This window comes from Anastrepha ludens, chromosome 2 (assembly GCF_028408465.1).
Source record: "Anastrepha ludens isolate Willacy chromosome 2, idAnaLude1.1, whole genome shotgun sequence".
NCBI lineage: Eukaryota > Metazoa > Arthropoda > Insecta > Diptera > Tephritidae > Anastrepha > Anastrepha ludens.
In genome coordinates, this window is record NC_071498.1 from 122,211,394 (window position 1) to 122,499,751 (window position 288,358).

General features: G+C 37.7%; 2 protein-coding genes and 1 non-coding gene across 6 annotated transcripts; 1 reads left to right on the top strand and 2 right to left on the bottom strand.

The window, feature by feature from the left end:
* Window positions 1–12,068: 12,068 nt before the first annotated feature.
* On the bottom strand, window positions 12,069–38,137 carry LOC128855243 (serine/threonine-protein phosphatase 2A regulatory subunit B'' subunit gamma-like). 4 transcript variants are annotated; one of them, XR_008453704.1, is made up of 4 exons: window positions 37,557–38,137; window positions 36,672–37,470; window positions 36,037–36,482; window positions 12,069–12,141 (listed from the first exon to the last, which is right to left on the bottom strand). XR_008453704.1 is itself a non-coding variant. In XM_054089969.1 (3 exons), the coding sequence occupies exons 1-3, from the start codon at window positions 37,993–37,995 to the stop codon at window positions 36,392–36,394; spliced, it is 1,329 nt and encodes a 442-aa protein (XP_053945944.1). In that variant the 5' UTR covers window positions 37,996–38,137; the 3' UTR covers window positions 36,021–36,391. The 4 variants fall into 4 exon arrangements, 2 of the variants coding, with proteins under 2 accessions (XP_053945944.1, XP_053945945.1); XR_008453703.1 differs by lacking the exon at window positions 12,069–12,141 and adding an exon at window positions 35,558–35,936; XM_054089969.1 differs by lacking the exon at window positions 12,069–12,141 and having other exon boundaries at window positions 36,021–36,482.
* A 3,635-nt stretch (window positions 38,138–41,772) lies between these two features.
* LOC128854753 (uncharacterized) lies at window positions 41,773–238,000 on the top strand (the record flags this gene model as incomplete). Its single annotated transcript, XM_054089118.1, has 18 exons — window positions 41,773–41,899; window positions 72,013–72,183; window positions 83,203–83,350; window positions 93,907–94,034; window positions 99,559–100,327; window positions 110,621–110,733; window positions 147,304–147,627; window positions 176,646–176,701; window positions 177,266–177,450; window positions 179,113–179,286; window positions 205,381–205,586; window positions 205,750–205,979; window positions 211,135–211,753; window positions 225,939–226,003; window positions 226,610–226,832; window positions 233,516–233,643; window positions 236,309–236,419; window positions 236,577–238,000. Coding segments are annotated over 18 exons (4,059 nt in total), but the record flags the coding sequence as incomplete, so codon positions are not given.
* LOC128856153 (U2 spliceosomal RNA) lies at window positions 85,364–85,558 on the bottom strand. Its single transcript, XR_008453814.1, has one exon. It is a non-coding gene; the product is annotated as a U2 spliceosomal RNA (small nuclear RNA).
* Window positions 238,001–288,358: the final 50,358 nt, after the last annotated feature.

Consider the following 288,358-nt stretch of genomic DNA (forward strand, 5'->3'; position numbering starts at 1 on the left):
AAATATTTTAATTGTTGTGTTGGTCCAATAATTCTGATTAATTTCTCCTCTTTTGCGCTTGCAACATTGCAACTTTGTGTTAAATGAAAACTTCAAATCTCAAATGTCTCGCCTGTGCCTTAAACCCTTCTCAATCAGGCCTCACAATTAAATGCTTAGGTCACGCGAAAAAAACCAATAAAAGTACAGGCATTAGACCAAATTGTGAAGGACGAAGAAAAGTGTCCAAAGTAAGCGTCACCTCTCGCACAAAACAAGCAACAACACAAATCTGCTGGTGGAGTTGGATCGTAAGCAGAAAGAGATTCTACTTCACCTGCGCATTGGTGTTTATTGTAACAAATTCATTCATTTATTCTGCTCGCGCGCACAAACTTTTTTCGACATCCTCCTTTTCTTAGTTCCTTTTCTACTTGCTTTGCTTATAAAACTTTCTTATATTTATTTAACTATTTCCTTTTTGTTGCTGTCACTCGCTGTCTTGACGTTTATCTTGAGGTGTGATAGCGGCACGTGTGACTACCTGGTTGACTGTCGCTTGGAAAGAATGACTAACTTAGCTAATCAGTTGTGATTTCCGCTTGAGTTTGATGCCACCGAGATTTATGACGGCATTTTGTCGTTGCCACTTTGTAAGCTATGTACATATGTATGTGTGTTCGTACATAGATGGATATCATTTCATTTATTTACACTTTTATTTTTTTATTTGCCGGATTCAGTTTTTTCTTGCTTGTAGGACTTTGCGCTTTCTTTTTCACCTCTAGTTTTTTCCTCTTAATTTATAAGTGTCATAAATTTTCTCCCATTATCTCCTTAAGAGCCGCTACCAACTTTGTTGTATATGTGCGGTATACGCAAGCAATTTGTTTCACACAAATGCAAACATTCAACACAAATGCAAAAACAAATACAATTTGCATTGGTACTGGCGGCGTAAATTGAATTGAGTGCGGTAAAAACTAGCACACCCGGGCGTATGAGTGATACGTTGCCCTGTGGGCAATGCCGAGGCCGCACACTGGGGATTTTGCGGAAAAAAGTCAAATTTCCAACATACCACCTACGCAATGTTTAATGGTATTTCTAAATTCCAGAATAGAACCAACAATAAAATCAAAAAGAATTACTAAATTCCGACTTACATTTTTTTTTTTATAATATAGATATGTGAAAAGTATAATTGTTTTATAGTATTGAACTGACTAAGAAAAAACTTCAAAGCCCAAGGTGGTTTTTTTTCCTTTTGCTTGAGCCGACTTCGAATTTTTTATTTTTTATTTTTCATTTAGGGTACGATATTTTTATATATTTTAGCCGGAAGAACAAAGGCTGTGAAGCATTTGATTATCTATTTATAATTAATTTTACAAAAACAAAAAAAAAAATCATATTCCTTCATATTCTTGGATCTGCAAGTTGAGCTACATTTACCTACGGTCAGAAACTAGTATCAACGTGTTCCTTAATAGCGTCTCTTTCAGTTTTAATCAATTGCAGGTGCCACCAGGCGCCACTGCCTTTTTTTGGCAATGATAACACAGGGCAACAAAAAAAAAAAAAAAATCTGCGGCAATAATTTTGTTAATGGTTTTCATTAGCACTATTAGCATCATTATATATATTGAGTATGAAATTACATTTTTTGAATTGACTCTGGTTCTTGAGATAAACGCAAAATTAAAAATTACTAAACAAATTTAAAGTGCCCTCCTACAGTTGCACTAATTTGATTAAACCTAACTACGGTTTCGTTATCTGTTTGCATATTTAGGTAAAACACTTTCTGCTGTTAGACTCAGAAGTTATCAGTTAGTGTCATTTACAAATTACAAGCGAAAATCTCACGTTATACTCTAAATGGGGTTCTGATGGAGCCTCGGGACAAAGTGAATATCTCCAAAGTTTTTCAACGGAAGAAGTGTCTGACTCTCATTTATATATGACATCTGTAGTACCACTAAAATTATCACGAAGTGACAACATAAATCAATCAGTGTGGATTAATGATAAAGCTTCCTCCACACAGTATTGTAGAACATTACAGTTTTCATATGTTAAAGAGACTTCTGAAGTTATACGAAACGAAAAGAGAAAAGTAGATGAGGAAATATCGAAGCTCAGAGAAACCGAAGTCACAGTAAATAATCGTGAATTTAAAGTAAAACATCAATTATATTTTTCGATGAGCGACGGTAAAACAGCGCAGTTTGTGACAGAAACATTAGCAGCATCTTCTTGTTTTATTTGTGGAGCAACAACCTCAAAAATGAATAAAATTGAAGAAGTTCAATCCAGGCCCGTAAATGAAGAAGCACTGAAATTCGGCATGTCACCTCTCCATGCTCGTATCAAGCTGATGGAGTGTCTTCTGCATGTAGCCTATAATATGGAATTTAAACGAGGACGAGTCGACTCACATGCTCGCCCAATAAAAGAAGCCAGAAAACAATTGATAAAACGAGAGCTAAAAGATAAAATTGGGATACAGGTTGATACTGTCAAGCAAAGATCCGGCACAACAAATTCCGGAAACACGTCACGAAGATTCTTTGCTAATCCAACCTTAGTTTCTGAAATAACAGGTTTGGACGAAGATTTAATTAAAAGATTTGCTGTTATTCTTGAAGCCATAACCATACGTGAGCCAGTGAACCCAACAAAATTTGGAGATTTTTGTATGGAGACAGCAAAAAAGTTTGTTACTTTGTATGAATGGTACAATATGCCAACTACTCTCCATAAAATTCTCATACACGGTAAGGATATAATGGAAAATTGTATTTTCCCTGTGGGTATATTGTCTGAAGAGGCTCAGGAATGTCGAAACAAAGACTACAAAAAGTATAGACTCAGACACTCCAGAAAATGCAGCAGAATTGCCACGAATCAAGACATCATGCACCGAATGATGGTGACATCAGACCCGTTGATATCACATTTGACACCTTCTTTCAATAAGAAAAAGCACAGTGATTTAAGCAAGGAAGTAATTGCGCTTTTACAAGAATAAAATTTGCAAAAAAATATGTTTTATATGAATATGTAATGTGTATAATTTGTGTATGTATGATATCATTAAAAATAAATATCTGTTCATTATTTATTCACTTGTCGGCAGTCCATATAAAAATTTTCATATTTTTACAAATAACGCAGTAGTATATATTTCTATATGGAAAAAACATTGATTTTCAACATTTTTTTAAAACAGTTTTTAAACATTGTTTTAAATCATGTTCTTTCCATATATTTTTAAAAATAAAATTTATGAATTTTAAAAAACATTATTTTTAAAAATTTTTTTTTAAAAATGTTTTTAAACATGTTCTTTTCATACACAAATATATACAACTTCGTTAGTAGTAAAAATGTAAATATTTTTTGGTATGTATACTTTTTTCCGCATCTCAGTACAAAAATCCCCAGTGTGGGCCGTGCGAATGATTTTAATTAAAAGCGTATCTGTTTGATTGTAAAATTGCAAGTAACAGGAAAAAGTGAGGAAGTGAAAGAGCCTGAAGGACGAAACATCGATGGAGGATACAAATGGCAAATTTTATTTTGACTCCGAATTATTGTTTTGACACCAATAATTTGATGAGTGTGCGCCTTAAAAAGTATAGATTTACAAGATATGGCGTAAATTATGCTCCAAACCATGCTTCGATTACATGCAAGGCAATATTTAATGTTACAGCTTTAGTTATTTGAGTGTGTAAACTCACACAAGTGAAAAGATTATAAGTTTTTTTTGTAATTATATTAAATAAATCAGCATACCTTTAAAAAAATACTTATTGCACTTTTGGTCTGCAATTCAGAAAAAGTGCTGCCAAAAGTCAACTAAACGTTCTTAAAAATATGCGGGCTCTGAGGAGTAGGACTTATTGACCTTGATTGATTGGAATCCCAATGAATCCACCGGTGTGAAAGACCAACGAACACCTGATGGCTGCTGGAGTCAGAAAACTGTGCCATCTGCCTTAGCTGGAATGAAGTTAAGGGCTTGGCGCAAAACAGATCCGAATGCAAGAAATTAGTTGTGGCCCTATGCTCTAATTTGGAACTCTAAGAATTAATGATAATGACTAACATTAATATCATAGTTTCGGACGCAAGTTCACATTCCAAATCCATGACGCACAAAATATCTTAGATAAAACAATATCAACTCTCCCAAGGGCAATTTATCAGATTTCTTTGAACTGTACATCGATTTGTGAAGTTTATAGGATTGCTGAATACAAATATGAGATTCTTCTTCTTCCTGATTGGCGCGATAACCGTTTAAGCGATTTCGGCCGAGTTTAACGAAGCACGCCAGTCGTTTGTTGTCATCTGCTGGAAACACCAAGTGAAACCAAGCCCTTCGCCACCTGATATTTCCAACTCAGCCTATCTCTTTCTCTGCTAGCACCAACTGGTACTGCATCGAATACTTTCAGAGCCAGAGCGTTTGTATCAATTCGGCAGACATGACCTAGCCAACGAAGCCGTTGGATATTTATTCGCTGCACTATGTACATATATATAGGCGGCCGCCGTAGCCGAATGGGTTGGTGCGTGACTACCAATCGGAAATCACAGAGAGAACGTCGGTTCGAATCTCGGTGAAAACACCAAAATTACGAAAAACAATTTTCTAATAGTGGTCGCCCCTCGGCAGGCAATGGCAAATCTCCGAGTGTATTTCTGCCATGAAAAAAGCTTATCATAAAAATATCTGCCGTTCGGAGTCGGCTTGAAACCATAGGTCCCTCCATTTGTGGAACAACATCAAGATGCACGCCGCAAATAGGAGGAGGAGCTCGACCAAACACCCAAAAAGGGTGTACGCGCCAATTATATATATATATACTATGTATATGTCGTTGTAAAGCTTATACAGTTCAAACTTAAGATTCACATCGCGAACTTTAAAATGTCGGATCCAATGCAACGGACATAAATCATTTATGTGGAACAATCGAAACGAATATTGGGTCCAAAGGGTTTTAGGCATCACTGGTCGTTGATCGGTGATCTGAAATTCAACTTAAAAATTCCAAAATAACGAATCCAGCTTTTTTTTAGAATTAGAAAGTCCCGTGAAACATTAAAAAGTGGAGTTATTTTGAAGGAAATGAAATAGATTTGGAAGAATTTATAAATTTTTAAACTTTATAAAGAACTTTACACTTGAATTTAAAATTAAATCAAAATAGTAAATTGTGTATAAGGCAATTAATATTGAAAAACCGAAATATTAAAAAAATAGGAGGTTGAATTAGTTTTAAAGGTTTTTTTCGAAGATTTGGGGCTTTATTGTGAAAAAACGGTACAAAATATTTTATTCGAAGTATTGGCCATCGCTAGCTACAACTTTCGCCCATCTTTCGGGCAATTTCCGGATGCCGTTTCTCCAAAATTCTGGCCGCTGCTTGGCTATCTATGACTCAACCCATATTTTGGTAGCCTCGTACGAGGAGAACCGCTGGTCCGCCAAATCGAGACTCATATGCCGGAACAAATGATAATCGGAGGGAGCTATGTCTGGACTATACGGTGGGTGGGGTAACACTTCCCAGCCAAGCGTTCCAAGGTATTTTTTGACAGGTTGAGCAACATGCGGCCGAGCGTTGTCATGTTGCAAAATAACCTTGTCGGGCCTTTTTACCGTTTCCGGCCGTTTTTCTTTCAATGCCCGGCTTAAACGCATCAATTGCAGTCGGTAACGATCCCCCGTGATTGTTTCGCCCGGTTGGAGCAGCTCAAAATATACGACGCCGACCTGATCCCACCAAATGCAGAGCATGATTTTCTTGCCGTGAATATTCTGCTTGGCCGTCGATGTTGATGCGTGGCCGGGCAAACCCCATGATTTTTTGCGTTTTGGGTTATCGTAGTGGATCCATTTTTCGTCGCCAGTCACCACCCGATGCAAAAAACCCTTCCGATTTTGTCGCTCGATCAGCAATTCACACGTAAAAAGTCGCCGTTCGACGTCGCGCAACTTCAACTCGTACGGGACCCAATGTCCTTGCTTTTGGATCATTCCCATCGCTTTTAGACGCTTGCAAACGGTTGATTTATCAACGCCCAATGATTCAGCAAGCTCTTCTTGGGTTTGGCACGAGTCCTCGTTTACCAATTCCCCCAATTCCGCGTCCTCGAACTTTTTGGGCTGGCCAAGACGCTCCTTCTCTTCGGTGTGAAAATCACCACTTTTGAATCGTCGAAACCAGTACTCACATGTTGAAATCGACGGAGTATGGTCTGGGTAGCCCTCCTGCAGCAATTCACGGGCTTGGGCTGTATTTTTTTTTCAAATTGAAGCAGAAAAGCAAAGCTTCCCGCAAATTGCGTTTCGACGGCACGAAAGTTGACATACTCGGAGCACAAAAACACTGCGTTGTTTATACTTCAGCGAAATGACAGATACTGATAAACAAAGCCTAGGGATGAGGCTTTGTCATGAATATATATTCAGTATTGCCAACGCGATAAAATGATAAATAGCGCCATCTGTGTGTCACCTTTAAAACTAATTCAACCTCCAGTATAAACTTTTTATTTTCACCCTCCTAAGTTGCTTATTTGTACGGCTACTTTATCAAATTTCTACCTGAAATAATTCTTTCAATTGAAGCAATTAAACCAATTTTTTCATCTGCACATTTTTTCAATATTTCAAGGCACATAACTTTCTCGACTAATCTGCGCAAGTCGCTCCGACAGCTAGCATTTTAATTGCCCTCTAAGCGGCTAATACTCACATTTGCATATTTCTCATATCACCAATACCAGTTAAGAGTCTTAGTCGAGCTACTACCTCAGTTAGCATAAACCACAAAACGATATGCCCAGGCTTATTGCTAACCACAGCGTGAAACTGTTTCATTTTTCACGCAGGCAGCACAAAAAACAAAACCGTTTTGGTGAAGAAAAAGCTTCAGGAAAAAATATGACTTATGGTCTTGAAGTTTCACCAGCAAAGACACCCACCACTCGTATACGCATACATGTATGTATGTACTCGTATGCGGTACCTATCCTCTGACACAAATTCACGTGAGTTGTACTGCAAGGTGCAAATGAATTGCATACAAGCACAAAAGCAAAGGTAAATTCACACGAGCAATGCTTGCAATGCATATATGTATGCGTAAATATAATATATAAAGTAAATATGTATATATGCAAGCACATGTACCGCCAACGTCACTGTGGTCTTGCGCCATTCAGCCATAGGCCAAGCTTAGCGTGGCTAAAGTATATCCTGTGGCAAGCATTGAATTAAAAATATAAAAAGAAATGTGAAAATGAAATAAACCAAATATAGTTTCCGGTTAAGTTTTCACCCAAACTTCAATGGCTACCATTTCGCTGTCTGGCGATTCCACAGGCCATTCGCGCCTACCTTTCGCATGGTTTGAATTTGTACATGCATGGGTGGCTTTGACTACTTATGTCCGTGTGTGTGAATATGTGTAGTCATACTAAATTTTTGTATATATGTATGTATGTATGTGTAAGTGTCAGAAGGTTCACAAAATTGGAGAGTTTGAGTGCTATGCGGAAGTTTGTTTTTACTTCTACTATTTGGCGACTCAATACAATTATAAATACGAATGTTTCTACGTATGCAAGTATTGAAATTGGCAAGCAAAAGCAAAACTAAATATTCGTAATTGAAAATTAAGTTATTGTTTTCCAAAATATAATCATTGATTCAAACATTAATCACTGTATAACAACATTTTTGGCGGCGCAATAATTTCAACGCTGGATGGAAAATCTAGACCTCTATAGTAAAACCTCACAATCGTTTTGCATTCTTTGGTCAGAAATTTCTTTGCTACGACCTTTTTAAATTTACAATCTTTTTCTAAACTTTTTTTTAAATAAATGAAAGAAGAGTTGAAATGTATATTGGCAAGAAATGTGTCGTCAAGATGCATATAGTAAAATTATACGAAGTATAATTATGTAGCAAAATTTAATCCATTAGTTTTCTCACGAAAGGGTCGTTTTGGTCACTAGATGGTTAAAATGCTATAGAAAATTACCATAAAATTTCTGAAGGGGTTTCCTCAGATGAAATCTGTATACAATGAATATCTAAGTGCATGACTCATGACTTATAATATCAGTTAATGCACAGAATTTAGACCATCGTCGCGAAATTTATCTGTAGGGAAGTGATAATCAACAAAACGCAGTAACTTGAGAGGTTGCTTTATCAACAGTAGTTAAGGTAGTAGTCTGGTAACTTACACGTTTTTTGAGGCCATGTTTGGGACATTTTTTGGAAGGGAAAATAAAATTCAATCGGTTTGATTTTCTGATATGTTATTAAAGGTATCAGAAGGTGTACAAAAAAAAATTTTTTTTTTTTTAATGTTTTGATACTATTTTTGTACACTGCAGCAAGCGGCAAAAAAAGAGGTACAGTGGCTGGCCGGCGTGATTTCGTCACTTGTGGTCATCTAAAACAGAAAAAACAAATTGCTTAGTGTGCTTGTCATTCTGGCGGGTAGTAAGATCAAATGATTTTGACAAAAAATAACAAAATGGCGGACTTCGTAAGAAAAATGTCTTTTTTTAAAGTGGAAATCGGACTAAAAAATGGAAAGTTAGGGACGAAATAAATTAAATCTACTACCCGCCAGAACTATTGATGTGTAGAAAAACATATCTAAATTTCAGCTCAATCCGTTAGATAGAAAATTTTTTTTCACGACGGCCATCCGGAAAAAAATTGTTTTGAGAAAAACGTGTTTAAAGTTTTAGCGGCCTAGCGCGCGCAAGTACGAGCCACTCTCATGTATGTGCTATAATTTCGTCAATATTTCGAATTTCGGTCTCAAATTTGTACAGTGTATTACCAATGTATCGCACTTTCAAAATATGTAAAAAATCTAAATTCGAAATTTTCAAAATAAGTTACCAGACTACTACCTTAAAGCGTAAATTTATCAAACAAAACAACAAAATCATCACAACAAAAGTCATAGGAAATCAAAACACAAAACTGCTTGCAACATAATTTTTTACTATGATGAATGTTTCAAGTACTTGTGAATAGCATAAATACTTAGCATTCGTAGGCAAAATAGTATGAGTAGAATTACTATTAAAATTGCCAAATTTTACGATGGTATTGGCAAATTTAACATTTTCCCACCATATCTCATTTCCACCTACTAAATTTCGGTAATAGCGGAAAGAACACATCAGCAATAGAGAAAATTTCTTGCCATGGTTAAGTTATTCACTAAGCGAAGAAAACCACCACAAATCATAATGAAAGAAATGTCATGCGTTTACGAGGAAAAAGTGATGATTTATTAGTGGCATGGCGTAGTGGCATAAGGTCGAATGTCAATTGTGGGCGATTAGCCCTTCGACCGGCCGATCGAGGCGGCTTTCCAGTGTCTAAATGTTGTGCTCGAAGCTCCACCTTTAAAATTTAATAGTGACCAAAACGCGTCAATGACTGGAGTATCGTTTGTGACCATTTCAAACATCATCCAAGCATTCTTTAGTATGGATATGCGAGACCAAGTTGATTAAGTAATCGAGAGAATCGCCTTCATAGCAAAAGTACAATCCAGCCATCAAATGACTCGGTGCCTGATTATACGATAGAAATGTTTTTCGATTGTTTCGATTCGAGTGGCTTATCATCGACCACGTCATGTGAACTCAATCGATAGCTAATGTTAAGCACGACTGGCAAGAAACGTTGCCAAGTATGTCGAAAGAAAACCATCGATATGTTTTTACAATCGCTGACCAGAAGCGAGTGAGAGTGTTTTGGTCGATTGTTTCGATTGTTAGCTAATGTTTACTTTTGGCTTCTTACCGTAGCGTTTCGGATCGGATCGGATCCTACTCACTGAAATTCCAGTCAATAATGAAATAGTTTTTTTGGTTTGGCAAAATCTGACTACCTTTGGAGAAATCTATATCCAATTATGATAGCCAAGCGAGATTAAATCTCTTGGTGGCGTTGTCACTAATTCCATCATTTCTCGCAAATGCCGGGCATTTCTTAAAGAGATGGCCGGATATTTTTGTATCCATCATATATTCAGCCTGCACGAGATGAGTGGATAGTCTGGTATGTAATTCTACAAATAGTATGTGGCCAAAATTTACATCAAGTGCTCAAAAGTTCTACTTAATCGGTCAAGGAAAGACATCTCTATGTTAGTTGCTTTGATCCCAGGCTACTGTCTCCTAAGTCCACATGCTCAAATATTAAACGTACCTGATTTCGACTATTACAGAAGCTCCAAGAATGAGGAGGAGAAAGACATCTTCTCGATAACTGTCCTCCGTGGCATGCCACTAGGTTGGCTCATCGCTCTTAAATGATACTGATGACCTTAGGGATATAAGTGCGAGCCAGATCAATGGGTTTACATTTAAAACAAAATGATTTAACGATGAGGAGCAGGTAAACTGTTACTTTGGTATCGCAATGGACTAAGTGAGCTGATTTAAAAACCGAATGCCAGTTCTACCTACCTACCAAGCTAATGTTACTTTAACTGGAGTATGTCTATTCGCGAGAGCCAATTCATCACAAATGAGAGATAAAATGAGAGAAAACATCGAGAGCCATTAAGATGCTGGAACAGTTAAGACAATGAAATAAAACATTTCGCAGTCGCCCACCAGCACCTCTTGATATGTCTACGATTTGAAGTGGAAGTGGAAGATTGTAAAAAATATATATTATTAACGCTTATACCTTTTATGGGGTGCTTGGTCGAGCTTCTCCTCCTATTTGTGGTGTTTTGCTCCACAAATGGAGGGACCTACAGTTGTATGCCGCCTCCGAATGGCAGATGGACTTTTATGAGGAGTTTTTTCATAGCAAAAATACACTCGGGGGTGTTTCCATTGTCTGCCGGGGGTCGATCTATCATTTGGTGTCTCATGCCCCGGGATTCGAAGCCGTGTACTATCGAATGGTAATAACACAGCAACACATTCAGCTACGACGGTTGCCAAGCGCAAGATTGGTGGCAAAAGTTCTCACACCTCTCAGAAGCAACAGCGCGTCGGGTGTCTCCTCAAGTATTTAAATTTGTGTGTGGCGAAAATCGGAATAAATTTATGAACCACATTTTTACTGGATACGAAACTCGCACTCATCACTCTGAAGCCAATATGAATAACGCGATAGTACCTGAAAAGCAAAAAATATTTCCTATTTCGCACACCTTCCTTATCATACCGCGAACTTTTTGACCTTCCATCGCATGCAAATAAAGATATATACCTATAACATATATGTATGTATGTATGAATCTATGAATATGTAATGCTCTGGCCACGTACCTTCATTTATCCTTGGCACTCATGAATACTGTATGGTTGGCTTATGTTAAGCCTATACCATTGAAAATAAAGCCAGGTGATTTTGCTCAGACACAGCCAGTCAACAAAATAAAAATAAATAAAAAAACGATGGAAAAAATTGCAACAAAAATATGTGAATAGTAATTCATGTTGACACAATTGGAAAATCCAGTTAAACATGCAAATAAATTATTTCGCATACAAAAAATAACTTTACAATCTGTTGCTATGAAAATAGATTTATAAGCCAATATTTTCGACGAGATTGAAGCTCAGTGTCATATTTTAACTGACGGTGGTATAAAACGAAATATGGAAGATTTTTAGTAAATGCATTGTTTTTTATTTCATTTTAAGGGCGAGACTTAAATATTTTATATGGAACTCAGAGTTCTTAAGGTATATTTTTCGAAAATATTTTGACCGTAAATTATCAATTTAGCCTGGTGGACTTTTATTTAGGAAAAGAAAAACGCTTTGAGATCATTCGAGGCAAGATAGGCTAAAATACCACAGATTAGTTTAGGTCAGGTGAGGTCAATTGAGCTAGAGCTGAGGGGTAGTCGGAGGCCCGAAAAAATAATGATTTTCAATAATTTTTTTTTTTGGTACTCAATTGCTTTATTTTACAAAAATAAAAACATACCATTTATACGACTTGACTTTAGCAAAATTTCAAAAACAAAAAAAAAATCAATAATTGTAAAAATGATTGCTGTTTGTGTGGAGCCCTTTCCTCCACAAGTCCCTTGCAGTGATCATCACAAGTCCTTGGAGATTAATCTGAAATCAATAGAACAAGAGAAATTAGTCTTATTAATAGACAATCCTGTGCCTGATCGAGGCTTTTATTTTTTTAAATTAACAATATGGCGGCCTCAGGAAATATTTTTCAGATTTTCGATAATAAATTGTTTAAAAAAATTTTTGAAAAAAATCCTTCGATCAGGCACGAGTTTTTTATATTTTTTAAATGCAGTATACATTTTACTGAAATCTACCAAGCGGTTTTTAAGTTACAAAGATCAAGAGTTCAAAAAACATAGTTGTGAGAAAAACGCATTTAAAGTTTTGCTATCGATTCCGGAACGCCCGAGCGCCCTATGTTAATTGTTGAATAACTCGAAAAGTATTTGTTGGATTACCTTAAAAGTTACTTAAGTAAAATATTTAATAAAATTCAATTTTTTGAAAATTCTAACTACCCCTAATCTCACGCTAACCAGGCTAGGAGCAGAGTTTATACCTATTAAAATATTTTAATTTATTTAGCCGAATATCCAAAGGCCGTGCAGTGTTTGGCATGTTGGACAAGGTCATCACATGTGCACATTTAAACGCACGAAACTCAGAATATTCGAGCTTCCGCAGGATCATTGGCCCAACACTTTATCCAACAACAACAAGGAAATGAATTGGCCTCAGAGGCTTACTACCCGGTCATTGGCATCCCCTTGACAGTTGTTAAAGGGAAATTGAACAAGTTATTTCTGATAAAAGCGCAGAAAAGATGGAGATCCATTTCTTCATGTGGTGTTTCGTAAACCCTTTGGAACCAGTACAATAGACGAAGGACTCAGAAAGTCCTGGGGACTCCACGCCATTTAATTTCCAAACTCATAGCTGTGTGTACTGGTCATTGGACGATCAGCACACGCACCGAAGCTAGGCTTACCATTTAATCTCCATTGCAGAAGTCGTGGGAACATTTCAGAGAAAGCGACTGTTCAGGACTTTCTCCGTAAATGCGCAGGTTTTGCAGCTAGCCGATAAGATCACTGGGTGTTCCTTTAATCGACAGCCTGGTGCAGTGGAAATGGATTGGCCCAATAGCAGCTTTAGACTGGAATGTGCAAGTCGCAGATGTGGCAGCCCTTGGAAGCGACTAGTCGAAGCAGAAGCGCTACAAGCAGGCCGCTCTTGGCGGAACTAAATTCATATCTTTAAACAAATCGTATTTTAAATTGTTATTGAGACCCTATGCTCTACCTAGAGCGACCTCGGTAGTGTAGCTTAAGCGCACTAGCCTGCCATCCCGGAGGTTGTGGGTTCGAATTCCACATAAAGCACGGTCCTCGCTCTTTTCCAAATTTACCTACTTTCTCTGTTTCTAAGAAAAAAATCTCATTCCTCAAACCCAAAAACGTATCCTTTTCCATCCTTTACATCCTTACTCCCACACAATAGTCAGCACATTACTTGTATTGGGGCTGCAAAAACATGCAAACAAAAAGAAAAGCATACAGTTACACATTGCATCAAAGGGCGCCTGAAAGAGGAAGCGGACAGCCGCGCTAATAGCGCAGACACACCACTTTAGCGAAGTCTTCAATCATCTGTGCGATCCTTCTGCCAGAAAAATGTGATACAAAGATGGCGCTCCAAGCAGTAAGAAGGCGTTGTTCCTAAGCAACGACAGATGGGCATTCCCACTTCTTAGGACTGATCTAATCTCCTACCCTGTCAGAAATCCAATAGATTAACGAAACCAATGCAAGACAAGTCTTGTCGAAACCCTATGCTCCCGAGAGGAGTTAATAAGGAAAGAAATGTTCTACCTAAGAACGGCAAGAAGATATATATCTAAAACTATATGTCTAAATATTGTAGTTTGTGAAAAAGTGCTGTCAAAAAAAGTAAAAAATAACTCAAAGTATTGCTCGAGTTACCAAAACAAACTCGATATACTCGAGCTCATACTCGAAAATTTTCACCTAATGAGTTTGGAACAGGTACGCGAGTATTCATTGCGAAGAAAATAGGGAGTTCTAGTATACACTTCTAGAATAAATATACATAGATATGTAATACGTTTATAAGTGAAAAAAATAACAAATTCAAGTCAAACCACCAAAAAAAAAATCTGGGACGTAAGGGTTAATTACTGCCTGTGTATGGCTTGGCGTAACATTTGACTGCTCACCGAATAATCGTTACATAAATAGCAGTTTTTCCGTACATTTACTTATGGTAACTATTTATTTGATTGCTATTTTTAGTTGTTGCTTTTATTTTCATGACTACGCGAACACTTAATCCCCATGTTATCTTGCCACTATCAACAAACACCACCACCATGAATAAAACTCATGCACATTACAATGTTACCAAGCTGTCATTTTGTAGCGCAAGCCAAAAATTTTTAACAAATGTAAAATATTTTATTTGTGCTTGTACATTTCGGTACATGCATACATATATATATATACATACATGCATACATATATATATACATATGTATTTGCCTTGTGATGGCGCTACTTCACCGCTTCACCACTCTCGCACCGCCACCGCTACCACCTCTGCCGCTGATGCCGCTGTTGTGGAATGTGCAAAATAAACTATAATAATTGAAGTGAAAAAGCGAGCATCCGGAATATTTTGCAAAAATTTCACGAAAATCGCAAGCGAGTTGTGGCGCGCTGCTGCCTTTGCGGCGTAGTGCAAATTGTCTGGTAAACCGAAAATTCTAGTTTTGTTCATTTTCACTTAATGTTGCTTTTTCTGTTTTTTGTGTTTTGTATTTGTTTAATTTTTTCATTATCCTTTTTCCGCTAATACGCCCTGACGTGCTCGCCACGGCCATAGCCAACGTCATGTGCCGTTTGGGTTGTGAGGAAGTGCATCAATTTATGCTCGCTCGCTTGGTTTCTCTTGCCGAAATAATACACGCGAATGACACTACCAAAATAAGCGTGTGTGTTATGTATGTGTGGATGTATGTGTTTGTGTGTCGCTTCACTCCACTACACTTTATTTCTCGTTCTGGTGCACGCTGTCTGCTTTGTTGGTTGACTGGTTGGGCATAGCGGTAGCGCCAGCGGAAGTTGTAAAGCTGCCATTTTGTCTGTTGCTATAACGGATGCTCTTACTAGCACCCCTCTATACCGCCCTGCCTCCCTCTTAGCCCTCCAGCAATTTGTTCTCGTAATGTGGTCGTCTTTTCTACTGCTACCAATTTTCGAGCAATAATTCGCCTCGGTTTAACTTTTCACCCAAGCTTTGGCCAACTAGTGGCACTGCTGCCCAACGACAAAGCCAACACCATACGCCACACTTCATTTCGTTAGTTGTAAGCATAAAGTAAGGAAGGGCATTCAAATTGCCATTAGTGTTGTTGGTTTTGCGCCGCTTTCATTTTCGCACCGAAGGCGATCGATCGAGTTGGCTGACAGCTGGAGAAGGCGGAGGGTAAATGTGAGAGTAGAGAATAAGGTTGCGCGAGAAGGCTAAAATTCGCTTTTTACTGAGGCAATAATTTATTAAAGCATTTTTCCTTCCGCTAATAAAGGGAAACGATACAAGTATTGTACAATAATAATAAAAAAAAACCGATAAAAAACAAAAAAACCGAACCCAGCGAAAGGAAAAGGGAAAGCAATAAAAAGGTCCAAACGCGTGCCGAGCAATGAGAGAAGTAAAGCAGCTTGCGAAAACCCAAGCGTAGAATTTATAAAAAACTGGTAAGAGGCAAACGTAATGGTAATCGAAACGAAATTGTAACCGAAATGCAAATCCGTAGTAGCGAATTACGAAATACAGTGAGACCAGAAATACGGAGTACCCGCAAGTGGTGGAGTTAGCAGCACGAATAAAGTGATAAAAAAATGTGTAATGAGTGCTGCTATAGCACGACCCATTTAGTTCATGCAAGCCTGCCTGCTCATCGCCTCGGGGAGCTTAATTCGTTGGATGAATCGGAAGGTCAACATTTTCTTTTTTTTGTTTTTTTTTTTTTGAAGCCGCGCGTGTTGGTTGATAAACTTTGTGCAAATAATTCATAAAATATGTTGTACAAAATTTTCGCAAATTTCATTGTGTCAAACACGCAATAAGCACACACACATGTATATAAATAGGTATATACCCATATCCTGCTTACATTATTAATGCGAGAGTTTGTATGTGTGCGTTTGTGAGTTTGAATGTTTGTGACTCAATCACGCGTAAACGACTGAATGGATTTGCATGAAATTGTGCACAACGATAGTTTATGGCCTACGTCCAAGGTGGATTTAATGAGGTGACAGCATTCACCCAGCTGAATTTTTCGCCGTAGGTATGGCTTACGTCAAAATGATATGCTTTGTTTGTATGTATTGGTATGTTTACATTCGTATGTTTACATTTGCTTGCTGATTTTGACATGATGCTTGCACCAAACGCAACAACAAATACATGTAGGGTTTTACTTATATGTGTTTGCTGTCACCTGTAATAAATTCGCCTTGCCTACGTCGAAGCATAGGCTACTTTCTTGCGAGAGTTGCCAGCTGCTAAAAAAGTTAGATGAATAATTTCAATCGAATATTAAAATGCATGTTTCAAATGAAAAAAAAATGTATGAGAGCTTAGTTTCGAAAATATTTTTGAGAAATTAAATTCAAATAAAATTAATTAGATAAATGAAATATAACAATGTAAGTATCAAAGAAAAAGGGTTAAAAAATCTTAATTTCGAATATATTTTTGATTATGGTTGCCACCTATTTAAAAAAATCTTGGAAATAAATCACTAAAAATAGGTAATTATATTACATTTTGTATGTCAAGAAGAAAAAATTTAAAAAACCTTATTTTAGAAAATATTTTTGGAGACGGTTGCCAACCGTTTGAATTAACGTTTTGTAATTTATAAAATGAGTTAGGCCAAATACTATTATATGAGTGTCAAATGAAAGAGCTATAAAAAATCTGTATTTTGAAAATATATTGGAATGAGGTTGCCACCTTTTTAAATAAAATATGTTTATTAAATTGCTAAAAATAAGTAATTACAATAATACATTGTGTAAGTCAAGAAGAAGAAATTTAAGAAACTTTATTTTAGAAAATATTTTGGAGATGACTGCCACCTGGTTGAACTAACGATTTTGAATTTAATAAATAAGTTAACCAAAATACTACTATATGAGTGTCAAATGAAAGAAGTTGTGAATAAGGCTGCCACCTGCTTAAAAAAAGAAATTAAATAAACGAGATAATTACTAATAAATAATCAATATCAAATCGTATTTTAGAATTTTTTTTTGAAGATGGCTGCCACCTGTTTAAAATACCCCTATTGAATTTATTAAATAAATTAACTGAAATACTGATATATGGGTGTGAAACGAAAGATATATGAAAATCTTTATTTGAAATATATTTTAGCCACCTGTTTAAAGAAGTTCTGCGAATTAAATCAATAAAAATAAATAATTAAAATAATACATCCATACTGCACGAAATTTAACAAATCTTTTTTTAGAAAAAATGTTTGAAAATGGCTGTCACCTGTTTGAATTACCCTTTTAACCTAAATACTACTGCTCTCTAAGGGTGTCAAACGAAAGAGGTATGAAAATCTTTATTTTGAATATATTTTTGAATAGGGTTGCCCCCAACAGGTAAGGCGAGCAAAATAAGTTCAGCGACAGCGCAATCGGAGAGCTACCAAAACACCAGAGCAGCATCGTCAGCAGCAGTTTCTGAATATATGACAGAGACTGTGTTGAAGCAGATTATCGGAGACAGGGTGTTTTTTGCAGGAAGCGTGGAAATTAATGTTTAATTGGTTCATAAGTTTAAAGTCAGAGTCAGTTGAACTAAACAACTCAGATACTCTGATGGAAATATTTTATCGCTTGACTTCAGCTGTCAATATGGGCCAATCAAGGACCTGCGTCTACTATATTGGGGCCAAAGGGTTTTCGAAATAGCACGCATGCGCTTTCTTGAAAAATAAGTTCCCCTTTAACAACAGTCAGGGCGGAGCCGATGACCGGGTAGGAGATCTCTGGGACCAAATCATTCGACTCCTTCCTGGCAAACTCATCAGCAATTTAATTTCCCTCTACGTTCCTATGCCCTGAAATCTAGATGAGAGAAATGTTACCTGCACACCCAAGAGATTTGATCTCCTCCTTACAGTAATTGACTAATTCGGATATTCACCATGGCGGGAATCTTAAGGAAATAGATAAATTGGTCGATTTAGAGAAACCCCTGCTCCAACAACCGGTTCCATCTTAAAGCAGTCTTTACATTCTCTGCAATTTAGTGATATTACAGCCGTTCCGAAGATCATCCTACCAATTCATGCATCCGTACGTTAAAATTGGCAGAACCACTTTGTTGTACATCCAGAGAACGATCTGTGCCTTGAATCCCCGTTTTTTACCGAGCATAGATTTGCAGGCGTAGAAAGCTATACTGGTTCGTGTAAGCGGTTATCGCGCCAATTAAGAAAAAGAAGAAGAAGAAAACTATAGTGGCCTTTTTTTATCCGATTTTCAATGTGGAGCTTCTCATGGAGTTCGATTCAAGTATCACTCCTAGAAACTTAACTTTCTCTGAAAGCGGGAGCGGCATTTCGCACTATAGTCGTATGCTTACAGCTTCAACTTCTTATCGACTATGCAGCGTAGTTTGTGCTTTTCTTTTTCTTTTCTACTTTCCTTTGTCGTGATATTTCTAATGCTCAATACGTTCTTGTTGGTCCAGTGTCGCCACCTTTAATGAAAACGCCTGGAATATTTCTTAACTTTGAATAAGCAGGAAACAACCCATTTGCTAAATGCCTAACCATAAACTAAGCTTGTGACTTATCAATGATATTCTCATAGCTGTAAAAGTAAAAAAATCAATAGTTCAACTTCCACACGGACACAGTCCTTCAATTTGGAATTTTTTTATAGATTCACCTTAACTGTTTATTAGCATATACGAGTATGCAAAAAATATGCTCTTAAAGGATGTTGAAGCATATTAACCTATATATTTCAAAGCGTATTTATCACATTAACCCTAATCTCCTAAAGTGAGCCTTTCAGTCTCACTTTGAGATTTAAGTATTGATTATTCCCGCACCAAATAAAATTTTGATTTGAAATTTTGGGTATTCCTCCAACTGATTATAATTGTTATGATTGTATATGTATGTATTTATAATTATAATATGATATGATTTATGATATGTATTTATAATTTTTTGAATTGTGTAGTATTTTTACCATTTTTTTGCAATCCTACAAAATTGTAACGTAAATCCTAAAGTGACCCTGGGGGACTCTTCGCATAGTAGGCCTAGCATTTTTAAATAACATTAAAATTTGATTTAATGAATGAAGAAAGTTATAGTAGGCAATGCATTTTTGAACTGTTGCAAAATTTGAATCCATTGAATGCAAAAAGTCGTAGTACGCACTATATTTTTGAACAGATGAAGAAATATACATATTCAAATTCTTTATAGTTTTGCTGATTATGCTCACGTGTATACTTGTAGTCTGTTATTTCTCTTTTGCATAAAAACATACGTTTTTATATAACTGTGCCAAACTCTTATTTGAATGATTTGGAGTTGGATGATAGTTTGGAACATTGGGAAGCGGAAGATGAGTCTGATGGTGAAGTCCGTGACAACAATGATGATATTTATAATAATTCCGAATTGGACCAGATGACTGAAGCATCTGAAGAAAAAGATGAGATTTCGGATGAAAACGAAAATGCAAATATGGAAGACAATGAAGCCAACTTCTACGTAGGTAAAGATTCTACTATTTGGAACAAGTCTCCACCACCTTCATCTAAAATTAAATCAACGAATATCCTCAAAGGAAAGGTTGATGCAGTTGTTTTACCTCCAGGTAAGTAATAATTATAACAGCACAAAATGGATTTTACTCATACAGGTGCAGCTTTATCAGACGTACTTGATTGCTTTAAACTCTTCATAAACGATGATGAAATATATGGTATACGAATGAAGAAGGATCTGCAGTGTAGTCAAAATTAGGAAAATTGTGGCACGTGGTCGACAAAGATGAACTCCTCGCTTTTATAGGACTTTTAATCATAGTTAGCCATATGAAATAAAATAATCAAAGCTATAATTTATTCTGGGACAAGTTGTATGGAATATCGATTTTTAAAGCCACTAAGAGCGCTAAACGGAACTTTTAAGATTTTTACGCTTTGACAATAAGTCTACCCGAAGTATCCGCCCTCAAACGGATAAGTTAGCACCTATACGCTCTGTTTGGGATAAAGTTAATCACAACTTTGGAAAGTATTATATGCCCACGGAGAACATTGTTGTTGACGAACAGTTGCTATCTTGCCGTATTAGATGTCACTTTATTCAGTATATGCCATCTAAACCGGATAAATATGTAAATAAGATTTGGTGGTTATGCGACAGTGCTAATGCATATCCTCTTCGCGGCATTCCATATACGGGTAAAGATGGGAATCAATGGGCTGTTGGTCTTGCCCAAAAAGTTGGTGAGGAGCTATGGGAACCTTACCCTGGTACTAACCGTAATGTAACTATGGACAATTACTTCACAAGTAAGGAATTAGCTGAGAGTCTATTGAGTAAAGGCTTAACATTTGTGGGGACGCTAAGAAAAAACAAAACATGTATTCCTCTAGAATTTTTGCCGAACAAGTCTCGAGAGATCAACTCAACAATCTTCGGGTTTCAAAAACATAGACCGAATGCTTCTCATGTTCCCAAAGCAAGAAAAGCAGCTATTTTCATGTCAACTGTGCATTGTGATGATAACGTCTTTGAAGAAAAAGGAAAACAAATTTCAGAGAACAATAAATTTTATAATAAAACCAAAGGGGGCGTAGACACATTTGACCAATTAATTCACGAATATATGATCAAACACAAGTGCAATAGATGGCCTCTTGCTTTTTTTATGAACTTAATTGATGCTGCAGGTATTGCTTTCCACATTATTTTGATAAAAACTCATCCTGAGTGGCACGACAAAAAGAAAAACAAAAGATATTGGTTTTTGCGGGAATTAGGAGAAAGCCTTGTGGAGTCACAAATACAGAGAAGACGGTCTACCAAATATATGCGAACAGAAACACAAGCAGCCATAAAAGCAGTATTACCACCAGCTGTTGATTCGCAACCCTGTACTCCCGCCACCCTGAAACGAAAGTGCTGTCATCTTTGTCCGACGAAAATATCTAAAATGCAAAAACAAATTTGTAACAAATGCAAAAAAAAATATCTGTAACCAGCATTCTACAACTACGAAAATTTGTGAAAAGTGTAATTACTTTATAAACAAAATTTGTTTAATGCTATGTATTTAAAAATTAAAAACAAATGAAATAAATATGCTTGGAAACGTTTTGGAATTCGTTACTTCATCTGTTAATATAAAATAAATTACCAAAATTATGTTTTTCAGCACTTTTCTCGACATGAGCTTCGGAGCCTCACTTTAGGATCTGTGTAGGTTTTTAAAATTAGGAGATTGGAGTTAAAAAAAAATATATATAGGGAAAGCACATTTTAAGATTTCTATTTAATTTCCCATTTTTCCTTCATTACATTCTAATATCACAGTCATATCGATTTCCTCATGCGTAACTTGGTGGCATGCGATTGCAGTAATTGGTTCATTTTGACTATTTAAAAATTTATACAATATATTAAGTTTTCTGCATTTCTGTAGAATTTGAAGAAAAACGAAGAAATATATTTAAAGCGGCCTCGGTAGGCAGAACTTCTGCGTAATTTTTAATGAAAAGAAAAATTTAGATATTGAAATTTTGCCGACTCGGATATTCCTTTCATACTTGCATACTCAGAATTCCTTTTATACTTTGTAAACATAAGAGGAAAGTAAATATTTTATGTGAATTTTAATTCATCGGCTTGTTAACTACTCAACGCTTCTTATTTTATCGCTACATTTTTGCTCATAAAAGTAGCAGCGACGCGGGACAAAATCTAGTATTACATAAAACACTTGTCAAATACAGTCCAGTTCACTTGATAAGAGGCAGTCATTTTATTGGAAAAAAATGGTTATTAAAGCAACCGTACTTGATCTAGTGAGACTAAGGTTTCTGATAATTCAACTGAAGGCTGAACTTTGCTCAAAAATAAACATGTCCCAACAGCATTTCGCAGCAGTAAAACTTCAGCACTTGAATAGAGGCGCTCAGTTGGCTTACATTTTTGGGGCATTAAAGCTGTTAAAAAGGGATCGCGTTTTTAAGCATTCATTCTGTTTGGTCGAAAACTTCTTAATTCTAGTTGAAGGAGTTGAAAGGAAGAAAGGTTTAACAGATCGCGAAAGAAGACAAATCGTTTTCTTGACCTCAGAGGAAATTTCAAATCCTAAAATTGCCAAAAAGATTAGTCGAAGGCCAACTGTTGTGGATCTTTACGTAAAATAAGGTGCCTCCTATGGTAAGAACTACAAAATTACTGCCTCGAATCAAATGAACTGGACTTTAAATTGTGTAGATGCGTGCGTGTGCTGGTGGTGTAACTAAAAGTTTAATAAGACTCTGTATTGGAAAAGTTGATAAGCAGAAAAAAATGATGTGCTGCCTTATTCCTATTTTTTTGTTTTTTGCATTGATAATCCACTGCTATTATTGTGAACAACACTATATTGTATATATGTATGTGTGTATACAAATAATTGCACTTGACTTTTTACGCAAATGTGCATTTCCCACCTTCCTTTCCTCCTCCCAGTTCCTTTCTTCGTCCACCCATCAAAAACACACCCGCACCTTTGCGACTCGTGCCGCAATACTGCTTACAAATTTTATTCATGCATTCATTTCAGCACACAAATTTCCAACTACTCCACATTTTACCAACACTTGGAGCTATTAAATCCTGGCATAATGCTTAACAAGTCAAATTACAGTACTTTCGCTTAATGCCAGACCAGCCCACAAACAGTCCGGGCAACGAGCAGCACAAAGTGTGGAAAGGGTAAACAAAAGCTAGAGAAGTGCACAAAAACAAACAAACAAGAGCAATAACAACAAAAACAACAATATTGTTGCTTAAACGCAACTGTTGTGCAACCACAATAATAACGACTTTAACATTCACAAATGCATTGCATTGTTGTTGGATCCGCAGCTAAGCCAGCACACCCACGCAGCGGCGCATACATACAACTGGCTTCCACCTTCCACCTTTCTTCGCTCATCCTCTCTGTCTCGTGTGAATTTGTAGTCTTCTTAACAACCGGCAACAAGAATAACTAACCGAGAGAACAAAACCGCATGCCACAACACAACCGACTAGAGATGGGAGCGGTCGAAAAACATACGAAAAAATCCCGTGCAACCCGAAGAAATATTTGTTAGTCTTAAAGCCGCACATCCCGAAATGTTTTAAATGTATGGCGGGAGTCGTAGTGCATTTCTGGTATTTTGTTTAGCTCCTCATTCCTATTTTATTAGCATACAGTTGTGAACAGAATATTATAAGCAGGAAATAAATGCAGCTTTTGCTGGATTACCGTTTAGCGAGTACCTGCGAATGTTTTGATTAGTTTGTTACTTTCTGGGCGCAAATAAAACATGCAGCGGAGAAATCCTCTGAAATGGCATCCCTACTCAGTAGACTGACAAACAAACCCAAAGAAAACGGAAAATAATGATGACTATCACGCTCTCCGTTCTCTTAAAACTGTGGACAAATGCGCTAAAGGCGAGTCACTGGTGTGGGCTTCTAGCATCGGTACAACGAACGGCGGCTCTGAGAGTTGTGTCTGTTTACAGTACAGTAACAGGACGAGCTGTTCCGATTTGCGAACCTCTGAAGGGAAAGAGTTCTGGGCATTAAAGAACGAGAGGATGGAAGAGGAAGTAAGCAAACTTGCGGCGCGCTTAATAAAGAACGAAATGATTAGGCTATGGCGGGACCGCTGGAGAAACGAAATACGCGGCAGATGGTCGACCAGGCTAACAAAAGACATAACTAAATAGTATAGCAGGAACTAAATTTGAAGTACATTTTTATATGATACAACCCAAATGCTTTCGGAGCACGGGATTTCCAGAAATACTTGTGCAAAATAAGGAAATGCGAATACTCCATATGTACTCGTATATAAGGTGACGCAACTGAACACCATTGCTGCGACGGCAAATTTGATGACGGCATTAGGCCTTTTAAGCCCCATCGCCCACAAAAACAAAAAATTTTAAGGTGCATAGTGAGACTAAGTTCCCAAGCTTAACTCAACTACTCTCAACACAGCTCCTCTGAATCAGGGGCTTCAGAATCATGGGATTACAGAATTTATTATAAAGCGTTTTTTCAAAACTGAACCCTAGATGTCATCAGTAAATAATTCTTAGACGGCATTCTTTTGGATGTCATTTTCGACATTTGTCAAGCAGGCAGTTGTACAATTTTACTCCATAGAACAACATTGAATTTTTTTTAAAGTTATTATGAAAATGGTTTATCATTGAAAGCAACATATCGCAAAATTCGTGACTTTTTGGGGAAAATAATCGTTCGAATGAGTCGACAATTCAACGGTTGGTGAAAAAATTTCAAGAATTCTGCCGAGGTTAGAAAACTAGCAGGACTAGCATACCAAAGAACAAGACTGGTCTTTCTCTTGAGAATTTTGGTGCTGTATCGCAAAGTGCTGATGAACAACCTTCAACATCGATATCGCGACGTTCTCAACAATTAGGCATTCATGAATCGACTGTTTGGCGGATATTACCTATAGATGTGCTTATGATGTCCGGGTAAATGATGTAATTTTTCTTTTCAGAAAGCAAAAATACAAACCAAAGTGCATGATTTGTTTTAACATAGTAAATTTTACAAACGATTTTTGTTCCTTCGCGTTTCTAGTTGATACACTGGCTGCACGAGGAGTCCCCTGGATAAGCTACGGGTATCCGTCCCTAGTGAACTAATGTTTACAGCGAGTCTCTCGCCTTAAACGTTTTTCGTCGAACCTGAGACGCGCCATGTAAAAACCACTCCAATAAGAGATCCAAAGGAGACTCGCACAAATCACTCTTTTGATGACGAGATGAGGAAGTGTAAAGCCACATCTTCGCTGGAAGGACCAAGTGCTGCTGGATTCGGCTAAAACCGACACACGATTGTAGCGCCACATAAGCAAGAAAGCAAGCAAAATTTGTATATATATGTAGTTATAATTATTAATAGCCGGCGGCCTCTGTAGTCGAATGGGTTGGTGCGTGGCTATCATTCGGAATTCAGAGAGAACATAGGCTCGAATCGAAACAGCAAAATGAAGAAAAAAAATGTCGAATAGCGGTCGCCACTCGGCAGGCAATGACAAACCTGTGAGTGTATTTCTGCCATGAAAAAGCTTCTCATAAAAAATATCTGCCATTCGGAGTTGGCTTGAAACTGTAGGTCCTCCATTTAAGGAACATCATGAAGACGCACACCAGAAATAGGAGGAGGAGCTCGGCAAAACAACCAAAAAGAGTGAAATCTGAAAGTGTCTAAATATTTTAATGTTTTATTTTAAAACTTATTACGTCTAATCGAAAATTGATAGGAAAAGAAAATATACTAAACGGTTTTCCAATAACAGGTGTTATTTTGAAATGGATGGCGCTATCGAGAGATGATTAACGATTTTTTATGACCGGAATTGGATGGTATTGATCTGCACAACGCTTATTTTCAGCAAGACGGCGCTACGTGCCACGAAAACATTGATTTTTTACGGGAAAAGTTTCCGGTCGTGTTATCTCTCGAAGAGGTGATCGCAATTGGCCACCGAGGTCTTGTGATTTAACACCTTGTGACTTTTGTCTTTGGGGCCACGTGAAAGAGAAGGTCTACGCCAACAGCCCAGGGTCGATTCAAGACCTCAAAGATGGAATTTGTCAGGTTATCGAGGACATAGGGCAGCCACTTTGCAATTCGGTTATGGAAAATTTCATGAAAAAGATATTGTCCTGTAAGCGTGGTCGTGGTGGACATTTGCCTGATGTTATTTTCCACTATTAGCGGCATACCATCCTCTTTATAATGAAATAAACATCCGAACATCCGAAATAAACATAAAAAATATCATTTTTCTTTGAATATCAAAGTAGCACCTCTTATTGGAAAATCCTTTATTTGGAAGTGAGTAAAAAAGTTAGAAGTGATAAGTCCGTTGACAGATATGTATTTCTTGAGCAATTATAAGAAAATTAGGTGCATGAAGAGAAGAATGGGTTTAGCATACATCGAAAAGACGAACCCGAAGAGGGTAAAATATCTAAATTCAAAACTGTCGGAGACATTAGAAGACAGTTCATAGCTGACGACGTGAAAGGAATTTGTACAGGAACAAAATTGCTAAGGCTCTCAAATGGCTTTCAAAAATATTTCAGGCATTCACCGAGCTGAAATTATTAGTTCGTTGTTTTAAATTCATACATAGAATCATGGAAGGGGTGGTAGTTTCATAATAGTACCACGATGTCTTTCTGAATATGCCAAAGAAAAACTTCAAACTAAGCAAGCCGCGTGCCACATCTATTTTGACAGAGTTAAGGCAGTTTCACCGTTCTTACCCGAAAAACATTTTATTAACACTCATAAATTTTTTAGATGCTGCGCTGAACGGTTCATCCTTCAGTTCGGCACATTTCTTCTGAAGTCAGCTGGCATTGGAACTGCCAGCAACAGACCAGAGCTATTTTTCGACAAACAAAAGCCATGTTTTACAAATCTCCACTCATGCCCGTCCTCATATTAGGTGCAAGGGCCACGAGTACCGAGGAAATTGAATGAGCTTTATAAAAAAATGGGCATAATTAGACTGCGTTGGCTTCTACTCTTATGAAAAAATCCATCAAGACGGAATCCACTGGTTGACAATGAAGGCAGCGATTTCCGCAAACACAAAAAGAGTGCCCGGCTCAGAAGCTTCTGCCGTCTCTCTCGAGGATAGTTAAAACTGTCCAAGTTACTTGCTTACGGTCTAAATCGACAAACGATTGTGCAGCTACGTGATGATGTTTATCTTCGTACTTTAACGTCTAAATATGCCTAACTACTTTCATAATTGAGTTTAGATTTTTTGGTATACCACAGCTGCGATCCTTTGCCGGTTATTGTCGCTACAGTCCTTTCTGCAACTAAGGCGTTTTTCAATAGGTGCGCTGTCATTTGTAAACTTCATTAGTATACATTTCATTATGGAACGCTACACACTTGAGCAACGATTGCAAATCGTGCAAATTTTTTATGAAAATAATCGTTCTGTTGCTGCTACTTTAAATCCAAATAATTCCAAAAAATCATCTTCAGTGATGAAGCTCACTTTTGGCTCAATGGCTTTGTCAACAAGCAAAATATGCGTTACTGGGCAGAAAGCAATCCACACGTGATTCATGAGGCACCGTTGCATCCCGAAAAAATCACTGTTTGGTGCGGTTTACATGCCGGCGGCGTAATTGGCCCATTATTTGACGAAAAACAATCGCCGAGTTACTGTGAATGGAAACCGATACCGCGACATGATAAACGATTATTTTTGGCCGCAATTGAATGGTATGGACTTAGACGACATGTGGTTTCAACAGGACGGGGCCACAAGCCACACAGCACACGCTACAATTGATTTGTTGAAGAGTAAGTTCGATGAGCGCATTATTTCCAGAAATGGACCGGTCGAATGGCCGCCGCGCTCGTGTGATTTGACGCCTCTAGACTATTTTCTTTGGGGTTATGTGAAGTCATTGGTCTACAGTAACAAGCCGGCGACGATTTGTGAGCTCAGAGCCAATATTGAACGTGAAATTGCTGGAATTTCGGCCGATTTATGCAAAAGAGTGGTCGAAAATTGGGTTGAACGATTGGACTTCGTAAAACGTGCACGTGGCGGCCATGCAAAAGAAATCGAATTTTATACTTAAATGTATATGTTCAAACTCGATAATAAAAAAAAAGTTAGTTAAAAAAGTCAAACCGTTTGTGTTTTATTCAAAAAAAAAGTTGAAGCGCTCTTACTGAAAAACGCTTTATACATTTCGGAAATAACTTTGTGAAGCTTATTGTAGAATAATTTTGGTGGCATGACTCAGGTAGCGCCTGAAGATTAAGAGTATCTTCGCAAACTTGCAAGTCCAAGCCCTTTAAAAATATGCACTGTGTATGCCGTAGATACCATGAATTCATGTCCATCTCTAGCACAAAGCCCAAAGCTATTAGAAAAGGGCTCGACTCTGCGCAAAGTTACAGCGCAATTCGCCAAAACTTTTGCCCGCGGCTCACTTCTCGCAGTAAGCAAACGGTCATTTCGATAATGAGCGCACCAAAAAAACTTCAAAGTATCCGGGGAATTGTAACGCCGCATAAAGCAGGATATGGTAAAAAATTTGAAAAGTGAATTGCAAAGTCGAAATGTGTGTACGCGAATATGCAACACTTTATGCAATAGCGGAAATCCTTGAGGATTTCAAAAGTTCGACTGCGTTTTCACTGGGGTAAGTGCATCTGCCGGGTTCTCATTTTCCGCTGCGAATGAAAGTTTGAACACAAAAATATTTGGGGGATCTATGCGCACATACTTACATATGTACATATTCGAATGGAATGCGCGAGAAATGGCGGGAGCATAAACTCAGCTACGGCTGTTTGTGCGCAGACAAATGTCAACTGACGACACAGACGAGATAACCAGTTAGACAGGCAGGCAGTTAGCCAACCATCAACCAACCCTTTGAGTTAACCAATGCGACCAAGCGAGCGGTGAAGGAGAAAATGAACTGTATGTCAAATGTGCGGTCGAATACCGAAACGAAATGAAAGGCAGACAGTTAAAGATAGACGGAGTGGACAGTGAATCGCGGACAGTTGATTTGCATACCTTTTCCACGTTGGTATACGTAAATGGGTATTAGAGTGCGCAAAAATAATGAAACGCAAATGAATGTTTTATAAATCTTTACGAGTGATGGATTGTTATGGGTGTGACTCACCCACAGTGCTTATTTACGGGTGGACTCGCTTAAGCCGCTTTTTGCATTTTGTGCGGTAATCAAGATACACATACATACAAACACCAACATGTATTATGGGCTCATCTCTACCCCTTATAAAATGAAGTACCGAAATATGTAAGCTAATAACTATGCACAAAATGCTCCGATTTTCACGAGGTTGCTTGCATTTTGAAGCTAATATCTACTGAAAGGTTCTTCTTGGCATAAATTGCATAAACTTACAGGATGGGAGCGTCTATAATCCGAAGTGTGCTAAAAAGTCATAAAATAAGTCTTCAAATTGCAACAAATCAAAAATTATTCAACGATTGGGCTATTATTTTTGAGCCATAAAACTTTGGAATGTTTACTATCACTCTGCATTAGTGAAATTTATGAATACATTCTGTCAAAAAAGTACCGAGAATTATTCAATAAAACGGAAATAATTGTTTAATCATCAAAACTTCTTTTGTCGTCTTCAAAATAGGCTCCATTCGAAGCAATTCACATATACCAATGATTAGTCCTGTCATCAAAGCTATTTCTATACGCGTTTGAAGAGATCTTCTTCAGCTCCTTTAGCGAATTGTCCTTATCGACTAAGGTTTGGGAAGAGGATAAAGTCACAGAGGGCTAAATCCGGTGAATAGGGTGGTTTTTTTTCTTTTTTTCCGGGATGACGTCCGTGAAGAGGAAACTCTCATGAATACTGCTATACCAGCATAGCAGCATGCACAACTTGTAGCCTCACAGCTACACCTACGTACTAAACAACTCTCCACAATCTACCACGCTCTCCGCGAAACTGCCATCAAGGTATTATCTCACGGGGCTGGTTAGCTCATAGGCTGCTAGCTATTTCGTCTACGATGGGTGATTGTGCGATGATATTTGTCGAGTTTTTGGTCAAAAAAGTGCTCTCAATATGCGCCTTGTTAGACGGTGCGCTATCATGGTGCAAGATCCATGAGTTTTCGCTCCAAAAATGGTCACATTCTCTTTCAAACATCGCATAACTTCCAAATAATACTCTTTATTTACCGTAGAACCATTTGGAATGAATTCCGAGTGCATACCACCATGATAATCAAAGAAAAGGAGTAGCATGACCTTTTGACCGTGGTTTTTTGGATTTCGGTTCATGTGGATAGCGCCATTCAGCCGCCAGCTGTTGACTGGCTTGTATGTGAAGCTCATATACCCACGTCTCATCACCTGTTATGATGCGCTGGTTTCGAACTCACATGCTCAAGCATGTCTTCAGCCAACTTCTTCTGATAAATTTTTTGAAAGAAATTCAACTCTCTTGGAACGAATCGAGCAGCCACGCATCTCATGCCCAATTGAGACCTCCCTCAAACTTAAATGATGGTTTTCCAGTACCATTTTCTTGACTTTGTCGACGTTTTCATCCGTTGAAGATGGGCGTTGATGGGCGACGAGATAAGGGCAAATCATCCACGACTTCTCGGCCCTCTGTAAAAGCCTTATACCACTAGTAGACCCATTTTTTTGATAAAGCACACTCGACATGGGCTTTCTGCAACATTTTCAACGATTCGGCATACGAAATCCCGCTCAAAACACAAAATATAAGACAAATTCTGTGTTCGATATTTTTATCCATAGTGAAAATTGCAGAGCACAGCTGCGTTTGACTGATATAATTAAATGCCAAAAACAAGCTAATTGGCAGATCGCGCTCAAACTCTGCGACACTATAGAGGACATTCCAATAAAAAAAATGTTTGGCCTTCAAGTATGTGTAACGCGCGCTTTTTAAGTGAACAATTCCTGATATTTTTTTGACAGAATGTAATTTCCGATTACTATTGAAAATTGTAAAACAAAAGGAAAATTAAAAAAAAAATCATTCCTGTTTATTTGTATGTTCACTGTGCGCCAAGCTCCACTAAACGGGATAAGCGAAAATTAACAGGAATGGCAAGGAAAAAAATTCTCTCTAATTTCCACAACTGTCGATTTGTTTTTGTGTTGCTCACTGCTCTTTCGTACATACTTTGCCCGAACTGCAGAACAGCACAAGCCGGGTATTTGCCATATATTTACATATACAGTGCATACAAAAAATAAAGCATCGTACAATGATTAAGTATACTTTTTTTACTTCTACCTTCAATGACTCTAAATTAGGCGGACAAAGTTTATTTTTGATCGAAATTAAAAATTCATAATCAAAGTTTAAATGAGCACAAATGAAATAAAATAATGGAATATAAGGAAAGAGGCAGATTAAAATGCAAATGGGTTAAGATTTGCATTTTTGACTAACTTTTAACGAAATCCTTTGAATAGAGCTCGTTGTCCCCGTAAATTCGTTATTCATCATTTATAAGCGTAACGGTGTAGTGGGTTTAAGTTTGGAGTTGCGCTAGTGTGCGAAGATCCTTGGCTGAATATTCCCCATGCACGCTGACGTATAAGTACAAAGGCTTACAGCTTGCATTCTTTCGAATCCTGTGATAGGTGAAAATTTTAAGGCCTTTAACAAATTTTGATAAGCTGTAGAAAAAATGCTTTAATAAAAGTGAACCCAAATTTTATAATGGATGCAAAAACAGTTGAACTCGGCTGGCCATGAAGTTAGTTTAGATGAGTTGTGTGAGAGAATTGGGAGAAAAATGTTAAAATGCAAACTTTTGTAAACATAAATGAAAAGTTAGGTTAGGCTGATGTTAACCCGGTATTTCCCTGAACTTTTTTTCGTCTTACATTTTATTGAAAATACGTATACGTATATATTTTCACTTCCTGAGCATGAAAATGCAGTCAATTTTTAAATACACTGTGACTCTTTCCTTTACAAAGGCGCAAAATTAACGTTACCATATAGAACGCCTGGGTCGCTTAGAGTACAGTTTTCTTATGAAAGAGAAGATAATTTTGGGCATAGGTTAAGTTAGGTTAGTTAGGTTGCTGGTCTAAAACAAGACAGTCGATGGCTCTAAGGCCCATTTTGATACATGCATTTAGTTTCCATCCCCTAACTAAGTTGCTTAAACCACTTAGATCTCTTTAAGAAGGGAACTAATCACTCCAGTGACACACTTTGCAAATTTCCCAGGTCCCCAAACAAATAATCGCCAAAATATTTGGCACGGCTTCTTTAAAATGGCGAGGCACTCACAGAAGAGGTGTTCTACGGATTCAATTTCTTTTTCATCTGCATAACTCCTGCAAAAGTCATTATGAGTTACACCGATTCCATTGGCTAGTGTGCCAATAGTGCAGTGGCCCGTTATAACACTTGTTAGGATGCTGGTAGTTGACCTGTTGAATCGAAGTAGACATTTTGTCCTTTTAAGATTCAGTTTTGGCCATAGCACTTTGGAGACCCTGCAGTTAGTAGTCAAATACCATCTTTTTTTGGTTTCCGCGATTATGCTCAAGTCAATCGCAGTAAACAGTTCGTTTAGAAGGAATCGAGTCAGTTCATCGGGGAATGCTTATGTCCTCTACCACTCGCAGAAGCTCAAGCGCAGAGCCTTTCCTTGCACACTCATCCGCTCCACTCCGGAGTGGCCAGGGACTCGACAACATTTGGTGGTGTGTTGTTGGATAAGAGAGAGCGACCTCCTGCGTTCTTTAACACATCTTGAATCCTTTATCGCTGCTTGAGCTTCAACAAAACTGGTAAGGTTTGCTGGAGGTAAGCCCATTAGTCTTATCGTTTTTGCTGATTTGTCTATAGCGTAGATCTCAGTTTGGAAGACGCTACACCAGTCTGAGGGTCTTAAGGAGCAATTTAGGGATAATTTTTCCGAGTACACTCGCAATCCAGTGCCATTGTACATCTTTGAGTCGTCAGTATAGATATGGTGACCCCTATCATCTGATATGTCTCTGGTCTGCCAACACATTCTGTTGGGTATTCATATTTTATAATATTTGTTCAGATCTATCTTGGGTTCCCAGATAGTCTGTTCTCGATGCGTATTGCAAGTGTCCCGAGATACTAGAACTGATGTATGACCGTGCGTGTTTTATTTTAGCATACCTGCTCCTTTAATCCTGGAAGCAGATTTGCCCGCTATCCCTTTTAACATTTATATCGATGGGTGGAACATGTAGGATCACTTCATGCGCCGCCTGAGGCGTCGATAGAAGCGCACCTGTTATTCTAACGCAAGCTTATCTTTGTAATTTTATGAGATTCTTTAGGTAGGATTGTGTATACACCTCCTCCCACCACACGAACGCTCCATAAGTGAAAATGGGTCTGATGATCGCATTGTATGTCCAGTGGTTAATATACAGTTTCCCACCCCATTTGTTGCTAAATCTCCTCTTACAGATAAATAGGGCATTACGAGCTTTCTTCATCCTTTCCTCAGTGTTAGTTTTCTAAGAAGGTTCTGCATCCAGAATTATGCCAAAATACTTGGCTTAGTTCGATAAGGTTAGTGTTGCTCCATCTATAGCCGGTAATTGAAAACTCGGTATCATATCTTGTGGTGAACAGAACTAGTTCGGTCCTAGCAGAGTACATCACTAAACCATTTGGAGTTGTTGTAGCAGTTAACTTTGCCCTGTCTGATTAGCGTAATCACTGGTCGTCTTCGTCTACATAGCTCATCTAAGGGTAGGCCCAGGAAACTTGCTGTTTCGACAAGTTGGGTCCAGAGAGACAGGGGTTTTAGATGAGTGGGTTTGATGGGGCATGTGAAAAGATGGTTAGTGTCGTGCGGGGTGCCTTCACATATATTGAGTATGTCGGGGTCGGTTCTGAATAAGTAGGAGTTTAACCTGATGCAGCATCCAGAACGTAGTTGTACCAAGGTTGCGCCGGACTCTCGGGGAAGTTGGAGCTCTTCGTCTGTAATAGGTAATTGTTAGACTCCGATGACGGCATTCGGGGGTCGGGAACTTAAGAAGGGGGTAAGAGTCTTCCGATGAATGTCGATAATTGTCTGTCTGTACACTGTGGGATCCAGTAATTGCCGGTTTGTTTTGTCCTGGATCTCGCGTAATTGGGGAGGTGCGTCCTGACGTGCCTAGGAGGCGGCTCAGGCTCAAGCAGGCTTTTGCGTGGGTGAAGCCTGCGTTAACAACCTAACAGGATCTAGTTGCTGAGCAATTTATTATGCTCCATTACAGGGAGCATAAGGGCCTCGTCGTGTAGATGTTGAAGTGGGGGCATCAAAAGACATCCTGTCGCAGTCCTAATGGCAGTGTTTTGGCAGGTCTGGAGCTTCATCCACTGCAAATCCCTGGTTCCAGGCAAAGGAGACAGGCGCAATATAGTTTAAAACCGCCCGGCTTATTACCTTAAATGTGGTTAGCAACATTTCTTTGTCTTTGCCCCACGTGCTGCCGGAAAGTGATTTGAGGACCTTGTTACGATTTTCGACTTTAGTGGCAATAGCGAAGAAGCGAAAAAGGGCAGGCGAGGTAGTCGTTTACTTTGGCGCACAAGCCACCAATGTCATTGCCCGACGCCACTATCGGGCAGCCGTCGGCGTAGGAGACCAAGGAGGCTCCCTCTGGTAGCTGGGTGAGTTTCGAAATATAGAAGTTGAAAAGCAATGCCTTATTTTCCTCTATTTAGAAATTTGTTCTCGAAATAGCACCGACGAATGGCGACTACTCAAGTAGTCCCTGGTCCACCTCTTCAGCTCTGGCGGGATTATCGACTGTAAAATATCATTTAGTAGCGTGGCATGGCTGACAGTGTCGAAAGCTTTTTTTTTAGGTCCAACGTTACTAGGACAGTCCTCTAGCAGGGAGGTTGAGCGCGCTGTTTATCTGAGTGTTTATGACGGTAGGTGCTGTGGTGGTACTGTGCACTCTTCGGAAGCTACGCTGGTGTGAGGCTGCAGTCAAGTGTTTCGTGTAGAGTGGAAATAGAAGGGCTTCAAGAGTCTTCACTACAGGGGAAAGGAGAGCTATCGGCCGATAAGAATCCCCTTGGTTGGCGGCTTGCCCAGGTTTCAGTAGTAGGACCACTATCCCTGATTTGCACTTGTCAGAAATTATGAGAGTAGCCATGGACATATTGAAAACCCTTGTGAGCTACTCTACTCCCAATGGACCCAGCTTTTTCAACATCTGACGTCGCCCACTTAGAGAGTATCCTTAATGCTGATTGCATGAGCCTACTGATAGTCGAGAGAAACTACATCGTCCGCATAAGCAACTATCTTGATCATTGATTTACACCCTCTTTGGGTGTTTGACCGAGCACTTCCTTCAATTTGTGGCATGCATCTCGATGTTGTTTTTCAAATGTCAGGGAACTACAGTTTTAGGCCAACTCCACATGGCAGCTTTTTTTTTTTTTTTTTGTTTTGATCAGCGTTTTCAAGGCAGAAATACACTCGGAAGTTTGCCATTGCCTGCCGAGCGGGGGTTCCTCTGGTTGAGTTGCTGCTGTATAAAACCAAAATTAAAACTTTCAATTATTTTTTACTGTATGGAGAACTTTGAATGATGTTTCATTAAGGAGTTTAAATTGGCAAAGTTGGCCTTTTAAATTTAAATTTAATACGAGTTTAAAATTTAATTACAATAATTTGAAAATTTGCACTAAAAGTTTAATACTTATGTTTTAGTTGCCTATAATTCTTAACGTACCATAACTTATGTAAACAGGCCTGTACTATCATTATAAATGTACCCATATCAGCCTCGCATTGTTTTATTATTAAGTACATTATGTATATATGTATATATGTATATATGCCGTATACGTAAACTAATTTAAAAATTAATTAAGACAGCTTGTAATTAGAAAATCAAAAAAACACAATAATTATTTCAACTTTTTTAAATGCGCTTAAGTGGAAATATTAAATCTAAGAAAGAAAAAAAGAATGATTACGGCTGTTTGTATAGCACAAAGGCAATGCCCAACATTATCTTTAAAATCTAATTTGAAAATGATTCTCTCCTTACCTAGCGTGCCTAGTTATGCCCAGAGCAGATGTAACGCAGTCGTCATCGCATCTGCAATATCAACAAGCCGTACTTCTATACTTATAAATACTCGTGCACATAATTATGCCGTATCGCTAAGCTGGAATGTGTGTTGTTGTTAGTGTGAACGTAAACAAAAGTACTTAAATTTAAACGTCGCATTTTGAACAATCTTCACCCTTTTAGGTACTTATGGCATAATAGCATAAAAATGGCAGCGTTGTTAAACGTTTATAGTTTGTTAGTCCAGTCGGTACACCTGCACACATCTCGATGCTGCTGTCTTTAACTTGGCTACAATTTCTATCGTTCAATTTAATTTTCGTGTGCAAAATTAAACATTATGTGAGCCATCCTCACGATTCTCGTACGCCCAGAATTTGTGAAATTCTATTAAGATGGAGACAACAGTTTCTGCTTGCCCACTGCAATGCCAATGAAAATGCCAGTGAATGCGCGCACAAAGCAACATTAAAGTTTAATTAGTACATAAGGAGGCTACGTTGCCTGCTCAAACCAGAGTGTAATTAAAATATTCAGTTTGAGCAAACAGCTTTCACACCCAATTTATATACATATTTAATACGTATATATGTATGTATGTATGTGCATACCAATTGATTAAATCCTGCAGCGTGATTTTGAATGGGTCCTTCGACTTGACCATGTCGAAAATTTCGTCTTTTAAGTCTTCAAAATTCACTGCCTCCGCATTGACGGCACTTATTTGCTCTTGTATGCCTTTGAAGAAGTAGTGCAATGTCTGTGCCGTTAGGTAGCCCTTATGTTGCACGTCCAGTATACGAAAGAGATAGTGCAGCGATTGGGGCTCGTGTCGGTTATCTAGCGCCAAAACGAAATCTAGAAATGTTTTGTAGTCCATTTCGCCATCAAAAGTGCGACACTCATCGAACACGCGATCAAGGAAAACCGAAGTCAATGTGCCCGTCCCATAGCCGGCCAATTCTTGCTTACTCAGCATGCCATTGTGATCTTTATCTAAATTTAGATAATTGCCATACACAGTGAGCACCGAAGGCATGGAGAACCAATTGAGTTCTTGTGTCTCTTTAGGCGCTTCCTCATCGCGCAACTCCAGCAGCTCGGTCAACAGACCAGATGCCAGTATGTCACGTATGCGTATGCGACCCGTATGTAAGGGATCCAGGAAGAAGAAAAACTTTTTCACCACCGTGCATACGTAGAAACTTTGAAAGGAAGGTTGCACGCAACTGCTTATCTGCGCTAGCGTCGGTATGATGTCGATGATATAGTTTTCCATGTCGATTTCGCGCAGATAGCCTTGGCCAATTTCATCGTAAAACGACAAACCGATACGCCCCTGCGTCAGCCACACTTTGCGCATTGTGTAATTGAAGATAGATGCGATCTCTACTTTGCCTGCAAAATTCGCTATTCCAAAGGTTTTTTGTAATAAATGTGAAAGAAAATATACAAACGCACACACATCAACAACAGCGTTGTGCGCTCTCACCCACCTGGATACATGGAATGGCACAGCAGTTTGGCGTAGAGACGCGCAGTTACATATTTTTTACATTTTGCACTCACGGCTTCTAGCAGCTTTAAGTAATCATCGTAGTCGATAAGTTGTTGTCCCAGCGGCGTTACTTGTGTGCAATGTTTCTCCAACAGCGTCCACAAAGCGCCCAGTTCGTCATTATCCAGCAGTTCTTGTGAACGTTTTTGTAGAAAAAGCGAGTGCGCTTCTTTGCGGAGATTTTGTCGCAACGTGTTGTGCGCTGGCGGTGGCGCATGGAAAAACTTCGGTATCGTTGAATAAGTGTGATGTTGCAATTGTGGCGTTGCCTTGAGCGGCGCCTCTTCGTCGAACGAGCACAACTCCTCTTCACTTGGCTTCTCTGTGGCCACTTCAAGATTCTCAAATTCTTTCACAATATCCGGGTCGAGTTCCATTCTAAGCGTATGTTAATACTTTTCAACACAAAATTATAGAAAAAAACTTCGATGTAAAAGTAACTTTTATCAGTGAATAAAAGTAAATAAGTACAGCTGATTGAGATAGCTGTCAATGAGCATAGCAGCCGTGTGTTGCCCAACTGCGCAGCAAACTGATCGTGATGGCAGCGCGTAAGGTTCGAAACATAGCTAACAGGGTGTAGGTGATGAAAAATTACTGAAATCAAGTATGCAAATATGTGAAAATGGTAAAATTATATTATACAATGCATTGGTTCAGAGAGCATAAATAAATCGAAAAGATTCAGTCCTGGCCCGTTCCTCATTTTGGGCTCTAACAAAACAAGGGTAAGAAATTCAACTCAGAAATTAGTTCCCCACAAGTTAACAGTAGGAAATTAATTAATATGGCTGCCGGAGAGAAATGAGTGTGAGAGAGTGACACGCAGGGGTCAAAAAATTTAGTTTATATTAGTTTACATCACAAATTGCTAATGGAATGAGAAGTCGCAATTGTTAAATAACTTTTTTTCGAGTACTAAATTGAAGATTCGTTGTAAGGGATTTCAGATTTTTACTTACCACACTCGGAGAGGATTTCAAATTTTTACCTCACTTGTACAGGATTTCAGTGAGAAGTCATGTTCACAGCGAATAGAATAAATGAACGATTTAGAAAAGTGAAAATCAGTTAGGCATTAGCGCAAACATGAAAGACAAATCATCAACGCACGTGGCCATTCCGTATTTGACTCAGGTTCAAGTCCTGTACAAATTTTTGTTTGATCCTTTTTTTTATTTTTTTTTTGTTGTAATTCTGTTGACTACTCTCCGCTGTATTAACTCTCTTATGTTGACTTTTCTAAGGCAGTTGTGAAATATTAAAAATTGTTTAGCCGCGTTTGCTTATTTAATTTGTCATAATAAAAAACACCATCGATATACATTTGCGCGATCAAAATTGTTCTTCTTTAAAAGGTTACATACGTGCAGAATTTTCAAAAACTTGAAACTTCTTAGGCGTCAATAGACGAGCGAGAATAGACAGTAACATTTCAAGGCCATGCAACGTTTTGGGCATTTTCGTTCCGCGAGAGAGAAAAAATATATAACCTAGAGTAAAAGGAGGGAGAGAGAGCTATAACTTATACATATCTTAGATACATTTAGGCTATTCACGTATTCACTCCGTTTTGTGCGCTCCCTCGTTTTTTCGCCCGCTCCTACGCTAAGGCTCTAGTCTAATACTGAAAACAGCGACCGACGTACGTAGTCCCTTACCGCAGCCCCTAACGAGCACAAAACTGAGCAAAACTCATCCCGTAGAGAACAACTACGTTCTTTTAGTTACATATTTACCGAATACATCGGTTTGTGTGTGTATGTGTTTGGTTGTATCTACACAATGTTGTCATTGATATTTTTGCTTACACACTTTTTCACACATTCGCGTTATCAGTTACAATTTTTCATTGCTTAATAAACCCAAGCCAAAAACCAACAAATGCAAATAGTTCATTTATCTATAATGAACAATATTCAACAGTGTTTTTAAGTTTTTTTAATAAGAATTATAATTTTTCTTAGTTTATTTTGTACATAACTTCGAAATGTACTGCTGGGCTGTGTGGTGAGAGAGCAATCAGCTGACAGGGTTCTACGGGAATTTTCAAAAATCGTGAAATAAAATCTACGATACGGAAGGAAGTTTTCATTTACGTGGGGTTCTCATTAGTTTGATCTTAACAGCTGACAGCTGACTGCGTTTACGTCGTTCACTGTTCTAAGCATAAGTCGTACGACGTTACTCGTATTGTAGGAGCAAGAGAAAACCACGTATGCATTATATACACGGCGTTAGAATATAACAGAGAGAGAAAGAGAGTGACGCGTAAACGTACAGCACTAATGCCATATTACTATACTAGAGAGCAACTTATTATTAGAATAGGATAAATTCTGTCGAGCCGGATTTTTGTTATTTTTATTAAAAAAATTTTAAACACAATGTGCGTTTTTTTTAAATGCTGTAAATTTCAAAATTTTCAGAAATTCGAAAATCCGTCTCGAGGGACCATAAATACAACTTTATTTTACAAGCTTTTTTTTCTTTTTACTGATCCATCAACATTTCAAGGAGAAATGATGCAGACCGTGAAGCAACTTTTTTTCATTGCACTTTGGGTCACGTGATTTTTTATATACTAATTTTCGTAAAGAAAAATTTAAATAAATTTTTTTATAAAGTTTAAGTACTAATAAACGATGCATAACATTTTTTTAAATTGTATTTATTTCCATTATATAACAGTTGTCATTTTGGCCGCAAAAGTAGACAGTTGCCAATTTTTGTGCGTTCCGGCATGGCGTAAGGCTCGTATGTGACGCCTTCGACTCAAATACACATAGTCTATTTTGCTGCCAGTCAATACTTTTTTTTTTTTTTTTGAAAATGCGCCGAGATACCATTTTTTCTATGGTTTTTGATAGGCAAGATAGAAGGGAAATAGGCCTTATTTGTTTCTGTTCTTTTGAATAACTTTTTTACTTAATAAAAAAAAAATATGTGAGGTGGAAATCTTAATTTTGACTTTTATGCGCTCCGTTGCTTGTCTGTTTGTAAACTGTAGCTGTATAGTTCTTCTTCTTTCTCAGCATGACAGTCCTGAGTGTACCACTGACCCCGCTTTGTTGCGGTTTCGCGACAATTAGTTTCGTGTAGGAGGTTGTCGACTTCGAGAACCTAATCTTGCTTTATTTGTCCCCTTACTCTTCAATGGGATTTTCCATGCAATGATGGTCAACCCAGTCCCGCGTAAAGGTTAACAGCAGCACCAATGTGAAGGAAAGGCAAGAAGATTGATAGGCAGAGGTGAGAAGCATCATTTCGTAGGATCAGCTATTAAGTCGCACATCACTACCCTTTTGTGGGGCCTAGTTTACAAGTGTCAAATATAATTGACGTATGGTGCCTTTCGCAAAAATTGTGTATCTTCTGATAGAGAAATTACTTGTGCCTTATAAACCCGGTGTTTTTTTTTTAATTTCGTTAAATATTCTTTGATCACGCGCAATGATTATAGAGAATATTTTTTCGCCGCACCAATTTATTTTGTGCTTGTGTAAGCACAACGTTATAATCCGCGTTTTTCTTCTACTATTCAGTTGTTTGACCAGAGAACGTAAATTGATATGAATTGATATGAATTTACGTTCTCTGGTTTGACTATTGGCAAGGCGAATCCATTAAAAGTGGTATCGGCAAATCAGCTAATTTGGTTTTCTTCTTTCGCCGTGTCCATGTGGCTGTCAGTCCAGAATGAAACAAGGCGAATTCATGTTTTGTTTTCTACTTTTCCAGTACTTTGTTTTGACAATCAAACGCACAAAACATTGTTGTTGGTCTAGTGCCACCACCTTTAATGAATGCGCCTTGGCTATTTGCTATAATTCGATTTTTTCCTTTCCGGTAAGGTGATAATTAAGATTTAAATATTGCACAATTAAGTGTAAAAAACCTTCTACTTCTTCAAACATATTTTCATATATCTGTGATTTATATATATTTTTTATTATATTTTTTTAAAGCTGTGCACCAGCTGTGTTTAATTTATTGAAGGATGTCGCCTCAAGTTGTGGTATGCAAAACAAATGCCCAGCCTTGGCTTTCACAATTTTTTATCTCCCCACGAATTTACTCTAATATACAATAATATTTAAAGAACAGTTTTTTTTAAATCCATTGTTAGCTAATTATAATTTTCCTTACTTCTTTCAGGTTCAAACATAAAGGTTGCGTCCGCGATACTCAATTGTATTTTGGCGCGGCAGTTATGTTTCGAAGATCCATCGTGTTCGGCTATCTTAGAAATAATACCCAGAGTATGTGGGCCTATACCAGGTATGTGGAAAAATAAACCAAATCCTCATATAATATTTTGACTGAAATAATATGCAGAGCTTAGATACCATTTGATTCTCACAGAGGTCCACATAAACATCTTGAACAAACTGAAATTAAAGCAGCTGGAAATTGCAAAATTCTACCAAATTTTAAGATTTCCTTTAAGAAGAAGAAGAAGTAGTTAAAAATAGAATAAAATTCTGCTCGTTTTTATTGATATCGCCTTATATGTGAAAATTCGCTAATCTAAATTGACAAGGGTTCGAAAATTACGTTGAACGTGTGTAGTGTTTTTTTTATATCCATTACTGCATGCCTCAACAATTAGGTTAATTGAAAGCGAGACTAGACTAAGTGAAGTACCCAAATTAAATAAGAGTCATTAATTTAAGGGTTTTGCTGTGTTTTCGGGTTAATGAATTAATGAGGTTTGACGTGCGTTAATTGGGTCGACATGTCACAATGTATCGAAATGTATCATAATTAATTGGAATGCAGTTAGAACGTAAACCGTGTAGGGTCCCTCCCTAAACATGAGTGGAGTAAGTTTCCGGTTTGTGCCAAGTACAAATTTGGTAAAACTGAACGAGTTCGCAACTGACTGGATCTGTCTCAGTTCAAAAGAAAATTAAGTGTGGTAAGAAAATGGTTATTAAAGCAACTGTATTTTATCTAGTAACACAAGGTTTTCTGATAATTCATGTGAAGACTGTACTTTGCTCGTGCATCAAATATTATTTATTCCATGTAACAGTATTTCGCAGCAGTAAAACTTTAGCAGGTCGACTTCAAAGCTGCATTCGACAGTACGGAAAGGAGTTACCTGTATACCGCGATGTCTGAATTTGGTATCCCCGCAAAACTAATACGGCTATGTAAGATGACGTTGCTCAACACCAGCAGCGCCGTCAGAATTGGGAAGGTCCTCTCCGAGCCGTTTGATACTAAACGAGGTTTCAGACAGGGTGACTCGCTGTCGTGTGACTTCTTTAACCTGATGTTGGAGAGCAGCATACGAGCCGCAGAACTTAATCGCTCAGGCACAATTTTTTATAAGAGCGAACAATTGTTGGCGTATGCCGAAGATATTGACATCACCGGCCTTAACAACCGCGCTGTTAGTTCTGGCTTCTCCAAACTGGATAAAGAGGCAAAGCGAATGGGTTTGGTGGTGAACGAGAAGAAAACGAAGTACCTCCTGTCATCAAAGAAACTGTCGATGCACTCGCGTTTCGGTCACACGTCACAGTTGACAGTTATAATTTCCAGGTTGTGAAAGACTTCGTTTATTTAGGAACGAGCATTAAGACCGATAACAATGCCAGTTTGGAAATCCAGCGTATAATCTCTCTTGCCAACAAGTGCTAATTTGGACTAAGTAGGCAACTGAGCAGTAAAGTCCTCTCTCGACGAACAAAACTAACACTCTACAAGACTCTCATCATGCCCGTCGTAACGTATGGCGCAGAAGCTTGGACGATGACAACATCCCATGAAAGGACGCTCGGAGTATTTGAGAGAAAGATTCTGCGTAAGATTTTTGGAGTTTTGCACGTTGGCAACGGCGAATATCGCAGGCGATGGAACGATGAGCTGTATAAGCTTTACGATGTCATAGACATAGCGCAGCGAATAAAGATCCAGCGGCTACGTTGGCTGGGTCATGTCGTCCGAATGGATACAAGCGCTCCTGCTCTGAAAGTATTCGACGCAGTACAGCTGGTGGTAGCAGAGGAAGAGGAAAACCTCCTCTACATTGGAAAAATAAGGTGAAGAAGGACTTGACTTCACTTGGCGTGTCCAATTGGCGCCGGTTAGCACGAGAAAGAAACGACTGGCGCGCTTTGTTAAACTCGGGCAAAATCGCGTAAGCGGTTATCGCGCCAATTAAGAAGAAGAAGAAATCCCGGCACTAATTCTGAAATACCGGATAGTAATATCAGGGCTACGAGAATCTCGTCAATGTAAAAATCGAAAAAAAATTAACATCCCTACTACACACAAACTTCTCATCGCCTCTCTTATGCCAGAGGAGTGAATGTGCATATTTTGCAATTTTCTCTGAATGGTCTGACTTTATTAACCTTTCGATGCTATCTTATACCAAAACCCAGAATGCCGTGCGTACAAGAAAACCACAAATAATTTTTCATATCGGAAACTGAACATTTTAATTCTATGAGAGCAATCAACTTTCAAGCTTGATTTTCCAAAATTTTAGTTTTTTTTTTATTGTACACCTTCACGTTTCTGGCATGTCGTCCCCAAGTAATATACGAACTACTTGTATGCAATTCTGACTCTACGGGAAAGACGAACATTGCAAGAGATAACCCTTTGCGTTTGTATGTGGATGTATGGTTGTTTCGAATTGCTCCTCAAATATAACTTTTTAGGTGTAAATATACTATAAATGTATCTACATATAAGCACATATACCTAAGTATATAAATAAACACAGAAAGAGCAAATTTCCATTCTCACAAAATTTTTTCTTTTATCGTAAATAAGTAATAAAGGAGCGAATGAATTCAAATCCCAAATGTAAGTCCCATTTCAGTTTTCATTTTGTAGTTGTTGCCATGGCTTTGTTAAGTAGGTAAAAAATTACTAAAACGAAAAACATTGTACAATTGCTGCTTTGGTAGAGACACTAACAATTGCAAACATAGGCTGCTATTTGAGGAAAATTGCAACAAAGCCTTAATTGGTAGGAGTTGTAGCGCAAAAGCAAAGGAATAGGAAGAAAGCTCGAATATATTATATTATGCGATACAATTTTTACCTTTATAATATACTTCACTTACATATATACTCGTAAGTATGTATGCACTCGCAGATATGCCGAAAGCTGGCCCGAAGTTTGTTTGTTGCTCATAAATTCCTAGTAAGTTCTTGTGAGCGGCCCACTAAGCGGTGTTAGGACCGAATATTTCACTAAAAAAAAATGAAAAAGGCACGCTAGACGGCAAAAGAAACCGGACATCATTGCAATTAGGAGCACCTTGAGGTGATTAAATTCTTTGCGAAAAAGAGAAATATGACCAAACAAATGTTTAAAGAAATATCACCGGTTATTTAAGACTCTGAGCCGTCATATAGCGCTCTGCTATTCTAACAAGCCAGAGATCTTTGAATACGAACCCACCCGGCTCGCCTAGCCTCTGTAGTAACTGAATAGCTGTTTGTCAATAGATGCCGCCAGCAGTGTGCGCTGGTCGATTCTAACACAACCTAAACGTAATAAACCAAGCTTAGAAATATGGTAAACAAACTGTTTCGACCCATTAGTGATTTTGTTTTGGTATCATATATTTTTGGTTTTGTGAAAATGTCTGATTTTGTGCCGAATAATTACCATTGGCGGGAAGTATTGATTTTCCTCTTTCATTCGAAAAAAAAGGCGGCTGAAGCGCATCGAGAGGTACAAAAAGTTTATGGAGATGCTTCTTTAAGTGAAACAACGTGCCGAGATTGGTTCCGTCGCTTTAAAGACGGTGATTTTAATGTTGACGACCGTCCGCGTGAAGGAAGGCCAGAAACCTTCGAAGACGCTGAATTGGAGACATTGCTCAATGAGGATCCGTGTCAAACGCCAGAAGAGCTTGCTTCAGTATTAGGAGTTACCCGCCAATCCATTTCCAAGCGATTGCATGCTTTGGGAATGATTCAGAAGCAGGGGACTTGGGTTCCTTATGAATTAAAACCAAGGGATGTTGAGCGTTGTTTTTTCGCCTGTGAACAACTGCTCCAGCGGCAAAAAGGAAGGGGTTTCTTCATCGCATCGTGACGGGTGATGAAAAATGGATTCATTGCAGCAATTCAAAGAAAAGAAAGTCATGGGACTGCCCGGTCGTGCTTCTACATCGTCGCAACTGCTGAATATTCACGCTGCGAAGGTTATGCCATGTATTTGGTGGGACCAAGTTGGCGTTATTTATTATAACCTGTTAAAACCAAGCGAAACTATCACTGGGGATCAGTAGCGACTTCAATTGGTGCGAGTGAGCCGAGCACTGCGCGAGAAGCGGCCGCAATACGCGGAGAGGTATGAAAAAGTGATTCTACAGCACGCCAAACCCGTTAAAACCTACCTGGAAACACTGAAATGGGAAATCCTACACCACCCGCCATATTCTCCAAATATTGCGCCGTCCGATTATCACCTGTTCCGAACGATGGCACATGGTCTAGCTGACCAGCAGTTCCATTCATATGAAGACATCAAAAATTGGCTTGATCCGTGGAGAGCCTCAAAAGATGAACAGTTTTACCGCGACGGTATACAAGATCTACCAGAAAGATATAAAAAGTAGTATAGTAGCCAGCGATGGGCAATACTTTCAATGATTCACTTGTAACCATTTTTTCAGAATAAAGTTGTATTTTCATCAAAAAAAAAACAGCGAGACTTTAGTTGCGCACCTAATAGTAGTGGACCAGATTAAAGGACCAAATTGCGCAGATATCAGAAGAACTTCAGGTTATTAAACATTAAATTAGAGTTCAAACAAGAATCGGTGAAGTCGATAAAATAGTAGACGTCCAGGATGGCTACCGCTTAATTGTGGTTTTGAATCTTAGTGGTAATTGCGGTTGTATGCGCTGAAAAAGAGAGCAAACTGTCGAAGGAACCATTCAGAATTTCGGGGTTGTTGACGGTCATTATTAGTGTGTCATCGACTTTCATCTTTAACTTTCTCCTCCTTGGTCCAGGTGATAAAGAGGGTTGTAATGGACTTAGGGTGGAAAAGCGAGAGATTGCTCGTAGCCGAAAAGCAAGAAAGGCTTGCGAGATAAACATTCACTTTGGAGCATAGATCATCGATGTCATTGCCGGATGCCATTATCGAACAATCGTCGGCATAGGAGATCAATGAAACTCCCTCTGGTGATTGGGAGAAGCTGAAATGCAAGGGTGAAAGAAGACCTCCCTGCCGCGCTCCTTGCTTTATACTCCTCTATTTTTAACTCTGATCTCGAAAGGTGACAGACGATTACCGACCGATCGCGGCCCATCTCTTCAGGCCCGGTGCGAGGATCGACTTTTAGATATCGTCTGGTAACAAATTTTGAAGTCATCATGACGTTACTAGTTATCGGATCTTCTGACAGTACGGCTAATTCGCGCCTGCTCGGTGCAAATTGTGCTCATATAAAAATACCTGGCATTCAGCCTAGCTTAAAGCAATAGAAGAACTTTAGGTATCAACCCTGATTGGTCAGAAATTGCGTTAGTTGGAAGTTAACCTCGCCATTGCTTCGGCTTAAAAATATTCCGATGCTTAGGACTGTATATAAATCCACCTTCCTTTTGTCGAGTTTTCCTAATGCACCTATCATTTTTGGAAGGACGTAGCCATCTCTTTTTCTATAACTGCTGCTCCCTTAGTATTGCATTACTTCCTCTGCTTGTACACTCTAATTCATTCTTGCGCCAATATATCGTTAGGCGTTTGATCTGCGATCACTAGTATCGTCCGAAGTGGTTTTAAATGCGCTTCCTTTTCTTAGTGGACAAAGTCTGTACAAGACCTTGCCTTCTATGTACATGATTTCACACACTAAAGATTTCATACATACTGGAGCTGCATACAGAGTCGAGGTGATGCCGCTGGTTAACAGCCAGCGTTCGCCACTTCTCGAGCCATCTACATTCGGGAGCATCCCAGAGAGCTCACATCCCATTTTTGATGCTTTTTGGCTTATACATTCAGCATGTGGTCCAAAACTCAGTCGGTGCAAAGATATTTTAGTTGAAGTGACGATTAAAATTATGTTTGCCTGTGATGAAAGAGGCTACCTCGGGTTTCTTGTGGGTGCATATAATAACCGCTTCCGTTTGCTCCGCTAAAATGTATAATCGTGCGATGTTTGCAGCCAGTTTGTTACTGTTGAAATTGCAGTGTTTGCTTTGAATTTAATATCGGACACCAGTTTGGCTACAATTACCAGAGCTATGCCATCCTCAAAGCCGATGATGTGTACATCGAAGGAGAATGTGTGGTGAATAACTTCATCGTACATAATGTTCCACAGCGTAGGGCGTAGCACTGAGCACGACCAGGGTCTACGTGATATGAGCAACTCACAAATGCATTTAACTGTGGAAAGCGGCGAACGAAAACACATTTATTGTTTGTTGTAATATTGCACCCAACTGGGTTCACACATTGTCGCTCAACTTGCTTGGCTCTGTACTTAAGGTGGAAGAACATTCACAAGCACCTTAAGCGATGAGTGCTTGCCCGGTGCTGGCCTTGTGCCACTGCGCTGAAGATAATAAAATTAATATTCTTACTTTAATTTCCCCATGCAAGCATATTGCTTTTTCGTTTGCAGCCACTGTTGTTCTTGTTTTTGTTGGTGTTGTTGTTTTCTTTGTTAGCTTGTCTGTTGGTCATTCAAAGCAATTGCTACCTCTGTATAGAGGGTGGTCCATATAGTGCTTTTTAATCAGATGATATTTTGACAGTGACAGCTTCTTCCTACTGGAAATCCTGGCCACGGATCCAATGAATCGCTAAACAATGTCTTTCCGGACGAAGCTCATATTTATCACGGCGGTTATGTTAACCAGCAAAAGCACCGCAGCTGGGGATCAGAAAACTCGTACTCGCACTCTCAGAAAGTGACAGTTTGGTGCGAATTTTGGAGCGGTACCTTCATTGCCCCATTCTCCTTTAAAACAAACGGCTGGAAACGCCATTTTGGTCAATGGTGCGCGCTACGGGGGCATGATAAACGATTTTTATGATCAGAAATTGAAGATATGGACTTGAACGATCTTTTGTTTCATCAGCATAGCGCTCCATGTCAAACAATCTTCGCCAGAATCGGTATTTCGCGCGCCAAATTCGGTATTCGTGTTACAGTCTGTGTCAGAAGAAAAGAACCGGTTTTTTTCTTGTAACTTCAAGATATTTATATTTCGTTCTGCTTTTTGCTGCGTAATAGTCCCACTCAAGGGCTACGACGCCAGTGCTAACTCAGGTTAGTGCCGTTCGAAACTTTCCCGTAAACGCAACCAAACAAAAATGAGTGAGAAGTACGCGAAGAGTTTTGAGGGGGTATTTTTATGAACGCATTCGAAAGGGCCGATATTATCTTACGCCGCGGCTGTAAAAGTGATTAGAAAACCAAAAAAGTTTGTGGTGATGTAGAATCAGCGGTATAAGGTGTACAAAATTGTTGATGATTTTTCCGAGCGCGACTTGAAGCGAGTGACGACAAAAAAGCAGGATAAAGTGATCGCCCAACTTTTTAAGCGGGACTCTTCTTTGCGACTACGCCAAGCACGCACAATTCTTGCTAAAAAGGGAATAGATGCGAGTATCAACACCATCGAACGTCGACTTAAGGAGGCGAACATATTCTACCGTCCCACATCATCAAAAACACTGCTCTCAGAAAAACACATTGAGAAACAACAAAATAAGCAAATGGCGTCACAGTAGTGGACGGGCCTTCCCAGTCCCCAGACACCAACCCTATTGAAAATGTGTGGGAATTTATTAAAATTCCTCTTGTCGGAAGGCCAGTCCTTGATTTAAAGCAACTCGTGCGTCAAGCTCGCAAAATCTGGTCCTCTTTGTCGACGAGCTACGCAGAAAAGCTGGTTCGAAGCCTGCCAAGAAAATGTCAGGCTATACTTGACAACGATGGAGACTACACGGCTTATTGAGTAATTGCGACTCGTAGTTTTGTACATACTTTCATGCAAAAAAAGATTTAAATATATATATAATATTTTATACTTCATGAATAATCGCGGTTCCTTTTTTCTGACACAGACTGTATTAGCCGTCTCGACGATGTAAATTGATCACACTAGAGTTGCCTTTTGACGCCGTTAAGATTTTTGTTGTGGTTCACAGTGCGCCGTTGTCGTGCGAACAAGTTATTAGCAATTCATGCGCCCAAGTCAAATATCCAGCAATCCGTTCATGAGACTGAACCAGAAAAAGCTGGGCTCAATATTTTACTAAAAGTTTTTCTTTCAAATAGTATCAGTAAATTCACGTCGTTAGCTTAAAGGATCCATACTTCACAACCGCAGGTTTGGATGGGTCTTATGATAATTTTGTACATCTGCAGTTTTTGCTCCTTTGATACCAATGAAGATTTCATTTTCCTCATTCATTTCAACAATGAAGATTTCATAAGTTTAATATGCTCAAAATATCTCTTTACCGTACAGTTTTACCTTGCCTTTATATATTTCATTGATTGCTGAATGTAGTGTTAAACTAAATAAAAGCGTAGACAGTGACAGCCTTGTCTTATTCCGGATTTCATTTCAAATCCGTCTGATATTCATTATTACTTTTGCGTTTGAGTAGATGGGAGTCGTCAGTAAGCCAATAATATGCCGATAAAATTGATTATTGCTAATTTTTTTGAATTATTAAAAAGAAACCATTATAGGAACCACCCTGCACATATGCATGCATTCATGCCCTGCACTGAACCCAATTAAATGTTTGCGATCATAAAGGCTGAGTGTAAATGTACAAATAGAAGCTGACTGAGTTCCCCATTAAGGGTTGACGTGCATACCCCGTAGTAAAGCGGTCTATCCCAGAGCTTGTTGTGATGACATTGCGCAGTTGCTAATTGCTGTTGTTGTAATAATTCTCATATCCCATTAGTGTCGGTGAGACTGTCGAAGGTTTACCCTGAGGGAACATAATTTGAAAGTTTGAGAGGAAAATGTAGAAATACTTGTGCCTGTACCATTATCCTGAGGCACATCGATAGCACAAACAGGAACTGCCTCTACACCGCTATATCTGACTTTCTTATCGCACCAAAACTTATACGGCTGTGTAAAATAACGTTGAGCGCTTCGGAAGCTTCGTCAGCATCGGAAAAGATTTCTCCGAGCCGTTCGATAACAAGCGACGTTTCAGACAAGGCGATCCCTTTTCTTGTGATTTCTTTCATCTTCTACTGGAAAAAAATATCCGTGTTGCTAAGTTGAACCGCTTTGGCACTGTCTACTACAAAAGTGGCATGCCATTGGCATAAGCAGACGATATCAACATCGGCCTGAACAACCGCGCCGTATGTTCAGCGCACTCTAGTCTGGAGGGTTAAGCAGAAGAAATGGATCTTGCGGTAAACGAGAGTAAATCAAAGTAGCTGCTGTCAACATGCAAAGAGCCCTCGCGTCTTGCACAACACATCGCTATTGGCAACCGCGACTTTGAAGCTTGGTGAAGAGCTTTGTTCATCTAGGTACCGGTGTTTACAGCCAAAAAGACGTCAGCCTTTAGATCAAACGAAGCACAACTCTTCCCAACAGGTGTTACTTTGCGCTCAGTAGAATTGAGAAGTAGAACCCTTTCTGGAAAAAGAAAAACCACGCTGTACAAAAGCCTAATCAGCCCCGTTCTTGTGTGCGGCTCAGATGCTTGAACGATAACGACAACTAATGGGAGAGCACTGGGAGCGTTCGAGAGAAAAATCTCCGAAGCAACTTTGGTCCTCCTCTTTGATGAGTTCTGTGTCCGATGGAACAGCGAGCTGTATGAGCTATACTTAGATGTGGACATAGTGAAGCGTATGGAAATACAGCGACTACGCTGTCTTGGCTATGTCTCGAGGATGAATGAAAGTGCTCCGGCATTGGTGCACGACGAGGAAGAGCAACACCTAGCCAATGTTGTGGAGACCAAATGAGGCATAACCTGGCAGCACTCGGTGTCACCAAGTGGCGCCAGCAAGCAGTGCAGCAAATAAAATATTATTCTAAATGCAAACGGAAGTGTTTCTGAATTGATTTTTAACCTAGAAGAGGCTAGTGTGGGAGCATCAGAATGTAGTAATTAAGCTTTCGCACGAAAGCCATTACAATAAAAAACAATGAAAATAATTGAACTAATATATTATTTGAAGTAATGGCCTCAGAAACGCAGAGGCGTTGAGCTGAATGAAACAGGCACTTTAACTAGCAACTAAAAATCGTAGCTGGCCTAAACCCTGTACCCTTTTTGAGCCAGTTTGAACACAGTCAGGGAGTGCGTTTCATAATGCCACGATTAGCTTTAAGGTGACCCAATTTTGATTCTGTGGTGCTTATCTGCATACTCATATTTGCGATTGTGTTTTCGTAATCAGTTTCTGTGTGTGCGTAAGTACGAGTAGCAAGAGTACCTATAAACTTAACCTGTTGTATTACTTTATAGGTATGCATCCACAAGCATAGCATATAAGCAGGCGCAGACAGACACATACTCACTTATGGGTGTTGTAGTTGCGTGTGGGTACTTGGAATGAAGTAGTAAAGAAAAATAAAATAAAATTATACAATCAATATTGAAATTGCTGTACTACTTACTTCATAAGTATCATCCATAAAATGAGTGTGTATGGGCAGGTGTGTGTGTGTGTGTGTTCGAGTACATGACTGCATAAGTGTGTACATTTTTATTGAACTCTTTGTTGGTCGGTCAACTTGTTGTTGACATTGTTTACTTGCATACATATTTGGCATTTCTCTGCGAGAATAATCAGTGGAGGAAAAGGAAGATTGTATAATAATTTTTAGTTAAAATCGAAATTTAATCAACAAATGGGTTTCAAAGGTGTTCGCATTGGAAGTGAAAATTAAATACGTAATCTTACTGAATTAATAAATGAGCGTACAAAGGTATATGAATTGCCTTATAAGTATTTATGTTGAAACAACTGGCCAAGTAGGTGCTTGCTTTTCTATAAATCAAACATTTGCTTTCTTTCATTCCACCTCTGTTGAATGCTTTCAGTGAAATTAATCACTTTACTCTAAACAATTGCAGGACAATTCAATGTCTGCCTGCAACTGACATCGTAAAACAGATTACAAAAGGGGCATTCCACAGCAAAGCCTCTTTATTGGTAAATAATATATTTAAGGGTTTCAAAATATGGACATAAATGTACTACTGTGGGCAAAAAGTAAGGTGAATTTATTTGTCAAACTTCGCGGGATTAAAATTTCGCTCTAGTTATTTTTTTCATGAGTTGACAGCACTGTTAATAACATCTGGGCCAACTTTCATGTGAATGTCATTATCAGTAATATATTTACGCTTGTGTTTACCAAACGACCAAGAGTGCATTTTTCGATTTTTACAATGTCTGATTTGATTGAGCAGAGAAGTGCCATCAAATTTTGTTTGCGGAATGAAATTTCGGCTGCGGAAACGTTTAGCATGTTACAAAAGGCATTTGGTGATTCGACCATGTCGTAGAAAAATGTTTATAAGTGGTACAAAGACTTCAAAGAGGGTCGAGAACGTGTTGATGACTTAGAGCGCTCCGGACGACCATCGACGCCAACAGATGACCAACACGTCAATAAAGTGAAGGAGTTAGAGCTCAAAAATCGTCGGTTGACTGTTAAAGATCTCACTGATATGATCGGAAAATCTGTGAAAACCATTTTGAAAGACCATTTGGGCCTACGAAAAGTCAAATCTCGTTTGGTACCGAAAACTCTCTATTTCTTGGAAAAAAGTCGTCGCGTTGATGTGTGTGAAACAATGCTTTCAGACTATCAGGACAAGCTCAAATGCATCATTACGGGAGATGAGACTTGGATTTATGCTTACGACCCTGAAACAACCGACCAATCAAGCAAATATCGTGCTAAAGGCGAGGCCAGACCGAAAAGAGCACGGCAAAGTCGTTCAAAAATAAAGGTCATGATGACAGTTTTTTTCGATTTTCGGGGTGGCCAAACTGTTAATAAGGAATATTATTTGAGCGTTATGCTTCGTTTACGTGACGCAATTCGTCTAAAAAGACCAGAATTATGGACCAACAACTCTTGGTTTTTGCATCACGATAATGCACCGTCTCACACTGCACTCGTTCTTCGTGACCATTTCGCCAAAAGTTCCACGCATATCGTTCCGCAACCACCGTATTCGCCTGATTTGGCTCCGTGTGACTTCTGGCTATTCCCAAAACTCAAGAGACCACTCCGGGGAACGCCTTTCGAGTCGATTGAGGAGATAAAAGCTGAATCGAAGAGAGTGCTGATGGCTATACCGGAAATGGACTATTTGGCATGTTTCGGGGATTGGAAAAATCGTAGGCATAAGTGTATTTCAACGAGAGGGGATTATTTTGAAGGGGATGAAATTGATTTACAAGAATAAATAAAGATTTTTCATTTTACAACCAAATTCACCATACTTTTTGCCCACGGAGTTATAAGCAAACAACAAAAATAAGGCGTCTAACCAACTTCTTTTGAAATTTAAATTCATTTTAGCATATCTCCCTTTGTTTGGCGGTGGGCGTGGTTACGGCTGGATATGGATGGTTCCTTTTAAGAATAAACCTGAAAAAAATAATATGCCTTGAATATTCCCGCTCCCTAAATATATATATTCCAAGTCTTATTCAGAGACCTCATTTCCATCTCTCTTGAATGGCACCATTTCATGGTGTTTGTTGGGGGGCGTTCCATGTCTAAGGGCTTCGATCTTCATGCATGATCTCACGGCCTACTTAAATTTATCCATCCATTCGTCCATTTGTTACATGGATAAAGACAGTGTTTTCCACCACCGATAATAATGTCACAGAGAATCTCTCTTAACAACAAATGTTACTTTGCACTAAGTAGGTTGTAATTTCCTACCTTCCAGTCTTGTCTCGACGAATAAAATAAATAAAGATTCTGCGAAAGATTTTTGGACAACAATTAGCTTTACAACGTCATAGACAGAGTACAGCGAATGAAGATCCAGCTGCTTGGATGACTGGATCTTGTCGTCAGAATGGATACAAACGTTCCGGCTCTTAAAGTACTCGATGCGGTACCACCTGGTGGTAGTAGAGGAAGAGGATGGCCTCCCTCTCCATTGCGTTGGAAAGATCAGATGGGGAAGGACTTGGCTTCACTTGTTGTGACCAACTGGCGCCGATTAGCATGAGAAAAAAATGACTAGCCCACCTTGTTGCACTCGGCCAAAATCGCTTATGCTTAAGAAAATAATTGGCAAGGACAGCACCAAGCTTGATTTAATCTGATCGCATAAGTTTCCTGATTAGAATACCCGGTAGTAATGAGAGGTGAGGTTTTGTAACCCCAGAGGATCCTTCGACATATGCTTGTTTATTTACAAAAAAAATTGTATAGGAAAAATAGTTTTTTTAATAAGAGATTTCCAAATTTTCCAAAAATGTTCGAATAGTTTTTTAAAATTTTTCAAAAAAAAACAACTTTTCTTTGTTTCCAGGAAAAACCTGGAATGTTTAGAAAACTTCCAGAAAATTTACTTTTTGGAAAATGTCAGACTCTCTGGTGATCAATTTGCATATTTATGTTCTCGTATGTGTGCATGTATGTATGTGTAAATATTTGTTGTAAATATTTCATCTGCGGTCATACACATAGACGAAAATGGACCTCCTACCATAGAATACGCCATTGTTATGGTTTATTTATGTGTCCAGCAACACAAATATCCAATTCATTTCCTTCGATTTTCAACGCGTATACTCGTGAAACGAAACCTCCCTTCGGCAGCGATACGGTAGTGACAGCCTTATTTATGATAATTGCAAATTTCGTATTCGCCTCTACCAGCTCCTTTATCATTCGCCTTTACGTAGCTGCTGTTGACATCGTAATACATACGAAGTGTATGAGAGAGAGATTTGCACAAGAGGTGCCGCGAAAAACACCAATTGCCAGCAACAGCACGCTACTTCTACTGCGCTGCTTCCAGCACTGCCCATTCACTATTGATGACACAGTGCGTCACATAAAATATTGACTACGTTTCGACGATTTCAGTTTCTGAAAGTTTTTATAGAAGTAAACAAATCCCTATTTGGGGATTTTTAGTTTAAATCCAATACAGGATTTATCGACTCATGCTCGGCTCCAGCTGAGGCAAAAATGGTAAAAAAGTGGAAAAAAGAAGGTTTCTCGACATTTTTCCGATTTTGAGGCATTACATGTTGCATGGAGTTTTTGCAAACCTCTTTGCTACACATTCTTCTAATTTATAAATGGTTAAATTTCAAGAGCCGATGTTGAATGTGAACCACACCGAAACGTCAAGTTTTTTTCTACATTTGATTTGACATTTTTCAATTTTAGACTTAACTCAATTCGAACCATGGAAAGATACGAATCGAGCAACGTGTTAAAGTTATTCAGGCTTATGATGAAAACGGGCGTTCAAATCAAAATGCATATCGCGCACTTCGTGAGGTACATTTTCACCTCAGTGGAGCAGGATTAAGCAGAATTGCCGCATTTGGGCGAATGATAATCCAAGAGTGAGTGCCAGAAAACCAATGCACCCACAAAGAGTGACTGTTTGGTGCGGTTTATGGGCCGGCGGCATCATTGGGCCGTATTTTTTCCAAAATTAGGCCGGTCAGGCAGTTACTGTAAATAGTGTTCGCTATCGTGAGATTATTGGAATTGGAAGATATGGATGTGGACGATATTTGGTTTCAACAGGACGGTGCCACTTTTCACACAGCTAACGAAACAATGGCTCTTTTGCGCGAAAAATATGATGGTCAAATAATCTCACGACGCGGCGATGTCAATTGGCCGCCAAGATCATGTGATTTGACACCGTTGAACTTCTTTCTTTGGGATTATTTGAAAGAAAAGGTGTACGTCGATAAGCCAGCAACAATTCAAGAGCTAAAGGATGAGATAATTCGGCACATTAACGGCATAGAACCTGAATTATGCCTAAGCGTCATCGAAAATTTGGACCATCGGATGGAGGTGTGCCACGGCGGCTATTTGGCCGATGTTTTGTTCCATACGTAATTGAGCCATACCAATATTATCATAATAAAGAGAAATGATAATAGTTTCCTAAAAAAATGGTAGTTTCTTCAAAATCAACACCGGCCCTTGAAACTTAACCACCCTTTACATACAATTATGCTAAAAATAGGAGTATAAAATTCTTTTGAAAAAAGTAACTGAAATAAATTTTCATGGAACTACGAAATCTGTATGGAAGCTAAGCTAGAAAACCTCAACTGAGGTTTTGCTCAACTCTATAATTACTGAGTTCGATGAGTTCGAAAATGTTGTACTGTGTAATGATTCACGCCGTTATATAGTCGGCATTTCGCATGTCTCTCTCACTGTTGCATAATTTTGTGCACACAAAAAACAACCGCTCTCTTATTGCAACAGATGGACTTCACTTGTTGGCAATTCAGATTCGAGGTTTTTATTTTTGTGCATATCTGTTCTGAAGAACTCAGACAAATAAGTCAGTGGGATATGAGTTAAAAATATCCTGAGAATTTCGAGTATATTTCGCCCATAAGAATTTGTTGGAGCAACAACGCTGCAGTGCTGATATATACCTACATGCATAGACCTATATGCGTATATGCCTGTGTGTATGTGCATAGATTTGTTGTTGAAGACTGCAAATGAGTTGATGTTGTGTTCCTTTTATGCCGGCGAGTGTGCATGCGAATATTTGTAGTGAGAGAAAGTAAAGTGCACAAAGAGAGTGCCGTGAATTTGTTGCATTTACAAAGTAGAATTAATTATCTGTTTGGCTTACCAAACCGTAATGTAATTAAATAAATTGCGAATGCAAACAAACGAAAGAATAAAAGAATAACAGTTTGGGTGAGATTATTTTCTTTTTTTGTCTTTTTTGGCAGATTAAAAGATTGGTATGTAGCTTTATCTGAGAAACTGAATTGCACCGGGCAAAACTAAACTGGTATAATCGCCATAGAATTAAAACACTTGGACGCTCTCTAAAGAATGTTAGCAATAAAAATAAGAATAGTATAACTTACATACAGTAGTATAACTATACAGTTACTCGCTAAACGACGACAAATTCGATCAAGAGAGAGAGAATATTTTACTGAGGCGTAAGAAGATCTAACGTCAGCTATTTTAAAGTTTTTACCATACATTAGATAGATATTTCCTGAAATACTTTTTACGTTTTCCGAGCACATCATACAGGATGTCTGGCGGCAAAATTAGGAAAAAGTGATCCAAGTATTTTGGTTAATGCTGTTAATTCTTTCAAAATTTTTGGATATTTGTAGGCTGAGAATAATAAGAAGTAAATTGAAAAAATGAAAAACATGTAATCATTTTGAAACTTATTTAATATTAAAAGTGGTTTAGAGTTTTTTGAAGTGAAGTTAATTCGGTTCTTTACCACATTAAGTACAACAATAAAAATGATTTGAGAAAAAAATTGTAAAATCAAAATTTTTGGGAAAAGTTTGTTTTGTCATTTTTGATGAAAACTCCCTAAAAAGGGTCTCTTATGATATATAGTATTAACACATGGGCGGAAAAGTCCCGGGCCAAACAAAGAAAACATGATTTTTTTTGTTCAAAATTCGCTCCGCCACAATAACTCATGAACTAATGAATAGAATAGTATGACATTTAAACATGTGTTAGGCGATTTTGATTCCCAAAAAATATGGTTCTTTTATTGCCCATTATTCATTTCATGTTGGATTCTTATGTTTCTCCGGTGAGAAATCTAAATATTCGATTCTAAAAATACCACACTCGACGAAGGCCGAGAGGCAAATCTTCTCCCTTTAGAAATTTTTTATTGGAAATCAGCTGACTACTTAAATAAGAAATGCGTGTATCAGTCAAAGATAGATACATACGCGCAGTGTTCTACTTTCTTTTTTGATTGGTCAAAAAACTACTCCTTTGAAAGGATTGACTGTAACTTTGAATAATTTGCACACCGTCGACTTTTTTCGTAGAAACGAAAGCGCCATTTGACTATGCTCAGTATTTAATCTCTGCAAGTTTCCTAATGGGATTCCGATAAGTTTAAGCAATTGATAAAATAGATATAAAAAAATCCGAAAACCAAAAATGACCGAACAAATGTTTTCCCCAAAAAATGTTAACAAAAAATTAAATTTTTTTCTTAAAAATTTTTTTCTAAATATATCTTAAGCTCCAAAAACTAAATTAAAAAAAAATTTGCCAAAAAAGCTTAAAAAGAACCAAGGCGTATCTATTAAAGGCGGTATCGGTAAGGCTGGCCACAAACATGGTACAATTCCCAGCGATTATGGCAGCTCGGAGAAAATCCAACGAGTACGGCGAAGTGCGGGCACAAATCACATGCAATTAGAAATTTTCATTTACCTGAGATTTGTTGCTAGTTTGTGGCGCAGTTTGTGGATTTTCTCATTTTTAACTGACCGTCGCCGAGATAATAGTAAGCGAAAACTGACAAGTTTTAATAAAAAAAATCTATAATTCGTTGGAGCACTCATTCCCATATTTCCTAACAACTTAATATGTGAACGATTCTTTCTATTTTGCAAACAGTTTTTCATCCATACCTGTTTTTTTCTTTTTTTCGTTTTTTTCCCTTAATGCACATGTAAATAACTGCAAGAGCAATCGCGCCATCCGCTTTTCTTATTCTGCATGGTAACAGTACGGCGATCGCTACGGACGGCGATGTGTGTGCTACGGACTAGGCACAAATCGCTGGGAATTGTGCCATCTATGTGGCCAGCTTAAATCAGCTGATTTGTTTTTTTTTTTCCTTCGCCTCGTCCACGTGGCTGTCCGCACAGAATGAAATAAGGCGAATTCATACAATGCTTTCTGCCTTGCCCATACCTTGAAGCGACAATCAAACATTCAAAACATTGTTGTTGGTCTAGTACTACCACATTTAATGAAAAGGCCTTAAAGAGAACTGCAGTAATTTATTTCATAGAACTCTATGCCATAATTTTCAACATTAAAAAAAACTCAAAATTATTAAATTTTTTCCGAAATTTTTTCAGTTTAGTTCTAACTTAGTGGAGTGGTAGGATTCCCAATTTCAAATTTGCCCGTTTATGATGTGCCTACTTATTAGATCTTAGTTAGATAGATAATCTACTGGGTAAATTGAGTGCGAAGGGGAGTTGTGACCTGGAAGATATTTTGTATACAAATATCATTTTTAAAACAGTACCCCAGGCATCTTTAGAGCCTTTAATAAATAATATTATCATCTACACATTTCTTGAAGAAAATCAATGTAAATTCAGCCGGACATTCACATGCAATTTGTTAGGACGTCCCGTGATTCTCCAGACATAAGATGGAATTCGTAGTTGATTATGACCGTTGGTGTAAACTAACAGCAGTCCTTAGTCGGTTTCGCCTAATCGGGTTACACCGGTTCTACACATCGATATCTAAAAAGCTTTGCTGGTCTACAGTACAAACTCTTGAGTAAGGAGGCACTAACTGGTTGACTGACGAACGACACTCTCGAACTGAGGTAACGCTTTCAGGGATATGAGGCGAGAGCAAGCCGATACTAGCGAATTTTTTATTACATTTTTCCGATGTTCGCTTTGCTTCAAAACTCGGAGAAATGCAGACTATCGGTGGCACAAAATCGCCATATTTTAAAAGTAGACGATTCTGTACGCAGGAACCAATTGTGGTCAATAGATACAAACGTAGCACAGATAGAGACATATGAAGAGGAGCCATAGCATGAACCTGGCTGCAAATATGGTGAGCCCAGGTGTGGGTGAATAGAACTGGTCCACATCATGGATGCCGTTCCGGACCCTCCCGAAGTAATGCAGAAAGTAGTTCCGGGAAGCGGGTCTCCCCAGAAGAGGAGGAGGAATTGTTTTAATGGCCACACCACTCAACTCAATAGACGATAGTTGTTGTAAGTGCGAAGCTATTTTTAAACCTACCTCACTCACCCTATCCCTGTTCCTAATTTATTCTTAATACAAATATTTTGCAGTTACGATATTGGCTTTTGTTTTGATTTTACTTGAGCTCTACTCTTTCTATCATTTCTAAAATTTTCAATTAAGTACCCAGGTACGTACTAAATTACATGGTGCTAGCGCGCCAGTAAGCTCCAATAAACCTAAAAGAAATGCATGTTTACAGAAGTCCTTCCCAGCTAGCATTCTTTGGCTCTTTATTTCTAGAAAGGAGTAATCACTCAAATATCATCAATAAAATCGTCCTCATCGTTTTACTTTTACGGCGACTATTACCCATGAAATACTCGTACAATAAAACATAATCGAAAAGCGATATCAACAACACTAATAAACGTTAAACCATTAATTTTGCATATGTATGTGTTCGTATGTGTGTGAAGCAGAGATGATGCGAATATTCGTATTCGCAAACACATTCGCATTAGCCAGTGCGGTGTTTCTGCGAATGTTGTGCAAATCGTGACTCGACAAAAATTCGGAGCCACTACTTAACGAACAACAATTTGACTGAAAGATAATGGTACTTACATACACACATCTAAAACACGGGAAACGTCTCTTCCACCTATCGCAACAAGAACGCTATGGTTTCACAATTTTCGATCAACAGACAGCCACGCAGCTTCGGGAATTTCTTTCGTACTGGAATTTTGTGCTCCACACTATTATATTTCGGATCCTGGCGCAGTGTATAAGCATGGATTGAGATCTATTATCGGATGTTTTGTGCAGTCAGAATTTTCCGACTTTGAGACCAAAAATCCCTGCCCTTACCTCTCTTGTCGGAGGCAGCGCTCACAGGAAACTTCCAGACGTTCCATAGAAACAGTTTTCGGTCCCATCGTCCTCTTTTCTAATGGGAAGTGCGCTAAAATGAACGAGATGTTGAATAATCTCACTTTCATGCAGATTACTGCGAGACTCCACCGCAGTAAATGAAAGTACCTGGCGGCGAAGTCTCTCTCCCACTACAAACCCAACACCAAATTTGCGCTCCTTTACAGGGCAGCTGAAGTAGATATCACATAGCTCGATGGTTTTATAGCCTTACCCCATTCATCACATCTCTTAAATGGTGGTGACAACAGGCTTTACTCTTACAAGAAAACAAATCAGGCGGGCAGAGACACTTTCTCTATTACAGGACGGGACATTTTAGGTGCATGCCCTCAAATAATATTACTTAATTTGTTTGCCGTTGTCGTCATCAGAGTAAGGAGTTTTCATTCGAGGTTTTGTTTGAGCTTTCATTGCAGGATTTTTAGCTGGTGGGATCCAAACCTAGCGTAAAATCAGATATCCTGGGCTGTGTCGCATTCTCACATTAGCTCGATCCCAAACGGTTATTTGGAAGCTACGCAGAGAATACTTGGGAGAATCTGGGAAGTTGTGAGTTACTTCAATCATATGCAGAGGAATTGCCTTGGCCACTCCCAAGTGAATGGCGATCAAACAAATAGTCGGCGCGCTCACGGTCGGCACCTACGTCATTGTGGACACGTTTGAGGCATGAAAATGAGGAATTCTTCCGAAAACGTTCATCTAGGAACCAGCATTAACCCCGAGCCTTGAAATCCAGCAGCGAATCCCTCTTGCCAACAAGTGCTCCTTTGGACTAAGTAGGAAATGGACACTCTACAAGCCTCCCATTTGCTGGTCCTAAAATATTGCGCAGAAGGCGCCTTGAGGCATGCCGTGGAGTGTTTGAGAGAAAGATTCTGCGGACTAAAAATGCGGCGGTTCTGAAAGTATTCGATGCGGTATGCGCTGGTGGTAGCACAGAAAGAGAAAGGACTTTCTGCGTTGGAAAGATCAGATGGAGAAGGACTTGGCCACACTTGTGTCTCCACTTGTCGCGTTTGGTGCGCTTTGTTAAACTCTGCAAAATTTCTTAATCGATTACCGTGTCAATCAAGAGAAATAAGAATTAACCAATGGAAAATTTCATTTCAATTCTTGATTCACTCGGAAGTCACACGTTACTTCGCATCATCCTTGAAATATTTAGACTATCGCTATAAAACCCCATTTTCCAACCAATAACAGCAGAAGGGATTTAAAATTAATAAAAACTAAAACCTACACACAAAAAACGAAAAACTCTGACGACGTTAGAGGCTCTCAACATTCCTAAACAGCCAAAGGCATGAAAATGAGGAGTTCTTCGGAAAAGGATTTAAATAAATTTCAGCAGCCAGGAAGAGGTATTTAAAGAGCGATCTTGCCATTATTCCCTATTCTTGAAATGAAAAGGAAATCAGAAGCACACATGCAACATTAGCAGCCACGATGTTATTTTCAAAAAAGAGTTATTTTTGTACCCCAGTAAAATATTAATAAATATAATGCAAGTCCTGTCAATCGAAATGAATTTAAAATATTGTTAAGTTTCGGAGGCTGATATTTGACGCCTTCACTAACAAATGTAACAAGCGAGCAGTGATTTAATGTAGCAGCTTTGATTCACGATCCTTTGAGAGACCAGCTAGAACCTGAAAAGGCAGCAACGCCACTTTTTATTCAATGAAACACTTAAATTTAAGTACTAAATGGCATGAACATTATTATTGTAAAATTACTAGCTTTTCCAGTTTTACATTTTCCTGAATTGTTCCTTAAAACTATTTAACAGCCGCATCCGCATTCGCCGATGTCTAAAACTAAAACATTCGCAACATCCCTAATCTGAAGAGAGGCGAACTGAAGCTTAAAACAAAGTCGAAACGAATGTGGTGATGCTAGTGGTGATTTGAAGGATGTTGTGTGCGATTATTCCGCATATTCATAGCAATAAAAGACGGACATCAAACATTGCTGGCGTTTACCCGTAAAAAATAGCTTTTTCCTATTTTTTTATACCCCAGTTTACTACGGCTACGCGACAAATGTAGATACATAACAAATGTTACTGCCACTGGGCTTCGTGCACGTAGGTTTATTTCAAAACAAAATGTTTTGGGCACAAGCAGGAAGCACACACACATACATGAGTGCAAATACACATAAAAAAGTAAGTGCACGTTTATATTTTATGTCAAAAGTAATGGAAGGCGGACTATGGCTCTGGCGGGTCAATAAAGTGGATATTTGAAGGTCTGTGAAAAATGTCACTTGTTGCTTCGGAGGGATGTATTTATTTGTAAGGATGGATTTTTATTCCCTTTAAGATTTGGAGAGGAAAATGGGGTTGGATTGGCCTTGTCCTTCGTAGACGACTTAACGAGAGCGATTATTGAGTGAAATCCCCAAGGCAGTCATAGCCGAGGAGACGAACACGAGACGAACACTTGGAGACGAATGTTGGATAAGGAATCGCGCGCCGTGAGTTGAACCTGGAATGAAGCTAAGACACTGTCGCAGAACAAATCGGAATGAAAGGAGTTTGTTGTGGCCGTTTGTGTCTCCTTGTCACCGGAGTCTCCAGCCTTCACGAATGTGTATCTAAAGCGCAAAGAAGGATGCGACATTTCGGTCGGATTTGGTCAGAAGAAAGGCACATACGCTCAGCCCAGCTCTACAGGGTGGGCCATATAGAGTTTGCTTTTTAAACCACCTATTTTTTTGAGAATGGTAACACAAATGACATGTCAAATGTGTTCATAATTTACTTAAAGGTTTGACATTTACGAAATGGGACGCTATACGCTTGAACAAATTGGGAAATATTGAAAACCTATTTCCATAGTGGTGAGTCTTCTTCTTCTTTTCTGATTTTCACATCGGTGGCTACGTCAATAAGCAAAATTGTCGGATTTGGGGCTCAGAAAATCCACACGTTACTGTGGAGAAGCAAATGCATCCACAACGAGTCACTGTTTGATGCGGTTTTTGGTCTGGCGGCATCATCGGGCCATTTTTTTTCGAAAATGAGCGAGGAGCCGCGCTACCGCTTGAAAACCGAATAATCAGCCGAAATTCCGATATCAATTGGTCGCCTCGGAGCTGTGATTTAAGCCCGTTGGACTATTTTTTATGGGGAAACGTTAAGGGCAAATGCTATGCGAACCATCCAGAGACGATTGATGCTTTAAAACACGAAATCAAAGTTGCCATTTATGAAATTGGAGTCCAAACAATCGAAAATGTGCTTAAAAATTGGGTTGATCGAATGGTCTACTGTAAAGCCAGTCGTGGCAGTCATTTGAACGATATTATTTTTCAGTCATAAATGACAATATTCAATCTTCTAAATAAAAAAAAAAGTTTGAAAAAATATTGATTACTTTTTTTTTATAGCCGATTCAAAAAGCAAATTTTTCATGGTCCACCCTATTTTATAGGTTTACTAAGGGATTTGAGTTTGGATGAGGTTCTGTGATCAGGACCACGAGGCTGAAGTGCAGACCTCATTTTTCATTCACTCATTTATTCATTCTTTCCTATACTTCGAATCGGCGGCCGGCGTAGTAGAGTTGGTTTGAATGGGTCTCCTCCATTCGTCATTCGCAGGGTCTCCATTGGTCACTCGAAAAAGTGAATCATTCAAAGTAACAGTGTTCGCTTTCCGCTAGAAATGGAAAGCTAAGAAAAAAATACAAAAAATATTTATATTCATGCCGACTTTTTAGTCGATGAAAACTTGCACCTCTTTTTTTTAATTTTGTGTAAACGTTTAAAGTTTCATCATGTGGTTTGGGTTAAGATGTGAACAATATTTAAAAAACAAATACCAAAAATGCCAAAAAAGAAAACAACAAAATTTGGTCCCAATACAAGGTGAAACTCACCGCTGAATGTTTCGAATTGAAAGGCATAATAGAGGATCCCTACATGCTTACATTTGGCGCGGCTTAAGACGAGTATACACACAGCTCAAATGGATTACGGCATTTGTGTAGGCTACTTGATGTTATGACGAAAAACATGGAGCATCGACCATGTGGTCCTACAAATTCACAATCCCCTTGCAATATTGTTCTTTATTTAGCGTAATAACTGCCTAAGCGACCTGGCCGTCCTCAAGGTGCTAACAACTGCCAATTAGAAATCTGAAGTTAATCTTCTCCATTTTGTACTTTCAATGCAGTTCCCTGTCAGTACGGTGTAGTCAGCGATAGTCTTCGTCTATCTCATTTAACGGGAGACCCAAAACAAGCGCAGTTACGACGGTTTGGGTACAAAGGGGGAGCCGTTCTAGGTGAGTGTGCTTAAGGAGGCATGGTGGAATAGGCGATGTGTATCGTGCGGGGAACCTTCACATGTCGGACATATATTGAGTATGTCTGGGTCGATTCTGAATAGGTAGAAGTTTAACCTGCTATAATATTCAGAAGGTAATTCCAGCAAAGTATCGTGGCATTGAGGTCTCCCGTTTCGCTTGCTGCTACCCTCGCCGATCGTATCAAATACTTCCAGAGCCGCAGCGTTTGTGTTCATTCGTAAGATATGACCTACTCAGCGGAGCCCCTGAGCTTTGGTCAGATCTTTAGGATTTTGGACGAATCTATTGATCAAATTTTTTCTTGAGCTCACCCTCGTGTATTTCTTCCTCTTTTCGCCAGTCTTTTTAATTCCTCTGGTCTAATATTTGTTTGGTTTAAGTCACTGAATACAAATAAAGGGGAAATTATTATTATATTTGGGAGAACGCAAAATGTCTTTACATTTTTTCATTTCTGAGCCAACTGGAAAGTTTATAAACTCGGAAGTTCATTGAAAGCCGCGAAATTCTGACGGCGGTGTCTAAATTTGTTGTATGAAAAAAACTTTAAATGAAACGAGTAGCTCCGATTCGTTTGGTTTCTTCAATCAGCTGCTGGAAGCGCCATTTCTTGGTCAAGCACTACTTGACACCAACCACTCAAACTATCGCACTTTTTAGTTCTGCCTTTTCTAAACCCGATAAGAAAAGCGAATGGATCTGGAGATGAATGAGGTAAAACGAAATCCCTGGTTTCATCATAAAACAGTGCTGGCTCGCATTTCGGTAACCACACGACTATATCACAAAATTAGATCGATCAAATCTGAAATAGGATTTCTTGGTAGGGTGAACACCGAGCTATTAAGGTAAGCACGACCAAATTTTGTAGTCCGACCTCGTCGAAACAGTACGTTTTCTGATTCAACCATTAAACGAACCCGTTGGCAGCAATTAGCGAACACCAACCTTGACAGGGCTTATTACTTTCAAAGGTGTGAGTTTGTTCGAGAAATTGAAACTGAGAAATAGTTAAGCAGGTAGGTGGAGGAGTTTACTTTGAAAGACTTGGCGCTAGTACATCGTTCGCTTGCCTAATCACTGCACTACGAGGGAAGTATATGTCTACCCGAGTCAGGCTCTGCTCTGAAAACTTTACCTTCTGTGTACATGCAATGCTCTATACAGAAAAAAACTTTGCCTGCTTGGATTCGCCTTTCTAGACTGTCTTGAAGAGGTCTCTCGAATAGAACTGCCGATATTAATAAACAAATCATTAAATCAACAAATGAGCTAAAGTCAATTGACAACGAGATGAATCCTAAAAAAACACCTGGGTAGGATCAAATATCTCCTAAAATGATAGGAGAGACTGCAAACTGCACTGTTAGATTTCTCAGTGTGCTTTTTAATGCAATTCTTCAAGTTTGCCACTTTCCTTCTCAATGGAAAAAATCGACCATTATAATGATGCCGCAACCAGTAAAAAATAAAGCCAAGACAGCTTTACACAGACTTATAAGGCAGCTGCCATCTCTCTCCAAACCATTTGAAAAGTTACTAAAACGAAAATTGACGCCGCATCTGTAGCAAAACAACATTGCTCCAGCCAATCAGTTCGGTTTTCGTGAGAAACACGGTACAAAATCCAACGCATACTGCCACAAAGCTTACACAAAATATTAGAATCTTATCTTACTAATCGGGTGTTTATGGTAAGATATAAAAATTAACTAGCTGATGAAGTCGATATTAAGGCCGGCGTACCACAAGGCAGTGTACTGGGACCTTCCCACAAACCTGCAAATATTTACATCCACGTTTGCTGACGACACTGAAATCCTTTGTCGCTCCGAGTGTCCAATAAAAGCGTCGGGTGAACTCAACAGAACTACAAAAAAACTAAATATAAAATATAATATAAAAATATTTTTTCAAACTTGTTTTTTTTTATTTTGAAGATTGAACATTGTCATTTATGAATTAAATAATGAGATAATATCGTTCAAATGACTGCCACGACAGGCTTTACAGTAGGCCATTCGATCAACCCAATTTTTAAGCACTTTTTCGATTGTTTGGGCTCCAATTTCATGAATGGCAACTTCGTATTTGGTGTTTTAAAGCATCAACCGTCTCTGGATGGTTCGGATAGCATTTGTCCTTAACAGCTCTCCACAAAAAATAGTCCAACAGGCTTAAATCACAGCTCCGAGGCGGCCAATTGATATCGGAATTCAAAAACGGTAGTTAAAAGTTCGAGTGTAACTTCGGCAGTGTGACAAGTTGCACCGTCCTGTTGAAACCAAATGTCGTCCATGTCATCCTCTTCAATTTTTGGAAACAAAAACTCGTTGAGCATGTCACGGTAACGCTCGCCATTTACTGTAACCGCGGCTCCTCGCTCATTTTCGAAAAAAAATGGCCCGATGATGCCGCCAGACCAAAAACCGCATCAAACAGTGACTCGTTGTGGATGCATTTGCTTCTCCACAGTAACGTGTGGATTTTCTGAGCCCCAAATCCGACAATTTTGCTTATTGACGTAGCCACCGATGTGAAAATCAGAAAAGAAGAAGAAGACTCACCACTATGGAAATAGGTTTTCAATATTTCCCAATTTGTTCAAGCGTATAGTGTCCCATTTCGTAAATGTCAAACCTTTAAGTAAATTACGAACACATTTGACATGTCATTTAAGTTACCATTCTCAAAAAAATAGGTGGTTCAAAAAGCAAACGCTGTATGGCCCACCCTGTACATAGTAAAGTGGTTGGCAGACTAGCGCATCAAAGTGAATGAGCAAAAGTGTAAGCATGGGACTTGTACGATAAATAAAAGCGACTGCTCCAGTTTATATCTAAACTCCACACTTATACCACATTCTAAAGAAGTTACATACCTTGATGTTTGTATGGACAGGCGCCTGACATGGAAAGGGCACATTGGGCCAAAAGTGGACAGATTAGACAGATGAACTTAAAACCCAAAGATCTTTGCTGGCTCATCAATTCCCGTTCCGGGCTTAACCTTGGTCACATAGTCCTTCTCTACAATAAAATCATCAAGCCAATCTGGACGTTCGAGTCACAACGGTGGCGTAATGCAAGTACCAGCAATATTGCAATTATACAACGAAGGCAATCTAAGATAGTAAGAATGGTTACTGGAGCGTCGTGGTACATAAACAATGAAAATATCCATCAAGACCTAAATGGTTCATTAGTGGCAGCAGAAATAGCAGTAATCCAGCAAAACTACTACCAAAGTCTGAGACACCACCCAAATCCATTGGCTCGTACGTTGATGCATACCGTCAATTCGTCATGTCTCAGACCAATTGATATTCCAACCATGTAACGCATATTTGAGGCGCCCATAACAACCTTAACCTTCTTCAAGAAGCTGTAGGTACTATAATTTAGGTTAAGAGTCGAAACCTTATTGTTAGTATTAAGATTAATTAATAGATTCAATAAATAATAATAATAGTACAATATAAAAAAATAAACAAATCAACAAATTGGTTCAGAGAAAACTTAGGAATGTATAGAACGAGCTGCAGCGGTTTATGGTAACAATCCTAGCCTAACTATGCATGCATACGAGTACATTCATAAATGAGGAGGAGAATTATTGTGTGCCCTTAATTTCACGAGAGATTCATAACTCACTATTATCTTTCCTATTAAGGATATACAAATAAAAAAATCTATTTATAGCCAATAGCAACTTATTTTCATTTCAACTGGCCATCAATGCTGTCCTCTGTGACTCCTCGTATATTTTCATATGCTGTATGCCCTTTTGAACATTTTGTTCTCTTATTTTCTTTATTTACACACATTACGAGTATGTGAAAACTTATATTGAGTTATGGGTTACTTTTATGAGTTCAGTGTATTATTACAATCGAATAAGCGTAAATAAGCATTTATTGTGGCAGCTTAGCAGTGACACTTAGGCTCAAAAGGTTCTTATGAGTAATTGCTGGGGAGGAATGGCATCGACTCTCGGTGGCAATTGTATTCGGATATCCGCATGAGCATATGAATGTGAGTTTGCGGTATGACTACTTAGGTTTCCTGTTGGGGAAATCCGAACTAGTGAAGCAAATTTCTAATTCAGAAAGATGAGCGATGAAAGAACCGTTTTGATTAGAGCAAAACACAAGAATTTGATCAAAACACATCTTCAGCATACATTTCCGTGCCACGCCTCTTTTGTGATAGGCATCATCGCATTCAGTAACTTCATAAATTTTTAAATTTGATGTCACGCAATGGAGTAACCAGAGTGCATTACAAGAGGTTTGACAAATATTTTCTTTACCGATGGGTACAAGAATGAAATTGGACGTGGAGCCGGATGATAGATACTTAAACGAGAGTAATAGGTATCATTATGCTATAGGAAGAATGGCAACTGTTTTTCAAATGCAAATTTTTGTCATTTCGAAAGTAGCAGAATGGATAATTGAGAAGAAATGGAGCGGAAAACAGATTGGAGTATCAAGTGACAGTCAGGCTGCACTAAAAGTCCTGGAGAACGCAAAGCAAACCTCAAAGATTGTTCAAGGGAGTAAAATGAAGCTTAATTCTATTGCAAGACAGAATAAGCTCGTAATTATATGGGTTCCAAGACACTGCGGGGTTCAAGGGAATGAAATTGCCGATGAACGGACCAACTGGTGATCAGCGGACCAGAGCCAATAACCGGAATTAGTTCTGCAGGAACCAAGAAGTGGACCAGCGATTATGTATGCAATTTACATAAAGAGGCCCAGTCTTGATGGTCGGTATTTTTACAGGACACAACCCATGGGGTCAGCATATCACCACCATTGGAATCATTGAGGACCTTATTTGCCTGTATTGCTTGGAGGAGGCGGATGGCTCTGAGCATTTTCTATGTGAGTGTACCGCATTTGCTAGAGCAAGATTACGAATTTTTGGTTCTGATGTCATGAGAATGAGTAATATTCATTCTCCCAAACTGGAGGATATTTTCAGATTTGTCAAAGAATCTGGAAAATTTCACATGTTTGACCTTCTGTTACTTCTCTCCTTTCCTTCTTCTCTATCTACCTTTTCATTTTCGAGAGCTTTAAATGCCATGGGCCTTTTAGCCTAAGTGTTTTAGGAGTCACCAAATCTCTCGGTGCTTCTTGGATCGACCTTTCAAATTTCAATTTCAATTCCAATCTACATAAATGCAATTTGGTAGATGACCGAACAGTGCCTGACAGAAACTGTGTGACGTAATAGTTAGTTTCACCTTCCTTCCTTTCACCCACTTTTTTAAATCGGGTATTAGTCCATCTACCGCACTGTTCAGTGTTCCATCTTGTTTGCCAAAGTGTGAGCATCTGAATTCTAACGTCGGAGAAGCATGGAATTCCTAAGATTTTTGTCTACCATCTAATATATGTTGAAAATCTGAGCACAGGCTAATTTGGGAAATTCAATTCTGGTTCGGAAATACGATTATCTACTAAATTTAAGCTGCTGAATTTTCTACTAATTCCAGAGTATGAAAAATCGGTTGAAGTGGGACATTTGACTTCGCTAGGCATAAATCAACATTTGAGTATACAGAAAGCAAAAAGAGTTTAAGTTAGTCAGGGTTATAAATCCAATACAATATAGAAGCGCAGAAAATCTGTACTAGTGAGTTTCCCTGTAGGGAACTCGAATGTATGTGTGAGTACGAAACCCACAAAGCTCTTACACTAGGATGCTTATCCAACAATCTTAACTAAAAACGACGAATCATCTACTTTTATATTTAGTTGATAATTTCTTTACATTGTTAGAATGAATCAATAATTTTGTTAGAATTGATATGCGATTTGGAATGACTGCCAAAATAATTCATAATAAATAAAATATCATTATTATTATGAGAGGATTTAGCACTGCGACCTGAATGACCTTCGGTGTCCCTACGGGTAAAAATTAATGGAGGTCTTTTTGTTTTTCTTAGGATTTATGAATGAATGGTTGGGGTAATCTAGCCTTCAAAGATAGTTAAAATTGGATAAAAGCCCGAGCGGCTAGTTTTATAAGCCTACTACTCTTTATTCAAAAAAAGGTTGACCCTTGCGGATGTCTATTGTTGCACGATTGAAAGCATTGAATTAAACGAACAACCATGTAATTATTTTTTTACTATATTTGAATTTTTTCTTCTATTCTTCTTTCAGTTTCATGCAGTACAGTTACTGTGACAAAATGTCAAGCTGCCTTAAGGACACTACAAGCCTTTCAGTTCTTTCGTCCAACCTGCCTTTGCAAAGAACCCGGCATGGATCCGGATTGTAATCATTTTCGTGATTTCCTATTCGACCATCCATGCGGATTTGTGCTAAAGAAAGGTGAGTTTAACTGAAACCAAATATAGATTCAGTTATTTTTATTTGCGTATTATAACTATGAGTATGCGCCACAAAGGTTACATCAAAGAGAGTTTTTACCCTTTTTTAAAAAAAAAAAAAAAAATATAAAATATATTTATTCGTAATTGGTCCACATGTCTATTTAACGTTTGAATCCGTACAACCTTTCCGGCTTTAGTTGTGTGCAAGTGAATGTGGTTAAAAAATAATATTTGGCTTAGAAATCGTACGTAAGTGTATGAGTGTACACGATAGCTAGCTTCGTAAGCTATAACCAAACATTTTGAAAAGTTTAAATAGCTGACGAATGCCGCTATTGAGCCACTGGATTTCTCAGTTCGACTTCAAATAGTGCTATAAATCATAATTGGCTAACTCTCGCTGCGTTCACACATCTTCTTCTTCTTGGTGAAGCCAAGTCCCACCTGATCTTTCCAACGCAGAGGAGGCTTTTCTCTTCATCTGCTACCACCAGCTGATATCGCGTCAAATAATCCGAATAATCAGAGCCGGAGTGTTTGTATCCATTCGGACGATATGACCCAGCCAACGAAGCCGCTGGATCTTGCCGCCGTCTACCTACCTTATAAAGCAAAGCTGATAGTGACCGCTTTATTTATTAATACCTGCTATGATGCCGCATTTTATTGCGAGGCACCTCTTTCTTTTCCAATATTTATAAAATGTATGCATATAAGTAATCTTAGTGATGGACGTTTACGAGATCTCTTCAGAATTCAGGAGGTAGGGTATTAGAAATTTCAAAAAAATTTCAATTTTTTTGCTTAAGCCTGGAAATGAAATCAAAAGAAAAAGAGGTAGGACTGCACTTTGAGGTTATTTTTACTTTCCACTCATCCCAGTACCTGACACAAACCCAGCTCTCGCAATCAGCCTACGATGGCGTTGGGTTGGACTGAGCGTACGTGCCTTTGTGCATCTCGATCTTCGTGTCGTTCATATTCACGTTCAATAAGCTCTATGATGGAGCTCGGTTGGGTGGAGCGTATATGCCTCTCGGTACAACGATCTTGAGGTTGTTTATACCTTCCACTAATCACAGTACCTAATACAAACACTGCTCTGTCATTCAACTTAGGATTGAATTGGATTGGGCTGAGCGTATGTGCTTTTCTACACTTCGATCTTGAGGGATTTTATGCTTTCCACTCACCACACTACCTCATACAAGCCCAGCTCGATCAATCAGCATAAGATGGAGTTGGGTTGAGTTGCGTGTATGCACCTTCCTTCTAACCGTACCAGGTCAAGATGTCTACTCCATCTACTAGCTGTGGCATCGCATTAAATTGACCTCTGCAGATGGCTGCGTACTATGCAGTTGGCTATGAGAATGCAAGTGAGTTTTCCCAGTTTGTTCTTAAAAAGTACTTAATACTTAAAACTGACCAACTTAATGGATAAAGGTTAGATCATTTTTTAAAAAATTTTCTTTCTCTCATGCGTATGGTATCGATAACTTTAAATACGTTTTTCTGGAAACCATATTTTTCCAGAGGGTCAGATTTGGACTAAAATGGATGTATAAGATAATATCCTATATTGCAGCTACAGTTGGTGCGGCAGCGCGTTTTCAAAAAAGGCTGATCTGACCGGCTAATCTAGAAGTAATTATGTAGATTATGATACCGGCTATGTGGCTTAAATTTTTTCCATATCTCTGTAATTGCCATAAGTTATTAAGATAGATAACTATTTTCCTTTTTTTGCGCTCACTATAAATAAAATCTGATAAAGTTCCCGTAACTTATAATAAAACGATACATTTTCATAGTTGAATATGTAAGAGAGAGATATTTATATATAAGTATGTATTCCTATACCTCCGCAAGGGAGCAAAGGGCTAGAACAATCTTCCTCCACTCGACACTATCAGAAGCAGTCTTCTTCAGCCCGTTCCAGCATTGGTTGGTTTTCTTTACCTCCGTTTCTAAACTCCTTCTCCAAGTCAGCGAGGTTTTACCTCTTCGTTGGTTTCCTTGGGGATTTCAATTAATCCAAGTGCTTTTGAGGTCATCTGATTCTCTTCTAAGAATGTGCTCAAGGCAGCCCCATTTTATTTTCAGGATGTGTATTCCAACTGGCATTTTGAAAAGTGAGATCATCACTAAGAATTCGTGGGAAAAAATGTTGAGGGCAAGACTTTACTTTTATTGGCCCACCTTCTTTGACTAGCCAATTTGAGATGCAATGCTTAGTAGTTTCTCAGGAAAGCACATATCAGATGGAGCTCCATTTCTTCGTGTGCTATTTCAAAAACCCTGTGGTCTCGGTAGATATAGGACTCTGAAAGTCTTAAGAACTCTGCGCCATTCAACTTTCAAACTCGTAGCTGTGTTTACCGGCCATTGGACTATCGGCACACACACGGAAAAGCTAGATTTATCACTTAACCCCCATTGCAGAAGCTGCGGGCACCCATGTTTAGCAACTATATGATTAAGGTCACTGTGCGCTCCGTTCTTCGAAAGCCTATAAGCAATGCTCCAACCTAAGTTCCTTGAATCTTCTCCATTACATCAACAGCTCTGGCTGGCTGTAGATACTCGTGTCTGCTTGTTAGAGGTCCCATAATGCCCCTCTAAACGGCGTTTTAGTGCTACTTGGGAAATGCCAGAACGGTACTTCAACCATTTTACCTATCTACATATCTAATAATTATAAAAAGGTTCAAAAAGTTTAACTAAACTTTATACCGTAAGGGAGCTTATCGCCTATTCGGATTTTCACGTTCCTAGCGATATTCTGATTACACACAATTGAGGACTTGGGATGTTTGTATGTACGCCTTTTTGCTATGAACCAAACAAATGCCCGTTTATCCGAATCATGGCACATAAATCTTTGACCCTTCCATTCCATTCCACTAGCGAACCGCTCTTACGTTATGTATTTAAATGTCCTTATTATAAATATTTGATTAACTTAAATTAAGATGTTTAAGCACAATTAATTCAACGCCTCATTACATGCACACTAACCGGCACACTCGCAGCCACATATATACCCACAGATAAACACCACCCAATTCACTCAGTCGCAAGCTGAATCACAACACACTTGAGTAGCCGCGCAGGGTGCAATAAATTTTCATGGCAATTCTTTGTTTCCGTCTCCTAACAACTAACAGCAATACAAACAACAGTAGAATAGAGCAGGAAGTGCGGCCTCGCAACCACAACGCGGCTTTAGAAGACATGTGTAGCCGTATCTGCGAAAGTTGCGAAGATTTATTGTTATTACAAAGTGAAGCAGCGCACTTCAATCATGCGGTGAATTACGCAGCAACAAATTGTAATTTATAAAGTGGAAACTCCTGAGGATTCCGCCACTTTGCGGCAATGAGCTGCAACTACATATAAATAAAGGAAGCAGAAAGTACAAGACTGGTAGCGCTGCATTACACGTTCTACACACACACGCGCATATCCATTCACATACTCGGCTATAAGCGTAAATGAGTGGTGAGGAAGACGAGGAAATTGAGCAACTCTTAGAGTGCACTTAACCTTTTATTATTTGTTGTTTTACTTCAAGTGCAATCTTTCTGTTGCATATTTACCTGCGCATTCATGCTTTTTTGGGTGTGCATATGTATGCGTGCGGTTGGTGGAATAAAGCTAAGCTTAAAATTACAATATTACTTGGCAAGTAGAATAGACAAATCACTGACGTGCCACACACGCACACTCGGAAATGCATCTGCATATGTGTGTGTATATTCATACAGTAAATATCTAACACCATTCATAAAGTAGGCGAGTATACAGTACTTGGCCATTGAATTATGACCGATGGCATTTTTTCTGAAAACTTCAAATATCTGGTAAAATTTTTTAATCTAATTTGGGCTTTTCCAAATAAAAAAGGGTATAAGGGGTTTTTAACCTATTCTTAGATGTTTTTTAAGAATTTCCGGTCAATTGGCCTGCGGCGATTAGAGAAGGATCAGTTTTTTTGTTTATGAGTTATGTTGTTTAAAAGTTAAGTGTGCAAGTGCCAGTGCGAATTAATTCGATCTTGTGTGAGGAGCATAAAAAAAGTGAAAAAATTGAATAGTGAATATTCATATATCTCAAATATAACAACAGTAAGTACAAAATATACATATCTTTTGAATTTGCCTCCTGGATAATCCTTTTTTTTCAATTTAACCAGTGTTTTTAGAAAATGGGCTGAAGGTCGGATTTGACATCGGGACAAAAGCAACCAATTGCAGTTCTTTTGGAAGCCAAGAACGTGAGCTGTGCAGACATAGCAAGAACTTTAACCAGGCAGGAACGCAAAATCGTTCAAACAGTTCTCTGGAACAGAAATGCTTCGAGTCGGATGATTTTAAGAGAGGTTCACGAATTTGGAGTAAATATTTCGGAAGGAACGTTACGCTGACGCTTATACGAAAATGGATTTTTTTGCAGACACCAGCAAAAAAGCCAAAACTGACACCCTGTATGCGAAATCGGCGGAAACTTTGGGCACAACTTCACAGAGACTTCGACGCGGAATATTGGAAAAAAGTAAGTTTAAAGAGAAATGTTTTCCTTTGTCAAATAGCAGTAGTAAGAAGATGTGAATATTCACACATTTTTGTGGTTGTGTTTTTGAAGTGAAAACTTCTTTAGAATCGTTGGGAGTGATTTGAGACTCGATGAAACGAAAAAGCGACACCAAAAAGAAGAAGAAAAAAGATATACGTATATATATGTATGTATAGGAAATGCGTCATTACCAGGCACACAGAAGGATGGCATAAGCAAATTTAAATTTGTGAATTTATATATGTATGTATATATGCGGATATATGTATATATGTTGTGTGTATGTACATATGTGCCTCGCCACAGCAAAACATACGGTAAAATTTCTCAAGAAAACCAGCGCGCATTCATAGGCACAGCATTGCATGTACAGTAGGGCGGGTCGATTTAAAAATCGGTCATTGCTCTATGAAAATCGTATTCTAGGGATCAAAATAAGAAACTTTGCCGAAGGAACCATACCTCTAAAACGAATTCTGATGTCCCCCAATTTCAAAATATCACCATTTTTGGCCTTTACATGAAAAAATCAGCTAAATGGCTATGTTTTTTCTTTATTTTTATTTATTTATAATATTATCTATTTTTTCTCTTAAGAAATTTATTTAGTCAGAACATATGTAAATGAATGAATGTGAGTTATAGAAAAGAAACTAAAAAGTTCGACCCATATTGGGGGACATCAGAAATCGTTTTAGAGGTATGGTTCCTTCGGCAAAATTTCTTATTCTGATCCCTAGAATATGATTTTCACAGAACAATGGGCGATTTTTTTGCCTTCCCACAAATCGACCAGGCCTAATGTACAGTAACCTTGAACAGGCAGCTGCGGTTGTCGAGCATTTAGAAACATATATTTACATACATATATGGGTGCAAACATATTTACGGAGCCGCGGGCACTCGACTTGACAAAAATTGAATATTGGCAAATAATTCTACGCGAAATATTCCAATATTGACTATTTTCGAATTGTCGAGAAAATTAGCATATGGGCGGCTCGTTTTATGAATGAAAGTACTTGCTCTTAGAACTATGAGCTCGAATTTATAAATCAATTTTTTGATGATGAGTTTTTGTTGCACAGTACAATAGTTGAAACTGTTCGGCGCCGCCGCGCCTGTTCAGTGCTATGGCAACTAGGATGATGGCCGCTACGCCTGCGCCTATTAATGCATTTTGTTCTTGTAGTCGCTAGGCATAAAATTTTAGCTTTGGACGACATACGCATTTACAGGAATAAAGTGAGTGGTCTGTGTGTGCGGTTGTATGTAGATGCATATGTGTATATTAATAAGCATTGTTTTGCTGGAAGTTCAGAACACAAATATGTATGTACGTACATAGGCTAGGCCATAGTATAGCATATATACATATGTATAAAAAATTCCAACCAAGCGTCCTACGAATGTTTGCGTGTATGTTAGTACGTCTGTGTATTATACGCCTTACGACGCTCATAATAGCAACCGCGTGTGCTGTATTGCTCCGTATTTTTATATTCGTAAATATTTTCATTTTTAAATATTTACCGCAATTATGCCGATATTCTTATGGCAATTTATATTTCACCGAATCAATCAATAAATAGCATCACGGAATTCATTCATGAAAATTTAATAAAGTATACATCAGAAGTATCGCGGATACTTAGAAAAGATTACGATAAAGTTCCAATGATTTTAAGTGGCGATTTTAACATAAATTTTGCATTGAGCACAGCGGTTCCTTTAATTGATTTTCTCAATACAACATACAATTTAAAAATGTGTAACAATCGAACTGAATCGACAACACGTTCAAAAACAACAATTGACGCGGTATTTCAAAGATAAGTTGACAACATCGGAACCAAAGCATTTGTATCATATTTTAGCTATCATAAGCCCCTCGTATCATTTGTTGAAATTGAAAATATTGAGGATGAATAATAATAAAATGAAGAAAATAAAATATGAACTTTATAGCAATATTATAATGAACCTATAATTATTCCGCTCCTAATGCTGCTTTCGTCTCATTCTCTCTCAGTTTGTTTTACGGAAGGTTTCACTTCTATCGCGTCTAACCGTTAGACTGGTATTTTTTCTTCTTACAGATCATCTTCAGCGATGAATGGCGATTGAAAGCGGTCACAAAAAGAGCAAATTTTGTTCGCAGAAGAGCCGAAGAACGATATTCTGAAGATTGTGTGCTTCCAAGGGTCAAACACCCCCAACTAATTGCGGCCGTCTTAGCACCAAGGAGAGGAGCCACGAAATATTAGTTTAAAATAAATATTTTTAATGCAAAAATCTGAAGAAGCTTTTAAAAAAAAACAAATATGTAAACTTTCTTAAATACTTTTAAGCCGTTTGCTTTTTATTCGCTCTCAAAGCCATAAATATGTTATTTTTATCATCGGTCATAATTCAATGACCAGGTACTGTATAGTATGTGTACATGCATACATATATTGATGTAGTAACTGTATGTGAATAAGTGTGTGTGCATCTCTAGCACCTGCAGCGTGACAATGTGTTTGTAGCGATGCCAGCATTCCTCAGCTTCCGCATATCTGTCTTTCTCTTGACTTATTTATGACTGCTACTCTAACGGCTTCAGGCATTAAACCATCTCGAATGGATGCAAAGGTAGTAGAGTGTGGCAGAAGTGGCTGAATGCCATGCTTAGATTTTCTTTCGGCTGCATCGAACTTGTGGTAGCTTTGTATGCACAAACATACCTGTACATATGTGGCATTATGAATGAATGCTATGTCATATCGATGGAAGGAAGGCAGCGGAAAAGTCGCTAAGGCACCAAGACTGCATTGACATCTGACCAACTTTTGTAGCAAAATGTGGCGCAACTACTTACATACAACTTCTTTTTCTTCATGGGGGCGATAACCGGTTAAGTGATTTTGGCCGAGTTTAACAAAGCACGCCAATAGTTTCTTTCTCGTGCTAACCGGCGCGAATTGGACACACCAAGTGAAGCCAAGTCCTTCTCCACCTGCGCTACTGGTATTGAGCCACGTCATTTTGCATAGCCGTATTAGTTTTGCGGAGATACCAAATTCAGACAGCGCGTCATACAGGTAACTTCTTTTCGTGCTGGCGCATGCAGTTTAAAAAATCATGGGTATTTTCCAAGACCTGACGTATTGTGAATATCTGATCGATTGTGGATTTTTCAGGTCTAAAGCCACACTGATAAAGTCTAATCAGTTGATTGATGGGGGGATTCAACCTTTCTCACAATACGCTCGCTAGAACCTTATAGGCTATATTTAGGAGACTAATCCCGCGATAATTGGCACAGATTGCAGTATCACCCTTCTTATGGAGGACAGAACACACTTAAATTCCAATCGACACACATGCTATCATCCAATCATATTTTGGAGGAGCTGATGCATGCACTGTAGCAGCTCCTCGCCGCCATGTTTGAATAGCTCAGCTAGCAGTCCGTCGGCGCCCGCTGCTTTGTTGTTCTTTAGCAGCGTTATCGCTATTCTCAACTCGTTAGCGGAACGACAGTTTCGTCGCCAACGATTCGGGTATGGGGATCTTCATTTTCTCTGTGATATGCGCAGCTGACACTATTTAGCGGGTTTGAGAAGTGCTTCTTTCCATAATTCAAGCACACTCTGGATCTCCGTCACCAGATCGCCGTCTTTGTTCTTATAGGAAACTGCTCTGGTTTTGAAACCTTCTGTAAGCGGCCGAACTTTCTGGTGGAATTTTCGAGTGTTTTTTCTATTTACCAGCATCTCAAGCTCGCCGCACTTAAGTATTTCGACCTCTCGTTTCTTCATTCTGATAATACGTCTCTCTTCCTTTTTCAGCTGCCGGTAGCGATCCCACATAGCGCCCGATCGCAGCGTGGCCCTATGAGCAACATTCTTTCCTTTAAGCCGAAATAATTTTATGAGCAGGTTTTCCATGGCAAAAAAACACTCAGAGGTTTGCCATTGCCTGCCGAGGGGCGACTGCAATTAGAAAAAAACTTTTTATTCATTTGGTGTTTCACGGAGTTTCAAACATACGTCTTCCGATTGGTAGTCCCGCACCAACCCATTCGGTTACGGTTGCAAGCTATACAAACAGAAATACTTTACTAAATAACTCGGCAGATTTCTTGTTCGTGAACTGGTATGAACATGGAAGAAGTCGTAAAAGTGCTTCCAGCGGAAAGTCTTCGCAGCTAACGCTGTGTTAATTTTAGTTTAGAGAACAATTTTTATAAGAAACAAAAAAAAAAAACAGATTTATAAATGTAAAGTTCCTGAGTTACTAGTTTTGAACTAGTTGCAAAATGTCTAATTAGAGCCGTAGGCAAAAACTATTCAGCAGAGTTTCTAGTTCATGAACTGGTATTTAATGAACGAAGTCGTACTAGTTTCCGAGTGACTAGTTTTGACCTAGTGGCAAAATGCCCATTTGGAGTTGTATGCAAAAACTATCCAACAGATTTTCTAGTTCGTGAACTGGTATTTAATGAACGTAGTCGAAAAGCGACTAGTTTTAAACTAGGTGCAAAACACGCAATTAGTGTTGTATGCAAGAGCTTTAATGTACGAAGTCATCTATCTAGCAGATTTTTTAGTTCAGGAACTTGTACGTAACGAACGAAGTCATACTAGTTCCAGATTGACTAGTTTTGAACTAGTTGCAAAATGCCCAATTGAAACTGTATGCAAAAACTATCCAACAGATTTTCTAGCTCATAAACACGTATTCGATGAAATAAGTCATACTAGTTCCAGGGTGACTAGTTTTGAACTAGTGGCAAAATGCCCATTAGCAGTTGTATGCAAAAACTTTCCAACAGATTTTCTAGTTCGTGAACTGGTATTTAGTGAACGTAGTCATACTAGTTCCAGACCGACTAGTTTTGAACTAGGCGCACAACGTCCAATTAGAGCTGTATGCAAAATGAATGTTTTTCTATCCTGTTTATTGTTTTTCTGTAGATATTTTTTTAAATAACTTTATTTAATTTTTAATATTTTTTTAAGTTGCTTTCATTTAGTTTTTGAATAAGAAAATTAAAAAAAAAACAAATTCTATCTGATAGAGCTGTATGCAAAAGCTTTAATGAACGAAGTCATACTATCCAGCAGATGTTTTAGTTCAAGAACTTGTATTCAATGAACGTAGTCATACTAGTTCCAGATTGACTAGTTTTGAACTAGTTGCAAAATGTCAAATTGAAGCTGTATTGAAACACTATCCAACAGATTTTTTGGTTCAAGAACACGTATTCGGTGAAATAAGTCATACTAGTTCCAGAGTGACTAGTTTTGAACTAGTTGGAAAATGCCCATTTGGAATTGTATGCAAAAACTATCCAACAGATTTTCTAGTTCGTGAACTGGTATTTAATGAACTTAGTTAGACTAGTTTCAAAGCGACTAGTTTTGAACTAGGTGCACAACGTCCAATTAGAGCTGTATGCAAAATGAGTGTTTTTCTGTTCTGTTTATTGCTTTTCTGTAGATATTTTTTTAAATAACTTTATTTAGTTTTTAATATTTTTTTAAGTTGCTTTCATTTAGTTTTTGAATAAGGAAATTAAAAAAAAACAAATTCTTTCTGAAATTTTCATGTACCAATTTTTATATAATTTTTCAACTGGTCGAAAACTGGTGATTTTCGACAAAAAGTCGGACTAGCCTCTTTTTCGCCATACTAAAATACCAGGTGCATTAAAAAAAGATGCAAGATAAACGATTTCCGCTGTAAAGCAAACTGATGTGATGTTCAGAACTTATAGAAACTTACACCTTCCATTACGACTACACTGATACTATACTATAAGAATACCATTACAACTACACACATACACTACGCATACAAGCATGAACGGTTTTCCTCGCCTAATACGTTTTGGATTCTTTCATCCTATTTTTCAAGAGCAGTATTCTCCACATACACATGCATTTACAACTGTACGCATTTATGTGTACACACCTACATATGTAGAAAAACTGAAAGCGGATCCCAAGCACCTTAAAGTAATATACATCTAATGGCTCTTCAGCTTCGCCGGTAGTGAGCTGTGTGTAACATACTGCACACATTTCTGGCTATAAAATACCAATTTTCTTCAGCAACCAATTCCTAGCTGAGAGTGTGTGCCAATGTGTGTGTAAGGTTTTTATAGAAAATAAAATCGCCCAAGGACAATCTGCATTAGATGTATACATACATAGGTATTCATGTACGCAAGTGTATTGGAATTAATGTATAAATGATTCCTCCAGCAAGAGTACTTTACATATTTAATTGATTTTAAGTTATAAAGAAAGAAAAAAAGGTGTAAAAAATTACACTCACATGAGTAATGTCGTTTTATGTATGCACGCGTGTATGTATATGTACTTAGTATGTAAATATGTATGCAACTTCAATAGCTGATGTGCACTTTCTTTCTTTTTGCCAATTACAGCCGAAAAGGATCCATATCCCATAGATGCATTGCCGACGTGCAATCACGCACTGTCTGTATGCCAGCAGGAGCGCAAATGCCTGAAGCTCTTCGAGGATTTTAAAGCGCATTGTAAAGTGAGAGACAATAAGTGCAAAATGGAGAACAGGTAATGGAGGGGAAATTTTGTAAATTAAGAAGTTATGGAAAAATGGAATTTCGTTTTTTTTGATACTTGTTTATTGTCACATTTGTACATTTTTGTATACGTAAATATTTCATATTTGAAATTTTAGTGAACCAATCCATCTTTATTTTATTCTCATATCAAATTAGTTCAAAATCTCGTCACATGGCTTCACGGGCATCAAAATGTGGTCAGCCTTTTATATTTTTTAAATAAACTATGACAAGTTTTTACTCAGAAAACTTAAGTGATTTGAAATTATGGACTCGAGTTGACACCTTTCCAAGTATTAGCTATCCCTGGTCTCTGCCTCTAATCTAATAGAGAAAGAACCAGGTGGGCCATCGGCTGGTTTATTTTAAAATCATATGCAGATAATTTTCAATACTGACAGCTTTTTCACACTCATAAAATTGACCGAAACTCATATGGGTAGCAAATGAAAGCTACTTTTGACAGCTTCATTTCAAAAATATGCATTTTTCTTCTTTTGATGAAGTACGTATTTCAAGAGCTAAAATACAAGCAAAAGAAATTATGTGAATGGTATGTGGATTCTAAATCTTTCTGCCGTCGATTTTGCTCTATAATGACGCTGGGCCCTTTGCCAAATTCAACTCGTGGGACTACGTAGTCGGACCTTCCGTTTGAATCCAGAGTGGTGCTGTTTCCAAAAAGCCTCTGTAAGAATCGTCCTGACATCTTCAGTCTTAGAGCATAGCTTTAATGGTAATGGTAATTTAATGGTCTTACCAAATTATTTATGGTAGTAGTCCGGTGTAACGACCGATTTCGACTTTTTTCATGAATCTTTTTTAAAACGAAAATAAAATGCGATCGTTTTAAAGTTTTTACATGTTTTTATTGGTGTTTTGAAGTATATAAAAAAATTGTTTAAAGTTAATTTTATATTAATTTGTTTAAAATTTTTGACGTCAAAGTGAATTCCTAAAAAAAAAGAAGAGTTGGTTCGGGGAAACACACAGCCTTCTAAAGCCATCTGAAATAAAAAATTCAGAGAGATTATTATTCTGTAGACTTTATTTTAGGTCCCGAACCTAAAATATACATAAAAATAAAAAAACCAAATCAAGTTGGCGGACTTGTGAAAAAAGTTCTCAAAATCTAATTTTTTCTCTTCATAAACTGTTTAAATTAAATAGTTTATTATTAAAAAATTAAATGTTTTAAAGATCCGGGAGCTAGATATGTGTGTCTAGAATAACGGGTTAAATTTTTAGCCAAATCGGTTGAATAGTTTTGAGTCAGTGGTTCCCCGAAATTTCAAAAACATGGTTTTGAGAAAAACGCGTTTAAAGTTTCGACAACAGCTGCTGCTGGCGTGTCACACGCTTTCACACACACTACGGCGCGCTCTCTTATTTGAGCTGTAACTTTAAAAATAATTAAAATGACTGTATGAAATTTTTATAGTATATTTTTAAGATGTTTATCTTCCGAAAAATGTAAAAAAAAAATTCGATTTTTAGAACCCGTCACACCAGGCTACTACCTTATATTGGGCACGAAGGGTCTCGTTTCGATATGTTAACGCGAAATCTTCAGGAAATTTGCATTGGTCCCAATTTTAGCTTTCCAAAAAAAAAAAAAAAATACCAGTCTAACGGTTAGACGCGATAGAAGTGAAACCTTCCGTAAGACAAACTGAGAGAGAATAAGACGAAAGCAGCATTAGGAGCGGGATAATTATAGGTTCATTATAATATTGCTCTAAAGTGTATATTTTATTTTCTTCATTTTATTATTATTCATCCTCAATGTTTTCAATTTCAACAAATGATACGAGTGGCTTATGATAGATAAAATATGATACAAATGCTTTGGTTTCGATGTTGTCAAAAAAAATACCCAAACGGACCGAAGAAACAGACTTACAAATTTCTTCCATTTTCGTCTACTTGTATTCATATAAAAATTTATGTCTCTTCCCACCAAAGCTAAATGTATTAGTATATTTCTTCTTGTATTTATTCAATAATTTGGGCCGAAATCCCGGCGGTACTGCAATACCGGGCCAACCCGTGGCAGAGGTGGAGCAAGCCCTTAAAACACTCCGCCCATTTCCAAAAATCAGTTTAACATTTGTTGTCCTCCGACGGAGGATCTATCAGATGTTAAGCTGATAAGAACAGATACCACATTCCCTAGTCAATAGATTTTCTAATAAACCTTTTGAGAATTACACGCTCACAAAAATTAATGTACGAAATATTTATACCGATTCACTTAAACTGACTTTCAGTATCTAAACCAAAAATAGAAAAGCCAAAAAACTGTTTTCAATAAATAATCAGAAATGTCCTACAATGCAAATTTCAAAAAAAATTTTTTTTCTTGTGATTCAAACCAAGAATTTTGGATCGGAAGCCCACAATGCTAGCCGCTCGGCTATCGCGCCATACTGTCGGTGCTGGCCTAAAAGTTAATATATTTAGTTCATCGCTACGTTTATATGTAATATTCGTAGCCAAGTTGGTCGCTTTTTCGTTTCACTTTTTCCCAAATCACTCCCAACGATTCTAAAGAAGTTTTCACTTCAAAAAGTTATACACAAGCGGTTTGTAATCATCTGGGGTGCTGCTAATTAATGTAATTTACTAAATAAATTTTCATTTAAATTTTCATTTAAATTTTCTGCCACATTTCTTGCAGCGCGCCATTTTCTCTCGACCAACCTTTAGCAACCCGTTGCTGACACTTATTAATTTTGCATATCGCAAAAACTCCCACCGTACAACTTTAATTTAACTGTCTGCCAGATAACAAATGTAAGCTAATGCAATAAATTCGTTTTGCTTTATCAGTGGCGCTAACTTAATTAAATCTATTGACATTCTGCGTCAACATGCCGCTGTTAATTAGCTTTTCCATCGGCGCCGCTCCATGCACATCCAATCCCCTGTCCGCAACACAACGCTCCACTGCGCCATTCCGCAAAGCAACAAGTCACTACACTACTCAACAACTATTAAAATCAATTATTATCATCGATAATGAATTTTACATAATTAATAGTCAATAGTGTGGGAGCGGCAGCCACTGCGGCACACAACCAAGTGTCACCCGAATTCCGAGCAAGTAAGCAGCTAAAAGAATAGGTGGCAACCGCAACGACAGCGTTTCTTCAGCTATACCCTTTTTCTCCTTTTTCTCGGCGCTGCACAAATGCCAAGGGGATTTGAATAGAGTGAAAATAAACTTACCGAGTTCATAACTGAGTTCACTTGCACTTTGTGGGGGTCAGAGTGTTTTCATTTTCATTTCGCCCCTTCTACTCAGCCATTCGTGCAACAGCATATTGTTGGGTGGCAGTTAGGTTAACTGAATGGTTCACTGTGGCGAAAAAGTCAATATACTAGTACTTACTTACGGATGTTCGTTTGTACGATTTTTACTTACTCATACTTCGCAAATGCGTGCACACACACATGCACACGAGTATGTGTAAACTTCTTCCAAGCGCAAGTTTTTGTATTCATTTCTAATTGAAATTTGATTGGGAAGAAAGCCGGCAACCACAAACCACAGCCCTTGGCGATTTTGTCGCAAAGCCAGTACAAAAAAGTTGAGATGATGAAAAAATAAAAATAATAATAAAAAATAAAATCTATTTGATCACAAAACTAAGAGAAGTATAGAATGTGGTGTCTAGCAAAGAAGCAAAGTCAAAGTCGCACTCTATTCGGAATTTGAAAACTTTGTATGCATGTGCACATGCTTGTATGTATGTATGTAGTGCGATTACATTGTAGTTTGCCGGTCATTGTGAAAGTTTTAATGCACTCACCCACCAGCTTTATTGTTATAACTTGAGCTCGAGTGCATTAGTTGAAATGTGAATAGTTGGACAAATTGGGGATACAAATTTTTTCACTAAAGGGCACATCCGTGCAAATTGCATCGATGTGTACTTATACTTAGATATAAATATAAAAGATAATGTAAAAGAGAGCAATTACGCTTGCCCTGGAGTGTCCAATAATTTTGCAAATAAATAGTTGTTGATTCATACGAGGCATGGAAATGGAAGAGTTGGAAAGTGATGGTAATTTACAGAGTCCGGCATTGGAAGTGTAACCAACTTCAGACCGCTCGGGCATCAGCTTCTGTTAGTTGGCCAAATGATAGCCCAGAGTTTAATTTACAAGCGCGCGGAAGCATTTGTCCGAGAGTAAATGCGAAAAAAGAAAATCTGTAATGGATTTCCCACGTGATAGTGTGAGTGCATTGTATTTGGCTGGAAAATCATAACCAGCGATTTTTCGTGAGCTGGAGAACCTCAAAGTAAATAAAGTTTTTGTTTATCGCACCATTACTGGCTACAATGATACTGGTAGCACCGCAAAACGTCATGGAAGTGGTCATCAAAAGACCGCAACGTCACGTGAAATGGTTCGAAAAGTGAAGAAGCGATTTGAGCGAAATCTCCGACGAAGTGCCAATCAAATGGCGAAAGCACTGAAAATATATGACCGTAGCAATCGCCGCGTACTGAAGAATGATCTCAAAATCAAGCCTTACAAGATCCAAATGTCACATGATCTCACACCAAAGCAGCAACAAGTCAGACTTGAGAGAGCGAAGGAGTTGCTTCACTTGGTCAATTTCCGAACATTCTCTTTTCTGACGAGATAATTTTTCAAATTGAGCAACTGGTAAACTTCCAAAACGATAGGGTTTATTTGACCGATCGTTCATACGCGAATTTGAATTATCGATTGGCCACCAGAAGACAACACCCGCCACAGGTAATGGTTTGGGCCGCTGTAACCACAGATGGGCGCTCTTCAATCGTTTTCATTGAGCAGGGCATGGCGTCTAGGTAAATGCGAAATGTTATCGTAAAAGTATTCTGGAGGTTGCTTTGAAGCCATGGGCGTGGGCAGAAAAACATTTCGGTGGCAGATCATGGACGTTTCAACAGAGCTCGGCTCCATCTCACAAAGCTCGAGTGAAACAAGAATGGCTAAAAAACAACGTTCCGAACTTGGCAACGTCCACATAATGGCTCTCAACTTCTCCATATGCGAATCCGATGGATTATTCTCTTGGAGCCATTTTGGAAAGCAAGATCCGAACTAAAAGATTTCCCAGTCTCGCGGCGCTTAAAAAAGGCTTTGTCCGCCAGTGGGTCAAGATACCTGCAAGTCACATTCGGGCAGCCTGCGATTCGTTTCTGGACCGTCTCAAGGCCATAGTCAAGGCGAAAGGTGGTCAAAATCGAGCAAAAGTAAATTGATTATTAATTTTGCATTATTTTCACACATTTTTTACTTTGAATTGAATAAAAGTAATTTTCCAAAAAAAAAAAAAAATTTCCAAACTAAATTTGTGACCTTTTTAATTGGTTACACTTCGAGTACCGGATCCTGCATATGTAAAACGCAATCAATTTAAGTTACGAACAAAATTTACTATCAGCCGTAATCAACAGGCTCTCCTTTACTCCATTTAGCGGTCACAATTGGCAACAGTCTTAGTGAACCTCTAAATTAAGAATCTTTTTTGGACATTTTTGGAGCTTCACAAGCAATTAGACCTTAAAGGGTCAAGGAATAAAATCATTGCTGGATTATCAGTGAGAAAATAAATTCAGCTAGCCTAGAAATAAATGGAATAGCGGCACTTCTAAAGGTAGAGATTAAATATCTAGGAATTATCATAAATAAAAAACTCACCTGAGAGGCCCACCTCAACTCAGTAATAGAAAAGGCAACGAAAATTCTTTGCACAACAAAAAACTTTTGGGTAAATCCTGAGGCATGAGCCCTAAAATGACCTTCTGGATCTATATCCAAATGGTAAGGCCTATTCTACTATTTGGGATATTCACATAGTTGACAAAAACCAATCAAATTTCATCAACACTGTGTAGGTTACTAAGGGGCGTAAGAGGGGCTATGAGAACCACCTCAACTGCTGGGATGAAAGCGCTTTTAAATCTACCACCACTAAACTTAACAATAAAAGAGGAAGCTGCTATGCAAGGAAGTTGCTCTACCTTCATATGAAAGAAAAATTCAAAATAGGAAATCTTACTGGACACCTCAATATCCTAAACAGGGTTGAACGTGCAACATGCATGACCTAGGGGAATGACAACACGGAATCCGTACTCAATTTTACTAAGAGATACAAGGTTAGCCCCGCGTAGGGCAGTGTGGAACATCAGCCCAACATGGCTATGTTATGACTCGCAAAAATGGTTTACAGATGGATCAAAAACGCTCCGTGGGGTGAAATTTTGAAATTCGAAAAAGGTCGAGCCAAGGAGCACCAGGAGATTTGGTGGCTCCTAAAACACTCAGGCTAAAAACCCCATTGTATGTAAAGCTCTGGAAAGAGGGTAGATAATCAAGGAGCTCCGTGGGGTAGGAGCAGGAATAGTGGAGCCTAAAGCACACGAATCTTTAACACTGAGTACAAATACTACAATTTTCCATGCGGAGCTTTTCGCCATAATAGAAACAGAAACAGTGGAAATCATTTCCAAAAGAGGGTTCGAAAAAGTAAAAATTAAAATACTTTCGAACAGTTAATCAGTCCTCAAAGCCTGAAATAACTTTACGTTAAATCCAAAAGTTCTCCCAGAGTGTAATAATGAACTAAATAAACTGGCGACTCTTAATCAGAATTTCCTGATTTGGGTACCAGGACATGAGGAACACGAAGGAAACGAGCAGGCAGACATTTATGCAAAAAAAAAAGAGGTGGTAGGGCCATTTTTTGGACCAATCTCATTTGTCGACTTTAACAGATATGAAATCTAAAACATGAAATCTAAAAATGGATTCAAATAAAACCCAAGTAATACTAGAACAGCACAAACGACCTTAATTACTCCAAAAAGTGTCCGTACTTTAATAACAACAGAGCAAAATCTGCTAGGGTTAGACAAAAATGGCCTCAGATTATACTGTGGAGCACTTACAGGCCACTTTGCCTGCAATAAACATTTCAATACAATAAGACTATCTAGCACTAGTTTATGCAGGTGCTGTTGTGATGAGGAAGAGTCCATGAAACATTTATCACTAATTGTGAGACAAAATCCTGGGCTCGTACCTACTAGAGGATGAAGTCTTACAAATGCTCCCTACTAAGGAGCAGGTTCGATTCCTCGCAATACTAAATAATTAGAAATGAGCACTTAAGGGCGCACAATAGATCAATCTGGAACAACCTACTAGGTACCAACCCGTCAGTACGAAATAAATTTTTAACTCTAGTGCTCGAAATATTGATGCCTATTGAGCTCATGTCACAGTTTGTAGGAAGCCAATCGACGTCTCCAAATCAGCTGGATGCTCGCTTACCGAATTCAGTTGCTTAACAGTTGATTCTTTAACGGGCTGTGTAATATTGTGGGTTCACCTGATGACACCCAAGATCATCCAAATTCATAGGTGTAATTTCGGTTCATCAAACAGGCTAGTGAGCATGCTTAGAATAGCTCGCGATTACTGAAATGCATTTCAACAGCTTTTCTCAGAATAAAACCAAAAAAAGCATTTGCCAATTATGCCACCGCCCCAAAATCTAACCCAAACTGCTACTAATTATGGGGTTACTCCAGATTCCCGATTACCACGAGTGTGATTTCTATTGCTTTGAAGAGTTCCAGGTTGTACAGGGTTGCCCATATTCGACGGACCCGACGGATTTCGATGACTCTTTGGGCCCATTCCAATCGACGAGGCTTGTCCGCACGCAACAATCTTTGCGTCAATTGAATCTTATACGGGAATAAATGCAAATCAATGCAGATTATTCGTTGTAAAGTGGTCCGAGTAATGCCCAACTGCTGAGAACGGCGATTTTGGGATGTCCTTGGCGACGCCTTGGTCGGCTTTGATTTGGCCTCTTTGGATTAGAAAGAGCATCACCAGTCGGAAACCTTTCGTATATACAAACGTTTAATGGTGTTCTTAGAAGGCGCACTTTTCACATTATTTAGTTTTTTATACGCACGTTGAGTTTTCACAATTGACTTCTTTTGTTGAATATAAATTTCAACAATTTGGGAGCGCTCGTGTGGCGTGTGCTGTTCCATGGTAAAAATCTGCTTAGACTGACGCCTCCAACGCGGTATGTCATTAAGCGATCTGTCGTCTCTGTCAAAAGATACAGGGTTGGCAGATGGGTCCGTCGAATGTTGGCAACCCTGTATTTGAGTTTGATAAGTAGTATCCGCCATACCCCGTCAAGAGGTTTTTGGACTTCCAGGGTTCGTAATACCTTGCGGATTCCACCATAGAGCAGCCCTGGATATTTCACCGGCATCTTTGCGCAAAGTGATGAGTAGTTCGTTAGTCGAATTAAGCAACTCCTGATTTGAAAGAAAACTAGGCCACAAGATTTTAAAAATTTTCGCCAGCAAGCGCCGACGAAGGGTAGCAGCCTTCAGATAAGCATGAACGGAAGTGACCATGATTCGTAGCTATATAATAACACCGCTTTTACGTTGGATTTAAAATTTCGTAGCATAGTTTTCACTGATATCGAATTTCAAATACATACTTTGTACCACTAGAAAAACGCTGCACGACCTTTGTTGATACGGGGCGCGATCTCTTCAATCGCTCCACTTGCTGGTACTATTTTACTCCCGATGCAGCAAAATTCCGTCTTATGACTGAGCCATATACAATAAACCGTGCGGCCTCGTTTTGCGTACAATTTGCGGCCATTTATAGGTCCAGAGGCTCTTATTCAGGAAATAGAAGTAAGACGAAGACGATCATACTATATTCGAGCTTTGAGCCATCTGTGTATGCATGGAAGGAGTCTACTTGTCTTACATCGACTCATTTCCACTCTTCTCTTGAGGATAGGAGAGTCGTGAACATTGTAATGGCTATTGTATGTGTGAGAGCATACTCCCCCTATCCGGAAAACTCCGAAATACTAGTTGAAACCTTACTGTTTGACACCCATAAACTTGCAGCGTGCAAAATATGTACCAAGCCTGTGAAGTATTCTGTCCCTTGCGAAGCACTTTTCTCGAAAGCTGGATTACACCAAAAAGAAACCACCTATTAGGCAAATATTTAAAGAAATTCCGTTTTTGTACTTCAGTGAGAACTATTTTTTTATTTAATCTGTTATGCTAAATTTGAAAATATAAATTTTTGTGCTTTTATAAATTCAAACAACCCACGAAAAAATTAATTTCCTTTTAGCACATTTTTTTAAATTGCCTGATTTTTATAATTAAGAGGTTTTACCCGATATTGAATATAGGGGATCCTTTTCACCTATATTTATTCCATATTCAATACTTTGTTCCGTTAACAGAAATAGGTAAAAGTATCGTTCTCAAGGCGGTATCGACAGTGCCAACCACCTTTTGAGGATTTCTGGCGCTATTAAGGAGTCCGGACTCTGCTCAGTCTGAACGAAACATTCTCCACTCACATTCCTTCAAAAGAAGAGTGGGCGGCGGCAATATTTGGAAGCAGGGCCTGGTGAACCTGTTCACGAATGGCTCGAAATTGTAGGTAAGGGTTGGCAGAGGAATATTTTGCGAGCAGCTCCCCATCAAAATCAAGTTCAGGTTGCCAAGCCACTGCAGTGAGCTCCAAGCAGAAGTAGCAGCAACTAAAGAAACAGCTGATTACTACTCACTTGCGTAAAAACTGTGAAGCAAGTAAATATGTACTCCGTTAGCTCAGAGACAATTAGGGCCCTAGGTTCAATAACGGTGCATTCGAAACTGGTTGGGGAATGCTTGACTTCACTTTCGATTGCATCCAAATTCTTCGATATAAGGCTCATCTGCGTACCTAGTCACCGTGATATTGAAGGAAATTGCGAAGCGGATGAGCTGGCTAGACAAGGAACCTATGAAATGAGAGAAATCGAATCCCGTTGACTGCCTGCCATCTTCTCCGGGGGAGGTGGGCTTCGCGTCAATACAGCAAACGCTGGGAAAGTACATACACAAACTTGTAAAGCCGTGAAATCTTTTTGGCCTCGAGTGGATCGGAGGCGCTTGGGGGATCTTCTGAGTTTAACAAAATCTTAGTTCTCGAATTTAGTGGGTGCCCTTACAGGAGAATCGACAATACTTTGAGTTCGCTTTGCTTCTGTTGCATAGGGGATGAGGTGGAATCGTCTCATACCCTTCTCCTTAGCTGCCCCGCTTTCGCCTGCTCTAAGATTTAAGTATCTGGGCCCGATTCCCTCCTGCTTCTTTTCTGCCTAGTCTTCTTATCTCCTTCACAATAATATCACATACGAATTTTTGATTTCCGTCTAAATCTGCCCTCTCTATGGGCAACCGCTTCAATCTAACCTAATGATTTCTTATTTACACCACTAAATAGGGATAAGCAAATTTTGTAAATTTTTTGAATAATTTATCTGCGCTTATAGTTCATATAAAAAATTTATGTATGTCCCTTTATGTAAACATAAAATTATATACTCTTTTATTTAGTCTCATATCATCCCAACCACAAATGCGTGTATGTACTAACGTTTCATCATAATTTCTTTCTCTCCAAACACCACAGAGATGCATGTCACGATTCGTGGACGAATTTACGCCTCTCGCCCATGTTCGGCTGTATCTGTCCGAATAATCATATGAAAAAACGCTGTGATCGTATATTTAATATTGTAAATCACAATCCGTGTGTGGGTAAGTTATGAGAAAAAAAGAAAGAAAAAAAACAAAACAAAGAAAAAAAAAACAAAATTGCAATGCTAAGCAAGCAGAAAACACAATAGCAGCAGCAACTAAGAAAAACAGTAAAGATAAAGTAATCAACCGCAATGCAACTACATATTTACAACAACAACACAGCATAAATTATGCAAGAGTAGCGTAAAAAAGTATTTTCGCAATCAATTCATTTTGGATAAGTAAAATAGTAAAAGTAAAGGAACCAATATGATTTCTGCACCACAATCAGCAAGCGATAAAATTAGAAAAAATTCGCAAATTCGCAGCAAACGCAAAAATTTAAGAGAGAGAGAGTAAAAAAACGTGAAATTTTAAGCAAACAATTGTTTCTTAAAAAAAAAAAAATATTCGTTTTTTACGTTACAATTTTTTTCATTTTTCGTTCTTTCAGTGTTTTTTTATTTTTGTTGTTTTCTGTTTTTATGTCTCTACCTACTTATGTATGTAACTCTAATCATTCTTAACTACCTAATTATTTATTTTAATTTCTTCATTTCGTTACTTCCATTTCCGTTTCCCTTTTGTTTGTTCTGTTCCTTTACTAATTCGTACTTCTAACTCATTGAATTTTTCCATTCAAACGCTTTCAAGAAATGTATATTTTTAAAAGTAAACAACCAACAAACGCACGCTTTTGCATCAACTCAAACTATGCGACTGAATTTAAGAACCTACTTAAATATATACCTCCTAAACTACTACCTACCTATAAAGCATACAAATACAAAACGTTTAAGAAATCAAAAATGAAAAAAAAGCATAAAATTAAATCTGGCAGTGTTGTTCACCTTCACTTTAACACTCGCAATCACGCTCACTAACACCCTACTACGCCTCAACTCGCCGCTACCACCATACATTTACAAGCCACCCGCTCAACCATTCACTCACTCGCTCGCTCATTCGCTCATCCACCCGCACTCACACTTACTCATGCCCGCAACCATCAGCCAGCCAATTATGTAAAGTATGCTTCTGTTCTGACAATGTCTTGCACTTTACTCACTCAATCAACAACAATTTCCTACACCGTTGCTACACCTGCTTACTCTCTAAATCTCGCTGGCCTACCCAGCTAACATAGCGCTAACGCTTTCTTACTCTATTCCATTACTAACTACATTCTACATACATACATATATTCTTCTTACTCTCATACGCTATTTTGCATCTTCTCCATACTGCATCTGCATTAAAATTTACACCTTACGCATCTCTTCTACTGCTTCTGTATTCTCTTTGCAATCCAAGCCTGTTCGTTCGTGTTTGCTTGTTTGCACATACTTATACGAGTATGTATGTATGTTTGTTTGCTTGTTTGTGTGAATTACTGCTGTAGCAATTTGTTGAAAAGCTATTGCAACTGTATATCTAAGTATGTATATGCACTTAGCATCGGCAATCACTGTTGTTGTCACTGGCTCTGTCACTGTCATTGCCATCAGCGCCAGCACCGTTGGAGTCATCGCGTCACTCACCTCAGTCTCAATTCGTTTAGCTTACCTTAGCAAACTTAGCTTAACAGCAAAATCTTGGGCACATTAACTCGTAGATATACATTCGTACAAATATACATACATACATACGTACATACATATCTAATGCATATCTTATAGTTAGTGTTAGCGCCTGGTTTGCTTTTTGCTCTCATCCTGATTGCAGCAGCATCTTCTTAAGTATGGCTTGTTTTGTTATTGTTTTTGTTATTTTTGTGATTGTTGTTGTTGTTGTTGACGCACTGCATTCATAATGTTGACACTTTAAATCATTCGCTTTGTCGGCCATAAAACGGTAAGCTAGAAAAGTGTCTGATATTTTTGAAGCTTTGAAGGAAACTCGAATGCTCCGGAATGTATGTGCATATGTAGAGAGTTTGATGATCAGCAAGTTTGCCTTTGAGGTGACTATGAAATATTCATGCATTTATATTATAGTTTTCGCAAACTTTGTGTTGCAGATTAGACCATTTCGTGGAGTCTGATTATGTACATTTAAGTGCTTTGAAATGGCTTTCATTAGAGACTGGCTAGCTGAGATGGCTTTCAGAGTCATCAAATTATTTTTAGGTATGCTGGAAATAAAATCTCAAACAGGTTTTTAATTGCGTGTAATCGTTAAAATCTTTAAATATATTATAGCCTATTTCCAGCAAACACTTAGAGGTATTTAAAAGTTCTGCTATGTTTCAAATAAAGCAAGTGTTATGGTGCCAGAGTCAATTGAGGTTTGCTTATATTCGAGATTTGCTGACAACAGATACTCAACAGATTTGTCTGTATTTTTAAACAAAGAGAGTCATGATGTTATTCTGCGCCCGCTGTTAAAATAACATTTTCTGTTAAGTCAGCAAAGTTGAGTTAACTTTGGTACGAGTTTATGTATTGGTGCATTCAACAAAGATATAGGTACCTCCTTAATCAAAAAGTTCCGGGAATGTATTCAGAAAATTCAAAATGAAACCTTATTCCTTTAAAGCGATATTATCGCCTACAAAGTATCATAGTTCCCAACATATTTATGCCAGCGTTTTATCCTGCTTGCGAAACATTTCTGGAACTCTATTTTCGGCATAGCCATCAGAGCCGTATTCGATTTTTCCTTTGCTTACTTCTTTTCGGCTGTTAAAACGCGTTCGGAAAAAGAAATCCGTTAGTTTTGCGTAAAATTTAAAATTTTATTTAAGGTATTTCAAATTGTCCAATTTGGCTAAAATAAGCACCGTTTTGATGTACAATTTGTTGCTTTTAAAGTGATAGCCCCATAATGCCTCTCTCATAGAAGTCTTGGTTCTTATTGGCGAAAAACTTTTCATAATCTTCTCTTGATACTAATTTCTTATCACTCAGGAAGTTTAACAATGAGAAAAAAGTTTGAAGTCGATTGGTGCCAGGTCCGGACTACGATGGGGTATCAATAAGTACCCGTGTTAGAAATAAAGACATCATTTTTTTTCAAAAAAAAAATTTTTTTTTTTCAACATAGTCCCCTTTTAGAATGATACACTTCTCCCAACGCTCCGGCCATTTTTTTAAACTCTTCAAAAAATAGGATTTATCGAACTCTCCAAAATACGCAATTGTTTCGGCAACGACTTCCTTGTTTGAACTAAATTTTTTTCCCGCGAGCTATTTCTTGATGTTAGAGAACAAGCAAAAAGTCGTAGGGAGCCAGATCGGTTGAATATGGGGGGTGCGGCAGCAATTCATAACGCAATTCATGCAGTTTGGCGGCGAAAACTCCTGATGAATGTGCTTGTGCCTTATCGTGGTGAAACAACACCTACTTTCTCGCCAAATGCGGCCGTGTCTCCGTCAATATCTTGTGAAAGCGCTCCAATAACTCACTGTAGTATTGCCCAGTGATCGTTCGTATCGCAAGCAATCGTCGCCATGACCTTTCCGGCCAATGGGACTGTCTTCGCCTTCTTTATAGCAGATTCAACGGAAGGAATCCATTGTTCTGATTGTTGTTTAGTTTCTGGTGTGTAATGATGAACCCAGGTTCGATTAACGGTGACAAATCGATGCAAAAATTCCTTCGAATTGCTTCCGCTTCTTGTCCACCGTGAGCAATCGCGGCACCCATCTGGCCGACTTAAATTGTTAACACCCTGTAACTCACAACTGTATGAAACAAACAAAAAAGAGCGAATGAGAATTCTCTCCTTCCATAAGGCAGTGCATTTACAGAGAAAATGGAAAATCGTTTCTTTTTTCTCCGGTTATTTACAATTGTGACAGTGTGTGTTGTGATGGATAACTACATTTGCTGTTTGTTCCCCGATAGACCACTAACAGTCAATTCGTGAGAAAAGTGTCGCTATCTGACTTCCAGGTCATTGCGACGTAGATAGCTCGTTGTGTCTCGTCATTTACCAGATATTCACTTACAAACTGCGCCCTGCTAATCAACGAATCGTGAGTTCTAAACTGAGTTAAACACGGAAAGATCCGTTTGGGTTAAAAAAAATATCGGGTGTGTTTTGAGGGTAATAATCGTAAAAAAGTGATATATTTTTCTTTCCATGTACACTTGCATTTGCGGGCTTAAACGAATTCTTAAGCAAATCTCCCTTTCACATAACTCAGCGGAAGCTCTAAAGATAGTAGCGACGGTAAAATTGTAAAAGGACCTTTTTTCTGCAGTTTTTTTTACAGTAGCCCAAATTTTTTCAAAGAAATTTTTATATTACTACTTAAAATTTGTATATGTCGATGCCTGATGGAAGTATTATTCCAATGTTCTATGTAGAATTTCATGAGAATATTTTGTGTGGCGTATTTCAACGCTCTAGCTCCACTCTTTACGGCTCAATTCAACCTACTTTTAAGAAAAGTACAAAAGGTACTATAAAATGGAATATTTGTGGACAAGCATCCGAACCGAAGGCTCAAAAGCCGCCATTGACTCATAAATAACTATCAGCCATCATAATTATTGGATAGAAAAACAGCGTAGTAGTAATTTAACCCCTTGTCTAAGACCAACTATCACGATAACCTAACCTAACAACTTGGGTACGGATTTATTTAAGAAAATATTTTTTGGTCGCTTGGATTAGGCTATGAAAGCAGTACATTTTACGTAAGATTTCATTTAATAATAAAAAAATATTAGTGATACATGAAGTATTAAGATCACTTCAGTTTATTAGAATTACAAAACAAAAATAAATTAATAACAAAAAAAAAAACACGGCATCCGCTCCTAGGGCAAACAAGTGCTGACTTCAAATGTAACCAAGGCGTCAAAATCTCTCGAATGAAGTCCATTCATCAAAAAGTGCCTTGTATGTATGGCTTAGTGGCAAAACAACTAGTTTTCTAAAAATTAAAAATATACACAAACTTTGGAAATGAAGCGAAACGAAATGTGTGTACGTATTTAAGTTGAATATTTGACGCTTTTCTTCTCTAATTTGTAAAATAATATAAATACACCAATACATACATATATCTGCATGACCGTACACACTTCATTGTTGCTACCTCTCATCCCGCAAGCTAACCGTATTCTACTATAGATCATTTTCACCTGGCTATACAGCAACTCACAGTACGCACGCACACCCGTTCACTAGCGCAAACTTCTAAAGCAAATCATCACTTTTTACGATTTTTCTATTAAATTTTAATATCTCATCTTTCGTTCATTAAATTTATACAGCCAATATTTTCGTTTTCCTTTCTTTTTTGTTAACTTTATTGTATTTCAATTTTCTTTTATTGCTTGAAATTGAATGCACCTGTCGTCGCACCACATCACGTCTAAGCCAGCACCGAATCTAAGGCAGAACTGATTATCGAATATAATAAACTGTATAGAGTATGCACATTTTTGCCATTTTCATCACTTTTCCAATATTCTAATTTGTATATTATTATATTCTGTATCGAGCTTAATTGAATTTCCTTTGCACTGGTGTACCTAAGCGCACACAGCACTGCTCTTTGTCTCCTCTCTAACTTCTCTCTTGCAGATAGATTAATATTCTTCCCGGATGGTGCCATACCGAAATTCAAGCAAAAACAAAAGCAACACCACAACCGGACAACTGCAACATCCTCGTCATCATCATCATCCTCATCGATAGCCGCTAATGCCACGATTGGTAACCAGCTCTCGAATAGTATAGCAGCGGACGAGGAGGAGGAGGATGATTACGATGATCGCATACGCGCTGAAATCTATTCAAATTATCCGCATTACCTGCACCCGCCATCGTGGGGTCTCAACAATCCGCTAGTATTGGCCTCACACTCTCCGCACACGTACGACGATGAAGATGAATCGCTATTGGAGATACCCGAACAAAAGCAACAATGGCAGCGCCAACAAATGGCGGCGCATAAGGTGGACAAAACCGGGCGGCGTAACAATGAGGGCAGCAATAGTGGCACGGGCATGGATGGTGATGATGTTGTGGTACGTTTGGACACGGATAGCACTGGTCGTCACTTTTCTGGTCTTGATGCCGGTGTTGGTGTTGGTTTTGGTTTCGGTTCGTCCGGTGTGCTTGATGAGTCCATAACTGAGCATAGCAGCAGCAGCGGCGGCGGCGGCGGCGGCGGCGGGGGCAGCAGTATCATCAATAGTAATAGCAATCACGGCACGCACCGCATGCACGAGTTTGTAGATGGTTTCACTTTTACCACATCACCGGCAACTGCATCAGCACCAGAGTCTGCACTTCCGGCACCACCACCAACGCACCTGCACCACAACAAAAAGCACCAAAAAACTGCAATGTATGTGAGCTAGCACCAGCACTATGTGTGTGTGTGTATATATATATATTTTTTTATATTCTATTATACATACCGCATATTCTAAGTGTGTGTATATATGTATGTAGTAGTGCATGTTTGGTATAACTCAGCAGCAATAACAACCAGTTACACGCACAAGCACTTACACGCGCACAAAGCACGCACACACATGCGCTCGCACAACTACAGCAAGACAACTTGCAGCACTCAAGCAATATGCACCAATACACGTGTGTGTACACATACATCTAAGTGCATATAGACACATTTAAACAACTGTAAATGTTGAGACATTAATATTCTATGAAATTTTAAAGTTACCATCGTCAAACTTAATTATTCAAATGGTAAAATGTGCTGAATTTTTGTGAAAATATTTGAAGAGCAGAGCTTACGAAGCTCGGGTGGAGCACTTGAGTTGTGCAAAGGGCAATTGTACAGGTCTCAGTACATATGAAGTGAAAAAGGTTAATTTGGAAAATTTTGAACATGGCTTTTCATTGCAGGAATGTAGGAGATACCAATAAGGTAAAATGCCCTGCAGTGAAATGCTAGACTACTCAGCCAACATTGTAGGCTATGACTTGGCATTTGGCGTGATGGAAGAAGTCATACTAGTTTGAGAGTGTCCACAATTGCACTAGTGGCAAAATGTTATTTTTTGGAGTAACTCTTAATTTAATAGGAATATTAGCTATATTATTTCGTAAAGCTTAGTCGGTATTAGGTTGGGTTAGTTAGTGCTGGCTGATCTGTAAAAAGATCTCACTAAGAGCTGTAGGGTGCATTGCGTTGCCAGTACTAGGTATCTGGAGTCGAAGATATTATTTTATGTATGATAATTCGTGAGTTACATCGCGAGTTTTTAGGGTTATATACAGTTAGGAGGTCGAGAAAAATAAATTTTCCAGAATTTTTCTGAGAAAAATTTTAAATTTATTGATCTAAAAATTTGTACACATATTATGTTATCTCTTAACTGTATACTAAAACTTAGAATTAGTAAAAATATTTATTTGGAAAGGAGCTACAGCTGATCAACGAGATATATGTATACATTAGGCCGGATCGATTTAAAAATCGCTCATCGCTCTGTGAAAATCGTATTCTAGGGATCAAAATAAGAAACTTTGCCGAAGGAACCATGCCTCTAAAACGAGTTCTAAGGTTTCCAATTTGGGTCGAACGAAAAATCCCACTTTGACCCATTTAGAGTGCTCCAATCGAGTCCAAATGTATGACCGACCCCCACTAACTTTGGACGGCCGATCCACCCATGCCAGTGGCACACCCCCTGGAACTCACCTGGGGGGTTCCCCATACAATTAATTTAAAATATCACCATTTTTGGCCTTTACATGAGAAAAGAAACTAAAAAGTTCGACCCAAATTGGGGGACATCAGAATTCGCTTTAGAGGTATGGTTTCTTCGGCAAAGTTTCTTATTTTGATCCCTAGAATATGATTTTCACAGAGAAATGGGCGATTTTTTTGCCTCCCCACAAATCGACCCGGCCTAATATACATATATATATATATATATTATATATATTGCCGCGTGCGTCTTGATGTTGTTCCACAAATGGAGGGACCTACAGTTTCAAGCCGACACTCGGAGATTTCCCATTGCCTGCCGAGGGGCGGCCGCTATTAGAAATATGTTTTTCTTATTTTAATGCTTCACCGAGATTCGAACGAATGTACATAAGAAAATAAAATGAAAAAAAATCGGTTTTATTTAAATTCTAACTGTATATAACCCTTCAACAAGCCGTTTAGCCTTTTGTCACCGATATCTTTCAAGGATGAAAAATATGTTGATTCGAGTCACATTTGTCGAGTCCTACAGAGAGCAGGGTACTGCAAAGTACTTGTAGGTGCTCCAAAGCACGCCTAGCATTCGCTTCGTTGCATTTGTTACACGCATCGCTCTGGACTAATCCCATTTCGGATGCGTGATGTGGGGCGAGAAAATGTTCCGTTAGTACTCCAACCAATATTTTGCAGTGTCTTTTCTAGAGAGTGATAAAATAAAGTTTGTAGGTCTCGTATTCCAAGTCCTTGACAGTTTAGTACGTGGTTGAGTGTTCCCAAATCGACGGCGTTTCCAAAGCTAGTTCCTCACTGAGTTCCTCCGTTTTCAGAAAGCAGAGTGATGGGTATATTTCTGACGTGCTCAATCTCGGTAAGCAAATATTTACCTCACCGCACTCATCGGCTCTCTCATTTCCTTCTATTCTTTTATGCCCTTGTATACAATAAATAGTGATTTACCCATTTCTGCAGAGTTCATCGCTTTGGATCTGCATTGTTGAACGCATTTCCAGTTAGTCTAGGGAGACTATTGCTTTAATAGGCGCTTGGCTATCAATGAAAATGTTCCTAATCGGTATTATGGTTTGTGAGACGAAATAGTTCCAAATTCTCCTAACCATTTTTTTTTTGTCGGAACGACTAGCAAGTGCAGCACTCAGACATTAATTAAGTCCATTGTACTCCATTTGGATTCCCTTTTAATTTTCTTTAAATCTATCCGATTTTCGAAGAAATCTGAGTAGATCTTGTGGTGCCAAGGAGCCAAGATGGTCGCTTCTTAACACATCAGTGCCAAAGACCTCAAACCTGATTCGAGCGAAGGCGGGGCAGACACACAGAAAACGGTCCGCCATCTCATCCTTCTCTTCACAAGCTGGGCAGATTGCACCGTCTGAGATGCCCAACCTTTCCATGTGCTTCGCCCACAGAAAGCGGCCCGTCATTAGTCCCACCAGCCGTCTGCACTCCCTTCTGCTTAATGACAGAAGGGTTTGCAATAGTCCATCGGGCATGACAGGTAACATCAGTTTAGTCCATCTGCAGCTTCTCTCAGCCTGCCAAGCTCGCTTGTGGGTTGTATTTACCGATTTGCTAACTGTGGCTTTGATGGCCGCAGAAGCGAGCGGCAAACCCTTACAACCTTAAATTATTATATTCATCGTTTGTCGTTCGATCCAATTTGGAATACGTTACCTTCATTTCAAGACTAAGTCATAAAAGAGCTTGATAAACATAATTGAATGTGTCTAACAAAAATTTTCCTAAATACGCTCTACGCTCATTGAGCTTTGCTGAACCAATGAATGCCTATCAATCTTTGTAAGTAAGAAGACGCACCGAAGCTGGTACCTCTGTCTTCACTGGTGGCTCCAAGATGGAGTCGGGAGTCGAAGCAGGGGTTTTCTCTAAATAAGCCAATTTATCTGCCAAATACTGCTAGTGTTTTCAGCCAGAAGCCTTTGCGATCCTGCAGGCTTGCAAAATGCTTGGGGAACGCGGGAACGAGAGAGATATCAACTGTTTTTTCGTTAATCAAGCCGCGATCAAGGCTCTGACAATGCCACGGTGTAGATCCAAACTAGTTAACTACTGTAAGGAGGAGATCAAATCTCTTCGATGTGCAGGTAACATTTCCCTAATCTGGGTTCCAGGACATAGGTACACAGAGGGAAATGAAATTGCTGATAAGTTTGCTAGGAAGAGAACTGAATTAGTTTCTGAGATCTACCACCCGGTCATCGGCAGCCTCCTGCCTGTTGTTAAAGGGAAATTGCTCAACTTATTTCTCAGAAAAGCACAGATCATATGGAGCTCAATTTCTTCGTGCGGTATTTCGGAAACCTTTTGGCCCCAGTACAATAGATGGAGGACTCAGAAAGTCCTGTGAATGCCACGCCATTTAATTTCCAAACGCGTAGCTGTGCTTACCGGTCATTGGACGATCGGCACACTCGCGGAAAAGCTAGGTTTACCATTTAACTGCCATTGTGAAAGTTGTTCAAAGAAGGAGATGGTTGAGCGCTTTCTTTGTAAATGCCCGGGTTTTGTAGCTAAACGACTAAGGTGAGTGTGTGCTCCTTTCGTCAAGGGCCTGGGGCAGTGCGCCAATCTAGAGCCCAACAATCCTCTCCATTCCATAGCTTTGGCTGGCTGTAGGTATTCGTATCTGCCTGTTGAAGGTCTCAGAAAGGCCCTCTAAACGGCGCTTTAGTGCTAGTTGGGGAGTGCCAGAGTGGTACTTCAACAATTTCACCTACCTACCCACGTAACATTATCAATGGCAATATTGACTGCTCACTTCTTTCGAAAGAAATTAATTTCAATATGCCAGAGCGTAATTTTCGCTGCTCTCTATCTTTCTATGAAAAACGGAGTATTCGCGTAATGATCCTCTAGTTCGAGCTTTAAGTGAATTTAATTCAATTTCGAGTTCTATTCAACCATATCTTTAATCCCCGCAAAGTGCATTTTTAATTACTTTATATTCTATTTTCTAAGGATTTATGTAATGAGGATTGATATATATTGAGTGGGCCTTGTAAAATTTGCTTCTTGAATCGGCTATAAAAAAAAACTAATCAATATTTTTTCAAACTTTTATTTTTATTTTGAAGATTGAACATTGTCATTTACGAATGAAAAATAATATCGTTCAAATAACTGTCACGACTGGCTTTAAAGTAGGCCATTCGATCAACCCAATTTCTAAGCACATTTTCGATTGTTTGGGCCCCAATTTCATGAATGGCAACTTCGATTTCGTTTTTTAAAGCATCAGTCGTCTCTGGATGGTTCGCATAGCATTTGTCCTTAACGGCTCCCCACAAAAAATAGTCCAATGGGCTTAAATCACAGCTCCGAGGCGGCTAATTGATATCGGAATTTCGGCTGATTATTCGGTTTTCAAAAACGGTAGCCAAAAGTTCGAGTGTAACTTTGGCAGTGTGACAAGTTGCACCGTCCTGTTGAAACCAAATGTCATCCATGCCATCCTCTTCAATTTTTGGAAACAAAAACTCGTTGAGCATGTCATGGTACTGTAACCGCGCCATTTACTGTAACCGCGGCTCCTCGCTCATTTTCGAAAAAAAATGGCCCGATTGGGTTTTTGGGTCCCTCCCAACTGCTCGGCCATCATTTCTTGCGTTTGACCATCATCTTCATCCAACAATGCTTGCAATACGTCGTCCTCAAACTTTTTCGGTGGTCAGGCACGGTCCTCGTTCTCCACGCTAAAATCACCACTTTGAAATTTTTCAAACCACCTGAAGCACTGTGCTCTACTTAGAGCATGTCCACCATAAGCTTCTATAAGCATTTGATGAGCTTGAGAAGCGATTTTCTTCAATTGATAACAGAAAATCAACGATGTCCGCAAATCGTAGTTTGAAGGCACGAAATTCGACATTTTTAAGAGCGACAAAAATACATTGTTGTATGAAACGTAACAAACAATGAACCGAATATTGTTGACAGATGACAGACAAAAAAACAAGACATTTGGGAAAGTTTAAAAATGATCCTAGCGACATCTATGGACTAAAAGCGTAAAGTCTCATTTCATGGGTATATACCTGGTACGTCAAAATTAAGTGTACACCACATATTGATAAGGTGTGACTATTTATTTAATTATTTTGTAATTTCAATTACATTAATTTCATACTTTTTAGAAAAATTTTAGGTATGCAGTTTTATAGCTCATGAAATTTCTAAGTTTCTACGTAGAATTTTTGGAAACATTTTGGGCTTGCAATTTTGACCTCACTCAATTATACCCGAATGTGTGAAAGGCAAGTTTTGTGTCAGTCACACAGAGTTTTCAGAATTTTTTTCGGACGCGGTCTTCTGCATTTTCTCCATTCTCCAGTAACGCCTACTGCACACTTTTTTATATGGAAGATAACACCCAACACCGTCAAGAGAAAAAATTGTGAAAAATCAACCGGAATTAAAACCATTTCAAACTTGCGCTTTGTTGTGCCAAAATGGAATGAGCTATAAAACTGCATAAATGAATTTTTTCTAAAAATTTCGAGTAATCAGTTTAAAGGGTTGATGGAAATTTGCCGAATTTTAAAAATTTTAGCGAAGTTCCAAACTTTGCTTTACATAGTTATTGTTGTAGTAGTATGAATCATGTTTTTATAGAAAAATAATTGAAGTTACAAAATAAATAAATAAATAGTGAAAACGTATCAAAATATGGTGTATACTTTAATTTGACCCTAACGGTGTGTAATTATTTTAATAGTCGCGAATTTGCGCCCAGGGGTGTTATCACTTTTTTCGCATAACGGCTGTACAACTGTACTCTAAGTACTAGGAGCGGGACGAATTATTAGGATTTCACCTGTTGTAGATACAATTTTTTGCTGTATATAATCATGAGTTTTTTAATATATTTTTTAATCTTTTTTTTTATTAAAGTATAGTGCAGTGTACACGAAAAATTATAAGACTCAATGCTACAAACTGTGCTAAAATCCACAAAAATTTGAACAAATTAAAACAAAAGGTATTTCAAAACTTCCTTTTTATTTATTTATTCAGAATGTTTAGAAAACTTCTGCGTATGCAAATTTGGAGCCTAGGCATTATTAGTGTATCAAAGTGCAGGTTTTAAGCGGTTCGAAATTCTGATTGATATTTGAAATTTTTTTATTGATCTGTTTTGCAATTTTTTTATTTGTACTATAAAACTATTTTAGAAACTAAAATATATAAAATACATAACAAAATTTGGTGACACAGCAACTACTTACAAACAAACTAACAGACATTAAAATTTTGTTAGCATAAAGACAATTTTGTGAAGAGATTTCCATACTCCCCTCCTTAAGTGAACAGCCATCATACCAGACCATGTTGTTTGATTCGATGGAGTCGTCAGGTGAGGCCTGAGATGTTTGCTTCCTTCCTCATTCACGTGTTTCGAAGCCTACGGGAGTGGGCTTCTGCTCGTTCTTTAATTTCTTAAGCGACCGTAGAGATCTTGATGTCACGATGGATAACCTAATTGCGAATGCACCGAGGTGAGTTGATAATATCTCGATGAAATTTATTCTGGAGTCCTTGAAGTATATTTATATTACTTTGACTGGCGCAACCCCGGTTTTTTAATTTGTTTATGTTTTTTTATGTATGGAGAGCTTTGATCTTCGTCCAATTAGCCATTTAATTTTTATTATTATGGATTTCATACAGCTTAAGATTTATAAGATCCTTCTATCGAAGAAGCCAAAGTATTTTGCAGTGTTTGCTGTGGTATTGTGGATAGTGATTTACTTTCTTGCTGATAAAGTTTCCATGAACTGACTTGGTATTGCCCAATTTTATGTGCCACGTCTTCGCTCCTGGCTTTTGCTGCAATTCGAAACTTGGCTGCTGCTTCTTCACAATTTTTCTCAGTTGCAAGGATGGCTGTGTCCTCGGCGAAAGTGGCGATTAAGCTATTCAGGGATATATAGGCTAGTCTCTGGTGCATAAAAGGTACAAGAGCGGACCAAGAGTAGCTCCTTGCGGCACACCAGCATTTCTTTCTTTAAGGTTAGAGTATTTTTTTTCTTGTTTAACGTGAATGCATCGTTCAGTCAGATACGATCTTGGAAGGACGCAAAAATCATTTAGACGGCAGATCTTTAACTTTTTGTTTAAACCGTCATGCCGAGCCCTGTCAGAAGCTTGTGCGACGTCCAAGAATACTAGATAGGTAGGTGAAATGGTTAAAGTACCACTCTGGCTCTCCGCAAGTAGCACTAAAGCGCCGGTTTGATACCATTATGAGACCTCCAAAAGGCAGATATCTACAACTAGCCAGAGCTGTTGATGGAATGGAGAAAATTGCTGGGAGCACCAAGTGACCTTAATCGTCTCGCTGCCAAGCCCGGACATTTATAGAGGATCTAAAAGGGCCCCTGGAATGAGGGTTAAATGATAAACATAGTTTTTGCGCGTGTGTGCCGTTTGCTCAGTGACCAGTAAATACAGCTACGACTTTGGAAAATAAATGGCGTAGAGTTCTTAGGACCTTCAGAGACCTGCGTCTATTGTACTGCGACCACAGGGTTTTCGAAATGGCACACGCAGAAATGAAACTCCATCTTTTCCGCGCTTTCCTGCTGAATAAGTTGGGCTATTTCCCTTTAACAACAGTCAGGGGAGTGCCGATGACTAGAATGGTGATCTCTGAGAATAATTAAACCGACCCCTTCCTGGCATCCTCATCAGTAATTTCATTTCCCTTTATGTTGTTATGTCCTGGAACGCGGATCAGAAAAATGTTACCTACGCACCCAAAAGATTTAAGCTCGTCCTTTCAGGAGTTGACTAGTATGCTTCGGCATCATGGCATCGTCAGAGAATACTGCTGAATGCAGGTTATTGTATTCGAAAGAGTTTTCTATTTAAGCTGTGATTCTGTGTTCCTGTTTGAAGCTTTAGTGCTTACAGCAAAACTTAAATTGATGCGAAGGTAACAAAAGTTTTCACAGAGGTGTTGAGCATTTTCTATCTTATAAAAGGCTTTCAAGCATTTGCTTCATATAGAAGAAAAAATTTCTGTAAAATCAACGGGACTTAAAACTGCATCCTCAGAAATTTTCTTAAGGTTCTGCTTAGAAATTTGAAAATTTTGAGGCAATGTGTTTTTTGTAAATAAAGTAAAATTTTGTGTTAATTGTATACAAAGTTTTTAAGTTTGTAGCTTTGTGTTATATGTTTTTTATTAAGTGGGTTGGTTTTTAGCTGCATGAGAGCAATCGATATTGATAACTGGGGTTTGACAGCTGAGACTGTCAAACTTTCTTGGCATTGCTATTCATCTTCAGTGTTTCTTAGAAAAAACAAAAAAAATTAATCTGTTCGCGAAGTTCATAGAGCACTGGCGGCATCATCTATCCTTATTTGTTTCGAAATTATGGAGCAAACGCTATCGAGTTATGCTGACTGGATTTTTGTTTCCAAAACTTGATCAGCAATACATCGACGACATTGGGCTACAATAAGATGACGCAACTTACAATACCGTGCGCTTACAATAGATTTTTTGCAATATTCAAGCTACTATTGACAGCATACATACCGACTTAGTGGAAAAATAGCCAAAAATTGTGCTGATAGAATAGACGATGTGACTCGCAGCCACGGCGGACATTTTCCGGATATCATATTCAAAAAAAAAAAAAATAATAATAAATGTTATCTAATTATCTACCAAATGATAATGAAAAAAAATCCGATCCAATAATATTATTATTATCACTTCAAGTTCACAAGCTCCTAAAAAATCATCCGATAGAATGCAATATATGTAGTTTTAGAAAACTAAAGAAGGAAAACTGAAATTGACAAACAAGACACAAAAAAAAAACAAATTACAGAAAAAAAACAATAACAAATTAATAACAAAAAAAGTGAAATCTTGGAAAGCCATCATGCTTCTATTATTTTGAACCACCCGAGTGTACGTAATAAGAAAAAAGAATCGAGATAGATATATTATATTAGCAGATATGCTCAGGATGAGGAGTCGATTTGGCAATGTCCGTACGTCGATTTGTGCGCATGATAGCACGAGGTAAAATTAATAAAAAAATGTATTAAATTCATTATTGTTTGCCGTGAACTTAAACGCAGCTGGTATTTTTTTAACAACTACTTTACTTAAAGAAAAATAAAAAAAGTACAACTCCAACTTCTAGCTAAATAAATTGAAATAATACAATAGTTTCCAAGTAAGTAATTTTCACGAATTTAGCACTTTTCAATTGTCTAGTTTTGAGATTGAGCAGATAGTGAAAATAAGTGTATTTAGTGAAATTATAAATTAGATAACCTGAAGCGAGGCTTACTCAAAACCCAGTTACTAAGACCAGAATACCAAACAATTGGCACAAAATGGAACGTTTTTAAAGTTATTCGTTGCTCGATTCAAAACAATCTGAGTGAATTCTTGCTACTTTCTCTATTCTCTCCCAGAAAGCAATGCATAATAAGCAAGCCACTTCTTAGATATTTGTACTACTCATGCAAAATGTTTAGTATAAATACAAAAGTATCGACGATATTTCGATATTGAGGCTCTTCTCTCTTCACTCTGATTAATAAAAAAAAAATTCAAAGCAAGAGAAATGCCGAGTTTTCTATAGGGACTTAGCATAGCTTTTGTGGAGGTCAATCGTAGAAATTACAGTGCTTAAATTGATTACGAGGCTTCACCTCCTAAGTTAATTTGCTCGTGAAAGAAGCCTTTCTTTTATAATTTCATAGAATATTCATCTCTCACATTTCCAATTCTATAAATTTGATTAAGTATGATATTAGTCTGGAAATTTATATATTTTATTTTAATTTATCTTCTTCATGCTATGCCCTGTATATTTCTCTCACCTTTTGCACTTAAATTAATCTTCGAAAAAATTTCACCACAAAAACCAAAACAAAAAAAAAAATTAGTTCAAGCACAAATTCGCACAAAAGTATTCATCCTAGCGACGAATTAACCACCGGCAGAGATAAATTATCCCACCGTTCGCGCACCTACAAAGGTGATAGCATGGATGAGAGAGGTAAGTAATTGATTACGTCAAATTATTGGAATTAACATATTTTCATATAATATTTAATATTTCAAAAAAATAAGCAAATTTTTTATAAGAGGCAAGTATGAATGTTTTACAGCAAAAAGATTAATTTAAATTTTTTTTTTGAAAATTAAAAAGTGTTTAAAATTACATTTCAAATATATTTGGTTTTTGAAATGCAAGCATTTCCTTTTATTTATTAAAATATATATATTAGTATTTAAAAAAGGTTCCAAAACTTATTTATAAGCACAAGATTATACAGGTTGGTCCAACTGGCATTTGGGATTTGATTCGGCTATAAATTAAAGGCGCCTTAATGTTTATCATTGACTTTTATATTGGAAAGAGTAAGCTGCGTTATATGCAATTTACATAAAGGGCGAGTGGTCCAGTCTAAGACGCTGCAGAACTAAACAGTCTTTTGTGATAAGCCCGCACAGAAAACTGTCGAACTTTCTTCTGAAACTTGGAAGAAAAGACGTTCGGTTGATGGTCGGTATTATTATCCGTTTTATTTGAAAAAGCTTTGAATGTATATAATTGGGCGTGCGTCTTGTTGTTGTTCCACAAATGCGAATGCAAATATTTTTTATGCGGAGCTTTTTCATGGCAGAAATACACTCGGAGGTTTGCTATTACCTGCCGAGGGGCGATCGCAATTAGAAAAAAACTATTTCTTCATTTTGGTGTTTCGTGGAGTTTCGATACTTCCTTCTTCCGAATAGTAGTCACTAGGGCTTGTCGATTTAAAAATCGCTCATTGCCCTGTGAAAATCGTATTCTAGGGATCAAAATAAGAAACTTTGCCGAAGGAACCATACCTCTAAAACGAATTCTGATGTCCCCCAATTTGGGTCGAACTTTTGGGGCAAATTTTGAAAAATCCCACTTTGACCCATTTAGAGTGCTCCAATCGAGTCCAAATGTATGACCGACCCCCACTAACTTTGGACGGCCGATTCACTCATGCCAGTGGCATACCCCCTGGAACTCCCCTGGGGGGTTCCCCATACAATCATTTCAAAATATCACCATTTTTGGCCTTTACATGAGAAAAGAAACTAAAAAGTTCGACCCAAATTGGGGGACATCAGAATTCGTTTTAGAGGTATGGTTCCTTCGGCAAAGTTTCTTATTTTGATCCCTAGATGATTTTCACAGAGCAATGGGCGATTTTTTTGCCTCCCCACAAATCGACCCGGCCTAGTAGTCACGTACCAACTCATTCGGCTACTCGGCCGCCGGCTTTAAATACAATAGGCTTTTTAGTCTGATGAAGTTGAGGAGTTACCATTCTCTCGGTGCTTCTTGGTTCGCCTTTTTCAAATTTCAATTTCAATTTTCAAGCCCTGCTATTAAACAGAGCACACAATTTTATTCAAAGAACTTCCATGGCTGATGTTAGAGTAGCCAATTCGGTGATCCAGCCATAGCCAAATGAATTCGGGTGTGGCCATGTAAAAGTGGTGGGACCGTTCATATGAGACTTCATAAAAGACAAACCATCTGACGTTCGGAGGTGGCATAAAACTGTCTCCGTCGTCAACATCAGGACGCTCACTACATGTTGGAAGATAAGCTTGACCAAATACCTAGTATCTCTAAATATATACAGTATACTTACATATATATAATTCGCTAAAGCCTATTTTTTATCACATTTTTCTTGCCTTCGATACTTATTTCACCAATGATAACTTCAACGCCATGTTTTACGTCTTGAATCATCTCTGGGTGATTGGCGTCAGTTTCGTCCTTAATGGTGCCTCTCAAAGCATAGTCTAGAGGAGTCGTATCGCTGACTTTTAGCGGCAAATTGGCATCACAGTTCCAGTTGAATATCCTACTTTTGAATTTTTTTAATATTTCCCAATTTTTTTTAAGAGATAAGCAAACCATTTTGTGAATGTCTAATCATAAAGTAAATTTCTGAGACATCACGGATGTTATTTCAGCTATAAAAGTGAAATAAATCGATATTTCAAATTCAAAACAGTTGTACCACCCTGTATATATTTTTTATAACATTTTTTACTATATACGAGTATGTATCTATTTGGTAACTACTATTTTTATGCATTTGTATGTGTACACTATGGTAAAATAGCTTCAAACTCACATCGAAAATTTTACTCAAAGAAAAGTTTTAAAAAAAATTCTTTGGTTATCTGGCTGAATACACTGTGCATAAGCATCGACTTTTGTTTTTATTATTCAGGAAAAATTCCATATGCCTGTGAAACTATTGATATGCCCGTGAAACTCGGTCTGCAACAGTACTGTAAAAACCATAGTTTCACGTGCATTTACAATTTTTTCTAGATAACTTTTACTGTAACACAGTGTTATACTCCTTTAAAGACTCAACTAGTCCGGGCTTAAATTGATGTAATATCCGTAAGAAATTTAGAAACGGTTACGAAATACGAATATGGTTAAATGCTACAAAACACAGCGTTAAATAGCTATAGCCGGGTCTTATTGACAAGCTTAGATAAATAAGCTCGAACTATGAACACTTTTTACTCCCTCTTATGAGCTTAATATAAGTATAAGCGCTCTTCTACCATTGATAACGGTGTTAATTTTTCAAAGTAAACAAATCATAATCTGGTGGTGAAGAGGTGACATATCTTCTGTTATCAAATAAACAGTATTTCTGTTGGCTTCATTTTCGATGTACACTTCCTTAGCTGCACCAACGCGCATATGTAAAACTAAGGAGATAAGTATCTACATATGCAAGTATTAATCCACAATTCAATACGTTCATTCGACACTCAGTAGGGCATGAGCGAGAGTATGTACGAATATGTTACATGTATGGCTGACCAAATGACCAATTCAATTGTTAGCATCAATACTTAAACATTGAAATCCATCATTGGCATGTAACAGCATAAAATGCAATCATCCACTAACTGCAGGGATTTCATTGAACTGTGTTGACTTAAATGTATATGTAGAGGTGCACGTTTTTATACAAATTTCTTTCTTTCTTAGCATAACAGTCCTGAGTAGAGCACTGCTTCAGTAACTATCTTCCTCCAGATTTCTCGATCCGTTACTAAGCGCCACCAGTTTTTCACATTCATCTCTTTGACATCATCGATAACTGCAATTTTTTTAGGTTCGTTTTAGTGCTCTTTGTTTTGGCATTCTTTCTGCGTGTCCAACATGAGTTCATTGGGATTTTATGTATTTTATGATGTTTTAGACTGGGATTTTACAATTTGGATTGTACACATTTCACATTCGTCATATTATTGGAATATGTTTTTATATGAAAAAACAACAACAAATTAGTGCTATAAGATATTTTTTAAGTCAAGCAGTTCTAACAGTACAGTGTAGTCTAATGTGATTAATAAAAAAAAAAAAACTATATTTTTTATGAAACCTTCACAAAATTAAAAACAAAAAAATGTTAGAAGTTAAAAAAATATATCTACAATATATATTTACCGCGATTTTTGTTTTAAATTTTTGGTGAGAGAGAGAATAAAAAAAGGTATTAAAATAAAAAAAAAACCCTGATAGTGGTTGGCAACACAGGTAAATATGGTAATAAATAAAGTAAAAAGAAAAATAATATTTATCTCATTTTTTTAACAAAAAACAAATTTAAGGGTTAGCATCAGGAATGATTTGATTTTTTTGTTTGAGACATCCTACTGCTTATACACATATTTGTAAACGGTCCTTCAAAAGACGTTTTCATTCTTTCAGGTTTCTGTATTTTTATTCAAAATACGGGTCTTAAAAATATATGCGAAAAATAAAATCCGACAAACAGGCAAATCATGAACGACTAATTGTTGAGAACGTCGAGATATCGATGTTGCGGGTCGCTCAGCAATACTTTGTGCTACAGCAGCAATATTCTCAACGGAACGGCCAGTCATTGGTCTAACAGTTATTTTTTCTATCCACGACAGAACCAGTTTCTTAAATTTTAAGACGAACCTTTGAATTTACCACCAATGCGGATGATTTTTCCACAAAAAAAACCCACAAATTTTGCCATATGTTTTTCTTGAAGAACGACTGTTTTCATAATAGTTTTAATATTTTGTTATAATTTTGTATATAATAAGAGATAATTTTTTTTTTTTTTTTTTGTAAGTATTTTATTTGCAATCTATCTTAATATAATGATATTCAGCAAATTAGGTCTTATAATCTAATAGCAGCGGTAGTATTTGCACAAATGCAATACTACTTATAAGATTACGATATTTGTTCTAATATTTGATCTTAAATGTATTAAATTTCAATTGTACTAATGAGTTGCTTATCTTCATATAGGAACTTATGTATTTTGTTTTTTATTTAGTGTTGAATAAATAATTTAATTCAGCAAAATTAGAGAAATGGCAAGTCTAAGATATGATTACGCTTCAGTCGTATTGTTTCATTACTTGAGTCTAATAAGCATATAGCATTCGTATTTACATGGTTTGACAGCCGTGCAAGATATCTGCTAGAAAAGTTTGGAATTTCACTCTTTACAAATGGGATATCTAAGTCCTTGTGTATTGCTTCATTTGTGACAAACCAAGGGGCGTTAACAAGAGCACGCAAAGTTTTTGATTGGTAACGTTGCAGGATTTCTATATTCGATTTGCTAGCAGTTCCCCAAAGCTGTATACCGTAGGTCCATACAGGCTTTAAAATAGCTTTATATATATTAGCTTAAGAGATAATGCCAAATACTTAGGTATTCTGCTAGACAGGCGTCTCACGTGGCGATTGCATATACAATAGTATATTTTTTAAGCGAAAAAAACCAGGACTGAAACTTCGTTCACTTTACTGGTTACGTGACAACAAATAAGCATTGCCACTAGGCAAAACAATTCTTAAATCAATATGTCAAAGTATTATTTGGAAATGCTGCAGAGATTCTAGTCAAAGATGCCGGGCATGTGTGCCATTGCGCCATGTACGAAACGAAGCATTGCACCGAGATCTAAATGTTACGGCAATTTATATTATGAGGATACAGCGATGCAGCAGGCGCTTTGTTATTCATTCAAACCCTCGAACAATAAACTTTTTTATAACAACTTCACTTAACGAGAATTAAATAAATGTAAGCCTAATGATTTAATGCAAAAATTTAAAATGTAAAACCGTAAAAACGTATAAAACTATATATGAGTCGTATTACAATATATAAAAAATATATAACTTTAATGCGTTGTTCTCTCGGGTAAAATCGTGTATCTGTCTACTAGATAAACAAAAATAAAGGCAAAGTCTATTAATTAATCACTACTGACATCTAGGCACCACTTTTGAAAGACACATTATACATATTTAGGGACAACAAAATAGGTAAGTAGATAGGTTTAGTGGTTGTCGTTTCACTCCTAGGCCTGCTGTAGGCCCATTGTGATACCACCGGGGCTGTCCCCTCTCCTCCGACTGATCCAGCTTGCAGAACAATTGAAATCGAGAATACCAAAACACGCGCCAAAAACGTTTGCCTTTTCTTGTAGCATAGGGCCGCTGATAGGTATTCTTTTATTTCTCATGGTTTTAAACCACTGAATTAATGCTTCATCAACATTTGTTTGTTGCGATTTTCGAAGCCTCTTCGGTTTCAAAACGTTTGAATTGAACGATTTCTCAATGCGGTTCTTGCTTTTAAAAATCATTGAGATTGTCAAATGACCAACACCAAATTCCTTTGCGAGGGATGAGTTCGATTCTCCATTTTCTAATCTGCATATTACTGCACCTTTCTCCTCAATCGTAAATGCTTTACGGCGTTGAAATGGCATTCTTTTCACAGTATAAACACAAACGAAAAATAGTGCGTGACCTTCAAGCGTCAATTACTCACTGAGTTTCAAAACAAAAACGAGCCACGTGCTGAATGTCGTCGGGAATCAACGAACATTACCGACGGTGTAAACATGATATCGCACCCTAAATACAAAAGGGTCACAACTCAAAATTTTCCAAAACTGAGTTTTTTGCATAAATTAATTCAGAGTATACATTTCTAACTGCTGCAAATATTTCGTTCACATAACTATCTTCTTTAACTGGAAAAATACAGTTATGTCTATTTTTATGTCAAGTGTGTTGCTTTTGCACGATCAACTAAAGAGAATTATTTTTAGTTGCGTAAATGGGCTCAAGAGCAGCTGATTACTTTTATTACACATAAAGAGTTTTATTTTGAGTTCTGCCTCTATAACTGTAAAAAGTGATAAATTTCGTGGTATATTATTTTGCATTGTGCCTCTTTAGTTGTGAAAAGTGAGTTCAATTAGGTTAGGAAACTTATAAAATTAAAACATTTTATCAGTTAAAAAGGCACAACTTAAGATAATATCACTAGTTAATCGAAAAAATTTCAGTTAAAGAGTCATAAATCAAAATTTTGTTTTATTTTCGCAAACATAATATAAAATTGAAAAAAATATAGTAGAACCTTCTTCCATGTTGTATATTTTCATGATGGAACAATATTTTCTTTAAATATATATTACAATAATTTTTACATAAAACGGTTTTCGTCTCTCCTGAAAATCTTAGTATTTTGAGTTGTGACCCTTTTGTATTTAGGGTGCGATATGTACTTTACAATGTAAAGTACTATATCGGTCATTATAACTGGACATACTTTATTAAAAATGAGTCATAATAAGCGACATACACTATAAGAGAAGTCATTATAACCGACTTTTTTTGTAAAGAATTTTATATGAAAACAAAAGTTCGTAGTGTAGTTACGTCATAATAGGCGGTTGGCCAATATAAGCGGAGTCATAATAAACGGATTCTACTGAACTTTACCGATAATTTTTGATTTTTTTTTGCCGACGGTGCTATGAAAAATATGAAAGAAAATGGCTAGTAATGTCAACAAAATGTATTCCAAAAATCAACTGTAATTGGTAATCTCTTGATCTCTCTTAACTCTTTCAGTGGCAGGCGAAAAAGAGGTGCCCCTGCGAAATAATTGGTCGAATTTCACAATTTTACTAGGGTTTGGGAAAATGCTCATAAAAACCAAACCAGGAACAATATTAAATGATTTGAAAAGCCGTATATTAAGGACGAAATGAAAAAGCAATGAGACTGATTTTTCTATATTCATTGAAAATTATATAAATAACAGAGGTATAAAGGATTATAAAGGAAGTAAAAGTATAAAGTCCAGTTCTCTCTTACCAAACGTATTTGCACCTACAAAAAGCGATCTTTTCATCATAATTTTATATGAATCATTTATTACAAAGTATATACTTTGCATTTCCGATCTATTTTGTAACAAGATAAATAAGATTACATAACAAATATAAAAGATATTAAAGAATATTACATAACAAATATAAAAGATTTTAAAGAATATTACATAACACTCCCACAATGCGAATAGTAAAGCGCTATAAGGCGCGGGCCGATACATTGGCATCCGGCGCTAAAACTGACTGGGGTTAAAATTGATTGGGCTGTAAAACCGCTTACCACAAATTATTCTAAAGATGCTGATTAAACAGTTTGAAATTTTTATAAACATTTTTTTGATTTTTGTTTTTAATTTACACTAAGTTTGAAGCTTGGATTTACATGGTTTTTATAGGAGAGTGAACTATGTTTCATAAAAAATTTTTTGAAATTAAATAAGAAACAAAAAGTTGTTAAAATTTGTCAAAAAGTCTAGGCAAAAAGTAGTTATTTAACGCAGTAGTATGTTCGTATGCACATTTATAAACATTTGAGGGATGCAAAGGAAGCGATGGTCAAGGTATACGAGGGGTGCCTTTTATATGTCGGGATTTGGCAACCCTGGTGTTGCAATCTTGACATTTTTTGGCTTTTACGTACTCAGAACGTTTTGAAATACCAGCGCTATTTGTGTTGTTTACAGTAACTTAAAAGATTCATCTCGGTCCAAAAATGGAATTAAATCGTGAACATTTTCGTGCGATTATTTTTTACAACTTTCGACGTGGATTAACTCAGCAACATTGCATGTATGAACTTAATTCATTTTTTGGCGATGAAGCTCCATCAAGGACCAGTGTTTATCGATGGCATGGTGAATTCAATCGTGGTCGTAGTTCACTCCAAGACGAATTTCGTGAAGGTCGTCCAAAATCAGTTGTTGTTCCGAAAACCATTGATGCTGTGCGCGAACTGATATTGCAAGATCGTCATGTGACCTGTCGTGAGATTGAGACAATCTTAGGCAGCATACATTCAATATTGCATAAACATTTGACTGTCAAAAAAATTTGTTCGCGTTGGATCCCACACAATTTGTCAATCGTTCAAAAAAAGGCTCGTGTCGATTGGTCGAAGAAAATGCTCAAAAAATACGATCGCGGGGCTTCGAAACACGCCTATGACATCGTGACAGGTGATGAATCATGGATTTACGCGTATGAGCCCGAAAGTAAACAGCAGTCTACTGTATGGGTGTTTCAAGATGAGCCAAATCCAAAAAAAGTTGTTTGCGCACGAAGCACTTCCAAGCAAATGGTCGCCTGTTTTTTCAGGAAAACTGGGCATGTCGCAACGGTACCACTTGAACAACGTAGAACAGTAAACTCTGAGTGGTACACAACCATTTGTTTGCCAGTTGTCTTCCAAGAAATCAGGAAAACCAATCGCTAAAGGCGGATCACTCTTCACCAGGACAATGCGAGCTCTCACACATCGGGTCAAACAACTGCATTTTTGAGTACCCAAAACATCGAATTAATGGGTCATCCGCCGTATAGTCCTGACTTGGCACCGAATGACTTCTTTTTATTCCCGTACGTAAAAAACAAACTGAGAGGTCAACGTTTTTCGACACCTGAAGAAGCGGTTGCGGCATTCAGAATGCATGTTTTGGAGGTACCTCATTCAGAGTGGCAAAAGTTCAAACAATTCGACAATTGGTTCAAACGCATGCAAAAGTGTATAGATCTTCATGGAGAATATTTTGAAAAACAATAAAGTGATTTTCGATAATTAAAATTTGTTTTTGTTCTCTAATCCCGACATATAAAAGGCACCCCTCGTACTATGCACAGTACGGCGAGAATTATTTTGAGGCTTTCGGGTAATTAAAGCATAGACCTCTTGTATTACACGTGTAACTGCCCAAATCGATGTTGTTTAACGCTTAAGCGTGTAATTATTTACATTTATGTACAAATTAATTCTGATGCTATTCTGGTCATCTGACAGTAAATACATTTCAGCATTACAATGGAGTTGTTACGCAATTTGCATACGTTCAATAGAGAGATAATTGTAAATATTTACCTACATTCATACATACATACATCCATATGTGAATGTAAAGTGATATGCCAAGAGCCGTTTGCCTAATTAGGTCAACGTCTAGCATTTGGAAATAATTTGCGCCTATGTTTCTTGATCGAATTAAATGGTATTTACAAAAAACAATTTGACATTTTATTATGCAAAAGATTCGTTTACGAGCTGTCCCTTAAAAATAATGAAAACAAAGCCTTACGCTAACGCTTCACTGAGATATTTGAAGGATTTAGTTCCTTGGAGGTTGTCATGATCCATATAATGAATGGAGACGATAGTTGTTGTTCAAGTTGCATGAGTCTAAACCTTATTAGTTGCTGCTAATTATATAAGTCAGGCCTTCACTCCGCAAACTCACAACCCTGCAATCCATTTAAGCGGTAAGAGTTATTTTCCCATTGGGTTACTGTTCCTGTTAGTGTCCCACCAGGTAACCAAAAAGAGTTCCTAGATTTAAGGGGTTAGGACTTCTGTGGCGGGAAACTTTTTAAAAGAATATTTTAGGCGTTTTATTGCAAAATGCTAAAATACTATGTAGATAAAGAATGGCAATACAAATTTATCGAAAATTTTACAACGATTTTTACAAAAATTTTAGGTAGGATGCTTAGGGAACATGGGAACGAGGGAGATATTAACATTTTTTCTGATATCCAAACCGCCATTAAGACTCTGATCAAAATTGGTCAACTGCTTTAAGGAGGAGATCAAATCTCTTGAGTGTGGAGGTAACAATTCTCTGATATGGGTTCCAGGACGCAGGTACATAGAGGGAAATGAAACTGCTGATAAGCTTGCCAGGAAAGGGTCTGAATTAGTCTAAGAGACCTCCTATCCGGCCATCGGCACCCTCCAGACTGTTGTTAAAGGGAAATTGCACAACTTATTTCTCAGAAAGGCGCAGGTCAGATGGAGCGATCGGCACACTCGCAGAAAAGCTAGGTTTACCATTTAAGCAACTTTACAGAATCAGTGGGAGCCTTTCAGAGAACGAGACTGTTGAGCACTTTCTCTGTAAATGTTCGGGTTTCGTAGCTAGACGATTAAGGTGACTGTGTGCTCCTTTCTTCGACAGGCTGGAGCAGTGCGCCAACCTAAGTCCAGTCAATCTCGTCCATTATATCAACAAGCCTTGACTGACTGTAGATATCAGCCTATTGGGGAATCAAAATGGTATCAAAACGGCGTTTTTGTGTTATTTGGGGAGCGCCAGAGTGGTACTTAAAGAATTTCACCTACTTACCGAAATATGAAATATTTTTGTTAACAAAGTAGGGCCGAAATATGTATTAGAGAAAGTTCTATTTATGGTGCGATTTTATTCATTTTAGAGCGTACAGTTTTTCTATAGTACAATATATTAAATTATTATATTTAGGCCATCATCCAATACTTTACCGTAAATTTAATCTGCAATTTGTGATGTACGGATCTCAACTGGGTAACGAGAATCTTCATCGTCACTTGTGGTGGTGTGACCTTACAAGAACTGAGAAGAGTTGAAGAGGTAGTATTAGGGCCCTTAAAAAACATTTTTATACATATTTCACGATGATGAATAACCTCAAATATAGTCAAAAAACGGGTTTTCCCCTTTTAAGCCAGAATATATAAAAAAAGACTTACTGAAGCTATGCTGAGGTTGATCATATTCATATTCAGGATGGAAGATTTTCAAGTAATTGCAACTTATATTAAAAAAAACTCATTTCTCGATTAGCTTTTATTTTTAATAAGAGCATAATTTGATCTTCTAACTAAATTTTTTAGTAAAAATAAAAAAAAAATGTTATAAAATAAAATCATATATAATTTAAATTTTTTTTATAAAATAATTTTTTTTTTATAAATATAAAATAAATTTATAAAAAATTTTGTACAGTGTTCAGAAAAGCATATGGTAGACACAACGAGTTTCAGTAAGTTGATTTTCCCACAGGCACATACACACTTTTTACAAAAAATATTAAAAAATATTGCAATGTCGAAAAAACATACAAAAATTTTTATTTTTAAAATATTGTATTAGCTATTAATATTTGATTTCCTGGACATTTTTTATTTGCATACGATTTTAGTTCTATCTAAGTCCCATCAATCTTCCCCATTCCCTTAACAGCTCTGGGTGCCTGTAGATATCTGCCTGTTAAACGTCTCATAGTGATATCAAAACGACCCTGCTTATCTACTTTAGACTTTAGTAAATTAGGTGGTAGTTTTATAAAATAAAAAAAAAAAATCCATAGAGTCCGTGCATTTTTACAAGTCCAAGCACTCAGTAAGTAGACCATTGTACTACACCCGGATAGATATCAGAAGAAAGAATAGAGTTAGGAAAGATAAAAAGTGGATGGTAAAACGGATAAATTAGTTTGAGGTCACTTTTCCACAAATCTCTTCGATTCATTGATGAATTTTAAGAGATTCAGAAGAGGAAGAGTATGAACTTTATCCATACTCAGTATATTGCAACCCAATATCCTAAGTCTAATTCTGGAGAATGCAGGACAGCTACAGAGAAAATGCTCTGCAGTGTCGTCATTCTCAAGACAGGATAGGCATATCGGGTTATCTACGGCCCCCATGGTAGCCATATGCTGACCACAGACGTTGTGCCCTGTGATTACAGCCACCAGTACTCTCAGGTCCTTTCTGCTGAGTTTTAGGAAAAAGGTCGCTATTTTCCTGTTTGGTTCTTTCACAAAGCACTAGGCTACTCTGCACGAGTTCAGCTCAGACCAACGACCTCTGTGGGTAGATCTCAATCCATAGTTGAATCGATGCGGAATTGACACCTAGAAAGGGTTTAGGGCCTAGTGGCATACTTGCAGAGCCTTCATTTGCCAATTTATCAGCTAACTCGTACCCTGTAATCTGGGAAGCTAACGACAGGCACCCGATTGTCCACCGGCTTCGAGAACAGTGTGCCCCGCTTCGGCATACAGTGGCCAATGTTTACTGCATTTCCCCAGACTCCGTTTAACTTGAGCCTGTACGCCGCCTTCAACGCTTCCTTTCGAATTTGAAGATCTAAAGGTTACAAGTTCAGAATGGCGTTAAGGGCATCACCAGATGTCGTGTTCATGGCACCTGTGATACCCAAGCACACACTTCTCTGTAGCCTGTTTAGGGGTTTTACTCTGGAATTATCCATTACTAATATACTTTCCACCACACTTAAGAGGCGTATGTTATAATAGGCCTAATCATTATAAAGTTATTACTGTTTGAATAAAAAGTCGCCTAGGTGAAATTGAAAAATCTGCCATGTAATCATAAAAAGAAAAAAGAATTTTTCGAAGTCGCAAATTACAAGAACGAAAAGAAAAGAAAGAAATTCCCATAAGAATTATTGCAAAACTAAATTTTGCACAGATCAGTCAGTCTGATTTTAAATGGATTGACCCTTTTATGTAAATAAAACATCAATAATTTTTCTTGGCTATCAGTGCCGACTCTATAGTTTACATTTTTTTAAATTTTTTTTTTTTATTTAATCAAAGTGAATCCACTTTCACTTCTGATTTAAATGCAGCTCAGCTAACCAGGTTTTGCTGATTTACCTTATCGTTGAGGCCTTCTCGGCTTGCGAATCCATATTTTGCTTGGCTTTCAGCAAAAATTAAAGAAATTTAACCGACGAACACAAACATTTTTGCCAATTCGTCAATTGAGTCAATGGATATTTGCCTAATGAACAAACAAAGTCATGCATCAGAGGAATATAGACATTTTTGATTCCGTTGTTGTTCTTATCATCAATTTTGGTAATAAATTTGCATACATTTGACTTTCCATGGTTGTCACGGGTATTTCAGCATCAGTTGGTATATAACATTGATTTGAAGCATATGCTCGCATACACGCACGCACACGCACGCACGCATGCAAATGCACCAAACGCATGTCTAATGCCGTCAGTGAGCCAACAACTACGAAAGTACGCAGCAGTGACTGCACCATGGAAAATTCATTGTCTTTCATAATTTTCACCGCATTGACTTCTGCTGCTTTGTTTGTATTTGGTATAACTGAGTGTGTGTGCGTTTTGCATACTTTCCCATTGATGCAGCATTTGGTGCATGTCGCTCTAGTTGATGCGCATTTGAGTTTGGGAGATAATAGATCAGCCAAGGGTAAACTACTATCGATAATGAAGTCACCCATATTTCATGGAGCCGAATTCAAAGTATGTACATAAATACACTCGCATTTATCGAATTAACATACCGATGTGAGTGATGTGTGTACGTTTAAATACGGATGCGTATAAATTTAATGCGCCTATTGTTGTTTGCTTTGTATACTTTATACACTGGGAAACTGTATTCTGTGTAATCATAGTATGATTATTTAAGACGCCTAACCCTTATTTGGTTCTCAAAAAAAAGGCAAACGTAATAACCTCAGAGATGACATTTCATCCATTCAATACTCAATGGGAACATACAGGAAGTACTTGATGTGACTCTCAGTAAGAAACTGGCTGAAAATTTGGTGGCAGGTTAAAAAGTTTCCTCCGAGCCTTCCCTATCAGACCATAGGATCATTCAGTTTGAACTGGGAATAGAAGTCACTCAAGAGAATCTAAGGAGGAACCCCAAGCACACTGGCTAGAATAGTTTAAGAATCTGCTAGATATAAATTTACCTATCATAGGTCAGTCTCGATGACTAAATTACTGCTGCCTGAGACCAAATCAAAACACAAAACCAACACGTCGTGGTGGTCGAGTAGTTCTCTGAGCATTTCTAAAGACGATGCGCGGGCAATTTAATAACTCCAAGCGCACCTTATGCTGAGATGAATACTCTACTGCATATAGCAAGGGATTTAGGAAAGAAAAGAGTGGTAGTTTTAGGAAGTTTTGTGCGGAAATTAGCTCAACCCCAGTTGCGGCAGGAAGATACAAGAAGGCATAGGCGCTGGGATATATGGCGCCAAAAGAAGTGTTCCGTGCCGATGGGTAGTTTTCCAAGTAGAGGCATATGCGATCTGATAATGCCAAATCAACTTAGGCAAGAACTTCCGGAATGAGCTAACTACCCTTCTGAGCGACACTCACGCCACACTTAAGGCCTTGCCATCCGATGAGATTAAGTGCTCAATTGCCCTTGAGTGTATCGAGAAAATGAATCTGCAATGAAAGCGCAATCTACTCTGTTCGAGATTCTGAAATATTTCACAAGTAGGGAGAATCGGGTTTCCTTTAAAAATAGTGAAATTGAATAAAATTGCAATGGAGGGTGTTGAAACACAGAAATCCCTACTGGGATAGCGCAACAGAAAATTCCCACTGGGACAACGCAACACATTACCGGTGCAGACACAGAACCATAGCAGTGCACTGAGTTCACTATACTTAGCGGTAGGTCAGTTTCATCGTTCGATTGGATGTCCCGCTAATCGGGAGCCAATACAAAAGTGCGTGCATAAAAAATGTAATTTCGCCACGACAAACATCACGCCACCACTCGTGGTAGCTGCAGCGAAAATCACACCACCATACATCACCTTTTTCTTTTTCGTCTTCGTCACCCACCATTCTTCGTCATCGCCTACCTACTGCTAAAGGAGTTTTAAAATATTCAGTCTTAGATTGACCGCTCAACACACTTGTTTTCATTCCTCGATTCATCGCTCAACGCACCTGTGCTTTAAAATACATTTGGTTATAACATTAGACAACTTACAAATAAATCAAAATAAAGTTTAATAATTTTTCTAATATAGGGCTAGAAAAACGCTTCTAGCTCCAACAGAGGGTTTTAAGCAAAATAAACATCAAAAATTGAATTTCTTGAATGGTTAATTTGACCTTTGTGCACTTCATTGCTTGTAAGTTTATATACCGCAACTGTCTAGTTCAGAAGTGCCAAATATAATTGACGTACGACACCATTTCCAAAAATTATAAATCTTCTAAAACGATACTCCACTTTTTACATATAACTATTTTCTTCCGAATAATTTACAAAAAGTTAATTAACACTCATAGTTGAATAACTTTATATTGTAATGCAAAAACAATAGCTTATAGGCAGCCTCATCTGTTGATCTCCAGCACATAACAATTGTAGACTAGCCATTTCAAAGCATTTCATCAGGGTATTTAGGCTTTAAAGAAATATTACAAAACTTAAAAAATTTGTACAATTTTGGTACAAGAATTTTTTAAAGAAATTTTCGGCTCTTTTACGGCGAAGCCGATGCCGGAATTCAAAAAATCAATCGAAAGATGAACTGAACTTTTTTTTTCAGAAATCGCAGAAGTCAAAGCCGAAATTCGGTAATTACTTTCTTATACGATTTTCTTGCAATTTACATTTAGGAGCTTTGAAAAAATTTATAGATATATTCCTCGTGGTTCCTAAGAAGAACAAAGTACCGCAACAAACAAGTAAAAGTTGGGTTTATTTAACGCAAGAAATTCTATTTGCCTTCACGAATGGCCTGCTTGTAGCGCTTCTGCTTCAACTAATCGCCCCTACGTGTTGGATGGTCTCCCGCACCTGCGACTTCCTTGTAGTCACCAGTCCAAGGCTGCTTTTGCAATACCTGCATGAGGCTTCCATATCCATTTTCGTCGCCGATTTTCATAATACTCCAGAGGTCACTGTGGTCTGGAAACAGATGAAAGTCGCTAGGGGCCAAATCTGGTGAATACGGAGGATGCTCCAATCAGTCGGAATTTAATTCATGGATTTTAGCCATTGTCAAAATGCTTTTGTGTCACGGTACATTACCCTGATGAAAAGTAATTTTTTTCTTTTGCAAACAGGGACTTTTATCACGAACTTTTTCCTCAAACTGGTCTAGAAGGTTGCAATAACATTCAGATTTTATTGTTTTACTAAATTGCAAGTAATCCACAAACAAAATTCCTTTCTCATTTCAAAAAATTGATGCTAACAACTGCTTGGCCGATTTCTAGACTAAAAGCCGTTCCGGAGCCGAAGAAACAGGTTTAAGCCACGTTCTTGTTTTGATTTAAGATCATGCTGATAGGCCCACGTCTCATTCATAGTGATGAATCGATGCACAAAATTCATTTTATCTTTTCGAAAATACCCTAAATGTTACTAAAAAAGTGTTCTTGTTCCGTTGTTAGCGAATGCAGCACCCACTGTGTACTCAGTTTCCTGAACCCCAATACTACAGTCTTCAAGGAGATGCCTAGGGCTTCTACTAAATCCCTCTCAGTCACTGGACGACATTCCAATAAGATATCCTGTATTTTTTCTACGATTTCTGGTGTAGTTACTGGACGTTGTTTTCGGACGTCCTTGACGTGGATCGTCTTCAATGCGTGTACGACGTTTAAATTCATCAATCCATCTTTTACTGTACTAATTGATGGCGAAAAGTCCTTATACACTTTCAGCATTCGTTCATAAGTTTCCTTTGCTTTTAAACCTTCCGAAAATAAAAACTCAATCCCCGCATGATATTTGATTTTTTCCCTTATAGAAAATGCTGTAACACGTCGATACTAAATCGCTCGTAACCAAAGAATGAATTAACAAATTGAAATGAAATTTCACTTAAGTTCATATGAACGCAGCAATGCCCTGTCTTATCGACCCGAAAAATTTATTGAACAACCTAGTACAGCGCGAGCTTTCGCTATTTGAGTGCGTTTGTCAGCTGCTGAACCCGCCAGCACTATTAACGACGCTTCCGACGCTTCCGACGCTTCGTAGTTAATGCCGCTTATCTCGATGATTCGCCATTCAGTGGCGTTTAGACACATCATCTTTGTTTTTTGCAATGCTAATTTTCAAGCTTGCTTTGGTGCGCAATCGCTGACAGCTTCCATCCTTGACTAGATACGTGTAAATTTGAGTGACAACAAACAACAGTCGTAATTGAAACAATTTACTATGAACATATTTTGAAGACCGATAACTCATGGCGTGCATTAAATGCTTTCAAGGAACTGCGGAATCCTCTGTCTTGCAATATGAGAAAAGGGTATCAAATATTATAGGAGACAATAAAACTAACCACAATGCTGTCCAGGCCTTTTCGTGTTTTGCTGACATCTACTGAAATTTCTGGAGACTTGCTGAAATAATTGTGCCAGAAAATCTTAGCTTTTATCTGGCTTTAACTTTGCAAATAATCTATAAAATTGTACGTCTTGTTAATAACCTTCTCTATTCTACTGCAGTGGCGGCACTGAGTAGTCTTCCCAACTGTCGACCTTCGAAAATGCCTAAACCTTAGATTTCTTATTCTTGAAACTTTTGCTGTTGTCTGTTGCTACCTTCTTCTGAAGAAATATTTGCCCAGAAAATAGACCCTAAGTAGTGCTAGGTAAATAGAAGTTCAAAATAAACAAGACTCTAAAATAGAAACGACAGGAGCTTTGTTCCGATAACTTCTAGTTTATTTATTCAAAATAGTTCCCTCTGACCTCGATACACTATTTTGCGTGATCTAAAAGCTTTTCGAAAGAGACTTTCACGTCATTGACCGTAATCCGGAATGTCCTTCAGGATGTCGATACAAGCCTTTTGGATAGCCTCTACCGACGCAAAACGTTCTCTTTTCCTTGCCAAATGCAATTTTCCAAATAGGTAGAAGTTACAGGGGGCCATATGAAGCGAATACGATGAGTGATTGATGGTTAAAATTCGCTTTCTACTCAAAAAATCAGTCAGAAGAGTGAATTGATGAGATGCTGCATTATCATCACGGTATTCCGGGAGAATTCGATGAATGCGATGCAATAAACGCTTCAAAACGCCAAGATAGAAAATTGCATTGACGATTTGGCTCGTTGGCATGAGCTTCTTGTGGACAATTTCGGTGGAATCGTAAAAACAAATGAGTATCAACTTGATTTTTGACTTCTCCAAATGCGATTTTTTGGGTGTTGGCTCGTCTGGGGCCTTCCATTCGCATCTTTGACGCTTAATTTCAGGTTCATGTTGGATACCCCACGATTCATCACCAAAGGAAGTTCTCGTCTTTTCTCGCCTATTTAGTTAGATCTATCGAATGTAGAATTCTGCGGAATGAAACGTGTACAGACCTTTCGTAAGCCCAAATGATCAGTTAAAATACCATGAAACGATGTTTTGGAGATATTCCACTCCGATTTCATAAATTTCAACGATGATTTCGTTTCATTTTTGATAAATTTATGTACAGTTTCGATGGAGTATTCGGTGATTACTGATTTTGGGGGCCTGTATGTTCATCAAGCATCTCTGAAACGTGTAAACCACTCATGAACTTTAGCACGAGATGGGTAATCAACGCCATACACTTTTTTCATGAATTGAAATAATTCGGTAAAAGTTTTACCAATTTTAAAATAAAATTTGATATTAGCTCTTTGTTCGAAACTCAGTTTTGTACCGATGACACAAACATACTGACACCTTAGATGCAATAACTTCGCTTCCACTCAATCGACTGTCGCCAAGCTTTCACTGGAAGTCAGCTAGGGATGTAACTTCCAACGCACTAACTCATATAAAAATGGAGCCATTAAAAACATTTTTATGATGCCAGCCTTGTTTATTTTGGACTTCATCATAACACTGAAAAACTAAAGATTTAGTGATAATCAAACTCTTATTTTAATGGCTAAAAAAATAATGGTAGTGCCATTTAGTGGTGGTGCAAAATGCTCAACCCTGGCTAGAATTTTAGACGAGTATAAATTAAAACAGTTTATGCATGGATTTTCGATTCCCAGTGGCTTGATTTTTGCGCTCTCAGACAACTATTTTAGTTAATTGTATTTTTGAAATTTTCTTGGTCAATAAAAACAAATAAACTAATAGGACTATGAATAAGTTCGTGCGGTTTTACAACAGATGGCGTAACTTGATTATTATTCCATCGATCCACATTTCCAAACATTCATTGGAGAGCTACTGTCGTAAGGCACAAACGTCAGTATAAGTTTTTTATTTGAAGCGTAAACAACAATATTTTTACCACACTTGAAAATGTCGAATTTCGTGCCAAATAATGTGTTTTTGCGGGGAATTCTTCTTCATTATTTTAATATGAAGAAAAAAGCAGCCGAAAGTCATCGTATCTTGGTGGAAGTTTATGGTGAGCATGCTCTATCTGAGCGAACGTGCCAGAAGTGGTTTGCACGCTTTAAAAGTGGTGATTTTGGCTTGGAAGACGAAGAACGCGAGGGTGCGCCGCCAAAGTTCATGGATACCGAATTGGAGGAATTGCTCGATCAAGATCCGGCTCAAACGCAAGAAGAGGTTGCAAAAACTTTGGGAGTTGATCAATCAACCATTTCCAAACGTTTAAAAGCCATGGGAATGATCCGAAAGGTAGGCCATTGGGTGCCGTATGAATTGAAACCAAGAGACGTTGAACGCCGTTTTATGGCATGCGAACAACTGCTTCAACGGCACAAAAGAAAGGGTTTTTTGCATCGAATTGTGACTGGCGATGAAAAGTGGGTCCATTACGACAATCCAAAACGTCGGGCAACGTATGGATACCCTGGCCATGCTTCAACATCGACGTCGGCGCAGAATATTCATGGCCTGAAGGTTATGCTGTGTATCTGGTGGGACCAGCTGGGTGTTGTGTATTATGAGCTACTGAAACCGAATGAAACGATTACGGGGGATGTCTACCGACGACAATTGATGCGTTTGAGCCGAGCACTGCGAGAAAAACGGCCGCAATACGCCGATAGACACGACAAAGTTATTTTGCAACATGACAATGCTCGGCCACATGTTGCACAAGTGGTCAAAACATACTTAGAAACGCTCAAATGGGATGTCCTACCCCACCCGCCGTATAGTCCAGACCTTGCGCCATCCGATTACTATCTCTTCCGATCGATGCAACATGGCCTGGCTGACCAGCACTTCCGTAATTACGATGAAGTCAAAAAATGGATCGATTCGTGGATTGCGGCAAAACCGACCGAATTTTTCACAAAGGGAATCCGTGAATTGCCAGAAAGATGGTAAAAAGTAGTAGTAAGCGATGGACAATATTTTGAATATTAAATTTGTAACCATTTTACGTCAATAAAGTTTCAAATTTCGAAAAAAAACCGCACGAACTTATTCAATAAATAAATAAAAAATTAAAAAAAAAAAAAAATAAATTTGAGCTTTTCCTATCTAATTTATGGATTCAAAGCTGCAGCTGCGTAAATAACCCAATCCCCGAAGTTACATTTACTTTAACTGACAATAAATATGCTGCGATAAATATGAGAAATAAAATATATTTTGTATTTTCTAACAAAATAAAGCCATAATAAAATTACAAATATTATTTTAGTTAAAATTGCTAGCAAAAAAAAACAAAATTTAAATGACTTTTGGGAGCTGCGTACAGCTGCTGCTCTGTGGAGGATAAGCGACAATGGTTATTTGTAGTATTACTATTTCGAATAAGCCACTCTTGCGATTACAAAGTACGAAATAAACATAAATTCGGCACACACACACACACACATATAGGCTTTGTGACACACCCCAACCAAACTACCAGCCACCCAACCAACCAGTTACAACCGCTAATCCTCCAAATTAAAATGCTTTCACGCCAGTAAATAACGAAATGCGTTTGTATGCCTTTGCTACTGCCGGCAAAATTGTTGATTTTATTATGACGAAATTTCCTACAGTAACCTTCACGCGATTGGCACAATAGCGATGGCCAAATGAGGGTGGGAGGGGTAAGGAGCAGCATATCGTTTCGTAACGGCATATAATTTCACAAAAAATTCAATTTAACAAATTCAAACAAATCACAAAAGCTCGTAGTTTATTTGTAGAGCGACGCGGCACAACGCAGAGTGGCAACAGAAACGATGGCGGCTGGTTGACGCTTGGCTGCTTTGCTTACTTACATTGAGCTGATTTCTGATATGGGCTCGCATACACGACCACTCATATACATACATACATATAAACTCGTGTGCAATGTGTGCGTTCGGGCTTTGTTTACGATGTGGTTTGTGGATGAGTTTGCCTTTGTTACTACACGCACTTAAGCATGTATGCATATGTGTACTTGAGTGTGTGCGATATGTACGTAAGTCGAGGCTTAAATGTAAGTGGCACTTCACTGAAAGTTATGGGTGCGTGTGTGCGTATATGTGTGTGCCGTTAGTGGCGTCACTTAAAATATTCTTGCTTGCTGATGGCGTGCGCTTCAAAATAGGCCTGACAATGTTGATACAACAAAACCAAACATGACCTTACACAAATACAGGCTTGCGTTTACAGTTACCCTGCAGTAAAAATATAACAACTGTTAGAAATAAATTTCGCAGGTCGATAGTCTTAGTAGGTAGTGCCTCTTTTTGTAATATAGTTATTTATAATTATATTTCACTATTAATAAATAAATAAATAAAATTCCGCAACTGGGCTTAGTGAAGTCACAGTCGGTTCTGGATAAGTAAAAGCACCCTTTCGCTGCAAGTTTGCTTCATTTTACTATAGTCAAAGCCGACTTCAAATATAAAGTATGTAATCAGAAACCAGTAAAGGTAAAACAGTAAACCAGTTGGGAGTCTTTCAAAATCATATAAAAGTGTATATTTTTATAATTTCGGGTCGCAAAAGTTGTATCGTAAGAAACTGAACACTCAAAAAATATTTTATTTAGAAAATGTTTCACGTGATTTCGACCTTAGTAAAATGCTGCTAACTTAGTAAGACGTAAAAGCAATTTATAAAAAGGTTAAACTCATTTCAATTAAATGAAGACAATTTTTATTTTCAGCGCCTATTGCACAAAGCCACCATTCCACGCAGCCACTGAGTTCGTAATACGAATTTTAGCATAGAAAATTTTGAGAAATTACCGAAATCTTTTGACATCAATAAGGAGGCAGCTTCTCTGCAATCCTTACAGCTCAAATTCCCTGAAGGCAGTTCAATTGTGCTTGGCTTTTTAGCCTCCAAAAAGCTTTATTTAAATAGTAGATATCAAATATTTCAAAATTATTTATCTTGCCTATCCTGCATCAGGTGACTGCTCTTGATATGCAAAATATAAGCCCAAACCAATTGTTTCAGGTATTGTGAAAACGGGTGTTGTACTAAGCCGTAAACTCATGGAGCGGAAAGTTCCGAGCTTAGAAAGTAGAATATAAATTCGTTTTATAACCGCGCGCTTGGGCCCACAGGTATTATAATTTTGTTCACAATAATTTTGTTCACATAACGGTGGTAGGTAACGGTGCAAAGAGATCGAGTTAGATAGAAACCTGTTCCGCCGTCTGACCACGCGCACGATAACTGGGACAGAATTAATGAATTTCAATAAGCCTAAGTTGACTTATTACTCTTTATTGAAAGTAGTTTGATATTGAAATAACGTCAACAAAAACGACCACTTCGATATAACGGTAATTTTCAAAACGAACAAAAAAAAAGTGTATATCTCTTTTATGAGCGAAGAAAAAATTATTCTAATATTACTTGATCCAAATGATGAACCCAATAAAGAAAATACAATGAAAGGAAAAAAAAATGTTTAACTCGATAGCGACTTGGAAAAACTCGCCCGCAATTGAAATGGAATTTGAAAGAAAAACACCTAGAAATTGGTAACTCCTAAAACAGGACAGACAGACAGAGAGACAGAGACGAAGACAGAGACAGAGAGACAGAGACAGAGAGACAGAGACAAAGACAGAGACAGAAACAGAGACAGAGACATAGACAGAAACAGAGACAGAGACAGAGACAGAGACAGAGACAGAGACAGAGACAGAGACAGGTGGTCATACGCTGATCCCAATGGTTGTGTTCTCTTACCGACCACCAACAGAAAGTTTTTCCTTCCAAATTGTACAAGAAAGTTCTACAGTTTTCTGCTCGGACTTGAGGCAAAATCCTTTTCAGTCCTAGAACGTTCGCTCTTTATATATATTGCATACATAATCGCTGATCCACTTCTTGATTCCTGCAGAACTGATTCCGATTATTTGCTCTGGTCCCTATGGGGAACCGCTGATCCGCAGTTGACCAATTGATCGGTAATCGTTCGCACTTAGTAGACGCATGGTTCGTCACCTCATTTAGATGCAACAATTTTTTAAGTGACAAAATTAAATTCTTGTTGGACCATTTGATATTACCAGCTATATCTCTTATTGTCTGGGATTCTTTGATTTAAAAATAAACAGTGAATCCTAATTAAATTCTACTAAAATTGTGCGCGGTTAATTAAAACTCAGTCCAGATCGCGTGCTCAGCCTTACTTACTTATTTGAATTTAGTTTCATTCCTCGTTCTGCTATCACTGGAGTGCATTACTCTCCAACATTCTGACTCCTAAAAAAAAGATTTGCCTAGAACTTCAAATACAGCCCTCGACTTTGCGATCATTTTAGTATTCGGTTTGAGGCTAGTTCTCTTTGCAAATCTTTTCATATTTAGAAGAATAATAAATGATGAAGATACTCGTATAATAAAGAGCACGGAGATGGCGTGCAAATTTGTCACAAAATCTCTTCAGTTTGTCATAATCATTGTTCGAGATAGGGAAGCGCAGAAACCCCATGTTACGAGGCCATTTTATACGTCAATACTTTAAAAACTAGAATGACTGGCTTCACTAGAAGGAAAAGTTGTAATGAATCGACTCTACTTCTTCTCAGACGTAACAATTTCTAAAGAGGTTCAGTACCAGGATAAGGATTCCAAGCATATCTGATTGAAAAGTACGCAACCACTCTTTTCTTTCTCGATGTATCGTGGGATTTTTATTTAATTTGTGATATTGCTTAGTTTTTTTAAGTGGCGATTCACAAAGAATCCAGTTAGCGCTTCCACCCCATTTTGTTCCAAGCATATCTGATTGAAAAGTACGCAACCACTCTTTTCTTTCTCGATGTATCGTGGGATTTTTATTTAATTTGTGATATTGCTTAGTTTTTTTAAGTGGCGATTCACAAAGAATCCAGTTAGCGCTTCCACCCCATTTTGTTGCCGCATCCTCAAAAAGCAGTTTGCCAAGTGTTAACAACCTCGCTTTCCATAGAGCAGGACATACGCAGAGAAAGTCCAAGATAGTTTCCTTTTTCTCCGGCAGATAGTATGAATTGTAAGGGATACCCTTTTTGTCTGCCTACTCTCCTATCCGCTAGAAGCCAGTTATAACTGCCGTTAGACCGCAGGCAGACCTTCGTTCCATATTTGCCAGTATTGACGTTTTTTTGTGTTGTTCTGCTAACTCTCTCCGCCTACAATCCGCGATTTATAGATATTTTAAGGTATTGTTGGATGCACCCAGTCCTTTGAATACCGTTTTGGGAACAATGTTATTCATGGTAGATCCCCCTCTTGCCAGTCAGTTCGTCTGCTTTTTCGTTTCCTTCAAAGTTGCGATTTCGCAAGCCACAGATAAGGAACTTTGTGTTTCACTCAAGGTGGTAATGCCTATTTTTGCTTTTTATCACCAGATTAGAGGTTGTTGCAGCCGAATCCGAAAGAATCACAATATTGCCTTTAAAAGAGGAGTGCGGTTGTCCAATTTTAAGTCTATGGGAATATATACAAGCTCCAACGCTACAATCCATTTTACAGCCATCTGTACAGACTGTAGTGTCGAAGTTGTTTAGAGAGAATCCCTTATTCCATTCCTCCTTTGATGGAAAGAGAGTGGCAAAATTCCTATTGAACATCAAATTTCGGACGATTTAATCTGCCCTCCGCGAAGAGTACATAGTTTGTTGCAATAATAGACTGGCCTGATCCCTCTAACTAGCTTCTGATTCTGCTGGAACCAACTCCAAAGTTAACTTAACAAATAGCTAACTCATAGATAGTCAATTAGTCGATTTATAAACTCACTAACACGAAGAGATTATAAAATACGGACTGAGCTTAATGGAAGCCTATGCTTATAAGAAAAGAGTTTCGGACAGCGAGGAATGCAGGAAATGTAGAAAGAAGAGTTCGAGGAACTGTAGAGCATCTCAAACCACGCTTAAAAGTTTCTGGGGCAACACAGTTTGATGGATTGGAAGATATCTCAGTTGGAAGTTGGAAATGTCTCCTGGCACCATGCGGGTGGACAAGTTCAAAACCCAAACGAATAAGTTATGAGCTCCAGGTGGTACCGCTGAGGATTGAACCGGTCTATGCGTGACTGCAAGTGAACCAGTTCAACCAACTTAACCTATCGCGAGACTTTCGTGATTTTCCGCCTAAAATAGTCTTTAATAGCGGTCTCCAGTTTTGTTTCCCTTCTGGATAAGACTGAAATTTTTGGGATTTTATACAGGATATGATATGCAGTGCCAGATGAGCGCCAATGTCCTGGTCTAACGAAAACAGATCTGAGATACTCTTGATACACTACTAGCCGACTTGTTTCAATATGAGTTTTCCCTAGTTTCATTTCCTACTGGGCATATAAGTACCTACTCATATGAGAATAAGCTACAAATTTGCAGGCATGCATATTTATATATGTATGTATGGCAATAATTCGTGAGCTGCTTTGTTTTACAACATGTCGCAGTAACTACAAATTATTTTTGTTTTATTTTATCAAAGTATTTTTTTTTTTTTGCTGCTTGGCTGTTGGCCTCCCAGCGGCGTCGTAATGTCAAAATTATTGCACATTTTCAAATTTATTTTCGTAATTTATGGGCTAAGGCGTTAAAGTGAGTACTACCCTTAGTAAAAATACGCATGCAACCCTGCAGGAAAAATTGCAGTTAGTGAGACAAGTTTGTAGCTCAAGCATAATTGGCGCTATTTTGAGCAATAAGAATGACTCTTCTATTCACTAGGAGAAAATTTATAATAAAATGCGATTTTACTAAATAAAATTTTGTATTTTTTATTAATAATAATAAATCACTAATCATCATTCTAACCTCAATAGTTCCAAGTAACACCTAACATAAAATTACGTTGTTGCTTTCTCTGCAAACCCTCTTGAACATGGGTTGGAGGGAAGGCGTTATGTGCTTGTGGTGGATTTTGATTATCCTGTGAGCTGTTCTCTGCTCCACGCTGCTGCTCTACGTTTTCTCCTCCATTCCATTGGCCTTTTCGTGGTTGATTCGGTGCTTCGTTTAATTATCACTAAAAAGTATTTTAATACAAATAACTTTGCACGCATTAACAATTTAATGAAATTGCTGGCCTATATCGAAATTTACTCGCCTGCGAAGGCATTTAAATGAGTCACAGAAAAGGCGACGAAACTTTCAAATCTTTTCACTCAGCTCATCTTGAAATCTAATACTAAATATACGGCAGCTGTCAGCAGGCATGACAACGTTAGATTTCTCAGTTGATACTCACTATGGATATGCAACACTTTTATTAAGAAAACGTTTTTTTCTAACACCGGTCGCCCCTCGTGAGACAATGTTAAGCCATATCTCTCTTCGGCAAGTTTTTTATAAAAAATTGCCTGTACTTCGATGGTGGTATCCATTGAAGGGCGACAATGGGAGCATTATGCCGTTGTATTTTAAACTTCATAAGGATGGACTAGTTCTTAAACAAAAATCACCATAAATCACCTCAAAATAGGTTAGGTTAGGTTAGCCTGGTTGGCAACAAGCCACGCATAGACCTTTTGGTCGCTAGCGATACCATATGGAGACCGACTTCTATGAATACCGAAAGTATACATTATGTAGAATGTTAGCGCTTTTGGCGAATCTAAGCAGCGCTGGGGGATCCGCTTTTGAGACGTCCTCCAGACCCTCAAACAATGGGACTCCAAGGCGTTTTAAACGCGTTTTTAATAATTCCAGACAAACGCACAGAAGGTGTTCTAAAGTTTCCTCAACTCCTTCTCTGCATTTTCTGCATTTGTCCGTGTTAGCAATCCCTATCTTGTACGCATGTGCAGCCAATAGATTATGACCTGTTAGCATACCTATGATAGTTCTGCAGTCCTTTCGCGAGAGCGTAAGTACGAATTGAGTCAGTTTTTTGTCGTTAGTTCTACACATAACTTTTGCTGTTTTGCATGAGGTCAGGTTAGTCCACCTAGCTTCCACTCGCCTTTTCATGTAGTCGTCCATTTCATTGTACATATATTGTATTTAGCGGTTTTGGTATGTCGTTCTCTTGTTCAAAAGGTAGTCTAACAGCACTTTTTGCTATCTCATCTACTATTTCGTTCCCCATAACGCCTTTGTGACCAGGTACCCAGTAGATATGCAGCCTACTGTTTGCAGCTAGCCTTTCTATGGCCTCCCTGCTCCGTCGAACATTTTTGGGCTTAATGCAATATGAGCTTATTGTTTTTATTACTGCTTGACTGTCCACGTATATATAAATTGTTGAGTTCTTCCTTGTTCTTGGGGAAGCTAGCTCCGCGGCTTTCCCCACAGTAAAAACTTCCGCTTGGAAAATACTGCTGTGGTCTGGCAGCTTGATATGCTGCCTTATCCCTAGTTTTGAGCAGTGAATACCCACTCCCACTCCATCTGAAGTTTTAGAGCCGTCTGTATAGATGTGAAAAGTTCTATGGCCAGGCTTCATGCCTTTGTGCCATCCCTCCTCTTCAATTCTAGTGCGAAACCCTCTCTCCCAACTAAAGTACGGAGTCATGTAGTCTGTGCAACCTGAGCTCCATTTTCCAATTGAGCTGTGACCGAAGGTTCTACAGATGAGTACTTCAGCAGCCACTAACCTCCCCGCGGATTTCGCTGCCAATTTTTCCGCCACAAGGTCAATAGGTGGCATGCTAAGAATCATTTCCACCCCGCCGTTGGAGTAGTTTTCATCGCTCCTGTTATGCACAGAGCAGCGAGACGTTGAATCTTTTCTAGTGGCATTAAGTATGCCAGTTTTCTTGTCGCAGTCCACCATACTAAGGCCCCATACAGCAATATCGGTCTAACTACTGCCGTGTAGCACCAACGCAGCAGAGAGGGTGATAGACCCCAAGTAACGCCCAGCATTCTTTTTCATGCGTAAAACGCGTTACTGGACTTTTTCACTCTTTCCTCAACATTACGTTTCCACAGCAATTTACTGTATATTATTACTCCGAAGTACCTTGCCTGATCTTTGAAAAGTAGTTCGTTGTTGCCTGGCTTCGAGAGTTTCCACGTCGTGACCTTGTACTTCCTGGTAAAAAGTACCATGTCCGTTTTTCTCTGCACGAGATGTCCATTGGTGTCCCACCTCAATGTAGACAATTTTTTCTCAGTATAACTTTTAGCTGGATTTCTTTGAAGCGTAAATGAGGTTTTTCAGATTTTTCAAGAATTTCAAGATTGCCTTGTTTTTTTTTTTACCAGATTAATGTCTTTCCAAACAGCATAAGTGATGCCATCGCTCCTTTCAAGACCTTTGAAAAATTCAAAAAGACCTCAAACGTCAAACCCCGTCAGGTTGTTCTTGAAAGCAGTTGCCAACATCTTTTGAGTACACAATCGATTATAATATCAAACTCAGTTAACGCTTTTCCATCGTCGTTCAATTAGGTTTTCAATGCGACCAATAACAAATCAAATAAATTCAAAGAGAAATTCTGAAGGTTTCGTATGTTAGCGTATGTCTGAAAGAAGTAAACGATTACTGAATAAGGAAAATAAATTACTTACGATTCGATATATGGAAAACATGGCGAATGAAAGAATTACATGAAAACTCAAGCATTTTTCATGGTAAAAAAGCCGGAAATGATGCCAAGGAAGATAATTCTGTATATTTGACGGGCCGGAGAGGAAAGAAAAAGGTCATTACGGCTTTTACCACTGTAAAGAGATATATTTATTTAAAGAAAGTATTGTTTGTTATTTGAAATATATTTATTTTATTTTATCATTTCAAGCTAGACATCCAGCTTGTAAAACGATTGTTTTCTTTCTTCTTTCTTACATACTACGTACAAGCGTTTTTATAGCAATTTTTGCCAATGCAAGCCAATAACAAATTTTCGGTGTTTACTTGTGTAATATGATTCTAGCATTCACGCGCCGCACATAAAACAATACGTTAGCTATGTTTGCGTTTAGTTTCAAGTGTAATGAACCTTTTAAGAAATATGATACTCTATTTAAACGGCACAGCAAAGTGAATGCATAAGTGGACAATAAAATAAAAACCAAAACAAAATGTTTATGAATATTAATGTTAAGGCATATCCGACTTATAATCATACTACACCACCTGACCTGCAAGCCCCCAACGATTGATTACTGGTCTCTACTGCTTACGCCGAATAAGACTATAGTAAGTACATATTAGAATTCGACTCCTTTGCCCAAAATTGATCAGGAGGATTGCTTCAAATTATTATCGACCAAAGGGACATTTATTTGGCTTAATATTTCTATTGAAGTAATCCTAATAAGCGACTAGGGCCGGTTTGCTACCACTATTCTAATGGATTATCTTATTTTTGCTGTGTTTTTTTTCTTTCTTTTTTTGTGAGTGATGTATTGCGTGCGATCTAAGTATCACAGCAAACTTTTTATTTCTATTTCTGAGATTTATTACGTAATTTGCTGTAAGAAAGGCTTGCCTAAAGAGCGAAGTCTTGCTAGACCTGGACATTCGCATAAATAGTGAAAAGACTTCCTATCAGTCCCTCCGCCTGACACCTTCTGCAGATGGGATTGAAATAAGGGTTAAGTCTTGCTGCATGGTCCGCTACCTTCCAGTGACCTCTAAAGGTTGCAGTGATACATGATATATTTGGGCGAGAACATCCTAATAAGTAATTCGGCCATTTTTTCTTGATTTAGTACATTTAGTTAATCGCGTCCACTTTCTTTCGGCTAAAGCATAGTGGTGTAACTCAATACTTATTGTATAGAATGGGGTAGCAACTGTGACCGCCTCTGTCATGCCTAGTGTCGAATCTTTTCTTGCTAGCTCGCCTGCTTTCTCATTGCCCTCTATATTCCTGTGTCGGGGAACCCATATCAGAGTAATTTCAAGCCAATGACCAAGTAGTTCTAGTTCCTCTCTACATTGTGAAACTAGTTTGTATGAAATCGAATTGGTATCTAAGTATTTTATAGCTGCGTGATCATCTGAAAAGATAGCTACTCTTGCACCAATTTTCTTGTAGTGTTTTATTGATTTGTATGCTTTCTAAATTGCTAATATTTCTGCCTGGAACACGCTGACATAGTCAGGAATTCGAATTAATTTGGATAAGTTGAGCGGCTCCGAATAGAGACCAACTCAAACACCACAGTTCATATTAGAACCGTTAATGTAGATTTCAATGTCGAATCTACCAATCACTTTCCCTTTTCTCGATTCGGCTCTCAGTGGAAAACGTGCTGTGAAATCTTTCTTGAAGTCCAGGTCAGAGATTGTGAAGTCTGATTTGTTTTCCAGCAATGAGGATCCCTGTAAGAGGATGCCCGTACAATATTTTTGTCCAGCTTTCTATGTCCCTAAAACTCAGCGTACTGCATGTAGCGATTGTTTTTATGTGTAAATCTAATGGTAATTAGGATAACACCCAAGCAGTTTGCTTGTTGGGCTAGCGTAAGACTAACGCCATTTAATTTTGGGAGATTAAAGTTTCTTATCATAGTTTTCTTAGTGAATAGCATCAGTTCAAATTTACTCGAGTTTACGCACAAATATCAGTCTGTGTTCCAACTGCTGAGTAATCCCAGAGCTCATTTCTTGATCTCACTGATTATTATTGGAAACATTCCTGAAACTATGATCACTATGTCATCCGCATACGCCACTGTCTTTATCTCCTTTCGACCGAACTCGGAAAAGATATGCATCGAGCAATCCTTCAAGAGTTTTAAAGATAAAGGAGGATAAATTGATTGGTCCGAAATCTTTGGCTGCATAATAATCACGTCTACCAGCTTTGAGGATAAAAATCACATTGACTCTCCTCCAGGTTTTTGGAATATGCCCTAGCATAAGACTCTTTTTGAAAAAGACCTCTAGCCGCGGAATTGTCGTTTTTTCGAGTATAGCACATCATGGCAGAGAATATCCCATCTACGCAGGCTGATTTATGGTTCGAAGCTTTTCATCGCTCAAACAGTTTTATCTTGGGATACGATGTGTTTAATTATATTGGAGTTTAAGTTGGACCTTTGAACACTGTTAAAATTGTTCACAATGTATTCAGTGTTATCTGACATGTGTGAGTTTATAAGACAGTCTAACGTATCGGCCGAAGATTTTGTCCATTCCTCGTTGTCTTTCCTTAAGAAAGTAAGACAGTATGGTTCTTTAGATGAAAGCTTACTTAATCTGTCCGTATCCTTGGTTGATTCAAAGGAAGTACAAAAATATTTCTCAGCTTCTGTATGAGCTTCTCTGACTGCTTTCTTGTATTCCCTAAGACAATCATTGAAGGGCTTAAAGAACTTGCATTTGTAGAATATGTTGAAGATTTCTTTTGTCATTTCCCTAAGCTTAAATCTTTATTTCACACGGTGGGTTAAGTAATTTTGCCATACCTGATGGGATATGAAACTTCAAATCCTTTCGTAAACGAAACTTTCAAAGCTCTTACTTTCTCATCTAAGAGTTTACTTGACATAATGGTTTCGTTGATATGTTCAAGTCTAGACCGGGCTACTCTGCTGAATATGTGTCAGCTTGTTCTTCTTGTGTTTCCTAATGGAGTCGGTTTCTCAAGCTTGATATTGATATCGAAGACAATCCAACTATGGTTCGAAAAAGATTTATTGTCGGATACCCTCCAATTTCTAAATATTTTAGAGTTGTTTTTTGTGCATAAAGTGACATCTAAGACCCGGAAATTTTTTCGAGCTCGGAAAATGTGAAGGTTGGAGCGGTCCCTGCATTACATACTATATGTCGAGATTGTTGTTTAATATGAAATCGAACAGTGACTCACCTCTATCATTCGCCTCAGAACTGCCCTAAAGATCATGTCTGGCGTTTGCACTGTAGTCCAACTGCGCCGGTAATATTTCTACTTTGTACACATTTTCTAGCGGACTGTTTCTAGAACAATGCACCATGGCGTATGAGTAACCATTTTCTCAGCCATAAAGAAGCTGAATTTTACTTAAAATCAGCAGTAATCCAATGAGTAGTTCTAATAATGTACATTTTTATTTTAGAACTAAAATTTACTTAAACTTACAGAATGGCTCACCTTTCCTTAGAAAGTAGAATGCCTATTCAAAGCGTGGTGTTTGCCCTGGCGTATACGTAACTATTTCCTCTGTTTTCACTCCACCTTCAAGCAAGGAATGCTTTAAAGCACCAATGGTTGGATGTAATTAAACTTGCAGCCACAAATTTAAATCTTCAATCATTCGCTCGTACCCACATTTTTCTCTGGGTTCCCTTCGATTAGCTCCACTCACCTCAGAACTTCTAACATTATTGGTATGTATGTACGTAGTTAGCAGCGTTCGCACTTTTAATTCTAGTTTTTGTTTCCAAGCTGGCATTAACTGCAGGCAAATCCAATTCAACTGATACTCGTAAGCCGGCTCACTTACTTCGTGTTGTATAAATATTTGCTATGAAAATAAACCAACAAATCACCTATACCCACTTACTCACCCGCATTCACTCAGCAACACATAACATCTGCACGAAACGGCTTCAAACTGTTATTTGTAGACTTAACTGAACGTACCAGCAAACAATTGCTACATTTGTAGCGCTGCTGACCTATTCGAGATTTGGTTTAAAGAAAAAAACTGTCTTTCCCTCGCACTCAACCAGAAGTAGCAGATATACAAGACTCAATAAGCTTTGAGCAGAGAAGACAAGCACTAAAGGGAATGCGGTAGTTGTTCTTATGTACACACATACATACATACAAAACATAAATACACGAGAGCTAGTGTGCTTTTATGTTTTCCGTTGTCTGTGCGCGATTGTCAGCAATGGTAAGCAATGAGCAACGTACAGTGCACCCTTCCCAATGGTGAGCGCTAGTGAAGTGCTGATAAGCAAACAAACTTATGGTGAGGTTGGGAAGGGTGAAAATTGACAGCGAGTTGGAGATACTTTCCATTGCCAATCATTAAAATGTGACAGCAAACGATTGAACGCAGAAAAAGTGGGGATGATAGAAATGAGCAAAGCAAACAAAGAATCGAATTGTTTATCATGGCGTAAAGGATATGCGCGCACTTTGCAAAGGTTGCCGATAAGTTGAAGTTTTGTTGTAGTTGTACTTGTTGTAGTGAAATGATGGAAGAAAGAAGCAGCAGCGAATATAGCTTCGAATAACCTCGATTGATGATCGGTGGTTGACTGCAGGAAAGAGTGTAAATTAAATTAATGTGAATGTCCGGATAGACCAGCTAACTGTGGGATGCTAAATTGTGTTGTATTTAATGAAAGCGGATGTATATTAGTTGAATAGAAAGGATTTGCTACCAAGTGCGATTATCAATATTTTGTGCTTAATTTTGGTTACAGTTTGAAGGAGTAAGTGAGTGAAATAAAAAGCAGGCTACACAATGCATTGTTATAGGTGTAATTAAGCGAGTTTTTTTAGTGCGTAAAAGAACCAAGAGCCTAAGAGGATAAAGTAAAATACTTGCGTTCATGGGATATTTTATTATATTTTCATTGCGGAAATATACAATATAGACAACAGCAATTTTAGGAAGCAAATAATGAATTCAAGTTTTCACAGAATATTGTAAATTTCGATTTTTCGCCCAAGCTGAAGACAATTTTACATTTCATAAAGTTAAGTTCATATAAGAAAATTGGCACTCGATAATCTAGACAAGCTAGAGACAGTAAAAAAAATATTTATGTATTTAAGATGATTCTACATGGCACTGCAGTTGTTTGGTGTATGAGCAAATAATTGATTATAGGGTGATATTTCTCACGTCAGTGCAGCATCATTTCAGATTTTTTATTTTTTTTTTATTGATACTTTTTTCTTCAATCTTCAAATCTATCTTTACGACAATAAGCGAATGTTATGAATATTTAGCGATGTCATCAACCATTTGTGCGATCCTTCTGGTAGAAAACTGTGACACACAGATGGCGCTCCAATCAGTTAGCAGGCGTTGTTCTTAAGCAACGACATGTGGACATTCCCACTACTTAGGACTGTTAGCGGCAGGCTAATCACCTACCCTGTCAGAAATGAAATAGATTAACGAAACCAACGCAAGGGAAAAAATCAATATTTAGTAGGTTAGGTTAGGTTAGGTTAAGTTAAGGTGGTAGTCAGTTTATAGGACCAACTCACTCAGATCTTACACGACCAATGCTCCACCAGAATATACTAGTGCTAGCGTGTTTGCCAACCTTGGAACCATTTCTGTTATGTGCTTTTTGGTGTGGCCGCGAGCTCTTCCAGCTATACGATCTTCATCTTTTGAATCGCGACAAGTCGACGTGCTCTTAAGAATCTCTTGAATTTTAGCAACAGATTAGGGTGTTTGATTGATTATTCAGCTATTTCAGGTCATAAAATACACAAACCCACCAAATACAAGCCCACATGAATACTCGTGATTTGAAAAGTTCACTTTTTCGAATAAACCTCTAATACTTATTTTGTACGTTAACCCTTTGTTTGGTTGATTCATGGAAACAGACTGATATAGAATGAACATTTGAAGTGCGTATGAAAAAGGAATATAAACTAGAACGGAGAAGTGATGTGGGTAACGAAAGCAGTGATGGCAGGTGTTGCCACCTGTATCTATTTCCTATATTCTTACTGATCGCAATATTTCTGGTGATTTTCAACTATCTTTACTACATAAAATTTGATACCTTACTACTGAAGCTATTTTACCAGCACAATATACCTACATTATCGTATGTACCATATCACAATAATAATCAAATATATGCAAGGAATTTACAAATTTTTATTAACTTTATTTAAAGTTTTATTTTAAAAAACTAAGTATTCAGATTTATTGTCTTAATTATATATCTATGTACTTATATTATATTTATGAATACCACTACACTCGAGAGTATCCATTTATACTTACCCTAACAACTAGTGCCCTACGATTTCTTTCTTATAAAAAAAAGGCTGAGGTGTTTAAAGGTTATTTGCTTAAAAGTATGCAAAATGGTATATAAAAATATATTGTAAATGTTATTTACCTTTCCAAAATATTAATGCGTACATTCAAACAGCTTTCAGTAGGCACCACAGTGATAAATAGTGAGTGATAGTGAGCAGTAATTACTACTCGTTGTTCGAATTATATGGTATCTATCACATTGGTGCGCCGCGTCGTATGAGTAACTATTTACACAAGACTTTCCCCTAGACTGGGTAATGTTTAATGTGAAAAGTCTTACTTTTCAGACGTGTTTCGAAATTCACATGAAATATTTTCACGGTGAAAGTAAGTTATTGGAAAAAAACGTATAAATTTCTGTAGGTACTAGAAAGGTTCATCGTACACTTTTTCTTACTTTTCTTGCTTTGCGCTTAAGCCGTCGTTGTCAAGCTTCATTATTGAGAGTAATTTTTTTTTTTAATTTCACTGTGAAAATATTTCCTGTGAATGTCAGGTTATACGCGATTGTGTACTTCTATAAAAAAACGCAACAAACGATTCAACGAGTCTTCATAAACTCGCTTTAGAGGCGATACTCGCTTCTTTTTGCACATAAATACGAAAATAGAAATTATTTGTTTCGCAACAAGCAGCAAAGGTGAGTTCCAACATTGCAATACTTGTAACACCATCACTGCTAAGCGATAGTATTTTGAAATAATCTTATTATGTACACTTGTATATTCAATTTTTTCCATTTTTTGTTGTTACAAATGCACCCTAAGCCTTTTTCATCACAATTTTCCAATCCTGCACCTTCTCAAATAAGTGTTGTAATTCACAAATATATTTTTTTCTTTAATTTCCTAATATATTTACGTAAAAAGTGATTTAAAAAGTAATGTAAAAAAATTGATTTGAAGTAATGCAAAAAAAATATATATAAAATCAGCTAATCGTAATTATGTATGTAGAATAAGCTGAACTACAGCAAGACAGCGCAAATGTTTGCAAGCAAGCAAATAACATTTTTCAGTAGTAGACACCAACGCTGTTTAGCTACACCAAGCAAAAGTAGTACGAATGCTGCAATAAATAATTTTATAGGCGAATGCTGCTAAGAAAATTATTTAAATTTTATTTTCATACCAGAAAACAAGAACAATTGTTAATAATACAGCAACAGTAAATTACAACCTCTACAACAATTAGTAACAAAATAACAAAGCGAAAATAAAAAAAAAACCACAAAAAAATAACACGAAAATCAAATAGCAATCAAACTTGAACAATACCTTCCTTCCTCATTCAAATTGCAGTCAGAATAATGGGCATGGACGAGAAATTGCATCTGAAAATGTTCGAAGATAATTTGGCGCTCATTGATACGCCACTCATAGCGACAGCGACAAGCACTCACTACCCGGGCACGGTGTCCACCTCAATGCATTCGCTGCACGGCATACTCTTGTACCCGTTCAATGTGAGCGATTTTCAGCAGCGTCACGTCGCGCCAGCTGGACATGAGTCCAGCGCATTGGATGTCATCGACACGGCCAACTCGTACGGCTACGCTCAGGGCAATGGACATAGCAGCGGTCATGGCCACAGTCACGGCAGTGGTGGCGCTGTTTACTATCAAAGTATGTGTAAATGTTTAACTCTACATAGAAACGAAAATATAAAAAAAAAAAATATGCAAGCTTAAACCAAAAACCAAAAAAAAAAAAAAAAACAAAGTTTTAAAAAAGACATGCAAGCTCTTTAAACAGGAAAATACTCGAAAAAGTTTTATAATTAGTTAGAAAAAGCAAAACGAAACAGTTCAGCTAAATACTTAGGACTGTAAGCGCTTAGCGTTTAGCGTTTAGCTTGAGTGAACTGTTAGTGAGCTGTTAGAAAAGCCGCTTTCTTTGTTGTGCATATATGGGTAAATATGTGTGTATGTGTGTGCGTGAGGGCTTGCGTATGCTTGTGTGCGTGCGTAGGCTATTTTAAATGGCTAACAGAGAGCGTAGAAGAGTGATGGCGCAAATTTGAAAAAAAAGAAACAAAATAAAAAATTCTAAGCAATGTATAAAGTGTTCATTTCACATATTTACTTAATTTACAATATTTTCTAGTTTTGAAATTTTAGTTTTTTGTACATTTTTTTTTCATTTAAGTTATTTTCTTTTTGTTTTATGAAACGCTCAAGTTCACATCCCTGGCGTTAATCCACAAATATTTATTTAGATTTCTTTATTTTAATTATTCCGTTATACGCCAATGCTTCTTATGTGGTTCCCAGCCACGCCTACTCGATACTGAACAAATGTTTTTGAGTTTGGAAAAAGAAATCAAATTAAACAAAAACAACAACAAAACCCAACAGTAACAACAGCAAGAGCAATACAAATGCGTTTCGCAACAAGCTGAAAAGAAGTAAAAAGAAAAATACAACAATAACACAAAAGTCAACAAAAAAAAAATAAAAAAATACGAAAAGAAAACGAAGAAGTTTTGCGTTTTGTTATTTTATTGGTTTTTTAACATTTTACATGCCCTTTTAACTAACTCAATTTGTTTCGATTTCAATTTCTTCCTGTTCATAATCAAATCTATAAATAATCCTAAACTAAAAAACCCAACAACAACAACATTTTTGTATTAAATAGCAAACAAACAAAAAATAACAAAAAACCAAAAAAAAATATAACAAAAACATTTTTTTTCAATTTTCAAATTTTGTTACATAAAAAATTCAATTTTTCCGCACTCTTACAAATTTTTTATATTCTGCGCACCGTTTTACAGCAACAAATTAAAAAAATTGCTAAAACCAAAATTATATACATATATTTAAATATAATTAAAATGTAACAAATACTATTTTTCAAAATTTCATGCAACTCTGTTACGTTCATTATCGTGTTCAAAATAAGAATTTATGTACTTGTTACATACATACACATATACATACAAACAAGTGTCTCATGTTCATACAATTTACGCTATAACTGTTAAAACAAACCAATTTTTACAAGAAATCAACTCAACTCAATTCTTTAATTATACTATGCAAAATAGTTACAAATACATACATACATGCATATATTTCAAAGAATTCTATATCAACTTTTTTTATCACATTATTTTTTCATTGATTTCCATTCAAATAATGTTACATATTTGCCCTTCTTCTGCTCAGCTGCTGCCTACGAGGCAGCTTCATGTGTGTACATAGCAAAAACACGTGCATTTCAAGCAACATAGTCACATACAAACATACATACATACATACATGTGTATTTAAAAAATCGAAGAAGTACTCACAATGAACATTTTAGCGACTGTTTGTCATTTGCCCCATCGCCATTGCCTTAAATTTTTGGAATTTTACGTTCATCCCCACTGTTGTTGATTTTTATGAAAATTCTAAAGATATAATTTTTATTTTCACATTTCAGCCTTTTTCCAAATATGCACACGTCTGTGTATATGTACATGTGTGTGTACTTAATATCATTTTGCCAGCTTTGATTTATGTTTTAATATTTTTTTTAATAATTTTGTTTTTGCAAATTACACAATTTCAAAGCAGCAGAATGCTGTAGAGTATGATAGCTTTGGGTTTATGGAGGGGGGGGGGGGGGGGGGGAGGCTGCTTTAGAGGCTTAAAAAAATCGATTTTTTTTTTGGATGAATGTCTTCTTAAACTATTCAAGAATGTGTCCTCAGAAGCAAATTCAAAATATTTTCGGAGTCACAGAAGAAATTTTGAGCACGCGTCGAGCAGGTATACGAGCGGCCGGATCGCTCGAAGTGCGATTTCTCGGTTTTTTATTTTTGCAATTTTTCCTAATTGGCGGGAAAGAAAGGGAAGAAGTTAAACGTCCTATCGAAACGAGATAACATTGATTGTATTCGGAATTAAATTTCTTCTAGTTGAACCTAAAAATCCTTAAGAAAGTTATGATTAACCCACTTTTTAAACAATCTAAAGTGAAATTGTTTTTCCAAAAAAATTTTTTTTTTTTTAATTAGCGAAAAATTTTTGAACTTCTTACTTTTTGTCTAATTTTCTTGGTTTAACTAGTAGCTATACTATACCAAAATAAAAACTTTTTGGGTTTTTGGTTTCAGATGAAAATTGCGACCTGCATCTTTCCCGCCGTACGACACATGCACACTCGAGGTGCCTCGGCAAAATGCTTGTACCAGGCATAATATGACGTATATTTTAATGAAAAAATTTAAGAAAACTGTTGAAATTTATAGCAATAAAACCAGGAAGTTTTGTTTTAATCGAATATCTCTTTCCTTCCCAAAAAAATCCATGAAAAAATCGATTTTTTGAAGCCTCTAAAGCAGGCTCCCCCCTTAAGGGGGTCCTCTAGTTTCTTGGGTCGAAAATATCGAATTTTTTTTTTTTCATAAATCACATTTACAACATGTGTTAAAAGTATGTGCTGAAGGATTTTTCGATATTCGAAGTGGCTCACAAGTTACGGCCTTGAACGGAGCAGGTATACTTTACTATAAATCACATGCGCGAACTTTGAAACGCGTTTTTCTCGAAACACTATTTTTCAAAATAGTGACCACGATATTTCAAAAACTACTGAACCGATCTTGTTCAAATATATACCTCATCTTTAATATATTATAAGCCAGCGATTGAACTAGGATTATCATGATTGCCTCGATAGTTTTTTCCTATGAGCGAAAAAATTAAGAAAAAATAAGTAAAAAATAGAATTTAATTTTCAAAAGAGTATACAAAAATTAATTTTTGTAATTAAGAATTCATTCTAGTTCAATCGCTAGTCTTAAATATGAAGATTAAAATGTCGTTTGGTTTTTCGATTTCAGATAAGCCAAACAGCCGCAATCTTGGTCACCGTCAAGCACCTCTTTTACTTTATGTCTTCTTGTCGGCCACTATAACTTTTATTCTATTATATATTTTGTCTTCAAAAAATTTGTAAAGCTCATTTAAATGTTACTAAAGATTATGTGAACACAATGAGATTTATTATTTTGATCGTTTGCCCGTTAAAAATTATTGAAAAACCCGAAAAAAAACAGACGAGAAACTAGAGGACCCCCTTAAGTAAAAACGCGCTATACGGCGAAAACGAGCAACAATAGAAGATTATTTTACCAAAAAAAAAAAAAAAAATACAATCTGAATAATACGAAATATTCAATGTAGTTCTTACAAATGAAGTAATTTTCGATCGATTTAAAGCGTCTTGCGTACCAAAACCAGGCATATGGCACGATCATGAGGTCAAAGGTTAGGTTAGGTATATCCGGGTGATCTGAATAGATCTCACATAGACCACGAGGGTTCGCAGTGTTGCTGGTGTTACTGGAGTCGTGTTAAACATAGTTCGTGATACATATCTTGGAGAGTTTTAATAAACAACTTCAACTTTTTTCAGCAATAGCTTTCAGAGATGAAAAGTATACCGATCCCAGTTGTAACGAGTTCTGCTTAGAGCAAAGCAATGGCAAAGTTAGTGTTCTAACGTACCCTTTTCTTCTTCGCATAGGTTACACGCGTCGGTCTGAAACAATCTCATATTTGCTGCGTGATATGGAGTGAGACAATGTCCTGGTGATACTCCAACCAATATTTTACATTCCTGCCATAGGAGTAAAAAAATTAATTAATACTGTTGTAAGCTCGTAGCATTATTTTGGTAATCCTTTGAGAGATCGAAACTTCCCTTATAGACTATGCCTCCAGAGTTAGTTCTTCGTTTAATTCTGTCTTTCAAACTGAGAGTCTCACTCTATATGTTCGATGTACTCGACCTAAGAAAGCGGGTGCCTACCTTAACAAGCTCATCAACTCTCTCATTTCCCTCTGCTCTCTTATGCTATGGTAGCCAGTAAATTGTGACCTATCTGTTCTCGCAGAGCTTGCCGATTTTGGATCTAAAGTGTTGCACGCATTTCGAGCTAGAGAAAGCAGCCACAATTATTCTAATAGCAGCTTGGCTATCGGTGAAGTTGTTTGTGCGATTGACGAGGGAAGTAAATTACAACGATAATTTAGCTGGTTTGGTCACATCATAGATCTCAGCTTGAAATATATTCTAATCACTGGAACAGCCAGAAAGACTTTTGGAGATCAAAGTGCGGGCAAGAGAGAGCCGCTCTTACTCCTTCTGTTATTTTGGATCCACCTGTAAAAAAAGTGGTATGTGTGGTAATCGGATTCTAAACCCTTCTGCCAGCCACTTTCTTCTATTACAAAACCAAGACTATGGCGAAAGTTTACTTGTGGAGTCTGACCTTCCGTTTATGTGCTGTAGGTTACTATGACTACAAAGACTTTGTGAGAATTATTTATTCATCCTCAGTCTTAGTGCAGATCTTTTGGCTGAGTTTCTTATTTGATTGGATGCCAGTCGGGAAGTCTTTCTATTGAAGCTGTTCGAGTTGTGTTCATAGCTTTTCGCTTTCGAATATTTTACTGCGACATACGTTTGAAGTTATACTCGAAAGTTCAGCAAAAAAGTAATTACAAAATTACTGCAAAGGCGTACTGTGTTCTTATTTGAGCCAGTCGCCAGCTTTGTTCACAAATACTATTGGTAGGTAAATATGGATAAGATTAGATCAGATTAGCGGTCCCTCCTCGGCTGACAATGCCAAAATTCCAAAAATGTTTCTACTTTGAAAAACCTGCTCAAAAACTATCTGCCATTCGGGGGCGTCGTAAAATTGTAGGCTGCTCCATTTGAGGAAAATCACCAAGATTCAAAACACAAATAGAAGGAGGAGCTCATATATATGAATATGAAAGCCAAAATCCATAAAAGGTGGGGTAATTGCTTTTTTTTCTGTGATCTTCCAGCAAATTTCGCCTAATACTATCCGCGCTTATGCATAGCTATGCGGCAAGCAATGTTTTTTGGTTACTGTTTTATTCACTAACAAACTTCTGCATCTTTCAAATCACCTACAAAATGGCAGTAAACGCCGTGTGTATCATACAACTTTGATGCTGAATGCGCTTATCTCCCAAAATAAAATCTATTGCAAAAGTTTTCGAGGAATTCGTATGCCTTAAGAGCTAAAAAGTGATTAATTTGAAGGTATCGCATTTGAAATGAAGCAACGAAAATTCAAATTGATTGGGCAATCTTTATTATTTCTGTGTAGAACCATTCATGACAATTATTTTTTAAAGATAATCCTTGCAACTGGGCCGTAATTCGGCAATCCGTAAGCACTAACTTTGAATGACTCGCTGGAGGACTTCGGTCTATATTTCGTGAATAACTTTAGTAATGTTGGCTTCTAATGCTTCAATAAAAACTGGTTTATCTACAAAACATTTAGATTTTACTTACTTACCCCCACAAAAAAAAAGTCCAAAGGTGTGATAACGCACAATCTTCGCAGCCAATCCACTAGTGGGAGACTTGAGATAAATTGCTCAGTAAGTCCATTGTTCCATGGACTTTATGGCAAGTAGCCGCAATGGCCGTCTTGGTGGAACAAAATCCCTGGCTTCATTTTCCGGCATCAAAAAGTCGTTTATCTTGGCGCGATAGCTTTAGCCAATCACTCTTGCGCTGGCGTCTTTGAAGACATGTGGGCCGATGATTCCTCCAGCCCATAGGCCGCACCAAACGGTTGTTTACAACGAATATAACGGCAGTTCTTGGATGACCTCGGGTTACTCTTTAGCCCGCCCGAACTCGACAATTTTACTTATCGACGTAGCTATTAAACCTAATACGGGACTCACCTCTGGGACTCACAATAAGTTGGCCTTTGTGCGCGATGCACACTTTTGACAGTTTCCATGATAAAATGTCAATGAATACTAAAAAAAGTATGTATTTACTTTGACCGTAGTCACGTGTGATCTGTTAAAAAATCCCTATTGGAAAAAATACCTCTAATATGACTACCATTTACAAGGTCTGCTAACTACAAAAATAATTTCTTATGGACGAATTTTTCGCACTTGACTAATGTGCGCCGTAATAGGAGCGCAAGTCCCACTTTTGTTCGGTATTTTAACAAAGTTATCTCAATTTACTGCTAATATTTGTTTTAGTTTCAGGTAATTAGACCTTAAAATACAAATTTGAGTTTTCGAGAGGCAGTTACAACCTCGATGATGCCTAAATGATGGCGTTCGAGTCAAATTTTCGTAGCCTTTTCAGTCAAAGATGAATATCCACAATGCAGCAACTATCAACTACGTTAAGGGGTTATATACCTTGTGGTCCGGTGAAATTAGCGAAAGTTGGGTTTTTTTTAAAGATATGTAGCAATAATTTTATTGTAATAGGACTATGAATAAGTTCGTTTAGGTTTTACAACAGATGGCGTAACTTGATTATTATTCCATCGATCCACATTTCCAAACATTCATTGGAGAGCTACTGTCGTAAGGCACAAACGTCAGTATAAGTTTTTTATTTGAAGCGTAAACAACAATATTTTTACCACACTTGAAAATGTCGAATTTCGTGCCAAATAATGTGTTTTTGCGGGGAATTCTTCTTCATTATTTTAATATGAAGAAAAAAGCAGCCGAAAGTCATCGTATCTTGGTGGAAGTTTATGGTGAGCATGCTCTATCTGAGCGAACGTGCCAGAAGTGGTTTGCACGCTTTAAAAGTGGTGATTTTGGCTTGGAAGACGAAGAACGCGAGGGTGCGCCGCCAAAGTTCATGGATACCGAATTGGAGGAATTGCTCGATCAAGATCCGGCTCAAACGCAAGAAGAGGTTGCAAAAACTTTGGGAGTTGATCAATCAACCATTTCCAAACGTTTAAAAGCCATGGGAATGATCCGAAAGGTAGGCCATTGGGTGCCGTATGAATTGAAGCCAAGAGACGTTGAACGCCGTTTTATGGCATGCGAACAACTGCTTCAACGGCACAAAAGAAAGGGTTTTTTGCATCGAATTGTGACTGGCGATGAAAAGTGGGTCCATTACGACAATCCAAAACGTCGGGCAACGTATGGATACCCTGGCCATGCTTCAACATCGACGTCGGCGCAGAATATTCATGGCCTGAAGGTTATGCTGTGTATCTGGTGGGACCAGCTGGGTGTTGTGTATTATGAGCTACTGAAACCGAATGAAACGATTACGGGGGATGTCTACCGACGACAATTGATGCGTTTGAGCCGAGCACTGCGAGAAAAACGGCCGCAATACGCCGATAGACACGACAAAGTTATTTTGCAACATGACAATGCTCGGCCACATGTTGCACAAGTGGTCAAAACATACTTAGAAACGCTCAAATGGGATGTCCTACCCCACCCGCTGTATAGTCCAGACCTTGCGCCATCCGATTACTATCTCTTCCGATCGATGCAACATGGCCTGGCTGACCAGCACTTCCGTAATTACGATGAAGTCAAAAAATGGATCGATTCGTGGATTGCGGCAAAACCGACCGAATTTTTCACAAAGGGAATCCGTGAATTGCCAGAAAGATGGGAAAAAGTAGTAGTAAGCGATGGACAATATTTTGAATATTAAATTTGTAACCATTTTACGTCAATAAAGTTTCAAATTTCGAAAAAAAACCGCACGAACTTATTCATAGTCCTATTATAAAAGTTTTTATTATTGGATATTACAATGTTTAAAGAAAAAAAAAAGGCTTTGTTTGTGTAAAAATATTTAAAAATGGCGGAGTTATGGCGTTTTCCCCCAAGACCCTTTTTTTGGAAGAGGCTTGCGGTGGACGCGATTCAAGTCCACCAAGTCAACTGAAATCAAAAAATCGAAAAGATTTCATTAGTATAGGGTTATATCTTCTTAGTGAACGATCAATATATTAAATATTTTGATTTTTGTGAAAATAGGAACATGTTTTTAAAAAACTCCACTTCTACAGTCCTAAAATTGGCATTAAAAAATTCATATCTGCAAAATAAAAATTTATACATAAAAAGTTGATCGTTCACTAAGAGGCGACATCAATTACGAACAATTTAAAAAAAAAATTATAAAAATCGGTTGAATACTTTTTTTGCAATCGCGTCCACCGCAAAAGCATTTTTGGAAAAACACGTTTTTGAGATAATCGCGTTTAAAGTTTCAAGCGCCGCATGAGGCCGTACGCTCAGGACGTGACGACGCACAATTTAAAACGCTGTAACTTTCGATGTATTGCTCAGATCTCTATGAAATTTTTGGAAAATGTTCTCAAGGGATTGTACTTTACGATAAAGAAATAAAATTTATTTTGAAGAATTTTGAAAAACACAAGGTATATAACCCCTTAAGACTATTTTAAACTCTTTACAACATCATCGAATGCCTATGTTTTCAACATTAGCTTGGACGTTGGGCTCCCGGTTCTTGCAATTTTTTGTCCTGTTCAAGGATCCTTTTCAAATGGTTATATCCATAAATCGATAGAAAATTAGATTTTAGGAAGATACCTGGAAGCTCAAGTCGTTAACTATAATAGAAATTTGTTAAACTCATGTTCAAAGTCGAAAAAGGTTTTGAAAAAGGTGTCCAGTGGAGGGTTAACATGCTGAACACTTCTTCATAAGTGAAATACTATACAATAGAATAAGCAAAAAATGGCAATATAGGTATTTGCTCAACCAAGTCGAACTTCCACAAAGCTAGCATTAGATTATTAAAAAATATAATGCCAACCGCGGGGTACTTTTGGATTGGCGCTTATATTCTCCGTTGGTTGTTTGACTTTTCGACAAATGAACGGACCTAGAGTTCTAAGCCGCTTGCGAACGGCGTATGGTTTAGTTTTGAGAAACTTTTTCATGGCACAAATACGTGCGCAGGTTTTCATTACCTATCGAAGAGCGACCGCTGGTAGATTAGAAAACATCTTCTCTATCATTTCACATTTCGTGGTCGGCTTTCAAAACCGGGTCGTACCGAATGGTAATCACGCATCAACCCATTGGCTACGGCGGCCACGTATTAACTAAATACTACACCAATAATTGCTTTCGTGCCTTGTGTTAACAGGTGCATACTGAGAATAAGTCGAAAATCCTTTTTATTCTTTAAAATATGGCATAAAAAATTAAGCGTAAAGACTTTAAGAAATTGTGTTTAGGATGGCAACTTATTTTCTCTTGAAAATCGTTATTTGTAATTTATGAAACCCACTTCAGTAGGGAAGTATTTGAAATAGGTTAGGTTTTACCGAGCGCAAATTTGCCAGCTTACATAGGCCTCCAATTGAGCTCTATCTACCGCTCTAATATCACATGCATGCTGCCCCAACTATAAAATAAAAATATTGTAAGAATAAATATTTGGCGCGCACACTTCTTGTAGGTGTTTGGCCGATCTACTCTTCCTATTTGTGGTGTGCGTCTGAATGTTGTTCCAACTATAAAATCCAATTTCTATAAATTCTATACTGCTAGTATGCTACAATAGATTCAATGTAACTAGTGGCAGCAAAGGTTGTTATAGTATTCCGCTGCCCAAATCAAATTGCTGTAAAATAGAGACAAATTATTTTTTGCCAGAAATTCATTTGCAGCAAATTGACTGTTTCGTTGATTGAGCGGCAAAATCCATACAATCGTCGATATCCATTCCATCAACAGTCGACCAAAAAAAAAACAGGTTTGTGAATGTACGCTGTTATCAACAAGTGATAGGAAGCGCATTTCCTGAAATAGTAGGAGCTGCGATATTTTCAATGTACGCAAAAATCTTCGCTAATATCAAATTGTGAGGAATGAGCTTTGATCTAGAGCTGAAAAAAAATTTAAATAATAGTCACAGCGCTCTTTTTATGTTATAAATGTGGCCTGCTGAAAAATAGTTTTTTACAGATTTGTAAAATTTTTGCAAAGCACTAGGTATCCATTTTGTTTGTATGAAAAACTAATATCACAAAGCAGCTCATAACCTTCGTTAGAGAACATCGATTGACTTTGAATTTGTCTGCTTAGAGAAAGAGGATTTTCGATTTGTTTACCATCAATCGTTACTGAATTGATTGAAAGCCCTAACGAGCCAAAGCTGAAGAACAAGTAATTTTTTCTTTGCTTCTGTATGGGTCGAGAATTCATAGAATGGAATTGGTTGTTTTTACATAGCGAAGTGTTTTTCATGATGTTATAAATGCATAGAGAATTATTCTTTTAAGTTTGCCACTCGTATGAATATGAAATTTGTCTGCTTTTAATATTGCATTTTTTTCTTACAATTTTTTCAAGTCTTCCATAGATGCTCGTAGTGAAAGTCTAGAATAAGTTGAGTGTATTTTTGTTTCTAGTTTTTTTTGTTTTTTTTTTTGTTTTGTTTGATGGTCTTTAGAGAGCTCGTGGTAGTGAATAAAGTATGTCTCGAAAACTATTTTCCACTGCCAAAACTTACTTAGAAAAATCATATTCATAAAGAATTCGAAATTCTCAATCAAAAACACCTTTAAATCCACCAATACCCCTAGCAAAACCCCTTTTAATGCCTTTATCAAAAGCGGCGAACGATGAAAACCTAAAAGCACGCAAGAAAACAGAACTAAAACTTATTATTATTGATTTTTTTAAATATATAATTTTTTATCGTATTCTACAGTTTATTTCATTTTTTCAATATTTCAATATTTTTTTTGGTCTTTTTTACTTTTCTATAACAGTTAATGTGGTTAAAATAAGAAAAAGTGAGAGCTGTCCACTTTCATATGCAAAAGGGTGTTATGCGTATATATATTTAGCAGCTAACGGAACTTACGCTTTACCATCTATGTGTGTGTACAGAGTAAAAGTAAGAATAAACAAGTTGGGTTGAATATTTCTTCGGCTTATACAGCTATTTTTTGCATTTTTTTTGGGTATATATTTTATTGCTTCCAAATTGCGCGAATTTCATTAAGCGCTGCTAATACCTATTCAAATTTGCATACACAGATAATTGAAAATATCTACGTACAGAGTTATGCATGTATGTGTGCAGCTATTGGAGTTTAAAAAAGTCCCATTAATTTAAAGCGACAAGTGTTTATTTGACAATAAAATATGCTTACAAGCACATACAAACATGACTATTAACAGCAGTTGGCTGCTTATTGGAAACGCATTATTTGGTCCAATTTTGTCCACTTCTTTTACTTTTATTTTGTTATTCTCTTTAGTTTTTTATAAAAAAAGCGTGCATTCTACAACAAATAGCATAAAACTCAAAGTTTTAAACCCTATAATAGATTTATAATATGCCGATTTCATTTTCAACAGCATGCGATGGATTTTGAACAAAATTTCAAACTCTCTAATCAGAATTACAAAAAAAAAAAAAAAAAAAAAAATTTTGGACGCCATTTTATAGCTTATTAAATTCTAGAAAAATAAAGTGCCCGCCTGAAGTGGCTCAAAACGCTCGTTGGTTTTTGGCAATTTTTTCCCCGACAGGGTCGCGCATTTGCCAACACAAAAAAGCAGCATACATTCAGCTTAAAAACTTTGACGAGTTTTTATAAATTTTACACAAAGTTTGGAATATTGATTTATATGATATTTGTTGTAGGATGAACCATGTTTTTATAAAAAATTATTGAAAATAAAAAATTAAAAAAAAAAATTGGAAAATAGCCAAAGCTTGCCGGAATATGCAGGGGATTACCAAGGGGAAGCCATAGAGAGGCTCGTCGCAGACAGACGGCTGCACACCTATTGGGTACACTGACATTAAGACATTGTACGAAACGAAATTGTAGATGAGATTGTCATTTGAACAAGAAAATTATATACTGAAGTCTTTAGATACGATATACAATGGCATCGTTGCGCACATGAAAATACGGATAGACAGGAAGTGGAACAAGTCGCTAGGCAAAACCGCGAAAATTATGTGTGCATAGAATGCAGTTAAATACGCTACATTCGTACTAGCCCTGTCTAGAAAGGCAAGTAAAACTATCGTGGATATACTGACAGGCCGCAATTCGCTAGCGGCACACGCATAAAAAATGCGAGTTACAAGGAATGAAAGTTGCAATGAACTGGAAGAGAGGGAAACTCTAGAACATCTTCTATGTTCGTGCCCTACATTAGCCAGAACACGAATGAAATGTTAGCAGCTCTACAATATGACAAGTGAGAATGTCTCTCGCGGTTTGAGCTTCAGGGCTTACTTATATTCGCAAAGGTCTATGTGATGGCTTGCAGCCAGTCAGGTGAAGCTATCCTAACCTTGTCAAAATATTGCGTTTCTAGTTACCAGTCGATTAGTTAGCTGACATACACCACACGAAAAAATTATAAGACCAAGATAATTATGATGACTAAAGCCATAATCGAAAAATGCCCCAATATCGTTTCGTCGACGTTTAAAATGGCATTTCTAATGGAAATTATTCCGCATTTATTGCTGGTATTTTAGTAAAGCGCAAATTCATCAGCTGAGCAAAAGGAAATAATTGAAAGACCCAAAGCATTTGCTTTCAATTTGAAAGTGTACAATGTAATTTTTTCCGTTAAAATTATTATCTAAAAGTGCTTTTGATCGCTTTATCTCGATCTCATATTTAGGTTAGGTTTAGAAACAAAAAGTAAGAGGTCTTACAATACGAAAGATTGCTTCCAAATTAACTTAACTATGGTTTTGCATTTTTTTGTCGGGACAAATAGCAAGTACAGTGCCCTGATAATATTGAATCTATTGTACTGCTCTCCGGTTCACTTTTTAGTTTTCTTTAAATCTACGCGACTTCCGTAGAAATCTGAGTAGATTTTGTGGTTACAAGAAGCCGAGGTGGTCGATTATTAACTCATCAGTGCTAAAGATTTCAAACCTGATTCGAGTGCAGATGCACAAAAAGTAGTCCCCTGTCTCATACTCCTCTTCTCAAGCTGGGCAAAGTGCTCTGTTCGAGATGCCTACATTTTTCATGTTCTTCGTCCACAGTAAGTGGCTCGTCATCAGTCCAACCAGCTGCCTGCAGTCTCTTCTGCTTAATGACAAAAGAATCTGCGGTAGTCGGTCGGACATGAGCTCTCTCAACCTGCCAAGCTCGCTTGTGGGTTGAAGTAACCCGTGGCTTTGATGGCTGCAGAAGGGTGTGGCAGAACGGGTTCCATGCCAAAGAAGAAGCCTATCCTAGCTAAAGAGTCAGCGGTCTCCTTACTCTCAATATCTACGTGTGCCAGGATCCATGTTTGCAACTACTGTCATAGTTAAGCCTGGACACGACAATGCAGCCGCTCATGTTTCTAAAGCAACAAAAGAGTCAGCGAAAAAAATACTTATTTTAAAATGATCTGTCTGCAACTGTGCGAATGTCGAATGGTCAAAAATGTATCAAATTATAAAAAAAAACTTAATCAAAATCGACGCTCCGACGGCTTCAGTGGGGTATAATCAAAGGAGGATCCTACATAAATTTCTAAGCTCCGAATGATAAACTAACCTCAAGAATCCTATTTCTTTATTTGAAATATAATATCAATGCGATTATACTTTTTCATGAAATAGGTTTTACTTTTATTTAAGGGGTTAAGGGTAGTCAGAGTTTTCCCAAAATTGGATGTTTTTTTGCATTTGCTTAAAGTATAATATCTTAAAAATATTGTGTGAAAATTTTAAGTGCATCCGATAAATACTTTTCAGTTATTCAACAATTAAAAAAGGGTGCTCGGGCGCTCCGAAGCGTTCCAGAGCATGTAACAAAACTTTAAGTGCGTTTTTCTCAAAACTATGTTTTTTGAACTGGTGATCACTGCAACTTAAAAACCGCTTAGTAGATTTCAATAAAATTTATACTGCTTTTAAATATAAAAAACTCTAGCCTGATCGAAGGATTCCTTTTTTCAAAAATTTCGATTTCTTTTAAATAATTCATTGTCGGCTTTATCTCGAAAATCTGAAAAATATTTCCTGAGGCCGCCTTATTGTTAATTTTCAACAAAAGCTTCAATCAGGCACAAGATTATCTATTAATAAAACTAATTTCTATTGCCCGATTTTAGATGAATCTCCCAGGAATTGTGATGATCACGACAAGGGACTTCTGGAGAAATGTGAGATGATAATTTTTTTTGCTAAAGCCAGGTCGAAAAATGATGATAGCATTAATGTTTTTATTTTTGTAAAATTAAACAAACTAACAAACAAATGACTAACAAAAATTGAAATGATTGAAAATCATCATTTTTTCGGGCCTCTGACTACCCCTAACCCCTTGGTTGGTTGGTTTAAAGGTGACCCCGCATCGGAGCGCCACATGGACCACAAGTTGGATCCGTTGTGTTGCCCTCGAGCTCATTATTTTATATGATTTCCCCACCTAACCGAGATTTTTTATTACAGATTTTGGTCCAAAATATTAATTCGTTTCGAGAATTTAATGAGAGATTCGATTTTCAGGTCTGAGAGTACGAGAAAGATTGTCAATAGTTGGAGAGCCTAGAAGAGCGAGTCGACTTCTGGCTAGGCCGGGACAACTGCACAGCAAAAGCCTGCTCGATACTTCCTCATTCTCGTCCTCGCAGTATCTGCACAGGTTGTTTTGAGAAGCCCCGAGCCGACGTGCGTGAGTGCCCAAAAGGCAGTGGCCGGCGGTGGCCCCTTAATAGTTAATTTATGTGTTGGGAAATGTGTGCCTATTTTTATAAATTTTTAAAACATTTATCATTAAAAGTTTAAATATTAAAAACATGAATTCTTAGCGCTACACTGATAACAAAAATATAAGAAATTTAGCTGGCCTTATAATTTTCCTGTGTGGTGTATAAATACTTTTGTATGCTCGTACATACATCCGCATTCCTTTTTTCACATAAATATAAATAGGCATGCAAATAACTGCAACATAGTAACAATTCAATGAATTTATTATCCGCCACCAAAGTGCTAATGCGATTTAATTGGATTACTACTCACTTGAAATGAAATGAAACGAAATGAAATGAATAAATTTTATTTGTCAATAAATTTTTCTACTACCCAATGACAAGCAATAATTTACATACATATGTACGCACATAAGTACAGACTTTTTTCTGCTATGCGGCTTTCCATACGTCCTACGATGGTTGAGTGCTCTACGACCCGCTCCCTTTTGCCTTGCCCAATGCGCATACGATAAGATTTTTTTGTTTTACGTTGTAATTCCGATATGGCAGTACATTTAAAGTGCTATTAATCAAATGCCACAGTGTGACGGCAACAACCATCATTTCACGTTAAGGATGTTCCAAAAAAATAATTACCACCCAAACAATTCGCTACAAAAATAAATAAAAAAGACGAAAATGCTGAAGCTGCGAATGTGGCAGAGATGCTGGCGAGTTTAGCAAATGTTGGCTGTGTGACGGTGTCAGCCGGCCGCATGGTTAGTTTGCTCATTTAAAATGTGGTTTACTGCAACAAATGAGTTCAAATACAAAATACTATTAAAAATTATGCAACAGCTATTTATTTAGACTTTTAATTAAATTCACTGTTTAATTTACTCGCTAACAAATAATTTATTAACTTGCAAACATGAATAATTAAAATGGTCAAATATGTTAGTTGCGCAAATTTACTTATACAGAATCCTTTGTTTACCCACACATTTACATACAAATATATAACCCTGAATAGCCCTTTTGTTCATTTTAAGAGAGTTTTAGGAGGAGTTAGTGAATTTTTAAAACACTTCAATATTAATGAAATAAAAGTTTAGCTCGCGAACATTTGCAAGTAGAGCACAAACACTTCGTAAGAAATGTGCTTATGGGCATATGTGTGTATATATAATAAGTGTATAAAAAAGGGTGTTCATTGTAAAGGCATCGGATTTTAAATCAAACTAAAACTACGAAAATTCTTATTATTTTTGTATGCTATTATTTTTAGAACGATTTATGGAACAATTCATGTTAATCCCTTTCAGATGTTGGTCGCAACTGCGCCATAATTCAGCCATACGTAGACGTCAATTTTGAAAGACTCGCTGAAGATTAGATTAGATTAGATTTGTGGGGGACTGGACAAGTCCAATCACTCAGTCAGTAGGCCATTGTACTACACCCGGATAGATATCAGTAGAAGGAATAGAGATAGGAAAGATAAAAGGTGAATGGAACGGATAACTTAGTTGGAGTCACTCTTCCACAAATCTCTTGGATTCATTGATGAATTTTAAGAGATCCGGAAGGGGAAGAGCATGAACTTTGTCCATACTCAGTGTATCGCAACCAAATATCCTAAGTCTGATTCTGGAAAATGCAGGATAGCTACAGAGAAAATACTATGCAGTGTTGCCATCTTCAAGACGTTGTGCCCTGTGAATACACTCACCAGTACTCTCAGGCCCTTTCTGCTGAGCTTTAGGAGAAAGATCGCTGTTTTCCTGTTTGGTTCTTTCACAAAGCACTTGGCAACTCTGCACGAGTTCAACTTAGCCCAACTACCTCTGTGGGTAGACCTCACGAAGTCCTCAATCCATAGTTGAATCGATGCGGAACTGACTCCTAGAAAGGGTTCAATGCTTGCTTGGTATACTTGCAGACCCTTCATTTGCCAATTTATCAGCTAGCTCGTTCCCTGGAACACCACAATATCGAGAACCCAAATAAGACTAACGTTGTTGTGTTTTGCAACACTGTTCGATTTTGTCTTGCATTCACCGACTTACTTCGAAGAGCAGCGTGGGTTAGCAAGGGTGTTCAGTGCAGCTTGACTATCACTACAAATTCCAATACTGTTGCCCCGCCACTTTTTCTCAATGAGCCAGTACGCCACATTCGAGATGGCATAGACTTTCGTAAGGAATACGTGGCCATCTGTGCTGTGGCATAGGAGTACTTAATGTTTTCGTCTAAGTACCATCCGTCGTTGTAGAAAGGTTCTCTGAACTTAACCATTGATCTCTATCTGGGATCAAAACATCATACTTTATACCGAAGCTAACGACAGGCACATGATTGTCCACCGGCATTGAGAACAGTGTGCCCTGCTCCGGTATATCTGACACTGGCCAGTGCTTACTTCCTATCCCCAGACTCCGTTTAACTTGAGCCAGTACGCCGCCTTCATCGCTTCCTTTCGAATTTGAAGATCTAAAGGTTGCAAGTTCAGAATGTCATTAAAGGCATCGCCAGATGTCGTACTCATGGCACCTGTGATACCCAAGCACACACTTCTCTGTAGCCTGTTTAGGGGTTTTACTCTGGAATTAACCGTTGTGACTTTCCACCATACTACAGAGGCGAATGTAATAATGGGTCTAATCAGGATGATGTACAGCCAGTGTACTATAGCCGGTCTGAGAACCCATGTCTTGCCAAAGGTTCTCTTACACTGCCAGAAGACTTTTAGTGTTCGAGAGACCTTCTGCTCGACGTGCTTCTTCCAGTTAAGTTTACTATCAAGGATTACTCCTAAATATTTAACCTCAGAAGACAGTTGCAGTGTTACCCCTTTCAATGTGGTTAGTAATAGGCCTTCCATATTGCGTTTCTTAGTGAAAAGCACTAAGGTACTTTTTGTAGGATTCTCCAAAAGGCCATGCAATTCGCACCAATACTCAATCTTATTTAGAGCTACCTGCATTTTATTGCAAATAACTTCAAGTGATCGTCCTGAGATTAATACGCACACATCGTCTGCGTAGGCTTGGATGTGTCCAATTTCGTGCAGATCATTAAGAAGAGAGTCCACCACGAAGCACCAAAGTAGGGGAGAGAGTACACCACCTTGTGAGCAACGCTTCTTCACCTCAACCCTGACTCCTTCATTGCTTTCTCTATCCATGGTAAGTAGTCTTTTGGATAGCATAGAGTCCATCTGACAATGATTTCTTCTACTCCATGACTTCTGATAGAAGAGCACATAGAGTCAAAGGTAGCATTGTCGAAAGCTCCTGCAATGTCCACAAACACACCAAGAGTGTACTCTCTTGTTTCCAGCACGTTTTCGATTATGCCAAGGCACTCGTGCAAAGCCGATTCGCAAGATTTCCGACTTTGATAAGCATCTTGTCTGACGTTGAGAGGGTTTTGACTTAGAACCCTCGTCATAATGTGCTTCCCCACCATAAGTTCCAGACCCTTAAGCATAAACGATGTCATAGGTCTGAAACTTTTTGGTAAAGCGTAGCTGTCCTTGCCTAGCTTTGGAACAAATACAACTTTCACCAAACGCCACAATTGTGGAACCTAAGCGTGCGCAAGACATGTCGTAAAGCCGTTGTTCTCCGCTTCACTTGAGCATGATTGGATAAATTCCATCGGGTCCTGGGGACTTAAAGTTTTCGAATGACGAGAAGGCGAACCTTATCGTTTCCTCGTTAACTATCCTGGATGCAATAAACCAATCACGTCTGCTGGTAATTATATTGACATGATCAGATTGATCGATAGAGCTTTGACCAACAACATTCCTGAAGCCAGGGAAATGTGTTGAAAAGAGACTCGCTGGAGAACTTCGGTCGGTATCTCGTGAATAAGTTGAGTAGTGTTAGCTTCCAATGCCTCAATCCACAAAGCATTAAGACTTTACACACCCCCACATATAGAAATCCAAAGTTTTGATCACACGACCTTGGTGCTCATCCACTGGTCCGAGACGAGTAGCAGTAAATCCAAGTCTTTTCATTATAAAATGTCTGAATACTGAAAAACAGGGTGTTTTTAGTTTGACAGTAGTCACGCGTGATCTGTCAAACCACTCTATTGGAAAAAGTACCTCCAATCTGATCACACTTTATTACAATACATCTCTTTGAAAATCAAGCGAAGTGTCGCTCAGGGTATTAGCAAGCAGATAGATATTCGCTATTTCTTTCGCTTTACGTATTTGAATGTCACTAAAACGTAAATGAAGTTCCACTATGAAATTTTCAGGCATTACTGCGAATAATTTCAGCAATTAATAGAAAAAATAAGGGCAAAATAGAAAAATTTTAAAAATACGATATCTGAAGGGTGTTTTTCAAACATGAGAAACAAACATTTTTTCCAAAAAATTTCTATAAAAAATAAATATTTTTTCGAAATTTTTTTGCTTTTAATTCTTAATTTCCATTTTTTTTTCTAATTTTTCAATACAAAATATAAAATTTTAATAATTAATATTTTTTAATCTCCATTTTTTTTTTTGATTTTTCAATACAAAATATAAAATTTTAATACAACTTTACAACTTAATTAATAAATTTTAATTTTGCATATTTTTTTTGTTTTTTTTTTCTTTTTTTTCAAAAATTGAATCGCTGCTTTTTAGTAGTTACTCTGTTTTTCAATTTTGTTTGGTAACTTTTTTCTTATTGTAAAATTTTTTTTACAAATGGTTTTCGTTAATTTCTCAATACAAAAAATAAAATTAAATTTTTTTCCATTTTTTTTAAGTGAAATACCTTTGATGGTTTTTATAAATTTTTTCCAATATTATCTTATCTATTTTTTAATATTAAACAATTTATTTTCCAATTTTTGTTTATATTTTTAATACAAAAATATATTAATAAAAAATTTGGACGAAAGTTGAAAAACATAAAAGAAGAAATTTTCACAAAATAAAAAAAATGTAAATGCCGAAGGTACAGGGCCCGCCATCTATCGTTACGGATTTGAACTAGGTATTATTTGAAGAATGGTAACACTTAGCTGTCATCTGATTTGACAGAAAATTAGTTTTATTCTTCCGCTGAACGAAAATGGTTGTGTATACGCTCAAAGAACGCTAGGAAATGGCATTTGGTTCCAACAAGATGGCGCTACATATGCGATGTCATAGCTGAAATACAGCCGCATACAATCGAACATGTGTTGAAAAATTGGACCGATCGTATGGGATGGTGCATGGCTAGCCAAGGCAGCCATATGAATGAAGTTGTGCTCCATCATTAACCGGAAGGATTGTACTTCAAAATAAAAAAAAACAGTTTGGAAAAATATTGAGTAGTTTCTTTTTTATAGCATTTTTAATTCCGTAAAGTTATATGGCGGACCCTATACTTGACTTTAAAAACCACATATCAAAATTTTCGGCCTTGAATAAATCTTACAACTATGCATTTTTTTAATTCAGGCCCACAAACAAACTAATTTTCAGAAATATTGACAACAAAGTGCAAAATACTTGGATTCCTTGACAAGAAATCGCCCTTATACTATTCGGTTCCTTTCGAAATACCAAAGAGAAAAGATGCGGCCTAAAAAACGGCGAAAATAATCAGGCGCGGGCCAAAATGCTTGATTTAAGTTAAGTTGATCGTATAAGAATTTAGGCAACGATCGCCAAATTGTAGACAAAGAGCCTTGAATCTTGCGGTATTTGAGGTATCATAGATTCGAGAATCACCGATTTTGTAGTGAAATTTTGCTATCCTTCGTTTATTTACGTACCAAATTTGCTAACAAAAAACATAACTATTTAAAAAAAAATGTTTTCCAATGCAAAATCGCAATCGATATAGCGAAATTTTTTTAAACGCTTAGCATTAGATAATTTATCAATTTAAAAAAAATGTCTTTTACTTGTTTCAGATAGAAATTGTGGTGCCTAGTACGTACACCACGAACTAGTGTCCTAGAAAAACTGGCTCACACGAAGTCAACTAACTTTCCAATTAATTTAAAAATTTTAAGTTCTTAATATATAATAAACCTAAAAGAATGTGGAGAAGTTCTACATCAGCTACGTAGCTTTCTAAAAAAAATTTTATTTATAAGTGTGCTGAAGGTATGCATACTGTAGCTGAAAGTCCCGTGTGCGGTAAGGGTTTTGAGTCATTTGAGCTTCCGATTGGCTATCGCACCTTTCAGTCGCATTCAAAATACAAACAACGGAATGCTTATTTTTGAAGTTTAATATCGGACTGTTATAAAAGTTAAGCGATTTAGGACCTCTCATCGAGTACCGCTCGAAACAGCTAAACTTGCACGAGTAATCACTACTGAATGCTATTCTTACGATCATTAGCACCCTTGAGAGTTTTAAATTGCAATTTTACAGTATTTTCATAAAGTAGCTTCTATTTTAGAATCATATTTTTGAAATGAATTATGTTTGATTTCCATTTGAATCTCCATTGACTGAATCATCTAATAGCTTAACTATTAAACTGCTCTTCGTAAATTTTAGAAAAATTTACGCATCGCCTTTGAGTCAATCTCTGCAGTTCTATTGATTTTCCCTATTCCATTTGAGCCCATATTATTACCTCATTATTCTGACTTCATAATGAGTTAATCGACTGGCAATGTAATTAACCAGTAATGCAATAAATCAATACTGACTGCGTCTGAAATTATAAAGAACCATACATGCATACATGCAGACATACATGTACATATACCGTTGCGCATACATACGTAATTGGCGTAATTGTATTGGTATTTTATACGATTTGTGAATATCACAGTGTAAGAATATTACAATACGATACAAAAGTTTCAATGCATTATTTAACTACTTGTTGTTATTGTTGTTATAAAAGCCTTCACACAAAGAGTGACAATTATCATTTCACGCAGCCAATTGGATAATTACGCCGCCATTTAATGCCACTCAATTCCAGAGTGTTGTCCATGCCGTAATCCAGGCACACCAAGAATTAATAATCGATTAAGACCTGTTGGGCGTATTTACATTTTTTTTAATTTTTTTTTAATTTTTTTTTTATTTCTTTTTTATGAAATTTTGTTCTTTGTTGCACTGTAACAACCGCAATTCAATTTCGCATTGCTATGGTATTAAAATATGTTTTGTGGCTTTGCAATTTTCATAATACAAATATGTTTTACCGCAAAGCGGATTAAAGCAGTAATTGGCAATCATCATGTGTGGCTATTTTTAAAACATGTAAAAGTACTTAAATACATACATACATACTTATGTTGTCAGATTTTGTGTTTTCACTCACAGGTATGCAGATGTTATTCTGGCCGATAAACAAGACTGTCAACATTCATTTTGTGAGTTGGAAATATTGCCGAATTTAAATTAATATTGATTTACCAGCGAGACAGAAACTGATGAAAGTTGGGTTCGTTTATAAATTTTACAATTTTGATTTTACTTTCAAATCTTATTTTTTATTATTATTTTTATTTATTTATATGTAAGAGTAATAATTATAGTCCGGGAGCCAAGGGTCGATTTTGGACTGCGTTTTTATACCGTTAAATTTTTGACTGTACTTGTGATTTAGCTTTCATGAATAACGAAAGTGAACGTCAGCTGGCGCACCCGCGGTGGGTGTGATTGTGGGAGGGTACGAAACATGTTGAAAAAAAATTTCTCCCAACTCATTTTATACCGGCTGAATTTTTGTTTCATGTATTGTTGACATTTAGTAGAATAAAAAAAAGTTCGCAGCTGCGCCGTAGAGGGGGGGAAATACGTCGGCTGAACGCAATGATACATTCTTTCTTCGGCTGACGGTCTTTCCACCGCTATAAACGCAGCTGGCCATCAATATTAAATTTTCATATGTGTCCAAAATTATGTAAACAAATTTCAATCGGCATAAGTAGTTTTAGTTTTTAATTTATTTTACAAGTTCGCCTGTTCAACTGACTTTTTTTTCCCCCCTCTACGGCGTAGCTGACTTTTTTTTTATTCTACTAAATGTCAACAATACACAAAAAAATGTTCAGCCGGTATTAAATGAGTTGTTAAAAAATTTTTTTTGACACGTTTCGCAGCATCCCCCGCACGTAACCACTGCTACTAGACCAGGTGACGGTTGGTTTCGTCATCCATTGGATGACGTCTGGCTCTGTATTAAAATCAGTGGACATGAAATGATGAGGTTAAAATGATCCCTAGCTCCCGGACCATTATAAATAACCAGTACACTAAAATGTATCAAGAGTTCTGGCTACTAAGATCTTCGGCTTGAATTTCGATATCTATTTATTTGTAAATAGTGGACAGCTTTGAAATTGGTCTATAGTTACGCACATCATTTTTATTGCTACTTTTAAAGATGGAGTAACTGGTGTTACTTTCCAATCATCAATGAAAAATCAGGCTGCAAGTGATTTATGAAAAATTAATTTTGGTGGCGTTGCTATGATGGCTTCGCTACTTTATCATCCAGACGTACAGCAGTTGGTACGCTCGTGCGAGTTGTTAGATTTTATGAAGTGCCAAAGTGCTTTCGGAATGACTTTTTTTACGGGCAGCTAATGAGGTGATAGAATACAACTTTCACCAGCCCTTAGACTATTTAATCCGAATAATCCTTCCAGTATACCATAATCAGGATTTTACTGGTCTCAATCCTGATGAACTTTCCAGCCCTGCTGCTGGAGGTACCCAGGGCATAAGAGGCTTTTTCAGCCGAGCCCCTTCTTTTCCTGCCGGATTTTAGTTGTCTCTTACGACAGGCATGTCTTACCGCGGGGGAAACAATGTTGCTAATGTTCCCTACCAGCTGGGGGAAACAATGTTGCTAAATGAATTAAAACAATCGATGACACTTAAGCCTGGGCGCATATTCTCCCAAGCAATACCACATAAAATATCACTAACCATAGAAAACCAGCAATAAGATAATTATAAGCAAGCCTTTTTGGGGTTTGCTGATGGAAAGTTCATAAAATTCAATCCTAAGTAGCTTTGAAACATGGTTTCTATTGGGAAAAAGGAAGGTGACGTTGGAAGATAGAAAAATTCAAATTACTTGTAACGAAAATAAGATCAAGAATTCGATTAAGTTTGTTTTCGAAGCAATTAATTTGAAATATACATCAACTCAAGAGATTATCGATCAAATATGACTCAAGAGACATTAGTAGAGACTAGCAAATTCGAGCTTGTCCGTCTCATACAACATTCACTTATGCCAAAATTTATTGAATTCTAAAAAATATTTTTGAATTCAATTTGAGGCCTTTAATACACATTTACATTTTTTTGAGTCCCTTTCGCGAGCTAGAAACTAGGCTTCTGGCCTCTTAAATTTATTTATATTAATATCAGATCGAGTGGCTAAAGAGGTTTTCTACAGGCGCGCACGAACTTTGACAGTTGATAGATGCTATATTTCTTATATATTATTTATTTGTATATATGTAATTGGCACTTACATTCTTTACTGGGTATTTAGCCATTTGGCCGAGTTCCACCTCCTATTGGTGGTGTGTGACTTTATGTTTTTTATGAAGAGTTCGGAGTCCTTGGAAGTGTGCTCGTTATTAGAAAAATGTGTTCCATAATTTTGTGTTTCAAGTTCTTGAAGTCTCCCTCGTCGTCTTTGTTCTTATGAAATTGAATGATGTAGCTTTTCCGCTACTTACTTGGGATTTTTCCATGTAGTATATCATTATATGAGGATTTTAGGAAGCTAATGCCCGTCGCACCCAAACTTTTCTATACCTCGACTGGTATGTTATCTGGCCCTGTTGATTTTTCGTTTTTAAATTTAGTGCCACTAAAATGCACACTCCAAAAAAGTCTTTATCTGGTGTGAATTTTAGTCCCAAGGCACTTACTTCTTCGAAGTGGCGCAAGTAGCTATGGGCTCTATCAATGGATACCGAAAAAGGGCAATAGTAATAAAATGTTTGTGGCTTTACTTAATAATATGAGGGAATTTAGCACTGCTACCTAAGAAGATCTATTGTAACCCCTACATAGATTCCGAGTATTTCTTTGAACGCATCTCCCCCATTACATTTTTGTATTTGCCACATTTTATTAAGATTTATTTCCCCGTTTAGTAAAATTTGTTTACCCTGGTGTTTGAGCCGCTGTTGTGTCAGTGATGGGCAAGATATCAGCACATATTAGGTAGTTTCATCTTCTTCCATAAAGAACATGCAAGTTGGGAGTATATTCCCACGCTAGGATAATGGTAATTCAATCTACAAAGCCTTGTTGGCATTCCCATCATGATTCTTAAATTATTCTTATTTTGTTTCATTCATTCCTTAAATCGGTTTAAGGTAAATCTGCGTATCATTGATTTTGATAGCGGGTGGATAAGTCCGGTGGATTGTCCTGAGTAAGAGACGTGAACTTTCCCTTTCCCAGGCCAAAAAACGGCTTTGAGCCTATAAATGGAGAGGCCGCCTCTTTCCTGGCTAACTAACTTATCCTTTCATTCCCAATGATTCCAGTATGACCAGCAATCCATAGGATATGGATCTGAAAGCCTTACTCTCTTAACATTTTCTTCCATTCTTGATGTTACTATATAGGCATAGCTTCTATGTTGAACCTGTCTATCTCACATTTTACATGCATTTGCACTTGTAGCTTCATAAATTTATTGTAAGGCACATTCTGATTGCCAATATTCTATTTCTATCCTACTTTCATTCGTCGACAATGTCGTACGTTAACATTCTAATTCCTTGACCGGTTTTTGCCGATGAGGCAACAATTGCTTGGTGCAATGCTGGCAAAGTTGAAAGTAAGTTTCAAAATTTATTCGCTTATAATGAATGACAAACAGATTATGCAGGTTTTTATTTTAGTAGGTCGCTGATAGCTGGAAAAAACTTTCTCAAAGATGTTTCACATTAAAAGGTGGTAAAGAAATAATGTCCTTGTAATGTCTGGACCGAGCTTTGGTTAAGGACTTTACACAAAAGACCGATACCATAAGTTAGAAGGTGGGTTAGGTTAGGTTGTAGCGGTTGTCCACTATGGAACATATTCAGACTCATAGCCCATTGTGATGCCGCGTAGGGAACTTGTGTTTATGTCTCCTAATATGAATTTTACAAAAATTTTACAACGTTCCTGATTTAAACAGTACTGAGATCTGCTAACTCCTTAAACAAGCGTCAAATTAAAGTAATGAATCTACTACAGGACAATGGCACAGAAAATGTGAGTCGTCTCTTGCTCATTTACATATCTTCTCCAGATGTCGTGTGTCTGCACACCTATCCTCTGGGCATGTCTGCCCATTACTTGCTTACTTTGGCTTAACAGAGATTCTGTGCGTTTAGCTTTGAGAGTCGCCTACAATCATCGGGCGATTTTCCAGATGGTTTTATTATGCCATCTCTTACAAGGATATGACTGTGCCTTTGTCTATGTACTCATAAGTTCTCTTGCTGCCAAGTCTCATGCCAGTTCATGCCACTTTTGGGTGAAATGGCTAATTTAGAGGTTGTTGACTGCTTTGTGAGGGATTTTATCACCACCTGACTATCAGTGAAAATGTCGATATAATCTGTAGATATCGCATAACAGTGGATCAGTATCATGGATTTTTTATTGCGATTAGTTCAGTCTGAGAAACACTGCTGTAGTCGATGAACTGTAAGCAGAAGGAAATCCCCAGATGCTCGGAATATACAGTTGCGCTCAACCTCAACCTCGACGTTTGTAGGCATCTGTGTGCACTTGGATATACCTCCCCGGTCTTGCTTCGTCCCATTTCCACCCTTCACTTGAGGGCAGGGGAGTCGTGAACGCTGTGGGGACATTTGTAGATGGGAGTGAATAGTCCACCAGTGCGGAATGCTCCGAAATATCAGTTAAAGTCTTATCGTCGCCGTAGACCGTGTTTGACCACTTACTTAGGGGGTTCAACCTTATTGCCGGACGATTAATGATATATTTTGCCTGCAGATCTACTGGAAGGAGGTTTAGTGTAGCATAAAATGATTTCGATGGCGTGGCTGGCATTGCACCGGTTATGAGAGCATATGCCAGTCTTTCACCCTCGTCAATCTTAAATTACGAGAAATTTAAAAATTCAGCGGCGTTTACAGGGTGCCAAAAAAAGGCCTAGTCCTAAAGTCCGTTCAAAACTAAGTGCTTTTTTGAGTTGCTGCATATAAAATCTGCTACGCCCTCTTAGGCTTTCAATCTACACGTCAATTTAAAATGAATTAAAATTTATTTTGAACACTTAATCTATTTTGCATATTTAGAGTTTTTGATAATTTCTTTAACACATTGACTGCCACGTCGGCCATATATGTGTGACACTGTACTATGCGGTTTATGCCACGTCGGACACATATGTCCGACACGACTATTATTCTCTCTCGCCATGTCACACAGCAACGATTGACGATAAATATGATTTTATTGCAATAATAAAATATATGGCTTCCCATGAAATTTCTGTTATTGTGGCTTCGGCGCAGCTCATAAAATAATTGGAAAAAATTGGTTTTGCAAAAAAAATTAAATTCATTTTATTGCAGTAACAAAAAATTTTTACAATTTATTTTTACAAAGTACAAAGTACAAATGAACCCATTAAACTTGTTTGTGGTGATTCCCAAAACATTCTAAACACATGAACGGCTCTTGGGGACAATCCGGGCAATATGTGTATACTCTTTTAGCCTTCTTTCTGGTGATCATATGTGTGTGACATACTAATTAGTTAAAAACTGCCTGTTTCTAAGCAGAAAATATTACAAGCACTACTCTAAATTCCAATTTTGACGTCTCTGATGAGATTTAAAAAAACAAAAGGCTGTGGCCCCAGAGCATCTTATTTGCTGAAAGTGCCTTAGCAGTCAATGTGTTAAGTTTAATTCAGCTGCCATAGCCAAATGGTTAGTAGGTGACTGATACTCAGTAGGCAGTGCCCGGATTCAAAACCAGCTGTGGGCACGAAACACTAAATTTACCATATATGAAATGTTTTTTCTAACAGCCGTCGCTCCTCGGCAGGTAATGGCAAGCCTCTGAGTGTTCTTATATTTCTGTCATGAAAAACCATCTACGCCGTTCGGAGACGCCGTCAAACTGTAGGTCCCTCCAATTGTGGGACAATAAGAAACAAAAGAGGATGTAAGCGGCGGTATTAAAAAAATTACACTTTTCCCAGGCATATTCATATCGAAATTAAATTGATTTTTTGACACTTTAAATTTTGTTTATAATTTATTTAGCCTTTTTTAATAGATGCATTTTTTGTCCAAATATATTCAACTGTAAACGACTAGTTCGCAGCGTGGGTTTTTGTTTTTTGATACACAAATAAATAAAAGTTGGACTTACACCAATTTTTGTATGTTTTCTTTTTAATTGTATGCGATGGTAAAGCGTAATTCCGAGTAAACCTTGATTTCAGAAAATTGTCAGGTTTTGTATGTGCATAAAAATGGCACTTTCAATATTTTATTATTAAAAGAAAAAAAAATATTATTAATATTTATTCTCGCCGATTAGTCATATGGAAAAAATTCTCATTTATAAAATGTTTCTGTTTTTGTTATTTTCTCTACAATTTACATCTCAATAATTCACTTCATCAACTGCACTTCGCAAATTAAATGAAAAATGAAATATGAAAAAAATGCTGAAAAATGCCTGAAAATATCAACACGAATATCTCACAAAAAACAAAACGAATACCAACACCAATTAAATCGGCCATAATGCGCAATTTTCACAACGAAAAATTCATACTTTTATGACGTATAAACAACTTGGACAACGTGCACAAAAACATTAACAATGTTAATCAACGCGCAAACAAATTCGAATTGCAATCCTCGAACAAAACATGACCGGACACAAAACAAAACAAAAACAAAAAAACAAAAATCAACAAAAATTGCCATTTGGCTTACAAACATAAATCAACGCCAATTATATTTACAAAAACGAAATCCAAAACCAAACAAAAAATTACAAAAAATCACTGTTGGCGACTTGGACACGTTTCTCTTGTGGGCTCTTCGCTTCCCTCTCTATTGCCCTGCTCCTGCTACTGCCGTCACCCGGTGCTGCACTTGGTTGCCGTTCATGCACACGTACAGGTGGTCAGGATGTTGAAGTAGACCTCTCAACGGAAATAATCAAGCAACACTTTCAGGTAAGTCAGCATCTGTTTGGTGCAGCCGCATTGCCCTCACTCAGCTTATGTCGTTGTCTAAGTGAGTGAACAACAGCACAGCTTTAGCAGCTAGCAGCAGTAGCATCACCGATAAACACAAACTCTCTATGTAAATTTGAGCAACGCTTCACTGCTTTGCGGCTGCTGCTACGCTTCTCGTTGAGCTGTTGCTATTCTGCAAATGATGCGTGCAACCTACTGATGCAACCAATTCGCATGCATTGTGATTACATGCAGTTCTTCAGCGTTTAAGTGCTGAATTTCTTTTTTCGTCTTCTTTTTCTCTTTCTTCTCTTTCTTTTATTCTTTTCACATTCCGCCCATTTGACTTGCGTGAATGAATGCAATTGACGACATACAATGCCCCACAACAAACATCGTGCCTCACTGCTTCTGCCATCATCACCGCCGCTGTCGATGATGCATGCAACCAACTACTGCATCAACAACAATGCGTGCTGTACGCTTTCGTGACTTTGATCGCTTGCACAATTTGATGACTGCGTAAATCCTGGCTACCTCACGTTGGTGACGTTTGAGTAGAGTACCTGCCACACAGCATTGGATACATGTCGGGAGGATGCGTCATGCTCGTCGTCCTTGCAGCCTATGTTGATGCATTGTGAAATGCACCGTTGCAATCGCAATGCATGCATGACATCACTGCAAGCCTTTTACAAAGGTCCGCACGAGGACTTGAATTTGGACATTGCCTTCTGCCTCTGCAAGTGAGTATAGCTTAGAGAGTACACACCCGTATGCACACACATACATATATGTACAGGGTGGCTGATGAAAGCCGCTACCAAAAAAAAATTGAATAACTTTTTTTCTTTTTAAGTTATCTGTTCCATTTTTGTTTTAATTTGCAGATTGATCTTTAAAATTTATTAAAATGGATAACTGGGACACGCAAACAAGAATTTGGATAGTCCGCCGCTATCACGCACTGGAGTCCGTAGTTTTGGTACAGAGAGAGTACAGGCGGATGTTTGGCGGCGATCCCCCGAGCAGATGGACCATAATGAGACTGGTGAATAATTTTTTTGAGCAAGGAACAGTCGCAAGAAGACCTTATCATCGAAACCCACCAGTTCGGACGGAGGAAACGATCGCTGCTGTAGCTGCAGCTATACAAAGCAATCCAAGGGTTTCAACAAGAAGCTTATCTGCTGAACTTGGTGTCAGCCGACGGTCTTTGCAAACAATAATGCACAAAGATTTAGACTTATTTCCCTACAAAATTCAAATGGTTAACAAACTGAATGCAGCAGACTTGCCGATTCGCTTGGAATTTTGCCAGAAGATCCTGCAAATGGTGGAAGAAGACCAAAACATGTTAAACTGCCTTTTCATGTCTGATGAGGCCCATTTCGATTTAAACGGCAATGTGAACAAACAAAATTGTCGAATATGGAGTACTTCTAACCCACAGATACTCCACGAGACGGAATTGCATCCTCTTCGCGTGACAGTGTGGTGTGCGGTTTCTTCACGCTGTATTGTCGGGCCTTATTTTTGGAGACCGTTATTTGAAAATGCTGAAAGAATTTTTCTATCCAGAACTACGCCGAAAGAGAATTCCTTTCAACTCTGTGTGGTTTCAACAAAATGGGGCAACGTCTCACATAGCCCAGACTGTTATGACAGAGTTGCGACGAAAATTTCCCAATAAACTGATTTCAAGAAACTCCGAATTTCGTTGGCCCCCCAGGTCGCCTGACCTTACTGCACCTGACTTTTTCTTGTGGGGTTTATGTAAACAAGAAGTTTATAAAACAAAGCCAACAAATTTGGATGAACTAAAACAATCCATTCGGGCAACAATTGCGGCTATTCCTGTCGCAACTCTCAAAGCAGCAATGAACAACTTTTTACTAAGATGCCGCACTTGTTTCAACGAGCATGGGGGGCATTTAAATTCAATTATTTTTAAAACTAGTTAAGCTATTGTACATTTAATAAAATTTAATGACCTTCAACTTGAAAAAAAAAATAAATGAATTCCATACACTAAAAAAAAAGTTATTTGAGTTTCTTAATGTAACAAAATTCATCATCCACCCTGTATATCTAATATCAACCAGTACTCATCTCGCTACCTTGCGTGCACTAAATTGCAGCGAAGCCTCTGCTTGCATGACTGAAAGCTATATGTATGCGTGTGCGTGTCACACGCATTTCAGTTATAAGTTGCTGCTATCTGGTCATGCACGCCTCGTGGCTTCCTTTTAGTCTTCGCTCTGCATTTTAGTGTAATCACTGGCGTTTCAAGTATTTGAAGCATTTGAAACAAGTCTGCCATTTTACTCATTTTGCTACGTTATTCTCAGTTGTGTGTGTGGTAAAACTTTTTTCTGTTTTTTTTCTCATTTGCTTCCTCTTCGCAGAAAAACAACGAATCGTCACGACATGTGCATGATTGCACAGGAAAAACTCCATCCAACTTGTGCACAAAGGCCAGCCGATAACAGTAATCAGCAGGGTTCAAATGGCATATACTACCACCCGCCACCGTCCTGCCATTCGGTGGCCGAAAACTGTAAAGAGGACCGTGAGTGCAGGTAAGTGGAAGTGAGCTACTCGTTTTTGGTCTGCTCTGCAGTTTGTGCACTTTCGAGCGTGCAGTGAGCGTAACCACCAAGATAATGATTTTAAGCTTTTTAAATACCAAACGCTGCTTAATGCCAAATCAATGTTGTTACGCTGTTTTTGGGGCTATGGAATATGTAATGCTGTATGCAAGTCTGTGGTGGGGTGCTTGGATGCGACAATTATTCGATTTATGCAAAGATCAAAAAGCAAGCACTTTGCCATATTTGAGCCAAAAAACGGCTTCCAATAAAAATCATTTGCCGTCCGAAGGCAGCATGCATCTGTAGTAGGCCCATTTGTAGAAAAAGCTACATGCACCATACTTTGGAGGTAAAGCTCGACTGAACAACTAATAAAAATTTATAAAATTGCAATTACCCTTCCATGTTCTTCGTTCCTCGTTGTTAAATTATATGTGTGCTCTTAGCATCGCATGCTTTAATTCAGGGCATATAAAGACCTTACATGGAAGTGGTACAGAAACTGGTGACTTGAAGATCTACAGACACAACAATGGTGCTGATTTTCGACGTAGTTGGATAGGAAGAAAGAAACCGGGAAGCAAAGTTTTGGCTAAATTCGTGCGGAGCTACTTATTAGATATTTAATTTTTTTTTTTTTTTGTATGGAGATGTGGCAAAATGCATTGAAAGCCGAGTTGTGGGACTTGCCTTCCGGCTCACTGTACTCAAAATTCATCCCTTCTTCGTTTCCCTTTGTCCGTGGAACTATCGTTAGGTATTGCTTCGCGGAGAGAGAGCGGACTATTGCCTTTCTATGAAAATTTGCCTAGACGCTCCGCGCAACGTAACTTTATGGTGATTTTATTTGCTGCGATGCAAACAGCGGACCGGTTTTCTTTTGACACAAGCATAATATCAACCAGGTTTTTAACCTTAATAGGTTTTACTACCTTATTTCTCAAGACAGTCCTTTGGGTTTCAAACTTCATACAGACAAAAAACAAAAACAATGTTCTGCGTCTTCAATAACGTCAGTTTCACACAAGATGCAGTATGGGTCGTCTTCATGCCCGAATTTATGGAAATCAAACTTGAAGCAACCGTGTCCTGTTTATATTTGGGTAAGGTGAAAATCCACATCCCCATTTCGTCTGTCTAGCCAACTTTGTAAAGAAGAAATCAAGCAAAAGACGCAACGTCCATTTGCTGAATTACTCCACCAACTCTACGATTTCTGCCAACAACTCTCTTTCACTGCTTGACGACTTATTTTACTTTTTGAAGATTCATCCATCTCCCTCGCCAAAATTGCTATTAGGCAAAGCCTAGATATTGGAAGCGCTTCATACCCTTTGCGCACCGTTTCAACATAGCACGTGCAACATTTTCCCAGTTGTACAACATATGGATTTCTAAGGTACGAATTTTTAATTCCAACGAGAAAGCGGTGGCTACGAATCTTGGTCCCTTACATCCGTGCTTATCCGAAGACTGCAAATATTCGTCAACCCCTTGCATGCGGAAAATTTTTAAAATCTGGTGACCTCGGTTTCTTTCAAATCCAGAGTTACTTATTTCGACCAACGAACACCCTCACACAACACAACTCATCCTCAAACGCAGACGATTTGGCTGGATATGTCACACTTTGCGCAAAGATGTCAGCGAAGTATGCGAAGAATTGCTGTATGGTGGAATTCGCAAGGTGTTAGAAACCGTCGAATACCTAAAACCTCCTGGTGATTCATGGTGGAAACGGACTGATCAAACTCAAATACATCCTGTCATTTTTTAAAACAACTGGCTCACAATCGAAATGCTTCCAATACTTTTGTTATGGCCTATGCAACAACCGGAGTTAAACGAAATTATATAAGAATATACATATATATAAGCAGGTTTACAAGGCAAATTGAGCTTCTATTCTGCGATTGGTGTTGGTAGGCCACTAATTATGGAATTGGGCGAAAATTGATGTACTTAATTACTTTGCGATAGCCTATCGGGTTTGTGTTGTCTTGTCGAACTGTCGAACCTTTTGCTTCAACTCAAGTTCAGCTTATTCGGTCGCACTGGCGGTGGGCTGTTCGCTGAAATTAGGGGTATTTCTGTAGAGGCGGTATTCGAGCGATATTAGCAGATACTCGGCGATTATTCTAAGAACGCTGTTTTGGCCAGTCTGCACCTTTATTCACTGTATCCCTTTGCTCCGATGTAACCAAATTCGAGTTGAATGGTTTGCTGCGCCAATACAACACCTTGACAGATAACATTCGGTACTAAAATAATTTCTCCAACAAATGGTTTTCTGTTATTGCAATGTAATTCGATGGAGATCATGATGATACACTTATGCTCGAAACGAGGACACTTAATCTTTTTTTTATAGATGTGGCAAAGCATTAAAAGCCGATAAGTGTGAGACTTGCATCTCAACTCACCCACTAAGCCCATCCATTCCCACTAATACTTGGGTCAGGTAGAAATCTATTTGTCCACGTTTTCGATTTATCCATTTGACGATATTCGGAATCAATCGATACTTCCATCGTCCGTTGCTCCATTCCTTCTGGCACGTACTGAGGCTTTGCTCCCGTTCAGTCCTTCGGTTAGTCAGTCATGCTGGATCCGCTCGATGTTTTTTATTTTGGCGAATTCGACTGCGTTCAGCTTAACCGGTAGAATACCCACGAAGACGAACACCGCATCTTCCGATACGGTGCGGAATGCGCAGCATACCCTGAGGACACATAACCGATATACCGATTTGATATCTTTCATGTATGAGCTGTATTTTGTTGCTTCCACCCAGGCTGGTACAGCATATAGCAAGATAGATGATGCCACACTGCTAAGTAACTTTCTAGAAGCCTGATTAGGGCCTCTCGTATTCATCGTTTGGTTTCCTGTCTCTACTATTTTCATGTTACTAATAAGAACTGCTTCTGTTGTATGATTTGCAAGGCTTAAACCACTTTTGCGCAGCCAAATTTGTGTGATTTCGACTGCTTGGTTGCAAATTGCTTCAGCCTGGTTAAGGAGTTTAGCAACGACCACGATTGCAATGTCATCAGCAAACCATATGATTTGGGATCCTGGACGTAGTTTGAGACGCAAGACTCCGTCGTACATTATATTCCAGAGAAGTGGGCCCAGCACAACCCCCTGTGAAACTCCTCCTGTTACACTGTACCTTTTGAATCCTTCGTAGGTTTTATATTGGAGGACTCTGTTAGAGAACTAGCTTGCAACCAACCATACCCTTTAGGTTTTAGCACTGGTTTTTGCTGTTTACACTCTTTCGGGAACGTGCATTCCTCTAAGCAAGAGTTGCAAACATCCATAAAGATCTCTGGATGCTTTTGGATTGCCAACTTTGGGGCTTCATTCGGGATCGCATTGGGCCCGGGGGCCTAATTGCTTTTAATTTGTTTGCAAATGTGCAAAATTTCGTTACTGTTGGTCAAACATCGATTTCCATCGTCTTCTATACAGTTGGCAACGTAGGCTACGATGCCATCCTGTTGGGGGAACAGTTTTTTTTTGACCACGTTGTGCAGTATAACCGGGCATTTCGGGGGCAGTAATTTCAAGGCTTTTGTAGTTTCTGAAAGCACAGGCGTTTGCTGCTCTTACTTGCACTTTTTAGCATTTTTCTTTTTTGTTTGTAAAGAAGTCTGTTCCTTTCAAAACTGGTATGTTCGTTTTGCTCTATTACATTCTCCGCGTACGATGCCATTTAAAAAATGTATTATACATATTTCTTTTCATGATAGGGTTAAAGTCCAGAAAGCTAGAAGTCTATCCTATTTAATATCCAGACCATTAAGCAGATTTGCCCAAAACTCTGTGTAAAGAATTCAAACGCATCTTGAACTTTGACTGCGTAAGCAGCGGAATTCGAACGGGTCAGGGTCCGATCATATTGTCACTTTCCGTATAATCTTAGAACAAATCAATGAGTAGCAGTCCGATATTCAGGCTTCTTATACAGATTTTAGCACAGCGTTTGACAGCATCGATCGAAATTCTATTTCGATTTCATTGCGTTCTAGGGGCATACCGGAAAAAGTCATCAGCATTATAAAAGCACATTAACATATGAAGGTTTTGAATGTAAAATTTTACACAACAAACAACTCTCGGATGCGATACGCCCAAAATCCGGCGTTTAATAAAGATTCGATCATCGACGCCAGTTGCAGAAATTATATGTATTTCTTCTGATAGGGTGTTTAAACCTGCGCCCCCTCGAATTCAAATAACACAGCATAAAGGCACTCGGATTTACAGTAAATTTGTTTAAGTGAAAGAGATTTCGTACAAGCAAATAAATCTTCTTTGTGTAACAGAGTAAATGAGCTAATGCAGCGCTCATAGCTTGAACTGCTTCTGGTTATTTGCTTATATTGTATTTGCTGCTTTTGAAGACAGATGGCAAACTATAATTTTCACACATTGCGATTTTCTAAATTTATGAACGAAGTTGCCAATCCCAGCAAATTTATCATATATTCGTATAGGTTTTTGCAGCTAAGTAACATGGATGTATCTACAGCTTCTCTATAACCTTTAACATAGGTTGAAAGGGCAATATGTTGCCAAGAGTCAAATCTCTGTCAATAATTAACGCCATAATTAAAATCATCAACAGTATCTGTTCATATTGACGACGATGATCCTGGCTAGACGATAACAGTAAAGAGGAAATGAGAAGCCCCATAAGGTTACCAAGTGGGAGGGCGAGGGGGAGATAGAGAGAAAGGGAAGGAAACAGAGGAGCATAGCCTCCTGTAGACACCTGGCTAAGATTCTGCATCAATGCATCATAAAATTGACACTTTGCTCTAATATGCCAGTTGACTACCATTAGCTGCACTCACGTACACACGAGTACTCACTCACATGCACACGCCTGTACGTAGCATCCCGGAGATATCTTCCTAAAAAGCGCTGTAGGTACTTCCTAAAATGGAGCTAAGGCTGAGATAAGTTGAGTTGTTATTAAAAGTGACACGTTCTTCAAAATAATTTACTGCACAAACTCATGCACTGACACATGCATACAGACATAGGTTTGCGTGCACTTTATTGCTACAGTTTGCGGGAATAGTGGCTGATGCAGCAGCTGCCAGCGGCAAATGCTGTCAATAATCTTGTTTGCTCCAGCAAACTACCCAAATAAACTGGCTGCCACAAAGTGTGTGGCAAACGAGCATCGTCGCGGTTTTTTACTTACTCTCTTTACACTTCAGCTGTCGGAGTGAAGATGTTGCAAGTAGCATGCATTTTCTTTGGAGTGACTAGAGCTAAGGAGCATCTAGTAAATAAAGGAGTAAACAGAAATATATAAATTAATGGTGCTATCGTTGTGCCTGGTCACCAATACATTCATATTAAAAGGAGTTTCAAAGCGTTCCCTGCAGGGAAAAGTATTATTTGTGGATTAGAATACAAGCATTTGACTTTTCAGCTAAACCAAAGCGTATTCTATGTTTGCCACCTTCTTCTTCTTAATTGGCGCTATAACCGCTTACGCGATTTTGGCCGAGTTTAACAAAGCGCGCCAGTCGTTTCTTTCTCGTGCTAACCGGCGCCAGTTGGACACACCAAGTGAAGCCAAGTCCTTCTCCACCTGATCTTTCCAACGCAGAGGAGGCCTTCCTCTTCCTCTGCTACCACCAGCTGGTACCGCATCGAATACTTTCAAAGCCGGAGCGTTTGTATCCATTCGGACAACATGACCTAACCAGAGAAATTAGAATTTTTAACACTGCCATGTCATATGAAGTGCCCATTGCCATATATAAGAAAAATACCAATCAAAGTACCAGTTTATACCAAAAATAATTCTGGTCAGTATGTTTATAAAGGAACCAGTTTGAGACCAGTTAAAATATAAAAAAAACATCCATTTCTTTGCCTTAAAATATTCTATTTCATATTAAAAGAGAATACAGAATTTGTGAATTTGCATAAAAATTATATGGAACTTCTTTTAGGTACAGAAATTCTTGCACACTCAAAAATTGCTTTAAATTTCCACTTTCACTTTTCAGCAAATCCTAAAAAAATTAAAAACAAGTTCATTAAAAAACCTAATAAAGAAATATAATTTTTTGTATTAACTTTAGAAACAGAAATAAAATTAATTTTATTCAAATTTCCTGAAGAGCTTTGAAGAAGGGAGAACATGCATTGCTTCCGGTGCGGATGATGTTACTTTAGCTTTAAGAAGAGAACTTCCGAACACACTCGGTGAAATTACGCAAAGCCTTCGACCTTCGCCATTGAATGGAATCACCTTCACGTTCAGCGAAAATGCTCGCTAACTAGGCTTGATATTAGACAGAAAGCTGAAATGGAAATTAAATGTGGAAGACAGAGCAAGGAACGCCTCAACTACATTTTACTTATGCAAGAAAACCATAGAGTGAACTTGGGGCTTATCTCCGAAAATAGTACACTGGTTGTATTTAGCAGTGGTAGGACGGATTGTACTATATAGAATATTAGTATGGTGGCCGGCACTTTATAATAATATTATTGTGAACAGATTGGCTCATATTCAAAGAGCAGCAAAGCTTATGTAAAGGGTGGTTAAATGTCAAGGGCCGACGTTGAATGTGAACCACACCTAAACGTCAAGGTTTTTCTGCATTTCATTTGGCATTTTTCAATTTCAGATTAATTCAATTTGAACTATTGAAAGATAAACAATCGAGCAACGCGTTAAAGTTATTCAGGCTTATTATGAAAACGGGCGTTCAAATCAAAATGCATATCGCGCACTTTCGAAGAAAATCATCTTCAGTGATGAGGCACATTTTCACCTCAGTGGATTCGTCAATAAGCAGAATTGCGGCATTTGGGCGAATGTTAATCCAAGCGTGATTTCTGAAAAACCAATGCACCCACAAAGAGTGACTGTTTGGTGCGGTTTATGGGCCGGCGGCATCATTGGGCCGTATTTTTTCCAAAATGAGGTCGGTCAGGCAGTTACTGTGAATAGTGTTCGCTATCGTGAGATGATAATGAACTTTTTATGGTCCGAATTGTAAGATATGGATGTGGATGATATGTGGTTTCAACAGGACGGTGCCACTTGTCACACAGCTAACGAAACAATGGCTCTTTTATGCGAAAAATTTGATGGACGAATAATCTCACGCCGCGGCGATGTCAATTGGCCGCCAAGATCATGTGATAGACACCGTTGGACTTCTTTCTTTGGGGTTATTTGAAAGAAAAGGTGTACGTCGATAAGCCAGCAACAATTCAAGAGCTAAAGGATGAGATGATTCGGCACATTAACGGCATAGAACCTCAATTATGCCTCAGCGTCATCGAAAATTTAGATCATCGGATGGAGGTGTTACGCTAAGGGCGCAGCGGCCATTTGGCCAATATTTTGTTCTATGCGTAATTCAGCCACACTAATATTATCATAATAAAGAGAAATGACAATAATTTCTTAAAAAAATTGTATTTTATTCAAAATCAACACCGGCCTTTAAAACTTAACCAGCCGTTATAAATGGAGAATGACTCCCATAGAAGCATTAAACGTAATTCTATACGTATTGCCAATTGTCTTATATGGCAAGAAACTGACTGCTAAAGCAGCATCGAGGCCCAGAGAACTCGCTCTCATATAAAGATGCTTTCGACCATATTAGAAAAGTTGTCCACTATTCCAGCTACAGTGTAGAGTTCCATTGTAATAAACTTTTTATCACAATATTCCCATATTTCTCCAATAGTATATTTACTAACGGATCTAAGCCTGATGAATAGGTATATGAAGGAGATTACTCTGAAAGGCTGAGCATCAGTGCATTCTTTCGCTTCCTAATCAGTGTAGTGTCGTTCAGGCAGAATTTATCTCCATAAGAGAAGGCTCTATTGCTCTTAAAGAAAAGACTCCTAACTACGAGGGAAGTATACCTATGTCTACTCGGATAGTCAGACAGCTCTGAAATCATTAAAGTCAGTAAAACACTCGTCAAAAACGGTAGTTGAATGCTACAAATTATTGCAGGAAGCTCCGCAATAATTTTAAATATACCTGATCTGAGTGACAGATCACAGAAATACAGAAGGTAATTGCAAACCAGATGAACGTGCAAGGGAAGGGACAACACTAAATATTCATCCAGATAAAACAACAATCTCTCAGCTCCGCCGTGCAAGTTATTAAAGGATATTGATGAAGTAATGCTACTAAAGCCCGTTGAAGGCAATCACTTTTTTGCTAAATAATCAGGCAAATCTCGCCAAAATGGAGCCACGGCCGCACAGCATCGCTACTGAATCTTAGGAGATAGACTATAAGAAATAAGATAGGGGTACTATCAGAGCATTGCCTAATTGGAATGCATGCAAATATGCAACCCCAGTCACAATGACTTTTGTCGGAGCTGTCAAGATACTGAAGAAGAGGAAACTGTGGAACACGTCCTGTGTACATGCATTTCTTTATACCCAAAAAGGCTTTTCACGCTCAGATTCACAGCCTTGAAGAGGTCTCACAAATAGCTCTTAACAAAATTAATTAAGTCTACACGTTGACGCAGAGAAACCTCAAGATTGTAAAGGATGGCGGCCGCCGTAGCCGAATGGGTTGGTACATGATTACCATTCGCAATTCACAGAGAGAACGTCGGTTCGAATCTCGGTGAAACATCAAAATTAAGAAAAAAAGAAAAACATTTTTCTAATAGCGGTCGCCCCTCGGCAGGCAATGGCAAACCTCCGAGTGTTTTTCTGCCATGAAAAAGCTCCTCATAAAAATATCTGCCGTTCGGAGTCGGCTTGAAACTGTATGTCTCTCCATTTGTGAAACAACATCAAGACGGACACCACAAATAGGAGGAGGAACTTGACCAAACACACAAAAGGGGTGTACGCTCCAATTATATATATATATATGTATATATATATATATATATATATATGTAAAGGATGAGCTCTGGTGGCATCACAATGGGACTACTCATTTCTAAGCGTGTCGGATGACAGCCACTCAACCGAACCTAACCTAACCTAGTTAAGGTTTGGACTCATATCTTATAGTATATGTCTGTTTACAACAAAGATTTTTCTGTGATGGGAAAAATCGTATTTCAGTCAAATGAAGTTCGTTTCTTTATTGTATTTCTGGTTTACCTAGCGCCGGTTAGTTAAACTTAGATATTCTGAAATAAAGCATATTCGGTTAAGTTAGGCTAACCTGGTTGGCTGAAAACCATCACATAGACCTATTGGTCCTTAGTGGTACCAAATGAAGCTTGACCCTTACGTTCCCTTGTAGAAGGCTTCTTGTAATAAGTCTGCGTCTTTTGCGAATCTAAGATAGCTCTGAAGCTCTAACCCCGAAAGCCATTCTAACCCCTCATATTGAAAAGCTCCTAAACATTTCATTCGGGCAGGGCACGAACATAAAAGGTGTTCTAGAGTTTCCCCCTCTTCTAGTTCATTGCAAAATCTGCAGCTATCATATTTTCTAATACCCGTCTTGTATGCGTGTGCCGCTACCAAATTGTGGCCTGTCAGTAAAGTATATTAATTAAAATTAGTTTAAGATTTTTGCTGACAAAATGCTAAAGCAAATCTCTTGAGGATAAATTTAGTACCCTACGGTTGGTGTTTTATTTTTTTTATCAAAACACACCATCATAGCACGATTTCCGGAGAATGCTCACGGGCATTCTTGCAAGCCATTGCAGATTGTGCAGTCATCTGCACAGGATTGGAGTATCGACTACTGACTGTCGTCGTTTCCGCAACCGATTTGCGGAGACTCCAATACACCTTATTCTTGAATGCGGCGCTACAGCTCGAAGGGTGAGATACCTCGGCCAATTGCAGGCATAAGTAAGATAATCCAACCCAGCTCTGTGTTAAGCTTAATAAGGGAATTGGGTATGCGACAATTTTTTGGATGAGGTACTGTGATGAGTAGAGGGCACAAAAGCCATGCGCTAGAAGTACAAAACTCAAATCTATCTATCTAATAGACTTGAATATAGTGTTTCTCAAATAAATATGATCATTTGTATCTATTCTTACCTAAGCATCTATTCATAACGATCATTGGAGCATAGACGAGTCTTCTTGTAAAAAAAAAAGTCAACTAATATACTGATTTAAATTTTCTTACTGGCATTATTCTAGTCAATAGCGAACTAGTATGATTTGTTCCATTAAGTACCAGTATCTAGAATATTCCATACTAGAGTGCCTTTTCCCTGCAGGGTCGTATCAAGTGCAGACCGGTATGTGTGCTTGATTGTTGTATTGGTCGCGTTGCACATCGTCATTACGGGATTCTCAACTAAACGACCACAAAGTACGTGGCTGTGAATTTAATTGCCTTTTAAGTGAATCGCTCTTTGGCTCCAGAGTAAACAACTAAATTGCGCTAATGGCGACACTCATTTGATATGCGACGCATGTGACAGATTATCGAAGAGTGGAAAGGTTGGCTTGTACTTGTGTAAGTAGTAGGATTAAGGGAGCAGAATATAGTTTTAATTTAATGGTTTACATGTAGTAACGCGTATCGATCTTTAGATAGTCCCAACCATACCTATAAAGCCAAAGCACGAGTATAGTGCGTAATTTTTTGTAATACTTTTTTATAATAAAATGCGGATAAATGTGCGTTAGGAAAAGGTCGGCAACTAAAGTGTTAATTATGTAAAGAGCTTCAAGTAAGTTTGTGTATTAGGAATAGGGATCAAAAGGCCAATATTGCATTGCGCACATGCAAAAACGTGGTAGGAATTAAATGGAGATTAACACCTCGTATTAAAAATTGGCTTTACGATTCGGTAGTTCGACCTATTTTGCTATATAGAATACTTGTGTGGTGGTCATCAACTCAAAAGGCACGTCATATGAAACTGCTGAGAGCTGCGTTTCTATGCATTACAGATTTAGATCTACCCCTACGGGCAGGGGTTATACCTACCTGCTCTAAATCTGGTAGGAAAACACGTGGCCGCCGCTTCAGCGCTTACCCTTAATAGTTTGGCGCTATGGAAGACTTGGCGATTCGGCCACGCTGCTATACTACAAATGTGCTAAGAGTATTTCTAATCAAAAAATTGGCTACTATTTCCCTAAACGCTCTTCAATACACTCATCCCATCGAGAAGAGAGGGACAAACTCACAGACCATGGGATGAAAAGAAATACATTTTTACACAGCTGGATCCAAGTTAGGAAATAAAATTGGCCATGGAGTGCTTTGAAAAAAATTAGAACTTGAATTATCTGTCCGATTTCCGAACTACTGATGCGCCCACCAAGCAGAAATCTTAGCCATAAAAGAGGCAATCTTAACATACACCCCGTAACAAAAACTACGACAAATATCTTCTCGGACAGCCAGGTGGCCATCAAATCAATGCAGTTATACTAAGATCAAAGATTGCTCAGGAATGCCTGGCAGTTCTAATTGGTATTACCACCATCTTGAAAGTTATAGTGATACTAATTTTCCACTTCTTGAAAACAGAGGCAATATTGATATTTCTTTGGCAGCTTGCAAATTATGGATAAAAAAAATATTCTCCTGGATTTTAATAGGACATGGGAGAAAAAATACTTGTGCTACAAATAAGAGAATTGCACAATCTCTCAAGGGAGAACATCTCGAAGGTCGTGGCTTGTGTCACCGGTCATTGGATGTTAGGTAGGCACTTGTCTAGGCCAGGAGCATTCCTCATAAATACTGCAGAAGTTGTAGAGACGAGGTAGAGGAGGAAACAGTGTTCTACTGTAATTGCCCATCCTTAGCTAGGAGTAAAGCAAGGTTGTTAGGAAAATACTCTTTCGACTCTCTTACGGAACTTTCTGTGTGGTGGATAATATCTATCCTTCGTTTCCATGAGGCCTCCTGTATTACTCAGTGGTACCACAACTGACCTTCCTGGGCCAAGTGAGTTGGTTATACTAAACCGACTGCCATAAAAACGAAACCTTGTGTATTAAAAATATCCAAAATTGGCCAATGAAACGTTTTGTTTAGTGTTCTCTCATATTCTCCAACACTTGTTAAAATCTTGAAACAACTTTTCATAGTCCGAATAGTTGAATAGAAGTTTTTGTTTGTCATATCGTCCAACGTGGTCTGCGGCTGCTATGCGACACTCTTTTTGGCCCAACACTCGACAGTAATAGTTGAGACTGATTTAATGAAATTAAATTTTCAGAGATATATTTTTCATTAAAATGAGAAGGTATCCGTTAGAGTGATGAGAAATTCTAAGGCAGGATTTAGGATATCAAGACTAAGCAAGCTCTTCTCGGCTTGCTGTGAGCTGACTAGAGGGCGTCAGTCGCTTATTACAGTAAGTAGGCTAATCTGGATACTCACAGAGAGTCGTCTTCATTTCGATTAGCAATTGACTTTTGAAAAAAGGGGAACTTACTTTGATTGAAAAGTAATGAGCCTTTCCGCGCGGAGCGTCTGCCAAGCGATCAACCGAATCGGCTGGTGGGGAAAAATGATCGTTGGACCTTCCCCTTCCACTAGAAACCAGTCCCAGTTCGCTGGCTACAGCGGTCAGTCAACATCGCTCCGCGCGTGAAAGCTGTTTTAAAAGTGTGTTAGAATTTTACAGTGGCGAAAATGCAGCGATCGTTGGAGCAACGTTACTCGATCAAATTTTGCGTAAAGCTAAACAAAACGAGTACCGAAACCATTGGCTTACAGGGACCAATCTCTGTCCAGTGCCCAGGTAAAACGGTGGCACAAGTCGTTCAAGGAAGGCCGGGAGGACGTCGGCCCGACCTCGTCAACAATTGGACCCTTCATCACGACAATGCGCCGGCGTACACCGCCTTCCTCTGCACCTCTGCATTGGTCAAGATGGGGGTTCTGGTGCTTCCCCACCCTCCCTACAGCCCAGACCTGTCCCCTCCGGACTTCTTCTTGTTCCCGCGCCTGAAATGAAAGCTCAAGGGGAGCCAATTCGACTCCATCGAGGCGATCCCAAAAACTGGGACAGCCGAATTGAACGCGATTCCAGCGGGTGAGTTCAAAAAATGTTTCCTGCAGTGGAAGGAACGCTACCAGCGGTGTATTGACGCTCAAGGGTCCTATTTTGAAGAATATTAGTTGTATAAGCCAAAAGGTTTAATAAAACTGCTTAAAAAAATAAGGCTCATTACTTTTCAATCAAACCCTGTATTGATGCGTTAAACAAAGATTTTTGCGTCGGGTTTGCGTAATGGAAAAAACAATCACTCCAATGAAGGATAAGCTTCGGATAAGGACTCGCCCTTTTGATGACGACCCTCGCTTAGGCTAAAACAGGAATAAATAAAGAAATACTAACGAGATAATGAAGTACTGATCAAATGGGCGCCAGGTTCAAAGAATACAAGCCATTTTTCTGGAGCAATAGAGAGGGAGAAGTATTGCTCATGTGTCAGTTTTATTATGTGAGGTTCCGATTTTTAGGGTAGCAGGGAGAGCGATTAAAGTTTAAATACAGTTTCGCTTAAGATGATGATTAACTTAGCCAAAATATTGGTCTGGTTAATGGACATGCAGAGATAGGATTGTGGTAAAGTTTCCTATGCACCGCAGGGGACATCTGTGACTATCAAGAGTCCTCTTAAGGAGCAGCGAGTTTCACATTATCCAACCTAAACTATGTAGAAAAGCTACAGAGAATTATCTGCAACCTCTCCGTTCCTTCTTCGACTTCTTGATTGGCGTCATACCGTGAGTGATGTTGATTGGAGTGTAATAAAACGCACCAGCAGTTTTTTCTCATGCTAAACGGCGCTAGCTGGAAACACCAAGCGAAGCCAAATCTCTTTCTACCTGTTCTTTCAAACGCAGAGGACCACTTCCTCTTCCTCTGCTACCACCAGCTGTTACCGCATCGAATGTTTTCAGAACCAGAGCGTTTGTATCCATTCAGACGGCAATACCCAGATAACGAAGCCACTAGATCTTTATTCGCTGCACTAGGTTTACCTATGTCGTCTTAAAGCTCCTAAAGCTCATTGTTCCTTCCCCTACGATACTCGTTGTCACTAGCGTGCAAAGGTTCATCAATCTTCCACAGAATCTTTCTCTCGAACACTCCAAGCGTCGCTTCATCGGATGTTGTCATCGTCCAATCTTCCACGCCATACGTTAGACGGGCATGATGAGAGCCTTATAAAGTGGTGTCCCACAAATGTGTATGCTGACCATCCTCGGTACTCATGGCATACACAGGAATTTCTGTGGTATGACGGATTCAGCAATTGATTTTCCGTGTCTGCCATAAATACGCATCTTTAAATATGCTTTGTACACATACTTACATATGTATATGTTCGTGTGTTTATTTATTAATGTAAAATACATTTCGAATATGAGTAGATAAATGCGACAACTTATAAATAAATGTATCACATCACTTCAACGCTACTCAAAGATAATGGCAATTAATTAATGCATGAATTTTCATTACATATAAAATTTCATATTCAATACATTTATCTTCATTTATTTCCACTCAATAGAACGCCATACATTTCACTTGCTGCGCGCATTCAATTATCCACTGAATGACGAAATCATCAATCAAATCCATGCATATGTATGGGTGCATATTCCATTTACATACATATACTTGTAACGGCTTATAATGCCTCAATAAATAGTTATTATACCGTACATGTGGTGTACTTAATTATCCCTACATGACAAGTAGTAAGTTTCTCCCATTAACCCCTCATTAATGTCACAATGGGACACCACATACGAGTGCATTCATACAGAAAATACTTGTGACAAGGACGCAAACAATAAGAATTCGTATAAGATTTTGTCGTCATTACTGGTAAATACCGACTCTTATAAATAACATGTAGCCATTTACTGCAGTAACTAATGACTATAAACGACCCTCTATACCACAAAAAGACTAAGCTTTTTGACTCATTTGAACAATTTGGGAACTCAGTATATCGAACCAATGCAATGACGGCGTTATACTCCTGCAAAATATTAATTGAAAAAAAATCAGAATGGAATTGAGAACAATACAGTGACTCCACGCAGCAGTAGTTAAACCAATTCTCTACTATGATTTTGTAGTATGCTGGAATACGCTTGAGATGGGTGTGGACATTAAAATAATTGACAGGGTTCAAAAACTTGCATCTGTTCTCATAACCGCTACAGTGTCAACCTACGCCATCGAAACCATTTTGTGCCACACTAAAACTTCTTCCATTAGATCTGCACACAAAATATATCACTAACAGTGCGGCAAAATCTTATGTAAGTATGCAAACATGGGCTACGGCCGCTGTAAGATCCTGGCTGGTATTTCGCAGCTGCCGGACTGGTGAACTATGCACTCTCGCCTCATTACAACATTCACGACTCTCCTACCCTCAAGTGAGGAATGGAAATGGGATGATGTTAGACAGGGCGATGTTAGACAGATGACTCAAAGTAGAGTAGGCGGAGGTGTACTTTACGTACATCTGAGGATCTATTTTAGTTTTGGGCTTCACAACGACTGGAGGTCTTTCTGGCTGAACTGATGGTAGTAATGAAAGCCGTGGCACTGGTACAGTGTGATGCGATACCTAGAGATGATATTTATATTTTCAGTGATAGCCAGGTGGCGATAAAATCTTTCACAAAGCAATCGATAACCTCTAAGGTATGAAATCCCGCACATCCTTTAACGAAATGGCTAAGTCATTTCGCGCAAAAGTAACATGGGTTCCTGCACATGGCGACATAGACGGGAACTACAGGACAAGCGCTTTCGGGCTTGTAACCTGCTTATTTTTGAGGACATTTTAAGAACAACGAACGAAAGATGACGTAATGAACTTGCGCTACCTTCAAATTTGCCCCTCAGTTGTGGGCGACACTCAATGCTAAACGCACAGAACCTCTACTAAGACAAAATATGAATAGACTCAGCACACTTCCTTCTATTATAACGGCAAACTTCCGAATACACAGATACGGCCAAAAGATGTGCGTGCCGACAAATGACTTCTGCAAAAGCTGTCCAAATGAAGAAGAGATGATCGCGCACCATCTGTGTCACTATACTACATTCACCATTCAGCCGCTGATTTACCACTTTAGGCAAAACAATTTTGAATGAGTTGGAAGATTTCAGCTCTGTAAAAATTAGGGATATTCTAAAATGTTTTAAAAGTACACACTGATTTAGGAGAGATAAGGATAAGTCTTGCACACGGCATCACAATCGGCTATGAGCCTGAGTGTGTCCCATAGTGAGCAACCACTACAACCTAACCTAACCTGTACTGGTCCAGCATTATCACATTGGAAAATAAGTAGATATTTGGGTGTACAAAATTTAATTAATGAGTCACTTTTATTAGAAAATTGTGCACTTTGGTAGCTAAATGAATTTCAAGCAAAGAGCTGTGATTAACTTTTGTGTTAAACTTAGCTGCCCAAACGAGGGCCCACTTGGACAAAGAATTAAATTCGTTCGTTGTGATGACATGCAGAGGAAAAACAGTGGGGGAAAACAAAACAAAAACCAAAAAGGGGACGGAAAAAGACGGAAAAAGGAGGATGATGACCAAATGGTGACTAATTACGTTGACCATTTCAATTGCTTTAGAAATTCGCCAGGTGCGTAATGTTTCAACCGGCTATATTCGTCGGTAGAGCAAAAAAGTGAGAACCCAGATATCAGAATCTTGGAAAAAGGTGCTGAGACGATTCCACCTCGTCCTCCAAAATGCTTGTACAGAAAGGGCTTGAGGTAATCCTGAATCTCAACACATGGATACCTAACGAAAATGTGCGGTAAGGAAACCCACCAAATTTGAGATCTGCAGTTTTTTTAGGCCTCAAAAACTCCCTCGACCGCCCCCGATCTACCTCAGATCGATCTCGCGCTCCATTGCTTGTCTGTTTGTCTAGTTCGGCTGTCTAACTCACAAGTGCCAAATATGACTGACCTACAACGGGTCATTAATTTTGCCCCACCTTGCCTATCGAAGAAGAAGCTAAATGTATTTATTACTAAATATATTTCTTACAAAATATATTTACAAAATATATTTCTTACAAAATATATTTACAAAATATATTTCTTACAAAATATATTTACAAAATATATTTCTTACAAAATATATTTACACTATTGTTCTCACGAAGAAAAAGTGCAGCTTTTTTGATACAGAGTCTGCTATTATAAGGATACTATATTACAAGTTTCCCCTCAAAAAGGGCCCTTGCAACTTTTGTTTGGCTGAAGTACTTAGTTATCAAGTTGGGAGGAGCCACGCCATAGTTTCAAACGTATAGCTGCTTGTACTTATATATCTAATGCATTACAGTTTAATGAATATTTTGATATCAATGGTCAATAGTCAGTCAATTTGTACAAATAGCTCTACGTTGTTCGAAAAATAGTTGAAACTTCGCAGTAAAAAATTGTTTAAAAAGATTGGGAGCTAAAATTTGTTCAAGTAACAACATTTGTGAAAAAGTATTAAGACGTAAACCATAAATAGAAGGAGAAACTTGACCGAACCCCAGTAAAGGTAGATGGAGCCATAAAAATAATATACTTTCAAAATATTCCTTCTTTCTCTTCGCATATGAGGAAACATATGCTGTTTCGGCAAAAATATTACTTCAAGTTTAGTTTTTGTGAGCGATTAAGCTATTTTTGGTTTGTAAGTTAGGAAAAAAATTAATAAACATGGCTATATATAAAATAAGTAAAATAGGAAAAAAATAAATAAATTAAGTCAACCAAAATATTTGCCAAATGAAGCAACAGGAGCTCTTCTACGTGAAGGCGGTGATAAAGATACCGGTAGTCTCTCTGATATGAGTGATGAAATGTTGTGTCAGAAAGGACTGCCGACTAATTCTCGTATGCCAGTAGTTCTGATGGGGAGAATAATAATTAATAATAATTTTTTTTCTTTGTCGGGACAACTACCAAGTACAGCACTCAGACAACATTGAGTACTGCACTCGGATTCCCTTTTTAATTTTTTTTAAATCTACTCGACCTCCACTGAGTAGATCTTGAGGTGCCAAGGAGCCAAAGTGGTCGCTTCTTAACACATCAGTGCCAAAGACCTCAAGCCTGATACTTTGCCCATAGAAAGAGTCCAATTATTATTAATTATTATTACTATTAGACTATTTCGCACTGCGACCAAAAGAGATGCATTGTGCAAAGCCTGCCCTTTATTTTTAGGCTTTTAAAAAATTTAGCACATTCTGGGGTGTATTAAGGAACTAATTCAAATGAATGCACGGCAATGCCACTAACGTACGTTTTCTGCCTAGTGCAAGGCATTCACAAAGAATCTATTCTTAATTTTCAGTGTCCATACCACACAATAATGTTGTTTTAAAGTTCCCTAAAGTGTTAAGAAGATTCAGGCAATCATACCTATACAAATGTTTAGGTGATTACGGGACTGCACTAAGCAAGTCCCGAAATGCCAGGATGAATGACTATCGTTATGTTGGCAGTCTTTGCATGTATTATTGTCCGTATGTATATTTTAAATAAAAATAAATAAATAATTGGCACGTATTTGTGGTGCGTGTCTTGATGTTGTTCCACAAATGGAGGGACCTACAGTTTTAAGCCGACTCCGAACGGCAAATGAATATTTTACTAGAGTAAAAAATCTTGGAGGATGGTTCCATGTGTAGAAGTCCACGCAAGTGGGGAAAGTTACTGATCGCCATTCACTTGGGAGTGGCCAGGACGATTCTTCTACATATGGTTCAAGCAGCTCACAACGGCCGGGATTAGCCCACGTATCCTCTGGGTAGCTTCCGAACACCCGTTCGGGAGTGAGCTAACGTGAGAAGGCGAAACATTCCAGGATAGCTGGTTGTGCGCTGGGTTTGGGACCCGCCACTTAAAAAATCCCCCCCAATGAAAAGAACTGCAAAGCCTCGGATGAGAACTGCCTTTACTGATGACGACCCCTGCAAACGAAATAAGGAATATGATTTGAGGGCATGCACCTGGAATGTCCGGTCCCTTAATGGGGAAGGTGCCTCTGCCCGGCTGGTTGATGTCCTCGTGAGAGTAAAGGCTGACATCACTGCCATCCAAGAGATGCGATGGACGGGGCAAGGTAAGAAAAACATAGGACCTTGCGACGTCTACTACAGCTGCCATGTAAAGGAGCGCAAATTCGGTGTCGGATTTGTTGTGGGAGAGAGACTTCGTCGCCAAGTACTGTCGTTCACTCCGGTGGACGAGCGTCTCGCAACAATCCGCATCAAAGCGCGTTTTTTTAACATATCGCTAATTTGCGCCCACGCCCCGACGGAAGAGAAGGACGATGCGACCAAAGATTCCTTCTATGAGCGCTTGGAACGTTCCTATGAGCGCTGCCCCCGCCACGACATAAAAATCGTGCTTGGCGACTTCAACGCCAGGGTGGGCAAGGAGGGAATTTTTGGTCCCACAGTCGGAAAATTCAGCCTGCACAACGAAACATCCGGTAACGGACAGAGGCTGATCGACTTCGCCGGGGCCCGAAACATGGTAGTCTGCAGCACCAGATTCCAGCATAAAAAAATCCACCAAGCTACCTGGCTGTCTCCTGATCGAAAAACGCGAAACCAGATCGATCATGTTGTGATAGATGGAAGACACGCTTCTAGTGTATTAGATGTACGTACGATCCGAGGACCCAACATCGACTCGGATCATTACCTTGTTACAGCCAAACTGCGCACCCGCCTCTGTGCAGCAAAAAACGTACATCTACCTGCGCAAAGAATGTTCGACATTGAAAAGCTGCAATCACAACAGACAGCCAGAAGATTCGCCACTCGACTCTCACTCCTGCTCTCGGAGAGCACTGCCCAACAAACCGGCATGCGGGAGCAATGGAGCAACATTTCTCGCTCCCTACGTACCGCCGCCGAAGAAGAAATCGGATTCCGGCGAGCCCGAAAAAACAATTGGTACGACGAGGAATGTCATGCTGCCGCAGAAAGAAAGGATGCTGCCTATAGAGCCACGCTGCGATCGGGCGCAACGCGAGCCATGTGGGATCGCTACAGAGACCTGAAAAAGGAAGAGAGACGTATTATCCGACAGAAGAAACGAGAGGCCGAAATACGTGAGTGCGAGGAGCTTGAGATGCTGGCCAATAGGAACAACGCCCGAAAATTCTACCAGAAAGTTCGGCGGCTTACAGAAGGTTTTAAGACCGGGGCGTTTTCCTGTAAGAACAAAGACGGCGATCTGGTGACTGACGTACAGAGCAATCTTAAATTATGGAGGGAACACTTCTCGAACCTGTTAAACGGGGACAGCTGCGCATGTCATAGAGAATGTGAAGATCCCGATACCCCAATCGTTGACGACGGAATTGTCGTTCCGTTACCCGACCATGACGAGGTGAGAATAGCAATATCACGGCTAAAGAACAACAAAGCCGCGGGCGCCGACGGACTGCCGGCTGAGCTATTCAAACATGGCGGCGAGGAGCTGGTAAGGTGCATGCATCAACTCCTATGCAAAATATGGTCGGATGAAAGCATGCCTGCCGATTGGAATTTAAGTGTGCTCTGCCCAATCCATAAGAAGGGCGATCCTGCAATTTGTGCCAATTACCGCGGGATTAGTCTTCTAAATATCGCCTATAAGGTCCTAGCGAGCGTATTGTGTGAAAGGCTGAAGCCCACCGTCAACCAACTGATTGGACCTTATCAGTGTGGCTTCAGACCTGGAAAGTCTATCATCGACCAAATATTCACAATACGCCAAATCTTGGAAAAGACCCATGAAAGGAGAATCGACACACACCATCTTTTCGTCGACTTCAAAGCTGCATTCGACAGTACGGAAAGGAGTTACCTGTATGCCGCTATGTCTGAATTTGGTATCCCCGCAAAACTAATACGGCTGTGTAAGATGACGTTGCTCAACACCAGCAGCACCGTCAGAATTGGGAAGGACCTCTCCGAGCCGTTTGATACCAAACGAGGTTTCAGACAGGGTGACTCGCTGTCGTGTGACTTCTTTAACCTGATGTTGGAGAGCATCGTACGAGCCGCAGAACTTAATCGCTCAGGCACAATATTTTATAAGAGCGTACAATTGTTGGCGTATGCCGATGATATTGACATCATCGGCCTTAACAACCGCGCTGTGAGTTCTGCCTTCTCCAAACTCGATAAAGAGGCAAAGCGAATGGGTTTGGTGGTGAACGAGGACAAAACGAAGTACCTCCTGTCTTCAAACAAACAGTCGGCGCACTCGCGTATCGGCACTCACGTCACTGTTGACAGTTAATAGGACTATGAATAAGTTCGTGCGGTTTTTTTTCGAAATTTGAAACTTTATTGACGTAAAATGGTTACAAATTTAATATTCAAAATATTGTCCATCGCTTACTACTACTTTTTCCCATCTTTCTGGCAATTCACGGATTCCCTTTGTGAAAAATTCGGTCGGTTTTGCCGCAATCCACGAATCGATCCATTTTTTGACTTCATCGTAATTACGGAAGTGCTGGTCAGCCAGGCCATGTTGCATCGATCGGAAGAGATAGTAATCGGATGGCGCAAGGTCTGGACTATACGGCGGGTGGGGTAGGACATCCCATTTGAGCGTTTCTAAGTATGTTTTGACCACTTGTGCAACATGTGGCCGAGCATTGTCATGTTGCAAAATAACTTTGTCGTGTCTATCGGCGTATTGCGGCCGTTTTTCTCGCAGTGCTCGGCTCAAACGCATCAATTGTCGTCGGTAGACATCCCCCGTAATCGTTTCATTCGGTTTCAGTAGCTCATAATACACAACACCCAGCTGGTCCCACCAGATACACAGCATAACCTTCAGGCCATGAATATTCTGCGCCGACGTCGATGTTGAAGCATGGCCAGGGTATCCATACGTTGCCCGACGTTTTGGATTGTCGTAATGGACCCACTTTTCATCGCCAGTCACAATTCGATGCAAAAAACCCTTTCTTTTGTGCCGTTGAAGCAGTTGTTCGCATGCCATAAAACGGCGTTCAACGTCTCTTGGCTTCAATTCATACGGCACCCAATGGCCTACCTTTCGGATCATTCCCATGGCTTTTAAACGTTTGGAAATGGTTGATTGATCAACTCCCAAAGTTTTTGCAACCTCTTCTTGCATTTGAGCCGGATCTTGATCGAGCAATTCCTCCAATTCGGTATCCATGAACTTTGGCGGCGCACCCTCGCGTTCTTCGTCTTCCAAGCCAAAATCACCACTTTTAAAGCGTGCAAACCACTTCTGGCACGTTCGCTCAGATAGAGCATGCTCACCATAAACTTCCACCAAGATACGATGACTTTCGGCTGCTTTTTTCTTCATATTAAAATAATGAAGAAGAATTCCCCGCAAAAACACATTATTTGGCACGAAATTCGACATTTTCAAGTGTGGTAAAAATATTGTTGTTTACGCTTCAAATAAAAAACTTATACTGACGTTTGTGCCTTACGACAGTAGCTCTCCAATGAATGTTTGGAAATGTGGATCGATGGAATAATAATCAAGTTACGCCATCTGTTGTAAAACCGCACGAACTTATAAATAGACCTATTATAATTTTGAGGTTGTAAAAGACTTCGTTTATTTAGGAACCAGCATTAACACCGATAACAATGTCAGCCTTGAAATCCAACGTAGAATCTCTCTTGCCAACAAGTGCTACTTTGGACTAAGTAGGCAACTGAGCAGTAAAGTCCTCTCTCGACGAACAAAACTAACACTCTACAAGACTCTCATCATGCCCGTCCTAACGTATGGCGCAGAAGCTTGGACGATGGCAACATCCGATGAAGCGACGCTTGGAGTGTTCGAGAGAAAGATTCTGCGTAAGATTTTTGGACCTTTGCACGTTGGCAACGGCGAATATCGCAGACGATGGAACGATGAGCTGTATGAGCTTTACGATGACATAGACATAGCGCAGCGAATAAAGATCCAGCGGCTTCGTTGGCTGGGTCATGTCGTCCGAATGGATACAAACGCTCCGGCTTTGAAAGTATTCGATGCGGTACCAGCTGGTGGTAGTAGAGGAAGAGGAAGGCCTCCTCTGCGTTGGAAAGATCAGGTGGAGAAGGACTTGGCTTCACTTGGTGTGTCCAATTGGCGCCGGTTAGCACGAGAAAGAAACGACTGGCGCGCTTTGTTAAACTCGGCCAAAATCGCGTAAGCGGTTATCGCGCCAATTAAGAAGAAGAAGAAGAAAAAATCTTCCTCTATAAACCAACGCATAAGTCTAATTTAATGGATCTTTTTATAAAGAGAAAGTTACAACTGCTGAAAGATACTGTCATGCACTCGATAACTGTACATGTTAATAGTATCGAAGAAAATTATCCCAAAGAAGTAATCGATGCCTATTGGTATCGGACTCATTCGAAAACTCGCACAGAAACAACATTTTTGCTATTTTATAAAGAGTTGAAAATATAATATGTCTTAAGGTTAGGTTAGGTTAGCCTGGTTGGCAACAAGCCACGCATAGACCTTCTGGTTCCTAGCGATACCAGATGGAGACCAACCTCTATGAATACCGAAAGTAGACATCATGTAGGATGTCAGCGCTTTTGGGCGAATCGAAGCAGAGCTGAGAGATCCGCTTTTGAGACGTCCTCCAGACCCTCAAACAATAGGGCTCCCAGGCATTTTGAACACGTTTTTAATAATGCCGGACAAACGCACAAAAGGTGTTCTAATATTTCCTCAACATCCTCTCTGCATTTGTCCGTGTTAGCAAAATGTGCCTTAAGATCTTAACATTTTTCTGGCGCCCCACTCTTTGAGCATAAAAGTGGTGCTGCTATGTAGTTAGAAAATTCGGCAGAATCTCTTTTTGCCTAAGCACTGCATTTAAGTGGTGAATCAAGCTCTCTAATCTCTTGCACTGTTTTTGAGTTAAAAAATCCGCGGGGGGTGTCAGGCTCAATAATTATCTGTATTGCTAATGAAGACAGCATTTTGTCAAAACACTTTTTTAACCCCTCCAAAAATAGGATTAGCCGAACTCTCCAAAATACGCCTCAGTCTCGGCGAAAACTTTGTTTGAACAAAATTTTTTTCCCGCGAGCCATGTCTTCATGTTAGGAAAGAAGAAAAAATTGCAGGGAGCCAGATCGGGTGAATACGGGGTGCGGCACCACTTCATGCAGTTTGGCGGGGACAACTTCGGATGAATGTGCTGGTGCGTTATCGTGGTGAAGCTGCACCTTCCTTTTAGACAAATGTGGCCGTGCCTCCTTCAGTATTTGTGAAAGGGGTCCAATAACTCATTGTAGTATTGTCCAGTGATCGTTCGTGCTTTTTCTAAAAAATCCATGAGGACGACTCCGTTTACATCCCAAAAAATCGTTGCCATAACCTTACTTCACCTTCTTTGGATCAGATTCAACAGGAGAAATCTATTATTTTGATTGTTGCTTAGTTTCTGGAGTGTAACGATGAATCCAGGTTTCATCAGCGGTGCCAAAGTGGGTGACAAGGTGCGTGACGAAGTTAGCAGCCGCATCCACTTGTTGTTGCTTGTGAGCAATCGCAGCACAATTTTTTCATCGCCAACTTATACAAATATTAATTGCCGTTCCGGTCGGCACACCTATGACCTCTGCTACTTCGTGCACTTTCGTTCGTCGATCAGCGAGCATCATATCATGGATTGTTTGAATGATTTCCTCGGTAACCACGTCTTGTGGGCATCCTAGTCGCTCCTTATCAAAGACGGATGTTCGCCCACGTTTAAATTTGTTCAACCAATATCTAACTGTGGCCATAGATGGGGATACGTCCCCATAGACAGCATCCAGGCTTGCTTTTATCTCCTCTTCCTCCATCCAAAAACAAAAAGCTAGTTACCGAACAATACTGCTCTTTCTCCATCTTAGCGAAAATCACGAAATATGCCATACTCGTATAGCTGCCAAATCCAAACTAACCTATCAATCAGTCTGAAATTTGTTTTTTCCTCGACTGATAGATGACAGCACACGATGCTAACACCAACTTCCCTCAGGAACGCTTCTGTCGTCAAACACGGGTACTTATTGAAGCGCCCTCGTAAACACTTTCATGCCGCAACATAAAAATAACAAAGTTTCTAACTACGGTGTTCACTCTACAAGCGAAAATCCAACGGAGTACAAGACATCACCAACAAATATAGATGAGTGCAGCATAGCAACATTTACGAATACGTTTTGCTACCCTACGTGGTTTCCGCTAGGAAGTTTCCTTGTTTCGCTTTCACTCAACCCGCAGCCAAAGTGTCAGTCTCAGTGACTGCAATGCAGTTTAGTAAGCAAAGAGTCGAGATTGTCTGCGGCAAGCCGATAGTTTGCTGAAGAAACGGAAAGAAAATACCAATCTCAGTGTTCCACAGAAACAGCAGAGAAAAAATGTTAAGGCACTTCTGCATTTTAGGCGAAGGTTGAGCCACAATTTCAAATGACAAGCACAAAGTACTTGCATCCTGCTTTCCACAGTACTATTGAAAATTGGCTGGCTAAAAGTGTGTGCGAAGTGTAGCTAGCGCACTTGCCACTAGCGTTTTATGTAGATGGCGGAGGCAAGCCCAGACGATGAAGCGTTGAAAACTTCAATTATGTTTTAATTGCAGCGCTCTTAAGACAACGACGACATGGCAATTAGAGCTTGAACGTGTTGGCAAGATGTTGTGCCAGCATCAGCATGTTGCCAGCGTATTTTAAGCAAGCAGTATTGTGAAAGGATGCTGCTGTTACAGAGCGACCATCATCATTCTTGGTTGGGGGAGAGAACTTGCACATGCACAAAGGGGTATGTGTAAAGAATTAGTTTTGGCAAGTGCTTATTTAAGCAATTTTTCACGTGAGTCTCTGCCTGCTCAGGGGTCTGTCCAGCGTATGGTAAAATGCTGACAAACGATTTTCGCCCTACTAGTTGCTGCACGTGCTGCATGATAACGTCGTAGCCATCGTCGAGGGCGCATATTTGTTCAATTTCAGTTTAATGGACTAATAAATGCACTTTCATTTCTTGTTTTTCATCTTTCGCCCTTTTTCTCTTTTCCCCAACTTAGGCTCAAATTGGAGTACTACGAACAGGCCTGTGCGGTGGATAGTGTGACAAAGAAATGCGCCGGACGACCCAGTGGCTGTCGCACGGCTATGATTGGTATACTTGGTACAATGTTGCGCACAACCTGCGCCTGTCAGGGCTCCGATCCGCAATACCTCTATCAGTGTGTGGGCTGGCGGCGCTTACTCTGGCTTAATCCATGTGTTGGTGAGTGTGCACTTATTTAATTTTCCAAAAAATGTATATATGTGCAAATCAATTAATAATAAATGAGCTTAATTTAATTTCTTTTGTTTTGCTCAAACATTTGTCTTTCCTTTTTTTGCTCTTTTTGCCTTGTTTTCAATGCATTTTCTTCTTCCTTCCACAGTTGAGGCTCAAAAAGATTTTCACATGAAGCGTCTAGCTGAATTGGGTTATCTAACGACTACAACAACTACAACCACAACGACCACGACAACAACAACACGCGCACCGCCGCCACCTCCACCACCCCCCGTATTGACAACAGTTACCACAACAACAACACACCGTCAGCCACCAACATCGCCAAGGCAGACATCACGAAAACAGGCGACGCACATCTTTCGTGGATATCCGGTAAGTGAAGTGAAGCGCCATAATGACGTTGTTAACGATTCTGTCGATTAGCAATAAGCCTTGGCATTTGCACTCACTCCGAGATGTGCGGGTATATTTTACCTGCCAATATTTTCTAATCGATATTTTGATGGCAGCTTAGAGGAGTTTATTTTTGTGTTGCGATTGACGTATAAATCCGAATAAATTATGAAAATGAAGGTAAAATTATAGTATTGTATATTTTCTAGATTTTTCTTTAACTCTAGTAGGACCCTAAGACTAGGTTTTAGTAATCTGTTCGCTTCGAAAAGATGAGAGATTAGCACGGATTTGGTAGGGTTGCTGCCTTTGACAGCTACTACTTGGCCTATGGATATACCTAACTTGCACGTTTATATAGCGATTCGCTTGATACAAGAAAGATGCCCGCTGTAACCGCCACTACCCTGTAGGCATATGCCACATTCTGCCTTGCGGTAGAATTATGTTATGTGGATTCTTTTAGGCTTCTGTGCTCACCCTCGACGAGATGACAACCCAAAGGAAATTGTTGTCAAAAGAATTTTTTAATTTCTATGTTTCTATTAGAAAAAGCAGATAGTCCGATATTTACGAAATAATCCTCATTTCTAATTTCGAAAACTTATTTTCACGATGCCTTAAATTCCTGAAATCAGGCAATATTGCCCATTGCACTTAAGGCCGGAAGATTTTTATGAATTTAAGCAGTTTGTAGAGTTGTAGAGCGAAACAGAATGAAGATCGTTCTTTCCCAGAACATCCGACCCGAATGCGTTGCTGCGTGAATATAATTCGGGATTGCATAGATTTGAATCAGCGTGCATGGAACAGCCAAATGATTGAATCAATTTGTTCTAATAGGGGTCGCCCCTTGGCAAGCAATTCCAGAGTTCCAAATGTATTTCTGCTATGAAAAAGCCCCTCATAAAAACCATTTGCTGTTCGGCGTCGGCTTAAAACTGTATGTCCTTCCATTTGTGGAAAAACATCAGGAGGCACACCACAAATAGGAAGAGGAGCTCGGCCAAACACCTAACAGAAGTATACGCGCCAATTATTTATTTATGTTTTAAGTCTAGCCAAGGTAGGACCGCGGCACCGAACATTTTCTACACTATTATCATCCTCCAAACGAGAGGAACATATTGGATTTTCGATGATGCCCATGGTGACAGTATGTCTTCCATACGGGTTGTGCTCTGTAATTAGTCTTGCCAGGGCGCGAAGTTTACTGATCCTCTAGCTGAGAAGGACACTATCAGATATTTTCAGGAAACACTTGGTGTGTTTTGTAAGTGTCAGCAATGTACCTGCAGTTACCATGAAATGTATCAAAGAGAGCCTTTATGTACTTGAATGTTCACGCTATATTTGACCCGAAAACTGGTCTAGTTGTATACTGAAAATAACCACAGTTCGCCAATTCATCAGCCTTTGCACCCCACAGTGTCCCAGCATCCACATTAGTTAAAGCTCATCCCACTCTGCAGAGGAGTTTAACTTCAGCATGCAGTACTAAGGTACTTTGAAGAGTTGTGGGCGGCTTTTAAGGCCCTTAACAACTTTAGAGAATTCCTCGGCACCTATCGTCAATTAACCAGCCTGCTACTTTCAGTATTGCAAAGACTGCCGATTAAAAGACCTTTGTCATCTTACCTACAGCAGTAAAGCATTTTGTGTTACCATCCAAATGCCATGCTGATCCAGTAACATTTTGCCTCTGGAAACCATTGAATAGATTGTTCTTACCGAGCTCTCTAAAAGAGTATTGCGATCCTCCATTGCTCAGTTGTAGAAAAGCTAACGACATAGTTTCTTCCAGAAGGGATTCCAAGTATCAGCTTGCTCCAAAAACATGAGGTACTGCTTAGATAACCTTTCAAAAAAGTCGCTGTGTAGGTAACTCCGAGCGTTGTGCCACAATCGATGAGAAGGCAGTCTTTACATAGTCTGCTAAGACCCGAGGTAGCAAATGCTATAAAACAAAACATTATGAGCGTTCTATCCATGGTGTTTGTAAAGTTCACGCACACGCACTTTGGAGCCCGTTTAACACGCAAATCATTGTTGGAAACATTTTTCTGCGCAACCATGTTACAGCAGAATACCCCACGATTGGAGTAGTTGAAGCTATGTATATCAGAAAACCATAGTGGATCTCAGGTTCTCTGTCTTACTAAAGGTTCTCTGAGACTATCCAAAACTTTTCAGCACTCGATTTTGCTCAAGCTCAACGTGAGTTTGTAATGTCAGTTTCATATCTGGAGTAATCCATAGATACTTCACTACTACGGAAACCCTTAGATATATAGCTCTAAGCACTGAAAGTCTTAAACCTTCTAGTTTAGACTTCACTGCTTCAGACCAAACCGCATTCTCTGAGGAAAATATATTAGACAAACACATCGGAACTTGCCAATCCGTGTATTTTTTGTTAGACGTCGAGATGAAAGGAAGACGCCGTCATCTGCGTAGGAAACAAGATTTTATTGCCAAATCCGGCGGAAATGTTGTCCTCAATCTCTGCCACATGACCCATACTTGTACGATATACACCGTACGACGACGTGAACCGGACGGTATCTGCTAACAGTCCATTCCACTACATAATTTTGCTTGACCCCCGCTGTGACTCATCACTCAATGCGTACCTATCCCGCGATTAAGCGGGGTTTTCACGTAAAAATTGTAGTAGAAGGCATGTAGCGTTTAAGAACCGCATCTGGGCAACATCTTCACGGATGATTCGAAATTGGATGAAAGGTTGGTGAAACAGCTTTTTGAAAAGATCTCTTCATTTGATAGGCTTAATTCTAGACTTCCGAATTAGTACAGCGTTTTCCAAGCAGATGTAGCAGTTATTAAAGGAACAGTATCGATTGACTTATCAGTCATGTAAAACCCTTTATGGAAATAAACCTTCTTTCTACCTTCTCCCTAAATCTCTATAATCAATTGGTCCTGATAGCCAATTGACTGTAAAAGATCTATAATTAATTGCTTGACCTCCCTTGTGGCTGCATACTTTACCGAGCTTCTCCTCCTATTTGTGGCGTGCGCCTTTATGTTCTTCCCGACCAAAAAAACTTTTTCTTCATTTTGGTGTTATATGTGCGGATATTCGAATTTTCGTACTCCGAATGGTATTCATGCACCAAACCATTCGGCAGTGGCGGCCCTACCGCATCCTTAGAAAGATTTCTTTTTGATAGTGCTCTCTTCTTGGCTGCAGGCATTCAAAGGGGACTCTAAGGTTAATATATTGTAAAGCTGCAACTCTCTAGAGCGATTTGGCCCATAATAGAATACTGTTAACATGACTGTATCTCATCATTTGCTTGATAACCTGTAACAGTGGAAGGAATAGAGAGACAGGATGCAGTCACTCTTCAGCAACTTTTTGTGTTGTTTTGTTGATGAATCTGAAGAGATCCGGAAGAGGAAGTGTATGAACTTTACTCATACTCAGTACATCGCAACCCAACAGCTTAAGTCTAATTCCTGAAAACACCAGACAGCTACAGAGAAAATGATATGCAGTGTTCTCTTTCTCCATATGCCTATCCTAGTGTATTGGGTTGCCAATGATTCACGTGGTGACCATATGCTGATCACAGGCGTTGTGCGCTGTGATTACACCCTCCAATACTCTTAGGTAATTCTTAGTAAGTTTTAGGAGAAAGGTTGCTAGTTTCGTGTTTGGTTATTTCACAAAGCACTTGGCTACCCTGCAGGAGCCCAACTCTGACCAACGTCTTCTGAGTCTTCTTCGTGAGTCCATAGTTCAATCGATGCAGAACTGACTCCTCGATAAGATTTATGGCCTTGTCATATGCTTGCAGAGACTTCATCAGCCAGTTTGTCAGCGAACTGCACTACCACAATGTCTAGCATCCAAATAATACAAACTTTGTTGTGTTTTGCAACACTGTTCAGTTTTATTTTACATTCGTCGGCTAATTTCGAAGAACAGCATGGGTTATCAAAGGCTACTACCCCGCCAATTTATCTCAATTAGCCAGTATACCACATTCGAAATGGCAAAGACTTCCATGACTTCCATTAAGAATACCGTAACCATCTGTCCAGTAGCGTAGGAGCACTTAGTGCCTTCGTCTACCATTCAGATTCACTACCATGACTGGTTTTGGATCTGGTGGAGTAGAAAGTGGGTTGAAATACTGTTAATAGTTTTCTGGTCTTAATTATTGATCTCTCTCTGGGATCAAAACATCATAGTATTTACCGAAGCTAACGTAAGGCACCCGATTACCACCGAAGATCAGAGTTAGGTGTGTGTAATTTGAGTCCCATTTGCGTATTTTTAAGCAGGTTCAGAAGCGAATACTGAAATTCAAAGTATAGATATTAGAGACTCTCTTTCATCGTAATTCGTATAGTATTTAATTTCTAAGGTATTAGGTGAGTTTAAACAAAAAAATATGTTTTTTGCCTAACTGCTGTTATTGAGCCTCCTACCTTCATCAAGTATTTGTACGTAATTTGAGTGCTAAATATATTTCGCTTGCAATCCACCATAGAGAATGGCACCATAAAGCTTAGTTTTGTGCTCTTCTCATAAAAAAAAAAACCCACCCGACCCTTTGGAAATGTGGCCTCCCTAAATTTGAGATTCTCATTGAAGTTTCTACAGGCCAACATAAATATTGTGCCAAAGTTAACGACAATAAAACTCGTTTAACTTAACAGCATTCAGATTTATTTCTACAGCTTCGTTTGAGGCACAAATCACAAAGCACATTGCTGATATTTAAGTATATTTTTCCATATACCAAACTATGTATAGGTATGCGTATATGTATTGTATAAAAAATGTATAGGTCTACAGGAGTAAGGAATTTAAAGCGACATATATGAATGTCTGTGTTATACATAAATATTTAAATTTTTATTCTCCACCTTTCTTATTTACTTTTATGTTTCACGACACGAAAAACATTTACCATTTACCGCAATTGCTCTTCAACTGTAATGCAACAATAACAAATGTAATCCATGATACTTTTCAAAAAAATTCAACAAATTGCAATAACCAACTTCAATAACTGCAAACAATGGAAAACTGTAAAACATGAAACAAATATGGCTAAAAAAATACAAAAAACAAAAATTGCAAAAAACTGAAATGCAGCCAAAGGGAAAATCGGAACCCACATCCATGGAGGACAATTATATCGAGCAGCCAGATTCGATACCCTTGCATAGCGGAAATGAGGAAAACGGAAATGCCGGAAATGGCGATTATCATAGCGGGAAAGGCAAAAGCAACGGCAACGGCAATGGGGGCAATGGCGGCAATGGTAATGGAAATGGCAGAAGTAACGCCAATGGTAACGGTGGAAATGGCGCTGGTAGCGCTACCAGTGCGACTGTCAATGCGGCGCGCCACGGCAAAAATGGCAAAAATAATAAAAATGGCAAGAACTCCAAGCACAACAACAACAACAGCGGCAATGGAAATGGAAATGTTAATGGAAACGGCAGCAATGGTGGTGGTCATGGCGCTGGTGCTGGGGCTGTTTACAAAAACGGCCACGACAGTAACAACCATGTCGCTACAGCGGAAGCAACAGACGCTGACGCCGCCGTTGGCGCAGCTCATGGTAATGGAAAAGATTTTGGCGATTTCGATGATCAGCTGATTTTAGTGGAACAAATTCAAACAACCGAATATGCGGACAACAGTGCAACGGAATCAACGGTCACAACGACCACAACAGCGGCGACTACAACAACAACGCAAGCACCAAGTGAGTAACGAGGGCATACCTGTATATATGAAAATATGTATGTAGATATAAATTTACCCACACAAATGTATTTATACCGATACAGTAGGCCGGGTCGATTTGTGGGGAGGCAAAAAAATCGTCCATTGCTCTGTGAAAATCATATTCTAGGGATCAGAATAAGAAACTTTGCCGAAGGAACCATACCTCTAAAACGAATGTCCCCCAATTTGGGTCGAACTTTTTAGTTTCTTTTCTATAATTCACTTAAATTAATTTTTTCATTTACATATGTTCTGACTAAATAAATTTCTTAAGAGAAAAAATAGATATTATTATAAATAAATAATAAATATTATTTTAAATAAATAAGAATAATGAAAAAACATAGCCATTTAGCTGATTTTTTCATGCAAAGGCCAAAAATGGTGATATTTTGAAATTGGGGGACATCAGAATTCGTTTTAGAGGCATGGTTCCTTCGGCAAAGTTCCTTATTTTGATCCCTAGAATACGATTTTCACAGAGCAATGAGCGATTTTTAAATCGACCCGCCCTACTATACAGTGATGTTCACTAAATTGATGACCTGTGTGGAGTAAAAGTACTTTAAATCGAAATTGGCGACCAAAAATATCCATTATTTTAAAATATTCAATGAAAAATATCAGAATACTTCAAATATTATAGAACAATTTCGAATATATGTTATGGTATGTTAGACAAAGATTTAAAAAAAATGTCGGGCTTTCTTTCTATGGCAGTTAACACTCATACAGGCAAAAATAAAAAACACAATCAACTCAATTTTTGAGCCCCACTTCAGGCTTTTAACTCATTTCATCAAAATTCAATGGGCTATAAAACTGCAGGGAGGAAACTTTGCTAAAGATTCTGATTAAAAAGTGTGAAATGTTGATAAAATTTGTTGAATTTTTTTTTAATTTGTACAAAGTTTGCAATTGAGATTTATATTGTTTTTGTAGCAGAATGAGCCATATTTTCATAAAAAAAATATTAAAAACACAGCAAGCATATAAATCGTCGAAATTTGTTAAGGGAGAACGTCACTGTGAAAATTAAAAAAAATCGATTTTCTTTTGCATAAATTGTTAGTATAACTACTCAAGAAAATGTGGTAAAAATGTTTAAGCGAAATTCGCTTTATTCCCGATTCTATGTGCACTTAAGTGAGCGCCCGTCGGTTCGGCCCCGTAGCGCTTACGATACGATGCTTTATTTCAAACGCGTTTTTTTCGAAACAACTTTTTTTGATACGATGGAAAAGATTTCTCGAAGACTAATGAACCGATTTTAATTTTCTTTTTTCAAAATTTTTGTTATCAAACAACTATTTGTGTTTGTTTTGAAAACAACTATTTTTTTAGGCCTGTTGGAAATCAAAAAAATGGTGAAGAACACACATCGAAATTTAAATCAGCACCATTTTGTCAAAAAAAAAAAAAACAAAACTCGGCTACGTTCAATGATAGCCACTATTGTGTAGATTAATAAAATATTTGATTTTTCGGTTTCAGATGATTACTCACTGCCGAATAGCTGTTACCAGATGACGTCATTTTTTTTAATTCACTACGTTTATTTACGTAAATTTGTCAATTTTCATTATTTTTTAATAAAAGTTTACATCAACATAGTTTAATACTCGTACATATGTAATAAATTGCCCTTTGTCTGATCCTCAAATAATCATTAATACTTACAAAAAAAATTCCCAAAATTCGAATATTTTTTGACCGAGCACAGTGGCGTTCCCCCTTAATAAGGCCCTGTGATATAGTCATGAAACGCATAACGCATTGTATGCGAGGACCAGGTTTGGTCAATAACTATGGTGAAGTTGTGAAGTCGAAGTTCCCGGCTGCCACGTCACGGGGCGGTTTACCACCGAATTCGGTATGATCATTTAACATGTATTCACACACTTGCCCAATCAATCGTTGTTCAGAGAGCAACAAAGCAACATGATTGCTGCGTTAATTTTTTTCGGCTATCACCAACACAATCTTATCGCTAGCCGAAATCTGCACGATAATTTTACATGTATTCACAAACTCGTCCAATCAGTCGTTGTTCGACCGGTAGCGAAGTGTCATTGGTTAATTTTTCTCGTATATCAAGAACACAATCTCAGTTTTTTCGTAAAACAACCACTTCGTGACCCAATTGATTCCCTCAAGTTCACTTAGAGCCGAACAACAGTTTTGGTTTTCTGATCTACTAAAAAAAAATTTAACTCAAATACAAATTTTTATTTCTGAGAGGAAAAATAACGCTTAAGAAATTAGCCTTTGTCATATAATTTCTTTTTTTCCTTGTTCACTCCTCTCGGAGGCATAGGGCCTCGACAAGACTTGTCTTGCGTTGGTTTTGTTAATCTATTTGACAGAGGGATCGCACAGATGGTTGAGGACTTCGCAAAAGTGATGTGTCTGCGCTATTGAAAAGTCTTTATTATCGAGGAAGAGCTTTAGAGCAAACCTGCCGACTAAACGTTCCTTTTAAATAAAAGATTTTTTTTTATTTATTGTAGTTAGGGCAAATGACTGCGTTTCAACTACCAGGTTAAGACTGAATTGCCCGCCTTCTGATAGAATGGCTTTATTTTATACTTTCTTTTTGTCTTCTCATCAATAAAATATATAATTACAACCAAACATTGTTACAAGTAAAAGTCAATAACAAAATTATAAATTCAAAAAAATACTATACAGTAAAATTTTGCTTAAGCTGATTTAAATTTAAATGGGTCTCTGAACTTGACAGTAAGCTATGGTTTTGCTTTGGAGTGAGGTATCATATGACAGAAAAAATATATTTGGTGTGCACCTTTACTTATGTTTTGGGTTTCAAAAAGAAGGAAAAAGAATTTTGTCATTGAAATTAAAGTGTTTATTTGACAACAATGGCATTGACATTGAAATGGTTTAAATAATTTAAGTTTGAGTTCATTTACCTATTAAAAATATATTTAAGGAATTCGAAAGAAGTTTGAAAGTGAAGCGATGGTACTACTACCACGGCTGCCCGCTTCCTCTTGCTGGCGCCACTGATGCAATGCCACTGATTTTGCTTGTTTTGCAAGTTTTTGGAGTTGATGAATGAATTTTTTTCTTTTACAAACAGGAGAAGTAAGTAAGTTTGGAAAAGTGCGAGGACGGTGCTTTACGTGGGATTCGAACCCACAACCTCTGGGACGCCGCTGTCATATTATCAAAAAAACGAAACTCAATCAATAATAATAATTTATGCAAAAAAAAAAAAAAATTACAACTCAAAAGATAATCATTCATTTCATGCATTAATCTCTCTGATCACCGATAATCACTCATTACACACCGTAAAGTGTCTGTATTGGAAAACCCTGTATGCAAGTATGAGTATACAACACCCACTATGTAGTATTGGTCCTGCAGCGTTGATAGAAGGCCCGGCCGACGTGGTTTATGAGCAAATCGTGCGCGTAATACATTTGAGCTGGTGGTGGCTTGGCAGTTTACATTGCAGGTGCACAAGTACCTTTGTAAAATATGCCCATATTTATAGTTACGGTTGCGCTGGTAGTGGTGGTGGTGGTGGTGGACCATTGACCACATACAAACGCCGCTGCGTACAAAATACAACGCCAGCACAAGCAATTTGTTCGTTTTTTTTTTTGCAAAGTTTTTCTTCGTAGCAGCATTTTATTTCGAATGCTACGATTCATTTCAGTATTTGAAATTCTATCAGCGGAAATGGTTTATTTTTATTTTGCCGGTTGCGTAAAATTCGAAAGTAAATGCGCGCATGTATTGGTGTATGCATGTTTGTAGGTGTAAGTAAACCGTTACAGCGCGTTCGGTGAAATTAAAAATTGCGAAATGCAAATAAGCTCACATTTCAAAACGCTGTTATTAAATTATTCATGATTTGGTACAAATATCGGCTGAAATATATTAGAATAATAGAATTCTCACTTCAATGAAAAAATGCAAAAGTCCATAGTCTCATCAACTGGTGCTTTACATCAATTAAAGTTTTAATTATAATTGAATGGTTAATAAAAAATAGAAGTCATAGTAACAGTAAAAAATTTCAAAGTACTGGTTTATATACATATTTGGTTTTACCTGGGGAAAATTATATAGCGCTGGCAATATTAATTAAAGAAGTCCATTATTTTCTCATAGTGATCAAATAATTTAAAGTTTATCTTCGTTGTTAAGGTAACATTTCATATTAAAAAAGTTTATTTGCTGTTTTGTTTTTGTTGCATTCAGTTGTTAGTTACAGGGTGTTAGCAATGGAACTTAAAAAAGAGAAAATTCGGTATATTTTAAAGTTTTTTTCTGATATAGGCGAATGATGTTTATGGTGCCGATACTGTAAGAGCTAACATGCAATTATTTTTCGTTGATACCATTTCGGCATTTCTGATGCTAAAGATGTCCCTCTCACGGGCAGGTCCGCTCTCGAAAATGTCGCTAAAATCACAGTAATAATCGTAGTTGTCCGGCATGTTAATAGTCTTAGCATCGTGCAAGAGGCAAAGATCGAGCAAAGAAACAGTTTCGAACCATTTGCGAAAAAATCTTACGGAAAAATCAAGGTTTTCTTTTTCCCCAAACTAACTTATATATGTGAAGTTTTGTGGGAGGGGACCCATAGTAAAATTTTCCAAAGAATATATTTGTAAAACCTTTCAATCATCTAACCCCTTCTTAAGCTGGTTATTTTAAAATAGATACTTATCAAATAAAGAGTCAAAAAGATCCACTAGAAATCATAAAAAATATCAAATAATAAAATATTTTATCAAAAAATGTCCGTGACATTTCATTTTGTATGTACGAACTTCAGAATCATTACTTAGAACGCTAATTCAAATTTATAGTACTAGGCTATTCAATAAGTTTTGCGGTTACATCAGAAAAACGCAATTGTATGGTTTGAAATACACTTTATTTTTTATATACAGTACAATCTCCCTGATTATGAGTACACTTGTTCCAGCGAGATTCCAATTTATGAATTCCATCTCTGAAGTGAGAATCTAGAAGGGCTGCAAACTACGCTTCTACAGCTGTTATGACCGACCATGCTTGGAGGAGGCGGATTGCACTGAGCACTTTCTCTGTGAATGTCCTGCCTTTGCTAGAGCAAGACTACGAGTTTTGGGTTCCGATGTCATGAGAATGAGTGATATTCGTTCTCTAAAACTGGAGGATATTTACAGATTTGCCAAAGAATCTGGAAAATTCTCACAGGATTAACTATCTCTATCTCTGTCTCTATTCTTTCCTGACTCTTTCTCTTATACTTTTCTCCTTCCCTCCTTGTCCATCCACCCCCTTTCCAGAGCTTTAAATACAATGGGCTTTTTTCTAGCCTGAGTGTTTTAGGAGCCACCAAATCTCTTGGTGCTTCTTGACTCGACCTTTTAAAATTTCATTTCACGTCCTTGACGCGGATCGTCTTCAAGGCTTGTACGACCACGCTTAAATTCAGACACCTATTTTTCTACTGTATTAATTTTTGGCGAAAAGTGCTTATACACTTTCAAAATTTCTTCATAAATTTCCTTTGCTTATAAACATTCCGAAAATATAAATTCAATCACTGCACGGCTCTTAATTTTTTCCATTGTAGAAAAAACTGAGGCACGTCGATACTAAATGGTTTGTAAACAAAGAACTACATAATTGACAGAGTGAAATGAAACTTCACATACGCCCTTATGCTCTCTCTCAACTTATCTCTTATAGAACTGTAAAACTTATTGAACAATCTCGTATTTCCGCGTATTGAAGTCAACGTATTACATCAGACGCAATGCTTAAAATAGCTCATACGATGAGCTGTATGAGCTTTACGACGACATAGACATAGCGCAGCGAATAAAGATCCAGCGGCTACGTTGGCTGGGTCATGTCGTCCGAATGGATACAAACGCTCCGGCTCTGAAAGTATTCGATGCGGTATCAGCTGATGGTAGCAGAGGAAGGTCTCTTGGAAAGATCAGGTGGAGAAGGACTGGGCTTCACTTGGTGTGTCCAACTGGCGCCGGTTAGCACGAGAAAGAAACGACTGGCGCGCTTTGTTAAACTCGGCCAAAATCGTGTAAGCGGTTATAGCGCCAATTAAGAAGAAGAAGAATGCTTAAAATAATTAATTCAATATTTGTGGAACATAAAATGAGGCTTACCTTACTACTATATCGTCGAATGGTCTTTGTTGACGTGTACTGCTGCGCGCCTACGAGGCATTTGCCTACACTTCTCGATGAGAACAGCCTTTCACGTTTTTCTCACAGTCCTCCGAGCTCTTTGATTCTGATTTGTAGGATTTTCTTTACCTATAGCTTCACTGAAATCTGTCCGAAACGCTACTGATTTGGACACCTCCATCCTTTACTCTCCTGGTGATATGTTTTGGGTTAAGAAAATCATAACTTGATCTTCGAACAAGTTGTCCATGTCCTTTGGAACTAAATAACACAATAACAATTTCAGTTTCATCTGACTATAAAATGTTTCACTATTTCTAATCTGGCCACGGAACCGAGAGATAGACGCAATGGAAACGAACTACGAAGCAAAAGCTGAAAAAAGCAATGCTTTGAGTGATGATGATAGCATGTCTTGGCTGCGGAAATACTAAATTTTTCGGGTTCGTTCCACAAAGTTTAGTTGCAATGACATTTGTTCTAATTATTTATGAGCCCTCATCAATAGACATCATAAATTTAGCTCAGTCTTGTTGTTGGTGAGCCAACGGCAGTACTTTTCTAAGCTCTGACCTTGAAATATCTTCTTATGAAATGAGGTTGCAATCATTTCCCTTTTGGCGTCCATTTCTTAACACTAGCAATAATTTTCGCTTAACAGCAGAGCAACTTGTGAATAAACTTGCCCAGTGATCCACTTCTTGAAACAAAATTCTTCTGTTTCGAGGAAAATATAACAGAACCAAAATACTACAAAAAACCTCTGATTATATCGAGGAAATGAATATGCTAGGAACGCACAGTTTATTTGACTCCTCATTCTTTACAAGAAAATTTTATAATTTTGGATGTGCTTAAATCATGAAATTACGTATGCACATACATATATAAGTCATGTAATCTCAACAAGTTATATTAAGGGGACAGATAGCGGTAAAATTTCGAAAAAAAAATTTTTTTTTTTCATAAAATGTTAATATAATCTTTTAAGAATATGTCAAAAAAATTTTAGAACGTAAATTTAAATATTAGATATTTCTTATATTATCGGTCGTCACCGTGACGACTCTTTCTTTGCGCTCGAGCGCTGGGAGAGGTTGAATTTTCATGTATTCAAACTTTAGACGCGTTTTTCTCAAAACTATACTTTTCGAATTGGCGTACACGATAACTGGAATTTTGCACACATCTTTTTTATGATATTACTTTCAATGTGTTTCAAGTTACCGAACATTTTTCGAGAAAATAATTTTTTAGAAGCAAAAATAATAGGAAAATGTTGTATATTATTTTAATGTATAAATAAACTGTATGCCAATTTCGAAAAAAATATATTGATTTCTTCACTTTAAATAATTTTAATGAAGGGAAAATATGGCTGTTTCAGGTATCTGTCCCCTTAAACGAAACCGAATAGTATCCTTAAGGTTCATATCAAAGTAAATACTCATTGTGTTAGTTTTCGTATGAATAAACCATTGATATTAAAATAACTGTCGACTATCCTGTGAATATAACTATAATTTCTCACTATATATGAAAATGATTCACACACGAAAAAGCACAATTTTACTGTGAAGTGAGGGCATAGCTACAATTGCCGCCTCATGGGAGAACACCCATGCCACAGCAAGCATTACAACTGAGTACTATTATAAAAACAAGTGCAATTAATATTGTCGTATATAAACGAGTATATGTGAGTATGTGTGCATCTGGATATATGCATATACCTGTATAGGGCTTAGTATAGCAAAACAGGCTCAGGAAAATGCAAAGAATGTTGGTCAAAGTGACGAAAGGCAGGCACTAATACATATAAATATGAGCTTACACTATCTCAATGAGTAATGGAAACAAATTATCGAGCATTGTGTTAAATGACGTGATGTCATCACTCAGAAAATAAAAGAAGTGAAAGCAACGAAAGTAATGACAATAATAAGAGCACCACCAAATCGGTTATTTTTGTCGTTTCGACGATAATCAGCGAATTTGAGTATTCATTAGAGACAAACGCTTTGTTAAATAAACCATAGCACAGGGACTTGTTAACCAACTTGGAAAATTTATTTGTTTCATATTTAATTTTAATAATCTTTAAAAAGATATAGATCATTCTGCTACCTACATATAAATCCAAGTTTCGCGTTAGGTTAGGCCAAATGTTTGAGCGAAAAGAGTCTGCTCTTGGACGAAAACTGAAATTCTCCCTTTCTGATACCACTGCAGAGGAAAAAGGAGGAGAAAGAACAGGTCAGAGAGGATAGGAGGTGAGACAGAGGATGGCAATGCAACAACGAGCGATTTACGGTTATACGAGGGTTAGGTTAGTTTGGGCTAGGTTGAAGCAGCTGTCCACTGTGGGACACACTCAGGCTCATGTGTGTACAAAACCAGTGTGTACTTTTAAAAAATTTTGTAAGGTCCTTAATTCCGACAGAACCGAGATCTTACAATTTATTAAAGGATTATCTACCCAAAATAGCGAGCCTACGTCTGGATAGAGCAAGAAAGTGACACAGAAGGTGCGGGATCGTCTCTTCCTCTGCTTCGTCATTATCTGGGTGTGTCTACTGATTAGACAATGTTAAAACTGTATAGGGTTGTTCAATAGGTGCGCTTCAACTTTTTTCCGATAGGGAGGGCGAACGACGCAATATTTTTTATTTTTCGCTTGTCATTTGTAAACTTCATTAGTATTCATTTCATCATGGAACGCTACACACTTGAGCAACGATTGCAAATCGTGCAAATTTTTTATGAAAATAATCGTTCTGTTGCTGCTACTTTAAGAGCATTACGGCCATTTTACGGTCCATTTAACAACCCGTCCCGTTTTGGGGTTATGTGAAGTCATTGGTCTACAGTAACAAGCCGGCGACGATTTATGAGCTCAGAGCCAACATTGAACGCGAAATTGCTGGAATTTCGGCCGATTTATGCAAAAGAGTGTTCGAAAATTGGGTTCAACGACTGGACTTCGTAAAACGTGCACTCGGTGGTCATGCAAAAGAAATCGAATTTCATACTTAAATGTATATGTTCAGACTCGATAATAAAAAAAAAATTAGTTAAAAAGTCAAACCGTTTGTGTTTTATTCAAGAAAGTTCAAAAGTTGAAGCGCTCTTACTAAAAAACCCATACTTATCTCTTTTTAGTAAACGTTCCGTGCATTTGCATTGAGAGTCGGCCACAGCTGTCGGGCCTTTCTGTAAGTGGTTTCATTACGCCATCTTTCATTCGCTACTCTTACAACTTCTTCATCGTCTATGTACTCATCAGTCACTAGTTCATCGGCTCTGTAGTTCCCCACAATGTCGCAATTGCCAGGAACCCGTGTTATCATTAGGTGAAATGACTCACCCATCTCGTTAAGAGATACGCGGCATTTCATGGCTACCTCGGAGGTTGTCGACTGCTTTGTGTGAGGTTTTATCATCACCTGTCTATCAGTGAAAATGTAGATATGATCCCCAGGTATGGCATCATACCGTAACAGTGCCACGGCTTTTATGGCCGGCTTTCAGCCTGAAAGACACTACAGTAGTCGGGAAGCCGAAAATTGAAGGAGAGCCCCAGATGCTCGTAATATATACCTCTGCCACCATGTATTCGAGCTTTGCTTTTACGAGGGTTACTTTTTAGTTAGGCATTCCCCGACTAGTTTCGAGCACAATATCATCGGGCCGGTTGGCTGTGACCGTAAATATTTACATTTGGGGCAGTTATTACAAACTTTATTATTATAATTTAAAAAAACTATGTAATAATTATTTTTACATATCATTACCACTAAACTTCAATTTAACGGTTGAATATGCATTCAGTCGCTGTTGAATATTTTGTTATCAGATGTGCTTGCATTAATCTTCAGTGATTCGTTCCCATCTTGTAGAGCTAACTGATGCAACGTTTTATAGTCAGAGCTCATTCAGTCGCTCCGAGTTAATTGTAATGAAATGAATTCACTTAAATAGTTCTAAAAATCCTCTTCTGTATAATTGTTGATAAGGAAGGTAGAATCTATGTAGGCTGCTATGCTAATATGGACTGGTGTATATAAAATGTTAATATTATTCAGTCCGATAAGAGTCTCTTCAATTCTACGTATGAGGTGATTTTCTACTTCGCAGATTTCAGTTTATGAAATCTATTCCATTCGATAGCATCTGCGTGGTGGAATCTCCGCACATGAACATCAAATAATAGAACAAATTTTTTTTTCTAATAGCATTTGCTCCTCGGCAAGCAATGGCAAACCTTCTGCCTTGAAAAAGCTCCTCATAAAAAGTATCTGACGTTCGGAGTGGGCTTAAAACTGTAGGCCCCTCCATTTGTGGAACAACATCAAGGCGAACACAAAAATGATGTAAGTGTCCATTATATACATATATATATAAGTGAATGAAATGAAGAAAACTATCTGAACTGATGAGCATGTTGCGATTTTCCGGTTTGAGCCTTGCAGCTTCATCGATATCTGTTATTTCGGAGGTGAAGGTAGATGTAAAATTAGGTAGTAATCCAAGGAAATTGAAGTTTTTGTTTTTCAACCGTCGTTATTTTAGAGGGGAACGCTGGTTCCCCCATTTTTTTTCCTTGCTCAGTCCTCTCGGGAGCAGAGGGCCTCGACAAGGCATTTGTCTTGCGTTGGTTACGCTAATCTGATAGGGAAAGTGATTAGCCAGCCGCTATCAGTCCTAAACTTAGGAACAACGCCTCCTTACTGCTTGGAGCGCCATCTGTGTTTTACATTTTTCTGCCAGAAGGATCGCACAGATGGTTGAGGACTTCGCTAAAGTTGTGAGGATAGAAAGGATAAGTTTAGGTTTGAGGAGTGAGTTTGAAAATGTTTTTTGGATGGAAAGTTATTAGAAAGAGAGAAAGTAGATAAATTTTGAAAAGTGTGCGGACGGTGCTTCACGTGGGATTCGACCCCATAACCTCTGGGATGGCAGGCTAGTGCACTACGCTAGACTACCGAGGTCGCTATGAACATACCATCTATTATATTAGCTTCCATGGAAGGCGTAATGTTTTGCATCCTTTAATTGGGTATATGCTTATATCAAGCTTTGTTTATTCGCTGCTATGAACGGAATTTTTTTAAAAAGACGGAAACGAGTTTAATAGAAAAGTACGAATTTAATAATTTAATTTTCATTATACGCCTTGTCAGCCCAATATAAATTATTTCTACTCATCCAATAAAAATTTTTAGAACATACACAACTTATTTCATTAAAAAATATATCGTTTTGTAAGTTTGTAATGCACCGTTACCTTACAGAACCACTGGTCTTTTTCCGTTAATTATTTTGTCCTTCTGTAAGTTGCGCCGTTGGAACCAAATGTCATTGCTTAGATATGCAACCAAAACTTCAGTCAGAATGGATCGATAGTGCTCACTATTTACCGTAACTGCAGCTCCTTCCTCACTTCGAAAGCAATAAGGAGCGATAATGCCGTTAACGTGTCTGCCGCACGAAATAGTCTATTTTAATAAAATTAATGGTGACTCCTTAACGGCTTGAAAATTGTCTTTGCCCCATTAATGGCAATTTTGTTTATGGGCGAAACCATTTAACCAGAAAATAATTCATTACTAAACACAGCAAAAATGCTAATTTTCGGATAGCTTCACGTTAGCTCAATGAGCAAAAATGTGACATAAACGATGGTCATTTCGCTTGAATTCTTGCACCTCCTGTATTTTATAAGCCAAGATTCTTACGTAAGATCGACGTAGTCGAGGTATAAAGGCCAATAAGTTGAGAATGATCACAAATCGATATTTCGAACTGAATTGAACTTAGCGCGAAATCGATTAATAACTGCGACAGAACGCTGCAGTATATAACCACCATTGTAATCATTGAGCACCCAATGTGCCTGTCGTGCTTGGAGGAGGCGGATAGCACTGAGCACTTTCTCTGTGAGTGTCCTGCCTTTGCTAGAGCACGGCTACGAGTTTTGGGTTCCGATGTCATGAGAATGAGTAATATTCGTTCTCTAAAACTGGAGGATATTTCCAGATTTACGAAAGAATCTGGAAAATTCTCACAGGACTAACTACCTCTGTCTCTATCTCTATTCTTTCCTATCTCTTTCCCTGATACTTTTCTCCTTTCCCCCTTGACTACTCCCTAAATACAATAGGCTTTTTAGCCTGAGTGTTTTAGAAGCCATCAAATCTCTTGATGCTTCTTGGCTCGACCAATGCAAATTTCAATTTCAATAGCTGCATGAATTGCTTGTCCAGTAGGCCGAGTATGTTGAGCGTAAAATGGAAGAGGTGCTCTATGTATCTATCGTGACCAGATTTGTTTTTCTTTTGTTTTCAAAGCAAACTTCCACAATTTGGAAACATACAGAGTGCGCCATCTCGAGCTTCGGTATGCAAATATTGAATAACTTTAGCAACTAGCCAAATTGAATGTTTGTTGGTGTTTTTTTATTTGATTTTGTCCTTTACAATCTGTTTCAACTGCACTTAGAACACAACATCCAACAAATGACCACCTTTACGAGCCACACAATATTGTGCTCTTTTTTTCAAATTTTCCATTACTTTTGCTAGCATTTCGGGTGATATTGCCTCTATTTCAGATCTAAAGTTGGTCCTGAGCGCTTCCAATGTAGTTCCAATAATCGCTGAGTTATTTGCACTTTGTAGGGAAACATGTGAAGATCCTCTTTTAAAATCCTTCTAAGAGTGATTCCTTTTATGTTTAGCTGCTGGGCGCGGTGACGATATAACAGATTTGGGCTTTTCAAAACACTCTGCTTGACAGTTTCAACAATTTCATTGGAGCGTCTTTTACGAACTGAAACACGTTGATGATTTGCTACAGACCCCGATTCTTCAAAATTTTTAGTCAGATTGCGTATGGTGTTATCAGAAGGCACTTTACGACCGCGGTATTTTCGACGGTATGCACGTTGAGCAAGCACAATTGAACGACCATTTTCCAAATACATGGTCACAATTTCCGCGCGTTCTTTAGGTGTAAAGTTATTCATCGTTAAAATTGTACTGAATTGACGTTTCCAAATTATTTTTTCTCAAGTCCCTCTGACAATGGATAGCAAAGTTATTCAATATTTTCATACCGAAGCTCGAGATGGCGCACCCTGTAGTTCTGGCGATAAACGATTCATGCCATTCTCAGCTGTCAAACCATAGTTTTCGCTATCAATAGGTCTCATACAGCTAAAAACAAACACCCGATATATGTTATCGAGCAAATGTGATAAAAATATAATAAAACTTGAACTTTACGTCAAAAAAATTACATCCTTCATAAATATTGAATATTAAAATAATTTTGCTACTCGCACTATAAAAACAAGTTCTCACAAATAAAATATGAAGAGCAGTTAATAAAAATCAATATATCAGCAACTACTAAACGATAAATTCAACTCAACGTCAAGATATTTGCAATGGGTTGTGCATACCTATAAATATGTATATGTTGCATACCTATTACAATGTGGCAGTCATCAACATTTTCTAGTATTCATTGCCTTCACATTCGCGCCATTTTAGTTTGATTTATTTCCTAGTTTTTCTGCGCTTTTTATTCAAGTCAAAGTTGTGTTTCCATTCATTTGTCGCCAACTTCATTTGGTCTACATCCATCGCTCTATGATGTCATTGTACAATTTACTGTATTTCCCTTTATTGTGCTCCTACATTTTTGTGTTTGTAATTTGTTATTGTTGATTTGTTTCTTTGTTGTCTTTATGCCATGCAAAGCCATTATTTTGGTTTACTACTTTATTATTCGTTCTCCGGCTGGAGTTCGTCAACTGCTTTTACATCACCATTTTTTATTTTTTATTTTTTTATTTGGTAAACCTACATATGTATGCATGTAATTAAGTCCTTCGTGACTACATACATATATTAAAAAAATTTATATACCAAAAATTTATTACTACATAAAAGTTCTTGAACTCTTTGATTCCAGGAAATTGCGTTGTTCAGCGTCCACATCAATCAGATCAGTTAATACGCGAAGGATCCAGCAAGCGGGTGGGTGTAAAAATATTTCTACAATAATCAGTTGAAGGCTTAAAATTATCATTATTTGTACTTTTCTGTTGCAAAATGTGACTCTAATTTGAAGTAATCAAAGAACGAATGATTATTACTTGTTCCTAAAGAAAAAAATCAGAAATAGTAAAAACCTTTTTTTTTTAATTATTTTGATGACATTTCTACTTATTTTTTAATTTGTTAAATCAAATTTAGAGAATTAATTTTTATATTTTATTATAACTGGTTGTTTTGCCTGCAATAGCTCAGTTGATATCGTGTCTGGTGAATTCGGCAAAAAAAATTACAGTAGAGCGAAAAATATACTTATCCACAACTAAATTGAAAAAATAATTAAATGTTATTAAAATATTTACTCAAAAATAATCAAAAACAAGCAAAAAATAGTTTAGTTAAGTATATCATCACTCCTATGCATACGAATACTCGCACAAAACAAATTGTAAAAAATATTTAATTAAACTTACTTTTTTTAAACTGCAAATTATAACTCCTACATTTTAATAACTTATATTTTTTCAAAAATTTGTTCACTTCATTCCTTCATTATTCTCATAAAATTTATATCTTATTTCGTCACAGATCTACTCTTTAGACGATGCAGAATGCAGTGAACTGTGCAGTTGTGGTGAATCACTAACACTCACCTGTCATGCGCTCTGCGTGCCCTTTGCGCCCTGCCGCACCGCATTGGCCTTCTACAGTCATGCATCGCCCGCTTATCAGGCATTCCGTGGACGTTGCCTCTGCTATTCGGGTCGCTTTATTTGCATGAAGCCACCCTTGGGCGAATATACGTTGCCAGGTAAGTTGACTAATATTACGAGTTAGTAATTTGATTTTCTTCTTCGTATTTTGAGATTTAATACATTAGTCTTAACTAGAGAATGGTACACTAGTTTTTAATTTTTATGTAATAATGGCGTTACTTTAGTTGGCTGGCTATAGTTTCATTAGCAGATCTCCAAGATATTTACTTTAAATCCCTTCCCACTTTTCCACAAAAGAAAGGAATATTTATATCACCAAATTCACCTTAATTTCACGCATGACTACAAAACTCTTTTGCACCAATTTTGAATCTATTTTAGGATATGTAACTCGAATTCCAGAAGTATGTGAATAGGAATTAAGAAACTTAATACGGAGCTGTTTCTAAGTTTACTGAGGGCTCAATACTAAATAATAAGGTGGGAAGTGGCACTCATTCTGAATTGCTGCCGTTGAATCTGAGCTTAAGGCTATTTTACTACTTCAATGTCTTACAAGCTGAGCTATGGTAGCTTTTAAAGAGACTGTATTGTAGGTCAGATATACAAGGTCACTATATACAAACTCTGAAGGTTCAGCTGCCTTAAAATCTCTGCAGTGCCAGGGTACTTTATTCAAAGAGTCAATGTAGAGCTATCCCAAAAGAGCTGGCTTAGTGGTGCACCATAAGCATTGCCTGGGATTCTGGACAGGGCATTCTGGACATTCCTAGGAAGTGCATTGCGAACGAACCGGCAAGGAAATTAATGGATCTTAAATCTGTAAATTTTGCCCAGTTTGTGAGCATCTCTGTATCCTCAGTCAAGGTCGGTCTATATCGTACAGACCACCAGTAGATGAATCACGGCGCTTAATTGCGCGGTAACTAGACAATTCTGCTCTATGTAGAAGGAGTAAACCCAGGTCCCTCATAAATCTTTACCAACGTTCAATTAGTAAGGCGGTTGGTATCGTCACTGAACATTGTCTAATGTGAATACATAGGAAGAATTTGGTGTTTCGTTTTCGGGGAGAGTGGAGGACGCCAGTCCCAGAACGCGCCCATCACTGTCTGAACTCTTACTTCTTTCAATGTCTCGCAGCCTTGGAATCAGCAAGCAACCACAATATTTCATCATTAATCAGAGATAAAAGATCGTTTCTCCACATAGGGAGTTAGAGGGGAACTTGAGCCCAAACTAGTGATATCACACTTGGCCTCCACCCCTCTCGTTATCATGGAGAGTGGCAACCAATGCAACTCATCTTAACCTAACATTGGCGTGAGTTCCGTTGTATGAAGGATTGGAAGTAAACGGAAGAACCAAAGGCATTCCAAATGTATGAAACAACGATGTTATTGAATTCTGCATTGTCTGAGCATCCAAGGGTTATACTACAAAACTATTAAGATAACAAAAGGAATCTTAATGTAAGTCAAAGTGAAAAAGGCAGTCAAACATTCTCGGAAGGCATCATAGTGACAACTAGAATCTGATCTTAGGAATTGGGAACACTAAATTGGTAAATTGGGAATTTTATTCAAGCTGTATTGGTTGCTTGCGCAATTGCCGCATATTTATACACTTCGGATAGCAACCATCGTCTGTATAGAAAAATCTAGAACATCATACGTTAAAAAGTTATTAATCTCCTAAATGATCTAAGGCTAGAGTGACACACTCTAAAGTGCTTAAATGGCTGATAGTAACGATTTTATGAGGCTTTATTTCCAGCATCTGTTAAGTTTGCAGCGCGATAAGTTTACCAAGTTAAATATCAACATACAGGGGCTCAATAAAGAACTCGGGCATACATAGCTTGCAGCTTCAAAATCAAATTTTTGTAACAAAGGTTATTTTTCTATAGGATTTTAAAAATAGTAACAATAATTTATAAATCCATTACCTCCTTGTCATAAAAAACTGATCATGCAGCATTCGCAAAATTAGTGTCAAAAAAGAAGTCGGATATCTGGCATTATTGCGATTGTTTTGCACTTTAAAACGGGAAATCCCGAAACTAATTTGCTCTCGGTAAAACAGTGCAAAGAAAGAAGAAAACGTAATGAATTATTATAAAATTTCAGTTGCGTTTTGTTGAATTAAAGTCCAAATTATAAACATAAGCAGACTGCGTGGACAAAATTCTAGTCAAAAATTTAATTATTAGTCATCATGAAAAGAATAAAACCATTCGAGAAATCGCAGAAGTAGTGGATAGACCCCATTTCACTGTATAGGACGTGATAAAACGTGAAAAATAGCAAGAAATCGGGACAGCCAAAACTGTTTTCGTATGCAGATGAACGGTGGATAGTGCAACAAATTGAGACAAATCCAAATTTGAACGCTCCCAAGCGCGCAACAGAAGTCGCCAAACATCTTAATTTTAACTGCAACCCCGAAAGTATTTGTGTAGTGTTGCGAAAAAATAATTATAATGGAAGAGTTACATGAAAAATCGCTTTAATCAACGAGATTAACCGAATAAGGATTTCGAGTGCTGGAAGCACGTTTTATTTGCAGATGAAAGCAACTTTAACATATTTAGTTCAGATGGACAATCATGTGTGTGGAGAAAAGCTGCTGGAAAAAAACTTACTCCGACAGTCAAACATGGGGGGGTCAGTCATGGTATGCGATTAAGGTACGTACTGGAAGTTTGGGGCTCATTATCTGCAATATGGGCCACAAAACAATACTTAACAATTGTGAAAGAAAATTTGGTCCAAAGTGCTGAAAAGTTGGGAATCAAGTCACTTGATGGCCGTCTATGGCTTAGGTACACATACTCAAGTATGATACTTGAAACACCTCCACAATCTCCAGATATCAATGTAATTGAACATCTGTGGGCTCATATGTAAGCCAACTGAAAAAGCTAGTTATTAGAAACAAGAAAGACCTAAAGAAGAGTGGGAAAATAGATCCATTAACATGCAAGAAGCTAGTCGAATTTATGCTAAGAAGATTGAATAATGTGAGAAAAATTAAAGGCTTGCCGACTAAATATTAATTATATATTACATATTGTTTTTTCCTTAATATTATTTGCCTAACTCTACTTTATATAAATGTCCGAGATCTGTTTTGTCATGTATTTGACTTGAATAACGAAACCAAATTTGATACGTAAACACATTAGATTTGCATTTTACTGCCTTGAAATGATTCTTCTTCTTCTTCTTAATAACCGCTTTTGCAATGCTTACTTCTGCAAAATAAGTAATAACATGAAATGTTTTTAAAATTTCTTCCTTCAAAACATAGAAATATTCCTGAAATTTCACAATACTTTCCCCACAAAGCTGCACTCTGTTCACCCAATGGCTCGCAACATGTTACCAGCATAATGCCAGCAACATTTTTTCAGCGCTGTTTACATTACATTACATTACAATGTAAAATTTCGTGAAAAGTTCGCCGAATGTAAAAATTGTGTTCAAATCGAAAGTAATCAAAAAGTTTAAAAAATCGGCCTAAAAAGTGGGCTTTCTTTATAAATGGTAAACTTCTTTTTTATTTAGTACCAAACTTATTTACGTAAAGAGAAAGAAGGTGGTTTTCATTAATTAAAGGTTGTGTAAAGTTTAGCAATTGGCGGCCGCCGTAGCCGAATGGGTTGGTGCGTGATTACCATTCGGAATTCACAAAGAGGTCGTTGGTTCGAATCTCGGTGAAAGCAAAACTAATAAAAACATTTTTCTAATAGCGGTCGCCCCTCGGCAGGCAAAGGCAAACCTCCGAGTGTATTTCTGCCATGAAAAAGCTCCTCATAAAAATATCTGCCGTTCGGAGTCTGCTTGAAACTGTAGGTCCCTCCATTTGTGGAACAATATCAAGACGCACACCACAAATAGGAGGAGGAGTTCGGCCAAACACCTAACAGAAGTGTACGCGCCAATTAATATATTTATTTTTATTTTAAAGCTTAGCAATTAATTTCGGAAACTACTTAATCCATATGGATTGATGCAACTTAGAAGTAAGAGAATATCTTATCTCTTTCGGAAAAATTAAACCATGGAATAATTGTGTTTTATTTTATGAATACCACTCACTTATTTATATTTGCAACTTAATCGATCTCGTGGTTTTGCCACATATTGACATTACATGTGCTTGGTTACCCAGTCGTTCCCAGCGATTCGGGCCTAGTCCGTAGCACACACTATTAATATCAGAAACAAAAAAGGCGGATGACGCAATTGCTCTTACAGTTATTTCCAGGTGCAAAAAGGAAAAAAAACCGTATTTGGATGAAAGAATGGTTGCAAAATAGAAGCAATCGTTCCAATATTAAATTGTTGGGAAATATGGAAGTGAGTGCTCCATCGGATTATAAAATTTATTATCACTTGTAATTTTTCCGCTTACTCTTATCTCGTGGACGGTCAGTAAAAAATTAGAAAATCTACAAACTGCGCCACACGTTAGCAAAAAATCCAAGGTAAATGAAATTTTTAATTACTTGGGAATTGTGCCCGCACTTCGCCATACAGAGGTATTTCCCCCGAACTGCATTCGTTGCTGGGAATGATGTTTTGTTTGCGGCCGGCTTAAGCAACTTCGCTATCTGGCCCGCTATCGAAATCTGTTGCTGAAAAGTGATACACGTAAACTTTTTCACTTGGTGGCCTCTTTTCCCAGGTTTTCTGGCACAACAATAACATTAATGGCTGCTAGCTTTAGAGTACCTTTTCTTTATAACTTGCCCCAAAATAAAAGGTAGCTTTCCCAAGAGTTATTGTTGTTGCTGAAGTGGTTGAGTATGTCTACTGAAATAATCATAGTTAGCGACCAGCACTGTGTTACTACCACTTTCCTCGTGTGCTGATGTCTTGTGTTTTTTTTTTTGTTTTTTTTTTTTTTTTGTTTGATTCTCAGTCAAATCCATTTTGTGAGCTCCAATTAAAGCAGCAAATTATTTATCTCGATGTCTGAGATCTCATTAATTTGCTGTAAGAAAGGCTTACCGAATGAGCGACGTCGTGCCCTAGCTAGCCCTGGGCATTCACATAAGTAGGATTGACACATAGGTTTGAAGGGTAGATTGAGTCTGGCTGCATGATCCGCTATCTTCCAATAACCTGTAAGGGTTGCAGTGAAATGTTTGGTCGAGAGCATCCTAACAGGTAATCCGCCCTTTGGGGTTTGTATGCCGGCTATGTGAAGCCTGCCACCGCATCTGCTTTGTCTAGTGTCCCACCTTTACTTGCTAACTCATCTGCTATCTCATTACCCCATATGTTCCTATGACCGGGAATCCATATAAGAGTAATTTCAAGCGAACGACTAAGCAATTCTAGTTGATCTCTACACTGGAAGACTAGTTTGGATGAAATGGAGTTGGAGTCTAAGGCCTTGATAGTTGCTTGACCGTCTTGCGCCAACTTCTTTGTAGAGTTTTAGTGATTTGCATGCTTCTCCGATTGCTAATATTTCTGCCTGGAACACGCTGCCATAGTCAACAAGTCGAATTGATTTAGATAGGCTGAGCGGCTCCGAATAGAGTCCAACTCAAACACCACCGTTCATCTTAGAACCGTCAGTGTAAATTTCAATATCGTATCTTTCAATCACCTTCCCTTTGCCTCATTCGGCTTTTATATGTAAGTCGAATGGTAATAGATGAGTTAGTGAATTGAGTGCTTCAGTAGGACTGATGCTAAGCGTTCCTGTAGTTAAAATACACTCTGTTCTTTGTGCCTTATTCAGCTCGGTTTGGTTGTATTTCTTTTCTATTCCGGACTACGAGACTAGTGCCGCATATGTATGCTAGTATTGGCCTTACAATGGCTGTGTAGGGCCAATTGGATAGTTTTGGTTGGAGACTCCATTTTTTACCCAACATTCTCTTACACGTGTAAAGTGCTATATTCGCTTTCCAGGAGTACATACTGATTTATTAAATAGACAAATGGCTGTCACGGGGCGCAACCTAGACATTTTGCATTACCTTTAGTTAGCCAGAACCATCTTTTTTTATTTAAAATTTTGGATATTTCAAATTTCGGCTTGGATTCTTTTTATTTTGATTTGATTATTTATTTATTTCTCTTTTTTGACAATACCTGCTGTGAAGACTTCACTTGAAATAAAGTGATGTTACGAGTTAACTTTCACTGCTGTGTAGAGAGTATTACACGTAATAGTTAGAGGCATGAGTTCAGCAATAATCTTGTGCATCATTAGTTGTGTCTGAAACATGTAGCTCGCAACATTTTAAGATCTCCTATGATATAAGAAAAAATCACCATTTTAAGGATGTCTTTCGCAAATCTTAATATATATTTGTATGTAAGCAGGTATTAGTAACGATATAGCTATCGCCTATCATCAGATACAAGCGCTTGTACTATTCTCTGCTCGGTTTTAAGCGGTAGTTCGTCGTGGTCAGTCGCTAAGTCGTTGTCGAAGAAGAAGTATTCGAGCACAGCAGTTATTCGCCGTCGTGATAGGTCACCGCGGTGTGTTTCTAATGCAATATAATTTTCAATACTTTGTTACCAAGCACTTATGAACTTTCTACCATTAATTAATATTTTAAATTAATTTTCCTTACTTTTCTTCAAATAAACATTGTATCATGTGCTAAAAAATTTCAAGTGTATCACTTTATTATTGCTACACACATTAATGCAGGAAACATATATTATAATATATACACTTTAATGCTTTGCCCGAAAACTCCGGATTTCTTAATTATTTGAATTTTCTCATTTCCTCTTTTCAGGCGGCGTCTTTCTTCTACTTGGCTACAGCTCAGCCGACGAGGCGCTTCTGCGTCCACATACCAATCTCGGCGTGCAGGATGCTGTGAGAGCGTTGCAGCAGTACGTTAGTACACACATAGACAACCAGGTATGGAAGCATATGAATATAAAATTAATCAATGCAAATTTGTATTCCATGGTATTTAGTATGAAATGAGAAAGTATAAATTTCATTTTTAAAGTATTTTTCCACAAGAGGTGCTTACAAGTGCATTATAAACTAAGAAAAAGTTTTGAAACTTTAAAATAGTTAGTTAGCTTTTACTTTGTTTGATATTTTAATTCGTGAAATATTATTGATGGAGGACAAGTGTAGATGTTTTGATTTTATACATACATTTTTATCTTTCTAAATTGCATAAGCCTAGTACAAATTTTACTTGAGGTAAAGGTTTTTGAACTTACTAAGTTCAAATTTACACTCAGACTAACCGTCAAGTTCTCAAGATATCTTCTAATAAAAATGTAAAAAACTATGCATCGCAAAACTCTCAAAGTACTACTCTGCTCCATGCAAGCTCGTACATAATTGGCGCTTATACCCTTTTTCGGGGTTTGGTCGAGTCTCACTTTCTATTTGTGGCGTGCGTTTTGATGTTGTTCGAGAAGTGAATGAATTTACAGTTTTAAGTCGAATCCGGATGGCAGATGGTTTTTTTATGAGAAGCTTTTTTTATGGCAGAAATAAACTTGGAGGTTTTTTGTCATTGCTTGCCGAAGGGCGACTGCTAGCAAAAAAAAAAAAACATTTTCTATCATTTGAAACCAGGCACTGCCGAATGGTACGCACGCACCAACTCATTCGGCTACGGCGGCCGAACCCATTTCCACGATACAAATTTTTATTTGTCTGTGGCGTTTAAGTATTCCAAACTTATGAAGGCCAGTAAAATTTTGGGCTGCTTTAAGGGTTTTTTTTTTTCTTTTCAATTGATTTATTTTACAAAAATAAAAACATAGCATTAACCCATCATGTGTCCACTTAACTTAAGGAAAATTTCAAAACCAAAAATAATAATTGTTAAAGTTATCGCTGTTTGTGTGGAGCCCATTTCTAAAGAAGTCCCTTGCGGTGATCGTTACAAGTCCTTGGAGATACATCTAATGAGTTTTATTAATAAATAATCTTATGTCTGATCGAAGCTTTTTTTCAAAATTAACAATAAGGCGGCCTCAGGAAATATTTTTCGAAATTTCGAGAAAAAAACCGACAATTAATTGTTAAAAACAAGCCATGAGATTTTTATGTTTTTCAAAAGCAGTGTAAATTTTCTTATAAAATTTTATTGAAAGTCACAGTGATCACCAGTTCAAAAAACATAGTTTTGAGAAAAACGCATTTAAAGTTTCGCTATTAATTTATGTAGATTTACACGAATTATTTCATTACTTACACTGTGTCGTCTATTCCTGGGCCATATAATAGTTCTTCAGCCGTCATAGCAGCTTCCGAAATACCAATTTGCTGTTGCCTACGTAGCATTCTACCTTCTCGAGTGTTGACGTTAGCGCGCTTATCTGCCACTTTCATATGTCGGTTGCTTGCAGCTGCTGCCAGCTACTTGCTCTTGAACGCTCCGGAGCACCCGAACACCCTTTGTTAATTGTTGAATAACTCGAAAAGTATGTGTCGGATTCACTTCAAATTTTCGCACAATATTTTTAAGATATTGTAATGTAAGAAAATGCAAAAACCAAAAATCAATTTTTTTTTGTTAATTCTGACTACCCCTAACCCCTTAAGGGGTATATATAATATATATATACAGGGCCCGTCATCTATCGTTACGGATTTGAACTAGGTATTATTTGAAGAATGGTAACACTTAGCTGTCATCTGATCTGACAGAAAATTATTTTATTCTTCCGCTGAACGAAAATAGTTGTGTATACCTCAAAGAACACTGGCAAATATTGCGACATTACTTTGAAAATCATGGTAATGTTGCAGAATGTGTACGAAAATTACGTACGGCAATGGGAAGAAGAAAAGCACCGAATGAAGCGTATGTGCGTCACTTTGCAAAAAAAGTAAGAGAAACTGGGTTGCTTATTGACAAACCAACGCGTGGCCGACCAAAAACCATGCGTACACCCGAAAATATTGCTGCTGTGGCCGAGAGTGTTCGTGAATCACCAGGAACATCAGTTCACCGGCGTTCTCAACAATTGGACATTTCGGAGACATCATTAGACTTTGCGTAAAGACCTTGGTATGACGCCGTACAAAGTCCAAATTGGTCCAGTTGTGTTAGATCATTAACCGGAAGGATTGTACTTCAAAATAAAAAAACAGTTTGGAAAAATATTGAGCAGTTTCTTTTTTAAAGCATTTTTAATTCCGTAAAGTTATATGGCGGACCCTTTATATAATATATACATGGGTTTCGCTGTTGCATACTTTGGAGATATTGTAAATTTTTTTTCGCTCTTATTCTACTGAGGTTTTTATTTATTTTTTTTTTTAATTTCTTTATATCTGGTTTAAGATTTTTCGCGAAATATAATTAATTTGCATATCTACTCACTCCATTCGAAGAACTTAACTTAAACTTTACTCTTTGACTGTATATTTTAATTCAATTCATTATTTTTAATTTACTTTTTCATTCCTTGAGCGTCAAATTATTTGTGTATAGTAAAACTGACTGCATATTTGAACTTATAAATTGACTTGCACATATTTTTCATAATTTTCATTTTGCGTTTCTACTTTCCACTTGTCTTCTACTACCGCCATTTCCACGCCGCAGACTCAATGTACTCTAACGCTCTTCAACATGACCGATGAGAATATCATAATTGCCGCTCGTCTGCCACACGATGCTAAACTCAAAGCCATTGAACTGCTTGGTAAAGAGAAGGTAATTATAGCACAAACGAAGCAATGAGTAAATACAAGATTTATTGATTTTCATTCGCCCTTGCCGGCGCTCTTGACGTGTTTGCATTGAACTCTTATCAACTTGCCTCCAATGCTAACCAAACGCTTATTTGCTCACTTATCATTTCCGCTTTCAGGATGAATGCACTTCTATTCTGAAAACCATCAGCCATCATATCAACACCGAGCATCACGAATTGCAATCCCACCGACTATTGAGCATTTTCAAAATGTCCGAAGTCGAAGTAGTTTGGCCGGAAAGTAGTCAAGCAGCCGCACAGCTGCACAATGGACCCACAACGTTCCTCATGCCACTGGCGCTATTGGTGTCCATCATTACAACGGCGCTGCTAAGTGATGGACCCGACTCGCTGTTAAGAGGTGTGTGGCGCAGTGAAGGATTCACGCCAACAACATGACCCATAGCACAAACGTAATCGCAAGTAAGAAATATGATAAATATTCGTATAAACCTACAAAATTATTATATATAAATATAATATATATGACTAATATTTGTACATGCATAAATCGGATATAAGGAAAGAAAGTAATACTCAAAGCAAAAACAAAACAAAAAATTAAAGAAAATAGAAAAACCAAAAAGTGTACCAAAGCAAAGCTACAACTGATTAGTAAATTAGTTAATATACATTCGTGAAATACAAAAATGTTAAACAAACTTAATTATAATTAACAATAAAACGGCGCATAGACATAGAAGAATGCATGCACACTCACACATGCAAACATAAACTACTACATATACGCAAATATGAGAATATGAAAAGAAAATATGCTTGCAAACACATTAAATGAAGATTTGTACGTGGCTTTAGGTTAATCGGTGTGTAAGTAAACAAATGTTGCGCGTTTGAGCATGTGTATGTACACATGTATATGTATAGTAAGACATAAGACAAGAATAATACAAAAACGTTGTTTAGAGTGGCGTACCTACATAAGAATATATGCGAGGCCCATATGAATAATATTCGTATAAGGGCGTGGGCTAAATTAATGGCTACTGGTGGTTGATTCACATTATTTAGTTAAGATTGATAGTCTAAGGCAGTTGAAAACTGAAACACAACAACACACATACACAAATACATATCTATTGTACATTAAAACATATATCATCAATTATTTGTGTCGGATTTAGTACAATTTTCTTGTTAAAATAAAATTTTTGTTATTTCCAAACTTTCTTATTTTCCTAGCAGAATATTTATATATATAATAACAATGCTGGCAGCGTCGCTTTCTAGTCCCTTTCTTCTAGTGGCAGTTTATTTATTTATTTATTTTTTAGTAAATCTATAAATCTGCATAGCAGTTCTAGCCCACTCCAATAGTAATGGCGAGCCAAGTGCCCCATTTACAATAACAAAAGAAAGCAAATTGAGGGTGTACTTCTTCTACAGTTTTGTAACGATTTTAAAATTAGTAATGCACACCTTGCATGATATGAAGGAATCGGTCGAAGGAATAGTCGAATTGAAATGACTAATAAACTGAAAAATGGAATCAAATATTACGCCCAAATCAGTCATTTCATTTAGAGTGTTTAGACGCGAGTTCTTTATAAAATTTTAGGTAGAGATTAAATAATATAACTAAGAAAATGACACATGGAACATTTCTTAATATTTAGTTAAAGTACATAGATTCCTATCACACCATGAAACAACGTTGCTGTGGTCTAATTGAAAATTGTATGAATCAGAGTACAGTTTTAAAATTTTTAAGTCGTCTGTATATAAAATAACCTCAGAGAAATGGAAACTTTCAGATAGGTCATTAATAAAAATTGCAAAGAATGCTGCCCAAAATGCTACCCTGAGGGGCCCCATAAGAGGCAATAAAGGGAGAAGAAGATACGTTTATGACAACAATTACATATTCACGATTGAAGAGTTACGACTTTATACATTTAAAGAAAATAAAGTAAAACCCAAAACTTATTAGTTTTGAATTTCATGTTGAGTGGCAAACCTTATTAAAACCCTTGAAAAAATCCGTATAAAAAGCGTGAACTTGAAGGCTAACATTGAAAACCTTAATGTTCCCACTCGAGTATAAAAACACTCAAAGCTTCTTTTTTTTAAACCATGTAAAACAAATTACGGACTTAATGAACTTACTAAACGATTTTGATCATTTTGACCAGATTTTAAATCTTATAGAGCCTTTGATATAACGGGATCGCTTTTTTTCTTCTCCTTCTTCTTCTTTTTCTTCTTCTTCTTGATTCGCGCGATAACTGCTCAAGCGAATTTAGCCAAATTTAACAAAGCGCGCCAGTCTTTTCTTTCTTATTCTAACCGACGCCAGTTGGGCACGCCAATTAATGCCAAGTTCTTCTCAACCTGATCTTTTCAATGTAGAACAGGCCTTCCTCTTCCTTTGCTACCACTAGCTGATAACGCATCGAACGCTTTCAGAGCCGGGGCTTTGTATCCATACAGATGACATGACTCAGCCAACGAAGCCATTGGATCTTTATTCGCTGCGCTATGTCTATGTCGTCGTAAAGCTCATACAGCTCATCGTTCCATTACCCGCGCTACTCGCCGTTACCAACGTGCAAAGGTCCAAACATCTTACGCATAATCTTTCACTCAAACACTCTAAGGGATTCCTCATCGGATGTTGTCATCGTCCAATCTTCTGCATTATACGATAGGACGGGAATGATGAGAGCTTTATAAAATAAATGATTGCTAATGGTCTTCCACCAAATTCTTATTCAGCTGTGAACTCTTTTAAGATTAAATAGTTCTAGCTCCTGATGCTTATCAAATTTCCGTCTTTCTTGGTTCAGCTCCAAAAAGAAATGACCCGCGTACTAAGCCGCTCATGTCGGTTGGGCAGTAAGGCGCCTGTTGGTGCTATCACAGTACCAGCTTTAGAGTGTCGTACGACATGGCAGCTAAAAATTATATTCAAGCTTGAGTTTGATTCTTCGAAATTTACTGAAAGTCGATTAATTTAGAAAAAGAAGTATTTTTTTTAATTAAATTAAGAAACCTAAACTCTTGATTTTAAGATAAAACTATTTTTGTGACATTTTTATATGATATATTAATTATTAAATTTTTAAAATATTAAATTTTAATGTGATGAATTTGTAATTTGATTTTTTTTATTTTTATATTTAATTCAAAAATTCATTGTTGTGTTTTTGATTAATTTTACTTATTTTTTTTTGTACTAAAAAATTATCAAATTAAGAAACAATCATATTATAATTTAGTTAAATATTTTTCAAAGTTAAAATTAAATTAATTTAATTTAAAAAAAATTTTTAAATTTTATTATCTCCAAAATATTTTTGCGATATTTTTATGCGATACATTTTTTGAATATTTAATTAATGGGAGGATGTTTTAATTTGAAATTTTTTTGTTTGAATTTTGCCTGGAAATTTTATACTTAATAAATTTTTAAAATTTTTAATTAAATCAAAATATGTTAATTTTTTTATATTCTTTTTTTTATATGAAAAAGCTTTTATTTTATAATTTTTATATGAAAAAATCTTATTTTATAATTTTTATATCAAACAAATTTTGTATTATATATATAAAGGGTGATTTTTAAGAGCTATAGGAAAGTTAAACAAAAAAAACACTCGTAAAATTCAGAAAAATGCAAGAAATTTTTATTTAAATCGATAGTACAATCCATATAATTTAATGATTGAAGATTATTTCATGCAAATGTTGACCGCGACTGCGCTTCAAATCCACTTTTGGCAAACTCTTTCCAATGTTTCGGCCGGTATCTCACATATAAATGCTTTAATGTTGTCTTCCAATGCGTTAATTGAAGCAGGCTTCTCTGAATAGACGAATGAGCTTTAACATAGCCCCTCAAAAAATAATCTAAAGGTGTTATATCGCACGATCTGGGTGGCCAAATGACAGGTCCCGAACGTGAAATAAAATGTTCACCGAACTCGCCTCTCAACAAGTCCATTGTTACGCGTGCTGTTTGGCATGTGGCACCGTCTTGCTGGAACCACATGTCATGCAAGTCAAGCTCTTGCATTTTGGGCAAAAAAAAGTTGGATATCATTTCACGGTAGCGCTCACCATTCACAGTTACGTGACGACTCGCAGCATCTTTCAAGAAGTCCGATGATACCTCCAGCCCATAAACCGCACCAAACTGTGACCTTTTCTGGATACATTGGTAGCTCTTGCAATTCTTCCGGCTGATCTTCACTCCAAAATCGACAATTGTGCTTATTTACGTACCCATTGATCCAAAAATGAGCTTCGTCGCTGAACACAATTTTTCGACTTTAAACTTTCTTAACAGAACACAGATTTTTATAATAAAATTCAATGATTTGGGAGTGTTGTTCGTTTGTAAGACGATTCATGGTTGAATTATAGACCAAACTGAAGATGTTTGACAGTGAAACAAAACACGAAACGTGCGTCAGCTGTTTAAACCAACTGTATACAAAGATAATAGCTAAAAAATCACCCTTTATATGTATATATAATTTTATATATAATAATTATATAATTTTACAATTTTTCTTTTTAAAAATTAGCTTTTTTATTAAATGATTCTTTCTTCAATTTTTTTTTATATCAAATATTTAATAATATTTTTTTTTTTTACAAAAGCCAGCTCCTTTTTGAGTTAAACCCCACATTCTTTATACCATATTAACGAGGTGCTTACGCGATACACAGCTTTCATCTCATCTACACAAAAAATATATACATACATACATGATATCTACATATAGTACACGATATACTAGAATATCAAACTAATATCAATGCGTACAAATATTTCGTTTAATTTTGCAATACTTTACGATATGTATGGCAATTCTTACAAATATTTTGCACATACATACATATGAAAAAAATTAATAAATTTTTATACGAACTGCTGTCTATATAATAAACAATTGAAAACTGATAATAATACAATTATAGGTTAAATAAATGTTGGAAAAAATTTTGACAGAAAAACCCAAGCACTTGCACATAACAAGGCACCCGCAAAAAATGGTTATATATTAACAAAAAATATGAAATGAAATGTAAATATTTGAAGGTACTAATGTAGGTGTAGGAGCGCACTGTGACGGTTACAACATTAATTTTGATTTTGCATGTAAATAATTAAGTAAAGGGGATGTTGTATAAAATTAAATGCGTTAAAAAAGTATTTTCTGTAAAGCTAAAACACTACACTGTAAAAACTGTAAGCAAAACAACAATTACACTAAAAATTAAATTTTTTTTCTATTTTTATACATTAGCGCGAAAAGTATTTTTTACTAATTTCATTAAAAAATGAGAAGTTTCAGCTATTTTTCCCTTATATTATCTTAATTTTTTACAGGTTTTTATTTTACATTTTTACTCTCGCGCAAGTGCATCCCAGTTTAAATTTATTTATGTATCTATCCAGAGTTTGTTAATGCAATGTATCGCGCGTTTAATAATATGGAGAAGTTACTCAAAATTTTCATTGTTTAATATTTTATCATAAATTACAATAAACCGCTGATGAAATTATGCTTAGACTTGTAGATCACTCAATATGGCGAAAATGGCGGAAATATATTCCTTTTTCTACTGAAACAAGTGCTGGTAAACGCATCAATACGAACTTAATTCAGTTTTCACTAGGCAGGACTAACTAAGTAGAAATTAAATTTCCAACATTTACTGGGGAGCCACTTTTGTCACATTACCTACTGGGGAAAAAGCTTCAGCGCCGTTAGCAAAAAAATTAATTAAAAATTAACGCGATTCTGTAGCCGCTTAAATGTTACATTTGTTTTGCCCAAATATCATAAGCCGTGTTAGTGCATGGTCAAAAATGTTCTATTAACTCAGATTAAAAAGTACAACAGTTAAACGAAAATTTGTAGAATTTTCTAATTTTTTTATTTAATGTAAAGGTTTTTTTTGCTAAAGCGTGATTTTTGTTAAATTTTTGTAAAAAAATTTTGAAATTTTTACTTACATGAATTTCGTTAAAGTTTTCTAAATTCCGTATACAGTCAGAAAGTTTAATTGAGTTGTTTTTGTTGAAAATATAAACAATTAAATATTATATAAAAATATTTTATATATTAAAAAAATCAGCATGCGTCTAAATATGCTCGCCCGTGTATATATAAAAAATAATGCATATGAACATAGTTCGGTGGCAAAATAATACCAAAAAGTGTTACCGAATTGCGCATCCTGCATACAAAAATACAAGAACAAACATTTTTAAAAGCATATTTAGTCTCAGCGGCGGACCAATATTGACAGACATATATTTGCTCTAGTGTGTTAAAGTTATTTTTTCCACATTAACTTTCAAATCGCGTAAGTTAAAAATCAATTTTTTTGTCCACACAAACTGCAACCAATTGCCCTTATACAACATTTTCTCACCTGGTGAAATATTATTGTGAATTAAAGCTGCCTTGGACAGAATTAATGGCATCTACATAGCAGAGTCACCGCTTAATCCAGCAGTAAGGTGCTTCTTAAAACTGAAAATAAATTTGTTTTGAATTTGTTTGCTGGGAATTCATACTGTCCGACAGATGAACCACTCTTTACATGCATTTCTGCAGCTTCGTAAGCATTCTACAGAGAAAGTAACTAATCTTTATAATGTAAATAAAAGCTCATTAGGAATTTGGGTTTAAGCCTTCTGTGACATCCATCACACAGCTGTACCACTATGTACAATATTTTATACTGAAAGTTAGTATATTGCATTAAAGATATAAGAAAAAAATCTGCATAAAAATAAATTTGCTATTTTTGTTTCTTTTTATTTATTATTTCGTTTTTATTAACGATTCTTATTATTTTTTTAGAAGCGTTGTACAATTGCATCTAGTAAACTAATACTAGTGGATATTAATAAGCAATTTTCATTTGATAGTTTAGCTTCTTGTAAGATTACAAAATAATCACTATACGCTCTTTGATATGGTGGCCAAAAGTTAAACAAATTAAGACTCAGATAACACTTAAGAAGGTACACGAAATAGCCAGTCTGAGCGTAACGGAAGCAATGCGAACTTGCCCCACAATGGCTTGCGGAATAGTCGTTGGACTCGCTCCACTCCACCATTTCATCTTAAAGAAGGTAATATTACAGGGCATGTAAGTAAGAGGAAATGTAATGTGTCTTGAAAAAGTCATATCGATGATGGTGCCTCTTAGTGTTGTTGACTTATTAACGTCTGATGCACAATCGAAATTGAACATATCTTTCATGAATTTGATAAATGTTTCGTCATTTTTCACGTTTGTGTAAATGTAACTTGATCAATTCCATTGCGATTCCCTTCACCTCCTTCTCTATGTCCATACAAAATATCTATCAAACAAATAAAATTAAAAATTTTCTTTTGAAAAATGCAAAACCATTCCATCAGTATTTTCTTATGACGTTGTCACGTTAAACTATCGTTAGTAAACCGACTTTACAGACAACCTCCTTTTTATGTTTGTTAAAACTTTTTGTTGTATCCTTTTTTTTATGAAATGGTTTGCTCAATTTATTTAACACCATTTGGCCCTATATTAACGAAAAATAGAAAGTTATAAAATTCACATCTCCTGCTGTCTATTTTTTCATCAGAATCAGAATCCGAAACAGATTTGCCCTTATTTGTGCTTTTTTTGGCTACTGCATATCAAATGGTTTCAACAATTCACAAAAAGAAAAAACACCGTTCCTGTTCTTTGTTTTTCTTTAATAATTTTGAAACCTCTGCATTTACTACTTATATATGATATAAATTTGTATTGCTTTTTTAATATATATTTTTTTAAGTTGGTAAATTTTTATACCAACACAACCAAGGTTTTTAATACATACAAATATGTGAAAAAATTAAATGTATATGCGCAAAAATATGAAAAAAAATCATAATAAAATGTAATTAACAAAACATATCAACTTGTACACCTAAATATTTACATGTTTACACAACAAAAACAAATGACTTATATAACTATACATATAAATGTTTGAATATGAAAAACAAAGCCGGAAACAAAACAGAAACCAGTGTTGCTATGCGTTTATTGTACATAACAGTTGAAACAAAAACAATAACAAATAAGTAATATGAAAATATTTAAAATAAGAAAAATGCAGAGAAATCCTTTTTTCTATAAAATCTTGTATTTATTTCCATTATTTGTTAATACGAAAATATGAAACTCAACATAAACAAGAAAATTTAGGTAAAATAAAGCTAAATGGAAGCGATTAATGGATTATTTGTAATATCTTCATTACAGATTGGTTTTTGTTAGTCATACATTCACAAATAACTCTTCTTAAAATTTAATTATTGTAAAAATACTGAATACTTGACTAGAATCGATAAAGGTCTTGCAAAGGCAAAGTAATAGTAAAAAGGAGGCAAAAAGTACGTTTTAGACATAACTAAAATATATAAAATTATAGTGAGGGACACAGTTTGCACGGACTTAATTTCCGTTACATAACTTGACTTCCCGTAAGAAATTTGCAACCACTACTCACCACCGCAACCACCTTCAGATATTTTAATTGATTCATATCTGTGACTTAACCTTACTTTTCTGCAAAATCTATTCCAATAATGGAATTTAATGGTATTAAAAAGCTTATGAATTGAAGACCCTTTCGTGGCACTTTTATTTAGAACCTTTTACAATGTGTGTGTACATTTACTAGAACTATTTATTTTAACACTTTGCACTCCGTTGTCGCCGTATTTTCGACATTAAAAAGATGGAGGAAGATGTTCTTTTGGGGAATGGAGATGTCTGCAATAAATGCACACATTTTATATGAGTGTGTAAAAAAAGCAGGAACGAAAAACCACTGTCCCATTTGAAGTTCGTCAAGAGATTAGTCGATCAACTTGTAGGTGAATTCCGCGAAGATCGATCAAGACCTTCCACTTCAGCAACTGAAACAAGACTGGACAAAAAACTGCACATATTACGAAAAGGCAAGAAAAGAGATTGTATTGTTTGTTCTAATAGACAGGAAAAGGGACAAATACGCGAAACTTCAGAATACTGTGACACTTGTCCCGGTAAACCGTGAATGCTTATGGGCAATTATTTCGAAAGATATCACACTTTAAGAAATTTTAAGCCCCAAAATTTATGTTTTTCTTTTTTAGTTTGGCGAAAAATAAATGCATTATTTTCTCGGTTGGTGGCTGTAGTGACTGATTTCTCGTAAAGTACCAATCAAACAATTTAAAGTTTATGGCCGCTGGTGACGTTACGGTGACATTTTACACTAAAAAGATACTTTTGCCATATTTTGTTTGCTGCATTGAGTTGTGAGTTACAGGGTGTTAACAATGGAAATCAATAAAGAGAAAATTTGGTTCATTTCACACTTGTTAGTGTTTCTTTGATAAAGGCGAAATGCAAGCCAGACCGCTGAAACTGTGAATGGTGTTTATGGTGCCGATAGTGTAAAAGCTGATTATATGTAATTTTTGGTTCGCCGAATCTGTCAGGTATTTTTGATGTTAAAGAAAATGGCAATGATGTCGAAAATGTCGACAAAGTCACAGAAATAATCGAAGTTGGCCGGCATGTTAGTAGTCGTAGCATTGCCCAGGTACCAAAGATAGACCATGAAACAGTTTTAAAAGATTTGCGCAAAATGAAATATAAAAATGATGGATTTCTTTTCTTTCAAATACTTTTTTATGATATTTTGAGTTTATTTCCAAAGTGATTATGATATATAATACATATTTTATTCTATTGGCAAAACGACTGGGTCCCAGATATACAAGGGAAAGTCCAAAAAAACAAGACTGATCTAAAATAGAAATGACAGGAGCTTTTTTCTGATAACTTCGAGTTTATTTATTCAAAATTATCCCCTCTGCCCTCGATGATCTGTTCTTCGCGATCTAAATGCTTTTCGAAAGAGTGTTTCAAGTCATTGATCGGAATCTGGAATGTCCTTCGGGATGTCGGTAGAAGTCTTTTGCATGACCTCTACGGACGCAAAACGTTTTCCTCTCATGTCCAAAAGCAATTTTCCGAATAGTTAGAAGTCACAGGGTGTCATATAAGGCGAATACGATTAATGGTTAAAAACCGATTACTAGTCAAAAATCAATCAGAGAGTGGATCGATGAGATGGTGTATTATCATGGAATAAGCGCCAACTTCCTCCTTCGCGGTATTCAGGGTGAATTCGACGAATGCGATACAACAAACGCTTCAAAATGCCAAGGTAGAAAGTTGCATTGACGGTTTGGCCCGTTGACATGGACTCCTTGTAGGCAATTCCCTTCGAATCGTAAAAACAAATGAGCATGGGCTTGATTTTTGACTTCTCAAAACGAAGTTTTTGGTGGTGGCTCGTCTGGGGCCTTCCATTCGGCAGTTTGCTGCTTAATTTCAAGTTTATGTTGGAAACACTACCTTTCATCTCTAGTTGCAAAGGAAGTTGTAAAAGAAGTTCTCGGTTTTTTCTCCTCTTTAATAAGGTCTTTCGAATGTTGAATTCTGAGCAATTTTTGGTCCTCAGTTAACTTTTGCGGAATGAAACGTGCAGTAAGCCCAAATGATCAGTTATAATAAATGATCAGTTATCGATAAATCGATGTTTTGGAGATATTCAACTCCGATTCCATGAATTCCAACGATGATTTCGGTTCATTTTTGATAAATTTACAAACAATTTCGAGGGATTTTCGGTGATTTCTGGTTTCGGGAGGCCCGTATGTTCATTGTCATTTATGTCCTCAGAACCATCTCTGAAACTCATGATGTCTGGCACGAGATAGACAATAATCGGCGTAAACTTTTTGCATTTTTCATCAATTCAAATGTTTAGGTAAACTTTTTACCGATTTTAAAACAAAATTTGATATTAGCTCTTTGTTCGAAACTCAGTTTTGTACCGATGACACAAACATACTGATACTTTAGACGCAATAGCTTCGCTTCCACTGAACCGAATATCACCAAGCTTTCACGGGCAGCCAGCTAGGGATGTAACTTCCTATGCACTAACTCATTAAAAAGATGGCGTCGTCAAAAACATTTTTATGACGCCAGTCTTGTTTATTTTGGAATTCACCTTATAAAATCGTCTACAGATAGTCAAATATTAATCTTCAATTGTAGCAACATTTATTAAGGCCATTGGCACTTCCTCAATTTACAACAAACCGCCTTATTTTCTTATCTGCAACATTATTTTAGTACTCTACCTGATACTCTGCGGTGGCGTCATTTTCACTGAATATTCATGTTTTAAGCCGCCTCCCAAAGGCAGATCGTTTTTTCTTATAAATAGTTTTTTTATCTATTTTATAACTCGGAGGTTTGTTATTGTTTACCGAGAGGCGATCGCTATTAGAAAGTACTTTTTCTGTCATTTTGTGTACTACCCAATGACAATCACGCACCAACTCATTCGGTTACGGTAGCCGCCTCTAGAAGCTATGCTATTCAATTACCTCAGCATGCACTCCATAATAGAAATCTACTCCTCTTTGCCCTGCCGATATAAGCAATTGTATTTGACGACGCACAGCCCAATAAGAATCAAAAATTGTTAAAGGGATTCATATTTCATATCTTGGTTCAATAACAAAAAGTTTGCTCAGTAATTAGCTTTCTTACTCCCACTTCACAAAACGGCTCCATTAGCAAGACATCGAATTGCTAACTCAAAAAATTTTGAATAAAAGTGGAGCAAAAGTAAAATTTGTCGCAAAGACATTTCTTTCTTTTGAGCAAAAACTTCTTTGGGATGTCCGGGACCAAAGCGATATGGAATAGATTCTTACATACCAATGAATCAGGATGTTAAAGGGCATCTCTTTGGGAAAATGCGCATGAAAGATGGGCATTGTGACAGTCTGAGTCAGATGCCTTTCAAATATAGCTTGCGGAAGTACTTACCAGGTTGCTTTAGAAATGCATAAGTTTCCAATAAGAGTTTATTTAGCAATATGTAATTAATCACAGCATCCAAACGGCAGCTGGCTTTTAATGAACACCTTTTCATACTTAAAATTAACTTGGAAGTTTGTCATTGCCTGTCGAGGGGCGACTGCTATTATAAGCAACATTTTCTATCATTTGGTGTTCGGTGCATGCGTTTTCGGGCACCTGTGCTCGGGTTTTATACCATGGGAGGTTAGATTTAGACCTGTAAGGCTGAGATGATCATGGATAGAATCATCTTCATCATCTTTTGGCTCTACAGCTCTTTGTGAGCTTTGGCCTGATGCACGTGGGACCTCCATACGTCTCGAGCGCTTGCGACTTTTTTCCAGTTCGTTATCCTAAGTTTCTTGATGTCGTCCTCTAGTTCGTCGGTCCATCTTGTTCTCGGCCTTCCTCTTGCTCTAGTGTTGAACGCTCTGACTTCTTGATTCTTGTGATGTGACCCAGCCATCTTAACAGCTGTGCTTTGATGAAACGTATAACATTTTCGCTCTCTATCAGTTGATCTAGCTCGTCGATCCATCTTATCCGCCAATCGCCGTGATCTTTGATTGCTCCGAGTACTTTTCGTTCGAAGTCTTGCAGTTTTGTTTTATCTGCTTCAATAAGCGTCCACGATTCAGCTGCATAGCATAATACTGGTCTAATGATGATTTTATACCGAGTCAATTTGCATTGTCTGTTTAGTAGTTTGATTTGAAGAGTTTCGTTAACGACGCATACGATCTGTTCGCTGCTAGAATTCTCTCATCGTTGGTGAGGCTCATTGAATTGTCTCTACTCAGTTAAAAGCCTAAATAGGTAAAGGATTCAACGATTTCAAAAGAAAAATCGCCAATTTTCAGTTTGCCTGATGTTGGTTTATTTTGACTGAACACCATCATATATTTCGTCTTATGTTGATTTTATGACCAATTTTACTAGCAGCAATTTGAATATCAGCGAAGGTTTTGATTAGGGCGTGGATAGTTTTGCTGACAATTGCTATGTCATCTGCGTATGCGAATAATTGGGTAGTTCTGTTTAAAATATGTCCCGTCCTTTTTGCGTCACTTACTTCATCGTTGGCACAGCATAGCATAAGGTTGAAGATTGTTGATGAGAGCGTATCCCCTTGTATTACTCCAGTTTTAATTCTGAAGGGGTCATCATCACTATTCTGGTTAGTTTGTCTGGGATTTTGCACTTATGAAATATTGTGGGGATAGAATCAAAACAGCGTAAATATCAGGAATTCTGTTGCCTACTCACCATTCTCGCTACAAGCGATTCGACTGTTGCGACTAAAAATTTAAGAGTTTTTCATAAATATCACATTTCCTTGATCTTGAGTTCCTTTAGAATAGTATTTTTTATCTCAGTAAAAACTCTTTGTTTTGAGTTTAAATATATATATATTTTTAAAATCGTATGGAAAAATTTTAATGATCACAAATTGATAAAAATACTTTTTGTGATAGCTGACGATTTTTTCACATTATACAAATTTTAAACTAAATTGCATGGCTAATTGCAAAGCTAACAAATTCAAGTAGGGAACGCAACGAATGAAATGTAAAAAAGTTTGCAAATAAAAATAAAAATAAAGTTTATAACATACTTTATTTTTTTTTTCAAATTAAAAAACAACAACTAACGGGCAAAAATCCTTGCGAATTCCATTTAGTTTTTTTTTTTTTCAAAAACGCATATAACAGTATATTTATATATATTTGGCGCTTAGAAAACCATTATAAAAATTATTACATAAACAAGAGCAGCTCCAGCTTTACAGGCTTCAGGCTAAAAAAAAATTCCACTTAATTCAGTTCCACCCTAATGTGTAAAAGTAATTTGTAAATAAATAATTAAGTAAATCACTAATTGCATTAGAGAAGCCTAAGGAAGTAATCAAAAAATAATGTATTGTACATAGTGGAAAAGATTAAGTATCTACGTAGTTATTTAGCGTTGAAAAGTGATTAGCTGCAGCTGAAATGAAAGTTTCATAGCCTATCTACAAAAGCAAGTATTATACACAATGCCTGCATAGCCCCTTAAACGTATATGAAGCTCTCTCACAAATTATTGTATATACACATAGGTAGGTAGCAACATGTATTCTCACACACACACACATACCACACAGTGGTTAACTAACCCATAAATTTGTATGCATTCATACATATGCAAACCACACTAAACATACACATACACACATGCTCACACATATATACACATACTTGCATATATACATACATTTAAAATGTACAGTTAGTTAATAGATCGCAAATGCGAATAAATCTATTTGCTGCATGACCATTTATCCTAGAACGTCAATAAATATACACACACACACGCCCACACTGGCCGCACATATGTACATACTCGCATATCTTGCAATTGTGTGGACATGCAAACACGCTATTATCGCATTGGCGGAAATGTAACCAGAAACGGAAAAGGAAACGGAAACGATTGTGGCGTCACTGGCGCATTGTGCCGCGAACATCAATAGCGGATGTATTGAACACAAAAGCGCTTGCGTATGTGTATGTATATGCGCGGCTGAGAATGTGTGTGTGCGTGTGTGTATGATTGAGATTAATATGCAGCTAAGTTGCAGCATACTAATGAATACCGAACTGGAATTGTGTAATGAATTGAAATGGGAATGAAAGGTATTTGGTGAAAATAGCGAGAAAAGCAAATATAAAAAAAGCAAACAAAAAAGAAAAACGAATAATGGTCACAATCATGAAATTAAGTCTTCCTCAGCGCATAACCGTATTCGTTGGCGATATGTGTTGCGTTTGTCATTAACTATGTAACTAGTAAAAATTGCTTAACTATACATAAATGTACATAAATTTACATATCTAGCTAAAATTTAAACACAAAGTAAAAAAATGCAAAAATGCTGATATAAAAATTCGTTGAAGCAAAACTATAAACAAAATACTCTTCTACATACATACATATGTATGTGGGTATATATACACATTAACGCATAAGCAAGAGATGCTTACAAATAGAACAACAAAAAAGGATGAAAATAGTAAAATTAATAAGTATTTTTAAAGTCAAAGTGAAGAGCAAAAACTACGCAAAGCAAAATTGTTTCAACTTGAGCGAATGCAAAGAAATAATGCTTTTGTTCATGCCACATACACATACATACATATATATACATGCATATAAAAATATATTCTAATAAAAAAGTAAAAGTAAAGCTTAAAACATTTACTGTTATACACTATATAATGCATAGGAGTGAACGAAAAAAAAGAAAGACAAAAGCAACCCTATGCGCTTTTAGGAAAAATTACTGTTAATACTCTACTCTGTAGGAGCAATAGAGAGCAATTTGGAGAGTTTGCTTAGCAACAAATAAAAGCCAGGCAGCAAAAAAAACAGAAAAATCACAAAGTCGACATGAACCTAAGTCAACAACTAAGCCACGCTTTAACACAACCTATGTAAATAGCGACATATAGCAAAACTGCTTAGTGAAACGTTAGAAAAAAAAAACAAAACAATGAAACACTAAAAACAAAAACAAAAGCAAAAAACAACAAGCACGTTGTAGTAGAATTATTAGACGAATTTAATGAACGATGTGGTAAATGAATTGAATTTCGTTAGAGAAGTTGAAAGCGAAAGCAAATGCAAAACCACAGAGGTAAAAGCAAAAGCAAAAAGACAGCAGCAAAAGCAAAACAAGAACTACTCAATATCCAATAGCAATTATTTATAAAATAATTAAAACCATATACGATTTATTCGAAAATAAAAACGAAAAAAAAAATACAGAAAAGCAAAATAGTTACACGAAAGAGCTCAACAAAATAGTAATCGTAAAAAATTACTAACTATATACAAGTAAATACCAGGCAAAAAAGGTAAATGAAAAAGAATAAAATTATAATAAAAACAATTTTAAATACTTTAAATTGAATTAAATAAACATTGGTGCACCCACTCAAACAATGAGACACGAAAGCAAATACACCAACACATACACAGAAATACTTGGATGAAACCAAATTTGCTTTCGATGAATTTCTAAAAGTGAGCCGTTTTCTTTGAAAGCAGTGTAAGTCCATTTTCACAAATAATTACAATTAAAAAAACAAAAAAACAAAACAATATTTTTTTTTATATACAATTTACCATGACCTTTTTACTTATAACCATTTTCCAAAGAAAACCGTTAAAAATCTCATAACAAATTTTCATAGTTAATGCAGTTACAAATATAATTTCTTTGGAAATGGCGTAAGTCCACTTGCCGATAAGACATAAGTTAAGTTAGGTTATCTAGATTGCTTGTCTAAGACAAGACACTCGGTGGCTCTAAGTCCCATTGTGAGACCTGCATATGATTTCCATCCCCTAAGTTGCTTAAACTACTTAGATCTTCTCCCTCCAGGGAGACATTTTGCAATTTTGCCAGGTATTCAAAAAAATAATCGACAAGATATTTGGCACGGCTTCTTTATCGTGCAGGGCTTTTACAGAAGCGGTGTTGTACCGACTCAAATTCATCCTCATCCCCACAGCTCCTGCAGAATTCATTGTGAAGTACATATATTCTACTGGTACACCCATTAAAACTTCTGTAAGGACCTAATCAACTACCAGATCTGTTAAATCCAAGCTGACATTTCGTCCTTTTAAGATTCCATTTTGACCAGAGCGCTTTGGAGGCCCTGCAGTTAGTAGTCAGAGATCACCTTCAATTAGTTTCCACGTTTACGCGCAAGTCAATGGCAGTGTTCAATTCCTTACGAGGAATGCACATGCCCTATATCATTCGCTGAAAGTCAAGCTCAGAGCCTTTGTTTGCACACTCATCCAATCTTTCATTTTCCTGCACTCCCGAGTGGCCGGAGACCTAAAGACATACAACTACAATATTTAGTTCAAACTCGTGCTACATAATTTCTTTAGTGCGTTTTTATAAATGTAAATGTGTAAATATGTTAAACATTTTTTTGTTTCCTGAAATTTTAGGGTTTTCCCGATTATTTAGAATATGATGTACTGCAGTCAATCTAGGAAGGTGAAAAAATATCAATGGTGAAGAAATACAATAAATTGGTTGAAGATATGTTGGATAAGGGATTTTAAAGGAAGCAAACCATGCAATATTCATAAAACTTCAATTAAATCACTAAATTTATTACCTTCACGGGGAATATCACAGTCGTTTGGTCTTCCTTCCACACCTATCACATTCTACAAATTTACAAATGTGATTGATTTATTGCCATATAAAGAGTGGGCACGAGAAATATTCATCGGGCGAAAGTCATTATAACATAAAAATTGTAGAAGCTATCAAAACTATTTTTATTTCATTTCCTTCTTTATTAAGCGTAAGATGTTAAGCAACAAACTCATACCAATTCTCTTTGTTATAAACAAAATGGCTCAATTTAGACTTGACTCCTCTCATGCGGCGATGGACATCGGTTTTTGTATCAGTACCTGCTGCTCTTTGTTAATTCATTTTAAACTGCTGCTCATTTTTAATGTATTTTTTTGTTTTCAGCAACTTTATCTTCCCAATATTTTTGGATGGGTCGCAATTGTGGACAGTTTGGTAGGTTGTGGTCCTTTTTCATAATATTTACCGCGTGATTTTCATACCAGTCAATGGCAAGACGACTATACTGACGTGATACTAAATTAGGCCAGAACAGAACTGAGCCTTTATATTGTTTTATGAATGGCAGCAAACGTTTTTCCGAAAACTCCATCAACTAAATTTCTTGATTTTTAGTGTCCGTGGTAAATAAAGCTTTGCTTTTCATACTACACTGGCAGATGGCTTCTTCTGGGGCGATAACTGCTTACTCGATTTTGGCCGAGTTTAACAAAGTGAGCCAGTGGTTTCTTTCTCGGGCTAACCGGCATCAATTGGACACACCGGGTGAAGCCAACTCTTTCTCCACCTGAACTTTTCAACGCAGAGGAGGCCTTCCTCTTCCTCTGCTACCACCAGCTGTTACCGCATCGAATACTTTCAGAGCCTAAGCCTTTGTATTCATTCGGACGACATGACCCAGCCAACGAAGCCGCTGGATCTTTATTCGCTGCGCTATGTCTATGTCGTCGTAAAGCTCATACAGCTCATCGTTCCATCGCCAGCGATATTCGTCGTTGCCAACGCGCAAAGGTCCAAAAATCTTGCGCAGAATCTTTCTCTCAAACACTCCTAGCGTCGCTTCATAGGATGTTGTCATCGTCCACCCTTCTGCGCCTTACGTTTAATATAAAACTCAGCGCCCTGAATCTGCTTACAGACTACTTTGATGTGTGACTTATCGTCCATAACAATACAGCCTTTATGTATTTATCGATGCCTGGACAATATAATTTTCGCGCACGTGTTTCAACTTTTTTAAATTTATTATTTAGATTGGGTGCTACAATCTTTTCGTATGATCGTAAACATTCACTTTTGAGCACTTTTTGGCCTTTCGACTTATGGGCCTGTTTTGCAGCATCTCGGCAACGTTTTTTCGAAATCATGACACCACTTCTTTGCTTTTGGCTGTGATAAAAATCCCTTCCTTCTTCCTCTTCTAGGTTTTCGTTCCACCGCCAATGTTTTAGTAAACTTTTTTAACACATCAGTTACCTCACCTTTCGGACAATTTAAAGTTTTTTAAATGACACTTTTCTTGGTTTTTGTGCACAATTTTCTCAGCAAGCTCACATTTATTTACAGTTAATTTTACCCACGTGATAAGTAACAAAATCGAGTATTTTTTTTCGTGTCCATGCTTTATCCCTCCAATACATCATAACTATTTTCAAAAACTAGATCATAATGAAAAAAAGTTAATATATATAAATAGTAAAGTATAAATAGTTTTCGTTGAGCGGTAAGTGTTGAAGCCTTTTTAGTTTTTATTGTTGAATTATTTAATAAAAATTTCATAGAAGGGAACTCGTTTGTTTCAATTGAGATCACATAGTTAATATTTCGTACTTTCAGGAAAAAGATGATTGTTATTAGTTTTTAATATTTTTGGTTTTCCTTTGGTTTTCTTTATCTTATTATATTAATTAATTAATTAATAATATCTTCTTCTTGCTTACTATTTTAAGATCAATTTTAAAAAAGGTCTAACATAAAAAGTTCCCTTACATTTAATAATAAGTTTTGTATATATTTTCAAACAATTCTTAATACTATATTAGTAAATCTACATTCATTAAACTTAACAAAGCATATTCCAAAAAAGTTAAAATTACCGCCGTTATAGTATAGGAATATTATACCTCCTTACCAATGCTATGGAGAATTGTAAGCCTTTTCGTCAAAACTGAACTTCATTCGAACATATTATATAATTCTTTTTATGTTTTGCTGTTTAACAAGAAAAACTTTTATTTTCAAATGTTGTGGGCAGCAAGTATTTGTATTCTGGGTAAAATAAAAAATAATCGATAAAAAAGTTAGCTATAAAAATCGATAAAAATGGCAATCGGTAAAAAAATTAGTTTGTGTAGCAAGGTTTAATTTATTCTACGTACATTGGCGCATACCTTATATTTTTAAAAATATTATTCAAATAAATAAAATTTGCCAAATATATTTTTTTGCTCCACATTTCTAAGAGCAGGAAACGTTATTGAAACAGATAATAAATTTGTTTTGCTATTTTACAAGAAATATATTAATTATTTTAAAATAATGTATCTTGGAATTATACGCATGCTGGGTAAATTAGAAAAATAATCAATAAATAGTTATCTAAATATATAAATCGATAAAATGGCATCGATATACACCGATAAATATTATCGATATAAGTTTATATAAAGTTATCGATGCACATCGATAAAATTCGGCAATCGCTTACAAAATCGTTTTGTGTGATAAGATCTAATCTATTCTAGGGGCATCCCATATCTCTTTAAAAATATTCAAATAAATATAATATTCCAAATATCATTTTCATTTATCAATTTTTTTTATCATTTTATGAAATATTATTTTCTTGCTTTATATTTATCTGTAAACGCAGAATATTTTCATTTCTACCCTTAAGATGAGAAACTAAGATCCCAACTTTACAAGATGGCGAATACATTGAATAATTTGGTTTCAAATCAGCTGAGAGCTGGCGAATGAGTTTATGAAAAACATAAACAGCTCGTTGATTTATTTGTTATGTTTTTTTTTTATCAATTCTAAATTTAAATTACAATTATCACCACTGAATATCGAAAGGTTTTCTCCGATGATAGGAGGTTAATATGGCGACCGAAAAATGGCATTATAAAGATTAACCCTTTTGCATCATTCTACGGAATAATCGCCGAACAAAAAGTTTGTCTTATCACCAAGAGCGGAAAAATACGCGATAAATAATTTTTTTTGCTAAAGTTTGAGGAAAATAAATGATTTTGGTAATCCTGTAACATTCATGAGAACACAGAGTCAAAGTCTTGCCGACGCAAGTTATGCGTGCGGCAATACAAAAGGGTTAAGAGTAGAAAATGTCTGCTATTTATTTTATTGTAAAAAGAGACACACAGCCATGGCATAATTGGCATGCGGTGATGCTACATTAGACCTCTCTCACATTCCCTTCACATAACTACTTATATACTTTTAAAAGTTCTTGAAAAATGCGATGATCATGAAATTTGGCAACATGGCATACAATTTTAAAGAAGTTATACTTCAGATCGCCCAAATCTTCAAAAACAAAACCTGATTTAAAACTCAAATATGTCACATTTTTATGTTTTTAGAATTCAGCTGTTTTGTAAATTATTGACTTTTGAGCAATTCACTGATAAAAAAAATACAGTTATTCGTAATACTTCTATTGTATATTCTACAGATTGTCTTACAATAGTTATCCACACAATTAAACACACCACACAGCAGCAAACACATGCATAATAACACCAACTAAATACAACTAAAACAAAATAAAAGAAAAATGTTATAATGGCAAAAAATAGTGAATACGTTGGAGATTTCTCATTAAGTTGGCTTTAAATATTAAGATGATACCTAATAAAATGTATGGAGAATTGTGTAAGTGGCAGAAAGCAATTAGTAATAAAGAAAAAAATTATGAAATAAAAGAGAAACTTATTGTCAATATAAACCAAAAGAGAAATGTCTTTTTATATTACAACGATTTGCAGGTTTCTTTAACAAAACTGAAAAAAACAAAAACGAAAACGAAAAATTGCACCGTAACATTAACTTCCAAGTACAGTACAAATAAACGCATACTACCACAGTACGGCACGTACAATGCAAATCGACTACAAATATTCATATTTAGTAGAATATATGGCAACCATTTGCGCCTGTATGGCTGGGAAATATTTATGCAGTCTTTGGCATGCGCCGCATCTGTCCGTGGGCGTCCTGCAGTTAGTTGCGAAAATTTTCAATTAAAATTTTGTAACTGCAATTGCAACATTCCACGCCACCTCCCGCCTCACTCTGCGAGTGTCAACAAAATATGGCATTCTGCTATGTATGCTGTTTGTTGTTGTTGTTGCTGTTATTTTTTTCATGCAGCTTTAGGTACTAGAAGTGCACTTCTCTACGTCGCTGCTTCTTTCGTTGCTGTCATTTGCTCGATTGTACCCGAAATAGCGGAATGGCCCAGCTGCCAGCAACGGGCGCATAAATCTTGCAGCGCATAAAGCAAACAATTGTCGGTCGCTCTTTGCGAAAGTGCTGGTTGCTTTTTGTTTTTGTTATTTTTTTGTGGTTTATTGCAAATTTCTACTGACCTAGCCGGCCTCCGCTTCTTACTAGCTTCAATGATTTCACTTCGCTCTGGCACTTATTGTATGCTCCTTTTCGTGCGGACGGGAAGCTGAGAAAGAACTTTCAAAATATATGGATGTATGTATTTAGTTTGCTGGTAGTTATTATAATTTGGATAAGTGCTGCTTGCTCCTGAATTCATAAGAAAGTTCAAACAACATAGCAGCCCAAAGGAAACGAGTAAGTATGCTTGTGTGTGTGTGTGTATGTATATGTAAAAAGACTTATGGCTTGCTATTGCAAGAAGTTGAAACTGCCACATTGAATTGCTCGTAGTTTTTATGGGGAAACACTTGAAGAAATTAAGGCAGCAAAATTGTGTGAAATTTATGGTGCAACGGAATGTTGGTGCAACTGAAAAAGTATGACTGCAATTATTCTATAATATGATTGCTGAATAATTATAAAAGTGCAAAACAGAGGAAGTAGGCAACTATGAAATTTGTAATTTCAAATTATCATTTTTGTGGTAAAGCGTTATTTGTTTGTTTATTTGTAGTTTTACTTGAATAAAATGAAAATGGTTATAAAGGGTGGTGCATTGGTTGGTGAGGCAACTTGAATCGTATGTTATTCTTATATTTACAGCTACTTCGGAGACGAAAAACCTAGTAAGAAATGCGCCGTTTTGTTATTTGAACAACTTTTCGAAATATGGAAAACTTGCTTCAAAAGCGATTGCTGTGCTGTCCCGGCTGTGCGTTCAAAGAAGATAAGTTTCAGCTAAGCAATATTTAGGTTAAATATTGATTGAAAATCCACGGGTAATTATCAAGAATTCAACGCATGCGCGGAGAATATTTTACTCGAATTATTTTACTCAAAAATGCTGCTGAAAATCTCATTTCACTTATGGGAATATGATTAGCCACTTTTTGTTAAAAATTCGCTTTATTTTAGCCACAAAGTTTTGTAATAGCGTTCTCTAACGTCTGGATGATCAGTCAGTCCCTTGAGATGTGAAAGGTTGTCGCTAAGCGGCCATATTAATCGAATAATCTAAAAATGAAGCAGATATTTAAAATAAAAATTGGTTGGGCCGTTCGTGAAATATAGCCGGAAACCACCAACATAGCCCTGGAAATCTTTTATATCTTTGCCTTACGTACAACCTATGGCGCTAGACCCTTTTATCGACTCACCGTTTGAAATTCGCAAATTGCAACTTGGACTAAAAGAGCTCATAGATAAAAAATCACCTGGAAAAGGCCAGATTACTTACGAATTCTACAAGTACGCCCCGGAGTATTTTCTAACAGAGGTGCTGAGTTTATATAATGTGATTTTTCCTTAAAAAACGGATTCCTAACGCCTTTTGCAACGCCATTATCGCGGACTTTCATTTCAATCGATCGGAGACTCGACAATAAGAACTAAGACGTAGAAGCTTAATGCAACGATTAGCCACATTTTCCCCACCCGTTAGAAATTATTTTACGTAATATAAGTACGAGGAAAACATGATCGATGTTGTATCTTTGTACAAAAGTTTTAAAATTTCGATAACATAGCTCGAAAGGCCATAAGATACAAGTTTATAAAAAAGTATACCTCGCGAGATAGTATCGAATGAACATGTGTACCGTAGTATATGTGCACTTTTCTTCCTTATTTTCCTACACACAAACGAAACACAGGTATGTATTTTATATACAAATTAAACACAGCGAGAAAATGTCCCACGCGATCATGATTACAATAACGAAAGTAGTGAAAGTTTCCCTTTTTGGCTACACAGTTTAAGGTCAGCCGACGTTCTTTTTATTCACTACAAAACCATCAAGGCGTGCACAAGTATAAAAAGAAAAAATTAGTATACGCTAAAACAATAACCAGATTTGAGATCATCATACAGGAAAAACTTAGACAATTAAGGGATCATAAATTTGGGTTAGATTCTTTTCCATCGAAATTTTTCATTAATAACCGTAGGCAAAATCTGTAAATGTTAAGAAAATTTTAATACAAGTATATATGTATATACTTTCACCTTACAGAAATTCTTCAAGGCTATACCCTGCCACATCGGAATCATCCACACCATCATGCGTCTATAAACTCTCAAACGTTCACAAAATATCATGGGATTATAGTTCTCACCTTTAAAAAAACAAAAAGTTGTTTTTTAAATAAGTATTTTCGAAAATATAAGGTTGTCAAAAAAGTATTGCGGTATTTCCGCAAGCTTGTCTTTGCAAGCGCGTAGTTCTAGTTGTACTCGTCGCATCGGTTCACGCTAGAGCTTTTTGGAAAGCTCTTTTCACGTGCTAACACGTGTTTGATTAATTGTTGTTTGCTTTTAGTCGTTCGTGAGTTACAGCGTTGCAAACATGGAGCAAAATAAAGAGAAAATACGGCATATTTTGCAGTACTACTATGATAAAGGCAAAAATGCATCTTATGCTGCCAATAAAATTTGTGCAGTTTATGGACCCGATACAGTTTCCATTTCCACCGCACAACGATGGTTTCAACGTTTTCGTTCTGGGGCAAAGGTGATCGAAGATGCGCCACGGTCCGGAAGGCCTGTCGTCGAAAATTGCGATAAAATCGCTGAATTGATCGAAAGAGACCGGCATAGTAGCAGCCGTAGCATCGGCCAAGAGCTGGGCATGAGTCATCAAACCGTTATAAACCATTTGAAGAAGCTTGGATTCAAAAAGAAGCTCGATGTATGGGTGCCACACGACTTGACGCAAAAAAACATTTTTGCCCGTATGAATGCATGCGAATCGCTTCTGAATCGCAACAAAATCGACCCGTTTTTGAAGCGGATGGTGACTGGCGATGAAAAGTGGGTCACTTACGACAACGTGAAGCGCAAACGGTCGTGGTCGAAAAGCGGTGAAGCTACCCAGACGGTGGCCAAGCCTGGATTGACGGCCAGGAAGGTTCTTCTGTGTGTTTGGTGGGATTGGCAGTGAATCATCCACTATGAGCTGCTCCCCTATGGCCAAACGCTCAATTCGGACCTGTACTGCCAACAACTGGACCGCTTGAATGCAGCACTCATGCAGAAGAGGCCATCTTTGATCAACAGAGGCCGAATTGTCTTCAATCAGGACAACGCCAGGCCACACACATCTTTGGTGACGCGCCAGAAGCTCCGGGAGCTCGGATGGGAGGTTCTTTTGCATCCACCGTATAGTCCGGATCTCGCACCAAGTAATTACCACCTATTTCTGTCCATGGCGAACGAGCTTGGTAGTCGGAAGTTGTCCACAAGAGAAAATTGGGTCTCCGAGTTTTTTGACAATAGGGAAGCGAGCTTCTATAAGAGGGGCATTATGAAGTTGGCATCTCGTTGGAAACTCGTCATCGAACAAACAGCGTTCTTTTGAACCAGCCATAATGTCGTTTACTTTTTTAACGCTTGGAACGGAACTGAACTGTCAAATTGACAGTGTGAGTTACAATGTGTCAATATTTCTTTCTGATTTGGACGCCATAAGGAGAAGACGTAAGTGCAAAGTGTAAACATTTTTTGTGAATTTTTTTGGAGTGGATTTTGAAACAGTGAATAATTTCTTACGAAATTTGAGAATTTAATGTGAAATCCGAATGTTCAAATGAAATTATGTTTTGTGGATTTATTTTTTCGGTTCATATGCGATAAGCTACGATACGATGAGTGAAAAAAAAATGATTACAAAAATTGAAAAAAAAGAAATTGTTAAAGGATGCAAAATAAGCAACTATTTTAATTGGCAAATTCAAGAATGAAGACGTTCTAATACCAAGAATTCCAATGATTCCACCTGAATTGCCGTTTGAATTCAAGCGTTTGCAACTGCCCATTCGTTTAGCATTTGCAATAACTATCAATAAATCACAAGGACAAATTTTAGAAATATGCGGGATGAATTTAGAAGAACCAGTATTCACCCATGGTCAACTATACGTTGGCTGTTCACGTGTTGGGAAGCCAACAACATTATATATTTACTCAAAAACAAATAGAAAAACAAAAAATATTGTTTATGCCAAAGCGCTTGAATAAAGAATAAAGAAATAAATAATTTGAAAATCATATATTTTCTGTTCTAAACCATATCTATTCTATTTTAGTGTGCCCAGCGAAGCGGGCCGGGTTTGCTAGTATTATAGAAAATGTTAAGGTAGCGCAGCTTTAGTTAGTTAATGTACACCCACAAAATAATGTTAGTACAGTTGTTGTTATAAATACACTTATTTTTGATATATCTGATAGTGTTAATAAATATTGTAATAAAAATGATTTACTAGATTTTGCATAATTTTGTTCTGATTTCGGAGGAAGTGTAGATGATCTAATGGGGCTTTATTTACATCTACAAAGCCAAGGTAGGGTGGGTATGGAGCAGCCCACACGGCATACGCATGCGCTGCCAGGCTTAAGGATTCCTAGGCTTTTTTGGACTGTAGGTGGAAGTTATGGATGTTGGCAGTTTTTAATTTTCTCCGTGTGCAATTTATTTAGTTTATCTTGTGAGGTGGTAGTTATGATGGTAGCTTGGATCTGCTGCTGCGTTTTCGAACCCACGTACTGAAGCTCCGGGACACAAGCGAGTGCACAGGGCGCAGTGACAGAGCATCATTAAAAGCAAGCCTACCAGAACTCATCTATGGTCACATAACAAATGGGAAGTCAACAAAAAATGTAAAAGCTTTCTTCTTAGCCTTAAAGTTTAGATGCACAATTGAAGACAGGTTAAAAATATTTTCTATTATGTACATACACCGCTAGTGTACAGCATTCTACATATTGTGTTGTTGTATTTTTCAGAAAATTATGTATATGAAACATTTTTGACCCGCACATAAAATGAAAGGTTATCAAAACTTGCAAGAAAATGTAACGGTTATCGGGCATCATGGCGAAAAAATCGTGAAAGTTAAAAAAAATTAGGAAATTTCATTCGAGTTTTTTAATTTGACGTCCCATAACTCCTAGCAGCAGGGAAGTCGGGAGTTTACGCAGGGTTTGTTGGAAAGCTTAGATTATTAGCTACAGCATTATACACATACATACATAATTGGCGCGTACACCCTTTTTGGGTGTTTGGCCGAGCTCCTCCTCCTATTTGTGGTGTGCGTCTTGATGTTGTTCCACATAATAAGTAGAGATAAATATAACCTTCATAGAATCTACACCAAGAATATTATAGGGTGTTAAGAAAAAAGTACTTAATATTATAAAATCCGCCCTGCCTATGAAACGAAACATTTCAGCCTTCCACTCCCATACAATCTTTTGTTTATATCGCCATTTCCTATCTTCCCTTTAGACGGTCCCACGAACAGCAGTATATCCTGTTCTTGATTATTTTGAACTTCACCTGGCACAGAGAAACTTTTCTTGCAAACATTAACTTAACCCTCCGATGTTCGGTGCCTTATGATGCGGTAAGTGCATCATAAGGGTCTGCCCAGACCCATACCAATAATGTAAGAAATACGGTTTTAAAAATAATTTTATTTATTTATTTGAACGGATTAGTATTAATTACGAAGAGCAATTGGGTTTACAACTATATAGTTGCATGGAATGTTCATTAAGACATATGGGACGATTACATTTGCTGCAGTTATAACGAGTTTTACGTCGCTTTTTCGAAGAAGAAGCAGCACAATGGGAGCACGGTGACCGTATTGAAGCAACTTGAGCATATGATTGTTGCTGTGCTGCATCTGATGTCGATGGACAAGATTCCGGTACTTAAAAGTAGCGAAATAATTTATTTTAAATTAGTAAATATGAATACATGCATACACATATCTTTATACGCGGAGATATATGTAGGTGTGTATATAATTCATACTCACCTTGATATTGAAAAGATTCATTGCTTGTCTTATATGAGCAAACCTCCATACTAATGGGTTAGTCGCCCGTTTCGTCATATGTGGGATAACTAGCTGCCGCGCGAATTCAATGATAAATGAGCGCCTATTATCACTCTGCTTTGCCGGATTCAGCTCGTCATAGATGATGAATGAGGCCAAACCGGCAATATCAAGCATATTATAAAACATTGCCAGTGACCAACGGTTTGTCGAGCGTTTGCACGAATAGTCAGTCAACATTTGATCCATTGTATCTACCCCCGCTTTAAATTTATTGTAGTCCAAAATTTGATCTGGCTTGAATCCTTTCAACGGATCGGTGCTTTGACGATAATGAGCAGTGGATAACATAATTACTGGCTTTTTCGGCTTTGCCATATACGAGCACAGAGCGATATTATTTTTGTGATAACAAAATAAAGTGCTTTTAACATCACGCTTCGGGTTAAGCAATTCATGCGGAATGAAGGTCTTATTTTTTCTTACGGTACCGACGAAAGCCACTCTACGATCCATCAACAGTTCTGCCAAGTTGTATCTGGAAAAAAAATTGTCAGCATAAACAGTCCTACCGCTGTCCATATAATTTTCCATCAATTTCATGACGACCCCTTCACTTTGATTCGTTTCTCGCTGGCCATCTGGTGGTTTTCCGGTATAAATTATACCTTTCAAAGGGTAGTTTGAAACAGAGTCACAAATCCACCACACTTTCATGCCATATTTTGCCGGCTTACTCGGAATATATTGGCATGAGCCATACATCGTCCAGGGCAGCAGATTTGCTTTGCTTCAACCTCTCAGCACGAGTACCACTGTTATCGAAACGGATGAAAGTAGTTAAGCTCTTGAACCGATTCAATGACATAGTGGCCTTATAAATTGGCATATTGTAACTGGCCAACAATTCTTTCGCTGGCTGAGAATTCGAGTGGAATACACCAGCAATAAGTAGCATCCCAAAAAAAACATACATTTCGTCTTCGTTAGTCATTGCCTAAGAACGCTGTTTATTACTTGGATGCTTTTCATTCCATAGACGAAACGCTTCAACGGCTTTTCTGTTGGTTTCCCGCACAATGATACTTACGATTTCAGGAGACAGCAATAGCTTGAAAAGAGGTTTATGACTCGGTGACGCTCCTCGTAGTGGCCCTTTACGAGTAAAAGTTGTAACATTGTGACAACGAGGCGTTCCAGGTGGTGGAGGATTTGAATTCCACATCTTACCATCTTTCGACCTGTGCATAAGGCCCTGGGTAATAGATGTGCTGCATGATTCCATTGTGGTTGAAGCCTGAAGGGCGATAGCTTCTCTATACAAATCCTCAATATCATCATGGTTTTCATCCAGAACAGCCTCTAACTCGATTTCCTGTTCTATATCTGATGCTTCACCGAAGTCATCTTCATCTGGGAAATATTCATCATCTTCTACGTCGCCACTTGTTTCAAATGGATCGGACTCCTGTCCCATAATGTCTTCAATTTGTGCCTGAAGTCGCTGACGTTCTTCCGGACTCACATTTGCTGCACTTAGCTTACGAAGCAACCGCGTCATCACAACAAATTCATCCATATTTACTTGCTCCATTTTATTTAAAAAAAACACTTGCCACTAATTAAAAAACACGTGTTCACTTTAATTTTCAAATGTCAACTAAAAAATTATCTCTGCCGCTGCCTCCGCTAACAGTTTAGTTGTTTACACCTAACGGTTAACCAATTTACATGAGAAGCTTATATGGGTCTGCACAGACCCATGTGAGCTTAATTAACGAAATTAGTTTAAAATGATTATTTTTACAACATATATAGCAAAAATCTTAATTTTGCTACTTCATTGTGTTTAGCACACTACATTTTAGGAAGTCATGGACTAAGAAGCCTCAGATATTAAAAATAAAAGATCTACATATGTACGTTTAACGATCGAATGGGTCTGGCCAGAGGGAGGGTTAAATGTTGTATTTTAACTTAATTAAAATTAATCATTTAATATTATATTATAGTCACTGTATGTAGTTTGTATTATAAGCTCGAAAGCCGACAGCCTTCGTTAATCGTGCGTTATATTAATTATAATAAAAAAGCGATATGAGTAATACAACGGAAGGTAAAATTTTTAATTTTCAGATAGAAAAAACGGTAATTTGACCTAATGAATTGCGTGATCTTAACCTATTAAATGATTATATCGTATATATGCGTCAATTACAAAAGTTCATTTTTTAGTTAATGTCCGATAGGTATGTGCGTCATTCCGAAAAAGGAAATTGTATTTGCTATGAAATTTAAAGTGAAGCAAAAAACGAAAATTTCCCTGTTATTTTGGCATTATACCTAAAGTAAGCATAAACACTGAATTTCCTGATAATCGTTATCATAATCGTTCAGCCAACGCGCACGGTGAATCCAATATTTGGCTCAAAACCGGTTTTGCATCCCGGTCTTCGCTTGAAATTAATTCAGCGCAGTAAATCGAGCTGTCAAGAAAAACTAATCGCTTAACAGGTTAAGAACATACCGAGTTTTTGGAAATTACCATATTTTCCTGATTTAGTTGTCTACGGTTACAAATTCAGTTTACATAACCCTCCAAATGAACACTGTTAAACACAATAATAAGTCAATATTTTCAGTATAAAAAATTTGCTCCATTCTTCATAAAAATCTATAGACGATAGCCGAATGCGCCTTAAAGTAGTGAAATGACCACTTAAATACCACAATAGAGCACCAGACACTTCAAACATACACAAAAGCTGTGTTCACAAGAGTGTTTTACTCAACATAAAGCAAGACTGCAGACGAACAGTAACATCACAACAAGAGAGAAACCATAAGTTCTTATGAACACACATACATATGTTTGCCTACAAGCGCACATACGTAGTTCTCTCATGTACTTGTACAAATTTACAAACAGGCGTAGCAGAGTGTGCGAATAGTTTTCCAACGTAATGGCATATGGAAGCGATGTTAAAGCGATGTTAGTAGCTTCCAACGTATGTACATGCATTTGTGTATATACGTACATATGGAAATGTGTAAGTAATTTAGTGTTAATTCGACTCAATATGCAAAACTTATGAAAATCGGTTGTAAACGAACAAAACTGTCAAAATCCTTTCAGTAAGTGCTATAACTCCCTCAATTTTGCTCTGATTGGCCTGAAATTTAGACACATAATTACAGAAACGTCGGCCTTTCTAAATATGTAAAAATCATGAAAATCTGTTGTAAACCTGTTATTTACAAATAGTATCACTTATACGTACATTTCAAAGTGAAGAAAGAAAAGATAACAACAGGAGCAATGACGTGGTAATTAGTAATTTATTCATGAATATGTACCACAATGCAGCAAAACGCAATGCAATTGGTTATGGTCAAAGCGAAACACCAAAACTCAGTTGGTCGCTACGGTTATGACTAAGACTACGGAATTATGGCATGTCACCTCTAATCGATTACAGTGTTGCCCATATTTTGGTTCGATCAGCAAATTCATGGCGTTATGGTTATGGTTAAAAAATAAATAATTGGCGCGTACACTTCTGTTAGGTGTTTGGCCGAGCTCCTCCTCCTATTTGTGGTGTGCGTCTTGATTTTTTTCCACAAATGGAGGGGCCTACAGTTTCAAGCCGACTCCGAACGGCAGATATTTTTATGAGGAGCTTTTTCATGGCAGAAATACACTCGGAGGTTTGCCATTGTCTGCCGAGGGGCGACCGCTATTAGAAAAATATTTTTTTTATTAATTTTGGTTTCACCGAGATTCGAACCAACGGTTTCTCTGTCAATTCCGAATGGTAATCACGCACCAACCCATTCGGCTACGGCGGCCGTTATGGTTACATTAGAATAAAAACAAATATACCACAGCACAGCTCATGAGCTGACATTCCAACGCATAACCCAAGCATTTGCGGTACAACGCTAAAGTCTCTTTAAAATAACAGGGCTCCTGGGCACGACAACATCTCGCCAGAATTGTTGAAAGCAGATCCCGTGGTCAGCGCGATCTTAATACATCCATTGATTTTAAAATTCTGGGCAACAAGCGACTTGCCTGATGAACTGAAGGAAGACGTGAACGTGGCGATCCCTAAGACAGGCAACTAACGGAATGTAAGAATTGGAAGAGCATTAACAAAATAATCACATAAATCATATACAAAAGACTTTCAGCGGTGCTGCAACCAGAACTGAGACCGAAACAGGTGGACCTCAGAGCGAACCGTTCATGCATCGACCACATCATCAGTCTCCGAGTTATCGTTGAATAGTCAGTTGAGTGAGAGACCCCGCTCCATCTCGTCTTTAAAGACTTCCAAAAAGCGTTCGATACTTCACATCATGGCGCTATTCGTAACAGCCGCGAGTGCCCCGATTCAAAACGTCGAGACGCAAGCTATCGCAATCTTCTGGGTGACAAAATCAAAATACTAGGAGGTTTACTATAAGGATTTGTTCTCTCACCACTTTCTTTTAACAAAATGGTAGTCAAGCACCAACCCATTCGGCTACGGCAGCCGCTGAAATAGCGAAGCCCAACCTATTGGTTTCGTAAAAGAATTGGTTTGTTTGGAAGAAAAATTAATTCTTTTTCCAGAAGATATTTAGAGCGGTAAATTACTTCGTTTTCAAATTATTAGGTAACATCGCGATAAAACCAGTGCAAGTATTGACAGGAATTACTTCAGCACTGTTATAGAAAAATTATAAATGAATTTGCTGACAGATTGTAAGCATTCTTGGTCCAGGGTCTGGCACTCGAAGTGTAACCAACTTCAAACCACTCGCGCAGTTGATGCACGGACAGTAGATGCCTTCTAGTTGGCTAAATGACAGTCCAGAGTATTTTTTACAAGTGCGCGGAAGCATTTGGCCGAGAGTAAACGCGAAAAAATAATCAGAAAATCAGTAATGGATTTCGAACGTTATATTTGACTGGAAAATCGCAACCAACAATTGTTCGTGAGCTCGAGCACCTTAAAATAAATAAAGTTTTCGTTAATCGCACCGTTACCCCTTACAATTGTACTGGTAGTATCGCGAAACGTCATGGAGGTGGTCATCAAAAGACTGCAACGTCACGTCACCACCAGGAGGCAGCACCCGCCACAGGTAATGGTTTGGGTCGCTGTAACCACAGATGGGCGTATGGACGCTTTCCAATCGTTTTCATCAAACAGGGCATGACGTCAAGGTAAGTGCGAAACATTATCGGGAAGTACTCTAAGGTGGCCATATCGGCCAAAGTAAATTGATTTTGTATTATTTTTACACATTTTTTACATTGTATTGAATAAAAGTAATTTTCCAAACTAAATTTATGGCCTTTTTAACTGGTTACACTTCGAGTGCCAGATCCTGTAAATCCTCTCAACACAAATAGTAACGAAATCTACATTAATACTAATGCCCGAATTCTGTAAGCAGTCTCAAGTCACTAATTGAGACCTTTCGTGGTGAAATTTGATTATGAGACTAGTTGCAATTCAGTAAGCAATCTCACGTCATTAGTCTAAAAAAAAAGTCACTAATTAGTGATCAACTTCTGAGCAGCTCACAAAACGAAAAATATGGAAGAGGAATTAATTATTTTTTATTGTATATATTGCAAAAAAAGCGCGAAAATGAAGCGAAGTAATATGTTTTGGGTAAAAAATTCTTAAGAACACGAATAATTGTGTATTTATTGACGTTTTAGAAACATGCTTAGACGGACTCTGGCAAGTTTACGCAGCACGGAAGAACCATTCCTTCTGGAAGAAGACGTTTTCAGGAGGTTTTTTAGATTCCCGAAATCCTTCTGCTGGGAACTTATTCAAGATCTCAAACCACTTGACAAGTTTGAGCGGAATTCGAGAATTCCATTTGAACTTCGTATGGGCTTGATATATTAATAAAAATATATAGGTATGCATTGCAACATATTACTTTCAGTTTGTTTCAGTACTATATTTTCTGGCAAATGGCTCCTACCAAAGCGTTATAGGAAACTGCCACTTCTCGGCAATGAATCAATCAAGCGTGTCGAGATTTATTAAGCAAATTTGCAAAATGGTAGTGGAACACAAACACTTTAAAATTAGTTTTCCCAATGCTGAGCATTACAACAGCATAAAGAGGGGGTAAGTTTTGAACATAACAATAACAAATTCGGAATAAAAGACGTCGTGGGTGTTATTGACTGCACATGATGCAATACTTTCCCCGCAATCTTTACTCGCTGGAGTAGTATATGAATCGCAAGGGATACTACAGCATTAATGTTGAAGCCGAGAGTTTATAAAAAATAAATACTGGTTTATCAACATTTTGTAATGTTTATAACTAATAACCCCATTCCTAGATTTGCAACGACGAACTAATTTTTCAAAATGTCAATACACGATTCCCAGGATCATGTCATGACGCCGTATATGGACTACTTCGCCGGTGAGAATCAAACTCATCAGAGAACACATTTTGGGAGCATTTGAATGGCTTTTAGGCGTTAACACCAATAGCAACACCTTCTTCCGCTAGCGAAGAGATTTTCAATAAAACACATATAAAAGCAAGGAACACAATTGAGCGTGCCTTTGGAGTCCTGAAATCACGATTTCGGTGTCTATCCAAAGAGCGCGTTCTCAGATATTCGCACAAAAATGTGGCAGCTATCATCTATACACGCGTACATTCCACAATATGCTGCAAAAACGTGGCATATTCACTGATGAGGCCATGCCACCAGAAGACTCATCGAATGATGAAAATAGTGAACCAATAAGTTCAACAGGATATTATTCTGAAGACAGAAGGGCGCGGCAAAATTGCATGAACGCACTTACACTTTAAAACTTTTGTAAAAAATAAAATTTTTAAGCTTTATATAAACTTCAAAAACTTGTTTATTTATAAGACACAAATAGTCACTTAACGCTATTTACAGCCGATATTCAATGGCAAAATACAAAGCAAGTATTTCGCTTTTGAGGAAATATAAATCGCAGTCTTCAAGTCAATGCATATACATATATAAGGATGTACATACATTTAACATTTCGCTTTGTTTTGCACTGTATATCTGTAAAAAAAATCATACATATTTTAAAAGAAATCAGGAAATTTCTTTTATTTTACAGCTTACCCAGCTAGTTCATTTCAACGGAATGTATATAGAGATGCAATTCAACACTTATCGATTACTAATTTTGTTTGTCTCAATTGAATTGTTGACAAACCGATTCAGATAAAAGGTTTATAAAACAGAAATTAAAAACGTTATTTTGTATGAGCTTAGTAATATTCATATTTTTTATGTTTTTGATGAAGAATTTTGCTTGATAAATGAGTTTAAAAAATTCCATTACATATGGAATCGATAAGTGAATTTTTCCTCAACTTTTTGACTATCTCTAGTCGATACGTGCCATCAGCTGACTGTCTCTATTTATTTTTACCATGATATTTGGTGAAATTCTTGTGACTTTCCCTTACTGAATAGCAAAATCGTCTCAAGTCACAAAAAGAGTCACTAATTTATAATCTCAATTTTAGTGACTTGAGATGAGATTCGCTTACAGAATTCGGGCATAAGTCTCTAGAAATTCAATTGATCGATTTGAAGCTTTGTGGAGGGGAAAATTTACAGAGTTAAAAAGAGTTGGAGCTCCATAAATATATGTACGTAACGCCACTAAAGTGGACAACCTTATAAGACATGACGTGAGCTTAGGCACTTATATTCGACGCAATTGATAGTCCTCCCGATTGCTACAGTAAGGTGATTTATTTATGAAAATACTATTTGTTGGCAAACAAAAATTTTGTGGCTTAACTTTGAAAATTTGGAAATAGTAATTTTTGGCTCTTCCGATTCAAAAGGTTGCCGTCCCCTGCCGTGTACCTCAGTAGGAACATCCATTTGGCGGAGCTAAGAATACAGCGTTAGGTCTCGGGCATAATAAAACTGGACAAAATCAGCAACAGACATATTAGAGGTAGACTGGAGGTGGCTCCAATAATTGCGAGATTGAGGGAGAATCGCTTGCCCTGGAATGGGCACATCATGAGAAGACCAGATCAGCATTGCAACAAAAAAATTGGTAACGCAGCCGCTTCCAACAACGGGACGTGGCAGAACCTTTAAATCCCGGCCAAGCACCATTTAAAATGATATGCAGCGGAATGAAATCAACGAAGGGATAACCCAGAACTGTTTAACCTGATTTAAGGGGTTATACGCAGTTATGAAGCAAATAAAAGACGGGTTGTCAAGGATTTATCCTGAAGAAACTTCAGAATATTTTAATTTGAAAATTTTTGGCGGTTATAAAAGCATCCTTCAAGAACGTAACAAAATTTTTTATTTATGAAAATGTTGATTATAGAGTGCGCTGCAGGCGATTTCTGGAACCTCCTTTAAAAAAAGACGATTTACGGTGTACATCGTAACTCAGGATTGGATTATCTGAAATTAAAAAACCAAACAAATTTTGTTAATATATTAGATTATCTAGTAACTAATCGTTCGGCTAATCAAAATAGTGAATTTTCACAAAATGGCAGCTTTTAAAAGAAATGATTTCGATTTTTACGTTAAAATTTGGCCGTAAATTGATTATAAAATGGAAAATAAGTATCAGATTTACAAAAGGAACGATTAATTACTAGAAAATGTATCTTTAAAGATTGAGTTAAAACGGTTGACCGATCAAACAAGCCGTTTTCGAGATATCGTGTACACCGACTTGAAAAATGCCGTTTTGAAAAAAACACGTTTAAAGCTTCAATACCTACCTTAAAACGTGCCGAGGCATCTCTATATATTTAGGTATAACTCCGAAAGTATTGCTTATATCTACTTCAAATTTCGTGCGTATACTTTTGAATATATGTACATTACAAAAATGCAATAAAAAAATCGACTTTTTTGAAAGTCATAACTGCGTATAACCCCTTAATTGATTGCGTTATGCTAAATGAAAAACTCTTTACGGCTGGGTGCCTGTTTTATTTAGTATATTATAATTATAAAAACTGTATTTATTTCCAAATTCAATGCTTCTAATGTTCTATTATTTGCGCAAATATGAAGGAGATAACAGCTGCTGCTTGTTTCAGCCACAATACCGCATTACTGCATATCTGCATATCTGCATGAATGCATAACATCCCCCTGCTGCACCCAAAACTAGTCTCATTGCATCAGTCGCACACTCGAACGCACATTGCTAGAGAACACTTTGCAAAACAAAGAAAATGTGGCCTCGGCACTTCCACTTAATTAGGCAATAAATGATTGAGGAAATTATGTCTAGACGTGACGACAATTTCGATAGCACGACTGGCTAGAAGAACGATGAGTGGAACAATGCCATTCCACGAGATTGTGCAGAGCAGCGGCGTGCGATGTTGAAATGCCAAATCTGTTATTAGTGTTCGTGTGCTCATGTTTTAGTAGGAGGAAGGAGCGGATGAGTGTGAAAGTGTGCGAAGTGTGCGAAAAGCTACAAGTGTGTGAATCGAGATCTTTTCATCCTCCATGTGCCTCATTATTCGGCAACCTCTGTCCAACATGTATTGGCATTTGATTGTAGTTGTGTGAGTGTGTGCTCGGTTTTGCGCTCTGCTAATGCTGGCACTGGTGCTGATGCTGGTGTTGATGTTAGTTTGCTATAAAACCCATTTATTTTGGTACGTGCCTGAAATTTCTGTGCGCTGTTTTTTCCGCATACTGCCGAATGATAAACAAATTATTTTATTAGCTACAAAAAGAATGCCTGTGTGCTTAAGCGAATGTATATTTGTATGGATATTGCGGAGCCGCTCAAATGAAGCTAATGCAAAAACAAATAAGAAAAAACACCATTATTTGGCTTAACTGCGTGAGAGCAATTGTGAATGGTAGACCAATGAACTTCAAATAGCTTGGGCAGCAAATTATATATAAGTGTACAGATATATTAGGGCGGGTCAATTTCATTGAAAAAATTTTTCATACCCAAAAAATCCGCAAGTAAAGGGTATTTCAACAGACGCGCCTTTTAGTAAACATACACAAATTTTGATTATTTCAGGTTTAACTATTTTTATTCAAAGTTGGGCTCTTAATTAAAATTATATTAATTATATTTGAAAATAGGCATCATTTAGATGTTCACCATCAGAACGTCTACAGGTAAACTCCGTCAAGTAGGCAATTAATGAATGAAAAATGTCCGAGAACGTCGAGATATTGATGTTGAAGGTTGTTCAGGACGACTTTGCGGTACAGCAGCATTATTCTCAACAGAAATTCCAGTTTTTAGAGTACCAGTCCTTTTCCTACCCTCGACGAAATTAGAAATAAATATCACAACTCTATTTTTATTTACACTTACCAAAGCAAATCATACAGTATAACCTTAAAAAACTAAATTATAAAAATATGAATTATTTCATGTGATAGTGCTGTATATTCAGCTGAAACTATTGCCAAATCTGAAATCATAAGCCTAGTAAAACACAGGAGGAAAAATGTTGCTTTATGCTCAGACTCATTTTTGGCCCTTAATGCCATAGAAAATATAAATAAAAGCAATTATGACATGGGACGAAGAATCCCCGGCCTAGCGCATAGATGGCACTAGTTTTATTGCATTCAACTCTTTTTCAGTTGGTACTGACCTTAAAAAGACAGCTACTCAAATTTTATGATCTTCCATTCATTAGTTCGAGAGTTTTTTTTCTAGGAGTAACGCTACTTTTTTTTTTTTTAAACAATGAATCCAGAACAATTTCGTGTTTTAATTGTACATTGCTGCGTGATGGGAACAAATACCGATCAAGAGAAGCAATAGCGTGAAAAGTGTTATGGGGACTCCGCTCCATCGGAAACAACAATAAAACGATGGTTTGCAGTTTGCTGATTTCAAACGTGATCGTAGATACACCGATAATGCACAACGCAGTGGACGTCGAAATGAGACGGTAACATCAGAAAATATTAAAAAAATCCACAAAATAGTGTTGAATGATCGAAAAGTGAAGTTATGTGAGTCAGCTGACATCGTAGAGATATCTAAAGAACGTATTGGCTTTATAGTACATGAGCATTTAACTATGAAAAAGCTCTGTTCAAAGTGGGTGCCGCGTTCGCTCACTGTTGACCAAAAACAGGAAGTCACAAGTCAATCAAAGTAATGGCGAAACTACATGAATTGAACTTTGAATCGCTACCACATCCACCGTATTCTCGAAATTTAGCTTGCAGCGACTACTGAATGTTTGAGACCTAAAAATATGCTCGCCGGTAAGAAATTTCACTCGAATGAAGAGGTTATCGCTGAAATTGAGGCCTACTTTGAGGCAAAAGATAAATCGTTCAACAAAAGTGGTTTGGAAATATTAGAGTGGCGCTGGAATGATAGCGTTGTTCGTGATGGAAATTACGTTGATGAATAAAGTTAATTTTGAACAAAACAAAACTTTGTTAGACCCGAGGCTTTTCCATATGTTACACAACCAATATCAGAAATATTATCACGCAATACTACCCAAAAATTATTTCAACGGCTGCCACAATAATATTGTTGGAAGCAACTTCGCCGACGAATCCCACAAATAAGCTCATCACAATACGAACGCCTTCAGTTAGGGCACACAAAAATAACACACGGTCATTTTATGAATAACACAAACTTAATACACTGTACTTGCAACACACATATCATAGTCACAGTCACTCATCGTATCCTGAACTGCCCACTGCATGTCACATGTAGAGAACAAATATTTACTAATACAAATCCAATTTCCCTCCTCTCTATCCCTTCTGTTGAATCAATATCCCTAATAACTAAATTTCTTAAAAGAACCAATCTTTGTCATACGATCTGAAATAAAATGTATCTAAATTTAGGAATGGAAATATACATATATGAAATTATCAAGCTTAAGGCCGAGCTGCTATAGCTCCTAACACAAATAGCTTAAAAGATTTATGTTGTAAGATAATTATATAAATATATATATAGGTATATAAACACCCTTTTTGGGTGTTTGGCCGAGCTCCTCCTCCTATTTGTGGTGTGCGTCTTGATGTTGTTCCACAATGGACCTACAGTTTCAAGCCGACTCTCAACGGCAGATTTTTTTATGAGGAGCTTTTTCATGGCAGAAATACACTCGGAGGTTTGCCATTGCCTGCCGAGGGCGACCGCTATTAGAATAATGTTTTTCTTAATTTTGGTGGTTCACCGAGATTCAAACCTACGTTCTCTCTGTGAATTCCGAATGGTAGTCACGCACCAACCCATTCGGCTACGGTGGCCGCCGTACATTTTACATAAATAAATAAATAAAACTTTGCGCTACAGTAGCAACGTCCAGTTTTTGATATGCCAGACCTTTTCCTATCCTTGACAGAACCTGTTTCTGGAAATTTGTTCATCAACCTTTGAATTGTCTACCCAATCGGATAATTATTTCTGCTGAAAAAAGTAGGAACTTTGCGATATGATGTTCTTAAATCAGCCAAGACAATTTTCATAATAACTTTCGATGATTTTAACTCGTTGTACTATCGAGTAAAACTGTACATTTGTCCACTTGACAACTGTCAAAGATGGCATACAAAAGGGTACTGTCTAGGAACTAATGACTACTGACGTACAAGCACCACTTTTGAAAGACCTTTTATTCCGCATGATAATCAGTATTTTTCGAATGATGGATGGATTCTATGTACTAACTTTTGCCGAGATTCTGCAGGTATTTTTCGCCCAAACTTTAAGCAAATTTTGTACTCCCGCTCTTTATCCTCGAGGTAGACGCAAGTTTTTCTATGGGGCTTATGTCAGTACTTTGGAGAGGTGTTTGCAAATGCTTTATGTTAAAAAGTTTTCACATTTGAACATCATAATCCCTTTGTTCAGGATTATTTTCATTTTGAAGTAAAATCTCATTCCCTGACATACCAATTTTTTTTCAGCGGAAAGTAATTTTTTCCTCTAAATTGGATCTGACATACCCATTTTTTTCAGCGGAAAGTAATTTTTTCCTCCAGATTGGACAAATAAACATGCTTATCCCGACTCCCTACCGTTCTTCACAGTGTGTTTAATTGATTAGCTGTACCTTATTTGACTTCCGCCTTACCATACGATTTAAAATTGTTAAATTCGCTATTGCCACTACTCAAACATACGCGTCACAATACTTGAACAATACTTGATAATTAATTAAAGATGATTCTTTTAAAATTTTGGCGTGCTTGAAATCCACTTTGGAATTATGCTCTGGTGAACTTTTGTTTTCTAGAATTTTGTATAGATTCTGAATATGTTAGGAAGCGCGTCATGAAAACTCGGTCAATGCAAATTGACCCACCCTAGTGTGTGTATATACTTATGGTGCATTATATTTCCTACTTAGCTTTTCGAAATCGAGAATTTCTCATTTATTTGTTGCGTAATAAAAAAAAATTCCAGTAATCTTGTTCGCGAAATTTAAGCTCAGATTTTGTAAATAGTCATGAGAAACTGAAAAGATTTTATTTTTTATGTGAATTAAATAGAAAAAGCAAGTTGCAAGGAAATAGTTTTTTGCAGGATTTTCTACAATTTCTTAATATTTCCAAGCTGTGGTTTCAACAAAACGAACCAGTCGACACAGCGTTCAAAGTTGGGAAAGAAAAATTTGAAAACTGAGTTATCTCACGGCGAGATACCAATCACTGCTACACACGTCTTTCGTAGGTTTCAATTTGGAAGGTGGCCTATTAGTTGAAGGCCTTCTTCTTTATGCCGATGATATTGTTCTCCTGGCGATAACACTAAGATCATGCCATCCATGATTAATAATCTGCAGAAATACGGCACTGAGTGGAAAATGGAAGTAAATTCAATGAAATCGTAGATGACGGTCTTTAAAAGAGGTAGACGACATTCCCAGGCAAATAAATACTGGTACCACAGTGAGGAAATTAAAGAGGTGGCAGAATATAAATGTCTTGGTGTCATTCTCATACCAATAAAGGCATTGGACAAGCACTTAGCAGCCAGAAATACTTCAGCAAAAGAAAACAATAATTGCATGTGGAGCGATTTTTCAAACAACTCGTTAAATCTCGTTAAAATAAAAATGGAAGCTTATTCAATGAAAAAGATACACTTCGTCGTTACTTCATTAACTCTCCGTTGGATACCTTTTTTAAAACCTTCGGTTGGCCACCCGGATCTGGCCTTTTTTCGTCCTGTTCGCGGATCCTCTTTAAAGGTTATATCCATAAATCGATAGAAAATAAAATTTTTGGAAGCTACCTGGAAGTTCCAGCCGACAACTATAATAAAAATATGATAAATTCACGTCCAAAGTCGTTAAAAAAATCCTGAAACTACCGGAGTTCACTCTGAGTTATGCAATAACACTATAAACTAATGATAGTCATATATATTCTTTAGAGTTAAATATGAAGTATACATGCACGCAAACTAACCCAAGACATCTTAAATAAAAATGTGTTTTGGCTTAAGCATCTGAACGACATGCGAATGAAGTTCCATTAATTTGTGTGAGCACATCTGCTAAAGTGGCACCTGGTGCGTTGTCATAATGGGAAAGGATTAAAACTCACTCGGCTTCCTCGATTCAAACGAATGCCAAACACAAAGAAAAAAGCTGATCAGGCTGAAACTTGGTGCGTGTTCTTCCAAGAGATGTGACTAACAAAACATAATCCCATTACGCGCCAGTGGAGCCACCACTCTGACTTTGCACAAACTTTTCAAACGGCCGTATAGCAACTCGATTCGATTCCCACTGCTGACATGAAACATGAAATTGCCTTGGCAGGCAGTTATATTTTTAATAGAATGCAGTATAATTTTCGGGATAATGTCCGAGAAACAGATAATATTGAAATACTATTTTTTCCGGATCTCAGTTTTCTCAATAAAACAGGAAACATGACGTAAGGATGTGCCCGTTTCGATAGCCTGCGATTTCAAACCAGGTAGGCTAGATAGCAAGAATACCACGGGTAGACTACAAGTAGCACTAGAGTGCGTTTTGATACCATAATGTAGACCACTACAAGCGAAATTTCAAAAAAAAATCTACAGCCATCCAGTGTTGATGGTGAAAAGGAGGAGAGAAACGGGATCTAAGCTGGAGAACTGCCTCAGGCTATCCCCAACACACACTAAGGAACGTCAAGTGCCAAGCCGCCAGACCCGGGCATTTGCAAAGAAGGTGTTCAACAGTCTCTTTCTCTTAGGTTTTGCAAAGGCGGTTGTACGGAAGTACAAGCTTCTCCACATGCCTTCCAATGACCGATAAGCAAATATAAAAGTTTGGAAATTGAATGCCCGGAGATACCTAGCACTTTAAGCCCTGTAAGTGTCCGGCTTCTATCGTACTGAGGTCAAAGTGTTTTGAGATAGAGCTCGATAAAATACTAGAACTCTATCTTGTGTTTTTCAAGAAAGAAATTGTGCAGTTTCCATTTAACAACGGTCAAGGAAACACTAATATCTGAGATGGGGTCAACTGAAATCGCTTTTGTCGACCCTTTCCTGGCAAACCCATTGGCAATTTCATTTCCCTCTATGCGCCAGAAAAGAGAAATGTTTCCTGCATGTTCAAGACGTTTGATCTCCTCCTTACAGGAGTTGACCAGAAGAGAGTTTCAACATAGCGACGACGGGGGATTGATCGCTGCTTGACTATCGGAAAAGATTGCTATGTCTCCCTCCCAACAGTGCTCCCTAAGCGTTTTGCATGCCTGCAGGATAGCGAAGACCTCTGCTTGAAAACCACTACTAATTTTCGACAGTTTAAAAGAGACTGAAATATTAGCTGATTAAGAGAAAATCCCCGCTCCAACTTCAGATTTCATTTTGGATCCGTCAGTGAAAACAGAGGTACTTATAGCCGTGCAGGTTCTCTCCTCCTACAAATCCAGCCTGCTTAGAAAAATAGCCCTAGCGCAACCCTCAAAACCCAGTTTGCGGATGGAGACATCTGAACAAATTACAAGGAAGAAAAGAGAAATCTGCCTAAAAATGCTACCACGTCCAACAGGAGATTGTCTTCAGAGGTCAACCTAATTGCGGTCAGAGCAGCACTGCATTGAACTTTAAGATCAACGGGAAGTAAGTGCAGAATGACGTTAGGGCGGCAGTGAGCCATGTTCTATAAGCTCCTGGAGATACCCATGAATGCAGTCCTTTGCACTCTCTCTATTTTAATGGTGTTATAGCCCTTCCGAATACCTACTCAACAAACTAGGCAACCATATGCCAAAATTTGCAGAACCTCTAAGTTGTACATCCAGACTACGACACGTGGCTTGAGGTCTCATTTTTTGCCGAACCTAGGTTTACAGGAGTAAACAGCTTTCTACTACTAACAGCTTTCTTAACTCGGTTTTCGATGTGCAGCTTCTAATAGAGCTTGGGGGCAAGTATATATAATATATATATATATATAATTGGTGTGTACATTCTTTTTGAGTGTTTGGCCGAGCTCTTCCTTCTATTTGTAGCTTGCGTGTTTATGTTGTTCCACAAATGGAGGGACCTAGAGTTTCAAGCCGACTCCGAATGGCAGATATTTTTTATGAGGAGCTTTTTCATGCAGAAATGCCTTCGGAGGTTTCCCATGACCTGCCGAGTGACTACCGCATTAGGAAAAACTTTTTCATAATTTTGGTGTTTCACCGAGATTCAGACCTAAGTTCTCTTTGAATTCCGAATGGTAGTCACGCACCAATCCATTCGACTACGACGGCGGCTACTTTTAGAAATTACTGCATTAAATTATTGCTCAAATTTTTCATCTTCTACACAGCAACTTTCCTTGTGTGGTTCGAATAAAAATTAATATAATAATCACTTATTTAATAACAGTTTCATATATTCTTAAATACTATGCCTCAACCTTGTGCTTGTACGCCTCAATTTATTATTTCTGCCATTTCTCACGCCAAAATCGCTCACATACTTCACACTTAGTTGATTTATTTCGACAGAGCCTTCAGTGCTTGCAGTCCTTTTTTCTTGCCTTGCTGGCCTTTAATTTTGTGTCATGTCGTTTATGGAATGCGAAATTAATGAAATGTAATGAATGTGACCGTATTTTATTTTATTCTTGCATTCTTGCTCTGCTGTGTACATTCCCCCCACCGTCGCAATGCAGCACTTTGACTCAGCCGATAAGGGACCGTATGAATGACTGGCTGTATGGGTATGAATGAGTAAATTAATGAGTGTTGAAGTGTGTGAATGGTGTCCAGAAGTTGAATGGGGCGCCGGGTGGTAGCACACTTTGGCATCTGTGATGCTACGCACATATGGAGGTACGCGTATATAGGTGTATGTATATGTATGGGCATGTATGTAGATATGTATGTTTGCAGAAAAATGCTTAGCTTAATACGGCATGTGGTTCGTTGCGCTGGAAAGGATCTTGTGACTGTTGTTGCTGTATGCCATTGACACAGAAAATTAAATTGAAACATATACATATATGTGTGTGTATGTGCGTTTGAGTGTTTGTAGGTCAGTATGCGAATTTTTCGTGCTCGCATGAATGGCATACATATCCAGTTGAGTTCTGACATTTAGCTGTACACTCACGTACATTTGTACGCGTACACATTCACATGCACATACACACATTCATTCATTCATGGTTAGAATCGCATTTCGAGGTATGCGCTTGTTTGCGGGTTTGCCAGTTTGTATGTTACATAAGGCTTTGCTATTTTCGTAATTTTCTACGCTTCCAAACGCACAAAAAAACGAACATTAATTATAATGCTGAGTTACTCGCTTTGACTCGCGTTGTATATAATATATGTAAATATTTTCCTACATCATTTCACAAACTGTTGAATCACACTTTTGATACGCAGCTACGCTTTATGAATATCTCATGCGAATGGGTATGATATACCGTGCACACATACATACTTACATGAGTACTTATATAGTTTGTGATATCAATCGAGTGTTACATTCATTTAGGATATTCTTTTACAACATTTAATTAACTTAACAAAATATTTATTTGTAAAAGAGTAAAAAAAATACTACAATAACAAAAAACTTCGTACTAAGGAGTATCAGGAGGATCAGCAAATGAAATTTGGAAGAAACACTCGTTAAAGCGCAAAACGATTTAACTAATTGTAATAGACATCTTGCGTGTGTGGTTGTGTGATCTCTAAACTCCACATTCCTGAGTATGAACGTACAGCCCACACATAGTGATTATCCGTTACCTGTGCTTGCCAGTGCATAAATACTGGGATACTTTTCTCACGAAGCAAGATGCTATTTTGGAGTTTGATACTTAGTATCGACATCTTTTGTCAGTATTTGCTCTACGGCAATGCTATGACTATTACTCATCATAAACTCTTTCTAGCAAGCTAAAATGTTTCCAAAAATATCTGCATTGCCTTGATTTTGCTGGTAGGCCTTATTGTCCAGAATGCTTGGACGAAGAGAAGACTGCCGAACGTGTGGCCTTTGTAGCAGGTTTACTAAGGAAACCGATGACCTAGAAAAGAAAACTGGTGTGTTTCTAACGCTCAAAATCTAGTCTTACAAATGCTTGAGTCGGATGTAAAGTGGAGGAGTTGTTGCAACACGAATTGTCGTGGAACTTCGTAACAGTAATTGGGGGCGCTGGAATGAGTAACTGTAATAATCGGTGTTAAATGATGCGGTTCTTAATTTGAATTTTTTATATGTACAGTCTGTGTCAGCAGAAAAGAACCGGTTTTTTTTCTTGTAATCTCCAGATATATTTCGTTCTGCTTTTTGCCCACTCAGGGGCTACGACGCCGACGTGCTCTCTCGGCTTACGCTCGGCTTCAAAAGTGATCAAAGGTGTTCAAAAAATCAAAAAAATGTTCGTGATTTGGAATCACCGGTATAAGGAGTTCAAAAATGCTGATGACTTTTCCGAGCGCGGCGTGAAGGGAGTGACGACAAAAAAGCAGGATAAAGTGATCGTCCAACTTTTTAAGCGGGATTCTTCTTTGCGACTACGTCAAGCACACACAATTCTCGTTAAAACAACCAGTGAACGACGACTGAAGGACGCGAACATATCCTACCGTCCCACATCATCAAAACCACTGCTCCCAGAAAAACACATTGAGAAACAACAAAACAAGAAAATGGCTTCACAGTCTCCAGGCGACAACCCCATGTTGGGATTTGTGTGGGGAGCTACGAAAACTCATCTTCTCGGAAGGCCAGTCCATGATTTTAGGAAAATCGTGCATAGAGTTCGCAAAGTCTAATCCTGTTTGTCGAGGAGCTACGCACCAAACTGATTCAGAGCATGAAGAAGATGCCAGGCTATACTCGACAACAATGAAGACTACGCGGCTTATTGAGTAATTACATCTCGTAGTTTTGCACATACTTTCAGGTAAAAATAATATTAAATATATATATTTTATACTTCATGAATAATTGCAGTTCCTTTTTTCTGGCACAGACTGTAAATAAGAAAAAGAAATTTTTTTTCCTGCATAGGGAAATTAAATACTGCATTTACAACTAAAATATGTTCTACAGATTTTTAACGTGCGTAAAATTTAGTAAGGAATGAGTCAAATCAAAATAATGTCAACTTTCCACGGAACATTACTAATCGGTTATTCATATTGCAGGAAAATTCAACATTTCTTATCGAGCTTTGTGAGATGGTGCCGAGTCCTGTTGAATCGTCCATGGTCTGCCACTGAAATGTTTGTATACCCACTACTTCAAAGCAACCTCCAGAATACTTTCCCGATAATACTTTGCATTTGCCTTGACGCCTGGCTCGATGAAAACGATTGGGCAGCGACTATCTGCGGTTACAGCGTCCTTAACTATTACCTGTGGCCGCCTCCTGGTGGCCAATCGATGAGATCGATCAGAGAGCGGTCGGGAGTTTACAAATTGCTCTATTTGAAAATTTTTCTCGCCAGAAAACACAATGTTCGGAAATTGACCGCTTTCGGCCAAGCGAAGCAATGCCTTCGCTCTCTCAAGACTGACTTGTTGCTGCTTTGGTGTAAGATCATGCGCCTTTTGAATGTTGTAAGGCTTGACTTCGAGTACATTTTTCAGTATGCGGCGGATGCTACGGTCAGATATTTTCAGTTCTTTTGCCATTTGATTGGCACTTCTTTGGGAATTTCGCTCAAGTCGGTTCTTCACTTTTTGAACCAATTCACGTGACGTTGTAGTCTTTTGATGTATACAAAAATCTTATTTACTTTAAGGTGCTCGAGCTCACGAACAATCGCTGGTAGTGATTTTCCAGCCAAATATATTGACTGATACGTTTGAAATCCATTACAGATTTTCTTTTTTCGCGTTGACTCTCGGCAAAATGCTTCCTCGCGGGACTGTCATTTAGCCAACTAACAGAAGCTGGTTACACCTCGAATGGCGGACCCTGTAAAAGCTTATTATAAAACATTATGTGAAGCGCAGAAACCTACAAGGAAATAGCTAAGCTTTTAAATGGGAAACGATACAAAGACGAAGGCAGGATTGACTATATTAAACAAATGGGTCAACTGAAAAAGTTATCTTCCCGCGAAATGTAGTACAATATATTGTGAGTGAAATTAGGCGTCAACCGAAGTTAGGTTCGCAAAAACATCAGGGGCGAGTTTGATATTGTAACATTTGTCAACATTTGGTAAGAAAGAATCAAAAGGTTATTATGGCCAAGTAACTAGAAAAAACTATGTATAAACGAACGTACTAGGAAGATCCGGTTGAATTGTGCTAAGAAGCGCATAAAGCATGATAAAACTTGGTGGAATGATGTCGTTTTCCTGGATAAGATCAAATTTAACTTATTCATTACTGACCGGAGAGTCATGATTTGGCGGTAGCCCAATGAGGCGCTGAAACCACAGCACCTGAAACCGACGGTAAAACGCGGCGGTGGACATATGATGGTTTGGGGGGTTATTACATCCAAAGGAATCGGAAGTCTAGTTTTTGTAGAAACGATTATATATATTTAGTTTTAAACTGTACCAAGATAATGACCCTAAGCACAGAGACCATATCGCACCCTAAATACAAAAGGGGCACAACTCAAAATTTTCCACACTCGAGCTTGACTTGTTTACAGTAGCACAGAAAACAAACTATGTGACATATCACGCTGAAATTTGTCATGTAAGCTTATAACAGTCCTACCAAAAAACAAAAAATTTATTTTTGCCATATGTCATCCGCGGACCGTTTTATTGATAACGTCTCGTTCATATTTGAGCAGAAGTACATTTTGAGTTGTGACCCTTTTGTATTTAGGGTGCGATATGTACTAGAATGACTGCTATAATTGCCCAAAAGTTTTTGGTACCGCTCCCCAACTACCCTATTTGAACCTCGTAGTTATGATGACTTGTGGAGCGAGTTGGAGCGATGTGTGCGACAGATACCAGTTTCTTCTCCCAGAGAACTAAAGGAAAGATTACAGGGAGAATGGGCGAAAATTTGTATATGCAACGAATTATTAAAAACAAACTAAAACATTTATCCGATGTTATTAAAAACAATGAATTTTGCAGTCATTGCAAATTTCAGCAGTGCTGCAAATCAGCTGTAGATGACTGGGCAGCAAAGCAAAGCCAGGAAATTTTTCAAAAAAATATTTCATTTGCAACAGAACAATCACAGTTTTTTAGTGATATTGCTTTTATGCTGGCATGTTTTCAAACGCTGGTGGAGTATTTTGTCCCTTTTGAAATATAATACTTTTTTCGAAAGCCGGAATTATAACTATATATTGGGAGGTTGAATTAGTTTTAAAGGTTTTTTTCGAAGATTTGGGGCTTTATTGTGAAAAAAACGGTACAAAATATTTTATTTGAAGTATTGGCCATCGCTAGCTACAACTTTCGCCCATCTTTCGGGCAATTTCCGGATGCCGTTTCTCCAAAATTCTGGCCGCTGCTTGGCTATCCATGACTCAACCCATATTTTGGTAGCCTCGTACGAGGAGAACCGCTGGTCCGCCAAATCGAGACTCATATGCCGGAACAAATGATAATCGGAGGGAGCTATGTCTGGACTATACGGCGGGTGGGGTAACACTTCCCAGCCAAGCGTTCCAAGGTATTTTTTGACAGGTTGAGCAACATGCGGCCGAGCGTTGTCATGTTGCAAAATAACCTTGTCGTGTCTTTTTACCGTTTCCGGCCGTTTTTCTTTCAATGCCCGACTTAAACGCATCAATTGCAGTCGGTAACGATCCCCCGTGATTGTTTCGCCCGGTTGGAGCAGCTCAAAATATACGACGCCGACCTGATCCCACCAAATGCAGAGCATGATTTTCTTGCCGTGAATATTCTGCTTGGCCGTCGACGTTGATGCGTGGCCGGGCAAACCCCATGATTTTTTGCGTTTTGGGTTATCGTAGTGGATCCATTTTTCGTCGCCAGTCACCACCCGATGCAAAAAACCCTTCCGATTTTGTCGCTCGATCAGCAAATCGCAAGTAAAAAATCGCCGTTCGACGTCGCGCAGCTTCAACTCGTACGGGACCCAATGTCCTTGCTTTTGGATCATTCCCATTGCTTTTAGACGCTTGCAAACGGTTGATTTATCAACGCCCAATGATTCAGCAAGCTCATCTTGGGTTTGGCACGAGCCCTCGTTTACCAATTCCCCCAATTCCGCGTCCTCGAACTTTTTGGGCTGGCCAAGACGCTCCTTGTCTTCGGTGTGAAAATCACCACTTTTGAATCGTCGAAACCAGTACTCACATGTTGAAATCGACGGAGTATGGTCTGGGTAGGCCTCCTGTAGCAATTCACGGGCTTGGGCTGTATTTTTTTTCAAATTGAAGCAGAAAAGCAAAGCTTCCCGCAAATTGCGTTTCGACGGCACGAAAGTTGACATACTCGGAGCACGAAAACACTGCGTTGTTTATACTTCAGCGAAATGACAGATACTGATAAACAAAGCCTAGGGATGAGGCTTTGTCATGAATATATATTCAGTATTGCCAACGCGATAAAGTGATAAATAGCGCCATCTGTGTGTCACCTTTAAAACTAATTCAACCTCCCAATAGATCAGGAACCGCCTATTAGGCAAATATTTGATGAGTTATGTGAGAATGGTGTCTTTACTTTTACTTATTTCCTCGACATTATATCGGATCGAAAATAATAATTTAACGTTACAATTTAGTGGCACACCTGGCCGTAACATAGGGCGGAAACTAACGCATTTCATCTATCATGATTTTGTGCAATAAAAATAAATATTTGGGTTTTTTTTAAATATACTAAGAAGTTGGTGGAATCGGTTCCAACATGTCTCCAAACTGTTATTGGCAGAACAGGATATCCTACAAAACATCAGTTTACTATTATTTTAAAGATTTTATTAATTTAATAGTTATGAGCAAAGTTTTTTCGACCTGTATCAAATGGCTGTTATTTATATTACTTTTTTGGTTTCAAAAGGGAAAGTGTGCAAAGAACTGCATTTATTGCCATCACCGGAGCATGTGGAACTTGTTCCAGTTGAATGTTGTTTTGCACTTACTCCCCATTGACTTTTACGTTATTTCCATCGCTGCTCAAAGTGCAATCAGGTTAAAGGAGGTTTGTCTCTCGAGGCAATCTCTTAAGCGACATGGGAGCATTTTTAGGCAGTTAACACAGTAATTCTCTGAACTTCTTACAGATCTTTCTATCCACAAACTGGAGTTTGAAGACCGGGCCCGGGCAATTTTTTGAAGTAGGCAGGAGTGGAAAGAGGGAAAGATTTCTACCGATGCTCGCACAGCTGTCTTCACTGACGGCTCCAAAATGGAGTCGGGAGTCAGAGCAGGATTTTATTTCTAAATCAAGGTGATATTAACATTTTTTCTGACAGTCGAGCCGCGATCAAGGATGGGACGATGCTCTAATGCAGGTCCAAACTAATGAACTCCCATAAGAAAGAGATCAGGACTGGTAACATTTCTCTAATCTGGGTTCCAGTACATAGGAACATATAGGAAAACGAAATTGCTGATGAGCTTGCCCGGAAGGGGACTGAATTGATCTCAGAGACCTCCTACTCGGTCATCGACATCCCGCTGGCTGTTGTTATTTCTCAGAAAAGCGTAGAAGGAATCGAGCTCTATTTCATAATGTGTTATTTCGAAAACCCCTTGGCCCCAGTACAATAGACGAAGGACTCAGAAAGTCCTTTGGACTCCTCGCCATTCAATTTCCAAACTCGTAGCTGTGTTTACTGACGCTTTAGTGTTACTTGGGAAGTGG

Excerpts from the sequence above, each read along its gene's own strand:
- LOC128855243 (XM_054089969.1), bottom strand. The coding sequence starts at position 37,995 with ATGGAACTCGACCCGGATATTGTGAAAGAATTTGAGAATCTTGAAGTG. Across the intron at positions 37,471-37,556 it reads GTGCCATTCCATGTATCCAG|CGAATTTTGCAGGCAAAGTA; the intron begins GTGGGTGAGAGC and ends CCTTTGGAATAG. Across the intron at positions 36,483-36,671 it reads CTGCAGGATTTAATCAATTG|TGGGCAAGCAGAAACTGTTG; the intron begins GTATGCACATAC and ends TTGGCATTGCAG.